At 42.5% G+C, this 288,358-nt stretch overlaps 1 protein-coding gene and 1 pseudogene across 1 annotated transcript; both read right to left on the bottom strand.

Moving 5' to 3' along the window:
• Positions 1-49,385: 49,385 nt before the first annotated feature.
• ADAMTS3 (ADAM metallopeptidase with thrombospondin type 1 motif 3) lies at positions 49,386-224,710 on the bottom strand. Its single transcript, XM_060779409.2, has 22 exons — positions 224,259-224,710; positions 207,995-208,022; positions 192,828-193,222; positions 147,449-147,605; positions 103,492-103,691; positions 99,874-99,957; positions 96,278-96,434; positions 94,923-95,028; positions 94,344-94,487; positions 86,342-86,474; positions 83,525-83,638; positions 82,364-82,509; positions 79,970-80,145; positions 77,304-77,437; positions 76,487-76,610; positions 73,904-73,984; positions 70,631-70,794; positions 67,936-68,101; positions 66,524-66,656; positions 64,726-64,933; positions 63,463-63,580; positions 49,386-52,555 (listed from the first exon to the last, which is right to left on the bottom strand). The coding sequence occupies exons 1-22, from the start codon at positions 224,337-224,339 to the stop codon at positions 51,984-51,986; spliced, it is 3,621 nt and encodes a 1,206-aa protein (XP_060635392.2). The 5' UTR covers positions 224,340-224,710; the 3' UTR covers positions 49,386-51,983.
• Positions 197,343-197,752, bottom strand: LOC132775513 (small ribosomal subunit protein uS19 pseudogene; annotated as a pseudogene).
• Positions 224,711-288,358: the final 63,648 nt, after the last annotated feature.

Below are 288,358 nucleotides of genomic sequence, written 5' to 3'. Positions count from 1 at the left end.
GAAAGGGAGGCTGCACCACGTGGAGGGGCTGAGGGGGAAAAGGAAAGGGCTCGAGCCCAGGAATTGTGGAAGTCCAAAACACCCGGAAGGTCCAACTTTGCCCATGCCTGTTGTCAAGCATCTGCTTCAGTGCCAAACTGCCTTTTGCCCTTCCCCAAAATGGCCATGGCGTCTTCTTCTCGCGATAACAGGCGAGACTTGGGAGTCCGGGGGATTCTCCGGCACGTGGACGCTGTGCTTGGTTTTGCTTTGCACCCAGGGATTTTTTTTCCAGCTGCTTCATTTGGAAGCCATGCAGAGACAGGGAGGGATGGAGGGCCCCTCACTCCCTGAATCCGGTAAGGGGATGGAGTCCTTCTGATTTTCGTGGTGGAGGGGTTTAAAAAATACATGCCAAGTTTGGTTTAATTTCATTGTTGGATTTCAGAATGCTCATGGTTGGCAGGGGAACTATTCATCCCAGCAACTCCCAAATGCCAAAGTCTATTTTCCTCAAGCCTCTCCAGTATTTTCTGTTGGTGATGGGAGTTCAGCTGATAGGTTGATCAGTAAACATATTCATGGGTTCCCTGCTGTTATATTAAGACTGTTACCCATGCTGTGACATGCTTTCATGTATTTGTAATTAGAAATAAATATTTCACAGTGTATCATTACATATTGTTTTTGTGATTAATCACTATGCCTTATATTCAGATTGTAACAATGAAAATGCATCCTGCATACCAGATATTTACATTATGATTCATAACAGTAGCAAAATAAAAGATCTGCAGTGTGCATAGGAATTAAATAATAGTTTTTTTTTTAAAAAAAAAAACCAAACAAACTATAGTCCGGCCCTGTCTGAGAGACAGTAAACTGGCACCCTCTTTTAAAAGTTTGAGGACCCCTGGGCTAGACCATGTAGATCAGTGGTTCCCAAACTTTTTTTTGACCAGGGTCCACTTTTACTAGGGACCACTTGGCCAGGGACCACTTTGACCAGGGACCACTCTCCAACATTTGTACCAAAAGGGTTGGGGCTGGTCAGCTCTGCAGAAAGGAGTGGAAAATAAAATAAAATAAAGTAAGATGGAAGGAGGTTTACAAACAGGATTTTCATTCTCACAGCCCACTTCTGGGCTGCAGCCCATGGGTTGGGAACCATTGATGTAGATGCTGCAATAGGTTGGGATAGAGTTTCTTGTGTTTTCCTTTTTCCTAGTTGCATGGTTGCCTCTGTGGATGTCATCTGGTATCAGCAACAGTGACAGGGATGGTCTAAAGTGGCCAAAATAATTTTGTCCTGGCTGGACCATTTAGACTCTGCCCCACCACGTTGTAATTTGGAAGGACCATGTGGCCAACTCCAATGCCAGTCCAGGGGTAACTGCTCCAGACTGCTCCAGATTAAGCAGCCAGTGTAAATAAACCCTTGGAATCCTCATAAATAAACCCTTGGAGTCCTCTCTTTCATAGGCTTACAAAAAGTCAAAGTCAACTTGGCAGTAATTAACAGCAGCAAATGTTCTTGCCCACGCAACAGTCACTTTTGATATTCTATTAAATCTGATTTTGAAAAATTCACACCAAGATTTCTAGTTGAAAGACCTCAAACATCCTTCCCCCTAAAGATTTTCTTTCCTCAAGTATTTTCTTCAAATAAACATTTACAAAAGATTTTGATTCCTATTTATTTTTAGTTGTTACACTGGAGAAATGGAAATGTGAAGTACGCAGTTCTTCACCCAGTGAGTGCAGATCAAGTTTTTCCATTTTAAAATGTGATCAAACTCTTCAAATATTAGGAAAATAGCCAGCAGATACTGCTGGCTGGCAAGAGCCATGAACAGAGACTGAACAGAGGATATGCGCTGAATATGAGCTGCCATCATTCACAGCTGCAGTATCAGATCAGTAATAATGGGAGTGCTGTCTTTTTGAGAAATTTCTCGCTCAGGAAGTCTCCAAGAACCCACAGGGTACTATGAGAAAATGCAGTCTGAATGGCTGCTAATTGATTCACTAGCACAATAGGGGGAAGTTTTGCCTAGCGTGAAATTAATAACAAAATATCCAACATGGAAGGCAGTTGTAGGCAATGTGGAAGATGGGCAGCTCCTCCTCCCCCAACCCCTCCAAAAACCTCAAATGTTCTAAGGATCTGTTAACATTTCTGCCATCAGGCCATCTGAGGAGGCCCTTTTTCAACACAGGAAATGACCAAATGCCACTTTTGATTTACTTTTTCTAATTAAAAAGTCATTTCCTGAACTTAAAATGGCCTAGAGGTAGTAAAATGTGCTTTTTATTTGTCGTGTCAGGGCAACCAGTCAATTGTATTAGATTTCTAACAGAACAAAACAAACAAACAGACAAAACACAAAATTTGCAAGTTTGGTAGTTGATTAAATGTCCTTTGACCAGTATCTGGCCACTTGGAGTGCTTCTGGTGTTGCTGCAGGAAGGTCCTCCATTGTGCATGTGGCAGGGCTCAGGTTGCATTGCAGCAGGTGGTCAATGGTTTGCTCTTCTCCACACTCGCATGTTGTGGATTCCACTTTGTAGCCCCATTTCCTAAGGTTGGCTCTGCATCTCATGGTGCCAGAGCACAGTCTGTTCAGCGCCTTCCAAGTCGCCCAGTCTTCTGTGGTAAAATGTGCTGAAAATATCACACACATATGCACATGGGGGGAAACCCAATGACTTTGTTGACTGGCAGAGGCTGCCCAGGGTAATTTTCAACGGTAAGCAAACAGTATTTTGGCACCCCCCCCCCCCCAACCAATCACTGATATATATTTTCTGTTCGTTGTGGGAGTTCTGTATGCCATATTTAGTTCAATTCCATCATTGGTGGAGTTCAGAATGCTCTTTGATTGTAGGTGAACTATACATCCCAGTAACTACAACTCACATATGTCAAGGTCTATTCCCCCCCCCCCCCCCCAAGAACACCTCAAGAGTGCCCCTGGGCAAAATCAACTATACTGCAAATGCTTACTTTGTGTAATGGGTTGAGCCGCCCCTATTGACTGGGGATAATGAGAGCCACAAAAATTGCTAAAAGGCCACGTGTGGCTCATAGGCCACACTTTGCCTATCCCTGATCTAGGGCAATGCTTCTCAACCAGTGGGTCCACAGATGTTTTGGCCTTCAACTCTCAGGAAACCTAACAGTGGTAAACTGGCTGGGATTTCTGGGAGTTGTAAGCCAAAACGCCTGGGGACCCACAGGTTGAGAAGCATTGATTTAGAGTTTCTGGATTTCCAGGTTCTTCAAAATCAATACTAGGGACCTCACCAGATGGACAGAGGAGGGAACCATCCTCCTTCATTCCCTACTGTCTTTCCTTGTCTTCTGGGATGGCTTCCCATCCCATGTGGTTTCCTGTCCTTTCATTTTCCTTTCCTTTCCTTTTTCCTTTTATCTGACTCCTCCAAAGCCACTCTGGACTCTCTTTCTTTACACTACCAAAAGGGAGCCCCATGGAGTTCCACCAGAAATTGCCCTGCATCATGTGATGGGCTCTGTGGGACTCTGTTTTGACAATGTGGTGAGGACGCAGACTTATTTACTTACTTACTTACTTACTTAGGTGATCCCTCATTGTCCTCCAAGTGTGGTGTCCTGATGGTGGGTACATAGGTGACTGCAGAGCCTTATTCTTGATCTGCATGTTCTCCTGCAGTGAGGGCATTGGTTTCCAGGTGGAAGGCAGTCCCAGTTGGGGTTGGCTTGACGTGCCTTCCTCTTGGCACGTTTCTTTCTTTCACCCTACATTCATGTCTCTTCAAATTCTACATCACTGCTAGTCACAGCTGACCTCCAACTGGAGTGCTCAGGGGCCAGGGCTTCCCAGTTCTCAATGTCTATGCCATAGTTTTTAAGGTTGGCTTTGAGCCCATCTTCAAATCTCTTTTCCTGTCCTCCAACATTCAATTTTCTGTTCTTGAGTTTGGAGTAGAGCAACTGCCTTGGGAGATGGTGATCGGGCATTTGGACAATGTGGCTGGTCCAGCGGAGTTGATAGCGGAGGACCATTGCTTCAGTGCTCTGCTTCTTCCAGCATGCTGACATTTGTTTGCCTGTCTTCCCAAGAGATTCGCAAGGCAATGCTGATGGAATCGTTCGAAGGCAATGCTGATGGAATCGTTCCAGGAGTTGCATGTGACGTCTGTAGATAGTCCACGTTTCGCAGGCATAGCAGGGTTGGGAGGACAATAGTTTTATAAACAAGCACCTTGGATGTCTCAGTTCTCAAATACTCTGTGCTTAATTCAGAAAAATTCTGCACTCACAGAGCTCAAGTGGTGTTGTATTTCAGTGTCAATGTTGACTTTTGTGGAGAGGTGCCTGCCAAGGTAGTGGAAATGGTCAACATTTTCTAATATTACACAATTAAGCTGTATTTCTGGCATTGCAGAGGGGTTGGCTGATGACTGCTGGAAGAGCACTTTGGTTTTCTCAATGTTCAATGACAGGCTGAGCTTCTCGTATGCTTCTGCAAAGGTGTTTAGGGTGGCTCGTAGGTCTTCTTCTGAATGCGCACAGATGACATTGTCAACAGCATATTAGAGTTCTGTAACAGATGTTGAATGGCCCAGAAGACACAGAGAAGACTGTGTCTGATAAGAATCCTAATAATACATCAAGGATATCTATATAATGCCACCTCAAGTCTCCGAGAATTCAGATCTCACAGGAACCCAAAAACTCAGATGTTTGCAATATAATACAACCCCAGTATCCAAAGGACCAGTACCCATGATTTCACATACCCACATCAGTCAAAATATGTCATCTCTAGGAATTGTCTAGGTCCTCCAGACAATTATATGACAACCCAATTGAAATGAATGACTTCCACTGGAAGTTAACTATCTATCACTCATGATTACCTGTTACACAGTAAGTAAGGAAATGTGACACCTGTGGCTATGGGAGGGGGGCATACTGTAATTTGTAAGTTCCAAGGAATGCAAAAAGTTGCTACATTAGCATGATTCAATCACACAAATAACACTTCTTATGTTCCAGCCAATTATGCTAATAACACTATGGTAATTATACAATTATAGTAATGAGAATAAGTGTACAGCAGGGATGTTGTAGAGTTTTTTTTCCCTATCTGATTGACACAGGCTGTGTTCTGGTGCATTTCTTTTGAAGACATGCAGACAGATTTATTGTGTGGGCTATAAGTGGATCTAAAAAGTCTATCTGGGCCCATAGAGAATGGCAGAACTGCACTGTGCTACCATCAGGGCACATTTCAGAAAAGTATAAAGTGACAAAGGACTGTTGAGCTCTTTTGAATTCCAGGAAGCACCAATTTGCTTTCTAAAAGCAATAATCAATTCCAAAATCCCTCCCATTGGTACCATTGCTTTCATTATGCACCTGAGTCAGTTACTGTTCACAATACGTCTCTGTGGAACATCATAATTTTTAACTCAATGTCTTTTTTTAGTTACAATTTGAATTCTTTAGTTTGGAGGAATATAATTTCCTTTTCTCCTCCTTCAGTTTGTTTTCCACATTTAATTTCCACAGAGGGTTCAATTGATCTGAATGTTAGGTTTGTCAAATACAATTTGGCCTCCCGTTTTCCATCCCTACTTCCTGGAACTAAAAGATAGACAGGGTAGCAGGGAGTAATTGTACCAGAATGAACTGCATTGAAAACAGTGAGAAATGTGTAAATAAGGACTGCCTTGCAACCTAAATCACTTCTTAAGCTATTTCCTCCCAAGTGACCTGTATAAGACTTCACAACAGGACTGAGGCACCTCTGAAAGTTGGATTCTGCTCCCAACTGCCACTTTTATCATGGTTCATGTAAGGAATTACAGGACTTTTAATTCATCAACACCAGATATTTGCAGTATTTTATCCTGGGTTGGGTTCATTCTGAACCTTTCCAAGAAACCTGGACTTTGCCAAGGTGAATATAAATGAGTGGTGAAAAGGAACCCTGAAATCTTGTTGGTCTTCATAAGTGAACCTACTCACTTATAACTGAACTCAGAATTAGAATTGCATGGTTGCATGTCTGTATTTATTATTATTTATTTTATTTAGTTATTTACAGTATTTATATTCCACCCTTCTCACCCCACAACAGACTCAGGGCAGATTACAATGCACATATTCATGGCAAACATTCAATGCTAGTAGACATACAACATATATAGACAAACACAGAGGCAATTTAACATTCCAGCTTTCTGGCTTCATGAAGGTATTCCTGATTTCAGCCACAGGGGGAGCTGTTGCTTCACCATCCACTTGTGACACTGAGTCCTTGATAGAGTACACATGCTGCTGGAAGCATTTATGGTGTCATAAATTAGTTAAATTAGCCTCCTCGCATAAAGCGGTATCTAAATTTCCTACTTGACAGATGCAACTGTATTTTGGGCTGCATAGGCCAACAGCAAGCTAGACTATTAATGGTTGGGAGCTTATTCCAACCCGGACTGCTTCAAACTCATGACCTCTCAGTCCGTAGTGATTTAATGTAGCTGGCTACTAACTAGCTGTGCCACAGCCCGGTCCAATATCCAGTAGAAGGCTGCTCTTTAATACATAGCAGAGCAACCCAAGTGCATAATGTGCATTGCTGACCAATGTATGATTGGCCCAATGTGCATATATGCTGATGTGCACCACATTGCTCCTGATATGTACTGGGGACCACTGCACTCTTAGGCACCTTTTTAAAAGGGGTAAAGTTTCCCCTTGACATTAAGTCTAGTTGTGTCTGGGAGATGGTGCTCATCTCCATTTCTGAGCCAAAGAGCAAGCATTGTCCGTAGACGCCTCCAAGGTCATGTGCCGGCATGACTACATGGAATGCTGTTATCTCCCCACAGAAGTGGGACCTATTGATCTACGCACATTTGCATGTTTATGAACTGCTAGGTTGGCAGAAGCTAGGACTAACAGTGGGAACTCACCCTGCTCCCCGAATTCAAACTGCTGACCTTTCAGTCAGCAAATTCAGCAGCTCAGTGGTTCAACCCACTGTTCCACAGGGGGCTCCTAGGTCCCTCCTACACTGCCCTATATTCAGAGGCAGCTCAACCCATTATGCAAAGTAAGCATTTGCAGTATAGTTGATTTTGCCCAGGGGCGCCCTTTAGGCACTCTTGGGGGAAAATAGACCTTGACATATGCGAGTTGTAGTTACTGGGATGTACAGTTCACCTACAATCAAAGAGCATTCTGAACTCCACCAATGATGGAATCAAAGCAAATATGGCACACAGAACTCCCATGACGAACAGAAAATATATATCAGTGATTGGTTGGGGGGGGGGGGGATATTGTTTGCTTACCATTGAAAATTACCTAGGGCCGCCTCTGCCTATATTGCAGGAACTGATTCCAGATTATCTGATTTAAATTAGATTTTATGAGTTTCACTATCAGATAATTTGGGATAAGAAAATAATCTGGGATCTGTCCTGGGATATAGTGGCAGTGTGGAAGGGGCCTTAGTATCCCATTATTCAGATAAGGTATTTTTTCATAATTCAGGTAAGGTGTTTCTTAAGGTTGCTACTGCAAAGCTAGGAAGACCTAAAATAATGTAACATTACAGGTCACAGAGGTTGTATTGAAAACAATAGATGCTACAGAGTTTCAGGACAAAAAAGGTTCAGTGTTTCACCGTCTGTGGAGGGCTCTGATCCATGAAGAACATGTCCTTACTATTTTCAGAAATGCATGTACTAGGGTTGCCAGATTGGATATGAGACATGACTCCCATGACATTAATCTTTTACAGGTAATGGTGCAGAAAGAGGTGCATTAAGGTCTGCCATGACAGATGAAGGCACTTGTCACATCTTACTTTGAACTGCAACAATACCCTTCTAATTGTGCAGTGTCTTCACTGGTAGAAAGCACGGGGACAGGAACATGGAGGCAGTGTTGATAAGAATAGGTCTAGCTACAGATTCCTTGTGAGGTGTTCTCTCGGGTAAAAAATGCTCTTTTAATTTGTACTTTCATGCGTTTTACACTCCTAGCTCCAACTAACTGTAATTGCACCCCCAACAGCTCAGACACTTGGAGGGTGCCAGCTTGCTTATCCAGCTCTACTCTATTGATCATCTGTTGCCTACCCATTGCTATAACATATCTGTAAAGAAGATATAGGATTTTGTGTCTTCAGGGCAAATCCAGCTGCCATTAATCTAAAATCTTTAAAAATGCTAAAATCATTTTCCCTTCATTTTCCCAATAGCCTTTACCAGATTGTAATAAGCAGGGTCAGAAAAGGAATAAAATGATTAATCAATTGGATTATGGATTTACAATGTACATTCCAGTAACATTTATCATTCTGAATGTCAAAATGAGAAGCAATTAGTGTCCGCCTGGGATGAGATCCTCTAGGCAGAAACATTAAGACACTAATATATAACCTATCATGATTTTTTAAAATTCAAATAACTATTTCTATGGTCCTATTTGTCTTTTTCCTGATTCTCCCAAAATGTCCACAGCTTTCATTGCTATTACTTACTATGGGTTGGAGGTTTGATTTATTTATTGTACCAGAAGCAAACTGTGGGCACAGTTATACTGTATTAAAAAACACAAAGTTTAAACAACTTGGCATTTGACTAAATGTCCTTTGACCAGTAGCTGACCACTTGGAGTGCCTCTGGTGTTGCTATAAGAAGGTCCTCCACTGTGCATGTGGCTCAGACTGCACTGTAGAAAGTGTTCTGTGGTTTGCTCTTCTCCACATCCACATGTCGTGGACTCCACATCCACATGTCATGGACTCCAATGTCTTAAGGTTGGCTCTGCATCTTGTGATGCCAGAGTGCATTCTGTTCAGCACCTTCCAAGTCACCCAGTCTTCTGTGTGCCCAGGGGGGAGTCTATCATCTGGTATCAACCATGGATTAAGGTTCTAGGTTTTAGCCTGCCACTTTTGGACTCTCGCTTGCTGAGGCATTCCTGAAAGTATCTCTGTAGATCTTAGAGAGCCATTTCTTGATTTAAGGCATTGGCGTGCTGGCTAATATCCAAACAGAGGATAGGGCAGAGATGTCACTGTGTTGGTCCTTTCATTATTGGCTGCTACTTCCCTGTGGATGTCAGGTGGTGCAATAGACCTTATAATTTCTCCAGTAGTATAGGGCATAGACATCCTGTGATAAGGTGGCATGTCTCATTATGAACCACATCCACTGTTGTAGCATGGTGAGATGTGTTCCACACTGGGCATGTGTCCTCATGGGTTGGAAGTGGGTGTGGGGAACGACACCCTTGTTGCAAAATAGGGACAAGATTGTGTAATCCATGGGCCACAATTTCAGCATTTTAATTCAATCTTCTTCCATTTACTGAGACTGCAGCAGAAGGAAATATCGTTCTAGGAAAAGCAGTGGAAACAACAATATTGAATTCATTGCGATATGTCAGGTTTTACCTGTCAATAGCAGGGGTTGGGTTTGTTGTTGGGAAGTGGCAGATGGAAAAAAGGTAGTGCATGGTGTTGCGCTATAAGGACCATCACCATAGTTCTTGCTTTTATGCTGGTTTTTCACCTCTGTGTGATAAAGTCTGCAGAAGCTAACATTTAGCATTGCTGCCATTTGAAGGAGAGCCATGCTATTATTTCTGCTAAGACGTTCCTACCATGGAATTTCATATGGAAGCCAAAGATTATGGAAGTCTAGATCTAGGGAAGTAATGCTACCCCTCTATTCCACTTTGGTTAGACCACACCTGGAATATTGTGTCCAATTCAGGGCACCACAATTTAAGAGAGATATTGACAAGCTGGAATGTGTCCAGAGGAGGGCGACTAAAATGATCAAGGGTCTGAAGAACAAGCCCTATGAGGAGCGGCTTAAGGAGCTGGGCATGTTTAGCCTGAAGAAGAGAAGGCTGAGAGGAGATATGATAGCCATTTATAAATATGTGAGAGGAAGCCACAGGGAGGAGGGAGCAAGCTTGTTTTTTGCTTCCTTGGAGACTAGGACGCAGAACAATGGCTTCAAACTACAAGAGAGGAGATTCCATCTGAACATGAGGAAGAACTTCCTGACTGTGAGAGCCGTTCAGCAGTGGAACTCTCTGCCCCGGAGTGTGGTGGAGGCTCCTTCTTTGGAAGCTTTTAAACAGAGACTGGATGGCCATCTGTCAGGGGTGATTTGAATGCAATATTTCTGCTTCTTGGCAGAATGGGGTTGGACTGGATGGCCCATGAGGTCTCTTCCAACTCTTTGATTCTATGATTCTATGATTTCCTCACCAATGGAATTAAAAACATTAATTAATTTTAAATTACTTAATTAAATTAAATTAAAAAAATAAAAACAGAAAAAACATGCTTCCTATACATCAATTTTAATATGCAGCTGCAGAACACCTTGCTTTCTTCATGTCCAAACCACAGGGTTTATTGAGCTTGTTCATGGTCATTCCTCTTGTCATAATGAAATTGTTTGGCCCAGTGGGGTGAAAATATTAAATAGTCTTTCAGTTGATGGTGGTTATATTGTCTTGACTACTACTATGGAAATATAAAACACCTGCAAGTAAGCACTTCTATGTAAACAGATCCCTAGGATACATAGTAGATTTAGAAATTATGGGTGGATATTTTGAATCAAAAATTAAATTTAAGAATTAAGCAATATTGTAGAGATGTAGGACATAGTCAGTCTATATACAGTGCAATATAACAGCTATCAACCCATATAATAAAATATAGAACAATATAAAATAATATCAATGTAAATAGACAATAGCAGCTTACACTGGTAGAAGCATACAGGGGGGAAAAGTAGTTAAATGTCACACAATACAATACATTACCATCCAAGATAAGCATATATGTCAAAAAAAGGGCAGCTACATTATAGAAAAATAGTTCAAACTCACATTTTGAAGACCATATTGAACAATGGTGCCACATCAAGGTGCACTTCAAGCTTGCAGATGAATAGGACAATTCCATACAGACCACAAACTGTGTGCCAGTGAAAGGCTATAACAAAGACCAGTAAATGACTACCCTTGGAAATGTGGAGCTCTTTCAATGGATTTTCATCTGCAATTAGAGTTTTCTATAGGAATAAAATGGTCACATCAACATCATGGTCCATTTCAAGTTTGCATACGGGGACAATTAAATTCAGTAAATGAACTATGTGCCAGGAAAGAGCTGTAATAAAGAGCTGGAAATGATTACTCTCAGGATGTAGAGACATTTCAATGAATATAAATTGGGAGTAGATCAGAACAGAAGTTTCCATGATAATCCAATGGTCACAGACAGAATCTACCATACACCAAAGGTACTAAATAATGTAGAAATTATATCATATTAATGTATTATTACTGAAACCCAAAAACTAATTGTAAAGAGGAATGCAGTAAATTTACCTACTCAAAAATTGCTTCTGCTGCCCCAGCATCCTTTCAGTTTTAAATCTGTAAATAGACAATCTGTTATGACAATACTAACAATCATAAATGTTGTCTCCTCTGAAGAAAAAGAAACTATTGTAGAATGAAAGTAATCTACCAGAAACATGTCAGAAAACACTTTTTCTTCATGTTTTCCAGCCAATTTCCCTTTGCACCTTAAAAAAGGGTGAGTAAAGTGATCCCCAGAGGCTGTTGGATTATGACTCACATCATTCCAGCAGTATGACAAATTGTGAAAAGCAATGGAAGTTGCAGCCCAGCACCATTTAGAGCAGTATTTCTCAACCTGTGGGCTGCGGACCACCAGTGGGCTGCAAGGATGAAAATCTGGTCCACAAGCCTCCTTCCTCTTTATTTTATTTTATTTTATTTCAACTCCTTTCGCATCATCTGCTACTCCTTCCCTGTCGCTGACCAGCCCTGCCCTCTTGGATAGACCACATGAGTTCTAGATTATTAAATATGGTTTTCTGTGGGCGAGCAGATGGTGACTACTGGGTGGCATATGTTCTGTATCAGAAACTAGAGTTCAAGTGGTCTATCCAATGCAATTTTCTGAATCAGCACCCCAAATAATCAAACCAAAAATGGATTGGAAACCCTTTGGTACTAAAGTTGGGGAGTGGTTCCTGGTCAAAATGGTCCATGGTCAAGTGGTCCCTGGTTAAAGAAAAGTTTGGAAACCACTGATTTAGAGGGCTGCATTTTTCTACTCCTACCCTAGTTTGGAGGCACTAAGGGGTGGGGGCAGTTGCTGTGCAGCTGATATACCATATTAAGGTACATATTTAAGTTCCTGTGGGATCAAACCACTGACCACCTGTTACAATGCAACCTGAGCCCAGCTACATGCACAATGGAGGACCTCCTTGCGGCAACACCAGAGGCACTCCAAGTGGCCAGATACTGGTCAAAGAACATCTAATCAACTACCAAGCTTGCAAACTTTGTGTTTTGTCTGTCTGTCTGTTTGTTTTGTTAAAAATGTAATACAAATGTCTGGTTGCTCCTGACGCGATAAACAAATAAATTACCCTGTGTGTGTGAATAGAAAAAAGTCTCACCCTAGTTAATTATAATCCGCAGGCTGAGTATTTGGGGTAATTAAAGTCAACAAATTTAGGACCACTCCCAAAGGTGTATAACTGGGGAGAGTTTGTTGCATGATTTGTGTTTACTGAATGTTTGCCTCTGAGCTTACTCAGCATAAGCTTGCAGCCTATTTGATGCTGGCAAGTTTGTCTTCCATGCTTGTCTCAATGAACAAGAAATGAAGATTGGGAGAAGACATATTTTCTGATGGAAAGCAGTACAAGAATTAAATCCAATGACCTTAGTGAGTTTGATACTCCAGAGAAATTGTGACTGTATTATTATTAGAAAGTTTGTGTTGAAGTTACTGGGTTTTTTCCCCATAAACTCTGCTGCACAAGAGTTGAAAATGTCTAGTAGAAGAGAAGATTTAGAGGTAATATGGTAGCTATTACTTAATTTATTTTAAGAACTAACAATGAACTAGATCACTCCTGAAGATGGTGAACTTTTCAACAGAGATTGGATGACCCTCTTTTAGGAGCGTTTTAGTTGTGTATTTCTGCTGGGCAGGTGGTTATGTTGGACTAGGTGGTCATTGCAGGTCTTTCAATTCTCTCATTTTACTACCATAGCTGAATTCCACCCTTAAAAATATTGTTGGATAATGTATATCCTATCCTAGAATGAAATGATCTCCTGCATACCTATGGAACACCCTCCTTTGTCATTTCTCAAACAAGTGAAAACTTGGCTTTGGGAGCAAACATTTGGCCCAGCATAATTATCTGTGCAATACAGTTGGAATTGGCTTTGGATCGATGGATATGATGATCTGTGTATCTGACTTTGGATATATGCACAAAACTCATCTAATGTTTACATATATTGTTTTAATGTTGTTTTAAATTGTTGTTTAATTACTTTTAATTTTTGTTGTTTGGGCATGGAATAATGCCACTCACGTAAGCCGCCCTGAGTCCCCTTTGGGGTGAGAAGGGCAAGATATAAATGTCGTACATAAATAATAAATAAATACATCCAGACACAGAGAAGGTTGAGAATTTCAAAAGGCCATTTCACTCAGCCTTAACAAAAGTACAGAATTTCCTATAGTACAGGGAAGAAAAAAGGAATCTTAATAGTGGAAGACAATTGTTGCAAATTGGGCAGATATAGAGGCCAAATCCCTGCCTCTGTAAGCGTTTGAAGGCTACACAGATTGGCAAAATGTCAAAATAAAACATAACAGCAAAAGTCCAATTTGATTTAGAGAAAGTGACACATGTTCTCTCCACCCTGTGATCTAACTGTATTCAGAAAGATTGCATTAATTGGCAACCATACTTCCCTTTGTGACATTAGGAGAATTGTTTTCTTTTCATGATTGCTATTGTAGAGATGCCCTTAATTTTTTGTCTGGATAATACTATTCCATGACCTGCTGCACATTTCCAGTTGTGTTCTGGAAGATCAGACACACTCTACATGTTCTCTCCTTTATAAATCAATAGATTCATGTCACACTGACATTTTTGCATGCCTGCCTGCCTGCTTGTCATTTTGGCTTCAAGCTGCATAAGTCATCTAATTACTTGAGCCTTTGCAGGTGGAAATAAGATTCTCATCAGCTAATAGAAAGATACTACAGTGGTTACCTAAATTAATCCATAAAGCCATTGGGGGAGATCATCTGGAGTTTTGGAGTTTGATGCCATCTGTACACAGATGATGTCCAACTCTATCACTCCTTTCCACCTGCTGCTAAGGATGCTGTTCAGGTCCTGAACTGGTGCTTGGCAGCTGTGACTGTCTGGATGAGGGTGAACCAATTTAAATTGAATCCAGATGAGACATAGGTCCTCCATGTCAGTTGAAAGGTAGAATAGGGCATAGGGTTACAGCCTGTGTTGGATGGGTTACACTCCCCCTGAAGACACAAGTTCGTAGCTTGTGAGTTCTCCTGGATTCATTGCTGAGCCTGGAATCCCAGGTTTCGGCGGTGGACAGGGGAACGTTTGCACAATTAAAACTTGTCTGTCAGCTGCGCCCGTACCTTGGGAAGTCTGACTTGGAACCGCTAGTCCATGCTCTTGTTACATGAAGGATAGACTACTGTAACATACTCTACATGAGATTGCTTTTGAAGACTGTTCAGAAGCTTCAAGTGGTCCAACGGGTGGCAGCCAGATTTCTAACTGGGGCAGCATACAGGGAGCATACAACTCCCTTATTATGCCAGTTCCACTGGCTGCCAGTCTACTACTGAGGACAATTTAAAATGCTGGTTTTAGCCTATAAAGCCCTAAATGGTTCCGGACCATCTTACCTGTCTGAACGTATCTTTTTCTATGATCCATCTTGCAGATTAAGACCCTCTGGGGAGGTCCTACTCTTGACCCCACATTCCTTGCAAGTGCAACTGTTGGGGATGAGAAACAGGACCTTCTCAGTGGTGGCTCCTTGGCTATGGAACTCCCACCCTAGTGAATTTAGAGCAGCTCTTCCCTCCTGACATTCAGGAAGAAAGTGAAAATGTGGTTATGTGACCAAGCTTTTGTACAGCAAACCTCGTAATGCAATAAGATAATAAGGGATAGTAAATGGACCAATGGAATAACTATGGGCATGATTTTGTATGGTGTGATTTTAATAACTGTTTTTAAATCATGTTGTTTATCAATGGGTTTTAATATAAATGTTATTGTATTCTCGATCTTTAATTTGTTATGCTTTATGTAGAAATGTTAGTTATGTTTTAATTTGGTTAGATTAATTTATAGTTATATGTTATTGACTTGCTATTATCTTTTGGTTTTCACGTGTATGTACAGCATTGGATATTTCCTTTATAATGTTGGAAACCGCTTTGAGGTCCCTTAGGGGGAGAAAAGTGGTATATCAATGTAGTAAATAAATAAATAAACGTTGACAGAATAATCAAGTATCAGTGGGTAGATCTACACTCAACCACTATTTTGGGGTCAATTTGATGTTGTGCACATAGGATCAACTCTGGGATGAGCCGAAGAGACACTCCCCTGGCTACTGAGGAGATGGAAAGTGCCACTGCTTTTGGAAAGGAAAGGCTTATTTTGTGTGTTTATGTGCCTTAAAGTTGCCAATCAACTTGTGGTGACCTAATGAATTTCACAGGTTTTTCTTGCCACTTCCTTTTCACGAACTATTTTGGGGGCAAGAAAGTTCCAAGGTATGAAGAATCATTTTAAGTGCAGATGATCTTGCCCAGTTGGGGGAACAATACATTTGTTCCTCTATATCCACAGGTTATGCAACCATGGATTCCCCTATCCATGAGTTGAAAATTACCCCCCCCCCCAAAAAAAAAACAAAAACAAAAAGCAAACCTTGATTTTTATGTTTTATATGAGAGATATAACAATCCAATATAAGAAACAATGGGTTAAACCACTGAGCTGCTGAACTTGCTGACCGAAAGATTAGTGGCTTGAATCTAGGGAGTGGGGTGAGTTCCTGCTGTTAACCCCAGCTTCTGCCAACCTAGCAGTTCAAAAAACATGCAATTGTGAGTAAATCAATAGGTACCGCTTCTGCAGGAGCATAACAGCTCTCCATAAAGTCATGCTGGCCACATGATCTTGGATGTATGGACAGCGCCGGGTTTTTGGTTTGGAGATAAGCACCACCCTGCAGAGTCGGATTCGACTAGACTATGTCAGGGGAAACCTTTACTATGAAAGATATCATATTTCTATGTTGTTATGTATAATGGTACTTGCGCATACACAGATTTTGTTACCCATGAGGGTTTCTGAAACCAAACCACAGTGGATACTACGGTCCCATTGAATTCGGTCTTCCATGCCTGAATGAAACAAGCAAATATTTACATGTCTTGTTGTGGGCATGGAGGCAATGGTAAGTCAATCAATCACTCCATCATCTAGCTATTAACATATGCCTGCCTCTCTATTATCTAATCTGTTGGGCAGATGGTTAGTCTATTCAATATATAACTGTGCTAATCCAGATAAATCTGCCACACAGTATTACGGCTCCCTACTGCCATTAGTCTGCTTTGGAAAAGAAGATAAATGGGGATAGTCTTCCAAGTGGAGTTCTAAAAATTGAAGCACTAACCTAGGCAACCACACTATCAAAATTGCTGCTATAGAATTTCTGTGGTCTAAATATGACATGTAGACAGAGAAAGGGAGAAAGTAATCTTCTGTACAATTGAATGCTTTTCCCCCTTCACTTTCAGCAGAAGATATAGTTAAGCTGTTATCATTATCTTGCACTTTGCTTTCCTAAAGTACAATACAACTAGTATTTTTTTTAACAAAAATCTCCCCTCATCCTTTTGCCTCCCTTTTCCACTGTAGACATTACCAGTCAATTTAGAAATGGGCATCACGTCCGAGTATCTATTAGACACTCCATTGTCAATGGCAAACACTTCCTCCACCCACAATTTAGAACGGGTACTGAAATCTAACAGTGTAATCAAGATAATAGCAAACCACTATGAACTGTCATCTCGTAATGAACAGGGGTTTTTTTTATCATCTTCCCATTTCACATTGCAAAAGAATTACTAGTACCATAAAGCAATATCTATTTACTCAGGAATAAGTATGTATAGCACTGTACGCTAAAATACCTTTTAAAAGTAGAAGAAACAGCCTCAATATCAAGTCAGGCAGTTTGGAGTTGGAATATTAGTTCACATTTAATACATTAAAAAAGTTGCCGATGAGTTCATAGACATCAGGACAAAGAAGCAGAAGCAAGGTGCCATACACCAGAGCAGGAACACCTCTGACCTTAAACACCACGCCAGCTTGGTAATATCAGCAAGCAATTTATTAAAGAATATTTGCAGACAGAGTAGTAAAAAAAATAGCAAATATAGTAACAATTTAATATAAGAAATAGTCCATACGTTTCAGAGGAAAATAAGATCCATGAATACATAAAAATCCATGAAACTAGGCACTTGAATCCATGAAACAAGACAGCAGGAAAATCTCATAGACAAATCATGAACTTGACAAAAACTTGGTACATGAAACTCAGAGCACTTGAAAGCAAGACCATGATAAAATAACCCCATGAATCGTTATAGACCCCCCCCCCCCAAAATAATAATAATGAAGCAGAGTGTTTGAGGACCGGGACATCCTTAGAGATACCAAGGTGCTTGTTTATAAAGCTATTGTCCTCCCAAACCTGCTATACACCTGCGAGATTGGACAGTCCACAGACGTCACATGCAACTCCTGGAACAATTCCATCAGCTTTGCCTCCGAAAAATCCTGCAAACCTCTTGGGAAGACAAGCGGACAAATGTTAGCGTGCTGGAAGAAGCCAAGACCACCAGCATTGAAGCGATGGTCCTCCACCATCAACTCCGCTGGACCAGCCACGTTGTCCAGATGCCTGACCACCATCTCCCAAAGCAGTTGCTCTATTCCAAACTCAAGAATGGAAACGGAATGTTGGAGGACAGGAAAAGAGATTTAAAGATTGGCTCAAAGCCAACCTTAAACACTCTGGCATAGACACTGAGAACTGGGAAGCCTTGGCCCTTGAGCGCTCCAGCTGGAGGTCAGCTGTGACCAGCAATGCTGTAGAATCTGAAGAGTCATGAATGGAGGGTGAAAAAGAAAAACATGCCAAGAGGTAGGCATATCAAGCCAACCCCAACTGGGACCACCTTCCACCTGGAAACTGATGCCCTCACTGGGAAATGATGTAGATCAAGAATAGGGCTCCACAGTCACCTACAGACCCACCGCCAGGACACTACACTTGGAGGACCATCACCCTCTGAGTATGAGGGATCGCCTAAGTAAATAAGTAAGTAAGTATAGATCCCAAAACTGAAAGGAATGCATTTTTCTTGATCTTGCCACCAGATAATGGTTTGTTATCTTTCTTTTGCTGTAGCTGAACTGATCGTCTCAGCTTCTGAAGACCTTGTGTTCTGTTTACTAAAACTTTGCTTTCTATCCAAGAATTCATTATCATTAAATCCTGCACCTGACAAATCATGATCAGAAAGTTGTTCTTGAAAATACAGCAAAGGCCTCTCTGTTGAACTTAACTCAGGCCTAAGCAAACCCTCACCCCCAGGCCCATCATCAGGAACATCATCCCCATTCCCATCATGTACATCAACATGAACATCAGACACAGTCAGAGGCTGAACAGGCTGACATACAATGCAGGTGTTGTTGCTATGGTTCTGTCCCAACAAGGCAGTTTTGTTATGGTTGGTTGCTTTATGTGTAATTAATATTTATATAGATCTGTGATCTGATCAGATCAGTATTTTGTATTTGATTGGCTGGCACTTATTGGAGTTCCTCTTTTCACTTTTAGTTCTCTTCTGCTATCTGAAGATCCTTGTTTCTTTTTTGGTAAAAGTTAGGGCAAGCATAAACTCTCATCAAAAAAAGGAACAATCACCTTCTTGAGAGGCAGGACCACAGTGGAGGCAGGACCATGGTGATGCAGCGAGTTAAACCGTTATACTGCACAACTTGCTAACTAGAAGGTTAGTGGTTTGAATCCGTGGGATGGGGTGAGCTCCGGTTAGCTCCAGCTTCTACCAACCTAGTAGTTCAAAAATATGCAAATTTGAGTAGATCTATAGGTACTGCTTTGGCAGGAAGATACCGGTGCTCCATGCAGTCATGCCAGCCATGAGATCTTAGAGGTGTCTACGAACAACACCGGTTCTTCAGCTTAGAAACGGAGATGAGCACCACCACCACAGAGTCAGACTCAGCTAGACTTAACGTCAAGAGGAAACCTTTATCTTTACTTTGAGTAGAATGGTAAAATGGCAAGAACTAAGTCCATCCTGGGAAAACTCTTGGCTCTTGCCAGTCATCTCTGAAAAGTAGGTGGTGATTTTTATATATATATAAGAAGTAAAATACAGGACTGACATTGACTCTTGAATAAGTAGACTCAGTTTTTTTAGGGAATGAGTTTCAGGTCTATGAATCTGAAGATGGTGTATAATAAAACAAACTTAAGCAGTTTAAAATAAATTTAAGAATTTTATGGGGTACCTGGAATTGATCCAGGTTGAAAGGCATATTGTTAACATTATCTGAATTAGTAAAACCAGTACTAGTAACAATACTATTAGACAACAATAAGACACATTTCATATTATCTGGTTCACAGCTGTTAAATTGTGCCACCACCATATTTCCCTGTAATAGCTAAGAAACAGTGCAGTATAGTTGGTCACAATATTAGAAGCTAACTAACATTTCCTCTCCCACTTGATGCATCCTTTTAATTAGGAGGCCTGATGAACATTTAATTAAAAGCCTTCTTCTGACAACATGAAGTGTCTGTTTCATTTTGTGTGCTAGCTGCTCTTTGAGCTAATGAGTACTTAAATATGTCATTCAGTGGGGATTACTTCTATACGCACCCCCTGTCTTTCCGGATTTTACTCAGAAGGGAGTACAGAAGTCAATATTGATTTATCATTAGGAGCCAGGGGCTCAGCATGGGCTGTTTAATGAGTGAAGAAGGAATTCTTAATTGTTTTGTACAACTCTGGTGTCAAACACAGCATAATTTCCCACAGTGTCTAATTTTTTTCTGCTTTGTTTCTAAAAATTCTATTAGCTAGACATAGGGATGAGTGGATCCATTAAATTGGTTTCTGCTCCATTTCTCCTTTTCCACCTTAAGTTTGTTTCACATTGATTTTAAACCATTTATATGAATACCATGTATATTTTTTTCATACATTCATTGATGTATGTGCATTTTTTCTGATCCAGGAGTGGTAAAGGTGTGATTTTGCAGATGATGATGTACTACAACTCCCAACATCCCAAGCAATTATAGTGGTGTCAAACTGCATTCATTCTACAATGTAGATGCCCCTTTGGGTTGTTGTAGGTGTTTCAGGTTGTATGGTCATGTTCTAGAAGCATTCTCTCCTGATGTTTCACCTGCATCTGTGGCAAGCATCCTCAGAGGTCGTGAGGTTTGTTGGAAATTGGAAAAGGGTTTATATATCTGTGGAAGGTCTAGGGTAGGAGAAAGAACTCTTATCTGTTGGAGCTAGGTGTGAATGTTTCAATTGGCCACCTTGATTAGCATTTGATGGCCTGACAGATTTTAGGTGTGCCTTTTTACTGCCTGGGAAATTTCCTTGTTGAGAGGTGACCAGGTGTTCCTGATTGTTTCCCTGTGTTTGAGTTTTGTTTTTTATTTACTGTTATAATTTTAGAGTTTTTTTTAGTGCTGGTAGCCAGATTTTGTTCATTTTCATGCTTTCTTTCTATTGAAATTGTCCATATGCTTGTGGATTTGTGGCTTCTCTGTGTAGTGTGACATGGTAGTTGCTAGAGTGGTCCAGCATTTCTGTGTTCTCAAATAATATGCTGTGTCCAGGTTGGTTCATCAGGTGCTCTGCTATGGTTGACTTCTCTCGTTGAAGTAGTCTACAGTGCCTTTTATGTTCCTTGAGCCATGTTTGGGCAACGCTGCATTTGGTGGCACCTATGTAAACTTGTCCACAGCTGCATGGTATACAGTAGACTCCTGCAGAAATGAGAGGATCCCTCTTGTCCTTTGGTGAATGTAGCATTTGTTGGATTTTCTTGGTGGGTCTGCAGATAGTTTTTATGTTGTGTTTCCTCATCAATTTCTCTATGCATTCAGTGGTTCCCTTGATGTATGGCAAGAACACTTTTCCTCTGGGTGAATCTTTGTCTTGACTCTCGTGGGTTGTTTTCTATCTTGCAGGTCTTCTGATGTCTGAGGTGGAGTCTCCATTGGCCTGTAAAGCCCAGTTTAGGTAGTTCAGTTCATCTTGGAGGAGGTGGGGTTCGCAGATTCTTTTTGCACGGTCTGCCAAGGCTTTAATGGTGCTTCTTTTTTGACTTGGGTGATGGTTGGAGTTTTTATGTAGGTATCTATCTCTGTGTGTAGGTTTTCTGTAAACTGTGTGGCCCAATTGTTGATATGGTTTGCAGATGACTAGGACATCTAGAAATGGCAGTTTTCCTTCATTTTCTTTTTCCATGGTGAATTGGATGTTTGGGTGGATGCTGTTCAGGTGGTCCAGGAACTTGTTTAGTTCTTCTCCATGGCTCCACATCCACATATCTGAACCATATAGTGGTTTCTCAGTTTCCAACAAATCTCACAATCTCTGAGGACTCTTTCCACAGATGCAGGTGAAACGTCAGGAGAGAATACTTCTAGAAAATGGCCATACAACCTGAGAAACCTGCAACCCATGAAAGCCTTGAAAGCCTTCGACAATACATAGATGCCCCTTTATTCATGAGGGTGCCATTAGCTGATATTGACTTGATAGCAAATCACAACAACAACAATAGCAGCAACAGCAGCAACAACAACAAATCTCGTTGGGACTTGCGGTAGGATTTAGGCCCCTGTATTATTTTTGAAAGTGCAGAATGATGATGAAAGAGCATCAAAGAGAAATGAGAAGACACACATTTTGGAATTACTCAATTGCACATAAGTGGCTTCCTATTAAAGTGCCTTGGAAAATTAGGTGTAATCTTTTTCTGCCCAAATCTGCTTTTTGGAGGTGGGAAATCACAAAGACTAAATCGAGGAAAGGTGGCACAGACAAAAGCACCTAATCCGCAGAAATGCAGGTAGGGTGGATTACGTTTGGTTTGAACATGACTGAACTCAGCACATCAACTCGATGCCACCCACTGAGAAATCACCAGCCTCTGCTAATATTCTCACAACCAGCATAAGAACAAGGCAAGTAACATGCTTTTTGCCAAGGTGTGTGTATAATTTGTGCAATAAAGGTTTCTGTGCAAAACTACGGTACTTTTCTTTTGCAAAGTAAAATACGCACAGATCAGAAAAGGTGCACACAACCCATTCAATGTTTCTCATGTTTAAAAGGAAGCAGCTACCCCAGTTTTATTACACACAGTCCAATCAGTTTAGAGAGCCAGCAAGGTGTAGTGGTTTGAGTTTTAGGTTATGACTCTGGAGACTAGGTTTCAAATCCTGTTTGGCCATGGAAACCTATTGGGTAACCTTGGGCGAGTCAAACACTATCAGTCCTAGAAAATACCACCATAGTTCCACTTTAGGTTTGCTTGAAAGCTATCAACAACTTCTCAGTAGTACAATAAATGCATCTTATACACATACTCCTCTTGATAATGGAAAAATTCTCTAGGGACTGACTGAAAGCAATTTCAGGAGTAGAGAAACGTTTTTTTTTCTTGTTTCCACAAAAAAGGGGTGAGGATTTGCATCTTTAGTTTGCACTTAGCACTTGTTTTCTAACTCATAGACATTGTGATTGTAAAAATGTAGAGAAAGGGGAAGGAAGTTACTGTTGAGACATTAATCTTATGGGTTTGCCCATTATGGAAATCAATCTGTTGAAACGTGAGAGTTCCTTTCACTTAATGCATCAAACCATTCCAGTTATTTCCACATTTACCAAGTTTTTTTCTTTTAGGAACTGAGCATCTGACTTTTAGGAGAAATTATCAGGATATGGTACATCTGAGATACAATAACACCACTAAAAATTGCACGTAGACATATGCATTATAACAACTTTTTTAAAAAAATGCTATTAAGGCAAATGAAATCCTCATGGAATTATGTACACATACATTTAGACAAACATGCATACATGAACCAGATGGTACTTGATACCCTCCAATAACTGCTTGCCTCTTTATCTAGAAACATAACAGCAGAAAAAATGAAATGCAAAGATACAGAATGGGGGACACATGGCTCTAGAGCAGTACATGTGAAAAAGATCTTGGAGATCTTGAAAAAGATCATGGACAACAAGTTAAGCATTAGCCAACAATGTCATGCAATGGTTAAAAAAAGCCTATGGGATTTTGGCTTCATAAGTAGGAGTCTAGAGTTTAGAGTCAGGGAAGTCACACTATCCCTCTATTCCGCCTTGGTTAGACCACACCTGGAATATTATATCTAATTCTGGGCATTGCAATTGAAGGGAGATGTTGACAAGCTGGAATGTGTCTAGAGGAGGGCGGCTAAAATGATCAAGGGTCTGGAGAATAAGCCCTATGAGGAGTGGCTTAAAGAACTGGGCATGTTCAGCCTGCAGAAGAGAAGGTTGAGAGGAGATATGATGGCCATGTAAAAAGAGGTGAGGAGAAGTCATAGAGAGGAGAGAGCAAGCTTCTTTTCTGCTGCTCTGGAGACTAGGATGCAGAACAATGCTTAAAACTACAGGAAAGGACATTCCACCTGAACATTAGGAAGAACTTCCTAACTGTCAGAGCTGTTCAGCAATGGAACTCTCTGCCCCAGAGTGTGGTGGAGGATCCTACTTTGGAGGCTTTTAAGCAGAGGCTGGATGGCCATCTGTTGGGGGTGCTTTGAATGTGATTTTCCTGCTTCTTGGCAGGGGGTTGGACTGGATGGCTCAAGAGGTCTCTTCCAACTCTATGATCCTATGATTCTATGGAGTGCAAGGAAAGCAGATAAAGTGCAGACTGAGTAAAGAACTGTGTGATCTCACTGATGCATTGGACAGATCAAGAGTAATTATATTACTGATATCTAAATTTTTGCTGAAGGCAAGATAAGGCAAATGAATAAGTATCTACACAATTTCTCCTAATTGCTTATAAATTTATTTTTGCTACACTAAAACACTGATTTGCTTAAAAGTCTATATAAGCCCATTGACAGAAATGGGTTTCTGCCAATGGTGATGACTGTTCACCCAGTGGAGGAGAGAACATATTGCTATTGCTAGCAGGAGATTTATTATCATCATATAGCGTTGTAAATATATTTCTGATGAGGATTGTAAAATTATGTGGTCCTCTTCATAATGATGATGATGATGATGATGATTAGAAGCACAATACTCCAGACCTCACGATTGTGTTAAAAAACAAAGTATGGATCATCGATGTTGCAATCCCAGGAGACAGCAGGATTCAAGAGAAACGACTGGAAAAGCTGACACGATATGATTTAAAGATCGAACTGCAAAGACTGTGGCACAAGACAGTAAAGGTGGTCCCAGTGGTGATCGGCACACTGGGTGCAGTGCCTAAAGACCTTGGCTTGCACATAAACACAATTGGCAATGACAAAATTACCATTTGCCAGCTACAGAAGGCCACCTTATTGCGATCTGCAAGCATTATTCACTGATACATCACACAGTCCTAGACACTTGGGAAATGTCCGACGTGTGATCCAATACAACAGGCAGCAGAGTGTCTGCTGTGGATGCATCTTGTTGTGTTTCAAATAATAATAATAATAATAATAATAATAATAATAATAATAATTCCCACCCTGGAATTTGAGATCATCTGGGGAGGCCCTGCTCTCGACCCCACCACTATCACAAGTGAGGCTGGTGGGGACGAGGAGCAGGGCCTTCTCAGTGGTGGCCCCCCACCTGTGGAACTCACTCCCGGGGGAAATCAGGACATCAACATCCCTCCTTGCCTTCAGGAGAAAGGTAAAGACGTGGCTATGGGACCAGGCCTTTGGGCATCCTCACAATTAGATATGGAATCCAGATGGATAGGACTGACAATGTGCGGAAAGTAGAACCTAAACTATGAGTCTGTTAAACGCTGACCAGCAATGAGGTTTGTATTGCTTTTATTATTTTAATTGTTTTAATCGCTTTTATGGATTTTTTGGATGTTTTGCCGATGATAATGATTGCTTATGTTAATTGTTATCATTGCTATAGTTGCTGTTGTTATTGATGTTATGTTTTTGTTGTCATGTAATGCGGGCATCGAATTGTGCCTTGTTGTGTAAGCCGCCCTGAGTCCCCCTCGGGGTGAGAAGGGCGGGGTATAAGCGACCGTGATAAATAAATAAATAATAATAATGCTTTATTTATAGCCTGCCTTATCTCCCCGAAGGGACTCAGGGCAGCTTACAACAAAATAAAACACAATGGCAAGCATTCATTGCCGAGGATAACACATAACAAATCACAAAGAAACTTAAATAAACAAGACATAATACATCCCACACAATTTGACATATACATCCTTAAAAACTCTTAAAATTGGAGTAAAATTATTGGAGTTAAGATGGTATGCAGCAGATTCACGAAGGTAGACGTTCAACAGCTAGGTGTATGAGGTGTAATTAGTCCTCCTCCGCTCCATAAGCTAAAGTGCATAGATGTGTTTTTAAAATCCTTTTAAAGGAAAGGAGGGAGGGGGCCATTTTTAATTCTTTTAGGGAGGGAGTTCCAGAGATGGGGGGGGGGGGGGGGAATCACAGAGAAGGCCCCCTTTCTCGTCCCCACCAGCTGTGCTTGAGACAAGGTGGGTCCGAGAGGAGGGTCTCCTCTGCAGATTGTTGCGCTCATTGTATATGAAGATGTGGTTTTTCAATAATCTGGGCCTGAACTGTTTAGGGCTTTATAGGTAATGACCAGCATTTTGTATTTAGCCTGGAAGCAGACCGGCAGCTGACGGAACTGCTGTAACATAGGAGCTGTCCTCTCCCTGTACGGCACGCCATCTGATCTCTCAGCCAGTTGAAGCTTCTGAACTTTAGGGAGCAAAAAGCAATCTATTTGAGATTCCTTGAATTCCATACATCACTAAGTTAAAGACACAAAGCCTAACTGATTTCAGAAGAAGTCCTAGTTCTGCCTGGAACTATATGTTGCTTTCTTTTTCTACTTTGATTTGTCTCGGCAAAACTTGTGAAAGGAGAGTGGACTAAGCATATTGACAGCATAACACTTAACAAGTTTTGCTGATAAGCAAGGAGCTGTCACAAGTCTTTTGTTTCTGTAGCAATTGTAGCAGAACAATATGTTGTCGAAGGCTTTCATGGCTGGAATCACTGGGATGCTGTGAGTTTTCCAAACTGTATAGCCATGTTCCAGAAGCATTTTCTCCTGACATTTTGCCCACATCTATGGCAGGCATCTTCAGAGGTTGTGAGGTCTGTTGGAAACTAGGCAAGTGGGGTTTATATATCTGTGCAATGTCCAGGGTGGGAGAAAGAACTCTTGAGGCAAGTGTGAATGTTGCAATTGGCCACCTTGATTAACATTTAATGGCCTTGCAGCTTAAAAGCCTGGCTGGTTGCTGTCTGGGGGATCTTTCCCCAGTAATCATATCTATAGACAAAGTAAGACAAAGCTTCACTTGTTTATTAAATGTCTAATAAAGTCATAGGAGTACTGGGAAGGAAAACTTTTTTTTCACGGAAGCAGATATTGTGGGATTTTCTACCTTGATATTCTGGAATATAGGGCTGTGTGGAAGGGCCCCAAGTTCATAGTCCCACACTCAAAGCACTAGGGGCCCTTCTACACAGCCCTATATCCCAGAATATCAAGATAGAAAATCCCACAATATCTGCTTTGAACTGGGTTATTTGAGTCCACACTCAGATAATGTGGGATTTTCTGCCTTGATATTCTGGGATATAGACCTGTGTGGAAGGGCTCCAGGAGACCTCACTCAGCCATAAAAACTCCCTGGGATGCCATATATACTGCCATATAATCCAGCTACTGAATGCAGATTAACTTCATTGAACTGGATTATATTGCAGTGTAGACTCATACAATCCAATTCAAATCAATTAATCTGTATTTTTAAACTGGATGATATGCAAATCCGGTGGGAGTGATGCTCAGCAAGTTATCTGAGTCCAAACTGCCATATAATCCAGTTCAATGTGGATTTTATACAGCTGTGTGGAGGAGGCCTATGACACACAGACTCTAACATAGGACTCTGGAGAATATTGAATGGCAGACTTTCAAGAATGAATGTTCTATATTTTAAAACTTCCAGGTGTTCAAAAAGCTTGCTATATAATTTGCTCTATTGTGAAATAAACCCTGCCCTCTTCTGCCCTGGAAAGGGTGACTCTATCTCTACTGAATTCCAGAGTAGCTGTAAAAACTATTTCCCCAGAACTTTGGCTGCGGAATTCACAAAATAATAGCCTTTTTCAAAAAAAGAAGAAGGAAATAACACTTTATCCTTGTTTTATATTTTTATTAGATTTTGTTATATATTGCTTTCAGAGCCTTGGTCAGCAGAAAAACAATAAGTTAATACATCTACTCTTCATTTGGGGGCTAGGACTTCTGGAGGCCAAGTTTTCTATCCTTGCTCGGCTATGGAAACCTGTGCCATCTCACCCAGACACTATAAAGTTAAAACTAAGATGTGTTTCTCTCTTTATCCGGGTGAACTGTGGGTGCCTTACTTAGAAGCTCAAAATTCCCAGCAACTGAGGCCAGTCCAGATTTGAATATCAAAGAGAAGTCCTTGACAGACTTGGCACAGCTTGATGAAGTTACAAACACAAACAGTCAACTTGTGAAACCATATAGATGTTCTTCCCTTTTTCTTTAGCTGCTGAGTTAACTTTTCCCCAACGGCAGAAAAATCCTGGGATCTTTTACCCTAACCCTGAGCTGCTATCTTTTAGAAAGAGCAGGTCTTTATCTGAGCTCAAGGTTAGTTTTGGAGATGAAGTAATGGAGTCTCTCCCAATGGCAGAGAAATCCTGAGATATTCCCTGCCCCAACACTGAGCTCCTATCCTGAGCAGGTCTTTCTCTATCTGAGCTCAGCACCAGTTTCAAAGGCAAGAGGGTACTCACAATGGCCTGTCCGAGCTGCCTACCTTGGCCACCAGCACATCTGAGGCTTTTTCTAAACTAAAGAAGGCAGGAGAGCTTCTCCAAAATGGCGATCTCATCCCCAGGAAAAAGGGTGGTCTCTGGACCAAAATGATACTTTTTTTATACCAATAACAGCAAAAGGCTTGCAGGCTGGCTTCCAGCCTCTGTTAATGTTTAACTTTCAGGGTGCTGCTGAGACTGTAGCAATCCTGGGGGGAAATGCAAAGGGATGCTATTTTATGCAATTAAGGGGCTATGCAAGCCAAGCTCCTGGAAGATGGAACAAAACCCACTGGGTGACCCTGGCAGCCATGCTCTCTCACCCTCAGAGGAATCATAGAGTTGGAAGAGACCTTATGGGCCATCCAGTCCAACGCCCTGCCAAGAAGCAGGAAGGCAAGGGTAAACCCTCCTTGAAGAAATCTTGCCCAGAAAACCTTGTCATTAGTCATTACTTGAAGGCACACAACAACAGCAAGTAAAACAGCCCATGTGTTGGAAAGTAAGATCTTAGAAGGAACTGGCTAAACTATGTTTATGAAGCATGTCCAAAAAGCAACAATGCACTATGGCATTACTGCTCTTAGCTAGTCCTAATCGGAAGGGGTGAAATGGCGTTCTCAGAGCTGGATACATAAGCTTGACCTGGAATGCAACAATCCACCATCTGGGTTGCTATGAGTTTTCCGGGCTAAATGGCCATGTTCCAGAAGCATTCTCTCCTAGGAGCGAATGCTTCTGGAACATGGCCATATAGTCAGGAAAACTCACAGCAACTCAGTGATTCCAGCTATGAAACCATTTGAGTCCAGCATCTATTTCTCCATCTCCCCCACTGCTGTCTATTTTGATGGCTCATCTTCAGAGTCTTCATTAGGTCATCCATGGCAATACCAACCCTATTCATACCTGGGAAAGAGATTTCACCCTTAGTACTACAATTCATATAGCTGACAAAATTTTGGGGAAAAGATTAATCTTAAAGCAGTAGTCAACCAATCCAGCAATCTGTTTGGTAGAGATAGTCACTCAATCCAGCAATCTCAGTTTGGTAGAGATAGTTCAATTTAATCCTTTTGTTCACTCCTTTAAAATATCCCGTTTCTCTCTCTCCTCCTTCCACTTTTCTGCTTTCTCTTCAGCTTGTCTCAGTGACAGCTGATTGTGCTTAGTTTGAACTCAACATATTTACATTGCTTTCCTCACATGGAAAGCAACAACTTTACACAGGAGAGGTTCTGTTATACATAGCAGCTGTCACACAATCATAAACCTTTAGAAAAACCCTTTCCAAATTTATAAACAGTTGCCATGTTCAGTAAAATGGTTTCCTGCCTGGATTTGTTGCTTTCTACAAGAACTTGAGTGCATCTACATTGGAATATTGATGCAAATTGACCAACTTTAACTGCCATGGCAGTTCAAGATCATCCTGGGGAGGTCCTGCTCTTGGTCCTACCTTCTCTGCAGGTGCAGTTGGTGGGGGCAAATGACCTTCTTAGTGGTAGCCCCTCGGCTGTGGAACTCCCTCCCCAGCGAAATCAGGTCAGCCCCCCCCCCTCCTGACCTTCAGGGAGCAAGTAAAAACATGGCTCTGGGACCAAGCTTTTGGTCAATAGTGTGGTGCAATACGTAAAGTAGACTTATGTGTGATAACAACTGGAACAGCCTTTGACTATGTCCTCAGATGACATGATTTTAAAATTGTTTAATGTTCTATTGTTTTTGATTTGTTTTAATGTACATGTTATTTTCTATTATTTGTTGATGGCATCAAATTGCTGCCAATTGTAAGGCCACCCTTTGGGGTTGAGAAGGGTGGAATATAAATATTGTAAATAAATAAAATAAGAAATGGCTCAATGCTATGGAATCCTGGGAGCTGTAATTTTACAAGGTCTTCTCTGCCAAAGAGTGCAGGTGCCTCACCAAACTACAAATCCTAGAATTCCATAGCATTGCGCCATGATTTTTACAGTGCTGGTGCATCCCTACTACTTCATCAAGAAAGGAGATTCCACCTGAACATGAGGAAGAACTTCCTGACTGTGAGAGCTGTTCTGAGGTGGAACTCTCTACCCCGGAGTGTGGTGGAAGCTCCTTTTTTGGAAGCTTTTAAACAGAGGCTGGATGGCCATCTGTCAGGGGTGCTTTGAATGCAATATTCCTGCATCTTGGCAGAATGGGGTTGGACTGGATGGCCCATGAGGTCTCTTCCAACTCTATGATTCTATTCTATGATTCATCACACTAAGAAAAGGATCTAATTTAAACTCGGTTTCTGCCTCCTGCAGAATTCTGGAGTTTGTAGTTTAGTGAGGCTGTTAAAGCAGTGGTTCCCAACCTGTGGGCCGCAGGTGTTTTGGCCTACAACTCCCTGAAATCCCAACCAGTTTACCAGCTGTTAGGATTTCTGGGAATTGAAAGTCAAAACATCTGGGGACGCACAGGTTGAGAACCACTATGTTAAAGCCACATCCTTAAATACAAATCCCAGAATTCTGCAGGAAGCAGAAACCAGATTTTAAGTGGATTTTTTCTCTAGTGTGAATGTTCAGAAAATGCCTCTAGAACATGGCCATATAGCCTGAAAAAGCCTACAACAACCCAGTTCAGTGAATACTTTAAATAACACCCAAAGAGAGCTCAAAACAGTGCCTCATTCCCTACTTGTAATATAGAAATAATATTGACGTGTGTGTGTGTGCATGCATGCAGCACCAGAACATACGCATAGGGAGGAAATTGCCAAAGGCAGCATATGTTAGCGCAGCAATGGAAATCCTCATTTTTATATCTCCTTTAGCTACTGGTATTCACTTTGTTTTGGAAGACAAAGCTCTTGATACTACTCCATCTGGTTTGATGAATCCCCTAAACCAATGTTTCCCAAATGTTGGTTCTTCAAATGTTTTTAATATTGGCTCCCAACGGTCCTGTTGCCCAAGCTAGCTGGGTCTTTTGAGAGTTGAAGCCCAGAACACCTGGAAGACCAAAGTTTGGGAACCACTGTGCAAAACTAACCTCTTGCCTTTGAGTTTTATGTAAAATCCAGTCATTTTGCCTGTGTTGTAGCTGTTTTTGGTTTCTAGTCTCATCAACTTTTCTGTGTAGGATGGAGGGCCTGCCATCTTTTTCTTTGCCTGGGGCATCAAAAACGTTTTGGAATGGCCCCATGGGCTGCCTGTGATGATCAAACACTCCTGCGTTGCGGAGGGGGTTGTCTTTTCTTTCATCCAATTGTTGTTCAGATGTATTCATTTTTGTGAGATAGTCTCAAGCGCTTCTAACATTCACCCGCTGTTTGTTACATGCGTAGTATTGCTATTGATCCAGGCAAGCACAAAGGGAGATGAAGTGCCTAAGAAGTTGCTTTTGAATATCTCCTGTTCTCCTTTAAAGGGAAAATAATGTCCCCAACTTCATACCGCTGCAGGTAAATATGTAGTCCTCGCCAACTCATCTGTCATTGCTCTATGTACATCTAAAGAGAAATAAAGCACTTACATGGCCAAGCTGTCGGATATGGGTGGACGATTTCCTTCTCGAGTTAATCATTTCTTATTATTCTGTCATGAAAAAGACTGTTTGATTTTTAAGTATGTAGAAACATTGAAAATGTCAGAACACGCTCCATGCAGTCTTCTCTAACGGGCTTATCTCCAAGCTGAAAACAACAAATTTGCTCCATATGAGAAATTTCCCCTAAGAGAGATTCAGTGTTCCATCCAACTCTTCTCTCTTCTACTCAAAGTTTAGATAGCATCCCACTGGCGTTGCACACATGGGCTTCTACTTTTTGGTGTAACACCTGTGCTTGATTCATAGTCACATAAGCAGAGTCCTACCAGGATAACTGCTGCACATTCTTGGATGATGCATATTCATTTACCAGATAAATAAATCATTGCCTTAATGTATACAGTGTAATTATGGAAACAGGAAGCACAGTCACAGTTGGTTGTACAATATTTATATTCTGCAGATGTAGTGTAGTGTAACTCAAACACTGTGTGAGTGTTTGAGCTACACTACACAAGCATTAGCTAGGTCAATGTTTCTCAACCTTCCCAATGCCGCAACCCCTTAATACAGTTCCTCATGTTGTGTTGAACCCCGACCATAAAATTATTTTCATTGCTACTTCATAACTGTAATTTTGCTACTGTTGTGAATTGTAATGTAAATATCTGATACACAGACTGTATTTTCATTCACTGGACTAAATTGTGCCACATGCACAATGAAGGACCTTCTTCCAGTGACACTCGAAGTGGCCAGCTTCTGGTCAAAGGACATTTTGCATAATGCCAAGTTCTTAACTTTGTTTGGGGTTTTTCTATACATTATAACTTTATTCTCAATTAATTTCTGACATAATAAATAAATAAACAAATTAATGGCAAGATGGTTTAAAATTACCCTGGTCTAATGAAGGGAAGGAAGACATTGGAAAAGCTTAGCAAGCCAAAGGGATTTAAATGCACAATTCTCTGATCAGGGGAAACACAACCTTATAAGAAGAATGGTTGCAAAAGGGTTTAAAATTATACTAGTCTAATGAAAGGGAAGATGTGGGAAAGAGTCAGTCAGTGAGGGTATCTGCATAGAGGTAGCCTTGCTTCTGTTACCTGAAAGCGGCCTTTGTTTGGGAGGTGTTAACTGGCACTTGATTGTTTGCTGTCTAGAGTTCCCCTGTTTCTGAGTGGTGTTCTTTATTTACTGTCTTGATTCTAGTGTTTTTTAAATACTGGTGTGGTGAAGTGTGAATTTTAATCTACAGTTATGTAAAGTTATAGATAGGTTTTTAGAGAGGTAAGTATTTAGAGTAGCATAAATGGGGGGATGGTAGCCAGCTCAGCTCACTTTGAGCGGGGTTGCCATGGAAAAAGGGGCGGAGCCAACTGACACTTGACAGGGCAGCCATTTTAAAACGGTCAGTCTGTGGTATGTGAACTGCAGAAGAGGCTGGTTCTACTGTAGTGAGAACCAGGAAGGTAGTCTGTAGTTAAAATACTGCAGGAAAGGCTGGTTCTACTGTGTTGAGAATCAGGAAGGCAGTCTGTAGTCAGAGAACTGCAGGAAAGGCTGATTCTATTGTGTTAAGAATCAGGAAGGTTTAGGCTTTTAGCCTGTGAGGTTTAGATAGGTCAAGTTGACTTATTTAGGTTAGTAGTTAGTGTATGAGTAGAAGGGGTGAGAGAACCCTAATAAGAATCTTTACTGCAACAGAAATAACATAAGGAGAGAACAAGCTTGTACCTGAAGTAATCTGTTAAAGAAAGAAACACATTTTGAAGGAAAATAAGTTAAAACCTGTCTAGTAGAAGGAACAGTTCTCTCAAGAGTTATTTTGTGAAATGTTGTAAATGTAACCACTGAAGAAATGTGCCTCTAAGAGTTAAGAAACATTGAAACCATTAAGTTTCTTCTATACTTCAATAAAGTTGTTACAGTTACTTCTAAAGCCAAGTCTCTGTTACAGATACTTCCAAGTCAAGCCGCGCTACACATTGAAGAAAGACCAAATCAACATTACAAGCTATTAGCTGTGTTATCAATTTAGTAAATCCTTACAAAGTGGTGTCTCCATTACAAAACTGTTACAAATGGGTGGCCTCTTTACAACTGGTAACCAGTTTTTGTTCATTTTCATAGTTTCCTCCTTTCTGTTGAAATGTCCTCACTAGTTGATTTTGCAGCTTCATGGCTACTCAATGCAATTCAAGCTTGCTAATTGCAAGATTCACACTTGCTTCAAACAGACAAGGATTCTTTCTCCCACCCTGGACATAATTGCACAGGTATATATACACTCCACTTGCTTCACTGCTAACAGAACATCTGAAGATGCCATTAGCCACAGATGAAGGTGAAGCATCAGAAAAGAATGCTTCTGGAACATGGCCATACAGCCCGAAAAACTCACAGCAACCCACCAAAGTAGTGTGTTTTGTACCACATTCCAGTAGCTTGTACCATTTAGGAAATGTTGAAAGGTAACAATCTTCTCTGGTTTTGGAGAACACTTTTTGAATTCTCGCCCAGCCATTCTTGAAAAGCCACTGTTAGCCCCGTAAAACCTCGTGATAGACCCTTGAAGGCACACAGCAACAGCAAACTCTAGTTAGTTTAAGTAACAGCATGCTAGTCATAGGGTTAAAAAAAGGATATTTGTTCATATATATTTTAATGGGTTGGAGTTTCTGTATATATCCCAAACTGTTTCTTTTCCCAACCTTCCTTGGCTTGTTTTGTTTGTTTTGTTTGGAAACTGCTACTTATAAATAAGACATTATGTGTCCACCAGTGAAGTCCCAATCCTTATTCCACATCATGCCCTATTCCCAGATCACCAGTTTCAAAGTGCGGAGACAGAAAAGTCTTATGGAGGACAAAAAGAAGACTAATCATACAAATGCTTTGTCTGTGGACCCAGTGAGATTGAAGACATCCCCTGTGATCTTTTCAAATGGTGGCGGCATTTGCAAACAGACTTGAAAGCAGTCACTAACGGATGCACTGCTGCATCAGAAATCTGACTGCTTGTCAAGGTACTTTTTCACTTTGACAGTAACGGCAACATTTTCTCCCTTCAGAGTGCTTCATTTTTGCTCCCGTTGCTTGCTAACATGGGGTCTAAATTGATCTCCACAAAATACAGTGTGCGGCTGATTTCTATTTTCTAACTCACCCTGAGGATTTGTGTGCCTGTGTGTGGTACTTTGCGTAATGCTTTAATATATTGTTGATATTTTAATGCCCTGGGATGCTTTTAAGTTGCAAGAGAAGATGTTTCAATCATTTTAATAGAGGGTTTTGTTTTGCTTTGTTTTGAACAAAGCTTTCCATCTTAAAGTAGATGCTTTTATGGGATGTTGTAGTTTTGTCGGGCTGTATGGCCATGTGATAGAAGCATTTTCTCCTGACATTTTGCATGCATTTATGGCAGGCATCCTCAGAGGTTGTGAGGACCTCACAACCTCTGAGGACGCCTGCCACTGATGCAGGCGAAACATCAGGAGAGAATGCTTCTAGGAGGCTATAGGAAGAAAACGATATTGAAAAAATATAAGGTGTAACTTATTTGGAAAAGTGAATTATAACTTCAACTCCTTTTCAGACTGTCCAGTTCTAGTGACTGCCATGGCTGAATTCTGTGGACTTCTGGAATCCTGTGGACTTCTGGAATTAGTAGTGTGGGGTGAGGTTCTAGAGCACCATGGAAGAGCATTCTGAACACTTCATAAACATAGAAATCCCAGGGTTCCAGAGTATGGAGTCAAGTGATACCCAACTTCAATAACAGCGGACCTTATACACTTACGGGAAGGGCAGGAAATAAAGTATTTGGGTTGTCTAGAGATGCTGAGACCTCCAAAATCAGCTCAGCTCTCCGTCCACCTGTATGATACCACATGCCCATCCTTGGTTATTGGTTCAGGTAGCAACATTGTTTGTCATCTTTTTAATTAGTAGCAACAAGAGTTTGCCCATCCAATTTGTGGTTGGAATAATAAATCAAAATATAGGTAAATGTCATTTGTGTAATGGGTTCTTCTCAAACCAAAACAAATGGGAAGATTTAGGCTACTATGTTCTTAGCATCTATTTTTGGGCACAATCATCCTCTCCAATTGCACAATTTTGCAGGGACTGCTCCAGCCACTGCTTTTAAAATGTCCCAGTTTCTCTTCTCCTCTCTCTTTGTCCTTGGCCTATTAAAATGGCTGCAAACTAAATGTAAAAAGCAAAAGAAATTTGCACTCCATTAACTCAGCAGCGGGGAGAGGAGAGGAAGGGCTGGCATTTTTTGCACATATAAGTCCTGATTTTCATCTGTGAAATCTTGGAGGCAATTAAAGAAACAAGTAAACAAATTAATAAGTAATTAAATGAATGTTTTAAGAATTTACATCACATCTTCCCCCAGTACAACACATGGGGTCCCCTTAAATTGTTTAGATCCAAAATCATTGAAGGGAACATGAGTAAATATTAAACAGTGCTGTGACATCAAATATAGATGAAAAGAGAACATTTACCCGAACGCACACAAATAATTAACAGATTTCTTTAGAAAGAAGTTCTAATGTGTTTGTGTATGCAACCCACAGCTTTGTACAAACTTTCTCTTGGTGGCTCACAGTAGTAACAAATTATTGCACAACTGAGTATTTTCCTATGATAAAATGTTTGCTGTCTATTTATTTGAAGAGTCAGATGGAAGATACCATCAATTTATTCCATGCTGTTTTGCAAGATAAATCATTCAAACCTTTTCTTTGTGTTCGGAAAGTGTTTGGCGGAAACATGGTTACCTTGCACAAAAACAGTTTAGGGCTTATTTCTTCTGTAACTCTTCTTTTCAAAGCTTGAAAATCTCCTTTTGTTGTATTGCAGCTTCCAGAATCTCCTATCCCATGTGTCTACTACTTCCTTATGATCCAGCTCTTGCATCCATAGGTTACCAAGGGGAAAACCATTGCTTTAACTATGTGGATCTTTGTTGCCGGTGTGGTAGGAAACATACAAAAAGCAAAACTGCTAACAAACAAAACATGTAACAAAACAAACCCTAAACTAACTCTGCTCACCCCTAATTCAAAAATTGACTTCCCACACTCGAAACCAAAGAGTTCAATATGAAGATAGCATGATGTTCTCCTTACTACTTAACTAACATATAAACATTTGCCTAATAGTCGAACAATAAAATCCAATCTTCAACACCTACAAGTTTTAAGAAAATAAAAACTATTCCCAATCTTTTCAGAAACTTCTCTCTGATCAACGTAGGTATTTTTTCCCCCATTTGTACCATTTCAAAAATCTTCAAAATCCAGACTTCTTTGATTGGAAGATCAGTACTTTTTCATATCTGAGCTTCACTGCCAAAACGGAGCACTTTAAAATTCTCACCTTTAGTTTAATCATTTGGAAGCTCCTGTAAAAACAACTCTGGCTTCAAACATATTCCAATTTTCAAAATATCTTGCATCAGTTTCCAAAATTTCTTAGCTTTGTCACAGGTCTACCGCATGTGATTAAAACGTACCCTCTTGCGTTTCACATTTGCTCTCCAGCATGATGTTTCAAATGAGCTGATTTTATTCATATCAGCTTTCTTCTCTGTCTAGCTTTTAAAACCATATCTGGAAATCCCGTTGATAATTCTAACTTAATATATCTTTACACTTCAGGATTTTGTCTAATTCCTTCATAGCAACTCTTCCAAGTCCTAGGGTGCATCTATGCTGTAGAATTAATGAAGTTTGACTCCATTTTAACTGCCATGGACAAATGCTATGAAATAATGGGAGTTGTAGTTTTAGAAGGTCTTTTGCCTTCTCAAGGGCCCCCTGGTGGCACAGTGGGTTAAATCACTGAGCTGCTGAACTTGCTGACCGAAAAGGTCAGCAGTTCAAATCCAGGGAGCGGGGTGAACTCCCGCTGTTAGCCCCAGCTTCTGCCAACCTAGCAATTCGAAAATATGCAAATATGAGTAGATCAAAAGGTACCGCCTTGGCAGAAAGGTAAGGGTGCTCACTGGAGCAACATACAGGGAGCACCCCCCCCCCCCCCCGCTGTGTCACCTCCACTGGCTGCCGATTCAGTTCCGAGCACAATTCAAGGTGCTGGTTTTGACCTACAAAATCCTTTACGGTTCCGGTCCAGCGTATCTGTCCGAACGTATCTCCCTCTACGCCCCACCCCAGAATCTGAGATCATCTGGGGAGGCCCTGCTCTCGACCCCACCACTATCACAAGTGAGGCTGGTGGGGACGAGGAGCAGGGCCTTCTCAGTGGTGGCCCCCCACCTGTGGAACTCACTTCCAGGGGAAATCAAGGCATCCACATCCCTCCTTGCCTTCAGGAGGAAGGTAAAGACGTGGTTGTGGGACCAGGCCTTTGGACACTCTGACAATTAGATATGGAAACCAGATGGATAGGACCGACAATTTAGTGGAAATTGGAACTTAAATTATGAGACCCTGAAACGCTGACCATTAATGAGGTTTGAATTGATTTTATTGCTTTTATTGCTTTTATTGGTTTTATGGTTGTTTTTGCCGATAATAATTATTGTCTTCTGTTAATTGTTATTGCTAAAATTATTGTGTTAACTGTTGTTATTGTCCTTTGCTGTTTGTGATGCGGGCATCGAATTGTGCCTCGCTTTTGTAAGCCGCCCTGAGTCCCCCCCCCCCCCCCAGGGTGAGAAGGGCGGGGTAGAAGCAACCGAAATAAATAAAATAAATAATGCTAGCCATATAACCTAGGAGGCATCTACAGACATCACCGGATCGTTGGCTTAGAAATGGAAATGAGCACTGACTCTGAGAATCGAACACAACTAAACTTAATGCCAGGGGAAAACCTTTATCTTTAACTTACCTTAGCCTTTTCTGCCAAAGAGTGCTGGTGCCTCGCCAAACTATAATTCCCATGATCCTATAGCACGGAGTCATGGCAGTTAAAGTGGTGTGAACCTGCATTAATTCTGCAGTGAAGATGCAATCCTGGTCTTCTAGTTTCTTGATGAATGACTGAACCAAGGTACAGAAAATCCTCAACTATTTTGAGTGTTTTAATTATACATTGTAAAATTATGTGAATCATCTGTGGTCATTACTTTTGTCTTCTAAATATTTAATCACAACCCTGCTTTTCCATTTTCTCCCTTGACTTTCCTAAACAATCAAATAAAGCTATATTTGCAATTTTCTGCTGTGGTGTCATTTGCATACCTTAAATTATTGATGTCCTTTCTTCCAATTTTCATACGTCTCTCCTCCAAGTCTAAGCTTTCCATATGATATGTCCTGCATATAAATGGAACAGATGGAGTGATCAAATGCAGCCTTTTCTGCCTCCTTTGCCAATTGGAAACTATTCCCTTTCTTTCTGTCCTTACAATACAGATTATGCATTAGAACAATCAGATGTTTCGTTTCATTTGGAGCCAATTGCAATTTCTCATGATCTGCGCATTCAAAGGCTGTGCTGTAATCTAAAACGCACAGGCTGATTTTCTTCTGAAAACTTTTGCTGAGTTCCATTATCCCACATTTGATTCCTATTTGACACCTTGGGCTTTCTCCTTTTCTGAAACCAGAAATTTTTACTCCATATATGAAAAAATAAATCATTGTAAATTATTGAGCAACACTTTGTCTCCATGAGAGATTAACACAATGGTCCAATAGTTCTTGCAATCCCTAGTGTCATTTTACTTGGATTCAAACGTATATGGAGTGCTTCCAATCTCTGAGCCATTGTGTTTTATTTTTCAGACAACTGGGTAGATTTTTGGATTCTGTTAGCCATCTGCTCTTTGTAATTTCTTTCTCCCAATTACTTTGAGAATTGCTTCCACTTCCTATCATAGATAAGAGTTTTTTCCTCGATTGAATCTGTTGTCCTTTCATCTGTTTTAAACAGGTCTTCGAATTGGCACACTGCTTCGATTATCTATCTACCTACCTACCTACCTATCTATCTATCTATCTATCTATCCATCCATTCTCTATTACTATCTCTATTTGATCATACAACATGTTTTCCCACTGATCATATAACATCATCATCCTTGGTTTGAATTTTTCTTTTTTTGTTGTTGTCTTGTTTCTGTGTACTGATGGTTAGAAGTTTTCTTTGTTCCTGTGTGTGACTCATTAAACAACTGCTTTCTGACCTTATTTCTGTTGCCTGCTATGTTTGTGTCTTCCCCTTTCTGTGACAATGGGATTGTGTCACTATCCACGTAAAAGGTAAGCATCTCCATGGATAATATCCCTAGGCAGGTCTGCACTGATCACTTATCCTGGGGCTTTTGGATTACCCTGGGATAATTTAGACTGCCAACCCCCAGCAATTGTGGAGATGAGAGGAGGACTTAATCTTCTATTGGTGCCGAACTTGAATTTATGCCACTGGATGGCTATTGGCTACGTTTACCACTCCCATTCTCCTTGTGGTAGTCAGAGGATAAAACATGGCTGGTGTTGGTCACTTGCCACTGTCCAGTTTTAAGCCAGAAACAGCCTTAGACACAAGTGAAAGTAAATGAAAAAGGCTTTACTTCAGCCAAAATGAAAATGATACACGCTCCTCAAGTAACTCCAGCTGATCACTGCAAAAGTCTTGTTTTTTTGTCCTGGCCAGAAAAACTGTGCCCTCCAGTTGTTTCATAAAGTAGTTTATGGGGTAGGGCCACTTCTGCCCAAGTCAGCACTGCACAAACAGGAATATACACTTTCAAGCCAAGAACAGAACTTTGTCATTAGTTGCACTTTTTAGAACCTGGCTGCCTGGTCATCTGATCATACAGATTTGGTTGTGTACTTGTGGCATCAAGCAACAGGGTGCTGTTCCTGGGTTATACATGACTGTTTCTGATTGCTCCTCTTGTGAAAAGATGTACAGCATTGACTAGGGAGCTACAAATTTGTCTGGCCAGAGAAAATGTGCCGTCCACACATTTCTGGCACACAAAGTTTTTGTGTTCTACTCCACTGTCACCTACTTTTTAGAAACCAACCCATCAGGAATAAACATCTAAAATCCGGGAACAAACCTAGATAAAAAATCCCATAATTTCCAATTGCAGGGACATACAGACATTCAAAGATGTGGATAAAACCACAATATTCCTGCACCTGGAAATCTCACATTTTTGCCTTTTGTAGCGATAGCTTCTGCATTTACAGAGAACCGCGTCTGGTCACCCTTCTGCTTGCTGTGGAAGGTCCTTGGATAAAGGTGGTCTCTGGATGGGCCCTCAGGAGCAACAGTAGGGGGAGATCACCCTTGTAAGTACTATAAGAAATAAACACCGGAAACAATTACACCCACAAACCCACACCCCTGCCTGTTACAGAAAGTTTGTGGCCAAGAAATGAAAACACAGCCAAGTATTGATTCAAGAAGAACAAAAAACTAGCTCAGAGAGAGAGAGCTCCCTCCTTTAATATTACAAAACCATTTGAAGTTTTCTAACCGCCTACCTGCAGCTTTGATGTAAAGAATCAATGAAACACTTGAGTCTCCACAGGTAGCTTTGCAAAGCACCTTTTCAGTCTTTTGGTACCTCCTGTCTTCTTCCCACAACATGTTCACAAGAGTCACCACAAGCAGCCTGGTCCTTTGAACAATGAGAACTTCATGGGTGCAGGGTCACCCAGCTTTGAATTCCTTTTCTTTGGAAAGAGGTGTGTGTGTATATTTAATGGGACTTTGTAACGTGTACAGTGCATTGCTTTACAAATAAACAGGCTGAACATAAAGCAACTCATTCTTTATAGTGAGCTTAGACATCTGCTGTTTTGTTCTCACAAAAAGAAAGTCATCTTCAACCTCAGCAAGATGGAGTGGATGAGGGATTAGAGGACATCCAACCCCTTATTGGGAAACAAGTCGTCCAGGAATACTTGGCCGCTCTTAATGAGTTCAAGTCCCCAGGGCCAGATCAACTACACCCAAAAGTACTGAAGGAACTAGCGGAAGTCATTTCGGAACCATTGGCAACCATCTTTGAGAGTTCTTGGAGAACGGGAGAAGTTCCAGCAGATTGGAGGAGGGCCAATGTGGTCCCAATCTTCAAGAAGGGAAAAAAGGATGACCCAAACAACTACCGTCCGGTCAACCTCACGTCAATACCAGGCAAGATTCTGGAAAAGATTGTTAAGGAAGTGGTCTGCAAACACTTAGAAACAAATGCGGACATCGCTAATAGTCAACATGGATTTATCAAAACAAGTCATGCCAGACTAATCTGATCTCTTTCTTCGATAGAGTTACAAGCTGGGTGGATGCGGGGAAAGCCGTGGATATAGTGTACCTGGATTTCAGTAAAGCCTTCGACAAGGTCCCCCACGACCTTCTGGCAAACAAACTGATCCAATGTGGGCAAAACTACAGTGAGGTGGATCTGTAATTGGTTAAATGGACGAAACCAGAGGGTGCTCACTAATACTTCCTCTTCATCCTGGAAAGAAGTGACGAGCGGAGTGCCGCAGGGTTCCGTCCTGGGCCCGGTCCTGTTCAACATCTTTATTAATGACTTAGATGAAGAGTTAGAAGGCAGGACCATCAAGTTTGCAGATGACACCAAATTGGGAGGGATAGCCAATACTCCAGAGGACAGGAGCAGGATTCAAAATGATCTTGACAGATTAGAGAGATGGGCCAAAATTAACAAAATGAAGTTCAACAGTGACAAATGTAAGATACTCCATTTTGGCAGAAAAAATGAAATGCAAGGATACAGAATGGGGGACGCGTGGCTTGAGAGCAGTACATGTGAAAAAGATCTTGGAGTCCTCGTGGAAACAAGTTAAACATGAGCCAACAATGAGATGTGGCGGCAAAAAAAGCCAATGGGATTTTGGCCTGCATCAATAGGAGCATAGTGTCTAGATCTAGGGAAGTAATGCTACCCTTCTATTCTGCTTTGGTTAGACCACACCTGGAATATTGTGTCCAATTCTGGGCACCACAATTCAAGAGAGATATTGACAAGCTGGAATGTGTCCAGAGGAGGGCGACTAAAATGATCAAGGGTCTGGAAAACAAGCCCTAAGAGGAGCGGCTTAAGGAGCTGAGCATGTTTAGCCTGAAGAAGAGAAGGCTGAGAGAAGATATGATAGCCATGTATAAATATGTGAGAGGAAGCCACAGGGAGGAGGGAGCAAGCTTGTTTTCTGCTTCCTTGGAGACTAGGATGCGGAACAATGGCTTCAAACTACAAGAGAGGAGATTCCATCGGAACATGAGGAAGAACTTCCTGACTGTGAGAGCCATTCAGCAGTGGAACTCTCTGTGCCAGAGTGTGGTGGAGGCTCCTTCTTTGGAAGCTTTTAAACAGAGGCTGGATGACCATCTGTCAGGGGTGATTTGAATGCAATATTCCTGCTTCTTGGCAGAGGGTTTATTTATTTATTTATTTACTTTATTTGTATACTGCCGTTTCTCAGCCTAACCAGCGACTCAACGCGGTTTACAACAGGATAAAAACAGTCAACAATCTGCAATTCAAAACAAAAGAGCACAGTACACAATATTACACAATAGCAACAACCAAATGCATCTCATAACTAGAGTCATGATCCAAAATTCATCGTCCATATTTCAATTCCTGTGATCGTCACATTCATTGCACTGATTAATCAAAGGCCTGTTCGAACATCCAAGTTTTTAATCTTCTACGGAACACCATGAGCGAAGGAGCTGATCTTACCTCCATGGGAAGGGCGTTCCACAGCCGAGGGGCCACCACAGAAAAGGCCCTGTCTCTCGTCCCCGCCAGCCGCACCTGTGAAGCAGGCGGGATAGAGAGCAGGGCCTCCCCAGAAGATCTTAGGGTCCTGGCGGGCTGATAGGCAGAGATACGTTCGGATAGGTAACTTGGGCCAGAACCGTTTAGGGCTTTAAAGGCCAACGCCAGCACTTTGAATTGAGCCCGGTAGCAGATCGGCAGCCAGTGCAGCTGGCGCAGCAGAGGAGTGGTGTGCTCCCTGCACTCTGCTCCTGTTAGTATCATGGCTGCCGAACGTTGGACTAATTGAAGCTTCCGAGCCGTCTTCAAAGGCAACCCCACGTAGAGAGCGTTGCAGTAGTCTAAACGGGATGTAACCAGAGCGTGGACTACCGTGGCCAAGTCAGACTTCCCAAGGTACGGGCGCAGTTGGCGCACGAGTTTTAACTGTGCGAATGCTCCCCTGGTCACCGCCGAAACCTGAGGTTCCAGGCTCAGCGATGAATCCAGGATCACACCCAAACTGCGAACCTGCGTCTTCAGGGGGAGTGCGACCCCATCCAACACAGGCTGTAACCCTATACCCTGTTCGGCCTTATGACTAACCAGGAGTATCTCTGTCTTGTCTGGATTCAGTTTCAATTTGTTCGCCCCCATCCAGACCGTCACAGCGGCCAAGCACCGGTTCAGGACCTCAACAGCTTCCTTAGTAGCAGGTGGAAAGGAGTGACAGAGTTGGACATCATCTGCGTACAGATGGCATCGCACTCCGAAACTCCGGATGATCTCTCTCAGCGGCTTCATGTATATGTTAAACAACATGGGAGACAATATTGAACCCTGAGGAACCCCACAAGACAAAGGTTGTGGGGTTGAACAGGAGTCTCCCAGTAACACCTTCTGAGACCGACCCTCAAGGAATGAGCGGAGCCACTGTAAAACAGTACCTCCAAGACCCATCCCTGCGAGGCGTCCCAGAAGGATACCATGGTCGACGGTATCGAAGGCCGCTGAGAGGTCCAGCAGCACCAACAGGGACACACTTCCCCTTTCGAGCTCCCGGTGCAGATCATAGAATCATAGAATCATAGAATCAAAGAGTTGGGATCATCCACTAAAGCGACCAAGGCTGTCTCAGTACCATGCCCCGGCCTAAAGCCAGACTGTGCCGGATCCAGATAATCCGTGTCTACCTAGAATGTCTGGAGTTGTGAGGCCACCACATGTTCCAGGGGAGATTGGTGAGGCCACCACACGTGCCCAAAAAGGGGAGATTGGAAACAGGCTGATAGTTGACGAATGGAGTGGGGTCCAGTGATGGTTTTTTCAACAGCGGTTTTATTACAGCTTGTTTTAAGCTGGCTGGAATTTTGCCTTCCCGAAGGGAGGCATTAACCACCACCTTCACCCACTCGGCCAATCCCCCTCTGGCCTCCTTTAGAAGCCAGGATGGGCAGGGGTCTAGGATGCATGTGGTAGCTCTCATTCCTCCAAGCACCTTGTCCACATCCTCGGGTTGCACCAATTGAAATGAATCCATCAAAACTGGACAAGCAGATGCTCATGTTACATCCTCAGAGACTGCCGTTAATATGGTGTCCAGACCGGAGCGGATCAAAGCGACTTTGTCTGCAAAGAACTGAGCAAAAGCTTCACAGCGAGCTGCCGAGTCATCAGGACTCCCATCCTGCGTGGTGGGATTTAAAAGGCCTCTGACAACTCGAAACAGTTCAGCCGGACGGGTTGGACTGGATGGCCCATAAGGTCTCTTCCAACTCTTTGATTCTATGATTCTATGAGTTCAACAGCATTGTAAGGGTACGTGTCCAGGGCTCTATTAATCATAATGAGGAGGAAGGATCGAAAAGTAGCAGAACCAGCTTACTGTGTGTTGATAGGAGCTTCTTGGTGGCTGCCCCTGAACTTTGGAATGTCCTTCCAATGGAGACCAGAACACTCCACTTCTTTATGTCCTATCTGCAGGTAAAATCCCTTTTTTATTCCAATAGGTTCCCAAATTACAACGTTTTTTAAAAAATGCATGAAGGATGCTGTATTCTTTTAAATTGAACTGCTTCAAATAGCTTTTAATGTTTGCAATTATATTTTATCTTTGTAAGCATAGGCAATTTGTCTCGTTTGTTGTTGAGTTGCTTGTTTGTTGAATTTTACTTTTCTTATTGTGTGGTTTATTTGGTTTTCCCTCCTTTCTATTATTGTTTTACATTTTTATAGTTTGGAGTTTCCCCCACACTTTTTTTTTGTTTTGTTCCTGGCTTATAAATGTTATTTCCTCACTGATTCCATCATAAAAACATGAGAAAAAAATAAACTGCAAAATGTTCCCTTTTGCAGGGCATTCTACAGCACATTTTGCTATAGCTTTTCAAACTACAATAAAGGAGATTCCACCTGAACATTAGGCAGAACTTCATGACTGTGAGAGCTGTTCAGGAGTGGAACTCTCTGCCCCTGGAGGCTCCTTCTTTGGAAGCTTTTAAACAAGGGCTGGATGGCCATCTGTTGGGGGTGCTTTGAATGCAATTTTCCTGCTTCTTGGCAGGGGGTTGGACTTGATGGCCCATGAGGTCTCTTCCAACTCTATGATTCTACCTCATAGAGTGTCAACCAATTCAACAGAGTTCATGATAGTCACAAAAATGAAGTTTCTGGAGCATAATTACTTTTAAAGTAAGTGCCACACATTGAAACTGGAAATAATACTTTCAAACAAGGAATATATTTCTTGTAATTTTGTTCGATAGTGTAATTAATACTATATATCTGTGTTTGTGTGTGTATTAATACAGACATGGAGTATTATTTGAGGATTTACTTAAATGTTCACTCTGAGGATCTCTAGATCCTCCAGTTGATTTCTGTGGTCAAATATTCATTGGAGATTCACCACAGGCTCATACTGGATGATCTAGAAATTTCTAGAGGGAACATTTCAAAATCTTTAGATTTGTGTGTGTGTGTCAGGAGCAACTTGAGAAACTGCAAGTTGCTTCTGGTGTGAGAGAATTGGCAGTCTGCAAGGAGGTTGTCTGGGGGATGCCAGGATGTGTTACCATCCTGTGGGAGGCTTCTCTCATGTCTCCACATGAGAAGCTGGAGCTGATCTTTAGATCATTCAATGCCAATCCATGGTCAATTTCTGAAATAACTTGTCAATAGTCACCACAAAAGAAAAATAGTGCCCTCCCCCAGTCACGGTATTTTAATTTTTATGGGGTCCTATGGCACAAACCCTTTAATGGAGAGACTACCTGCATAGTTTGGTTTGTTTTCATATTGCTGTGAGTGTTTTGGGTTACATGGCCATGTTCTATCTGGAAAATGGTCATGCAGCCTGAAAAACTCACAGCAACCCAGTGATTCCAGCCATGAAAGCTTTCAACAATAAATTGTTTTACTATTGCATATAGTTTAATTCCATTTAATGTTTCTCTTTTGGATGAGTTTGGCTGTTTCATTCTTTTTAAAGTTGAGTCCCAATTTGGGATGAAATGTGGGATACTATTAATACTACTACTACTGCTACTATTAATCATAATTTAGCCTTCTGATACTTGAGGTTTATAACATGCATCAGTCCTAGCTGGCATCATCAATAGTGGATTATGTCAATTGCTGCCTCCAAACATCTGGAGAGTAATAGTTGTAATCTAAACGAAAAAAAGAGCAAGTTACGACGGTGTTCAAAATTTAAAATTACCTTAGAGCATTACTAAGTGAAAGTGACATCCAATACCACTCTCAAGGTAATTCCTACATCTTGTTGCTTTGTGTCCACACTTGTAGTATTGTTCTGGTTACTCCCAGTATCATTCTTCTGGTTACTATTGTTCTAGTTACTCCCAGTGGTTGGTGCCCTCCTGCACTCTGTAATCCCCATGTAACTCAGTTTATGAGGTTTGCATGGTCAAACAGTCAATGTAATTCTTAGGATTGTGCACAGATCATTTTTTCTCCATTACATCTGTTCTTTCGTTACTTTCAGGAGCACGTAATGGGAAGGCCCTTCCCAGTACGAAAATCAGCTCAACACAAAAGCAAGTGGGAGCTGATTCTGTCTTCTCGTTTGCTTTTCATGAACATGTGGCACTCCATGCCTCCTTGCCTTGGAAAGAGTGCACGCATGGTGTGCAGGCCCAGAAAGCGTGAGTGCCTGTCTGCAGTCGAGCGCCTCTTCTAGAATAAGAAAGGCAGAACTTTCCTCCTTGCCTTGGAAAGTGTGTGTGTGTGTCATGCAGGCCCAGCACATGCACCTACTTGCAGACAAGTGCCTCTCCTCTAGAGTAGAAATAGGTAAGAAGCCTCCTTAAAGGGCAACCTGCCTGCAGCTGAGCACCTCTCATCTGGAGTAAAACAGCTTAAATGCCTATAATGAAGGCGGATCTGGCCAGGGCGGTCCATGCCTTAGTCACCTCCAGATTGGACTACTGTAATACACTCTACGTGGGGCTACCCTTGAAAACGGCCCGGAAATTTCAATTGGTTCAATGAGCGGTGGCCAGATTGTTAACTGGTGCCCCTTACAAGGAGTGGTCAACCCTCCTGTTTAAGGAGCTCCATTGGCTGCCATTCATTTTCCGGTCCCAATTCAAGGTGCAGGTGCTTACCTACAAAGCCCTAAATGGTTTGGGACCCACCTACCTGCATGACCGCATCACTGTGTATGAACCCACACAATCTCATCGATCATCTGGAGAGGCCCTGCTCACGCTCCCGCCTCCATCGCAAGGCAATTGGTGGGGACGAGGGACAGGGCCTTCTCGGTGGTGGCCCCTCGACTCTGGAACTCACTCCCCAGGGACATAAGACAACACTGGCAGTCTTTACGAGGAGCCTGAAAATGTGGTTGTTACAGTGTGCCTTCCCAGAATAAGGAAACTCCCAGCAATATGTCCCTAGACGCACTTTAGTAGTGATCTAGGATTGTCTGCATGCTCTATCCCCCTCCAAAATTTCGATCCTGTTTATATGTCACCTGGTCACGCCCAGCATTTTTTTAAATTTTAATTAGTACATTTGGCCCTGCCATAGGTTTTTAAACGTTGTGTTACTGTTAATGTTTATTGCTATTTTCTGTTTATGAGTTTCATTTATTGTTGTATCACTGTTGCTATTGTTTTATTGTTGTATTGTGGGCTCGGCCTCATGTAAGCCGCACCGAGTCCCTTGGGGAGATGGTAGCGGGGTGCAAATAAAGTTTAATAATGATGATGATGATGGTGATGATGATGATGATGATGATGGGAAGGGAGCTTGGGAAGCCCACCTCCCACTGGGCCAATAGACAACAGATCTTTCAGCACCTCTCCATTTCAGGAGGCGCTCCAAAACATTTATTGGTGCCTCCACCGAAAGCTGGGACAAGAAACGGGTCAAGGTTTATCCCAAATGCACAACTTTAGTAATTCTAGGCTGCATCACAAGTCTGAAATAACTGGAAGGCACACAGCAACCATTCTTATTTCAATTTCCTAGTACCAAGTCCAAATGGATCTAATTGGATTGTTAAGATAATGAAATTATTGCCATTAACAGAATGACAGATCAAGCAATTGTAATACACCTTCCTCTTCTACAGTTGCTCTGTGCCTTCAAAAGTTACTTGAAATCTCTCTGGAACATGTTTTGGGTCAGTGCAGACGCATCAGCTCACTGGAAAAAAAAATTGTTTTGTAAAGTACATGACAACAGGAAAAGAAGGGGAATAGACTACAGGTAGATTTACTCAATAAAGAAAACCAGTAAATAAAACTTCAGCTTGCAAGACCCAAGCATTTTGGCAGGATGTGAGCTGTAAGTTAATCTTAATGTGCATATACGTAAATAATATCTTGAGACTGCAACTGTTTCATATTTCCCTGCTTTAATAAAACCACTATTTGTGTGGGTGTGTAAATATTCAGTACTGTACACTAAATACAAGCACAAAAACCACAAACGGCAATGACAAACTTTTAATAAATAGCTTTACTTTTCATTCCTATATACAAGTACTTTACAGAAAAACCCAGGAGGGAAGAGTACAACTGCCTCACAGAAATGGTGGACATGTTCCGTAGTGCCCTAAATTTATCACAGGCAAATGTGGAGGCATGGGTAGCAAGACACCACTTCCTCCCACACATACATCTTGAGATCCATGAATATATGTACATGTTCAGCCCTATGTGAAAATGTCAAGTCCATGTTTCATTTATTTCTGCTTATTCCAATTTGGAGATGTTCTTTGGACTGAGAAATGATTAACAACTTATCTAGCAGAAAGAACAGTAATACAACTATAAAGTTGCCTTTAAGCCCTACCATATTATGACTGTAGAACCAAAGGGAAAATAGGGCAGATGCTTCTTATGTGTTTACCTTTTGGGATGAAATTGCAAATCTACAGCCTTCTTCTATGAGGATATATCCTGCTGCCTGATATTTGGTCAACTAGAAGTCCTTCTAAATCCCCTGGCATCAGGTCTCCAAGACCTCTTGGAAACATATTTTCCAACTCCACTTTTACAAATGACAAAGATTGAGTTTGCAATCTTGTGCATGCAAAACATACCTTATTGTTACACCTCATTCTTTCTTTTATGGATTTCAAGGCATCAATTCACAAGCTCCCTAAGCAGTCCTTCCATGCAGGTACCATGCTTGGATCTGCTTAGTTTCAACAGTTGGTTTATTATGTGTTCTACAGAACCATATTCTATTTCTGTGAGTTATATCCACAATTTTTGACAGCCTCAAGCAAAGGGCATAAATTCATCTGCTGAAGTAAATTGGATCAGCAGGTGAATCTTCCTTCAAAACAATGGAAAATGTCATTACCACATGTGAGAGCAGCAAGTAGAGTAGTTCTGGGGGCTGTCATAAAGGCCATATGATGTTCACAGATCAGGGCTGGGAATTCAAGAGGGAGATTCACAAGTTGCGACTGCTTCCCATCAACATCCCCTGCCGGAGGCTCCTTGCACATTCTGCTCAATGGTAGCACCAGCCCTGCATGCTAGCCAGAGCAAAGGTTCCCCCATAGTTACCATTCATCCCAATATGAATGTCCTCATGTTTATCTTTCTCAGCCTTTACACTCATTTCTCCTTCTTAGCCTCTGTTGTAACCTACAACTTCATTGATGCAGAAGTTGGTTGGACCACCCCAAGACCAAACTCACCTGTGTATAAAGGGGTGCAATGTGGCACAGAATAAATTCAGCACTGATGTTAGCACTAGAAATGGTTTGTGTTTGCAATGTTGGTTGTATAGGCTAGTTTTGGATTCAGTGCACAACTTGGACCACAGAATAGTCTATGCACACCTTTCCTGTGGGGCAGGGAAAGGAAAGAAGGCACTGTGAGCTTAGGCCTCAATAAATCTCCCTAAAGGGTTTTAAATTGGATGTTTCTTTTCTGTCTTGGTTCTTTCTGGAGGCACTGAGAATCGGGTTGTTGTGTTCACCCATTGATACATTTCGACTCCTCCACTTACATTCCCCTTAAAGTGGTGCAAATGAATCACCTCATATGCCTACACTGCGTACCTTTCCATTCCCCAAACTACAAAGTGCTGAACTGTGATCATAATCCAACCGTTCTCTGAAGTGACAGACAAATGGGAGATTATCTCTCACAGTAACACTGCATGCTGCGATCCAAAGAGCCATAGGCAGAACTTCTATGCCACCATCAGCTTCTGGATGGCTTAGCACCAAAACTTGGAAGCAAAAGATTTCAGAGTTTTGCATTAACCCCTTTCTTTCCTACCACTGACTCCGTGTTCATGAGCAATTCTGTTACAGCACAAACAAATCCAGCTGGATTCATGTTGGCAAGCTCTTTGGATCTCAGCTGACAAGCATGCTCATGGAATGTGAATAAGGCAGAATTTGAATGGCAGGCACCTAAACGTGATTCTTAAATGTAAAGTTCATACATGAATGGCTGAAGATCACAAAACTCTGAAAAATAATACTGGTTTTCTTCTCCCCCGCTCCTCCTCTGTTAGTAATATACATTATGTACACGGCAGCTGCAAATTCAAACCTTACTATTCATAATTTTATAGAGATAAATTAGCAATACAGTTTGTGGTTCCACATTAAAAAATAATATTTAGTAAAAGTGTAAAATTTTGATTTTGCTGATTGGTTGCGATTCCCCCTTCTCCAGCTTCCTCAATCATTTTGTTTACTTTATTGTTTTGATGAATTAATAATATACCTTTTGGGGTTTGTTTGAGCAGCTGATGTACAACCTAGATTTCTAATGGGCAGGAAATAGCCAACCTGTTCAGCTATTCGCTTTCTTGTTCATATCATTTTGGAGTTTCCCTTTGAAATATACAGGTAAATTGATATTGGGAGAAGAGGAAAAGGGAACAGAAGAGGACAAGGGGTTGATCTGACTGCAAAGTGAACCTGCACTTTTTCCCCTCTCCGTTTCAGCTGTTGATGTTGAAAGTCCTGTGCTTGAAAATTTTGCATGCACCACGGTACTGGGAACAAAATGACGAGACGACTTCTTCACTTTCATGAACCCTCTCCTTCCCCACTGCTAAGTTTCATCTTTCTACAGTCGGAGCCCTTGGCAGCTGCCACCTGTCCGCTTGCTTCTCATTTCTCCGTGAGGTTCTGTGTGGAGAATGAACACTTGCTGAACTGCTGTTGTCTGCTAGGGCTGGACTGCTATCTAATGAGGCTGAGGAATTGTGGCCAAGGAGAGGGCCACTTTTGGTTGGTGGCTGGTATGGCACTGCCACTGACCCAGAAGTCTTGTTCCGCGCTTGAGTCTTCACTCTTCGCTGCAAAGGACCGACAACTCTGGCCCTTCCGTAGGTCTGAGGAATAAGGGCATGTGTGTCTTCTGCCAAGAACATCCTGCCCAAAGAACCTGGACCTTCAGGTTGAAGTGAGACCAAGGATGTCGGACCCACCAAAGTCTTTGGTGGGCCTCCGTGGCTGGCCATCATTTCCTCTTCGGTTTCTGCAGCTTCGCTGAGGAAGGGAGGCGGGAGGGTGCTGCTACGTTTGCTGCAAGATTCGCAGCACAACTTTTTGTAGCCTGGAATTGAACAATATCGGGCAAGCACCTCCATCTGGCAGAAGATAGACTTATCTCCTTGGCAAGGCTCATCTGGAAGAGAAAAACCCAACACAGGTTATGAGTGGCATCTCAGAGAGAAGCAAGGAATGACTGAAAAGGAACCTGATTGGTCTAAAAACTCTCAAGACATGTTTAGATGATTTCGGTTGTTGAAATAGACCAAAGGCATTAAAATCAAAGAAGCTACACTGCATTGATTCTGAAAGTAATCCAAACAACTTTTGATAGTTTAACAAAGTCTTGGTCCTAGCTACCATTGAGAATTAGGATCAGTGTCTCTTACCATAATCTCCCCTATGAATCATCAAGGTTGTTAAGATCTTCTGGAGGGGCCCTGCTGTCGGTCCCGCTACCCTTGCAATTGCGTCTGGTGGGGACGAGAGACAGGGCCTTCTCGGTGGTGGCCCCTCGGCTGTGGAACTCTCTCCCGATGGAGATCAGATCTGACCCTTCCCTCCTAACCTTCAGAAGCTAGTAAAATCCTGGCTCTGGAACAAAGCATTCCCAGAATAATTTGGTTGAGTCCAGCAATAATCCAATTATTACTGACCACATTTGCGGACTGAGGTGAACTTGATTCTATTTTGGCGATTTGGCTTATATGTATTTATTCTGTCTGTATTTTAACTTATTATGCTTTTAAGATGTATTTAGTTGTATTTGTGCATTGAATTTCTGCTGTTAGCCAGTCTGAGTCCCTCCATGGAGGTAGAGAAGATCGGGATATAAAAGTTTTAAATGAATAAATAATTACCTTAGAATGTAAATGCCAGTAATGATACTACATGATACTACATTCAGCTCTGCATCCATAAAAACAACCATCTATGGCATGAAAACATTTCTCACCACATAAAAAAAATCTAAAAAGCAAACCTTGATATTTCCATTTCACAGTACCATTGTATTGCATCTCCTTGGGAAGATAGGGTGGGTTACAAATTTTTTATTATTATTATTATTATTATTATTATTATTATTATTATTATTATATAATGAGACTTCAGCATCCACAGAGACCTCTGGAAGCAAATTCCAACAAATACCAAGAGCCTATTGTAATTTAAATACAGAAAGACAAAATGTTGTAGTGGCTTCCACACTGGAGATCAGGGTTTGAATTACTACTCTGCCATGGAAATCTAGTGAGTGACCCTGGACAAGTCACACTCTCTCAGCTTCAAAGGCAGTGAAAAAGTCTTTCAAAATAAATCCCAGTTATAGTTTTGCCTTAGGGTCATTATAAGATAGCAATTAGCCGGCCTGAGTCCCTCTATGGAGGTGAGAAAATCGGGATATAAAAGTTTTAAATAATAAATAAATAAATAACTTAAAGATATACAACACAAAATCTTTAAAAAATCACTCTGGATACAGCCTTATATATAATTATAGGAATCTTGTGGTGTTATTACACATGTGAAACCTCCCCCTACATACACTGGCATACTTCAATATATTTTAGGTGGCCATCGTGCAACTGATAATGATGACGATGACTTTGGCACAAGCCAGTAAAGGGACTCTGGCACAACATTGTCCCAGTGGTGATCAGCACACTGGGTGCAGTGCCTAAAGAACTTGGCCTGCACTTTAAAACAATCAGCACTGACAAAATTACCATCTGTCATCTGCAAAAAGCCACCATACTCAGAACTGCACACATTGTTTGCTGATACATCACACAGTCCTAGACACTTGAGAAGTGTCTGATGTGTGATCAAATACAAAAGGCAGCATAGTGATCTTGTTTGCTGTGTATTACTCTTGTCATGTATCAAATAATAAGAATAAGAATTAGAATCGTCATCATCTTTATTTATAGCCCTCCACCATCTCCTCGAAGGGATTTGGGACAACTCACAGAAGCACAAGTGCCGAACTACAAATAAGCACTACATAAACTAGACATATAAGCCTTTATTTACTAATTTCACTCATGATGGAAGCAACTAATAATTTTAGCCAATTTCTTTCTGATGTAAGAAAGTCTTTGAAGTTAGGAATAATCTTTTCCATAGAACAAATGCGGTGTCCTGTGCAGAAAATGCTGTGTACGGGACATTTCATTTGCTCAATGGAAAATATTTCTGTTTTCAAAAGCTTTTGTGCCTTGGTAGGAAAATTGCAAAAATTAGTCATGACTTCCTTTAGCAAAAGAATTATACCCTGCAATTGCCTTACTGGAATAACTGGGATAAATATGCAGACAATAGAAGTGATGAAAATTAAAAAGAAAGAAAGAGGAATAACACATTATTTTCGTCCCCAACCGTGGCAATTGCCTGTGATGCTTTCAGGATATTACTAGCTTTTCCCTATCGGCTCTACTCTAAGCTTAATAACACTGCTTTTAAAGGGCTATAAATGTACACCTTGGGAGGACACATTAATGGAGCAACTGCTGAAGGTCAGATTAGAGGGGCATTTTAAAAAAATCCCTTATGATTGCACCATTATTTGAAAATCAATTTATGCTGTGTGTTACTGCTGAGCCTTGAGACCTATTTTAAAGTGGAGTATTACATCTTCGTCCTTAGGCATTCATACTTTTTTTCTTTGCAGATACATCTGCAGACACTTCATCAAGCAGACAGAAGCATCAGTCTCCCATTAGGAATGCAAACCTTGAATTGAATAGGACAACTTAAAGAAAAATGTACACAACAAGGGCTGCAATTCGGGAGAGATTTTTCAGAGGGCAAGACAACAGAACTTGTCTGATTTTGGAGGATAAGCAGTCTCAGCTCTGGTTAGAAGTTGAATGGGAGACTGCAAATTAATATCGGACGCTGTAAGCTACATGGTATTAAAGCAATGAGGATACACAAAACCCTATTCAAATGAAAGGCTTCAGTTTCAAGAATGCCACAGAGGCACACTGGGAGACCTAAAGCAGCGTATAAAAGGTATATTTTGTTGGATGTGGATAAATGAAATTGTGGATACTGATCTCAAAAACTATAGGGTTGCAATGTAGAGTTCTGTATATAAGGTATCCCACAAAGGACCTCAGGTCGGGTAAAATATTATTAAATAAATAATGTAGTTGTTATAGGTCTTGCAGTTGTCGGAAAATATTGTATGACTTGTGTGCTCATACATTTCATAGAATCAAGAGTTGGAAGAGACCTCATGGGCCATCCAGTCCAACCCCCTGCCAAGAAGCAGGAATGTTGCATTCAAATCACCCCTGACAGATGGCCATCCAGCCTCTGTTTAAAAGCTTCCAAAGAAGGAGCCTCCACCACACTCCGGGGCAGAGGGTTCCACTGCTGAACGGCTCTCACAGTCAGGAAGTTCTTCCTCATGTTCAGATGGAATCTCCCCTCTTGTAGATTGAAGCCATTGTTCCGCATCCTAGTCTCCAGGGAAGCAGAAAACAAGCTTGCTCCCTCCTCCCTGTGGCTTCCTCCCACATATTTATACATGGCTATCATATCTCCTCTCAGCCTTCTCTTCTTCAGGCTAAACATGCTCAGCTCCTTAAGCTGCTCCTCATAGGGCTTGTTCTCCAGACCCTTGATCATTTTAGTCGCCCTCCTCTGGACACATTCCAGCTTGTCAATATCTCTCTTGAATTGTGGTGCCCAGAATTGGACACAATATTCCAGGTGTGGTCTAACCAAAGCAGAATAGAGGGGTAGCATGACTTCCCTGGACCTAGACACTATGCTCCTATTGATGCAGGCCAAAATCCCATTGGCTTTTTTTGCCGCCACATCACATTGTTGGCTTATGTTTAACTTGTTGTCCACGAGGACTCCAAGATCTTTTTCACACATACTGCTCTCGAGCCAGGCATTGTCCCCCATTCTGTATCTTTGCATTTCGTTTTTCCTGCCAAAGTGGAGTATCTTGCATTTGTCACTGTTGAACTTCATTTTGTTAGTTTTGGCCCATCTCTCTAATCTGTCAAGATCGTTTTGAATCCTGCTCCTGTCCTCTGGAGTATTGGCTAATCCTCTGGAGTATTGGCTCTCCCTCCCAATTTGGTGTCGTCTGCAAACTTGATGATCCTGCCTTCTAACCCTTCATCTAAGTCATTAATAAAGATGTTGAACAGGACCGGGCCCAGGACGGAACCCTGCTGATGGCACTCCGCTCATCACTTCTTTCCAGGATGAAGAGGAAGCATTGGTGAGCACCCTCTGGGTTCGTCCATTTAACTAATTACAGATCCATCTCACCGTAGTTTTGCAAAGACTAAATTAATCCAAAGACTAAATTAAAACAAAACCAGCAAGCTATTTGCATAGTAAAACCTTAAAATATCTAGTTTTTAAAACTCATTAAGGATACAATTCTCTATCACCTATTTGGAAATATATCTCACTGACTGCCTTCTGACTCGGCCTGTATAGAATCATTATACTGTATAAAGGAGGCACCTCCAGGGATGACCTTCAAAGGCAGAGCTTAGAAAACTTACTTATTTAGAGAAAACCTCACAGAATCTCAAAGAATGAAATTGTATGAAAGGAATGAAATTGTATGAAAGGAATGAATGAATGTGAGATAATAATTTTGGAGACACCATTCCTGGAAAACAACTGCCTGCTTGCTGAACTGTAATTAAAAGCTGCTGATGAGAACTGTGATTAACGCTTGAACGTTTTGGGAAAAACAACCTGTTTACATCTGTTTATCAGAGACAATGGCTCTTTTAAGTTAAGGAAATGTTTACAAGATTCCTTACGTTAAGAAGGAAGTCAACACAAGACTTATGTTTGCCAACACCAATGAAGAAGAATCAATATCTGTCCAGGAAACTGAGATGGAATCAACATGTTTCAGGCTGGAAAGACATCTACATCAGTGAAATATTGCTATATAAGAGACCTAATTACAATCCAAAAATGGTGACAGACAGCGGCGCTGTTCACCCGATATACTCTGCTCCATTGGGAAGGAGAGAGATAATGTACCTTGGAGTGTCAGATCTGCAATGGAACGCAGTCTGTACACTTTGGCTCCTTTTTCTCAAGAGAAGAGGAATGAGTGCACTTTGGCATTGTGCTTAGGGAAAGCATGTGTTTTGGTGTTTTAGAAGTTCTAGAAGTTTTGGTGCATTGCCAGATTTGCAAGGAAGCAGTTTGGCTTAAGTGATGTTATTCATGGTGGAAGAATGGTAAAATGGTGATGTATGCATGGTGATAGATGAATCTTTATATGGGTAATGTGAATGCTGAGTAAAAATATAATTCCCCTTTGTTTGTTAGCCGATGTAACTGTAGGTTGTTTGTAGATCCAATGTAGTGGCATAGAATCTGTATGTTTTCTATGTCTAAATGTTGTTCTATAAAAGTTCTGATACCTTTTCCCTTACTGGAAAATTGCAATAAAAAGAACATATGCTTTAAAGTTACTGAAAAGTCATTCATAACACATTCTGGCCTGGAGATTCTGGGAGTTGCTGGGCAAAAAAGTTACTTTTCCAAGCTCTCCTATAAAGTTTGCATGCCACCAAGAATTAAGGGCAGACAGACACATTTCATGTAGTGTAGGATTCGTCTGCAGTATTTGCTTATCCATATTCTAATTATGGCATCTAGCTCAGACACCTTAAGGCATAGATGTGCATACCACCACATCTTAAATGAAATGCATTAATCTTTCTACTACAATTCCCTCACTTTACTTAATTCCAGCTCATACAGTGCCTGAGTTACAAAGATCCAACTTACAAATAACTCCTACATAGGTCCCTTCTACACTCCTACATAGGTCCCTTATATCTCAGAATCTCATCCCCCAGGTTATCTACATTGAACTGGACTATATGAGTCTCCACCGCCAGATAATCTGGGATAAACTGATAATCTGGGATCAGGTCCTGGGGTATAAAGACAGATTAAATGGGCCATAATTAAGAACATGGCTAAGATAACAGGAAGTGAGAGAAGTCAACCCTTAGGAAGAGAAATTTACCCCTGAAAGAGTTATCATGGGGAAAAGGTGTCTCCACTGAAGCTTTTTATCACCAATACTTATTTCCATAACAAGCCACATTTTTCAAAATCCAGTTGTCACAAGGACAGAAAGTGAGATGAAATTTTCTGAACAGGGGCACAGGCAGCAAAAGAAACACCACAGAGGTGTTTAACCCTATCCAAAGCTTGTGTGTGTATATATGTGTGTGTCTAGATATCTATCCATCCATCCATCCATCCATCCATCTTATCTATCTCTGTATTGGGAGTTACACTTTAAAAATGCACCTGTTCCAACTTACATGCAAATTCAATTTAAGAACAAACTTAGAGGACCTATCTTGCTTGTTACTTGGGGATTGCCTGTATATGGATACCAGATCTCCTCTGTCCCTTTCTTCTCAAATATCATTAAAAGGTTTCAAAATCATACAGAAGCTTCTGAACTGCTGTCTCACCCAGACGTGGGCAATGATGTACCTCTAGTTGCTCCTGGATTGCAACTCCCATCAGCCCCAGCCTATCAAGCCAATGAGGCTTGATAGGCTTGATAGGCTGGAAGGCCACAGTTGTCCACGTCTTGTTGAGCCTTGTGTGAACATTCTTTGGAAGTCAATTCATTCCCTGCCCCTCCTCCCCAGGGATTGTTGCCTTATTATGTTTCAGCAATGCAAAAACACTGCAGGTTATGTACTTCATAAAACAAATGAGGTTTATCTCCCACCACCACCACCCTATTTGTTTCAGGGAAAAAATGGTGAATCTTTTAGTTCCATAAATGACTTTTCTGCTTCTAGGCAAAACAAAAACCCAGGCATTCTCAGAATGTAACAAAGTACTAACAATACCCTGGGCCTAGCTAGATGTGATTTTCGAAGTTCTGTAATGAGCCCTCCTACAGCTTTTTTGTTACTTTGTTTTTGTTTTTGTTTGTTAGTTAATGGTAGAACTACATAGGAGAGAGGAAGAAATCCAGAATGAGACTGAAAAGCTAGTACATTTAACTCTCAGCTTCCTCTCATTTTCCTGGTCCAAATCCCCTCTGTTCTCAACACATACACACATTATGTGTTGTAAGTAATTGTAGCCTGTGTTTCCAGAGCTAAAGCTACATCATCCAGAATCCCCAAATAAGCACAGTGGTGCTGGCTGGATGATTCTGGGAGTAACAAACCTAAAAGGAGGCTTTCCAAGCTCTGGTTTTAACCATAACTCTAGGTTTCATCTCATTTGCCTGGCATGGGTTTGCAAATCTTGATTTACACGGGTTTCAATCACTCCATTTGTAAACAGTCCTCAGACACCCATGGAAACTCACTGGATGAGGCTGGGAAAATCACATTCTCTCAGCCTTAGAGGATGGTAAAGGTAAACTCCCTCTGAACAAATATTGCCAGGAACATCCAATGTTAGATATGCCTTAGGGGCACCATAAATCAAAATCAATGTGAGGATACACAACAAGACAGACCAGGCTTTAATTGTCTCTCATGTACCCCTGACAGATGGCCATCCAATCTTTGCTCCTCCACAATCCCAGGCAGAATATTCCACTGTGAAACAGTTCTTACCATCAGAAATTTCTTTCTAATTTTTAGGTGGAATCTTTTTTCCTGCAATGTGAATCCATGGCAGTGTGTCCTACTCTCCAGAGCAGCAGATATCAAGCTGAGCCCCTGTCATCCTTTCAGATATTTAAACATGGCACTCATGTCCCCTTTTGGCCTTCTTTTTCCAAGCTAAACATACCAGGCTCCCTAGACCATTTCTCATAGGGCTTGGTTTGACCAAAGCAGAATGAAGTGGGACTAGGATTTTTCTTGCTTTCAACACTATATTCATAATTAGATCTAGGGAAGATCTAGACCCTTTATTCTGCTTTGGTTAGACCACACCTGAATACTGTGTCCAATTCTGGGCACCACAATTCAAGAGAGATATTGACAAGCTGGAATGTGGCCAGAGGAGGGCGACTAAAATGATCAAGGCTCTGGAGAACAAGCCCTATGAGGAGTGGCTTAAGAAGCTGGGCATGTTTAGCCTGAAGAAGAGAAGGCTGAGAGGAGATATGATAGCCATGTATAAATATGTGATAGGAAGCCACAGGGAGGAGGGAGCAAGCTTGTTTTCTGCTGCCCTGGAGACTAGGATGCAGAACAATGGCTTCAAACTACAAGAGAGGAGATTCCATCTGAACATGAGGACGAACTTCCTGACTGTGAGAATCATTCAGCAGTGGAACTCTCTGCCCGGAGTGTGGTGGAGGCGCCTTCTTTGGAAGCTTTTAAACAGAGGCTGGATGGCCATCTGTCAGGGGTGATTTGAATGCAATATTCCTGCTTCTTGGAAGAATGGGGTTGGACTGGATGGCCCATGAGGTCTCTTCCAACTCTATGATTCTATGAATTATGCAGCCTAGAATTGTATTGTTTTTTTTTAGCTATTGCATCACACTGTTGATTCGTGTTCAGCTCATCTGCAAACACCCTAAAATGATCACTTATTTGTTTATTAAATAAATATAGATATAAATATGCACATTCATTTTAATAATTATTCCTGTGATTTGGAAGGAACTGATCGATCCATGCACATCACTGCACAGATCAGTTTCTTAATATGGTGTCTCTTAGATTTCATGCCTGTGGACGAATAAAACTACTGTGGGGTTACGATTTGAAGGAACTCTCCAAGGTGCTGAAACCAATTTTCTTTGGAGATTCTCGAAAGTCCGCAGACTGTCAAATTAGGCCCATCAGGTTACAGCCTCTATGGCCTTGGGCTCAAGGGAAAGGTCTGTAGACCCCTTCTGTCAAACTAAAGATAATATGAAAAAAGCCATGACTATTATTGTCATCATTTCTTCCTTCCATTCCTGGCTTTTTGAAATGTCTTTCCCAGATGCAGAAACTCATCCTCTTAAAATAAAATGCTCCTCAGTTTTGGGTCATCTAATTCAGTGTTTCTCAAACTGGGCTCCTCCAGGTGTTTTGGACTTCAGTTTCCAGAAATCCCAGCCACCTTACCAGCTGTTAGGAATAGTGGGAGCTGAAGACCAAAACACCCGGAGGAGGACAGTTTAAGAAACTCTGCTCTAGATTGTTTAAACTTCAGCTCCTAGAAGTGGTGAAGTGGTGAAATACTAGAGTGGTGAAATACTGAATGCCTGGTGTATTACAGGATGTGCATATGTATGCTAAGTTTTTCCAAGGATCATTGCCTGTATGGGTGCGTGTTGAGGAAGAACACCTGGACAATTAAGCAATTAAGCTTGAGGCACTCACTGAATGGAGTATATCATGAGGTTTTAGTATGGCGATCAGATGATCAGGAAGAGACCGGATGGGACTTCTATACTACAGGACTTGCTGAAGATCCTAAAAAAATTACTACAAGACTCCTTGCACCAATGAAGAAGCAGAGAATGCATGATTTTCATGCATTGGACTTTTGTGTGAGTTATTTTGTTGCAATGGACTAAGTTTATTTTTCAAGGCTGGTTATTTTGTAAAGCTGTATATTTATCTCTGACTACTCAAGAGTAATTTTTTGTTTTCCCCTTTACTCTGACTCTGTGTGATTCAACTAGAGGGCTGGGGCTGGGAAGACTGCTGGGTAGCTTCCGCATAGACTGATAAACCGCAACATGGTGGGCCAAAGTCTGAGAGCTAATGATCTAGAAAATCTTCTCAGAGGCTTTTGTGACTTTCTGGGTGCCCTAACAAAGTAATATTACAATATGAAGTTTGGATGCAAAGGGATCTGGTAACATGGTAAATTTATTTATTTATTTATTTATTTAGGGCTTTTATATCCCGTCCTACCTCAACCTCCGCAGAGGGACTCAGGACGGTTAACAAATCGGCACCCATGGTGCCCACATCAAAACATGAATATACAATTTAACAACAACATAATAAAACAGCGATATAAGAAGTATAAACAGTATAACACCATATGAACAATATAAAAGCAGTATAAAAACAGACAACAAACAGTCAGCGGTCACTGATTTAAAAATTATCTAGGAGCAGTCCATCAGTTCACGTTAGCAAGTCAGCCTACTCTCCAAAAGCCTGATCCCATAGCCAGGATTTTACTTGTTTCCGGAAGGACAAGAGGGATGCAGCCGATCTAATTTCACTCAGGAGGGAGTTCCATAGCTGAGGGGCCACCACAGAAAAGGCCCTGTCCCTTGTATCCACCAAACGCAATTGTGACAATGGGGGGACAGTGAGAAGGGTCTCCTCAGATGATCTTAAGGCCCTAGGTGGAGCGTAGCGACATACGTTCAGACAAGTAAACTGGACCACTTCATAGACTGAGGCTCCTTCTACATTATTATATAAAATCCAAATTATTTGCTTTGAACTGGATGACAGTGTAGACTCATATAATCCAGATCAAAGCAGATGATCTAGATAGAAGGGCCCCAAGTCTACTTCTTCAGGTTCAAACGTCAGCTACGAATTTTGTTCTCTCAACCTCTAAGATGCTACAAGATCATTTTGGATACTGATATTCCAGACTAACATGGTTACGGAGTTTGGAATTTGTTTTACAGACCATCCTATGTGCCTAGCATTTTTTGCACTTAGTGCCCACTTCTTATATGGATAGATTCAATGGTTAAAACACACACCCTATCTTCTCAAATTGAATGGTATCTTTCATGGCAGCTGAGGAAATTAAATGTAATAACACACATTCGGTTTGTGAAACTATCTTGTTAAATGTTCAACAGTGCATTGGTCTGGATTGGGAAAGAAATTTTGGTTGCCTGAGGGATGTTTTTTGAGCAAGAATGTGCGAGGGACTGATAGCATAGTTTTAAAAACAATGTTCTTTTTAAAGAAAAGGAGACCTATGGGTAGAATAGTCAACACTTTGCTTCCCTCTAGTGACCAAATAAGGCTAAAGCACTTCAGGTTTCATAAAGTTACATGAAACACCAGAATCTAGTCAATCCCATCCTCATGTAACTTGGGATAATATCTTGCTTACCATTACATGGGGCTAGCTTGCAGACTCTCACAGATTCTGGTTTCTCCCCATCACATTGGTCACCAGCACGGCATAAGACTTGCCTGGACTCTGTTCCTTCACCACAGGTCACAGAACACTATGGAGAAAACCAACATAGTACTATGGAGGAGAAAAAGATCTTTCTGCAATCATATTCTTGAAATAATTGCATTTTTTGTCGTGTCAGGAGCGACTTGAGAAACTGCAATTCACTGCAAGTCACTTCTGGTGTGAGAGAATTGGCCGTCTGCAAGGACGTTGCCCAGGGGATGCCTGGATGTTTTGATGTTTTATCATCCTTGTGGGAGGCTTCTCTCATGTCCCCGAATGAGGAGCTGGAGTTGATAGAGGGAGCTCATCCGCGCTCTCCCCGGATTCAAACCTGCGGCAAGCATCCTCAGAGGTAGTGAGGTCTAGGTAGACCTCACTATCTCTGAGGATGCTTGCCATAGATGCAGGTGAAACGTCAGGAGAGAATGCCTCTAGAACATAGCCATATATCCCGAAAAAACCTACAACAACCCAGTGATTCCAGTCATGAAAGCCTTCGACCATCCATGAAAGGTTCACTTTATAATCATCAGAAGTCAGAAAAGGCTTGAAGGGATATAACAATATCCCACCCATTCACCTGTGTTGAGAATATGAGCATCTTTCCATATTCATTTGCACATTAGCAAGGATTACATCATAATCAAATGCACAAAAATGTGCATATTCTAAAATAATCATTAAAAAAGGGCACAGCATTTAGAAAACAAGGTAGAATAATATTTAGACAATGGGGGAAAGCTGGAGGATTTGCTAAATTGCAAATAAAAGTGGAATTTAGGGATATGTAAATTATATGCTCCATTTTCAGGGCAGAAAATGAATTCAAAGTTTTGCAACCCACCATGACATCAATGGAATTAGGACTGAGAATAACGTCACATTCTCTAGAAAATGCAGACATGTCTTTGTGCAGCTATAGCTCCCAGTGTGGAGTGTCTAAACCTACAAAGAATAATTGGATCTGGGATTTCTAAATCAACAATTGTACTTAATAAGTCCTCCACATTTGTGGATTTAACTTGGATTTAACAAATATGTTCTCTGGAGGAATGTTTAGATGCTCAGTGTGATTTTCACGGGGATTCTGAATTCAATTTCATGGGGCTCCTGCATTCTTAACTTCTCTGAAAGTGGAGGGCCTACTACAGTTTTTAATAACTCAGCCACAGAAGACCTGCTGGTGCTTACTGGACTCCATGGCCATGTTTTCCACTGAGCAGGACACGGCGTTCTGTTGCAAGGCCTACGACTCTCAGGCCGATCCCCACTGCAGTACTTGAAATGCACAGAGCGGTTAGCACCATCATGAAGTGGCTGAATGCAACGCACTGTTCGGATCTGGTAGCCAGATGCCCCACAGGTTTTGGTGCAGTGCTCCCATTCTTCTGCAACCCAGCTGTGGTGGAGAAGGGAAGAGTTATTAAACTGCAATATGCTAAGCACTCCAAATTGTAATTGTGCATGCATGCTCAAATATCTGATGATTTGTGAATATCTGAGCTCCTTGGAAGCAGAACTCCACAGATAATAAAAGTTTTAATGATCTGCAGCTAATTTAGTAGCTTAAAAGGAAAAAGCTTGTGTGGGATATATAATCATTTACAAAACAGCATCTAGCTCATTAGATTCCCCCTCAACCCAACTCAGCTAGAATAATTTTTCCCACTAAGAAACAGATCTCTGTGAAACCTGGAGAAAAGAAACAAAATCATCAGTAAGGGGGTTAAATAAATACCTAAGGACACCAGAATCTGTTTGATCTTGGAAGCTAAGTATGGTCATCCCTGGTTCATACTTGGATTATTATTTTGTGTCAAAAGCATTGCATACATAAATAAGTATAAAACTGATAAAAGCACAAGCAGCTAAATAATTTTAGACCAAAAATGAGCAACAGCAACCACACTGACTGTAGCTTTAACAGTTCTTCCTGTGTGTATGAGGCAGAGCATTGTGAGCAAGCATATAGATGCTGAGTTGTTTGTTCTGCTCCACAGTCACACAACTTGGAGGATTCTTCTAGGTCAGTAAATCCTAACAGTTTACTAGCTGTTAGGATTTTTGGGAGTTGAAGGCCAAACATATCTGGGGACCCCAGGTTGAGAACCACTGTTCTAGATAGTGCTTGGATGGGAGACCACCAATGAACTTCGGTTTCTGTAGCCTAAATTTTAGAGGAATCAGCTGGTAAGACCAGCTCTGAGGAAAACCTTATGAAATTCATGGTGTCACCATAAGTCAGCAGGTCATTTGAAGGCATATGTACATGCACAATGGAGGACCTTCTTGCGACAACACCAGAAGCACTCCAAGTGGCCAGATACTGGTCAAAGGACATTTAATCAACTACCAAGCTTGCAAACTCTGTGTCTTTTGTATGTTTGTTTGTTTGTTCTGTCAAAAATATAATACAACTGTTTGATTGCCTGACATGATAAATAACATAGTAAAATCCCAGCTTTGCCTGTTAGCAGGCAGAAATGAGATTAACTCCATATAAACATGGTTTTATTCAAAATTGAATTCTGTTAGACTTTAATTTTGATCTTTTTCTGAAACTTTTCATTATTTATTATATCATCCATCTTACCATCTGGAACTAGAGTTGGGTAAGAAAACACCCAACCTAATTCACGTTTCATAGACTTGCACACAGATGCAAATACAGTGTACTTTCCCATTTTTAGTGGTGCAATCTTCAAATTATGTGCACAAAAATGTGGATATTAAGGGGAAAAAATGAAATCTCCCTTAATATATGAACATGAATCTTCAATTGGAAAACTTACTTTTCTGGACAATTGCCATGCCTACCTAGTAACTGTTTCAAGTTTTGAAACCAAAGTTTAGTGAAAACTGACAGATTTGTCCACCCCCAGGTGTGACATTAGAAAGGTCTCAAGATACTGAAAAGCAATGCTAAGTGTCATTTTGCAGACTGATGTCACTGGTGCAGACGAGTCACTGAAAGTGAGTAGACACTTACAAGGGCTGTGTACATTCCTGGAGATTGCACATCCTGCGAATAGGTTTGGGTTTCTTGCTGGCTTCACAGAAGCCACGGTGAACCATTTTACTATCACTCTTTCTGCGGCATCCATACTTGGTGTATTGAAAACCTAGAAGAAAAGTAAAATACAAACAAATTGTGATGATTTCCATGCCGGGTGCAAGCAACAATCAAACATTTGACTGGAGAAAGTGAACAACAGTGGAAACGCCCCAGCTCAATTGCTATCAAAAATCAGGTGCGAAAGGAGAGGATGAATTCCCCAGGAAATATGATTGTGATGGAATATCAATTTTGTCTGTACATAATTGTACAGTATGTACTTTGAAAGTAGTTGTTACATTCTAGAAATCCCATTTTTGTGGCTGCTACAAATTATGTTGACTTGGTTAAGATTTGGTGATATATTCATTGAAAAGCTATAGCAAAATGTGATGCAGAAAACAAAGTTTTTGATAGTCTAATGATTTTTTTCTGTTTTTCTATTAGAACCAATGAGGGAATGACATTTATAACCTAGGAACTGAAATGTTCAGCTCATATAGATCAAGCTGAACAGATATGAAATAGCGTTGTATCACAGCAGATAACACTACGTAACAAAATTTGAAACATTGTCTGTTCCTGGTTTGAAAGTTTTATTTCTGTTTAATTGTACAGTATGTACTTTGAAAGTAGTTGTTACATTCTAGAAATCCCATTTTTGTGGCTGCTACAAATTATGTTGACTTGGTTAAGATTTGGTGATATATTCATTGAAAAGCTATAGCAAAATGTGATGCAGAAAACAAAGTTTTTGATAGTCTAATGATTTTTTTCTGTTTTTCTATTAGAACCAATGAGGGAATGACATTTATAACCTAGGAACTGAAATGTGTGACATAGTGTATTTGATCTGGAAGGGTTGGTGGTCAGTGTCCTTTGGTTTTGGAGTTGTAGTTCACCTACATCCAGAGATCACTGTGGACTCAAGCAATGATGGATCTGGACCAAACTCAACATGCCCAAATGTGAACACTGGTGGAGTTAGGGGAAAATAGAATCTTGACATTGGGGAGTTGTAGTTGCTGGGATTTATAGTTCACCTACAATCACAGAGCATTCTGAACCCCACCAATGATAGAATTGGGGCAAACCTCCCACACAGAACCATGTGGGCCACAGCAACGCGTGGCAGGGGACGGCTAGTGATTTTATAAATATTTTTTTCTATCCTGACATTATAAAAAGTAGACCTGTTAGCATCATCTTGCATCACACCTGTGTGACGTTTCAAGAGGTTTCCATTCACAGATCCATCCCTTTCTACAGGTGATTGTGTCCAGGTACAACATACACATACACACAAGCCAACTTTTACTCCCTTCCCATCATTAATGAACACTTGCCTCCACCACAGGCCTTGGAACACTGGGACCAACTCTTCAAAGCCCACTCAAATGTATCAAGCTCTTCTTGAAGGACATTGTTGCTATTGACATTGGGCACCGAATCCTCATGAATGATGTATTTGTAAGTCAGACTAGACTGGGTGTCATTGTCTTGAGGAATGATCTGTAAAAGGGAAAAAAAGACTTTGTCAGTGTCGAAAGGGATGGCATCTCCTCTACTACTTTCACTAGAGTTTCTATGTAATCACCTACAGAATAATACATCAACAATTATGCATATCTCACTGATTCAGTAGTTCTACCCTAGTTAACAAAGCAATTGAATTTAAGCATTTGCTCTAACTCTCAAGAGGTGAAAATCTACCTATGGGTACACACACTTCACAACCACCTATTTTACTATGGTCTTTTCTTCTTTTTACAGTTAATTACCCTAAATTGTATGTTATCCCTGGATATAGAAGACCCATTGATTAAAGGGACCTAACTATGTGTTGACTCACAGTTGGGTGGATGTGCCTACCTTAGTCAGAATGATCTAAAATGAAACCATTTATCCCATTGTTAGTCCTAATTAGAACAGACATTGATATAAATAAAAACGTAAATTTCTGTTTGTTTGAAACCTTAAATCTTTCAAAATATTTCACCAATTGCTTTGAAATTTTGACACAATGTAGCATTTGAATAGTCACGTTTTTATGTTTTCACATGCCTACTATTATATAGATGTCACACCTGTGACAGCTGAAAATGTGTTTTTTCTCGAAAGCAGTGCCATCTGCTGGGCGTCAAATCAACACACACTATGCTACATATTTTACGATTCTATTTCAATCTTTCTCAATGTATTGCTACATTGAATTTTCATAGATTTCGATTTAGTTTCATTTTGATTTAATTGCATTGGAATTGAGATGTGTCATTTACCATAGAGTTCATTTTGTGAGCATAGTTTATTGATGTTCTTCTTTGCTTCGGCACTACTTACTCTGCCCTCAAGGGGGGTGGGATTGTGCGGGGTCGTGCAGTGGGGATGAGCCTTGAGGCCACACCTTCATCCCCCCCCCCCCAATGCTACTTCTCTGCCTCAGCCTGAAGTTGCACCCGAGGAAGAGGGAGTGCTCCTCAGTCACTCACTCACTCAGCCAGGCCTCTGGGCAGGTAAGGCAGGCCTCGCCTCTTGTGCTCTCTTTGTTTACTTGGCTTCATGGGCATGCTTATCATGCCCCCTCTACTGGGTTGCCCTAACTTCAGTCCCTCCTTTAAAAAGTCCTTGCTGTCAATCATTGTCTCATCTGGGGAAGGGCTTCCTGCCTCCTTCTCTCCTTCAATGGCACCCCGCCCTCAGTAATGCACCTGTATTTTTATTATTTCATTCATTGGGGTTCCTTTGAGCACCCTATGTCTTTCTTTATGCCTCTTACACACAGCTGTATACCATCCACATTGAACTGGTTTACATGGCAGTCTGGACTCAGATAATCCAGTTCAAAGCAGACATTGTGGATGATCTGCTTTGATGTTTGGGGTCCTGTGGCTGTAAGGAAGCCCTAAGTCTTCACTGACAAAGCAGACATTGTGGATTATCTGCCTTGATATTCAGGGTTGAAGATGCCCTCATTCCTATGATTCCTATGGATATGCCATTTCTATTTAAGAGACTCCGCCCCAGAGTGTGGTGAAGGCTCCTTCTTTGGAAGCTTAAACAGAGGCTGGATAGCCATTTGTCACGCGTGATTTGAATGCAATATTCCTGCTTCTTGGCAGAATGGAGTTGGACTGGATGGCCCATAAGGTCTCTTCCAACTCTTTGATTCTATGATTCTATGACTGCAAGTCTCATTCGATTGGTGTTTGCCATCACCATCAACAAAGCTCAGGGCCAAACTTTAGAATTGTGTTGTTCAGATCTAGACACGGATTGCTTCTCATATATTGCTTGTTCTAGAGTCAGCAAACCAGACAATCTCTATATCTGCACAGACAGTGGAACAACAAAAAATATTGTATATCCACAAACATTGTGAAATTAAATATATTAGAAACTTGCTCTTTCTCTTTTCTTTCTTTTCCATTTAACTAGACTGGGCCACAGCAATGCATGGCCAGGGACAGCTAGTATTGAATAAATGGAATTTACTTATATACTGACTTGCCATTCAGCTATTTTATGAGTCTATTTATGAGTCTATTTTATTTGGGACAATTCACTAGTATTCAGACCTTCACCAGCATTGTTGGTTTAAGGTTCATCCAGACCCTGGTTGTTTCAATCCAAACTCACTTCTCTCGATCCAACCCTAGTATACTTCATAAATAAAACAAAACTTTCAAATACAAACCTGTAAAATTAGTGTGTCCTGGAATTTCCTAATATGGGTCTCTCTCCAACAAAGTCAAAGGTAGTCTATCTTTACATCGAAAGCTACCATATGATTGAAATCCCACATATGCAGTGCTTTGCATTCCTAGGCAATCACAGCAAGTAATTGATGTCACCCATCAAACATCATTTTTAACATAATTTGGTAACAAGTTGGACAAAACTATTACTGAACAACACCATGGCAACATCCTCAATAGTTCTGTAATGGAAAAATCCTAACTCTATTTGGCCTGAGAACCAAGGCATAAGCCCTATCATCCACACATGAAAGTATTGTGAAAGAGGGAAGGTCATATTACTTACCAACACAACAACAGCATCATAGAGTGGCCCATCAGTCTGAAGTGTTTCAATGTCATCTTCTATGTGATATTCCCATTCTAAGCCCAGATCAATGAAGGAACGAGAGCTGGAGCCCTCTCCTTTGCCATTCAGAATATAGTGGCCTGTCGCTTGGTTCTTAATAGCTGTAAACAGCAAAGCCACAAGTAGTTGATCAACTGTTGTTATATCAATTGGAAGATGACAATTTTTTTCCCTTAAAGTCAGCACACAATATGTTTGCACTTCTTCCAGTTGCTATCATTTTGCAAATCCAGAGATACAGAGAATGTATCTCCCCTTGTCACAACTAACCAGTGTGATATCACTTTAATTGTTCATGGGACCATTGTATAGGACTGTTAGGCTGGTGAAGGACCTACAATTCTTTACTAAAGTGTCTCTCAAACTCTGCTCCTCCAGATGTGTTGGACTTTGGCTCCCACAATTCCTAAGAGCTGGTAAACTGGCTGGGATTTCTGGAAGCTGAAGTCCAAAACACCAGGAGGAGCAGAGTTTGAGAAACACTACTCTGTTCAAAAGATCTATTACTATATTTCAAGAGGTAAACTAGAAAGCTCTAGTAGAGAATTTAAGCAGCTCATCAAAGTACAATTCTCAGGATTATTTAGGGCAGAGCTATGGTATGTGCAGTGATGTCAAACCATTATAATGGGTTGTTGTGAGTTTTCCGGGCTGTACAGCCATGTTCCAGAAGCATTCTCTCCTGATGTTTCACCCCTCAACCTCTAAGGATGCCTGCCATAGATGTGGGTGAAATGTCAGGAAAGAATGCTTCTGGAACATGGCCATACAGCCTGGAAAACTCATAGCAACCCAGTGATTCCGGCCATGAAAGCCTTTGACAACACAAACCATTATAACTATGCAATGTGGATATACCCTCAAACCTTCTCTCCTTTGGGGACATTCTCCTCTAGATTTAATTAATGGCTCAAATTTGTTCCAGGTTCAGAGGAGAATACAGTGCCCTTTGTGCAGGGAACACATAAAGCATGCATGTGTTTAAAAATGAATGCATATTTTGATGCTTTTTTTTTTTTTAAAAAAATCTATTAAAATCACTGGCTGAAAAAGAGCTTTGGTAAAATATATAACAGCAAACCAAGTCCCTTTTTGGAATGACAACTGCAGAGTCTTGCAGACATCATGAGTGCTAACCAAAACGAATGTTGGCAAGGTGTGTGGAAAACTGACATGGGTTGGAAGCATACTGATTTGTCCATTCCTTATTAATATTTATTCACTGTACATTTTAGAATAAGGAATGAAATTTCATTGGGTTTGGTGGTCTTGAGGAAAGCAGAATCTTTGTATCTCCCAAGACATGTCAGAAGATGAACAAAATGCACATTGGTGAGGATTGTAGTCTGTTTCAAAAGATACAGAAATTACCTTGAATAATGCACATATTTAAAATGCAAACAACTACACACTTTAACCAGTCAGATGCATTGCAGAAGTAAATGTGCACATAAAGAAAAATGCATTAAAATATGCCTGAATTTCAGTTCAGGAGAGAAATCACAACTTTTCAAATTGAGAAGATGAAGGAGCTTACAGGTGAGATTCAGAGACTGAATGGAATGGAAAGAAGGCAATTTGCATTCCAGTTTTGAAACACACTAGACTAGAACGGACCAAGTTCATTTCAGAATAGGAATGCAAATGTGAAAAGTGTGGTTATACATTTTAGATCACATTTTTCCAATTCTTTTCATAAATGCTCATAGTATATGATTTCCAAGCTGTGCTTTTGAATCCTTTCTGTCCTTATAAAAAATACTTAATGCAAAGCTTGATGCAAAGCTTAAGTTTGGAAAGAAAACTGGTAAAGAGAGAAGTTGTTAATCCCAACAGACAAGGAATGAAGTCCTTATCACCTCAATTTATGGAATGATATGGGCAGGAAAGAATAAATATCATCTCTCAAGATTAATGGCACAGGGAATGACAAGAAGTGTCTGCTGGAAAAGAAAGTAGTGGCCACCTGCCTTCAAGAAAGCCCTTGCAGATTTCTCAAAACTGGGTTGGAGAGCTTCCCATAGCAAAGGGGAAAATGTATCTTTTCTACTATTTCTGTACCATGCTATCTCTGAGTTGCTGAGATTTCAGATGGCCTGTAGATATTTAGTCTTTGCTGAGACTGAAAACTGTCACGAATTGCTCCTAACTGAACAGTATGAGATGAGAAGGGGGACAATATGCAATGTCATGTTATTATCTATGCCTCCAGATGGAACTTTTGAATGCAATCACTTTTGAACTCATTTCAAGGGGGACTTGGGGAAAACCAATGTCATGGCTGTGACTAATCCGTAACGGTTATTCTTAATTGCGGTCAAGTTGATTTCGACTGATGGCAACTGCAGGAATGGGAGACCTCCAAGTCACCCTTTCATCAACACTGAAACATGACTTGTGGCTTCTTTGATGGAAGCTTTCCATCTGGAATGACGTTTTTCTTTATTCCTATTGATTTCTCTTACCAAGCATTATTATCCTTTTAGGTTAGTAATTTCTGTTCATGATGAGGCCAAATTAAAGCAATCCCAGTTTAGTTATCTTGAATTTTCGAGGAGAGTTCAGTCTTGATTTACTCACAGAGCCAGTCCATGGTATCCACAGAAATCCTTTCTACCATTACATTTCAAATGAGTTGATTTTCTTCCTATCAGATTTCTTCTCTAGCCATTTTTTCACATCAGTACACAAGAAGGGGGATTACAATGGCATGGACCAGTCTAACTTCAATATTCAGTTATATATCAATACACTTTATGGTTGTTGTCTAGTTCTTTCATAGTAGACCTAGAAAATCATAATCTTCTTCTGATTCCTTGATTCATACCTACAAGTGGCTAACCAGTCTGCACCATAACTGAACATGAAACATGAGATTTGGAATGGACAAAGTGTGGCCCTCCATATATTGTTGATGCTCCTCAAGGATAAAAACTTCCTCTTGCCGAAGGCTCTAAAGTTTTAAGAGGACGAATGATGAAGACACAATTTTGTAAGTGGTTGCCATCTGAACTGCATAGGACTACACTACATGCTTAGTTATTCAAGTGGTACAGAAGCTAACTAACAATGTGCCTGCACAACTCAGTTACGCCACATCAACTGTCATGGCTCCATTCGATGGAATTCCAAGACTTCTAGTTCAGTCATTCAGAGTGTGGTGTAAGACTTCATCATCAGGAATGTTACCTGAAGCAAAGAAGCACTTACCAAGAATGTGAGGAGAAGCCTCGTCTTCTTGGACGCTCACATGTCTAGCACCCGGTGGGATGTCAAACATCTTAAGGTAGCCTTTGGCATGTGCAGCAAGGCATTTGGGAGAAAGTGCAGAAGAAAAAGAAGAAAAACCATTGCTAGTGTTAGCGGGTTGCAAGAAGAAGTTGGCCCCATCTGCAGAGAAGGAGCATCCATGGACCCATGGGGAATGAATGAAAGGACAGAGAGCTTTGCAATATTGGTGATTAGGCTGCCTTGCCTTTCTCCAGCTATACATGGAGCAAGGGGAAGAGCAAGCTAACCTTATTGCAAACCATTTTGTTATGTTCTTTGGAGGCCATAGCAATCTGGATCATTTAGGCAGAGAGTTTATGTTTCCTTTGTTTTATGGAATTAAAACAACCAGTTGTGTTCTCTACTGGATCCCTAACTTTTGAGCATGAGCATCTTTGTTGTACATTCAAATCATCATGCATATTATAAATGCATTAAAAGCAGTATCTGTGGTGGATATGTAGGACAGAAGAGAATTCATTTCTACTGCCTACAATGGGTGAGATCAAGGGTTTGGGCACTGCTTAAATTTTTAATGGTAGCCAAATTCCAAGAAATCACAACTTCATTTTTCAATGAAGAATAGAAGATTTAATGCTCAGTATTCTCTTATCATCATAAGTGATCAAGTAGCTTTAAAAGGAAACATAGAAGGATTGCCTCTTCTTGCAATGCTTGTAAGTCACTGGCCAGCAATGAGAAGAGAAGCAAAGGTGAACCATGGATGCCCAACATCCTGCAATGGGGCAAAACTTACCAAGGATATTTTTAGATTCTTTGGTTTCAGAAACAGAAACTTCACGAGCTCCTTTGGGTAAACTGAATGCGCCTCTTGTCTTCCCTTAAACAGAATGTCACTTGTTAATGGTGAGGCACCAAAGTCTTGAGTTTTCATTGACTATATCTTCATAGGAGAATGTTTTAATCAATCATGCCAATCACATACATTCTACATTGCATTTAAAAAACAACAACATTGCAGCAGTTCTTTAAAATAATAGTCAATGAAAGTTAAGACTATGGAAAACCAGATACTTGCAGATTTTATTGTCCACAAACTTGAGTTCATTTTGGCACCTCTTGCTTAATTGTTTTCCTGTTGAAAGAGGGTGATTAGACTATTTGGGAACACTAAAGCAAACAAGAACAAATAGCATATGGTATTAATAGGGATACATTATTGCGTAAAGGAAAAGTAGATCCCACCTATTCCAAACATTGACTTCAAAGCCCATTCTCAACCACTGAATAACAAAGCTGTCCTCCATTACTTCTGTATTGTTTAGCTAGGTTGCAAGATAATTCAATCCGTATATCAGAAAAGTTGTTCTGAGAGGATGAAACCCCCCAAATGTCTTATCCAGCATGATCTGTGGTCACATTGGCTGCAACATTTTTAGAGTAGGAACCAAAATAGTGACATGTTCTACAAATCTTATCTGATTCACACACACACACACATTCTTTTAAAAACCCATACTTCAATACAGTGATCTGTTAATTTTAATTCCTATCTGTTTTTTACCCTCAAATTCTTTACATCCTAAATATGGAATCTGTGTGACAACATCATGTCTATGAAGGCAATATCCAACATGTTAATTTCAGGTTGATTTTCAATATCCACAGGATGGTACATGGACGTTCTCACTATTTTTTAATACAGAATTGGTTTTCTGTCTCAATACAGCAATATTAATCATGAGCTCTCAGGAATGAAAGCTGCCCTGCAGGATCCTGAGCTATACAGATGTTGGTAGAGCAGCTTACTCTGATGATGGAGATGGGTATTTCAGATGTTTCTCTCCTATTGTTGAAGCAATAATTCAAAAGTGTCACCATGAAATACTATACTGGCTTAAGTCAACAATAGGATTCTGGCCTGTGTTCATCATCAGCACATGAAGTAGCAAAACCATGATAGTTAGACAAGTACTCTCCTTTGCTTTACTTAAAAATAATTAAGAAATTGGCTTTTGTCATAAAATGCTATAATGATAAAATTCTGATCTGCAACCATGTAGTAAACGGACAGCCCTGGATAGCATAGACAGTGGGAAATGTCAACTTAACAATGTCTACAGCAGTAGTTCCCAAGCTTTAATCTTACAGATATTCTGGACTTAATGTTCGACAATTCATGATTGTTGGCAAAAGGGGCAAGGGCTGCTGGTAGCTGGATCCAAAACATCTGGAGGACCCCAATATGTGAGTTATTGGTCTACAATGTAGTGTAGAGAGTGGCTACAATCCCATACATTGCATGGTTCCAATCCGTCATGGAGCTCCAGACAAGGCCAGATACGCTCATTACCTTTAATATTAGAAAAAACTGCATGCATACCTCCATTCTTTGCAAAGAACAGTGAAGATGCAGTCCAGATTTTGCAGTGTTCTGTATGGGTTCAAAAGAGCCTCTAGTTCTAGCTTTTTACCTTAGCTGTTTGCTTTTAAGGTATTAGTACAAATAAAACACACAAACAGATCAACAATCCGAAGTGTCTGAAGTGAAAGTCTCCCTACCAGGCTTCTTAGGGATTCGAGTGAAGGTCCCTTTTACTGTCCGGCAGTGCGAATTATCTCCCCCACATACTCCACACTTGTCTTCCGCTTTGTTGGACCCAATTTCCTTGTCACAGCCCACTTTCTGCAGAGAGATGTTCAAATGTATCAGCAGAACTGAGAGTTGCAGGACGCATCCTTTGGGAATACACAAAATCCAGATTGAATGTGTCACTCTTAGTTTTAATTTTAACTAAAAGCAAGGGTGGTATGAACTATATAATTCAGAATTTGGAAGATTACCAAATTTGAGGTAAATGGTGTAATTAAGAATTGGGAAGATCTCAGTATCCCTTTTTGTAAATGTAAATTTATGCTGGCAGTAAATACCTTCCATCACTACTTTATTGGTCCCAGAAATAGTAAGAGAATACATAAAGTACCCTTATATGATCTACACTGACTCACAGCCTCTCTTCAGGATTTCAGGCAAAATCCTTCCATAGGGCCCTTCCACACAGCTATATAACCCAGAATATCAAGGCAGAAAATCCCACAATATTTGCTTTGAACTGGGATATCTGAGTCCACACTGCCATATATTCCAGTTCAAAGCAGTTCAAAGCAATAATCTGGGATTTTATTCAGCTGTGTAGAAGGGGCCTTAGCCATAGCTGGAGATATTGGGAACTGAATTTGGGACCTTCTCCATATGTTACAACTGCACTTAGGCTGTGCCTGAGAGCAACCATGAGCCACTGATATTTTGTCCAAATCATCTTCTTGTGTGCCAGCTTCAAAAATGAACAAAAATGATAAGGAGGGAAAGCTGACTCACCACACACTCTCCACGAACACAAATGCTGAATGGATCTTTGTATGAGCAGCGAGTTCCATCATGGGCTAGTTGTTTCATATAAGCAACATCTCCTGTCTCTCTGGATTGGCAGTAAAGCTGGCATCTCTTGGTGGCTGTATGGTACAAAAATTCAGTCAAAATATACATCTCAGTGTATCCGAAGTGTTATACACCATTCTAGTCTCAAGTAAAGTAAATTAATGTATTGTCGAAGGCTTTCGTGGCTGGAATCACTGGGTTGTTGTAGGTTTTTTCGGGCTATATGGCCATGTGGCGCAGCTGGCTGAGTGTCAGCTGCATTAAGATCACTCTGACCAAAAGGTCATGAGTTCGAAGCCAGCCTGGGTTGGAGTGGGTTTCCAACCAATTGTGTAGCCTGTTGTCGACCTTTGCAACCCGAAAGACAGTTGCATCTGTCAAGTAGGAAAATTAGGTACCACCTTAAAGTGTGGGGAGGCTAAATTAACTAATTTATGAGGCCATTAAAAAAAGACTCCAGCAAGCACTCCAGCAAAAAGCATGTGGGGAATGCGGAAGTACTTCATCAGTGTTGCAGATGGATGATGAAAGCGACAGCTCCCCTGGTGGCCAGAAAAAGTTAAATAGCCTCTGTCTATGTCTGTATATGTTGTATGTCAAAATTGGCATTGAATGTTTGCTATATATGTGTACACTGTAATCCGCCCTGAGTCCCCTGCAGGGTGAGATGGCCGGAATATAAATGCTGTAAATAAATAAATAATGTCTAGAGGCATTCTCTCCTACCTCTAGAACATGGCCATATAGCCCCCCCCCCCCAAAAAAAAAACAAACCTACAACAACCCACTAAAGTAGATTAATTGAATCACTGAAATTTAAATTAGTGTTGACATATCATTTACAATAGAGAGCCCATCTACACAGCACCTAAAACACGGGATTTCCCAAGTTTAAAGGGGATGGTGGCTGCATGACACTAGCAGTAAATCTGTGCTGATTCAAAAAATATGGGGTAAAAGGATCCCCTTTTATCCTGCTTCCAGTCAGAAAATGTGCATATTCACATCACTGTATATCCCTTGTTTCAATACAGAAAAAGGCTGTGAGGATGGCGGATGAAGAAATCCCGGTACCCGCAAGTCTGTGTGGGGACATGTTCTCAGGTCCTGGGTTTTTTTGTCTTCCATTTAAAACCCACATTTGCATGCTATCTGGAAGTGACCAGAGTCAGAGGAACTACTCTTGTTATTAACAACCATGGTAAGGCCATTGTTGAGAATGATATCTATCAAGATTGAGTATACTTTGTCCAAAATGTTTTGGTTTGAATTCTAATATCTAAGGCTTTTTTCTTTAAAATGAGTATAGCATTGCAAATACTCTTTTGAAGTTCAGACTAAAACTTGAATTTACATCCATATTCACCTGGAAGCTACCTGTTGCCTACCCCATTCCCTTTCTCTCACCCTCCCTCCCTCTTTCTCTCAATTATCTAGTAATTTAGCTGTCAAAGGAACTATGGAAACTCACCTTGGTAAAAGAAACACTGAGCACATGATTACTGAAATAAGAGTATATTATTTTATTTATATTCCACTTTGTATCCATTTTGGGATTCAAGGGCGGTTCCAGATAGCCCTTTATCCTGGAATCATACATGTTTTTAAAACGTGGATGTTCTTGCGGGGCTGTCTACACCCACCACAGAAAGCATGTGCTTTCTGGGCAGGATGTCCAGACATTCTCCTGAGACTAGCACAGGAAAACATCTGAAGGGCCCAACCCCCTCCCCTGAAGCCCCCAGACCCCTTTGAAAAATAATGAAAACTTACCTGGCTTCCATTACAGGCTTGGACCACCTCTCCTGGCATGTAGAAATGACATACCTGGAGAGCAGGAGAGTGGGGGGGGGGGGGCAATTTTCCTCCTCCCCCTTGCTCTTTTGGTGCATCATTTCTATGCACCAGGAGAGGTGCTCCAAGTCTGTAATGGAGGCCGGGTAAGTTTTAATTACTTTTCAAAGGGGTCAGGTGCTTCGGGGGAGCGGGGAGGGCATTCCCACAGTTTACTGGGCTTATTTAGCCTGGTTAACTGTAGGAATGGTATCTGGACTGTACTCCAGACACCGGAAGTAGTGGGTTTATCTCACACCTTCCAAGATGGCGTGGAATGAATCTACTATCTAATTAATTCGCCACAAACCAGGGTTTTCCTGGTTTGTGGTGAATTAATTCAGGATTGTCCAGAAAGTTGTCAAGACAGCCCCTCCTTTGTTGCAGTAGATACCCCAATAAAGATACTGTCTGGACAGGCCCCCTGGCAGCTCATGGCATCATTCTGTTTTGTCTGCTTTGCTAAGTCAACAGAACATCAGACTTCCAATGACAATCAGAAGAATTTATATCCTATTGCTATTTAAGTGTTCATTGAATTTTGTTAATTGTAATAGAACTAAGCATTTTTTCTAGGGATGCATTACAGAAAGTTCACAGGTCAGTTCTGAAAGTTATAGGGATCCATAGCTTTGTTCTTCTTTCCCTCATTCTCTGCAATGTTTGTACTATACAACAACAACAACAACAACAACACTTTATTTATAGGCCCCCCTATCTCCTCGAGGGAACTTCTTGGAGAGGAAGCGAAGCAGGAAATTCCCATTGCTTACCGTCAGGATGTTCATATGGAAGCCAGTGGTGTTTACTGCTCTGATATTCGAAATGTGAGTTGCGCTGTTGGCATTGCTGGGCTCGGAAGTCTTCATAAAGCTTTGGACACTCTTCCATGTTGCACAGTTGATATTCAAAGTTGACACCAGCACAGTCTTGACCTCCATTAACTGGCCTTTTAGGGAATAAATTGTTAAAACAAAGACAAATTAGAAAGATTATGAGACCCAAACTAATCACCTGCTAGCTTTCTAATCTCCAAGACTGCAAAATTATAGCAGTTTGACACATTAAATGCCATTGCTCTATCTGCTGGAATCCTGGGATTTGTAATTTGTTGTGGCACCACAACTCTCTCACAGAGAAGGGTAAATAATATGCCACCAAACTACAACCCCCAGAATTCCCTAACACTGGACCACGACACTTAAAGTGGTGTCAAACTGCTATAATTTTGCAGTGTAGAGATGCCTTGCCTCTTCATTTCTATTCTTGTTAATATAGAAAGCAGATGGCCCTTCAAATATTGGTGGGCCCCAGCTCTAATGAGCCCCATTTCCATGGGATATAGTGAAGAATGATGGAGACTATAGCCATCAACACTAAGGCCCCATCTGCACTGCCATATAAAATCCAGATTATCTGTTTTGAACTGGATTATATGGTAGTGTAGACTCATATAATCCTGTTCAAAAAAGATAATCTGAATTATATGGCAGTGTAGAAGAGGCCCTTGTTCTTTTCTCATAAATGACCTGCATTTCTTCCCTGCTGCTCCATCAATAACCACAGGGAGGTGATATAGCCCAGCAGCAGAATAATAATATATGCTTCCCACACAGATGTTCCAGGTTCATTTGACTATTTAAAGGATTAGCTCCCTAGGAACAGAGGATACTTGTCTAAACTCCAGCATTGACTGATGTAAATTAAAATCTACACAACTTTGCCTAGATAAACAATAGGGATAAGGAGGTTCCTCCTCAGTTTGGATCTGAAAATAAATTATCCTATGGAATTTAACTGATGACATGTCCCCTTTCCCCATCTTCTTTCCTCTCATAGTGTTCAGACACATTCTTTGACCCTCTGGATGGGATTTTCTTTGGATGGGCTGCAAGTGCTTGAAGGTTGGAGGGGATAGATTTATGAAACATTTTTTTCTACTGACTTCTTTATCTCATCTTAGGATTTATTTACATTGTAGTATCAATGCAATTTGACACACTTGAACTGCCATGGCTCAATGCTATGGAATCACAGGAGTTATTATTATTATTATTATTAACTTTGTTTGTACCCCGCTAGCATCTCCCGAAGGACTCTATGCGGCTTACAAAGGCCAAGGCCTCAAAACACAACATAACAATACAACACCTAAAGCAAATTAAGAACAGTTAAAGCATATTAAACAACAAGCAATAAACAATATAACAAAAACACTATAAAACTGGGCCGGGCCAGAGTAGTGGGTACAAGGTTAAAAGTGCTAATGTGACAGGTGATATGTAAGGCTTATAGGGCAAGTGTAGTGTGCAGTGTGCGGCAATCTTAGTTTTAATAAAGTGCTTCTGGGACTTGTTGTTGGAGATTTCTATTCTGGAAAGGCACATCGGAACAGCCAGGTCTTCAAGGTCTTTCTAAAGACTGCCAATGTAGGGGCCTGTCTAAGATCTTTGGGGAGGGTGTTCCAGAGTCGGAGGGCCACCACAGAAAAGGCCCTGTCTCGTGTTCCCACCAAACGCGCTTGCGAAGCAGGTGGGATCACGAGCAGGGCCTCTCCAGATGAATGAAATGAACGCGTGGGTTCATAAACAGAGATGCAGTTGCGCAGGTAGGATGGTCCCAAACCATTTAGGGCTTTGTAGGTAAGCACCTGCACCTTAAATTGGGCTCGGAAAATAAACGGCAGCCAGTGGAGCTCCTTGAACAGGAGGGTTGACCTCTCCCTGTATGGAGCCCCAGTTAACATCCTGGCTGCTGCCCGTTGGACCAGTTGGAATTTCCGAGCCGTTTTCAAGGGCAGCCCCACGTAGAGCACATTACAGTAGTCCAATCTATAGGTGACCAAGGCATGGACCACCCCGGCCAGATCAGCCTTCATGAGGTACGGTTGCAGTTGGCGCACGAGTTGTAGTTTGGTGGGGCACCGGCAGTCTTTGGCAGAGGTGGTGCTGTAAAAAACTCCTGTTCCCAGGATCTCATAACATTGAGCCATGAAAGGGGAACCAAACTGCATTAATTCTAAAGTTCAGATACAGCCTTAGTAGTCAACCATTTCACAAAATGCTACCTCTGTAACTTATGTCAGCTAGCTACCTCAATAATCCATATTATTTACAGGTATAGCCCCAAGTTCTGAGCATGCAAAGTTTTCTGCTCTCCTGATTTACATGGGATTGTTGCACTGCCTTGTTCGGAAGCGGACTCCGGTTCCACATGTTCTGGAGCAGGAGCCAAATTTCGTCCAGGCCCCCCAGTTGCCATCTTGCTTCAGCTGGTTGGTATTCTTCCACATGCAGTGACCTTTATAGCACCACTGAAGAATGGAAAGAGAAGCCAATACAAATGTTTGAGAAATTTCTTGTACCACAACTAGAAGTTTGCATTCCAGAGACAAAGTTATCTTATTCAAATTAATCATAATTATTAATCAATAATGGGGCCTCTTCTTCAGGAAAGAACCAGGAAAGGGAGAAGGCAGAAAGCATTATCTCTCTCTGTGTTTATATGTGCCTTCAAGTTACCTGCCAACTTATCATTACCCCATGAGTTTCATAGGGTGTTCTTAGGTAAGGAATGCTCAGAGGCAGTTGCCACATCTTTCCTCTGAAATATCATCTATTTTAATATGGGGAGAGGCAGTTGCCACATCTTTCCTCTGAAATATCATCTATTTTAATATGGGGAGAGGTAGGAGTAACAACAACAATAACAATAAGCATACAAGTACTCAGAAAAAGACATAGCAACCCATTGAAATGCTCCATCAAGGAAATGGCCCTTTACTATGAGATCTTGCATATTTCAATACTTTCCACACACACCTGTGTCAAAAGAAATATAATGTGAATATTCGATAAATGTGGATTTGATATGTGTGTGTATGAATGAACCGAATGAAAGATGAACAAATGAGATCTACTAATTTGGCAGAAGACACCACTCTAAACCATTTACTACCTGCTTGAGGAATTGTAATTAAACGTTGCTAATGAGAACTGAAACTGCTGACATTGATAAGAACATTAACACAATTAAAACCAATCCTTAAAATAATAAAACAAACAGTCATAAAACAGCATCATAAAACAATATGGCTGAGATAAAGGGAACATAGCTGAGTTCAGGTTCAATGAGTGAAAAATTTCTAAAAGTAGCCTATGGAAAGTGCCGAAATCAAATGAACTGGGGAATACTATTGTTGAAAGTGTCAAGGTAACCAATAAGAGGACTGAAATAAGGTGCAGAACTTACAATAGGGACAGGATAGAATGCCATTTTGAATAGGGACAAAAATAAATATGTGCTTTAACCTGAAAGTGCCTACTCACTTTACTAGGGGCACATTCTGTCCCATCAAGCGGAGGCCCCTTCTTTGTCTTGCAGAAGTAAGGGTTGTCAGGATGGCTGCACCACAACTGTTTGCATGGGTCAAAGGTTCGAAACTGGGAAGAATCAGACACCAAAGGAACCAATATTAAATACAAACTATTTCAACATACAGAGAATTCCTAGCCAAGAAAGGAATGGAAAAAGTTGAACAGCATCACCAACATGTTATCGGTACATTTTACTGCATTTGCTAGGATTCGGTGTTTCCTTTGCACTTTCTTTGCAGAAGGGTTGTGATTCATTTAGAGAATTGACACTGATGCACGGTGCTATACAACAGTCTTCTTCAAGCTTACGCCTCTGATGCATCTCCAGCTATTATAATGGCTCATCTGATGAGATGCATCAGAAGGGAGAAGGAAGAGAAGGATGTTTATATTTGTGCGCACACAATACCACAAATTCTATGAACCTATCAGCGCATCCATTTCCCACTTTTCGTTTCAAATGATACCCAGTATCCAATACTACTAAGCATTCTCACTGGGATGTTTTGTTGAACCCTATTATATCTACACTGACCATTTAATGCAATTTGAAGCTAGCTTCAAATTGCAGTGTCCAGACAGAAAATTCCCCAAAAATGAATGAAAGAAAGCCCTCAGTGCTTGGTGGTTTGTGTAATCACCATCTGGGTCTCAAACTGATTCCAGGATTTTTTATGTAATCATCTGCACAATGAAAACCGCTTTCTTCGTTACCAGTTTGAAACTTCATTAAATGGTCAGTGTAATTGGGACCTTAGTAACTTGGCTTTTAAGAAATAACATGAGTGAGCACCAATAGAATATCATACGAATATCATACGAAAGCTGACTGGCACAACCTGGGGATCACAACCAGATACAGTGAAGACATCTGCCCTTGCGCTGTGCTACTCTGCTGCTGAGTATGCATGCCCAGTGTGGAACACATCTTGCCACACTAAAACAGTGGATGTGGCTCTTAATGAGACATGCCGCATTATCCCGGGGTGTCTGCGCCCTACACCACTGGAGAAATTACACTGCTTAGCTGGTATTGCACCACCTGACATCCGCCGGGAAGTAGCAGCCAATAGTGAAAGGACCAAGGCAGAGACATCTCCAGCTCATCCCCTGTTTGGGTATCAGCCAGAACGTCAACGACTTAAATCTAGAAATAGTTTTCTAAGATCTACAGAGACACTCGCTGGAACACCCCAGCAAGCGAGAGTCCAAAAGTGGCAGGCTCAAACCCAAAACCTCAACCAATGGCTGATACCAAATGAGAAACTCTCCCCTGGGCACACAGAGGACTGGGCGACTTGGAAGGTGCTGAACAGACTGTGCTCTGGCACCACAAGATGCAGAGCCAACCTTAAATAATGAGGCTACAAAGTGGAATCCTCGACATGCGAGTGCGGAGAAGAGCAAACCACTGACCACCTGCTGCAATTTACCCTGAGCCCTGCCTCATGCACAATGGAGGATGTTCTTGCAGCAACACCAGAAGCACTCCAAGTGGCCAGATACTGGTCAAAGGACATTTAATCAACTACCAAACTCACAAATTTTGTATTTTGTCTGTTTGTTTGCTTTGTTCTGTTAGAAATGTAATATAATTTGACTGGCTGTCCTGACACGACAAATAAATAAACCAATAGAATACTCCAAGTTAGGATAATTTCCACTTTCTCAATTTTCAGGCTTAAAATAGGACCATAACCAAATAGTCTTAATTGGCTAAACTGAAAGCATGATTTGTAACACTGTTATGACATTAGTAAAATAAGAACAGGTTGAACATCACTTCTCTGGAATTGTGAAATCTAAAATATCCCAAAATTGTCCAAGCTGGTGGCAGATATTGTGGTATCTTAACTCTCTGGTGGAGCCCTCAGTGGCACAGCAGGTTAAACCACTGAACTGCTGAACTTGCTGACCAAAAGTAAAAATAAATACCACAAGCTATTATTTTCTCTTCCTTCTCCACTTTTTGGGGGCAAAATATGATCCACATTGAAAAGTCTCAATTGGCTGAAACTCCATGTTGTCTCCCCATCTCATTCTGCCTGTGGTGGGCTGCAATGTGCCCAACTCTTCCATTTCTGCAACCCATCTGGCATGCTACAATATTGGGGGAGGTTTTAGCTATTTTAAAGGAATAAGCCAATTTTGAGCACCACAATTCAAGAAGTATCCTGACATGTCCAGAGCAGTGGCTTCGGGAGATGAGTATGTTTAGCTTGAGAAGAGAAAGATTAAAAGCAGACATGATAACCATGTTTAGATATTTGAAAGGATGCCAAATTGAGAATGAAACCAGCTTGTTTTCTGCTGCTCCAAGAGGCTTAGGGCCCTTCCACACAGCCCTATATTCCAGAATATTAAGGCAGAACATCCCACATTATCTGAGTGTGAATTCAGATAACCTAATTCAAAACAGATATTGCAGGATTTTCTGCTTTGATATTCTGGGATATCGGGCTGCGTGGAAGGACACAAAGCAATGGATTCAAATTGTAACTCTATTGTCACATGATTCATGGCTTTCAGAAGGAATTGATGGAACCACATATAGATTTGTCTCCCAGTGAGGCACTGAGCATGTGCATTCAAAGGGAGAGATGGCAACCACCATCTGCTTGCTTCCTGTCAACTCTATTGAAGAGTGCAAAAGAAGTAAAGTAAACACACTCTCCCTTTCTCACCCAACCCTCTTCATATTCAGGCTGAACTTGTAACAGTCCAAAGATTTGGTCCAGCCTTACTTTCTAGAAACCTCTCTGGACATACCGCCGTGCACATTTTGTAGCCCACACCGAAATCGAAGCGGCACTGTTCATCCATCGAATAATTTATCCCTGGTAGCTCAGGAAGTTTGGGCCAATCATGTTCAAAGGGGTCATCAAGGAGGCAGTCATAGGAGCTGTGGGTAGAGGGTGGGAAGGCACAAACAAAAGAGAAAGATGGAAATTGTCAACTGGATATGCAAGCCAAAGTTTACCTTTAAGTCAGAATGTAATTCTTATCTACATGGATTACATGCACTCAGGTGCCTCCCTGGCCATGAATGAAGTCATGGTTATGCTCTCGATCCCACCAGCATCGCAGGCGCGTTTGGTGGGGACGAGGGAGAGGGCCTTTTCGGTGGTGGCTCCTCGACTCTGGAACTCACTCCCTAAAGGTATCAGACAGGCCCCAACCTTGCAGGCTTCAGGAGGAGCATGAGGACATGGTTGTTCCAGTGTGCCTTCCCGGAATAATGAATCTCATAGCACTTTGTCCTCCGAAGCACTGCTTGTATGCCCTCCACAAACACTAGTATCACCTTTCGCTTATGGCCCAGCATTATTTCCAGTTTGAACTCTACATTTGGCCTTCCCACTGTCTTAATTATGTGTTGCTTCTTTAACAATGTTGTGTATTTATTGTCTATGTTTTTTAATTGCTTGTATTGATGTTTTATTGCTTTTGTTGTTGTGTTGGGCTCGGCCTCATGTAAGCCGCACCAAGTCCCTTGGGGAGATGGTAGCGGGGTACAAATAAAGTTAATAATAATAATAATAATAATAATAATAATAATAAGTCATGGCCATGACTCCCTCACCATGAATGAGGCCACTGTTGTTCATTCGTTCAGTCGTCTCCGACTCTTCGTGACCTCATGGACCAGCCCACGCCAGAGCTCCCTGTCGGCCGTTACCACCCCCAGCTCCCTCAAGGTCAGTCCAGTCACTTCAAGGATGCCATCCATCCATCTTGCCCTTGGTCGGCCCCTTTTCCTTTTGCCTTCCACTTTCCCCAACATAATTGTCTTCTCCAGGCTTTCCTGTCTCCTCATAATGTGGCCAAAGTACTTCAACTTTGTCTCTAGTATCTTTCCCTCCAGTGAGCAGTCGGGCTTTATTTCCTGGAGGATGGACTGGTTGGATCTTCTCGCAGTCCAAGGCACTCTCAGCACTTTCCTCCAACACCACAGCTCAAAAGCATCAATCTTCCTTCGCTCCGCCTTCCCTAAGGTCCAGCTCTCACATCCGTAGGTGACTACAGGGAATACCATGGCTTTGACTAGGCGGATCTTTGTTGCCAGTCTGATGTCTCTACTCTTCACTATTTTATCGAGACTGGACATTGCTCTCCTCCCAAGAAGGAAGCGTCTTCTGATTTCCTGGCTACAGTCTGCATCTGCAGTAATCTTTGCACCTAGAAATACAAAGTCTGTCACGGCCTCCACGGTTTCTCCCTCTATTTTCCAGTTGTCAATCATTCTTGTTGCCATAATCTTGGTTTTTTTGACGTTTAGCTGCAACCCGGCTTTTGCGCTTTCTTCTTTCACCTTGATTAGAAGGCTCTTCAGCTCCTCCTCGCTTTCGGCCATCAGAGTGGTGTCATCTGCATATCTGAGGTTGTTAATGTTTCTTCCAGCAATTTTCACCCCAGCTTTGCATTCATCCAGCCCCACAAGAATGAGGCCATAGATGTGGGCAAAACATCAGGAGAGAATACTTCTGGAACATGGCCATACAGCCCAGAAAAGTCTTATTCTATTCATACTCTAAATTTCAGAAAAGTGGCAATTACCTGGCTTTCTCTATATATCAATCTAATATATCAAATCAAATCTGGGGAGAGCACAGATGAGCTCCCTCTGTCAGCTTCAGCTCCTCATGCGGGGACATGAGAGAACCCTCCCACAAGGATGGTAAAATATCAAAACATCTGGGTGTCCCCTGGACAATGTCCTTGCAGACAGCCAATTCTCTCACACCAGAAGCGACTTACAGTTTCTCAAGTCGCTCCTGATATGAAAAAAAGTCTAATATATATGGAACCCTAAGTGGTGCAATTGGTTAAACCATTGTGCCGGCAAGACTGAAGACTTACAGGTTGGAGGTTCGAATACAGGGAGAGCATGGATGAGCTTCCTTTGTCAGCTCCAGCTCCCCATACAGGGACACGAGAGAAGCCTCCCACAAGGATGGTAAAATTTCAAAACATTGGACATCCCCTGGGCAATGTCCTTGCTGATGGCCAATTTTCTCACATCAGAAGCGACTTGCAGTTTCTCAAGTCACTCCTGACATGAAAAAAATCAATACATCATATTGAGCAGTAGAGGGCAGCAGAAGATCTCTCTGTCTCTCACAATTGTTCAGCATTAGAGGGCAGCAGAGACTCAATAAACTTTATGATGAAATGAAAAACACGATGGTTGGAAAATGGGAATGTGGAATTAGAATTAGTTAGTAAGCACATCAGGATATTTTTGAAGAACTAAACACATTGTGGCTAGAGTCCTCTTATCGACATAAGCTTTGGTTATTACAGAGTATGAACTCAGAGAGAGAACATGAAAAATGAAGATATCCTGTATATCTTAGGCAATGCCCCTCATTCTAAGGGTGCAATAGCAATGTGGGTCTCACAGGTGCTGTGCAGAGGATCTGGAAGTTGTTCCTCTACTCAGTGCAGAAGGGCAGCCAAAACATGGCAAGTATGGCACAAAGGTTGGATAGAGTTGCACCTGGGAGACCCTGAGCACCTGGGGATGAAGTGACACAGAGGATGCAGTCTCCATTCACTGAATGATTGCATCAATATAATGGTAGAGGCATGCATGTCCTTTGAATCTCAGCCAATTGGTTTTATTTGCTGAACTCTCTACAAATGTTTCTTTTTGAAATATGTCTTCTCCCACATTTGGGCTGATTTGCAAGGAAATTGCTATGTGTATCATTGTACTGCTAGGCAAAAGTTGGACTATGTGATCTTCTGGTTACTTTGGTATACTTTTCACTAAACCTCAAAGCACCTACAGAAAAGGACTGTGCATGGCCATGACTAGAGATATTCCTTTGCTTGAGTAATGTATAGATTACTGAAACGCGCTCTACGTGGGGTTGCCTTTGAAGATGGTCCGGAAGCCTCAAATGGTCCAGCGTGCGGCAACCAGGTTGTTACCAGAAGTGGCGCTCAGGGAGCACACAACTTCTCTGCTGCATCAGCTCCACTGGCTGCCAGTTTGCTACCGGGCTCAATTCAAAGTGCTGGCTTTTGCCTATAAAACCCTAAATGGTTCTGGCCCAGCCTATCTATCTGAACGCATCTCTTCCTACGAACCCTCCAGGAACTTAAGATCGTCTGAGGAGGCCCTGCTCTCGATCCCGCCTGCTTCACAAGCACGCTTGGCGGGGACGAGAGACAGGGCCTTCTCTGTGGTGGCCCCTCGGCTGTGGAACTCCTTACCTAGGGATATTAGATCAGCCCCCTCCCTCCTGACTTTCCAAAAACAAGTAAAAACTTGGCTCTTCGAGCAAGCATTCAGAATCCCGGAATAAACAGACAAACTAGAGCTGGAAAATAACCCAGGAACGACCAAGACAATGGAACGGAGGAGGATTGAACGAGAGGACACAGTTCTTTTTAAATTGTTATTATGCACTGTCTTTATGTTTAAATGCACTTTAATGTTTTTGCTTTATTAATGTATGTATTTTTTTGGCATCGAATTGTGCCGACTGTGTATACCACCCTGAGTTGACTCCGGGCTGATATGGGTGGGATAGAAATAATATAAATAAATAAATAATAAATGCATGATAGAAAAACAAATGGTTTACAAGTTGACTTGGGCATGAAAGGGATAAGCTCTCAGAACAAAATCACAATTGATTCATAACTGAGCTCAGAATAAACCAATCTACTTTGAAGTTCGTGCAGCAAACCAGACAATTTTCCAAGGGTGGCTTTATTATAAAGCAAAGTGAAATGGCCATCTCAGGCAGCAGATATTGGATGGCAGCAGTGGAGTGTCATATCCTATCCACCCCGAACCTTCTAAATTAGATTGTTCCTTCTAAATAGTGTGATCAGTATTACCTTATTGCAAGCATTGAACAAATATGTAGCAGCTGATCCAGTTCACTTTTCTAGATGAACCTGGAAGGGGAACTATCTCGTTCTTTGCTCAAGCATCAAGAAGTCTTTGGATATCCTGATTAATGTTAAGGTCAATCACAAGTGGAACCAAGAGGGGTTGACCCCATTGACATGCATTACCCACTTCTCTAAACTATCAACTGCATATGTTGGGGGTGCTTTGAATGCAACTGTCCTGCTTCTTGGCAGGGGGTTGGGCTGGATGGTCCACGAGGTCTCCTCCAACTATTATTATTATTATTATTATTATTATTATTATTATTATTTTTATTTGTACCCTGCTAGCATCTCCCGCAGGACTCGATGCGGCTTACACAGGCCGAAGCCTCGAAACACAATACAATAGAAACATAACACAATAATAAACAAAGCAAATCAAAACAATTAAGCAAAATAACAACAATAACTACATCAAGACACTATTAAAACTGGTTCGGCCGGCGTAATGGGGTACAGGGGTTAAAGTGCTGAAATGGTAGGAGGAACGTAGGATTAAAGGTGCGGTGTGCAGTAACATCGGTTGTGCTAAAGTGCTTCTAGGACTTGGGATGGGGGATTCCTAATCTGAGAAGGCACATCGGAACAGCCAGGTTTTTAGGTTCCTTCTGAAAACTGCTAAAGTAGGGGCCTGTCGAAGATCTTTTGGAAGGGCATTCCAAAGTCGGGGGGCCGCCACAGAGAAGGCCCTGTCCCGTGTCCCCACCAAGCGCGCTTGCGACGTGGGTGGGATCACGAGCAGGGCCTCCCCAGATGACCGGAGTGAGCGTGTGGGTTCGTAGATGGAGATGCGGTCACGCAGGTAGGGTGGTCCCAAACCGTTCAAGGCTTTGTAGGTGAGCACCTGCACCTTGAATTGGGCTCGGAAAATAAATGGCAGCCAGTGGAGCTCCTTAAACAGAGGGGTAGACCTCTCTTGATAATGAGCCCCGGTTAGCATCCTGGCTGCTGCCCGCTGGACCAACTGAAGTTTCCGAGCCGTCTTCAAGGGCAGGTCCACGTAGAGCGCATTGCAGTAATCCATTCTAGAGGTGACCAAGGCATGGACCACCCCGGCCAGATCTGCCTTCACGAGGTACGGTCGCAGCTGGCGCACAAGTCTCAATTGTGCAAAGGCCCTCCCGGATACCGCCGACACCTGAGCCTCAAGTGTGAGCGAAGAATCCAAGAGGACACCCAAACTGCGGACCTGTGGCTTCAGGGGGAGTGTAACCCCGTCCAACACAGGTTGCCACCCTATACCCCGATCCGGTTTACGATCGACCAGGAGGACCTCTGTCTTGTCGGGATTGATCTTCAGCTTGTTCTTCCTCATCCAGATCGACACAGCGGCCAGGCACTCGTCCAGCACCCGAGAAGCCTCCTTGGAATTAGGTGGAAAAGAGTAGTAGAGTTGTGCGTCATCCGCATAAAGATGGCACCCAACTCCAAAACTCCGGATGACCTCTCCCAGCGGTTTCATGTAGATGTTGAAAAGCATGGGCGACAAAATAGAGCCTTGCGGGACCCCACAGGTCAAAGGCCAGGGGTCAGAGCAGGCGTCACCCAGCTTCACCATCTGGGTTCGTCCCTCCAGGAAGGACCGGAGCCACGACAAAACCGCGCCCCCAAGGCCCATCCCAGAGAGACGACCCAGAAGGATACCATGATCGATGGTATCGAAAGCCGCTGAGATGTCCAAGAGAACCAGCAGAGTCACACTCCCCCTGTCCAGCTCTCTGCGGAGGTCATCCACCAAGGCGACCAAGGCTGTCTCGGTGCCATGACCAGGCCTGAAACCAGACTGTGACTGATCTAGGTAGTTGGTATCGTCTAAGAAGCTCTGGAGCTGGGAGGCGACCACCCGCTCCAACACCTTACCCAGAAAAGGGAGGTTGGAGATTGGCCTGTAATTACTCAGCACCGTGGAGTCAAGGGAAGCTTTTTTGAGGAGTGGTTGAACCACAGCCTGTTTCAGATTAGATGGGAAAATCCCTTGCTCCAACGATGCATTGACAATCAACACAAACCAGTCAACCAACCCCTCCCTGGCTGATTTAATGAGCCAAGATGGGCATGGGTCTAGAGGTGAGGTGGTCGCCCTCACAGCCCCAAGAACCTCCTCTACGGTTTCAGGAAGAACAAGCCTAAAAGAATCCCACAAAGATGGACAAGCAGGTGCCTCCGTCACCTCTTCTGGCACTGCGATGGAATTGGAGTCGAGCTCAAGGCGTATCTGGGCGACTTTACCTGCAAAATGGTGTGCGAAATCGCGACACCGAGCTGCTGGGTCATCAGTGACCTCCTCCACCACAGGTGGGTGGAGGAGTTCCCCCACGACCCGAAACAGCTCCGATGATCTATTTGCTGCAGACGCTATACGGGTGGTCGTGAATGATTTCCTGGCCACCCGTATAGCCACGGAGTATGCCTTAAGAGAGGCTTTAGCCCGTGCTCGATCAGAGACGTCCCGAGATTTCCTCCATTTGCGCTCTAGCCCCCTTCTCGTATGCTTCATCACAGCCAGCTCCCCGGTGAACCAGGGAGATGGCCTGTCACGACGCAACGGGATGGAGCGTTCGGGTGCGATCGTATCTATCGCCCTGGACATCTCCCCATTATAGAGAGTTACCAAGGCGTCGATAGAATCGCTAGGCTCCAAGGCAGGAAGAACCCCAAGATTCCTCAGGAATCCGTCCGGATCCATCAGTCTCCTAGGGCGGACCATTTTAATCTGTCCTCCACCCCTGCGGAGGTTAAGAGTCGCAGCAAGTCTAAAAGTGATCAGATAATGATCAGACCATGACACCGGAAGGATGTTTTGATCTTCCACTCTAATCATTTCGTTGTCTGCCACGAAAACAAGGTCAAGGGTATGTCCAGCTTGATGAGTGGGACCAGATATTATCTGTGACAGTCCTATGGTCGTCATGGTGGCCATAAAGTCCTGAGCTGCGCCAGATAGGGTGGTCTCAGCGTGGATGTTAAAATCTCCCAGCACCACCAGGCGCTGGGAAACCAAAGCCGAATTGGAGACCACCTCCGCTAGCTCAGACAGGGAAGCTGCTGGGTCGCGGGGTGGGCGGTACACCAGCAGGAACCCCACACTGTCACGGCTCCCCACTTTCAAGTGGACACATTCAAACCCAGAAGCCTGCGGAACAGCGCATCTGATCACGGCGATGGATTGCCGAAAGACTACTGCGACCCCTCCTCCCCGCTCCCCTTGTCTGGCCTGCTGATGCACTCCAAAACCTGGTGGGCATAGCTGAGAGAGATTTACTCCCCCTAGCTCGTCCAGCCAGGTCTCGGTGATGCATGCCAGATCCGCCCTCTCATCCAGGATCAAGTCCTGGATGGCCGCAGTCTTACCATTAACGGATCTGGCATTAATCAGCAGGACCTTAAGACCAAGGGGACTGCCATGGAGCCTACCACTACCTACCTTCTCCAGGGTCGCAAAGACTCTGTTGCGCTTCTCCCTGGGATATCGGTGACCCGCTATTCTCCTCCCCCACACGACTTGAATGGCACCCCCTTCCTCCGGAACCCTCCCCCCCCCCCCCCACATGGCCGGGATCTGTAACTAGTCAGCTCTCAGAGGAAGAAGTCGGGCTGGGGAATAATCTCCCTTGGGCGTTGGGTAGGGATGTTTCTGATGATGAGGTAGATAGTGAAACATCAAGGGAGCTGAGTGGACTGAATAAGGGAAGTGTTCTCGAGCGAAGGAGTGTAGCTGGTTGAGTGGGGGCGACCGGGACAGATGGGGTCTCAAAATGATACGAACCAGGAGGGGGGGCCCTAACCGGTGAGCTAGTTGTGGATACACGGGGACCTGTGTATCTATGATTCTATGAGGCAACCACAAGCTGATCCTTACTGTATGTATCTTTTGAGTTCCTGGCCACTGCACCGGGACCAGTGGTATCGATGAAAAGCAGCTTGCACCAACGGAGCCATGACACTCCCCATTGCAGTCTCATCCCCACACCTGTTCCCTTGTCCATCGTGTTCCATTCCTAACCTGAAACCAAAGACCAACAAATGGAAATTAGCATGGCAATAAGGGGTGAGAAATATTTCGTTCTCTAGATTTCAGCTTCCATAAGATCCAGTCAGCAGGGACAGTGATAAGGATTCTGGTGTAAAATTACATCTATTTCCCATTATATTGACTAGTTGAGCTAGAAGATAATAAGCCTCTTTAAAGATTGTATACATTCATACCATATCAGTCAATGGGTTTGAGCTACTTGGATTTTACAGACCCAAATTTATCTATAGATCTCCATGCCCTCACAGTGATGATAAACAAAAAACTAAGAATCAGGTTTACTACAACATAGAGGGTATGGAGCTCTACAACAGGCTGAAATCGACAGTTTTCAGTTCTGGTTTTTTTATTATTATTTCTGAATAAGTGTGACTCAACCTGTACCTATTTTCTAGTAAGACTTACACATGTCCAGTTTCATGGGCAACCACAAATGCTGAAGAAAACCCATCTTCATGGTTAAGAGTACAGCTTCTGACAGGATGACACATGCCTGTTACTGGCGCATACCCTGTTGACAGAGTGAAAGGTTGGCATTTAAAAGCAAGCAAAAGCATCCTCATATTTGTTTATATGCCTATCTGAAAAAAATCAAGACTTTGAAGAACAGATTTTGTAGACAATGTTTATAGGCTCAGAAGGAGACACTCTTTGAGAAAAAATGCTTGTTTTCCGTTCTTTCACAGGAAGCTGCCATATACTAAATCATATGAGGGTTGAATGAAAAGTAATGCCTCCACCTTCATAACTCAACAGATGGCAGTACTGGTATGCAGTAGGTACTGGCTTGTTCAGTAGACTCTCCTCTACAGTTCCCTTTTGCAGGAAGCCTTAGCATTGAATTGTTGTGTTGTTAAAGTGTGAAGTATGAAATGCTGTGCAGATGGTCAGTCAATGCAATTTAAACAACGTGCAGTTATTGAATTCTTGACAGCAGAAGGTGTCACCCCAAAGGAGATTTATCAGAGAATGCAAGGTGTTTATGGTGATTGTGTTGACATGAGTACTGTGCATCGTTGAGCAAGTAAGTTTAAAGATGTTGAGGTGACAACTTCTGCTGTCAAAAATTAAATAACTGCACGTTGCTTAAGTCACATTGACCGACCGTCTGCACAGGGTTCCATATTTCACACTTTAACAACACAACTGTTCAATGCTAAGGCTTCCCACCAAAATGGAACTGTAGAGGAGAGTCTACTGAACAAGCCGGTACCTGCCACATACAAGTACTGCCATCTGTTGACGAGTTATGAAGGTGGAGGCATTAGGTAAAGGTTGTCCCCTGACATTAAGCATTACTTTTCATTTAATTCAACCCTTGTACTATTGAACTAACTAAATCTTGCACATACTAAGGTACAATGGTTTTCTAGGCCTTCCAAGAAGGGTTTTCTCACCAACTTTGCCTAGAATACTGAGGATTGTACCTGGGACCTTTTGTATACAAAGCCATAGCTCATTCCTCAAGACATTTCTTTAGCTTGCTCCTGTGTAACAATAAATTGCATGTTTAATCCTGTCAATTAAGCACTGACAGCTACAGTCCCATTTAAATTTCTATCATTCCAGTGTTTTGGCTGCATTTAATTTCTCCACCTCTCTCTTGCTTTGCCTCTTCTCTTCTGTTTACTTCAGTTGTGCCAAACTGAGTTTGAAGTGCAAAAAAGGGGAGAGGAGAGGAAGCAATGGAATCGTGCCCTTCCCTGTAGCAGAATGAAGCAAAAGTAGGTAAGCATGTGTTACATTTTAATCAAAACTACCTTGCATCCCAGCTGGCCCAAAATCTTGCCTGGTTAGAAATATGGCATGATCATGATGCTCTGAATGACCAGGGTCTGTTTTTTGTTGCTGATATGCCCAACGGCATACGTTCTCCAGGCTCCTTGATGGATTTCCCCGTTCAATAAGGCTGATCGACTAAGAAAGAATGTAAAATATAAATCAGAACAGAAACAAAAAGAATGCTTTAGATTTTCTTCTGATCACTTTAACTGCAGTGCCAACCCTGAAGTCTGTCCCACTAGAGAATTCAGGGTTGGCAGGAATGAGCAATACGAGATACCTGTTTCAGGCAGTAGCTGTTGGGGAGCACTGGATGCAGTAGCATTGCCCTCTTCCAGATGTTGATGGATAGCAGTACATGTGAAAAAGATCTTGGAGTCCTCGTGGACAACAAGTTAAACATGAGCCAACAATATCATGTCGTGGCTTTAAAAGCCAATGGGATTTTGGCCTGCATAAATAGGAGTATAATGTCTAGATTCAGAGAAGTCACGCTACCCCTCTATTCTGCCTTAGTCAGACCACACCTGGAATACTGTGTCCAGTTCTGAAGGGAGATGTTAACTCTAAGCTGGAATGTGTCCAGAGAAAGACGACTAAAATGATCAAGGGTCTGGAGAACAAGCCCTATAAGGAGCGGCTTAAGGAGCTGGGCATGTTTAGCCTGAAGAAGAGAAGGCTGAGAGGAGACATGATGAGAGCCATGTATCAAGTGGTGAGGGGAATTCATAGGGAGGAGGGTGCAAGCTTATCTTCTGCTGCCCCAGAGACTAGGACGCAATGGAACAATAGCTTCAAACTACAGGAAAGGAGATTCCACCTGAACATTAGGAAGAACTTCCTAACTTTGAGAACTGTTCAGCAATGGAACTCTCTGCTCCAGAGTGTGTTGGAGGCTCCTTCTTTGGAGGCTTTTAAACAGAGACTGTATGGCCATCTGTTTGGGATGCTTTGAATGTGATTTTTCTGCTTCTTGGCAAGGGGGTTGGACAGAATGGTCTATGAGGTTTCTTCCAACTCAATGATTCTATGATTCCATCTTCTAAACTTCCTCACCATTATGGAGTAGAGCTATGGAAAATGAAATCTAGCAACACCTAGAGCAGCGGTTTCCAACCTTTGGTCCTCTAGGTCTTTTGGACTTCAGCTTCCACAATTCCTAACAGTGGATAAGCTGGCTGGGATTTCTGGAAATTGAAGTCCAAAAAACAAAAACAAAAACTGGAGTACTAAAGGTTGGGAACCACTGATTTAGACCATATGCTACTCCAAGTGGTAGACCAGTGCTACCCCATGAGCCATTGGCTGCTGATCCTGATGGATTTTCTGAAAGAAAGAAACACTTGTACACAATGAGTACAAATATAATGCTGGTCCCTGGAATTGCTGTTGCTCACTCTGATAGCCTAAGAAGTAGTGATCTAGGCTTGGGTAACAACGGAAAAATTTGTTTCTAAACTCATTTCGTTTTTAGGGGTCCATCGCATTTCGTTTTTTTTAAAAAATCTGAAATTTTCCTTTAAAAAAATTTGAAATTTACAAAATTTCGTAAAATTACGAATCAATTAGTTAATGGCGGACGCGATTGCGCAATATGCTAAAAAACCCTTCAAATGGGACAGGGGGAACTTCTGAAGCTTCCCTCTCCCTCTGTTGTTGACTTTTGGTGTGATAATTTATTTTTTATCACTGATAAAACAAACAACAACTATAAAACTTGCACCAGACATACGGAAATAATTATGAAACAAATTCGAAACAATTTCGAAACAATTTCAAAACAATTTTGAACCAATTATGAAACAATACGAAATAAATTGGAAAAATTGTTTCGATTTTTAATTACTCCTCACAGTAGTCCTGCATGGCTCAATATTCGATCGTAAGCTAATTTAAATACGAATTAATAACGAATTATGAAATTAACGAACGAAACCGCCCAAGCCTAATCTAGAGGGTTGCACTTTGCCTATTCCTACTCTTGCATCTGATAAATTGCATCACATATGTTAATATCAGAGCACAGAAAAGTTGCTTCTTGGACCACAGCTCCCAGAATTTCCTAGCATGCAACAATAACTAGAGGATTATGGAAGTCTCAGTTCTAGAAGTGAATTTCTTTTGGTTGACATCATGATGCATCTGTCCTCCTTCTGCCAGTGACAACTGATAATAATAGGCAAGTTGTGGTGGTGTGACTTTCAAGCTGTTCGAGATTATATACAGAATCAGCCATTCCTCTGTCTCCAGACTTTTCATCCTGCTTGTTAACATTGTATATTAGAAACATTGCCGAAACCATTATCTCCAGTGTTTATATTCTTTATCAGGCTAATGAGCTTGGAAACCTTTTCCCTATAGGAGACACTACATACACACCAAATGCCTAGTGAGTAAAACAGCTGCTCAGCCAGGAAAACTGGAACCATGCAGCTGTGTTTTGCTTACATTCTCAACTGTTAGGGAGGGAAATGCACCAGTCTTGAAAGATAAATCTGAGGGCAACGCCACAGACACATGGTCTATGAGCATCTGCTCGACAGGAATGAACCATGACATATATAAACAAGGGTTGCATGTTCAAATGCAAAGGCAGTAAATATTTATGAGCATTTAAGGATATCAATGAAGTGGCCCTTTTACCTACTCAAAATGTTTTATTAAAGAAGGTAACAAAGGAATAATTACCTACCACACACAGGGAGTAATCCGAAACCCACAGAGCAATTTAAGTGGGGCCATGCAAGTGTGCTCTTGTATCATTTGCAGAAATAAACATTTCAGCGTTTCAGGCTTCGGAATCTAGATACCGATAGCCATGGAATTTAATTCTCTTACAACCTATAAAGCATAGTCATCCATGGCTTTTGGCTTATTTTTCTTCATCTGATATGTACAGATTTGTATTGTCGAAGGCTTTCATGGCCGGAATCACTGGGTTGTTGTAGGTTTTTTCGGGCTGTATGGCCATGGTCTAGAGGCATTCTCTCCTGACGTTTCGCCTGCATCTATGGCAAGCATCCTCAGAGGTAGTGAGGTCACTATCTCACTACCTCTGAGGATGCTTGCCATAGATGCAGGCGAAACATCAGGAGAGAATGCCTCTAGACCATGGCCATACTTCCCGAAAAAACCTACAGCAACCCATGTACAATTTTTTAAAAAAGATATGAACAGCTCCTTACATGACATATTGGAACAGAAGTTAACAACTGTGAATTCCAAACTATTTCGGGACTACAAACCCTATCATCCTTAGCCAACATAGTTTATGGAGAAGTACTGTAGGAGATAATCCAAAAATGGACTTCCATTACCCAGTCAATCAGTAGATATTTTTGGTAGGATTCTACGTAAGTAATGAAGATGATTCCAGCCATAAGAAGTTTTGATAACATGAATCGGGAACTCTGGTGTCATATCTAATTTGAATGAAAAAGAACGTCATCACAGAATGGACTTAGTGTCACTGTTTTGTTCTTGTTGGGGATGTAACATGCCTTTAACACTGCACCCGGTAAGAGCAATTGGAATGAAAAAGGAGAGAGAGGGACCATTCACCTGGTTTATTTACCTTGGCATAGCCCAACATCATCATGCGAACCAAGACTACATTTATATGGACCCCCAAGGATTCATCATGGTAAATTTCATTCACCTAAGAAAAAGAAAGCAGGGAAGGTGAATGAAAGCAAGAAGCATAAAATAGTACAGGTAAAGGTTTTCCATGACATTAAGTCTAGTCATGTCAGACTCTGGGGGGTGGTGCTCATCTCCATTTCTAGGCCGAAGAGCCAGTGTTGTTCGTAGACATGTCCATGTGGCCAGCATGACTGCGTGGAGTGGTGTTACCTTTCCACACAAGCGGTACCTATTGATCTACTCGCATTTGCATGTTTTTGAACTGCTAGGTTGGCAGAAGCTGGGGCTAACAACGGGAGCTCATCCCGTTCCATGGATTTGAACCACGACCTTCTGGTCAGCAAGTTCTGCAGCTTAACAGTTCAACCTGTTGTTCAACAACCCTTACATTTGTATGTAGGGAAGCATTTTCAGTAGCTCAGTGGTTTAACAGTTGCACTACCAGGAAGCATGTACAACCATAAATAGAGGCTGAGTGTCCCTTGTCCAAATTATTGGGGCTATGAAGCATATTCCTGTATAGCTTGCATTCTATTTCTCTACAGCTTACTAGTCCAAACATATCTCCCTCTATGTTCCACCTTGTAGTTAAAGATCAACCTGGAGGCCCTGCTCTTGGTCCCACCAGCTTCGCAAATGTGCCTGGTGGGGACGAGGGACAGGGCCTACTCGGTGGTGACCCCCTGCCTGTGGAATTTGCTCCCCAGTGAGATCAGGTCGACTTCATCCCTCCTTTCCTTTAGGAAGAAACTGAAATCATGATTTTGGAACCAGGCTTTTGGCCAGCAGGTATGACAACATTTTGGATGTCGAACTGGACTACATGACTGTGATAATAATGGAAATGGCTACATGATTGTGATAATAATGTTTTCACTGTTTTTTAACCTATTGTTTTATTTATTGTTTTATATTGGTATTATATTTGTCATATCTGTTGTGGCATCGAATTGTTGCCAGTGTAAGCCACTCTGAGTCCCCCCTCCAGGAGTTGAGAAGCATGGGGTAGAAATGTTGCAAATAAATAAATAATAAATAAATGTTTTGGATTTCAGGTTTACCTGTGTTTGCACATATGAACTTAGTAAGGTAAAACAGTTGCTTCCAAATGCATAGAAGGCATTTTGATCCTATTTATGCTGCCCTCTCGGCTTCTTTCAGCCCAGGGGAGGGTGTTCTTACAATGGGAAGTGACCCAGAAGTCACTCATTACATGCTAGAGCTAGTTCAAGTGGAGAGACTCTTTTGGTACAGACTCCTTTGTCCTCTTCAGAATTTCTTGGATACTATTGATTTCCCTAAAGCAAACAGATTGTTGCTGTCTTTGAGACGCTTCAGGGTAAGGTGCTTTTGAAATGTCCCTGGGAAAAAAAATCAACAGAGGTCATCTTTTCAAAAGGCAGACAGATCGATTTCCCAGCTTTGCTCACAAAGCACTTTTCACGGAGACAGCCAGGGTTGTAAATGAGACCAGATATTGGCAAATAAAAAGGCTTCGGTCCCAAGGGGCTATTCACCACAAGAACATGACAATTAGCTTTTTTTTTTTTAACAAAAAGCAAAATTAAAGTATGAGGATGGATTTACAAGTCATACAACATGTAGCAATGAATATCAATTATTTGGAGGGCATCACCATGTGGAAGGAGATGAATAACTCTAGTGATGTTCCTGCCAGTTTCATGAGATCTCACATTGCTTCAATATGAGTCACAGAAGGGCATTGTCCTGCCCACCTGGCTGTTTTCTACCCACTTGGTCAGATGATCATCTAGTAAGGAAGACTCATTTGAGAAGGCTGAGAGGAGATATGATAGCCATGTATAAATATGTGAGAGGAAGCCACGGGGAGGAGGGAGCAAGCTTGTTTTCTGCTTCCTTGGAGACTAGGACGCGGAACAATGGCTTCAAACTACAAGAGAGGAGATTCCATCTGAACATTAGGAAGAACTTCCTGACTGTGAGAGCCGTTCAGCAGTGGAACTCTCTGCCCCGGAGTGTGGTGGAGGCTCCTTCTTTGGAGGCTTTTAAGCAGAGGCTGGATGGCCATTTGTCAGGGGTGATTTGAATGCAATATTCCTGCTTCTTGGCAGGGGGTTGGACTGGATGGCCCATGAGGTCTCTTCCAACTCTTTGATTCTATGATTCTATGATTCTATGATTGACTCAACACACCCATCCAGGTTAGGTATGAACAAGGGCACTATACATGAGATTTCATGAACATTTCTTATGAGCATTGCTCATTTATCTAGAAGATTACATATGCAAGGTTTATATGACATCAGAAAGACATCAGAAATGTATTATTGTTATTATTATTGTTGTTGTTGTTGTTGTTGTTGTTGTTGTGTCAGGAGCGACTTGAGAAACTGCAAGTTGCTTCTGGTGTGAGAGAATTGGCTGTCTGCAAGGACGTTGCCCAGGGGACGCCCGGATGATTTGATGTTTTTATCATCCTTGTGGGAGGCTTCCCTCATGTCCCCGCATGAGGAGCTGGAGCTGCTTGAGGGAGCTCATCCGCCTCTCCCCGGATTCGAACCTGTAACCTGTTGGTCTTCAGTCCTGCTGGCACAGGGGTTTAACCCACTGCGCCACCGGGGGCTCCTATTATTATTATTATTATTATTATTATTGACACAAAAGTGCAGTATGTCACAGCAAACGAGATCTATTATTATATTTATTTATATCATGTTTTCTCCCCTATTTGCCAGTTATCAATCAGTCTGATGGCCATCATTTTGGGTTTTTTTTATGTTTAACTGCAACCCAGCTTTTGCACTTTCTCTTTCGCCTTGGTTAGAAGGCTCCTGAAATCCTCTTTATTTGGCCATCAAAGTGGTATCATCTGCATATGTTTCTTCCAGCAATTTAAGCCAATGGTTATACTACCACAAATCATCAAGAGGATTTCAATGTGTTACAAGTAAGGCCCTCTTCTTAAAAACAAGGGCAAATTACATTATATTTCAAAGCAATGTAATGATGTAATGAGTAATGACTTCTACTTACTGTTAAAGTGTTCTATTCAAAGATTTTTAATTTTCCATGTTATTTTCTCATTAACTCCAAGGGCCCTTCCACACAGCCATATAACCCAGAATATCAAGGAAGAAAATCCCACAATATCTGCTTTTAATTGGGCTATCTCTATACACATTGCCATTTATCCCAGTACAAAGCAGAAAATGTGGGCTTTTATTTAGTTGCGTGGAAGGGACCCTAGACTTCCACAAAAGTCGTGAAAAACCAACGAGGAACAAAAAAAGGACATTTACTAACATGGTAACAAGAAATAAAAACTATGCATTTTTCCAAAACTTATTTCAAAATGAAACTTTCAAAAACTACTTATGTGAGGACTGCCTTTTGCTTCTAATAGATAAGCTAAATAAAAATATGATTTAAAGAAAAATTGACAATGTTCATTGTGGATCAGAGCTCCTGCAACATCATTTACTAATCCCATAAACAGATGTCGGATAAGGAAGCCTTGAATAAATATTTACACACATCTGATAAACAAAGGCAGAGAAATAGCACTCACTATATTCATTAAGGTGAGGAGATAGTTCTGCACATGTTCTTTGCCGTGGAATCGGACCACAGAGTCATCCACGCCCAGGAGCACTTCAATATTATAGTCATTTTCTCCAGCATGCCTACGTTGTCTCAATGTCTCATTCAGTTGCTGCTCTATACTGGTGTAAGTGGAGTCCAGACTGCTCCGGCCTCGAAGATCAGATTCTGAGGAGTTAGAAAAATTATTATTATTATTATTATTATTATTATTATTCGATTATTTCTACCCCGCCCTTCTCAACCCCCAAGAGGGGACTCAGGGTGGCTTACAACTGGCACAATTTGATGCCACATTCAACAAATTAAAAATATAATAATTATAAATAGTTAAAACATTCAAATAATACAATAACAACTAAAAAGAAAAGCCAATCTAGTGGCCAACGTTCACCGAGTTCTAAAATCGGTAAGTCCATTCAGCATTATCATTGTCATTATCATAATCCTTTCCAAACTCTGGTCATCATTGCCTTGTCGGTCTGCCAGATTACCCAAAGGCCTGGTCCCATATCCATGTTTTCAACTTCTTTCTGAAGGAGAGGAGGGATGTCGATGACCTAATTTCCCCGGGGAGTGAATTCCACAGGCGAGGGGCCACCACCGGGAAGGCCCTGTCCCTCGTCCCTACCAGTCTCACTTGTGATAAAGGTGGAGCTGAGAGCAGGGCCTCCCCAGAAGATCTTAAACTCCAAGATGGGATGTAGAAGGAGATACGTTCGGACAGGTACGCTGGGCTGGAGCCGTATAGGGTTCTATAGGTCAAGACAAGCACTTTGAATTGTGCTCAGAACTGGATCGGCAGCCAGTGGAGCTGACATAACAGAGGGGTGGTATGCTCCCTGTATGACACTCCGGTGAGTAATCTGGCTGCCGCCCGTTGGACTAACTGAAGTTTCCGAACAGTCTTCAAAGGCAACCCCTCGTAGAGTGCGTTGCAGTAATCTATTCGGGATGTAACAAGAGCGTGGACCACTGTGGCAGTAGAGAATGTTGACAGTAGAGAATGACTCCCTTATCTATGGATTCAGTATCTATGGATTCACTTACCCCATGCTCCAAATAATATTATTTCCTTGAAGAGTTTGTGGACTCTCTAGGTCAGGGGTCCTCAAACTATGGCCCGGGGACCGGATACGGCCCTCCGAGGTCATTTACCCGGCCCTTGCTCAGGGTCAACCTAAATCTGAAATGACTTGAAAGCAAACAACAACAACAATCCTATCTCATCAGCCAAAAGCAGGCCCACACTTCCCATTGAAATACTAATAAGTTTATATTTGTTAAAATTGTTCTTCATTTTAATTATTGTATTGTTTCTAAGTGTTTTTTTTAACTACAAATAAGATATGTGCAGTGTGCATAGGAATTCATTCAATTTTTTTTCAAAGTATAATCCAGCCCTCCAACACTTTGAAGGACTGTGACTGTTTAAAAAGTTTGAGGACCCATGCTCTAGGTCCTATACTGTGATTCTATGATATGCTTCCAGCCAAAATATAGTTAAAATAAAGGGGTTGCTATTATCTGCAGTTTTGGGTTTCCATGGAGGGTCTTAGAATGTATTTTATTGTGTCAGGAGCAACCAGACATTTGTATTACATTTTTAACAAAGCAAAACAAACAAACAAACAAAACACAAAGTTTGCAAGCTTGGTAATTGAGTAAATGTCCTTTGACCAGTATCTGGCCACTTGGAGTGCCTCTGGTGTTGCTGCAAGGAGGTCCTCCATTGTGCATGTGGCAGGGCTCAGGTTGCATTGCAGCAGGTCATCAGTGGTTTGCTCTTCTCCACACTCGCATGTCGAGGATTCCACTTTGTAGCCCCATTTCTTAAGATTGGCTCTGCATCTCGTGGTGCCAGAGTGCAGTCTGTTCAGCGCCTTCCAAGTCACCCAGTTTTCTGCATGCCCAGGGGGGAGTCTCTCATTTGGTATCAGCCATTGATTGAGGTTCTGGGTTTGAGCCTGCCACTTTTGGACTCTTGCTTGCTGGGGTGTGCCAGCGAGTGTCTCTGTACATCTTAGAAAACTATTTCTTGATTTAAGTCATTGACGTGCTGGCTGATACCCAAACAAGGGATGGCCGGAGATGTCTCTGCCTTGGTCCTTTCACTATTGGCTGCTACTTCCCGGTGGATGTCAGGTGGTGCAATACCGGCTAGGCAGTGTAGTTTCTCCAGTGGTGTAGGGCGCAGACACCCGTGATAATGCGGCATGTCTCATTGAGAGCCACATCCACTGTTTTAGTGTGGGGTTTTTTTCATGTTTTTTTCCAATTATAATCCGGCCCTCCAACAGTTTGAGGGACTGTGACCTGGCCCTCTGTTTAAAAAGTTTGAGGACCCCTGGTGTAAAGTGTAGAGGTCTGAGTATTAAACTACAACTCTGGAGAATATTTATTATTTATTATTTATTAATTGCAAACATTTGTACCTCTTCCTTCTCAATTCCCTGCTGCACTAAGGATAATTCACATACTCTCAGCTCCAGAAAGCCTCATGATAGGTTTGACTTAGGTTGCCATAAGTTGGAAACAACTTAAGACACACAAGACAGAGACTTGAGAGAGAGAGAGTTTGCATCTTTCTGTCTATCTGTCTGTCTATCTATCTATCTATCTATCTATCATTCATTCATTCTATATTATATTAATTATTTTTCCAATATTTGTTGGCACAGCCCTTTTCTTCAAATATGTATTTGTACAGCCCCACAAAGAAGTGCAAAGGAAATTAATATTTCAAAATAAACTCCTTTATTTTAATGCAAGTTGCCACTTTGCCACTTTTTAAGCATTGAGAATGATACCCAAACCGTTTGTGCCAATTTAGCATTTTACACCATACCAGGTGATCATCACTTCAAGCTGACAAAGTACTCGCGGGAGCCCTTCATAGCTGAACACACTCCTGATTCTTTCAGTATGCCACAGCACACACAATTGGCATCATAGAAACCCCAGTTGGAAATAATCTTTTCTGTCTGCTTACTGAATTTCATTTCAGTGACTTTAACTTGCAAAAAAATAAAAAAGATATTTCAATTTCTGCTAATTTAGCAGGAGGCTTTTTAGTCAGGTTGACAAAAACCTCCATGGCTGGGTTAAATTGAAGGTTCCTTCACATCGGATTTGCATAGGGATGGGAAAACCGCACTCCTCGAAACCTCATCTTTCCTTCTCCCCATTCACATCTGTCATCGTTTTTGCAAAGATGATGCAACTCTTTCAAGCAAAGGCACTTTCATATCTTGCAAATTGTCCATCGCTTTAACACTGAACAGCTACAACCATTTGATTGCATGGCCATGGCTGCAGAATTGTGGGATTTGTCTTTGAGTGGGGTACTAGAGTTAGTACTAGACTTATGATTTGAAATCTCTCCCCTTAAATTGCAAATCCCAGCAACCTGGCAAAATGGCGCTACCAAGAAGAATCCTCCACCTTGTGTGATTATGGAGCAGAACAAACAGCTCAGCATCTGTATGCTTGCCTACAGTGCCCTGCCTCATGCATAGAGGAAGAACTGTTTAATGCTACAGACAATGCGGCCACTGTTGCCTGTTTTTAGTCCAATTTTTTTTAACCGCTTGTGTTCCTTCTATTTTATCACTTTTATACGAATTTATTTATGCAATGCTTTTGGCACAAAATAAATACAATTCTGTTAAGTGGAGGTACACTAATACTGATTATGCAGGTACAGCTGTACCAGGAGCTCCAATTCTGTTTGCTTTGCATTAAATGTTTGTTTGCAATCCCAGGCTTGGGATTTTGCAGCAGGGTGGCTTTCTGCTATAGTTTGCAATCATAGGGCAAGCTACCTTTCAATTATAGTTAGGATCCCTGGTCCCACCCCGTTTTGAGTTTTGGAGGGAATAGGAGCCTTTTTGAGTCAGTTCTCACAGATAAGCCTTTCGCACAGGACATAAAACAAAGAGCTCCTGTAGAAAGCTTCGTCTTCTACAGCTTGGCCAGGGAGAAAAGGCTCAACAGCTTGGCCGGGGTTATACAGCCCACAGCTTGGCCAAGGATCATACAGCCTTACAGCTCCTTTTGCTGAGGGACTTCAGCCAGACATCACAGCAACCTGAACTCCTTCTTTTCCCCTGGAAGTCTACAAAGCTCTGCGTGGCAAGGGTCGCTCACGGAAGCCAGATGCAGTTGGTACCGGTTGCAGGGGCTCCACGCCAACAGAGGCAAAGACAGACTGCCCAGATTATAAATTAAGGATCTCCCCATTAGTTAATTACAGTTAAGAAGATAGTGCCTGTTCCCAGTGAACAAGATTGCAAGAGCCAATAGACTGTTAAGAAAGCTTGAAAGTACTTGTTTGTTTTCACCAATAAAGAACTTTGTTGGATTTACTTTAAGCATTCTAAAGACTCTGTTTGGGGGAATCTAAGAGCCTTTAATCTGAGGCAGCCCCGGCGTCCCGTTGGGCACACAGAATTTATGTCCTGTCTACAGTCATGTTCACAGGCCCAGCGTGCGACAGCACACTGATATATAACTACTAATTTGTGATTATCTGCATGCATCTTCATTCTTTAAAAAAATCAGTAAATTTTAAAAAATTAGCACGATTGAGCTTTAGCAAACATAATTATTTTTGAAGTAGTTTAAGCATCCAAGAACCAGTTGGGATACAAAGAATCATGAATGTCACGTGCCAAGAGCACCACTAATACAACGTAGATAAAATTTCTTTGATCCATGAAGACAAAACAGCCCCCCAAAAACCCTTTATCGACAGCATCATTTCATGCCGCTTGCCAAGTAGTCAGCTACTACTGCAGTTATGATTTCCAAAAAGTAATACTTTCCTGTTTCTCAATCCTAACAAAAATATTTACTTTGTGTTACTTAAGAGAACCCACATCTGAATGTTTCTTATTCAGTAGCTCAAGGCGCAGCTGCAGCCAGACTTTGAACCATGTGATATTCCTTCTCGCCCATTTAGTGAATTTACCCATCTAACCATCAAAGCAACTGTAAAAGTTATAGTCCCACCGCAGGGAGTGTGCAATTGTCCTTCATCAAACTGCAACCATCATATCATGTAGTTGCATTTCTGTTATTAGAAAATATATATATATCCCATTTTGTTGTCTTAAGTGAAACATAATGCTCATTTATTTTGGCTAGGTTGACTATTTTCAGTGCAAGAACAGCCTAAAGGGCACAGGAGCTAAACCTCTGGAAAAAAATCACACCTACAAACACAGCACACTGTTCCAACTCCTGGCTTATTAGTTGGGAATTCTCTCTCTCTCGGACATATTGCAGTAGCCCAACAACACATAAATAACTCTCCCTTCTTCCCCACATCAAATAGCGAGACTTCCCTTGAGCTGCCAGTCAATGCCTTGCAGGCAAGCAAAACGAAGCATCGCAAACAAGCGCCACAATTTGACCTCAGCCTCTTTCATGCTCAAGAATGCAAAGGCTGTGATAGCACACAAGTGGGAAATTCATACCCTGGTTCCAGTTTCTAAAAATTGCTCCTCCTGGCAAAGGTTTTTGGAGTGCCACGTCCAATGGAAATATACAGTCATGTCATCATATCATTATGCCCGCTGCATGAATGGAATAGTCTGAATAGGCAGGTCAGAAAGAAGAAAGAGCCGTCTGCTCTGTGCAAGGCCCTTGGGTTTGGCTGCCATTTCCCTCTTTAAATAAGTGGTTTTGTGGTCAACAGAAAGTGGAGAATCCTCCTTTTTGGTGTGTGTGCACAAGCAGGAAAGAGGCAGAATGGAGCATTTTGCCTTGCCTTCATATCCAGCAAGTTCTTCAACAGTGGGTTTGTAGGGTGAACAAGATCATCTGTAGCTTGTTTTGACCAAGAAGGTTTTGAAAAAAAAAATTGAAAAAAATCTGTTCCTGGTTTGAAACTGTTGTGGCACTTACTTCGAAAGCAGTTGTTCTACTCCAGAAATTTCACTTTGTGGCTGCCACAAACTATGTTGAATTGGTTGAGACTTGAGGAGATATTCATTGGAAAAACTATAGCAAAATATGCTGTAGGATGTCTCGCAAAAACAATGTTTTTGCAGTGTAATAAACCTTTTCCATGTTTGTATGATAGAATCGATTTGGAAATGACATTTATAACCCAGGAACAAAAACTGTGTTACATAGTGTACATAATTGTTGACCAGCCATGGAGGTAACAACATCAGACACAGACAGCTGGGTTAAATAATGGACTATGTATTGTTGAAGGCTTTCATGGCCGGAATCACTGGGTTGTTGTAGGTTTTTTCCGGCTATATGGCCATGTTCTAGAGGCATTTTCTCCTGACGTTTCACCTGCATCTATGGCAAGCATCCTCAGAGGTAGTGAGGTCTGTTGGAAGTAGGAAAATGGGTTTATATATCTGTGGAATGACCAAGGTGAGACAAAGGACTCTTGTCTGCTTGAGCTAGATGTGAATGTTTCAGCTGACCATCTTGATTAGCATTTGATGGCCTGGCAGTGCCTGGGGGAATCTTGTGTTGAGAAGTGATTAGATGTGCCTGATTGTTTACTCTCTGTAGTTTTGCTGTTGTAATTTTTGAGTTTTTTAACACTGGTAGCCAGATTTTGTTCATTTTCATGGTTTCCTCCTTTCTGTTGAAATTGTCCATATGCTTGTGTATTTCAATGGCTTCTCTGTGTAGTCTGACATGGTGGTTGTGAGAGTGGTCCAGCATTTCTGTGTTCTCAAATAAAATGCTGTGTCCAGGTTGGTTCATCAGGTGCTCTGCTATGGCTCACTTCTCTGGTTGAAGTAGTCTGCAGTGCCTTTCATGTTCCTTGATTCGTGTTTGGGCAATGCTGCATTTGGTGGTCCCTATGTAGACCTGTCCACAGCTGCATGGTATACCGTAGACTCCTGCAGAAGCGAGAGGATCCCTCTTGTGCTTTGCTGAATGTAGCATTTGTTGGATTTTCTTGGTGGGTCTGTAGATGGTTTGTATATTGTGTTTCCTCATCAGCTTCCCTATGCGGTCAGTGGTTCCCTTGATGTATGGCAAGAACAATTTTTGTCTGGGTGGATCTTTATCTTTACTCTCGTGGCTTGTTCTCGGTCTTGCAGCTCTTCTGATGTCTGAGGTGGAGTATCCATTGGCCTGTAGAGCCTAGTTTGGCTCTAAATAATGGACACTTTATTAGACCTAGAACCTATTTAAGATGTGCTGAACCCAAAAAGGAGCATGGACAGGGGAACAACTTGATACTGCCTCAACTGAGGCCAGTGTCTTCTCATGACTGTCTCCTCAAACTTCCCTTGGATGAGACACCTGAGCTCTGATGGTAACCCAACAATTGGGTTGCTGGGTTGTTCTAAGTTTTTCAGGCTGTCTGGTCATGTTCCAGAAGTATTCTCTCCTCATGTTTCACCTGCATCTATGGCAGGCATCCTCAGAGGTTGTGAGGTCAGTTGGAAACTATGAAAATGGGATTTACATATCTGAGGAAATTGGGTTGTTCCTTTGGCCAACATCTACTAGAGGTCAAAGGATCCCTTCCCAAGTTCCAAGACCCCCAAGAGAGAGAGAGAAAACCCAGATCAACCTCAAGGGTTGTCTCCTTCTACTAGCACTAAAAGGTGCCATTTCAGAGCTCTCTCCTTCACAAAAAAAATTCCAAGGTCCACACCAAAACTCTTATCCCTCCCCCAACCCCACCCCACTACCTGTCTATTAATAGTCTATTTATAGACACCACTTATAACCAGTTATCAAAGTTCCCCAGATACCATATGGGATGACCAAAAAAAAAAAGGTAAACAGGAGAAAATGCCAGGTAAAGGGGAGAAAATTCTTAACTTACGTCAAAGCAACCAGTAAAGCTCACACTGCATTGAAGACAGATGGGTGAGCCATGGAGATAACATCAGAGAAGAACATGAAGGTTGTGGAAAGGCCTTAAATAGCTTATGGTTCTGTCCTTTCCACATAAAGAACCTTGTTTTAGTCCATCCTACTTTGATTAAAATTTACTGGTTTAGTTTTTCTACACAGATGATGTATAAAAACTTTAACATTAGGAAGAACTTCTTGAGAGTAAGACCTGTTGAGCAGTGGAATATGCTGCCTTGGAGTGTGGTGGAATCATCTTCTCTGGAGGTTCTTAAGATGGTGGTCTACTGGGAGTGCTCTGATTGTATTTTCCTGCATGGCAGAGGGTTGGACCAGATGGCTTTCCTGGTCTCTCCTGCAACTGTATGATTCTATGATCCAATCATTCTACAACCTGCTTGTTCAGGATATATTTATTAGCTGCAAAATGTGAATCTTGATTTAACAATCTTCTCTCTTAATGATTTAAATCAATGGGTTCTTGGTCCACTTCAACAAGGCACATCCTGTTACCTGTGAGAGTTAGTAAAAATATTTCTAGGAAGAGCTCACTCCTTGCTTAATTATTTACATAGCTCTACACACACAAACGTGCATAGATGCGCCCACACACCTTGAAGTTAATAGTCTGACTCGCTGTGGAATTAAGACAATGCAGGTCCACTTAGGTCAGTGGGGCAAAACCATCTTAGACAGAAATGCTTCGGCTTATGATCTGTGAATTGGACTGATAGTCTAATGAGGTTAGTAGTCTGCAGGCTAGTGATTCCTCCAGTAGGTCATGGATTGGAGAGTTGTGGCCCCTAAAATATTGTTTTTTCAAGTACTTGTAAAGTAGACTTGCCATACTCACTGTACACATTCTTCTACATCATAACTCAAAATCCTCTGGATGAATTGCTGCCAAATTTGGCCACAAGACACCTACTAACCCAAGGACTGACCATCACTAAAAAAATGATTTCGTCATTTGGGAGTTGTAGTTGCTGGTATTTATATTTAACTTACCATCAAGGCGCATTCTGAACTCCACCAACGATGGCATTGAACCAAACTTGGCACACAGGACTCCCATGACCAACAGAAAACACTAGAAGGGTTTGGTGGGCCTTGGCCTTGGTTTTGGAGTTGTAGTTCACCTACATTCAGAGAGCATGGTGGGCTCAAACAATGAAGGATCTAGACGAAACTTGGCACAAATACTCCATATGCCCAAATATGAACACAGATGGAGTTTGGGGAAAATAGACCTTGACATTTGGGAGTTGTAGTTGCTGGTATTTGTAGTTCACCTACAATCAAAGAGCATTCTGAACTGCACCAACAAAATAATTGGGCCACACTTCCCACACAGAACCTGCATAACCAACAAAAATACTGTGTTTTCTGGTGGTCTTTGGTGACTCTTCTGACATCAACACTGACAAAGAAACAACAAGAAATACTGTTTACCCACAAGCATAAAGACATTACATATATTAGAAACCAACACTTTCTCATTACTTTATTTTCCATATCACCAGACTGGGCCATAGCAACACATTGCAGGGGATGGCTAGTACAATATAAATCTGAGGTCAGGGTTGAGTTGAGGAGGAAATACCAATTGTCTTCCATCACAATGGAATATATAGTCAGTCCTGGCATGGTTGGAATTTCATGGCAATCAACCCAAAAATTGTCCATTGCTGCTTGAGAAAGTAAGCAGTGGGGCAAAGAGATCAAAACTGCTAAGTTTGGTGATGAACAAATTGAGATGTCTGAGTTTTTTTAACTGTCTCACAATCACATATAGAAATGGGAAATACAATGGCCTGAGCAAATCCAACTTTAGTATTCAATGACATTTCTTTACATATTAGGACCTTGTCTCATTCATTCATAGCTCCTTTGCAATACCCAGTCTTCTGATGTCTTGACTAAGGTCTCTATTCTGATTAATAAATGAGTCAAAGTACAAAATCCGATATGGGGTATGGTCCAAAGCAATGGCACTAGTAATTTGTTGAAAATATAGCTCTCAGTGGCATTAGATGTTCTATATTACGATTTTCCTTCAAAAGCTGATAGAAAAGCATACAGTGTCTGCTTAGACTGCCCTCATGATGCACCATTTATTTGTGTTTAAACATTTTTTTAGAAAAAGAAAGTAATGTGAATAGATATATTCTGCACCAACTGAGAAATTCCATGGTGGCAGTTTGAAGTATAACACCCAGCCAATATGTGATGTCATCCCTGAAAACTTCACCACGTAATGGCTGCATTTTTGTATTGGTTGATGCTGGAGGTCTCCAGGTTTTCGCTAGTGCTTTTTCGCTGATTTCTCAGTCACTTGGTGCATACCTGAACACATACGTATATGTATCTGCATCTTGCTATTTCAAAAAACCCTTCATATTTTGATGCTACTGTTGAGCATTGGCAGAACTATCTACATCAGCTTTTTCAAAGCTTCAAAATACAAACCTGTGCTTCCTAGGTATGTGTATGTGACTCACAGTTGTCTGTCAAATGATGGCAATGCCATAAATTGCAGAGCTTTTCTCAGTACCTTTCTCTGTATTATAGCCTACAAAACCTTGTTGGTAATCCATGTTGTGGTTGGTCCTCCATCCAAATACTAAACAGGGCTGACCTTTCTGAGCTTCCAAGATCATACAGTATCTGGTTCCTATAGAAACATAGAATCAAAGAGTTGGAAGAAACCTCATGGGCCATCCAGTCCAACCCCCTGCCAAGAAGCAGGAATATTGCATTCAAAGCACCCCTGACAGATGGCCATCCAGCCTCTGTTTAAAAGCTTCCAAAGAAGGAGCCTCCACCACACTCTGGGCAGAGAGTTCCACTGCTGAATGGCTCTCACAGTCAGAAAGTTCTTCCTCATGTTCAGATGGAATCTCCTTTCTTGTAGTTTGAAGCCATTGTTCTGCGTCCTAGTCTCCAGGGAAGCAGAATAATAGAATCCTAGAGTTGGAAGGGACCACATGGACCATCTAGTCTAACCCCCTGCCATACAGGAAAAGCACAAGGCACTCTTGACAGATTGTTATCCGTCTTCGGTTTAAAAGCCTCCAAGGAAAGAACCTCCATGACACTCCAAGGTGTATCTATGCACTATTGGTTGCTCAATGCTGGGGTCTCTAAAGTAAGACCCGTGGGCCAGATGCAGCCCTCAAAATTCATTTGCCCGCCCCCGCCTGAGAGTCACACTAACTCTGAAACAACCTGAAGACACACAATAACAACAATTCTAATTTACTTGATGATCTCATCAGCTAAAAGCAGGCCCACACTTTCCTTTGAAATACTGGTAAATTTATGTTGTTTAAAGTTGTTCTTAATTTAACTATTGTATTGTTCTTTCATTTTTTAGCACTACAAATAAGATAAATTCATAGGAATTTGTTTGTGTTATTTTCAAACTATAGTCTGGCCTCACAAAATCTTGAGGGACCGTGGATTGGTCCCCATTTTAAAAGTGTAAGGACTCCTATTGTATGCATTGGATGAGAGCACAAAGATTTTTGCATCGTTCCTGACTGTTGTTTTTGAGTTCCAGGAAGTATTTGTCTATGCAAAAACACCCCCTTTTCCTGTTTGGAAACAGTTTTTCTGTGCAGAAAACAGTCTTTCCACGAAGATGTACATGTAGCTTTTCTATGCAGAAAACAAGATTTCTGTACAGAAAATACAAGTGCAAGGACTTTCACATTAGCCACATGATAACCCTTCCATTTTAGTCTTTCCCACTTATCTGTAATTCCTATGCACGTTTGCAGCCTTGTCTATTTCCTACCTTTATGTGCCCTCACTCAGAAGCGGGATATTGCTTGTGAGATCTACCCATCTGGAGGAGCTGACCTCCTTCCACCTTTATAGAAGCCAATAATTCCCATCTGACCCCATTCCCCAATTAACCTTTCATCTCATTCTGCTATATCTGTTATTGATACCTTCCCCTAGGATTAGCAAGGTATGTGTTCTCTTCCTGAGCTTCTGCACAATGGATAGACATTTTGCTATTTGTTGAGGTGTGCCTTTAAGTCAATTTCAACCTATGGTGATCCAAAGGTATTAACCTATCACAATGTTTTCTAGGTCATATTTGTACAGAAGAGGATTGTCATTGTCTTTTCTTGAGGGTAAGAGACTGACTTGCCCAAGGTAGCTCAGTAAGTTTAATGGCTGACCAGGGGCTTCAGAGTCTGTGTACAACACTCAAATGACTACCCCACACTGGCTCCCCTATTGATCTACACTGGCAAATTAATCCAGTCCAAAACACTGTTCCCTACCTACAGTGATAGTGGATCATACTCCAGCCGATACATTTGGGCTGAGAACAACTGCATCTAAATGGCTCTGGCCCAGTGTACCTGTCTGAACGTATCTCCTTCTATGTCCCACCTCGGAGTTTAAGATCTTCTGGGGAGGCTCTGCTCTCAGCCCCGCCTCTATCACAAGTGAGGCTGGTGGGGACGAGGGACAGAGCCTTCTCAGTGGTGGCCCTTCGCCTGTGGAACTCACTCCCAGGGGAAATTAGGTCATCAACATCCCTCCTCTCCTTTCAGGAAGCTGAAAACATGGATATGGGACCAGGCCTTTGGGTAATCTGGCAGACTGACAAGGTAATGACGACCAGAATTTGAAAGGACTATTGTAATGCTGAATGGACTTACGGATTTTAGAACTTGGTGAACGTTGGCCACTAGATTGGCTTTTTTGTTGTTATTGTATTAATTTGAATATTTTAACTATTGTGGTTATTGTTGTTATGTATTTTATTTGTTGAATTGTGGCATCGAATTGTGCCGGTTGTAAGCCGCCCTGAGTCCCCCCTAGGGGGTTGAGAAGGGCGAGGTAGAAGTGCCCGAAATAAATAAATAATAAACTCATTGCCACTGAACGGTTGCCACAGAAATGTGAGAACCTCTGGTCATAGAAGATGCCCCATGCTCACATCAGTAGGGGCCCCATGATGGGCAGGAGCTCTATCTCAGCTGGTGGCCATCAGGGAGTGGTGACAGCAAAAACATGTGCATGCTCCATCTCTTATCTCCATGCTGATGAGTGCAAGGGAATGGGGTGGCGAGGTGGACCATGTGGACAGCAAACTGGTTTGAATTGGCTTTGTTGGGTCCTGCTGCAGGAGAGACCCTGGGGCCTGAGTTTTTGCCATCCAGCTTTGCAGCCTGCACAACCCTGGGCTTACACACAAGGTGACCCACAGCCACACCCTTATTCCAGCCAGCTGACCTAGCAGCCTCCAAGGAGAGAACATGAAAGGACTGACTTAGAGGTCTGGGAGAGCTTTGCTGGGCAGGAGAGACCCTGGAGCCGGAGTACTTCCCATCTGACTTTGCTGCCTTGCTCAGTCATGGGCTTACCTACAAGGAGACCAGGAGGCCAGCAGCCATGCCTCATTACATTTAGCATTGCTGGCTTGCAACCGTCTCAGCTGTTCTGGGGACTTTTCCATCACCCCTACGCTGCCTTCACAGCTGCCAGCGCACGGTCCTTCTGGCTGCCCCTAAGGGTCCTTTCCATCTAGCCTTAGATATCATTGCAGAGATCTTTTGACTGTTGTCCACTCAAGTTTTAATTGGGTTTAATCACTGTGGCCTGGTTGGTGAATTCCATTCTAAATGGGATGTTGAGTATTGATATTTAGTACTTTACTTCACAATCTAAATCTCATCACTTCTGCACTTTAAGAGCTTGCGTTTTAAATTTGTGGCACCTGTACCCTAATCCTGTAGCCTTACTAGCACATTGTATCACCTTACCCCATGGTAATAACACTTAAGACCATTGTTACTAGCAGGCGTATGTTTGGCCTGTGGAGGCAGTGTGATTGGGAAACTATGTTTTTAATCTGTTTATTGCATTTATATGTTTTAACTGTTTTATAATTTGAAATGTTATATTTATTATTTGTTTGTGGTGCAGTAAGTTAAACTGCTGAGCTGCTGAATTTGCCAATCCAAAGGTTGCAGGTTTGAATCCGGGGAGTGGTGTGAGCTCCCGCTGTTAGCCCCAGTTTCTGCCAACCTAGCAGTTTGAAAACATACAAATGTGAGTAGATCAATAGGTACCACTCCAGTGAGAAGGTAATAGTGCTCCATGCAGTCATGCCAGGCACATGATCTTGGAGGTGTCTACGGACAATGCCAGCTCTTCAGCTTAGAAATGGAGATGAGCACCAACCCCCAGAGTCGGACACAACTGGACTTAATGTCACGGGAAAACCTTTACCTATGTATAATGCAGCATTGAATTTTTCCATAATCTGTAAACTGCTCTGAGACCCCTTCAGGGTTAGAAGAGCAAGGTATAAATATAGTAAATAAATAGATAAATAAATAAAGCAGGGATTACTTAGCATTTTTCACTTGCAACCCCTTTTCACGCAAGATTTATTTTCATGACCCCTTCTGCCTGAGAATTTTTTACGTGACCTTGGATAAATAGGCATATAAAATAGGTATGAAAAACAAACATTTACTGATAGACTAATTTTCCTTTTTATGAAGTACTAGCTGCCCCCTGCCACGTGTTGCTGTGGCCCAGTCTGTTGATCTGGAAAAAAAGTAATGAGAAAGTGTTGGTTTCTAATATATATAATTTCTTTATGCTTGTGGTAAACAGTATTTCTTGCTGTTTCTTTCTCAGTGTTGATGTGGAGAGTGTCTGGTTTGCCCACCTTGGAACATGCAACATATCATTGTCCTTTAAGGGTCCCTTTCAAATCTATGATACTATATCTCTCTGTGTGTGAATCATATCTATCTATATCTCTATCTATGGTTGGATGGCTCTTTGTCAGGAGGACTTTGATTACGTTTTCTTGCCCTGATGAAGGGAGTTGGATTGGATGGCTTTAAGTATTTTCTGTTGGTCATGGGGGTTCTGTGTGGGAAGTTTGCCCCGATTCTGTCATTCATGGGGTTCAGAAACGCTCTTTGATTGTAGGTGAACTGTGAATCCCAGTGACTACAACTCCCAAATGTCAAGGTATATTTCCCCCAAACTCCATCTGTGTTCATATTTTGGCATATTGAGTGCTTGTGCCAAGTTTGGTCCAGATCCATCATTGTTTGAGTCCACAGTGATCTCTGGATGTAGGTGAACTACAACTCCCAAACTCAAGGTCAATGCCCACCAAACTCTTCCAGTATTTTTCGTTGGTTTTGGAAGTTCTGTGTGCCAAGTTTGGTCCAATTCCATCATTGATGGAGTTCAGAATGCTCTTTGATTGTAGGTGAACTATAGATCCCAGCAAACTACAACTCCCAAATGAGAAAATCATTAATTTTTGAGTGACGGTCACTCCTCGTGTTGTGAGACATTTTGTTGCCAAATTTGGTGTGATTTCATTCATTGGTTCTTTTGTTTTTAAGGTACTCATTACGCACAGAGCATTTTTATATATATAGATAGCTGAAGCAATTTCTGCAGAGTCCACTGTAAACACCATGTGTGCTTGCTAACACATTTGTGTAAATCTCTAGGTGCCATTCATGAATCTTTTACTGTTGCCAATTTTTTCATGACCCCCAACATTGAGCAAAGGGGACCCCATTTGGGATCAAGACCCAAGAAACAGTGCCCTAGGGTTTCAGGCAAACTCCAGAGCATTCTCTGAATTTTCTTAACGAGAGGCTAAATTGGGTCAACACGGTTTACACTGTGATAAACACTGGAAGTGGCAAAACATTGTGGGGCAGCCAGAATCAACTTTGCAGTGGATATGGGTTATTAGGCCTGTACAGAACCCTAGTCTTCATAAATGCAATACCATGTTTCTAAATGCCATAGAGTTACATGCCTAAGAATTAATCATCTAATATACATGATTTGAGAACCTGACTAAATTTGGAATGAATTGTCTTCAGACCTGCAATGTCCTTCTCAAATATTTTGGGCTGAAGAATAAAAATATCCCTTTAGCCATGTCCCTTGAACAGACATCGTAGTATGTCACAGAGAAGACTGTTTTCAGTTAAAGTATATTTTGCATGCCTCAGAATAAGACATAAATGAGCTCTCTCATAAAAAAAGAAAGTGAACTTATTTGTATGCCAGGAGCTAATGGAGCCAAAAGGTACTGTAAAACTGTTTACTAAAGAAAACCTTATTCCACGAGCAACCATTTAAAAATATTAAATACTGTTTACTATATAGTACAAATATGGAAACAACTCAAAGGACAAACATAGGCATTGCTTCGTAGTCCAAATAGCACATTGATTCAAAAATCAGATGATTTATTTTCTGTGTAAAGTGAATTCTGCATAAAATGTTAGTTTTCTGGGTTAATTTTGTTTTTTAAAAAATCAGCTGAAATTGAAACCAAGAGTGATGTGATAGTTATGCCAGCCTTATCAAGGTGTTCCATGGTGAGAACAGGGATGAAAAAATACACTCATGCCCTGTGCAATTTGTTGTTGTTAGCTGCCTTCAAGTTGCCTTCAATATTTGAATGAGAAACCTCCCAGTCAACCCATCCTCAACAGTTCTGCTCAGGTCTTGCAGATTCAGGGCTGTGGCTTGCCTGATTGAGTCCCTCCATCTAGAACAGTGTTTCTCAACCTGGGGGTCGGGGTCGCGAGGGGGTGTCAGAGGGGTCGCCAAAGACCCATCAGAAAGGTCAATTCATCCCAAATCCCTCCAGTACATTCTGTTGGTCATGGGAGTTCCGTGTTGGAAGTTTAGACCAATTCTATCATTGGTGGGGTTCAAGGGACTCTTTGATTGTAGGCGAACTATAAATCCCAGCAACTACAACTCCCAAATGTCAAAGTCTATTTTCCCCAAACTTCACCATTGTTCATATTTGGGTATATTGAGTATTCATTCCAAGTTTGGTCCAGATCCATCATTGTTTGTTCATCCCAAATCCCTCCAGTACATTCTGTTGGTCATGGGGAAATTGGTTTGGGGAAATTAAAGCTTTGTATTTGGGAGTTGTAGTTGCTCAGATTTATAGTTTTGATTGCAGTTCACATGCAATCAAAGAGAATTTTGAACCCCACCTATAGAACTGGGTCAAATTTCCCACAAAGAACCCCCATGACCAACAGAAAATACTGTATTTTCTGATGGTCTTTGGTGATCCCTCTGACACCTCTCATGACCCCCACAGGGATCCCGACCCCCAGGTTGAGAACCACTGCTCTAGTGTGATGAAGTCCTCAGTTTAGTCATCCTGGATTCTAGGGATAGTTCAAGCCTGATTTGCTCTACAACCCATTTATTGGTCTTTTTAGCCATCCATAGTACTTTGCAATTCTCCACACATATTACCGTATGACCAACAAATAGAACAGAGATGAAACTATGCAAGTTTGGGAAGTAATGCTGTGATGAAAATTAATACCTTTTTCTTAACAGTTTTCTGAGCATTACCTAGGGCAAAGCACATGAAATGCCATTGACAATCCTGTCAAGGAAGAAATGCGTGACATCCTAGAAACTGGGGGCACAAATTGGCATTTTGCAAGAATTGCTCAATCACATCACAAGTGTTTGTTTCAGGAATTGTATGTTTTTGTTTACCTAATGAATGCAATTGTGATAAAGTCCTAAGAGTCCACCCACTTCCTCAAGTCCATTTATTCTGTTGTCTCAGAGCTCTCAAAGTGAAGAAGGCCTTTTCTTGTAATTTAAATCCATTGGTTCATGTTCTAATCCCTAGCTTTCCGATAAGGTCTTGTTTCTGAATTGTTGACTTAGAGAAGCTTGTTTTAGAGAAGCACATATAGAACAACAGGAGCTAAATCTCAATTCCAACAGAAAATTATATTTTAAAGGCTTCCAAATTAAATATCCTCTATTATATTATACCCACAACTGTGTTGATAATGCTGCGAATAAAAGGCTGCTGAATGTATCTTTGAAACATCTCTTGCCATCTTTATCACATGGTTGCTCAATGCAAATATAGCACAAGAGGTATGGAGTGCAGATGAGGCCAAGCAAGCAGTGTATGAAGGGAGAAAAGCTGTTTTTAGAAAGAAGCGAAGTTTGTAAAAAATTTGCCAGATCCATGCTAAAGAATGCTTATGAGATCATACCTCAAAAAGAGTTTTCTTCCACACACCTGCCATAAGACAAAATGGTTCCGTATTTGCATTTGCTGGGAGATCTCTTTCATTTTTAATAGCTCTTAAAGCAAAAGCAGCTGTTGCTGCTGATGACCTGCTATAAGAGTGCAGGCAAAATTCAAGACGTATTTTTGAAAGCATCTGTCAGCACTCCACATTGGCTGGGCTCAGGTGTGCAAGACCCCAGTAAAAGTGGAACGTTCACAAGTAAAAAGTCACCAATTTTAAACGTGAAATAGCTCTTTTTCTAGGAACCTCTAGGTTTTTCATTTTGACTCTATGACCAATTTCTGCTGAACGTTGACCATATTAATGGAATTATTGAGTTGGAAGAGATCTTGTAGGCCATCCAACCCCCTGCCAAGAAGCAGGAAAATCATGTTCAAAGCACTCCCAACAGATATATATATATATATAGAGAGAGAGAGAGAGAGAGAGAGAGAGAGAGAGAGAGCTCTTTGTCAGGAGGACTTTGATTATGTTTTCTTGCCCTAGTGAAGCCCATTGGACTTTCTTGCCTAGTGAGCCCATTGGACTCAATGGCCTTAAGTATGGTGGTTCTATGTGGGAAGTTTGCCCCAATTCTGTCATTAGTGGGGTTCAGTGTGCTCTTTGATTATAGGTGAACTATAAATCACAGTAACTACAACTCCCAAATGTCAAGGTGTATTTTCCCCAAACTCCATTTGTGTTCATATTTGTGCATATGGAATATCCGTGCCAAGTTTGGTCCAGATCCATCATTGTTTGAGTCCACAGTGCTCTCTGGATGTAGGTGAACTACAATTCCCAAACTCAAGGTCAATGCCCACCAAACCCTTCCAGTATTTTTTGTTGGTCATAGGAGTCCTGTGTGCCATGTTTGGTTCAATTCCATCATTGGTGGAGTTCAGAATGCTCTTTGGTTGTAGGTGAACTATAAATCCCAGCAACTACAACTCCCAAATCACAAAATCCATTTTTGAGTGATGGTCACTCCTTGGGTTAGTAGGTGTCTTGTGGCCAAATTTGGCGGCAATTCATCCAGTGGTTTTTGAGTTATGTTAATCCCACAAAAGAACATTGCATTTTTATTTATACACACACACACACTTCCTCGCTTGTTGATCAATATATCTCTGCCAAGCATGATAACTTGTTCATCTTCACAGAGGTCAATCAATAGACAGGGCAGATTCCTGGCATATTGCAGATGAGCTGCTAATGTACTTCAGAGGAATTGGCTTATTCAGCAGTACTTTATTTGATGAATATCTCCCCCTGCCCTAGCCCCTGCTCATGCCCCTGCCCCATAAGCTTCATGATTTTTTTTCTAAAAAAATGAATTGCATTAGCTTTCCCCCCACCTGCACACAGTTTCAATGCCATTCCTTTAATGACAAGGTCTAATAAACTGTAAGGGTGTTATCGGCTTAGTCAACATGAAATAGGATTCCCTTCTGTTCACGTTAAGTAACATCTAGCTGTGCCCGACATTTGCAAAAGAGGAAGGGTCCTGGTGTCAGGTGGTGCCAATTTTATTAATGCAAAAGTAATTAAATGTTGCCCATGCCACTGCAGCTTAGTTTCAGACTTGACAGCCAATTAGCCACAACATCTTCAGTTGTTATTAAATTAGGAGAAGGGGAGCAATTCTGACACTTATTCAATGCTCTGTACTTTGCTTAATAACACCTTTTTTTTAAAAAAAGGCTACCTTTGAAAACTATCATCATCATCATCATCATCATCATCTAGCACCTAACAAAAAATGCCAGACATTTTAAGAACATCAGAAAACCAGGAGTAGACTGGACATATCAGCCATACTCATGATCACACTAATACCTTCGGAGAATCATATCAACATATATTTCCAGAGATCACTACAGGATAATGATAGACCAAAATTTGAGGGATCACAATTTGCCAATTCAATAAGAGGCTCCCAGGTTGTGGCTGGGGCAGAATCTGTATGGTACTTATTTGCTATTATGACCAAATTCAAGGTCTTCCCTTTTATTCTCACTTTTCAAGGTCATTGCACATATATGTTTGCTTTGGGGATACTAACACATTCATGATCCAGTGGTCTTGGATGTATTCAGTGAAAGCCCCCAAGTGCATCCACTAAACAGTGGCCTAGGATGTCCATGCCATTTTTTTCTGGTAGAAACGTGGGCAGCGATAATAATTTCTTGATCAATTTTGAGCAACAGCTCTCAGAATACCTTTGTCAATCACAGAAGGCAACTCAAGCACTTCTCTGCACTCCCACTATTAATTTACAGGAAGATTTCAGAAAGCTGTTTCAGAAATGACATACTTGTTCCGTATTCCAGGAGCTTGGTTTGCAATGCCCCTTAGTTGCATGAAATAGCATCCCTTTGAATGTCCCCCAGGGTTGCTACAGTCTTAGCAGCACCCTAATAGTCAAACATTAACAGATGCTGGAAGCCAGCCTGCAAGCCTTTGCAGCTATTGGCTTAAAAAGGTATCTCTTTGGTCCAGAGACCGCCCTTTTTCCTGGGGATGAGATCTCCATTTTGGAAAAGATCTCCTGCCTTCTTCAGTATAGAAAAAAGCCTCAGATGTGCTTCTGGCCAAGCTAGGCAGCTCGGACAGGCCATCGTGAGTACGATTACGCTCTTGCCTTTGAAACTGGTGCCGAGCTCAGATAGGGGAAGACCTGCTCTTTCTAAAGATAGCAGCTCAGCGCTGGGGCAGAGAATATCTCAGGATTTCTCTGCCTTTGGGAGAGGCTCCATTACTTCATCCCCAAACTAACCTTGAGCCTGGATAGGGAAAGACCTGCTCTTTCTAAAAGATAGCAGCTCAGGGTTAGGGTAAAGGATCCCAGGATTTTTCTACCATTGGGGGAAAGTTAACTCAGCAGCTGAAGGAAAAAGGAAGGAAAGAACATCTATATGGTTTCAGAAGTTGACTGTTTGTGTTTATAACTTCATCACGCTGTGCCAAGTCTGTCAAGGACTTTGAGAAATAAATGTTCTGTTTGATGTTCAAATCTGGACTGGCCTCAGTTGCTGGGAATCCTAAACTTCTAAGTAAGGCACCCGGATAAAGAGAGAAGCACATCTTAGTTTTAACTTTATAGTATCTGGGTGTGACGGCACTGAAGCCATCCATAACTGAATGTTGATTCTCTTTTTGCATCTTCTTTTGACCCCAAGTGTCATTTTTCCACTGCTACATTATGTTTGTTTTCAGTGTGCCATTCCACTATTGTGTTTTCAAAAGCTTCAAGACCAGTCTAGCAACTAAATTGGCTTTTAATAATAATAATAATAATCCATGATTAATAATTTTGAAAAGAAAAGGTGAGGATGTTTGGCTGTAACTTTGATCCCAATGTAGGACAAAATATGGAAGGAAGTTTTTGATTGACTAGAAAGCAAAATCAGTTGTGCCCTTTTGTTAAATTCATTTGCTGACAAAAGACCAGTGGTGGATGGTGGGTTATATATCAGTAAATACCCTTTGAGGAGCTCTCAGTGGCACAGTGGTTTAAACTGCTAAGCTGCTGAGCTTGCTGATCGAAAGGCCACAGGTTTGAATCCAGGGAGCGGTGTGAGCTCCTACTGTTAGTGCCATACAGTCATGCTGGCCACATGACCTTGGAGGTGCCTACGGAGAACACCAGCTTAGAAATGGAGGTGAGCACCAGCCCCCAGAGTTGGACATGACTGGACTTAATGTCAGGGGAAAACCTTTACCTAAATACCCTTTGAGTTCTACCTCCGTTTTTAAATCAGCTATCCAAGCTGCTGAACCCATTTGGATACAGTTAAGTACCATGGAGAGCTCTTTTGAAGTCAGAATAAAATTCAGAAGAGAATTAGTATTCATCAACCAACCACTCCAGGTAGGGATGTCTTACTCTCTTCTTACCACTACACATTTTAGAAAGCAGATAGATTATGCAGGCTAGTCATGTTAATGTCTTATTATTTACTTATTGAGTTGAACAGAGGAGTAAACCCTGAACAAACTCTAATAAATTAGAATGTCAAAGTAAATCAGGGATGATTTTCTTAAAGAACGAGTTTGTTTTCTTTCTCTAAACATGCACTCCATAGCAACAGAGGGGGAAAGAGAGTTTTCAAGGCTTCCCTTAGTTAATTGATTGGCTTTTAATTAAATGAGCAGCCTTGTGGAATCTCACAACCCTGGTGTGGGAGTGTGAAAGACTTCAGAGGTCAGTACTCAGGGTCATAACTATGATTGCATACAGCCAGGCTTTGTGTAGCGGTGACAGCAAAAACACATACATAGCACACAAAGACAATGCAAAATGAGAATTAAATTAAACTGCCTGGAAAGAAAGATATAAGAATCTGCAAGAACAATCTCTTGGAAACTCTGTTTGAATGTATGATAAGAATTGTTATGAACCAAGCTAACACTTCATAAAGGCTGAATTCTATATGAGCAGATCTAGAAGGTAATGTGTTCATGGTGCACACATAAGAAGACAGATGTATCTCATTTTGATGGATTCTGTTCAGATTTAAAGATAGGGAAAGAGTGAAAAGGGTCTGGAGAACAAGCCCTATGAAGAGCGGCTTAAGGAGCTGGGCATGTTTAGCCTGAAGAAGAGAAGGCTGAGAAGAGATATGATAGCCATGTATAAATATGTGAGAGGAAGCCACAGGGAGGAGGGAGCAAGCTTGTTTTCTGCTTCCCTGGAGACTAGGACGCGAAACAATGGCTTCAAGCTACAAGAAGGGAGATTCCGTCTGAACATGAGGAAGAACTTCCTGACTGTGAGAGCCATTCAGCAGTGGAACTCTCTGCCCCGGAGTGTGGTGGAGGCTCCTTCTTTGGAAGCTTTTAAACAGAGGCTGGATGGCCATCTGTCAGGGGTGATTTGAATGCAATATTCCTGCTTCTTGGCAGAAAGGGGTTGGACTGGATGGCCCATGAGGTCTCTTCCAACTCTTTGATTCTATGATTCTATGCTCTATGAAATAGTGGAAAATAGCATGTTTCACCACATCATTATTCAGCTGCTTGGAAATAGCAAAGCTGATCTTTTTTTGTTATTAATATTCAAAATCAGTGGTGCATGCAATGCAGTGATGTTTCCACAGTGGCTCCCCAAGACTGGAATTGCCACTTCAGGCTATGTGTGTATTTTGGCCTTCAAGTCATCTGTTGATTTATGGTGACCCCATAAATTTTAAAGGGTTTTCCCAGGCAAGGAATGCTCAGAGATGGCTTTGCCATTTCCTTCCTGTGAGAACTCACTATTCGTCACATTAAGAGAAGTGTCTTCCAGTATCTTAATAGTACGTGTACTCCTAACCCATTTCCAGATGCCCTTCATTATTGGATAGTGCAATCCTGAAAGGTTCAGTGGAAGGAACAGTTTACAACTGGGTACAAGATTCAACCACAGAAATGTCCTTCTGTTGCAGAACTTGGGGACCTGGCAACACAGTCATCTGCTGAAAGAATTTCTCTCCTGACTAAGACCAACCATCTACTGGGCAAAAGAGAAGAGTGAAAAAGGGATGAAGTGAGGGAGAATCCATGTTACATTAGATCCACACCTCATCCTTTGGCAAGATCAAGCTTCTCTACTCACACAAAGTTAGGCCAGGACCAAAATCATCCTAAATTATTTCCAACATTCCTGGATTTGGGAGGTTTGAATTCAGCAGAGCTTCAGTTGGCCTAGTATCAAGTCAGATGGTTCTTAACCACTATGGCTTACTAAGAGTTACACTCTTCGTCTTTCGAGATGTTTGACCTGTCTTATTTTAAAATAAAGCATTGTTAATTTGCCAGCACAGCTAGACAAGCACTCTTGACAATGTAGCAAAAAGAGGTCTTGCAGTTCTCAGCCTCCTTGCCTGTAGCTGTCTTTGTTGAACCCAGCCCACCCTCTGCTTGTCTTCCAAACATATTTAACAAGTTTATCAGGTGTTGCCTGGGAATTTCAACTGTTATTCCTCATTGCTGCATTTCCTTTTAATTGGTTTCTTCCATCCCTTTGTTCCATATTAAAAAGCCATTGGCAACCAAGAGTAAATAACATGTCTTCCAATTGTCATTATTAACGTTTTGGGCACTGTCAACATTCTGGAATGAGTGAAGAACTAACGCATTGAAAAAGCATGTGTCACAATGATGGGGGTTGTAATAAGGTTTGCCAAGGGAAATGCTGAAGTCCGATCGACATGTGTGGCCACTGGACTGGTTAGAGATTCCCAGCAGGTTTCCTGTCATGTGACTCTGGTGTGTCAATCGGTTGTAAGGGGAAAGAATGACACACAGTCCCAGACAGAGCTACCTGGGGGACAGAGAATCTGGCTAGTAAGGGAGAGCCACAAAGACTCTATTAGAAATGGGAAGAAATATCTCATGGAAAACTGCCCCATGATTTAATTTATTTTAGGATTTGAATTTTGGTGGAGACTGTACAAATCAAGTTCCAATGTTCTGTATTTTCAGTGAAAGGGAAAGGAGGAAGATGGGTTGAACCATCAGATGGATGGAAAATCTGCCAATTTTGCTCTCTCACACATCTTTATTATTTTTTTCAGCCCCAAGTTCTTTCTATCAAGATGACAAGAATTTGGAGCATTTTGATAAATTCTTCAAAGACAATCTGTTTTGTAATTATCTCCCCTTTGCATGGGCCAAACTATCTTCCAATATCTCGATAGTTAGTGCAACAACAACAACAACAACAACAACAACAACAAACCTTTTTTATATTCTACCCTCTCTCCCTAAGGCAGTGTTTCTCAACCTGGGGGTCGGGATCCCTGGGGGGGTCGCAGGGGGAGGGGTGTCAGAGAGGTTGCCAAAGACAATTAGAAAACACAGTATTTTCTGTTGGTCACAGGGGTTCCGTGTGGGAAGTTTTGCCCAGTTCTATCATTGGTGGAGTTCAGAATGCTCTTTGATCATAGGTGAACTATAAATCCCAGCCACTACAATTCCCAAATGTCAAGGTCTATCTTCCCCAAACCACACCAGTGTCCACATTTGGGCATATTGAGTATTCATGCCAAGCCAGATGCATTGGTGTTCTCTGGATGTGGGTAAACTACAACTCCAAAACCCAAGGTTAATGCCTACAAATTCCGTCTAATATGGGAGACCTGTGTGCCAAGTTTGTTTCAATTTCATTGTTGGTGGAGTTCGGAATGCTCTTTGATATTGTAAGTGAACTATAAATCCCAGCAACTACAACTCCCAAATGACAAAATCAATCCTCCCCTCAATCCCACCAGTATTCAAATTTGGGCGTATTGAGTATTTGTGCCAAATGAATAAAAATACATCCAACATATCGGATATTTACAAGATGATTCATAACAGGAGCAAAATTATAGTTGTGAAGTCACAATGAAAATAATGTTATGGTTAGGGGTCATCACAACATAAGGAACTGTATTAAGGGGTCGCGGCATTAGGAAGGTTGAGAACCACTGCCCTAAGGGGACTTGGGACAGATTCACATTCAATGCCAGATCCAATTCATAAATAAGAAACACAAAACAAACAACCATGTTCTCCCCCCCACCCCCCGCAAAAAAAAAATCTAACATAGCAGACATTAAAATATCATGCAGCCAATAATGCCAGTGAGGTCAATGGTTCCAACTAAGCCAAAACCAACTGAGTCAGAGAATGGTCACAAGTTCAGAAATGGTATATTGATTGAATGTGAACTTCTAATCATCTTCCTCTCCTTATGCTAATGAACAAAACTACGTTTTTAATTGTTTTTTGAAGGAGAGGATGGAGGGGGGAATTTTTATTTCTTTAGGGAGGGAGTTCCAGTGGTGGTGGGTGATCATGGAGAAGGCCCTCTCTCTCGTTCCCACTAGCTGCTCTTGAGACAAGGGTGGGACCGAGAAAAGGGCCTCCTTTGATTATCACAATGTCCGAGATGGTGAATACGAGGAGATGTGATTTGCCATTTAGGGTTTTAAAGGTAATGACCAGCACTTTGTATCTAGCCTCGAAACAGATTGGCAGCCAGGGAGCTGCTGCAACATGGGAACGGTTCTCTCCCTGTGTGGCACTCCTGTTAGTAACCTGGTCGCTGATCTCTGTATTAGTTTAAGCTTTCAACCTATTTTCAAAGAGAGTTGTAATAGTCCAGACAGGATGTGACTTAAGTGTGGACTACCATAGCCAAATCTGGTGTCTCAAGGTACAGGTGTAGCTGGTGCATAAGTTTTAACTGTGCAAAGGTACTCCTGGCCACTGCTGATACCTGAGGTTCCAGGGTCAGCGATGAATCTAGGATCACCCCCAGGCTATGAACCTGCATCTTCAAGGGGAGTGTATCCCTATCCAAGACAGGCTGTGTTCTGCATTAGGACTGGCCAGGAGTACCTCTGTCTTGTCTGGATTTAATCTCAACCTGTTAACCCCCATCCAGTCAATTACTGATGCCAACGTTAATCATAGCATTGTTGAAAGCTTTCATGGCTGGAATCACTAGGTTCTTGTGGGTTTTTTCGGGCTATATGGCCATGTTCTAGAGACATTTTCTCCCGACGTTTCAACTGCATCTATGGCAAGCATCCTCACTACCTCTGAGGATGCTTGCCATAGATGCAGGCGAAACGTCGGGAGAAAATGCCTCTAGAACATGGCCATATAGCCCGAAAAAACCCACAAGAACCTATTAATCATAGCTTTTGTTTTGCTCATCTAAATAAAAAAGAATGAGGCAAAAATTAGTGATTAACAACTTCACTCCCCTATGGTTTTGGGGAGGGAAATAGAACAATAGAAACTGGTTTGCTTGCTCTCTCCTCTTAGCATACTTGTTTTGGGCAGTGTGTGAAATGCTTCTGATAGCTCTTATCTCTGAGAAACAAAAACACGTCTTTTTCCAAGGAAAATAGCAAAATTCAAATCTTCTGAATGTTGTCTGACTGATGTCATCCCTCACCCTAATGTGCCCATACAGATACTTGAAATACTTGACAAGGAGTCCTTGAACAAGAACTCTTTTGCTCAACACACATACAGGTCAGGTCATGCTCTCAGCTTCAGCTGATGCACTTCTGTACTGTCTACGCACATCTACAACCTTTTGACAGCACTGATGGGCAGAAATGTACCTCACTGGGAACTATTCTCACAGCACATGGTGTTCTCATGTGAGTCATTTCCATGGGGATTCCCCCATGCTCTCGATTAGCAAGTACTATGATATCACATTTAAGGAACATGTTCACTCCCCAGAGCTATCGGGAAATGGGCTTTCAAAAGCACTCTTAACAAACAAGTCCCTAGGGAAGAGTTGACGGAGATTGTACATTAAACAATAAATGATTTTCCAAGGAGGAATGCATGTGGGAAATGTTACTCTTTACGTGATTGTTTGTATGATATCTATGCAAAGGTCAACAAGTAGGGGATGACAGCACCACTGTTCAAATCACAGAATCATTTCATCCAATTGTATTGTTGGAAGAAAAACCAAGCTCCCATGCAAGAATTGACAGAGATGGTCATCCAACCTAAGTTTAAAGGTCTCCCAAGATGGAGAGGCCACAACTCTCTGAGGCAGTCTATTATTTGTTTGTTTGTTTGTTTGTTTGTTTGTTTAGACCATTTCTACCCCACCCTTCTCACCCCCAAGGGGGGACTCAGGGTGGCTAACACAGGCAACCATTCAATGCCAACAGTATCAAAACAACAATATAAAACAGCAGTATAAAATCCATTACATAACAATTAAGCAGTGATATTAATTAAAATTACATAACCACAGAATCACAGAATCACAGGTCATAAAGCCATTTCCAATTTTCAAACAATCCTATTGCCCGAGTTCAGTGCCTAAAGTGCTGTTGTGCCCACTAGCCAAAGGCCTGGCTCCAAAACCACGTCTTTAGTTTTTTCCCTAAAAGTAAGGAGGGAAGACGCCGATCTAATCTCACTGGGGAGCAAATTCCACAAGTGGGGGGTCACCACCGAGAAGGCCCTGTCCCTTGTCCCCACCAGATGTGTTTGAGATGCTGGTGGGACCAAGAGCAGGGCCTCCCCAGTAGATCTTAAATTACAAGGTGAAACGTAGAGAGAGATACATTCGGATAAGTAAGCTGGGCCGGAACCGTATAGGGTTTTATAGGCCAAGACCAGCACTTTGAATTGTGCTTGAAGGTGAACCGGCAGCCAGTGGCGCTGACACAGCAGGGGTGTGGTATGCTTCCTGTATGGCGCTCCGGTGAGTAATCTGGCTGCTGCCCGTTGGACTAGTTCAAGTCTCCGAACAGTCTTCAAAGGCAACCCCACGTAGAGTGTGTTGGAGTAATCTATTCAGGATGTAAACAGAGCGTCCCAAGGTACAGGCGCAACTGGCGCACAAGCTTTAACTGTGCAAAAGCTCCCTGGTCACCGCCGAGACCTGGGGGTCCAGACCTGGGGTTCCACCAACACTTTGTTGTAACATGCACAGATATCTATAACAACAATTACAAAAACTGTAGATTGCCAAACACAATTTCTATATTCTAAGAATTTCTACATAGAATGTAACATGAGAACATTCACACGATTAATTAAAGACTGTTTATAATTAGAAGATATTTTTTCAATACTTTGTTAACATAGTAAAACTAGAGCTTCCAAAATCACAATTACATAATGTCAGGCACAGTGACACAAAATAACACTTCCTATATTATCGAAAGATCTTCTTTCATAAACAACATCAAAAACAATGACACATGGTTTATCAATATTTCGTCAATACAATGAGCTTAGAGCTCTAAGCTCATTGTATTGACGAAATTTTGTGTATTGACGAAATTTTGTGCAGTACCTATTGATCTACTCACATTTGCATGTTTTCAAAGTGCTAGGTTGGCAGGAGCTAGGGCTAACAGTGGGAGCTCACCCTGACCTCCGGCTTCAAACTACCAACCCTTAGGTCAGCAGATTCAACAGTTCAATATTTAAACATATATTCAGTTTATAATTTACTAAGATCTCTAGATATTTTTCACACGTATTGCAATTAAGCCATGGGTTATCAATCCTCCCCATTGCTATATGTAGGGCCTTTTACTCAAGCACTTAAGACCTGGCTTTTTACTAGAGCATTTGATCTCTGTTAATTTTAATTTTTGTATGTATGTATTTTATCTTTTACAATTTAGCTGTAAATCGCCTGGAGCATTCTCGGATGGAGGGTGATTTATAAGCAATTAAATGATGATGATGATGATGATGATGATGATATTGAACTTATTTTTTTAACCTGAGCCATCTCTTCTACCTCTCAATGTAATTTTGAACCCTGATTCTGTTCTCTAAATTCTGAATTAGTTATCTCTCCTACCAGTGAGATATACTATATCTTAGGTTAATGAGCTTCATAGAGTGATTATTCCTTTCCAGACAGAACTGACCTGGTTCCACTCTCCATTTAATGGCTGAACAGATTCCCTTGAGGAATATCAGCCAAACTAGTCAGGAATTATTTACATTTTCATTAAAATATAGTACTCCAAGAGCACAGAAGTTGTACTGTAACTAGAATAAACCATATAAAACTCGGCTAAAATTGTTTTATTTGTTTGTTTGTTTATTATGAAAAAAATTGAACATTTTGACAATTTTCCAGCCCGTGACGGAAAGAGGAAAAAATGCTGTCGACATCTTGAGTGATCCTGTCATCTTTGCTGGCGACAGGAAACTAGCTTTTTGGATGCTTTCTGCTGTATGCAAATATTTGCATGTGGAAAAATTATAGTGAGAAACCACAAACTACTACCCAACTTGTGGAAACGATGCCGCTTTTGATTTTTTGGCACCTGATCCACTTTTGCCCGCAAATCCCTGTCTACTGGAAAGGGAAAAAAATACCCAAAATATTCAAATACTCCAAGAATAGGGATGTTCAAGGATTTAGATGTGTCTCTGTGTCTGAGCATATGGACAAGATCAACACTTTCCATATATCAAAATACAATTTTTCTTAAAGTTTCCTATTTCTCTGAATTTTACAGGTCCTGACTCAGTAAATATCAAAATACATATATTCAGATAAGGTGCATTCATAAATGCATGTTTAGAGATAATATGTATCCAGAAATATAGTTTAAAGAAAACCTCAACATATAGTTATTTAAATATTATTTATTTAAAGGTATATTATTAATTTGCTTAATGCATTTTATTAAAAAATCTCTGTCAAAATGGAACGAAACAGACTTATGAATGGACATGTGCAACACTTCTTGTAATCCTATCCAGCAAGAATAAAACATATTTTGTCTTTTTTCTTGTATACAAGAGTAGAATGAGCAACGATTTGCATTCCTAGTGTCCACTAATACAAAGCACATGAAGTGATGGCATTACACCACACATATTTCTATCCACAAGTGGTTACCCACAAACTGAGCCCAGAAAACTGACACCACTACGTGTTCTGTAATGCTAGATTTTGGGAAAGGAAAGCCAAGAAAATAAGAAGATTGCATTTTCAGTAAGAGTCATGTACCCTTTAGAACAAGAGTCAGCAGCCAGTGGGAGAAAGTGGGCTACATTTGACTCAGTGAAGCCTTGGAAATCTACATCAGTCTGCTGTGTCACTTGGAATGAATGAATATATCTCCAAATGTTTCCTAGAAGGCCTAGGGGTGTTTTTGCCATGTTTTTAGTGCCCCTATCACAGCCAATATAGGACCAGGACAGAACTTTTTCTTACAAGAATTGGGCCAGAAGTTGACCTCCTATTGGGAAAGAAGTGGTCTCTACTGGGCCTAAAACTGAAATGAGTGGGGAAAATGTTGGAAAACTGACCCCACACTGCCCAGGAGTATCTGGGGCATTTGGGAGCACAAAAGAGGACAAGACAGAGCCATAAATGACACACGTGTCTGGTAACAACATTTCCTAATCTTTGCTCTACAGCGTTCAGTTCCAAAAGAAAATAGACTCTTCCCCTTAGTATCACACATAAAAAGATTTGACAAGCTTTGTGACAAACTGACTGATCATTAAGTGCACTTCCACAATATGAAGGAAGCTAGAATTTGACACATTTTTCAAGAAAATATCTTAGCTACAACGAACCTAAAAACAGCTATGCTGTATCAGATCAAAAGACTGTAGAGTGCAGCACTCAGTTCACAGTGTTCAGCTAGTTGCACCTGGGATTTCACCAGAAGGACATGAGCACAACTGCACCCTTTGACTCTCATTTCCCTTCATTTTCACCAACATGCTGTCTCTGGAGATAAGTTTTTGTATGTGCATGCCTACATGTCACCCATTTGCTTTATGGTGACCCTATTAATTTCATAGGGACTGCAGTGGCACAGCAGGTTAAACCGCTAAGCTGAAGACCTTGCTGTCTGGAAGACTGGCGGTTCGAATCCGTGGGACTTGGTGAGTTCCCCTTGTTAGTACCACCTTCTGCCAACCTAGCAGTTCAAAAACATGCAAATATGAGTAGATCAATAGGTACTGATTCAGCAGGAAGGTAACAGCACTCCATGTAGTTATGTTGGCCACATGACCTTGGAGGCGTGTACGGACAATGCTGGCTCTTCAGTTTAGAAATGGAGATGAGCACCACCTTCCTCTATAGCACCTGACCCTGCTGAGCTTCCAAGATGAGGTGGGATCTGGGTCTTTAGGGTCTTTAGTTATTATTATTATTATTAACTTTATTTTTACCCCGCTAGCATCTCCCGAAGGACTCGATGCAGCTTACACAGGCCAAAGGCCTCAGAAAACAACAGCATAACAAATATATAATAAACTCATAAAGCAAACCAAAAACATTAAAGCAACAATATCACCGGGATTGTGGCGCAGCTGGCTGAGTGTCAGCTGCATTAAGATCACTCTGACCAAAAGGTCATGAGTTCGAAGCCAGCCCGGGCTGGAGTGGGTGTCCAGCCATTGTGTAGCCCGTTGTCGACCTTTGCAACCCGAAAGACAGTTGCATCTGTCAAGTAGGAAAATAAGGCACCACCTTGTGTGGGAGGCTAAATTTAACTAATTTATGAGGCCATAAAGAAAAAAGACTCCGGGGAATGTGGAATGCGGAAGAACTTCATCGGTCTCGCTGATGGACGATGAAAAGCAGCAGCTCCCCTGGCGGCCAGAAAAAAGTTAAATAGCCTTGGTGTATTTGTGTGTTAAACGTTGTTTGTCAAAACTGGCATTGAATGTTTGCCATATATGTGTTGACTGTAATCCGCCCTGAGTCCCCTGTGGGGTGAGAAGGGCGGAATATAAGAACTGTAAATAAATAAATAAATAAACAATAAAAACAATAAAACAATACACCGTAACACATTTAAAACTAGGGCCAGGCCAAATGTAATGGGTACAGTTAAAAGTGCTGGGCATGACAGGTGAAATGTAAGGATTCTAGGGTAGGTGCAATGTGCAGACAGTTTTAAATCTGTAATAAAGTGTGTCTGGAACATGATGCTGAGAGTTTCCTATTCTGGAAAGGCACACTGGAACAGCCAGGTCTTCAAGCTCTTCCAAAAGGATGCCAAGGATGGGACTTGTCTGATGTCCTTGGGGAGGGTGTTCCAGAGTCAGGGTGCCACCACAGAGGAGGCCCTGTCCCTTGTCCCCACCAAGCGCGCTTGCGACAGACGCAGGTGGGATCGCGAGCAGGGCCTCTCCAGATGAATGAAGGGAACGTGTGGGTTCGTATACAGAGTTAGCTTTGATGTCCCTAATCTTTATGAATTTACTCATCCTCTTTTAAAACCTTCCAAGCTGGCAGCCATAACTACATCCAGTGGCAGTGTATTGCACAATGCGAAGAAGCAATTTCTGTTATTTGTCCTGAATCTTCCACCAATTTGTTTTAAGGAATGACTTATTGGATTCTACTTTTATAAAAGATGGAGATGAGTTTCTCCTTATCTACTCTCTTTACATCATGAGTGATATTATGCACCTGCCTTTACTTGACTTTTGTTCTAAGCTAATTGGCCTGCAAGTGGCAATTGGCCCAATCTTTTTAGCATGATACATTTCATAATTCTTGTTTAAAAAATCAGGATATTATGTCTTTCATGTATTCTACAGTCTCATGCTAAGATCACACTAAGTTACACAGGTATTTGAAATGTGGGAATGGAAGACTGGGAAGGAATCTGTAGAAAAATTGGTGGAAGGAATATTTTGGTAACCAGCAGAATTTCCAGTGGCAGTTTGTAACATCATCTATGGTCACAAATTGAAAGTGGCAGTTTTGGTACACAAACCATACTGGATGCGGAAAAGAGATTTGGAGAGGACATTTGGCATGCCACATGCTACATGCTAACAGCACCCATGTGGAGTACCTTGCATGGAAATATATTGATTGGATGCAAAGCCAGTATTTGCAATATCTGCCTTGTTCATGCATGTCATCATATCAGGTGTAATCCAAAATGAGCAAATGTTAATGCTGCGCCAAAATGAGCAAGCAAAGGCAAAGCACACAGCTGTTCTGCCTTTTGCTTCCAGACTCTGTTAATGTCAAGCAGATCTTTCTTGCGGTTGCTGACAGAGAAGCAGTGTTAATTTTGTGACGGGTAATTAATATGCATCCAGCACTAATGGAAGATGAATAACAGTTTGCAAGTGGGGGAATATCCATCTCACCATGTGGTAAAGGGATAAAAACATGATCCACATATGCCTTGCTTTGCCCACAGACCCTAGCCAGAATTTCAAAGCTAAACATGTGAATTTGCATCTTGCAATTAAGAAGGAGAAATATGAGCCATATTATAAGTACCCTAGTACTAGCTGTGACAACATTATAATTAAGACTTCAGTCCCAAACACATATTTTAAGGAGTAAATTCTATGCAAGGCAGTGCGATTTGCTTCTGAATGGGCACTGCAGTTCTTTGAGGGCAATGTGGGATTCACCTTTAGCTTTTTCAATTTTATTGTCAAAGGCTTTCATGGCCGGAAACACTGGGTTGTTGTAGGTTTTTCACGCATGTATGGTCAAGTTCTAGAAGCATTCTCTCCTGACATTTCACCTGCATCTATGGCAGGCATCTTCAGGGATTGCAAGGTCTGTTGGAAACTAGCAAAATTGGGTTTCTATATCTGTGGAAACTCCAGGGTGGGAGAAAGAACTCTTGTCTGTTGGAGCTAGGTGTGAATGTTTCAATTGGCCACCTTAATTAGCATTTGATAGCCTGACAGTTTTTAGGTGTAGCTTGCTACTGCCTTTTACATTTTTGTTACATTTTATCTATACATTTTCGATTTTATCAGTTCAACCATCATATTAATTAAGGGACTGGAAACACCCCAGGATAAGTACGTTCTGCAAGGACATTGCCCAGGGGATGTTTTGATGTTTTACCATCCTTGTGGGAAGCATCTCTCATGTCCCCCCATGGAGCTGACAGAGGGAGCTCATCCATGCTCTCCCCAGATTCAAACTTCTGACCTGTCGGTCTTCAGTCCTGCCAGCACAAGGGTTTAACTCATTGTGCCACCAGGGACTCCATACCTTGGGAGATATTCACGAGACACATAGTTACACCTCCATAGCTACGTCCTTCCAAATACCTTTTCAGTGACACAGCCTCTTCAAAATGTGGATCAGAAACCGTGGTGGGGCTTATCTCTGAAGAGGATGAGTCTGTCTGTCGGGATGAGGTGGATCGGCTTATCTCATGGTGCAAGGGCATTAATCTGGTTCTTAACATCAATAAGACTAAGGAGTTCATAGTGGACTACAGAAAGAACAGACCAGAAATCCAGACCTTGGTCATAAATGGAGACCAAGTGGAGCAGGCAGGCAGTTTTAAGATCATGGATGTCACAGGGCCCTTCCAGGCAGGTCCTATATCCCAGGATCTAATCCCAGATTTTCTTTTTTAACCTGGATTATATGTGTCTGTATTGCTAGGTAATCTGGGATAAAGAGAAAAGCTGGAATCAGATCTTGGGATATAGGGCCTGTCTGGAAGGGCCCTCAGTTAAGAAGGATCTGGTCTGGGGCACCCATATGGCAGTGTTAGTAAAGTGGTCTCAGTAGACCAGTGGTTCTTAACCTGGGGTCCCTAGATGTTTTTGACCTACAATTACCAGAAATCCCAGCCAGTTTACCAGCTGTTAGGATTTCTGGGAGTTGAAGGCCAAAAACATCTGGGGACCCCAGGTTGAGAATCATTGCAGTAGACTGTACTACCTGAGACTTCTAAGGAAGCAACAACTGAAGGAAAAACCACTTGTGACTTTCTACGACTGTGCTATAGAGAGTGTCCTAACCTATTGCATCTGTGCGTAGTTTGGTAACTGCACAAAGGTAGATAGGAAGGCATTCCAAAGGAACACCACGTTTGCACGGAGAATCATTGGTTGTCCTCTCCTCTCTTTGGAATAACTTTACAGATAAATATAAATACATAAACATGGAACTATGTGAAATCAAATACTGGAACAGCTAAGACAATGTTTTTGGATGACAAGGCTAATAGTGAAGGTAGTCATAGAATCATAGAATCAAAGAGTTGGAAGAGACCTCATGGGCCATCCAGTCCAACCCCATTCTGCCAAGAAGCAGGAATATTGCATTCAAATCACCCCTGACAGGTGGCCATCCAGCCTCTGTTTAAAAGCTTCCAAAGAAGGAGCCTCCACCACACTCCGGGGCAGAGAGTTCCACTGCTGAATGGCTCTCACAGTCAGGAAGTTCTTCCTCATGTTCAGATGGAATCTCCTCTCTTGTAGTTTGAAGCCATTGTTCCGCATCCTAGTCTCCCTCCTCCCTGTGGCTTCCTCTCACATATTTATACATGGCTATCATATCTCCTCTCAGCCTTCTCTTCTTCAGGCTAAACATGCCCAGCTCCTTAAGCCGCTCCTCATAGGACTTGTTCTCCAGACCTTTGATCATTTTAGTCGCCCTCCTCTGGACACATTTCAGCTTGTCAATATCTCTCTTGAATTGTGGTGCCCAGAATTGGACACAATATTCCAGGTGTGGTCTAACCAAAGCAGAATAGAGCATGGGTAGCATTACTTCCTTAGATCTAGACACTATGCTCCTATTGATGCAGGCCAAAATCCCATTGGCTTTTTTTGCCGCCACATCACATTGTTGGCTCATGTTTAACTTGTTGTCCATGAGGACTCGAAGATCTTTTTCACATATACTGCTCTCAAGCCAGGCATCCCCCATTCTGTATCTTGCATTTGTCCCTGTTGAACTTCATTTTGTTAGTTTTGCCCATCTCTCTAATCTGTCAAGATTGTTTTGAATCCTGCTCCTGTCCTCTGGAGTATTGGCTATCCCTCCCAATTTGATGTCGTCTGCAAACTTGACGACCTCTCCTCTCCTCTCCTTGGAAGAACTTTATAGGTAAATATAAATACATAAACATGGAACTATGTGAAATCAAATAGTGGAACAGCTTAAACAATGTTTTTGGATGACAAGGCTAATAGTGAAGGTAGTGATTTTATAATTCTGTTTAAATGTCGCTTGCAAGTTTTACATTGTTTTAATGGCACCAAGGAGCCCCCGGTGGCACAGTGGGTTAAACCCTTGTGCTGGCAGGACTGAAGACCAACAGGTCGCAGGTTAGAATACCGGGAGAGCATGGATGAGCTCCCTCTGTCAGCTCCAGCTCCCCAGGCGGGGACATGAGAGAAGCCTCGCACAAGGATGGTAAAAACATCAGAAAACATCCTGTCGTCCCCTGGGCAATGTCATTGCAGATGGCTAAGTCTCTCACACCAGAAGCGACCTGCAGTTTCTCAAGTCGTTCCTGACATGAAAAAAATGGCATTGAATAGCTGCCTATGTTGTAAAGCCACCTTGAGTCACCTTCGGGTTTGAGAAAGGAGGGGTAGAAATATAATAAATAAATAAATAAATAAATAAATAAATAAGGATCTTGCAACCTTAAGAAAGTTCAGAGCGATATTGGGGATTCATCTCACCCTGCGTATTCTTTCTTTGAATTATTGCCATCTGGCAGACGGTACAGGGTGACAAAGACAAACCGACTGAGAGATACCTTTTGAACTCCATGGTTTTGCATTGATGTGGCATTGGGGGCTGTGCGGTGGTGCTTGGAGTGTGGAGGGATGGGTGTGTTGTTTTTGTGATATGTGCTGAGGAAGACATTTAATTTCATTGTGCAATAGTACAATGACCATAAAGCTATTCTACTCTGTCCTTCCTTGTATAGCTCAAGTAAAGCACACAACATGGAAAGTGGCGTCTTATGTTTTGACTAAAATAGTCTGATCTCTTTCACTGAAAGTTTGTAGGCAAACACTTTCCACGATTTCCAAGAAAAAGCCGACCTGGTGTGACCTTCGGGAGAAACTGGGCTCAGCTCTTACTGAAGTCAGACGCTGCTATTTTGCATTCACTCTCCGGCCAAGGCTTCTGGTTTTGTTTGTATGTTTGGAGGTGTGTTTTCATTCTAGCACACATTGAATCTTTCCCAATGAAGCCGAGAATGCCCGTGTCCCGGCTTTGGAGGCACGCTCCTTCCACTTTCCCCCTGATGATAACTTTGGTCTGCCTCAACCGGGCTCGCTGCTTATGACTCACTGGCCCTGTTTGTTTGGAGTCGTTCCCTATTTATTTATGGGACAGGGCTGCCCAGTACTTCAGGTCTGGCTCCTGGCCGGCAGGGAAAGAAATTTCCCTCGAGGACACTTGTTCCCTTACGTGCAGCATCGGGCAGACATGCAGGGAAGCAGTTTTGCTTCAGACAGTGTTCCTTCCTCAGCTTTCCTGTACCAGGTTGACTCTGCACAGCCCTTAATGCAGCTGCTGGCTTGAGTCAAGAGATTAGCTACCTAGGTGATATTTTGCAGGGAAGCGACTGCGGAGTTCTAGAGAAATCCCACTGAACAACCAAGCATTTCTCTAGCATAGCCCTCATGATTCATTTTTAATTACTGGTCAGTCTATTTGCTTGCAAGGTAGTGAGGAAATGGGAAGAATGCAACAAGCCATGCCAAAAAGGAAAAAAGAGAGAGAGAAATAATTCCCTATGAATTGTCAAAGGCTTTCATGGCCGCAATAACTGGGTTGCTGTAGGTTTTTCAGGCTGTATGGCCATGTTTTAGAAGCATTCTCTTCTGATGTTTTGCCTGCATATATGGCAGGCATCCTCAGAGGTTCTGAAGTCTGTTGGAAACTAAGAAAATTGGGTTTATATATCTGTGGAAAGTCCAGGGTGGGAGAAAGAATTCTTAACTGGTGGAGCTAGATGTGAATGTTTTAAATGGCCACCTTGATTAGCATTTGATGGCCTGACAGTTTTTAGGTGTGGCTTGTTACTGCCTGGGGGAATCCTTTGTTGAGAGGTGATTATCTGCCCTTTGTGTTTGAAATTTGTTCTTCATTTACTGTTATAATTTTAGAGTTTTTTTTAATACTGGTAGCCAGATTTTGTTCATATTCATGGTTTCCTCCTTTCTGTTGAAATTGTCCACATGCTTGTGGATTTCAATGGCTTCTTTGTGTAGTCTGACATGGTGGTTGTGAGAGTGGTCCAGCATTTCTGCGTTCTCAAATAATATTCTATGTCCAGATTGGCTCTGCTATGGCTGACTTCTCTAGTTGAAGTAATCTGCAGTGCCTTTCATGTTCCTTGAGTCACATTTGAGCGCTGCATTTGATGGTCTCTATAGACTACCAATGAAATATTCCCTATGATTTTTTCCTTGGAGTTGATCAGGGGAATCTGACAGATTTTGAAAGGATGCCATATTGAGAAGGAGGAAAGCAAGTTTTTTGTTACTGTAGAGACTAGGAGCCCCGGTGGTGCAGTAGTTTAAACTGCTGAGCTGCTGAATTGGCTGACTGAAAGGTTGGCAGTTCAAATCTGGAAAGCGAGGTGAGCTCCTGCTGTTAGCCTCAGCTCCTGCCAACCCAGCAGTTCGAAAATATGCAAAATGTGAGTAGATCAATAGGTACAGCTCCAGCGGTAAAGTAACAACACTCCATTCAGTCATGCTTGGCCACATGACCTTAGAGGTGTCTACGGACAACGCCAGCTCTTTAGCTTAGAAATAGAGATAAGCACCAACCCAACTAAATGTCAGGGGAAAATCTTTACCTTTATTAAAGACTAGGACATGGAGCAATGGATTCATATTATGAGAAAATATATTCCATCTAAACATTAGGAAGAATTTCCTGCCAGCAGGAATATGATCTATCGAAGTGTGGCAGGAGTCTCCTCTCTGAAGGTCTTTGGCCACTTGTCAGGAAGGCTTGAATTGTGTGTTCCTGCATGGCAGAGAATGGGGTTGGAGGGCCCTTGTGGTCTCTTCCAACTCTATGATTCTATGAACCCTTTTAAGAGCATTTATAAAAGCATTTCCATTCAGCTACATATTGGCCAGTCAGCACCTTCAACGAATGTATAACTACATAATAAAATGAGAAGAATAACCATAGCAAGTTGTCCAGATATACATGCAATTAAATAAAAATAATCCTGTAAGATTGGAAAAGGTGAATTAAAGTTTTTCTACATGGGAAGGCATGAACTTCCAGCTTTGGTTGGCCTGCTACTCTCATGAAATCTAGCTGGCATTGCCACTATGTGGACTGATCCATGGTGGGAGCTGAAGTCCCAAAAGCCACTTTTTCTAAGCCCTGGCTTTATGACAAGCCCACACAAGGTTTGGTTCATTGACCTAAAGCAGCTTAACAGCTACATTTGGCTACCAGCCTAGAAGTAAATGATTGAGATTTTTAGTTGCCATGGCATGGATATTGCCATGCCACAATGCCCAGCTGGTGGGCTGCATGCTGCAATGACTGCCAGATGAGAGGTGGACAGTAGTGCCAATGGATTTCAAATGCAAACAGCTCCCTTCAACAGAAGATAAATTGTGGCAGCCTTTCCTAAATGGTGCTTGACTATTTATTAGTATCTCAGGGAGTGTTAATTTCGAAGGATTTACCACTGCATTATATCATCTTATTTCTTAGTGAAAGCACAAGCCAGAGAGTGCAGGGAAAGTCCCCTGCTCTTTGGCTGTTTTGACAACCCACAATACATGTTATAGGGCATGGGGGGGGGGGGGAATTTTACTATACGTTCATTCTTACACCAGACATTTTTAAGGCTGAAATGCACCAACCATGTAGAATTAAGAGAGTTTCACACCACTGCATTCAGTAGTATTTTTATACCACCAGTCCCAGTGACAACAGAAGCTTTTGACCAGCTTAAGCTTCACAAGAAAGAGAGTTGAGACAGCTTATAAGCCACAGCTTGTAAACCATCGCTTTGCACCAAAGGCAGAAGACTCCAGAGAGATGACTACAGCCAGCAAAGGCTCCTTTTGTAATGTACTGTTTTAAGTTACCTTATAATAGTCCTGGGTGGAGTTAACCCTTTATTCATCTTGTTTTCAGTAAACTCATTTTGGTTACCTTTTCGACTTACCTAAAGTGCCTCTCTGTGTTAAAGGTCTAAATCTTATCAGAAGGTATACGGATAGCCCCCGAGTAAAGCCAGACACTATAGTTTTTCCCAAAGGATCAGGCATGCCATCACAACAACAAAGTGCCATCACTAGGGTGAGTATGACCACAAACACAGACATGTGCCTTTCACCTTAAGAACAGACAAGCATCCCGAGCTCTGAGGATTACCTGGGAAGGAATCCCACTGGAGCATTGCAGCACACCCAAATACCTGGGAGTCACCCTGGATCATGCTCTGACCTACGAAAAGCACTGCCTGAATATCAAGCAAAAAGTGGGTGCTAGAAACAATATCATACGAAAGCTGACTGGCACAACCTGGGGATCACAACCAGACACAGTGAAGACATCTGCCCTTGCGCTGTGCTACTCTGCTGCTGAGTATGCATGCCTAGTGTGGAACACATCTCACCATGCTAAAACAGTAGATGTGGCTCTTAATGAGACATGCCGCATTATCATGGCGTGTCTGCGCCCTACACCACTGGAGAAATTACACTGTTTAGCTGGTATTGCACCACCTGACATCCGCCGGAAAGTAGCAGCCAATAGTGAAAGGACCAAGGCAGAGACATCTCCAGCTCATCCCTTGTTTGGGTATCAGCCAGCACGTCAATGACTTAAATCAAGAAATAGTTTTCTAAGATCTACAGAGACACTCGCTGGAATACCTCAGCAAGTGAGAGTCCAAAAATGGCATGCTCAAGCCCAGAACCTCAATCAATGTCTGACACCAAATGAGAGACTCCCCACTAGGCACACAGAAGACTGGGCGACTTGGAAGGCGCTGAACAGACTGCGCTCTGGCACCACGAGATGCAGAGCCAACCTCAAGAAATGGGGCTACAAAGTGGAATCCACATGCGCGTGTGGAGAAGAGCAAACCACTGACCACCTGCTGCAATGCACCCTGAGCCCTGTTATGTGCACAATGGAGGACCTTTTTGCAGCAACACCAGAGGCACTCCAAGTGGCCAGATACTGGTCAAAGGACATTTAATCAGCTACCAAGCTTGCAAATTTTGAGTTTTGTCTGTCTGTCTGTTTGTTTTGTTGGTGGTTTTACATAGTCAAATTTTCTATTATTATTATTATTATTATTATTATTATTATTATTTGACAATATTGTCATATGATCTTGTAGAGGAAGTCCAGGGGGAGGGTTGACAATGTGAGTTGCTGTCCAGGTGTTACCAACCCTAGTGCAAACACAAATGGTCTATTCTTTTGTGGCTCTGTTTCCCAAGAGCTGCTTTAGTAAGCCTCAAATCCAATAGTGTGCTACGTCTGTTGTAAGCTGTGATAGAAGTGGGAAGTAATCAACCTTCTGATCTGTAAATGGATTGCCAAGACACCCAGCAGCGGGGCCCTCCCACACATCCCCCCCTTGGGTGATCTGACTTCTTTAATTACAACTCCCAGCAAGGTAACCCAAAGGTAAACCAATCACACAGCACTCTACCTTTATAAATAACAATCTCCTTAGAATGGATTTACCCCCTCGGCTCTTCAAGAAAAAAAAAAGCACAGACGTGCATCATATGGTGGAGTCTCTTTCTGTGGAGGTTTTTAAACAGAGACTCAATGGCCATCTGTCTGGGGTGCTTTGATTGTGTATACCTGCATGACAGAGTGGGTTAAACTAGATCAGTGAGTTCCACCAGTGGTCCATAAAAACAAAAAAAGGTCTGCGGCCTCACAATTATTACACAGCTGCCTCGAAACCAGATGGCAATGAGAGCAACTGGTCTTGAGAAACTCTCTTATAGTGCCGAGGCAACAGGGATTGCCTCGGCACTATAAGAGGGGAAAAAGATAAAAACCTGACTATCCACGAATGATTACAACTAGCACACCAGCTCTACAACAGAGAGGAAACAAACAAGGACATCTAATCACCTCTCAACAAAAGTTTGCTCTAGGCAATGTCAGGCCATTATATGCTAATCAAGGTGGTCAGTTGAAACATTCACACCTAGCTCCAGCAGACAAGAGCCCTTTGTCTCACCCTGGTCGTTCCACAGATATATAAACCCCTTTTCCTAGTTCCAACAGACCTCACTACCTCTGAGGATGCTTGCCATAGATACAGGTGAAACATCAGGAGAGAATGCCTCTAGACCATGGCCATATAGCCCGAAAAAACCTACAACAACACAACAGCTCTAGATTATTAAATATGGTTTTCTGTGGGTGAGAAGATGGGGACTACTGGATGGCATTTGCTCTGTATCAGAAACTAGAGCCAATGTGGTCTATCCAATGCAATTCTCTGAATCAGAACCCCAAATAACCAGACCAGGTCTAAAGTTGACCCAAAACTGATTAATAACCCTTTTGGTACTAATGTTGGAGAGTGGTCCCTGGTCAAAGTGGTCCTTGATTGTGGTCCCTGGTAAAATATATATATATATATATTGGGAACCACTGAACTAGATGGAGCACTCCACTCCATATCAGCATCACCATTTGCAGATAGGCTCTAGGTCTACCTCCTTAGATCCACTCCATACATCAGTGGAAGTAGACTTAGTATATGAAAATTATTGCTACCAACTTCTATGCATCTGCGGAAGGAGATTTCCAATGACTCACAGAAACAGGTATTAATGAAAAAAGTAGCCACTGAGACTGCATGTACACTGCCATATAATGCACTGTGAATCTGCATTATATAAGTGTAGACACATATAATGAAGGTTGAACTGCTTTTGATTGTGTTATATGGGTCTGCATGGAGAATCACAACATCATAGCATCCTAAGGTCATAAGCTACCCAGAAGGTCATGTACTCAAACCCTTGTTTCCAGGTAGAAATCTTGCATCTACACCACCATTCATGCAAGATGGTTGTACACTTTCTGTTGTAATACCTCTAGCAAAGAGAAGTCTACTGCTCCTTTAGTTATTTTAACTGGTGGGCAAAAACCCAGAACCTCAATCCATGGCTGATACCGAATGAGAGACTCCCTCCTGGGCACACAGAAGACTGGGTATCTTGGAGTCCACAATATGCGAGTGTGGCGAAGAGCAAACCAGACCACCTATTCCAGTGCAATCTGAGGCCTGCCACATGCCCAATGGATGACCTTCTCAGAGCAACACCAGAAGCACTCCAAGTGGCCAACTTCTGGTCAAAGGACATTTAGTATAAAGCCACATTTTTAATTTTGTTTGCGGTTTTAAATACATTACAACTGTACCCTCAATTCGCTTCTGACACAATAAAAAGTTATTTTAACAACAAAAGATTAAAGAATTCTTTATTATTGAGATATTTCTCCTGGGCTTTAACCAAATTCTGTTATCTTGCCATTTTTTTATACAGCTGATTAACTCTGCTATTCAACAGACAATGAATCTATTCAATTCTCTGTATGTTAAACTTTTCTATGGCAAACAAGGGAAATCTTTTCTATGACTGAGGATATGATTCCATACATAGTTTTTTTAAAAAATATATATATATGCAGAATTGTGATGGTAAATTCAAGGAAAAATTGATGTGCCATACCTTCGCTGTAGAAGTCACGAAGCACATCAGTTGGATCCTTGGCAATTGCTGACCTCCTGTAAACCATGTGAAGCCTTCCTCGTTCTTCATCCTTTTGTTTCCCTTTCTCCAATGGCTCAATGAAATATTCATCTTCACCTGCTTTTATCATTCCAGCCTAATAGGAGAGGGGAAAAAAGAAAGCATACATGAAGAAAAACACAAAGAATCCAGCCTTCCATTGCATACAATAATACATTCAATTTTGCGCTAGGATATTTAAGAAAGCACATCTACCAAGGTCTCCTTATGCAACCTCTATGGTCATCATTTAAGATCCTCCTCTACATGATCACATTTAATAAAGAGAAGTAGATTACTAAAAGTGATCTGACTTATAAGAAGTACTGCTTGAATATCAAGCAAAAAGTGGGTGCTAGAAATAATATCATACGAAAGCTGACTGGCACAACCTGGGGATCACAACCAGACACAGTGAAGACATCTGCCCTTGCGCTTTGCTACTCTGCTGATGAATATGCATACCCAGTGTGGAATAAATCTCACCACATTAAAACACTGGATGTGGCTCTTAATGAGACATGCCTCAATATCAAAGGATGTCTGCGCCCCACACCACTGGAGAATTTATACTGTTTAGCCGGTATTGCACCACCTGACATCCATCAGGAAGTAGTAACCTGTAATGAAAGGACCAAGGCTTTGACATCTCCGGCCCATCCTCTATTCGGATATCAGCCAGCATGTCAATGCCTTAAATAAAAAATAGCTTAGTAAGATCTACGGTGATACTCACAAGAACGCCTCAGCAAGCGAGAGTCCAAAAGTGGCAGGCAAAAACCCAGAACATCAATCCATGGCTGATACCAAATGAGAGACTCTCCCCTGGGCACACAGAAAACTGGGCGACTTGGAAGGCACTGAACAGACTGCGCTCTGGCACCATGAGATGCAGAGCCAATCTTAAGAAATGGGGCTACAAAGTGGAGACCATGACATGCGAGTGTGGAGAAGAGCAAGCCACAGACCACCTACTACAATGCAGCCAAGCCCTGCCACATGCACAATGGAAAACCTTCTCACAACGACACCAGAGGTACTCCAAGTGGCTAGCTTCTGGTCAAAGGATATTTAGCATAATGCCAAGTTTTTAACTATGTTTGTGTTTTTAAATACATTATAACTGTACCCGCAATTCACTTCTGACATGATAAATAAAGCAAAATACTAAAAGTGAGAGGTCTTTTTCACTGGAGGAACCTACTGGTGGCATGTACTTTCAAGGATGCCAAGGTCACCTAGCAACTACGCCAATTTTGCTGGTGGTTTAGTGCTGGTTTTTATGTGGAGCAGTGTTTCTATTCTTTGCTATTGGTTTTATCTTGACATTGTTATATGCTGTGTATTTTCCTCTTGCAATATATGGGGCAGCCATTCAAGTTACATTGAGTAGAGGAAAATATGGAAATGAGAGGAGGTCGCACTATTCTGTGGTTAGGGTTGGGTGTTCTTACACCAAACTATCTTGTATTCCAAATTATCTTGCACTCCACCATTGCAAAACAAAGGACAGGAATGAATGAATGGAAAAATGGATGGATGGATAGGATACAAACACACACACACACACACACAGAGGACTGCAATTTTCAGCATCCTGCAGCCAGCATAATCAGAGATTCAGGGAATGGCAGAATCTTTTTCAAGTCCTGATGCGAAGTGTATGCATGCTGCCACTGAAGTGCTCTTTCTTTCTCAGAAGTTAACAGTAATTTTGGGTCAAGTCAGTCCACGTAAAATCCCTCATTCATTTTTTCCCTTTCCGTGTGGCCAAGAAGCATTATTGGGTTGGCAAGCCCTGAACCTCCTGGCTTGTTAATTGACTGTTTTCTTGCCTTTTGAAAAAAGGGTGAGAGGGAATTTATTCCTGAAGTCAGACCTTATCTTGGCTCGCCAACTTTGTTGAAATATCCCATTTTCAAGGTCGTTAGCTTAAAAGTAGCTGTGCACAAGTTGGTTTCCCTTCCTTCTTCTTTCCTATAAGCATAAAGAGGAAAAGTAATTCTGACCAAAAGAGGAATGGCAGAATCTCTCTTCCTCCCCGCCTCTCTCCCCCTCTGTCTCATTTTCCCCTCAGTTTATGCTCAAGATAGCGAAGTAGTAGGACTATGATTCTGTTTTTCATAGCATTTTGCATCAAATAGGATTGTTTTAGCAACCAGATGCCATTTCTACTTTCTTTCTTTCTCCTGGCCACAATAATACTGATAATAATACTTTATTTCTATCCCACGCCATCTCCCAAAAAGGGACTCAGAGTGGCTTACAATCTATATAAATAAAAATGTAATGTTTGTTTGTGGGATTAACAGAACTCAAAAACCACTGGACGAATTGACACCAAATTTGGACACACGGCACCTAACAACCCAATGTACGTCCTTCACTCAAAAAATTGATTTTGTCATTTGGGAGTTGTAGTTGCTGGGATTTATAGTACACCTACAGTCAAAGAACATTCTGAACCCCACCAACGGAATTGAACCAAAGTTGGCACACAGTTCTCCCATGACCAACGGAAAATACTGGAAGGGTTTGGTGGGCAGTGTCCTTTTGGAATCGAACCAAAGTTGGCACACAGTTCTCCCATGACCAACAGAAAATACTGGAAGGGTTTGGTGGGCAGTGCCCTTTGGTTTTGGAGTTGTAGTTCACCTACATCCAGAGATCACTGTGGACTCAAACAATGATGGATCTGGACCAAACTCTACAAGAATACTCAATATGCCCAAATGTGAACACTGGTGGAGTTTGGGGAAAATAGAATATTGACATTTGGGAGTTGTAGTTGCTGGGATTTATAGTTCACCTACAGTCAAAGAGCATTCTGAACCACAACAACAATAGAATTGGGCCAAACTTCCCACACAGAACCCCCATGTGAGCCACAGCAACGCGTGGCAGGGGACGGCTAGTCATAAAATAAAACATAATTGACAATGTAAACAAGGTAGATAACATCCAAAAATACAAAAGCAATAACCATAATAGCTTAACCATAATAGGGATGCATATACAGTCAGCCCTCCATATCCACTGATTCTGCACCCAAAATATGAGAGAATACCACTCTAGTCAGTTGAACTACCACAGTCCAAAGTAGCTGTTTGAAGACCAAGAGTGGGTTTTCCCAAACTGGGACTTGAAATTCATTGTTATTTTCCTTTATGAGATTTCTGACCTATGATAACCTTAGGGCAGGCCTTTTCAACCTGTGGCCCTCCAGGTGTTTTGGACGTCAGCTCTCAGGATTCCTGACCACGGAACAAGCTGGCAATAGGGGCTTCTGGAAGTTGGAAGCCAAAACACCTGGAGGGCTACAGTTGTGCATGCCTGCCCCAAGGGCAAAGCTATCATGGGGTTTTTATCAAAAGATTTGTTCTGAGGGGTTTGCCATTATCCTCCTCGGAGTATGAAAGGGTAGGAATTTCCCCGGGTCACTGGGTGGGTTTCCAAGGCTGAACATGGATTTGAACCCTGGTCTCTTTCAACCTCATGACATCCCCCCCTTCCCCCATTCACCATGGATCGTGGTGAATCCAGAGTGGGACATGGGAAGCCCACTGCCATGCATTGCCCACCTTACCACTCACCCCATACCATGGGGGAAGCACTGGCACCTGACTTCCCCCCCCCCCCCCCTTTGTTTCTTATGCACATGGAAAGCCTTCCGTGTTGCCACCACTGCCTCCTGTGATGCTTGGACTTCATTTGAGGCACAGAGCCTCACCAGATGTTGATTTATGTAATGTGATTGAAGCCAGTGGACTCTGTGCCTCAACTGAAATCCAAGTGTCTTAGGATGGGCAATTTGGCCCATCTGATGAAGTCCCTGAGCCAGCATGACATTGTGGTTTGAGTATTGGTCTATGATTCTGGAGACCTTGGGGAAGCTGCATTCTTATATAGAAAGGCTGCACAATATGTGACGCTCCAGCTGTTTTGGCCTCCAACTCTCAGAATTTCTGGTCATTGGGCAAGCTGACTAAGGCTTCTGGGAGTTGGAGGCCAAAAAAGATGAGGTCCACAGGTTGTGCATGCATGTTTTACAGGAAAACAATGGAAAACCTCTTCTGAGCAAACCTTCCCTGGGATCAGTTCATCTGAGTATTGGAAACAATTTAATATCACCCAACAACCTGTTTCATTGGATAGGATAGGATTTAGGCCTATGTTGTTAACATATAATGTGATCCCTTGTTGGTTTGCTTCTAGAAATGGACCTGGCTTCCACTTTTGAACTTTATATGCATCATGCCCCCTCCCCCTTAATAAAATATATGTGTGGGAGTGATACTTCAAAGCAATGCTTCATATAGAAAAGAGAGGCTCCCCCATACGCTCCCCTGGTCTGATAGGAACAATCCATGAAAACTTGTTAGTGACATTCTTGTAAAGTTTCATAATTTCTCACCATTTCAAACCATTCCAATAGGTTTCCCTCTTTTCAATGTGGGGAAATTTACAGGTACTCTTGCACACATTTTCCCCAAAATGCACACATTTTCCCAAAAACGCACACATGCCTGTTAAGGATTTTTTCTAATTATCTTTCTTTTCCTTTGCAAAAGAACATTTCTTAACATTTATTTTAAAAGACTGGAAACAGCATCAATATGCAAGATATGCAGTGTTTTATCTGCCATTTTTCCTTCCAAAGCACTCTGCCAGTCTCATAAATGTATGGATTTATGAAGCAAGAAGATCCCCATTCCATTAGCGGTCTTGGGTGTGAAACCGATATTTCTGCAAGAAACCGTGCATGCAGCGAACTTCTTTGCCAACCTAGTAACAAGAAAGCACTGCAGAGGGAGAGATGTGACCTAGAAGTAACCGTTCCCATTGATTTTTATGCCAAAATTAGAGTAGACCATGATTGACTTCGCAGGAAAAAAGGTAGTTGGGAAGAAAGCCAACACTATTCTGCAGCATAAATCTTTGTTTCCTCGGTCGGGGAGAGATTGCATTACTGCTTTATCTAGTGGTTGTAACACCAGACCTGCATTCCTGTGTACCTTTTGACCTTAAGAAAACAGAACTGCAGAGCAATAAAGCTGAGTTTTGAACTGCACACCCTGAAATGTGGAGATGCCATACTGCAGCTTTCAAGTGCATGGGTGTAAAGAGTGCAACTCTGGATTCACATTTATGATCCTATCTTTGATTCTGTAAAGGATGTTAGCCACTGTCCTTAGTGTCCCAGGGAGTATGACCTAAGCCAGATACTTCTGGCTTTTCTCACTGAAGGGCTTATAGGATGTTAATGTATAGCAAACTGTAATGCATTTATGCAGTAGAATTAATAGGTGCTCTAGGCACTGTAAGGCCAATCAAAGTGGTCAGTTGAAACATTCACACCTTGCTCCAGCAGACAAGAGTCCTTTGTCTCACCCTGGTCATTCCACAGATATATAAACCCACTTTCCCAGTTCCAACAGACCTCACTACCTCTGAGGATGCTTGCCACAGATGCAGGCGAAACGTCAAGAGAGAATGCCTCTAGACCATGGCTATATAGTCCAAAAAAACCTACAACAACCCAGTGATTCCAGCCATGAAAGCCTTTGACAATACATAGAATTAATAGAGTTTGTTACCACTTTAATGGCCATGGCTCAATGTGAAGGAGCCTCTGGTGAAGCAATGGGTTAAACCCTTGTCCTGGCAGGACTGAAGGCTGACAGGTCAGAGGTTCAATTCCAGGGAGAGTGTGGATGAGTTCCCTCTGTCAGCTCCAGCTCCCCATGCAGTGATGTGGGAGACACCTCTAACAAGGATGGTAAAACTTCAAAAGCATCTGGGCATCCCCTGGGCAACGTCCTTGTAGACGGGCAATTCTCTCAGACCAGAAGTGACTTGAAATGAAAAAAAAAACCTTACAATGAAGTTCTGGAACTCATAGTTTTTATAAGGCTTCTCTGCCAAAGAGTGTTTGTGCTTCAACCAATTGACCTGTTCTGACATAAGCAGAGGCAATGGCCAGGAGCTTGTATGGAGCTCTATAGTCAGCTAGAAGTGGTGGTGACATCGACATGATCCACCTCCTTTCCTGCCAGATAAGAACAGGGGGAAAGGTGATGGTGACAGGTCCATCTCAACAGCAAATAGGGCCAAATTGGACCCAGACTGCGCTGAAGCCCTGCAATACACCAGGGCTTCCAAAAACTCCAAAATATCCACCAATTTTGCCAAAAGAGTTTGCAAAGTTCGTGCAAAGTGAAAAAATTGGCATACTCATTGGAAGTTGCAATGCTTCATGGAGATAGTCAGCAGTCTATCTTAAATGTTAACTAGTGAAGTTTGCCATAGTTTCTGTTCAAACCAATGTTTCAAGTATGCTTCATTTTTTTAAAAATGCTAGGTCTTGTCATCTTGAGAGGAATCACCCTGAGAAACATCTTCTAAATATATGAAGTATTTAAATATCTCTAGAACATGGCCCTATAGCCCGAAAAAACCTACAAGAACCTATTTAAATATCTATTTAAAGTATCTTATGCAGACAGAAAAGATTTTGATATTTGCTGCTGACCTGAGATGTGCAACTCATAATTACAGCTTTAGCAATCTCCAGTGAATTCTGTTATCTCAAATTGGCTCTGTTATCTCCAGTGACCTCTGTTATCTCAAAGGTTATTCTTGATCAATAGAACATCAAATTCCAAGACTACACCAAAAGGCTCAGATCTATAGTCTATGGCTTAGATAAGGACAAAGTCTTCTTGTGTGTGTGTGTGTGTGTGTGTGTAGATCAGACAAACTTTTTAACTTGGGGGCCGCATGGCAGGCCGGAGCAGGGTGGGCAGGCCAGGAAATAGGAGGTTCTCTCCCCAAGCCTCCTACCTGCCCTTTCCTTCCCTTTCTCTTCTCTTTCAGAGGTAAAAAGTGAAGGAAAGACAGGAAACATTTGGCTCCCAAACATTTGGCTTGGTCAGGATGAGATGTTGGATGGGAGAGAAAAAGTGTATCCAATAAACCCTGTATTGCCTACTTGTGATATATAATCCTAGAGGTGGAAGAGATCCCCAAGAGCCATCCAGTCCAACCCCCTGTCATACAAGAAGGCACAATCAAAGCCTCTGCAGAAAAGTTTCCAGAGAAGAAGACTCCGCCACACTCCCAGGCAGCCTATACCACTCTCCAACACCTCTTACTCTCAGGAAGTTCTTCCTAATCTTTTTCAGTCAAATCTTTTTCCCTGCCATTTGAACCCATTGCTCCCTTGTGCCCTGGTCTCTAGAGCAGCAGAAAGTCAGTTTTTCCCCCTCCTCCCCCTCAATGGGATGTCCTTTTAAATCTTGAAACATGTTCAAGGAGCTCCACTGGCTGCCATTTATTTTCCGAGCCCAATTCAAGGTGCAGGTGCTCACCTACAAAGCCCTGAACGGTTTGGGACCACCCTACCTGCGTGACCGCATTTCCATCTACGAACCCACACGCTCGCTCCGGTCATCTGGGGAGGCCCTGCTCGTGATCCCACCTACGTCGCAAGCGCGCTTGGTGGGGACGCGAGACAGGGCCTTCTCTGTGGCGGCCCCCCGACTTTGGAATGCCCTTCCAAAAGAGCTTCGTCAGGCCCCTACTCTGGCAGTTTTCAGAAGGAACCTAAAAACTTGGCTGTTCCGATGTGCCTTCGCAGATTAGGAATCCCCATCCCAAGTCCTAGATGCACTTTAGCACAACTAATGTTGCTGCACACCGCACTTAATCCTACGTTCCTCCTGCCATCTCAGCACTTTTAACCCTGTACCCCATTGCGCTGGCCGAACCAGTTTTAATAGTGTCTTGATGTATTGTCATTGTGGTTATTTTGCTTAATTGTTTGATTTGCTTTGTTTATTGCTGTGTTATGTTTTCTATTGTATTGTGTTTTGTGGCTTCGGCCCGTGTAAGCCGCATCGAGTCCTGCGGGAGATGCTAGCGGGGTACAAATAAAGTTAATAATAATAATAATAATAATAATAATAATAATAATTCTGATGTCTCCTCGGTACCATCTCTTCTCCCAGCTAAACATCCCCCAGGAGGAAAGGAGGAAGGAAAAAGAGAAGGAAAGACAAAAGGGAAGGAAGGAAGGAAGGAAGGAAGGAAGGAAGGAAGGAAGGAAGGAAGGAAGGAAGGAGAAAGAGAGGAGGACAAATGGAGGAAAGAGGGAAGGCAGGAAGGACAAAAGGGTGGAAGGGAAGGGAAGAGGGGTAAGAAAGAAGAAGGTAAGGAAGGGCATGAGGGAGGGGAAGAGGAAGGAAAGAGGGAAGGAAGGAAGGATAAGAGCCCAAGGTGATGCACCTGGCCCCTGGGCCTGGGTTTGTCCATACCTGGTGTAGATAGATAGATAGATAGATAGATAGATAGATAGATAGATAGATGTTATTATTATTATTATCTTTATTTATACCCCACAAAATCTCCCGAAGGACTCGATGCGGCTTACAAAGGCTGAGGCCGCCAACAACAACAACATACAATACACAGGAAAACTCATAAGCAAATAATAAAACATCAAGCAAAACAATAAAACAGTAAAACAATCACACCATGACGCAATTAAAAACCTAGGGGCCGGGCCAAATGTAATGGACAAAAGTTAAAAGTGCTAAACCTGACAGGTAATATATAGAGGTATTTGGTGGTACGTGCAATGTGCAGATAATCCTGAATCTCTAACACAGTGCATTTGGAACTTGAAGCCAGGAGTTTCCTATTCTGGGAAGGCACACTGGAACAGCCAGGTCTTCAGGCTCTTCCTAAAGACAGCCAACGTTGGGGCCTGTCTGAGGTCCTTAGGGAGAGAGTTCCAGAGTCAGGGGGCCACTACAGAGAAGGTCCTGTCCCTCGTCCCCACCAAACGCGCCTGCTGCGCAGGTGGGATCGTGAGCAGGGCCTCTCCAGATGATCGGAGGGAGTGTGCGGGTTCGTAAACGGAGATGCGGTCATGCAGGCAGGCAGGTAGGCAGGCCCCAAACCGTTTAGGGCTTTGTAGGTGAGTACCTGCACCTTGAATTGGGACTGGAAAATGAACAGCAGCCAATGAAGCTCCTTGAACAGATAGATAGATAGATGATAGATAGATAGATAGATAGATAGATAGACAGACAGACAGATATACAGACAGACAGACACATACACAGGCAATCCCCAAGTTACAAACATCTGATTTATAAATGACTCCTAGTTAAGAATGGGGTTGAGACAACAGGAAGTGAGAAAAAAACCTACTTCGAGGAAGAGAAATTCACTCCTGAAAGAGTTATCATGGGGAAAAGATTTATCTACTGAAGCTCTATCACCACACCTTGTTTCCACGTTTTCTCAAAATCCATTTCTCACAGGGGCGGAAAGTGAGGTGGAATCTTCTGAAGAGGGGCACAGACAGCAAAACAAACACCAAAGGGGAGTTAAGCCTTCTCTATGCTATCCAAAGATAAAGAATATATATTTTGACTGGAATTGCACTTAAAAATGTTCCTGTTCTGACTTACAAACAAATTCAACTTAAAAAGGAAACTACAGAACTTGGAGTCTGCCTATATTCCACTGATATGTAATTCTACATATATAAAATAATATATGTGTTTTATTCAAAAAATCAAAATCTGTTCTGACAACAGTTGTATGCGTGCAAACAAATGTTTCTTTATTTCTAAGTATGCCTGGGGTAGGTAAAGAGTCTATAAATATGAAACTACTGAACTTCAAATCCACTCAGACATCAAGCATGAGTTTTGCAGGTAACACTGTTGAACTATTGAGCCAGGAGTTGACTTCATGTAGAGATGGTTTTGTACTGACAGAAGCATAGTTTGCAGGAGAAATCCACTGATATTTGTGTTCAAGGCTGAAACAGAGCCAGGTTGTGGAGAATTCACTTGCATGGATGTGTGTTGCAAGGGATGGAGAATAGCTCGCACAAGGAAGCCAAGTAACTTGTGGTTACCTGGGGAGACTCCTTGGCCCCTTCTAAATATATCCAACACTAAGAGCCTCCTGATAGCTGAAATTCTGATTCAGAATGGGAATTCGACCATTATACTTCACATGTTTGCATTTGGAGGATCACATTCCCTCACCCAAACAGAAATAGCAGGCATCCCAAACCAAAGAAAAATCCAAGTCTAAATCCTCAGTCAGGTACCACATTCAGTAGACTGGACTTCACCACAGGAACAAACCTGCATGAGTTCTAACTTGACAAGGTCTTATATTATGGCTGGGAACTAATTTTTTTCTTGATTGTGTGGAAATGTCAAGGTTATAGTGCAACATCTGGATTAGAGCACAACAATCAATCAAACATATTGATCAGTCCCATCAACAGAATTGGCTCCACTAAGAATGAAAATGCAATAAAAATCTTAGCATTACATCCCCAGTTTGCTACTATCAAACAAGCCAGGAAACAGAAGCCAGATGAAAACTATACGCAGCCCACCACATTTGCTGGGGTTGAGGGCACAAAGCTCCCATGGAAGAAATTGTTGGGTTTTTTGTTTTACTTCAGAGAACATATCTCTAGAAACGTTGAAGTCTTCCAATGCAACTACGATAGTCAACTGCTTCTGGAAGCTGTGCGTAGAATCTCATTGGAAGACCTAAAGATTCCTAGACAAACCTCTATATCTTTCTGCATGGCACAAGGATAGTGATCACAGAGTCACACTGGAGGACCTAGAGATCCTGAGAGGACATCTTATTGGAATACAATACGTGAATAACCAAATCTGTAAAAATCAGGTGTGGGGTTTCTTAAAGGGATGACAATATTAAGCTTATTCTTCTTGGAGAGTTTCTAATTGCCAAAACCATTCTCACTGGAAAAAGCAATATATATACCAGCATACATATGCATGGAGGAAATGCCAACATCCTATAGAGTTCCTGGTGTGTAATTGTGTATAGGTGCAGCCAGGCCTATGCAGCCATATACTATCCTATAAGGATATAGTCAAAAGCCATGGGAGCCTTGTGTCTATCATGAAAGATAGGGACACAAGAGCCCTTTGAAAGTGGGGAGAATGCAAATAAAAACACATTTTTTCCTCTGATAGAACACTTCTCTAGGAATCTAGAGAAGTGCAACCACATGGTCATCCAGAGCAACCACATGGTCATTTTCCAACAAATGTTCATTTAAGACTCTCGGTGGAGAACCGAAGACTGGCTAGAGAGATATCACTGGCCAACACTGGTGCCTCAAATGGTATTTCTTTATTTACTGCATTTATACCCCGCCCTTTTAATCCCAAGGGGGAAACAAAGAAGTTTACAAGTAGGCAACAATTCGATGCCACAAAAACATACATAGAAATAAAATAAACAAATACATTAAAAATAAAAAAGTTAAAAACAGCTCAACATTAAAACGCATTATTAAAAACCATGCAGTCCAAAATCATAATCCAAAGCAGTTTCTGTCATAATGTCTAATTGATGCATGATTAGAGGTGAGGGGCCACCACTGAGAAGGTCCTGTCTCTCGTCCCCACTAATCACACTTGCGAAGGAGGTGGGACGGAGAGCAGGGCCTCCTCAGAAGATTTTAACCTTTGAGGTGGATCATAGAAAGAGATAAGCTGGCCTGTTTAGGTCTTCATAGGCTAAAACTAGCACTCTGAGTTGTGCTTGGTAGCAGACTGGCAGCCAGTGGAGCTGGTTTAACACCAGGGGGTTGTATGTTCCCTATGTGCTGCTCCAGTGAGAAATCTGGCTGCCTCTCGTTGGACCACTTGAAGCTTCCAAACAGTTTTCAGAGGTAACCCCATGTAGAGCGTGTTGCAGTAGTCTATTTGGGATGTAACAAGAGCGTGTACCACTGTGGCCAAGTCTGGCTTCTCAAGATATGGTTGCAAGTGGCACACAAGTTTTAATTGTGCATCAATTAGACTGCCAGGTAGACCCGTTTCTGGGTATATCTGACCTTTTGATTCCAAAAATGGCACCCATTTCCCCTTATTGGAAATACAGAACACATGCAATCTACAAGTCACCCATATAAAATCATGATAACCATATCTAAGAAGCTAGAGCTGACATGGTCTAGCCAATGAAAGTGTCTAAATCAGCACTCTAAATAGCCCAAGAAACAGGCATAAAAATCAAGACACCAAGGATTTGTTGGACTGTGTGATTTCTTGAGGAATCCCTTGGTCCTCCAATGCTCCTCTATAGACATTTTCCACTTGAGTCACTCTGGAAGATCTACAACTTCTGGTGGAAGTTGATTACAGAGTCAGACTAGGGAACCCAGAGATTCCTAGAAAGAACATATTAATCAAATCCACAAATAATCGGAGCCTTCAAAATTCAATCCTCAAGTGTGGATGGTTGGCTGTACGGCTCATTCTTTCTCATTGGCAACCACAGACATTGTCTGGAAACTCTGACACATCCCATCAAAATGCAGAAATTCACTATTTATGTTTTTCACCTTTGGCAAGGCTTGTTGTATAAAGGAACTTGATAATATATTTGCAAAAAAAAAAAGAAAAAGATGATATATGCCTTGAAATTCTGGGGATTAAACCTAGAACACTTCTCCACACCCAGAATGTGCTTGAGTACCAAGCTCCTCCTCAAGCCCTGTGAAGCAAAGGGGGGAAAATACTATCTGCTAAAAGAAGGCAAAAACAATGCAAGACAAAAGTATCTACTATATCCGATCAAGCTAATACATTGTCACTGTCATTGTTAATGTTATAGTTATAGTGAATGAGGACAGCAATTACCAATCAATAAGAAAATAAGACAAGCAATTTTTGTGTTATAGTCAACAGACTTCATAACATTCTTGATTCTTAATTAAAATTAGTATAAATAAAAATAGTACAGAAATTAAGGTATGCAAGAGCACAATCCAGATCACAAAAGTATCTCAAGTAATACTATCTTCATGGGACTTTAGTGTCTTTTGAGTGTCTCTTGAAGCCTACTACAGAGTTCAGAAGATGCTGTATATGGCTCATCTTCTGTTAATGGACTTTGCCTTGATAAATGCTAATCAAACTGAACAATCCGAATTCCTAAGCCTCCTTAATTGAAAACCTCTTAACTAAGAACAGCTGTCTGTTGCTTTGCTTTTTCGCAGGGGGCAGGGAAATGCAATACATATTTGATTATACCATCAGACTGTGCAAACTGCCAACAGAATACAGGGTTAGTCAAAATGCATAGGCCAATAAGCCATTCAATTGAATGGCTTATTGGCCTATGCATTTTGACTAACCCTGTATTTAGAAAAGTGACACATAATGGCACATTTTGGGGTAACAGCTATGGTGTGACATAAGACAAACATAGAACACACAGGCTTGAAGTTTACTTTGTCTAAGACAAGCCAGGTATCCTAGAAGTTCCTCCTTTTGTTTGATTCATTTGAGGCTGTAATTCCAAATCTGCTTGCAAAAAGAAAAAATAATTCAACCCAGTAACCTGTTCTCTGCAGAGAGAAGCCATAAGGAGGGCATTAAAACAATTGAGCTCTCCTACAACCATTCTTTCCTGCCTTAACCTTAGATATTCAGTGAAATATTGATGCTGAACTTAGTGACTGCAAAGAAATTGTGCCTCCTTCTTGTAGCATTGCACTACACTCTTGCTTCTTCTGCATAGGTCAAGAGGAGGAATCTTTTGATGGAGCCAATGTGGTATAGTCTACTAGACTTGTGCACAGATCTGTTCAGCTTCTTTGGCTTTTCCAGACAGCCATAACAGCAAGGGTTCAGCCACCATGTTTTCTTCCACCTTTAATGGTCCCCGTAGGATGGCCATCTATTTGGGAGCACATGATGCATGATTCCTTAATCCCTTTCCTCAAACCCAGAGTTCCCTGAAAGGAAGAAAGGAAAGGGTCCCAGGAGGGGTGCATCCTTAACCCCTTTCCTCAAACCCAGACTCCCTTGAAAGGAAGATAGGAAAGGGTCCCAGGAGGGGTGCTTGCTTAACCATATTCCTCAAACCCAGGCTCCCTTAAAAGGAAGATAGGAAAGAGACTCAGGAGGGATGCTTCTTTAACCCCATTCCTCAAACCCAGACTCCCTTAAAAAGAAGAAAGGAAAGGGACCCAGGAGGGATGCTTCTTTAACCCCAGTCCTCAAACCCATGCTCCCTAGAAAGGAAGAAAGAAAAGGGACCCAGGAGGGGTGCTGCCTTAACCCTATTCTTCAAACCCAGACTCTCATAAAAAGAAGATAGGAAAGGGTCCCAGGAGGGGTGCTTCCTTAACACTGTTCCTCTAACCCATGCTCCTTGAAAGGAAGAAAGAAAAGGGGTCCGGGGGGGGGGTGCTTCCTTAACCCCATCCCTCAAACCCAGGTTCCCTTGAAAGGAAGATAGGAAAGGGACTCGGGAGGAGTGCTTCTTTAACCCCATTCCTCAAACTAAGACTCCCTTGAAAGGAAGAAAGAAAGGGGACCCAGAAGGGGTACTTCTGTAACACCTTGAAAGGAAGAAAGGAAAGGATCACAGGAACCATTTCCTCCGAGCTGGATATTCCTGGATCTTTCGAATGCCTAGCCAAAAACAGATATTTCCATTAAATGGATCTGGATGCCCATCGAAATTCAGATACCAAAAACAGATTGCCCTCCAGCCGAATTGCACATGTCTATCATCTACAGGTGCATTTACATTGTAAAATTAATGTAGTTTGACACCACTTTAAGTACCATGGCTCAATGCTTTGCCATCTTGAGAGTTGTAGTTTTACAAGGTTTTCGCTCTCTCAGCCAAAGAGTCCTGTTACCTTACTAAGCTACACATCACAGGACTCCATAGCATTGAACCATGGCAGGTCAAGTGGTGTCAAACTGCATTGGGAAGTCTGACTTGGCCACGGTAGTCCACGCTCTGGTTACATCCCGCCTTGACTACTGCAACGCTCTCTACGTGGGGTTGCCTTTGAAGACGGCTCGGAAGCTCCAACTAGTCCAACGGGCGGCAGCCATGGTACTAACAGGAGCAGGGCGCAGGGAGCATACAACTCCTCTGCTGTACCAGCTCCACTGGCTGCCGATTAGCTACCGGGCCCAATTCAAAGTGCTGGCATTGGCCTTTAAAGCCCTAAACGGTTCTGGCCCAACATACCTATCCGAACGTATCTTGGCCTATCAGCCCACCAGGACCCTAAGATCTTCAGGAGAGGCCCTTCTCTCCATCCCGCCTGCTTCACAGGTGCGGCTGGCGGGTACGAGAGACAGGGCCTTTTCTGTGGTGGCCCCACGGCTTTGGAATGTCCTCCCTATAGAGATAAGATCAGCCTCCTCGCTGATGGTATTTCGAAAAAAACTGAAAACATGGATGTTTGAGCAAGCATCTGGCTAATCCGATGCGATGAAGTTTTGACCAAGGACTGGCAATTACAGACAACGAATTTGGATTATGATTTTGATTTAAGAGATGCATTGGTCTGTATTGGTGGCCCAATACTATGTATTGTATATATATGTGTTTTTATATTTTTTATTCTGAATATTGTTGTTTTATTGTTGTAAACCGCAATGAGTCGCCGTTCTAGGCTGAGATATTAGCGGTATACAAGTGTACTAAATAAATTAAATCTACAATGCAGATGCATCCTACAACTCTGGAGAACAATTCCCACTAGTTTATGGGGATGCCACATATTTTTAGTCTGAGATATCCTTCTACTGCTAAAAGTTGGCAGAGAAATGAAATCATGGCCACTTTTGGAAGCTTCAAGGAACAAGTCTCCTTTTCAATAAGGTGTAGTCTCTTGTATATTGTAAGGAATGAAACCCTTCAAATGCAGCAGTGGACTTCCAACCTCTTTTCCAATTCCTTCTCTTTCCTGCCATTTTTCTTTCATAGAGAGTTTGGTGTTCCTTCCAGTGAGAAATTTAGCTCCTGGACTCCTGGACCTTATTTGCTTCCCCAGGAAGGCTTTTCAAATCTGGCCCAAAAGTATGTTCAGTTATCAGCAGGCCTCTTGAGAGAAACGCTGTGGAGATGCATATCCATAATAGTTTTCTGTTTCAGTCCCATGCTTTCTAATCTTTCACAGCCATAAGTTGCTGAGCTTGCAAAAATTTGGTTTAATTTACAGAGCTTGGGAAAGGAGAAAAAAGATAACATCATTTTATGAGGCACACACAAATGGAAACCAGTCATGAAGGTTCATGGAAGTAAGGGGGTTCAGATTTTTTTTTTTTAAAAAAAATAAATCCCAGTCTAATAACAGTCTTTTTGTTGTGGCCATCTGGAATGATGAGCACTTGCTGATGACTTCAATATTTTTATATAGTAATGCAGGAAAATAAATAATGCAGACCTCCAGATGTTGAACTACAATGCCCAACATGCCTCACCATCTTGCAGGCTAGAGCTGTGGGTATCTGTAATCCAACAACATGATTCTGATCCTGCCAAAATGGCATTATCATTTGGTGACCTTCACCAAAGCAACTCTAATTTATTTATTCATGTATCAGATTTGTATGCAGCTTTGCTCCCAGAGTGGGATCCAAGGCAGCTTTCAAAACAATTCATTTGAAATATTCAGTTTCTTAAAAAAAAAAATTAAAGCAACATAACACAGTATAAAAACATTTTTAAATGTGGGGGAAAAGGAACATTTTTGGAATGCTGTGAGTTTTCTGGGCTGTCTGGCCATGTTCCAGAAGCATTCTCTCCTGATGTTTTGCCCACATCTATGGCAAGCATCCTTAGAGGTTGTGAGGTCAGTTGGAAACTAGGCAAGTGGAACTTCATCAGATATATAAACTCCATTGACTTCATGGAGCACCATTACCTTCCCACTGGAGTGGTACCTATTGATCTGCTCACATTTGCATGTTTTTGAACTGCTGGGTTGGCAAGAACTGGGACTAACAGTAGAAGCTCACTCTGCTCCCCAGATTCGAACCACCGACCTTTCAGTCAGCAAGTTCAGCAGCTCAGCAGTTTAACCTGCTGTGGCACTGGGGGCTCCATAAATAAATATGCATACATGTTTTGAATAGCATGGTAAAGGGTTCACATCCCTGTGGTGTTTCTTTTGCTATCTATGCCCCTGCTCAGAAGATTTCATCTCACTTTCTGTCCCTGTGAGAATTGGATTTTGGAAAATAAATGGCTTATTATGGAAGCAAGGACTGGCAAGAAAGCTTCAGTGGAGAAGACATATTTTCCCCATGATAACTATTTCAAGTGTTAATTTCACTTCTGAAGGGTAGATTTCTCTCACTTCCTGTTGTCTCACCCCTGTTCTTTAGAGGTTGCTAATCTGAGACTGCGTGGACATCTGTCTCAAATGTTTTAACTGTGCATTCCTGCTTGGCAGAATGAGGTTGAACTGGATGTCCCTTGCAGTCTATTCCAACTCTGTGATTCTATGACTTTATTATCCTAAAATCTACCAAAAATGCACTCCTGAATCTACCCTGCACAGAATTAAAGAGTAGGAAGAGATCCCAAAGGCCACCCAATCTCCCATTGTGTAGAAATACACAATCAAAGCATTTCTGATTGATGGTCATCCAGCCTCAGACAAGGAGATTCCACCATGCTCCGAGGCAGCATATTCCTACTCCAGGAACCATTCATATCCTTAAAACGGACAGTTTGGAGAGGGCACCCTGCACAAGTGCTTTGGACAACTGCAGGTGACTCGGCGATGGAATACTTCTTGGCTGTTCACAAAATAGAAGCTCCACCGAAAAGGGATCAAAAGTTCTGTGTTACATCAGTTTAATACCCCGGCAGCAGCCAAGTAGACACTGTGGGCTTGCCAAGACAAACACGCCCGACCTGGCCGGAGGGAGGTGCATAGGGGCGGGGGACTGGAGGGAGGAGAGGGGGCTCAATTTGTGGAGACAACCAACCAGTCTTTAACTTCTTAAAGAGTGGACATAAAACGTGCTTTTATAGGAACGATGCTGCCTCCTCTTAAAAGCCAGCGAGACACAGCTACCTTTCACCCTCTCTGTTAGTTTAAGGTGTGTTCGGTTCAATGGCTGTGCAAAGCTTGCGTCACCAAATACCTGCCGCTCGCTTTTTTAAGCCTGGAGATGAAAAAACATCCACAGCCACATTGAACACTGGCTGATTTACAGGGAGGGGGAAAAACCCAAGGGAAGATGCCGATGCCCACCTCACATTTCCCTCTGCTTGCCTCCATCAAAACAGGGCGTCATTAAAATTATTACAGGGTTTCCTAATTGAATAGCTTAAGGAGATGTTGCTTTCGGTGAATTTTGCTGGTGGGGAGGGAATTTAGTTGTCCCCAGTGGCATCAGTATTTCTTTCAAGGTTTGAAAGTTTCTCTCCATGGGGCACATTTGAGAACTCCAAACACAAAGTTTGCTCTGATGAGCATTATAAATTGGCTTAATCTGTGCCTATAGGAAATGAATGGCTCAGGAAATCATAATGCACAAGGCTTGGCTAATGTTCTTCAAGGGAAGTTGTTGTTGGATGACAGCAATCCCAGAAAACAATGGCAAGCGGCAAAAATGATGGAAGTTATACTTCAATATCTTATCAACACAACAGATATTGAAGTATGAAGTATGACCCTATTCTAGCGTATGCACATTTTTCTAAACACTATGGCAGTGTTTCTCAACCTACCTAATGCTGCGAGCCCGTAATACAGTTCACCATGTTATGGTGACCCCCAACCATAACATTATTTTTGTTGCTACTTCGAAACTGTAATTTTGCTGCTGTTATAAATCATAATGTAAACATCTGAGATGCAGGATATATTTTCATTCACTGGACCAAATTTGGCACAAATATCCAATATGCCCAAATTTGAATACTGGTGGTGTTTTTGGGGGGGGGGGGGATTGATTTTGTCATTTAGGAGTTGTAGTTGCTGGGATTTATCGTTCACCTATAATCAAAGAGCATTCTGAACTCCAACAATGATGGAATTGAACAAAACTTTGCACACAGAACTTCCATGACCAACAGAATATACTGGAAGGTTTTGGTGGGCATTGGCCTTGAATTTTGGAGTTGTAGTTCGCCTACATCCAGATTGCACTGTGGACTCAAACAATGATAGATCTGGCCCAAATTTGGTATGAATATTCAATATGCCCAAATGTGATCACTGGTGGAATTTGGGAAAATTAGACAGTGACATTTGGGAGTTGTAGTTGCTGGGATTCATAGTTCACCAACAATCAAAGAGCATTCTGAACCCCATCAATGATAGAATTGGGCCAAACTTACCACACAGAAACCCCATGCCTTGAAGGGATGTATTGGAATGAACCTCCCTCCAGACTTGCACACTCTCTCTTGCCCTCACATGCACACCATTCTGCCATGCGCTGAGCATGCCTGCTCTCCCCTCCCCACTTGGAATCTCAGAAACAGCCCTCCCCAATCACAGCAGAGAAGGGCTTTTGGTGGGAGGATTCCCTGTCTTTTTCCAAAAAGGCAGAGAAGGAGAGATCTTCAGCCTTCTCTGCCAAAGGAGTTCCTAAAACCATCAGAAATACAGGTTTTCTGGTGGTCTTTGGAAACCCCTCTGAAACCCCCTCATGACCCCCTTAGGCATCCCGACCCCCAGTTGAGAAACATTCCACTATGAACTTCTAGTCTTTCTGGAAAGAGGAGAAATTGAATGATGAATTGCAATAGTTCCTAGCTCCTATTTCAAGGAATTAACTGAGAACTATTAAAACACCTCCTCTTTTTCTTACTTGTATTGTTCAAGTAATGTCCTTAAGCATGTTACCTTTAGACACTCGCCATAATACAAAGCACATGCCGAATGCTTTTCCTGAAAAGCAGCAGAGACCACAATGTCACAACACACACGTGAACACAATTATGTTGCAGTCACTTGAAATGAGGCACAAAGTGAGGTGCTTTAGAGAATTTCCGGCCTTGATACGGTACAAGTCCCTTTCCTAAAGGCTAAATTCTCCTAGCTGTGTGAACTCCAAGTGGCATAGCAAAATGCCTCCAAAGGCATACAAAAGTTAAATTAGATCAAGAAAGGTTTCTGTTTAGATTGGCGGGGAACTGTTTTGAAGCCACAAGTAGAATGAACAGGTTGGTCTTTAACATGAGGCACTGCAAATTAAAAGAGCTCCTTCTTCATTCTTCCATCCCGGCCAAGAAGGCTGGGAGTCAAAAGGTTACATTGCCTCTCCTCCGCTTTCACATTTCAGGTCCTGGGAACACTGATGTCTTCAACTTAGGGATGTAACTCTTAACTCGTTTGCTTTTGCACAGTAGAAAGTTAATGTGTCTTTAAAAAAAATACACCTCCCCATTCCTTGGCCTTGCATTAAAGGCAAAATGCCTTGTGGGGAATTGTAACAGAATTTCTAAATTGTCCATTTCACTCAAAATGTCAACAAAAGTTAGAATTTGGCATTGCCATCATTGTGATGGGTTTTGGTGTCCTTCTTGGCATCCTGGCTAGATGTTAACAGCTGCCCAGTGCAGAGAAAGACGCCCTTTGTATTAGTAACATTGTGGGATACTTTCTGTATTATTTTTGCAGTTTGAGACTGCCAAAAGATAGGAAAGCTAGGAACAGACATGAGGAATTCATTTTCCTTTGTTGTTAACCTGCTTGTGCAGATTTTGTAGCTAATGGGGAGGTGAAAATGGCTCACACTTGCACCCTTTGATGTTCTTGTTTTCTTCTGCACTATGTAACAATTGGGAACCCACTTTCCATTGGCCAAAGTCTGGGGAATCCCATCTCAGATGCCACATATAGAGAATGATGGAGAATTTTATTATTGTATTATCGAAGGCTTTCATGGTCAGAAACACTGGGTTGTTGTAGGTTTTTTGGGCTGTATGGCCATGTTCTAGAAGCACTGCGTCCAATTCTGGGCATCACAATTGAAGGGAGATGTGGATAAGCTGGAATGTGTCCAGAGGAGGGTGACTAAAATGATCAAGGGTCTGGAGAACAAGCCCTATGAGGAGCAGCTTAAGGAGCTGGGCATGTTTAGCCTGAAGAAGAGAAGGCTGAGAGGAGATATGATAGCCATGTATAAATATGTGAGAGGAAGCCACAGGGAGGAGGGAGCAAGCTTGTTTTCTGCTTCCTTGGAGATCAGGACAAGGAACAATGGCTTCAAACTACAAGAAAGGAGATTCCATCTGAACATGAGGAAAAACTTCCTGACTGTGAGAGCCCATTCAGCAGTGGAACTCTCTGCCCCGGAGTGTGGTGGAGGCCCCTTCTTTGGAAGCTTTTAAACAGAGGCTGGATGCCCATCTGTCAGGGGTGATTTGAATGCAAAATTCCTGCTTCTTGGCATGGAGTTGGACTGGATGGCGCATGAGGTCTCTTCCAACTTTTTAATTCTATGAATCTATGATTCTCTCTTGACATTTTGCCTGCATCTATGGCAGGCATCCTCAGTGGACCTCACAACCTCTGAAGATGCCTGCCATAGATGCAGGCCAAACATCAGGAGAGAATGCTTCTAAAACATGGCCATACAGCCTGAAAAACCTACAACAACCCAATTAGATTATTGTTTGGGTAAAATTAGTTTGCAGTAAGAATTTCCAGCCTTGTTTGTCACCAATGAAATGTACACTATATCAATAACACATACTTGGGGAAGTATGTAACTATACTCTGTAATAACACAGAAGAACATCCCTAGATTTCTGGAGTTCAGAATTAAAGGGGGTGTGGGAAAGGACCAATGGATTACAAGCTTGCCTGTACTTCTAGAAAATCCCAGACTCATCTCAAATGGAAGGCTGGCTATCTTCGTAATACATAGTAACTCCCAGTGAGTATTTTGAGGAGTTGTTTTGCTTGAGATCCGCAAATCAGCACTTGATGCAAAAATAAGCAATTTGAATTACAGGATGTTAAGAAATTTCTTGTGACTATCAGAGCTACAAAGAGGCTACAGTCCTTCTATTCCTAGTAGCTGCCCCTTACTGAGGGTTGCCATGTGAAAAACAAGACAAGACTCCTGTACCTTTCTGGCTTGTACAAAGGAAATAATTTCTGCAGGGAGAATTTGCATAACAAGCCAAAATTCTCTATTCTATGCAACTGTGAAAGATACAGGGCTGCTGTCCAATTTTTTGTCTGGCAAAACTTGACTCCTTTCAGTTTAGTTCATTTTGGTGGCATAATTTGGATATGCATTACCTTTTGTTCTTACTATTACTAAACAAGAGTTGGTTATCCAAATCAGCTTCAGATGACCAAGAAATGTGTTAGTAGACTTCAATCTACCTTTTGATCAGTGCCAGCAAATGGCTTCATCTGCAGTGTAATGTATCTGCTCTAGGGTTTAGCTGGAAATGTAAAGACACTATCCAAGGTGCTGAACCTGTTTTGGCAATACTCTTTAACGCAGTGGTCACACAACCTGTGGGTCCCCTGATGTTTTGGCCTTCAACTCCCATAAATCTTAACGATCTTGACAGATTAGAGAGATGGGCCAAAACTAACAAAACGAAGTTCAACAGTGACAAATGCAAGATACTCCACTTTGGCAGAAAAAATGAAATGCAAAGATACAGAATGGGGGATGAAGCCTGGCTCGAGAGCAGTACGTGTGAAAAAGATCTTGGAGTCCTCGTGGACAACAAGTTAAACATGAGCCAACAATGTGATGTGGCAGCAAAAAAAGCCAATGGGATTTTGGCCTGCATCAATAGGAGCATAGTGTCTAGATCTAAGGAAGTAATGCTACCCCTCTATTCTGCTTTGGTTAGACCACACCTGGAATACTGTGTCCAATTCTGGGCACCACAATTCAAGAGAGATATTGACAAGCTGGAATGTGTCCAGAGGAGGGCGACTAAAATGATCAAGGGTCTGGAGAACAAGCCCTATGAGGAGCGGCTTAGGGAACTGGGCATGTTTAGCCTGAAGAAGAGAAGGCTGAGAGGAGATATGATAGCCATGTATAAATATGTGAGAGGAAGCCACAGGGAGGAGGGAGCAAGCTTGTTTTCTGCTTCCTTGGAGACTAGGACGCGGAACAATGGCTTCAAACTACAAGAGAGGAGATTCCATCTGAACATTAGGAAGAACTTCCTGACTGTGAGAGCCGTTCAGCAGTGGAACTCTCTGCCCCGGAGTGTGGTGGAGGCTCCTTCTTTGGAAGCTTTTAAGCAGAGGCTGGATGGCCATCTGTCAGGGGTGATTTGAATGCAATATTCCTGCTTCTTGGCAGGGGGTTGGACTGGATGGCCCATGAGGTCTCTTCCAACTCTTTGATTCTATGATTCTATGATTAACAGTTGGTAAACTAGTTGGGATTTCTGGGAGTTGAAGGCTAAAACACCTGGGGACTCACAGGTTGAGAACCACTGCTTTAACATGTTGAATACTCCTTTAACGTTGGCACTAAAACCCAGAGAGAATTTACTGCATCAACCACCACTCTTTCCACTCATAACTAAAATATACCACATACTATGGAAATATGAGGAGCCAACATGTCATAGTGGTTTAAGCATTGGGCCAAGACTCTGGAGAACACTGTTCAAATCCCCACATTGTTCAAATTCTCACCCCATCCTTCACCTGTACAGAGGACAACAAAAACCCATTGAGTGACTCTGGGCAAATCACCTACTCTGAGGCTCAGAAAACTCTGCAATAGGGTCGCTATAAGTTGGAAACAACTTAAAGGCACAGAACAACAACTGGAGTCACAAGTAGCTCATGTTGAAACAGAAAAAATAGCAACAGCAAAACAATGTATTCTCTAAAGCCAAGCAAATGACTGACAATGAAAGTCTCCCATCTCAAAGTAAAACCAAACATGAACCTCCATGAGTGTGTGTTTCATGCCTCTTGCTTATAGCACCTTGATGCTACTTTAATTGTCCTGACTCTGTCCTCTAGAATCTTGACATTTGTAGTTTAGCTAGGTTCTTAGGAATTTTTGTGAAGGATCTTTAGTGCCATCTTTCTTCAGCAATCAAACTAGCCAGATCTTAAAATCCTTGGAGGAGGGCCACTGTTTACTCCTGCTGCCATTACAGACCTATCTGCTGAAGACATGTTGGTAGTTGGTTCTAGGACAGGGGTCCCCAAACTACGGCCCGCGGGCCACTTCCGGCCCACCAAGGGCCCCGATCCGGCCCGTGGAGGAGGAGCGCCCCCCCCCCCCCCACACACACACACAGTGCCCCTCCGTTGGCTGGCTCATGCTGTCTATGGGGCCCGATGGACAGTGTGAGCCAGCCAAGGGAGGCTGCTCCGCATGGTCTACTTGCAAGTAAAGCACCTCATGAAGTGCTTTACTCACAAGTAGGCCGCGCGGGCCTGCGCCTCCCTTGGCAGGCTCATGCTATCCATCAGGCCTGATGGACAGCGTGAGCCAGCCAAGGGAGGAGCAGGTCCGCGTGCTCTACTCGCGAGTAAAGCACCTCGCCAGGTGCTTTACTCACAAGTAGGCCGCGCAAGCCAGCCAAGGGAGGAGCAAGCCCGCATGGTCTACTCACAAGTAGGCCGCGCAAGCCAGCCAAGGGAGGCTGCGCCGCGTGGTATACTTGCAAGTAGGCCGCGCGGGCCTGCTCCTCCCTTGGCAGGCTCACGCTATCCGTCAGGCCTGATGGACAGTGTGAGCCAGCCAAGGGAGGCTGCCCCGGCGCTACATGCAGTCATGCTGGCCACATGACCTTGGAGGTGTCTATGGACAACGCTGGCTCTTCGACTTAGAAATGTAGATGAGCACCACAGAGTCAGACACGACTGGACTTCATGTCAGAGGAAAACCTTTAACCAGGAAAATTGTGGGAGATCCAGGGTGGGAGAAAGAACTCTTGTCTGTTGGAGGTAGGTATGAATGTTTCAATTGGCCACCTTGATTGCCATTTCATAGCCTGACAGTTTTTATGGAGAATCCTTAGTTGAGAGATGATTAGCTGGCCCTGATTGTTTCTTGTGTGTTGTTCTTTATTTACAGTTATAATTTTAGAGTTTTTAAAATACTGGTAGCCAGATTTTTGGTCAGACTAGAAATAGGAAGATTTCCCATTCTCTGGTCCTGGAATTACTGCCTAAAGAGGGCGAGAAAGAACCCCCTCGAAGGGCCCTTCCACACAGCAAAATAAGATATGTGCAATGTGCAGAGGAATTTTTTAATTGATTTAAAAAAAAAACTATAGTCCGGCCCTCCATCAGTCTGAGGGACAGTAAACTGGCCCCCGGTTTAAAAAGTTTGAGGACCCCTGTTCTAGGATATGGAAGACCCACTATGACAGACTAGGCTAGATTTTTGAAGTTGTAGTTTTACCAGGCCATTAGCCTTCTTTGCCAAAGAGTGCTGTTGCCTCACCAAATTACAACTCCAAGAATTCCATAGCATTGAGCCAAAATAGTTAAAGTGGTGTCAAACTGCATTAATACTACAGTGTAGATGCACCCCGTGTCTATTGATTCCTGTTTAACTAAAGGCTAACTGGGGAAAGCATTACTGTGATACAGCTTCAACAGAGATACCCTTATGTGATTCACAGATATACACAAGTATAAGGACAAATCAGCTGGCATCCTGCGAGTCAATTACACACACACACACACACACACACACTGTGATACAGCTGTGTGTGTGTGTGTGTGATACAGTTTCAACAGAGATACCCTTATGTGATTCACAGATATACACAAGTATAAGGACAAATCAGCTGGCATCCTGTGAGTCAATTACACACACACACAAACACACACACACACAGGTTGTGTTGCACATGCACTTATCCATTACAGCAAAACAGACAGAAACAGAAGTGGAGCTGAGCATAGAGAAATATTGCACATTACAGAAGTGCACCATGCACTTTGGTTGTGCATTGAGGTTCCACATTGTACACTGTCGCCACATGTAGCACAATGACACCTAACCATTGAGATGTATTGCACAATGCTGCCACTTTACATGGAAGTTGTAGAGAGCTGCTATAGCATGTGTGTATATACTGTTATGTACATTTATGTGTGTGTATTGGGAATGTTGGATTGTTGCCACTGTCTGCATACAAACAAGTCTTTGAAAAGTCAGTATAATATTAGTCATTCCTAAAACATTGCCAGCAATCTAACATTCACTTCATTTTTGGTAAGCAGAATATACAAGCCTAATGTGCTTGGCTCTCCACATTTACTGGGATCAGGAGCACAGAACCATCGCAAAAGTGAAAAAACACAAATAGCAAATAACTAATTTGTGAAATCTCTCTAAAAGTTGGATTCTATGGTCAACTTCTGCTGGAAGTTGGCTAGAGAGATGTGCTGGAGCAAATAAACTTTTCTAAAGAGGAATTCTCTCTAGGAATCTCTAGGTTGCACTGTAGAATCTGAAGACTCTGAAAGAGACAATATTAATCAAATCCATTAATAATTAAATTCACAAAAGGTAAACCATTTGGGAACCTCTAACTCCTTCAGCTCAATTTTATGGAGTTGTACTGTAGAATTTAGAGACTCCCAAAGAGACAGTATTAACCAAATCTATGAATAATCAAACCTACAAAAGGTAAAGCATGGCAGGTGAAGTGGAATAATAGTACTAAAAGGTAAAGGTTTCCCATTGATTTTAAGGGGTGGTGCTCCTCTCCATTTCTAAGCCAAAGAGCGGGCATTGTCTGTAGACACCTCCAAGGTCATGTGGCCAGCATGACCACATGGAGCAGCATTATATTCCTGCTGAAACGGTACATATTGATCTACTCACATTTGTATGTTTTTGAACTTCTAGGTTGGAAAATGCTGGGCTTAACACCAGGAACTCACCCTGCTTTCCGGATTCAAATCACCAACCTTTTAGTCAGCTTGTTCAGCAGCTCAGCAGTTTAAACCGCTATGCCACCGGGGGTTAATAGTGCTATAACACTATTATTGTTTGTTGTAAGCCGCCTCAAGTCCCTTCGGAGAGAGAGGTCAGGATACAAATAATGCTTATTGTCGTCATCATCGTTGTCATCACCACCATCATCATTTGAAACACAACAAGGTAGATTTGAAACTGACTTTATATTATACATAAATATTTATATTTTATCTAAACTTGTGCAGTAACAAAACTTCTCTTTGATTTTTAATGATCACTCTGCTGGTTGTTGTCGTTGTTCATTCATTCAGTCATCTCCGACTCTTCGTGACCTCATGGACCAGCCCACGCCAGAGCTCCCTGTCGGCCGTTACCACCCCCAGCTCCCTCAAGGTCAGTCCAGTCACTTCAAGGATGCCATCCATCCATCTTGCCCTTGGTCGGCCCCTCTTCCTTTTGCCTTCCACTTTCCCCAGCATAATTGTCTTCTCTAGGCTTTCCTGTCTCCTCATGATGTGACCAAAGTACTTCAACTTTGTCTCTAGTATCTTTCCCTCCAGTGAGCAGTCGGGCTTTATTTCCTGGAGGATGGACTGGTTGGATCTTCTCGCAGTCCAAGGCACTCTCAGCACTTTCCTCCAACACCACAGCTCAAAAGCATCGATCTTCCTTCGCTCAGCCTTCCCTAAGGTCCAGCTCTCACATCCGTAGGTTACTACAGGGAATACCATGGCTTTGACTAGGCGGATCTTTGTGGCCAGTGTGATGTCTCTACTCTTTACTATTTTATCGAGACTGGACATTGCTCTCCTCCCAAGAAGTAAGCGTCTTCTGATTTCCTGGCCACAGTCTGCATCTGCAGTAATCTTTGCACTTAGAAATACAAAGTCTGTCAAGGCCTCCACGGTTTCTCCCTCTATTTTCCAGTTGTCAATCATTCTTGTTGCCATAATCTTGGTTTTTTTGACGTTTAGCTGCAACCCGGCTTTTGCGCTTTCTTCTTTCACCTTGATTAGAAGGCTCCTCAGCTCCTCCTCGCTTTCGGCCATCAGAGTGGTGTCATCTGCATATCTGAGGTTGTTAATGTTTCTTCCAGCAATTTTCACCCCAGCTTTGCATTCATCCAGCCCCGCACATCGCATGATGTGTTCTGCATACAAGTTAAAAAGGTTGGGTGAGAGGATGCAGCCTTGCCGGACGCCTTTCCCAATCTTGAACCAGTCTGTTGTTCCTTGGTCAGTTCTTACTGTTGCTATTTGGTCCTTGTACAGATTCCTCAGGAGAGAGACAAGGTGGCTTGGAATGCCCATCCCACCAAGATCTTGCCACAATTTGTTATGATCCACACAGTCAAAGGCTTTAGAATAGTCAATGAAGCAGAAGTAGATGTTTTTCTGAAACTCCCTGCCTTTCTCCATTATCCAGCGGATATTGGCAATCTGGTCTCTCGTTCCTCTGCCTTTTCTAAACCCAGCTTCAACATCTGGCAACTCTCGCTCCATGTATTGCTGGAGTCTTCCTTGCAGGATCTTGAGCATTACCTTACTGGCATGAGAAATAAGGGCCACTGTACGGAAGTTTGAGCAGTCTTTCGCATTTCCCTTTTTTGGTATGGGGATATAAGTTGATTTTTTCCAGTCTGATGGCCATTCTTGTGTTTTCCATATTTGCTGGCAAATGGCATGCATCACCTTGACAGCATCATCTTTTAAGATTTTAAACAGTTCAGCTGGGATCCCGTCGTCTCCTGCTGCCTTGTTGTTTGCAATGCTTCTTAAGGCCCATTCAACCTCACTCCTCAGGATGTCTGGTTCTAATTCTGGTTGTATTGCGTCATATGTCGGACACTTCCCAAGTGTCTAGGACTGTGTTGGCAAATGATGTGTGCAGATCCCAGTAGGGTGGCCTTTTACAGCTGACAGATGGTAATTTTGTCAGCACCTATTGTGTTTAAGTGCAGGCCCAGGTCTTTAGGCACTGCACCCACTGGGACCACCTTGACTGGCTTGTGCCAGAGTCTTTGCAGTTCAATCTTTAAATCCTCATATTGTCAACTTTTTCAGTTGTTTCTTCAATCCTGCTGTCACCTAGGATTGCAACATCGACAATCCATACTTTGTTTTTTAACACGATCGTGAGGTCAGGAGTATTGTGCTCCAAAACTCTGTCAGTCTGAATTTGGAAGTCCTAGAGTAGTTTGACGTAACGATGATGATGATGATAATGATGATGATGATGATGATGATTACTATTACTATTGAGTGAAAGGGCCCTTCGAAAGGGTATTTGTTCATACGAAATGAACAAAATCTGGCTACCAGTATTAAAAAATTCAAAAATTACAACACCAGGTTGTTTACTCTCTGATTGTTTACTCTCTTCTTAGTGGTGGCCCCTCACCTGTGGAACTCACTCCCCGGGGAGATTAGATCAGCGACCTCCCTTTTGGCGTTCAGGAAAAAAACTGAAGACCTGGATATGGGACCAAGCTTTTGGACATTCTGGCAGCTAAGGGAAGATCTGACGATACACATGGGCGAATGGAATGGAATGGATATACGGAACTCTGAACACTGAGCATGAGATTGTTTTGCTATTTTATTATGTACTAATGTTTTTAACTTGTTAACTGTTTAAATCGTTTTTAGGTATTGTTTGTTTATTGATTCAGGCATCGAATTGTGCCGTTGTTTGTAAGCCGCCCTGAGTCCCCCCTCAGGGGTGAGAAGGGCGGGGTATAAGTAATTGAAATAAATAAATATATAAACCCATTTTCCTACTTCCAACAGACCTCACTACCTCTGAGGATGCTTGCCATAGATGCAGGTGAAATGTCAGGAGAAAATGCCTCTAGAACATGGCCATATAGTCCGGAAAACCTACAACAACCCAGAAAGGGTATTTGTCAATAGGAAAGCCAAAAACAAATGCTAAACTTTGGAAGTGTTCATGAATCTATGCAGGGTTTGCATCCGTTATTACCCATATCTGTCTATACTCTCACATCTGCACATTCCAAGCGGTATTTCTGGCTCTTATCAATCCAGCTCCTCAATTCATGGTGAGGGAGAAGGGAACAGATCAAGAACAAAGAAACAAACTGAAACCACCTGAAGACTTTTAAGATCTCATGGCCAAAAATATAATCTGGATCCAACCCCCACTCCATATCACACTTTATCATAATAAAAGAGGATTATACATCAGGAAGGGAAATAATAGGATTCCTTTGGCCATTTTTATGACTGCGGGTTTATTAGAATCACAAATGAAAATGTGGCCAGTTCCAGATTGCAATATGCTGGTTTCGACAAACAAAGAAGATGTGCCAGATGGTGGGCTGCATTAAGGCAAGAGTGGACAAACGTTTGGGGCCATGGGGTTGGATGGGCCCAGATATACAAACACACTCTCATGCAGTAGTACTCATTCCAGTTCCTAGAAATGCCTTCCCATTTCGCAAGTCATTTTTTTTTCATTTTTGTTTTTGCTGAAAAAACATCCGTCTTATTTGTGTATATTTCACAATTGAAAGAGGAGTATGTTTTCATCAGAGCTTTTTCTAAACTATTTTTAGTCGCCCAAGTGCTGGTCCAAGCTGATAAAGTCAAGAAATAAACATTTAAACAGACAAACATATTTCAAACTAAATAAACAGAAAAGGAAAGTTTTCAAAGAAGTAGCTGTGTAAAGTCTCTTGCAGAATACAAAGAGAGAAGAGAGGGTGGTGGGGAAAAAAGAAACGTAGCAACTTCTTTAAGACTTAACTAGCTTTTATTTTGGCATGAGGTTTCATGGTTATAAAGCCACTTCTTCAGATACCTATTCTTTATCATTCTGTGTTATATCTAAAGAAGTGGGTTTATATCCAGGAAAACCCATCTATGTATATAATAAAAGTCAGTGTTTGTATGCGGAGGGAGGACGGTGTATGTGGCAGCTTTCTGATTGGCTGCCACTTTCACAGGCCGCTGTGACCAGCACGGGTTTATTTATCATGTCATCCGCAACCAGAACACTGTACCACATTTCTAACAGAACAAAGCAAACAAACAGATAAAAAAACACACACACATTTTGCAAACTTGGTAGCTGATTAAATGTCCTTTGACCAGTATCTGGCCACTTGGAGTGCCTCTGGTGTTGCCGCAAGAAGGTCCTCCATCGTGCATGTGGCAGGGCTCAGGTTGCAACCAGAGACCAGCACAGGTGACAGACCTAGACCGAACTTGGCACACATAACCCCCATGACCCCCTTTACGTCCTGGGGAGGTTTGGGGGAGGACGGACAAAGGATGATGGGATTTATAGTACTTTCCCACCCTTTTGTTCCCACAGACTACTGTGGCCCCCAACAAAGACCGATAGAGACCAAATTTGGCACACAGAGCCCCCATGACCCACTCTACATCCTACTGCTGTTTGAAAGAGGGTGGGCCATGGATGATGGGACTTGCATCACTTCCCGAGACTGCTGCAATCCTCACCCAATGACTGATCAAGACCGAACTTGGCACACAGAGCCCCCATGACCCACTCTACATCCTGGTGCGGTTTCGAGGAGGATGGACCATGGATGATGCAACTTAAAGTACCTCCACTCACTTCCAGAGACCGCTGTGACACTCATCCAATGACTGATCAAGACCAAACTTGGCACACAGAGCCCCCATGACCCACTCTACATCCTGGTGCGGTTTGGAGGAGAATAGACCGCAGATGATGGACCACGGATGATGGGACTTGAAGTACCTCCACTCGCTTCCCGAGACCACTGTGAACCTCATCCAATAACTGATCAAGACCAAACTTGGCACACAGAGCCCCCATGACCCACTCTACATCCTGGTGCTGTTTGGAGAACGATGGACCATGAACGATGGGACTCGCAGTACCTTCACTAACTTCCTGAGAGCACTGTGAGCCACATAAATAACTGATAAAGACCAACCTTGGCACACAATGCCTTTCTCAAATTACCTGGGCAGTGCTGGGTCCCCAAACTAGTACTAAATAAAAACCATTTGATCTTAAAAGGTGCTGCTATATTTCTTTTTCCCATCTCTTTCCCTTCCTCCTTTTGAAGCTGTGAGAGACTAACATCACATTAGGCAGGGAAGTGTGTGGCACAGGAGAGCAGAGAAGAGTTCAGTCTTACTCAGTTTTTTAATGAAACAGATGTTTTCCCTACCTTCTATCACACTGTTAAATGCCTCTCAGTTTCTTTTCAGTATTCTTTTACACTGCAGAGATTTGGTCTGCCCACCAACCCTCTCCCTGCACATTGTTGATGCTCTCTCTCTCCCTCCCTCCCTCCCCCCTCTCTTTTGGATGCCCCACAGAGAAGGGGGTATCCCTTGGAAAACTATAACTCCCAGGACTGCATAGTATGGAGCTATGGCATTTAAAGTGGGATCCAAGAGCATGCATTCCATAGTGTAAATGCATCAAGAGAAGGGAATGGGCCTTGGGAAACTATAACTCCCAGGAGGACTCCATCACATGGAGCCATTACATGTAAAGTGGGGTCCAAGAGCACTCATTCCATATTGTAAATGAACCAAGAGAAGGTTATGGACCTTGGAAAACTATTACTCCAAGGACTGCACAGCATGGAAACATGGCATAATAACAATAACAACAACAACAACAACAACAACAACATTTAAAATGGGTCCCAACTGCATTTATTCTTCAGTGCAGATGCATCCAGAGAAGGGTATGGAACTTCGGAAACTGTAACTCCCAGGACCACATAGTATGGAGCTATGGTATTTAAAGTAGTGTCCAAGAGCATTCATTCCCAAATATAAATGCACCAAGAGAAGGGTATGGACCTTGGGAAACTATAACTCCCAGGAATGTACAGAATTGTGACATGGTATACTAATAATAACAATCCTTCTCTCCCGGCTTTCCCATGCAACACAAGGCACAGACATATCACGGAAAGAAGGGAAGGAAAGGACTAAAAAAGGTTATTTTTTAAAAAGAAATTGTTCTGGCAAAGTAAAAACTCGGTGAGCAAAAGGTAATGCTTTCCCTAACAAGAGTACTTTTGGCTCCTCCCAAAATTTCCCCTTCCACAAATTGGGGAAACGGTTAATTGTAAACCTGGGAGCAACTAATGCCATCACATTACATAAATGGCCAAACATCCAGATGATTTCAAAAAATCCACTTCCCCACCACCTCATGAAACTTTTTTAAAAAATGCTGGCCCTCACACTTAAAATATGCAAAGAATGCTCTATCTTGCACTTGAAGCCAAACTAATGTGATGACAAGAGTGGTTCCCAGATTTTAAGTGTAGCACTTAACAGAACTGTAAATGTGATGTATTGATGCTGCTTAAGAAAACCCTATGCAATTTATGGGGTCACCATAAATTTGCAGGCAATTTGGAGCCCCCAGTAGTGTAGCAGGTTAAAGTGATGAACAGATGAACTTGCTGACTAAAAGGTGGTTTGAATCTGGAGAGTGGGGTGAGCTCCCGCCATTAGCCCCAGTTTCTGCCAACCTAGCAGTTCAAAAACATGTAAATGGGAGTAGATCAATAGGTACCGCTTTGGCTGGAAGATAAGAGAGCTCCATGCAGTCATGCTAGCCACATGACCTAGGTGGTGTCTATGGACAACGCCGGTCCTTTGGCTTAGAAATGGAGATGAGAACCAACCCAGGAGTTGGATACAACTAGAGTTAATGTCAGGGGAAACCTCTACCTCTACTTTTTTGGAGGCACATATATATTCAGGAGCAGTATGGAGGGCTGCTCTTGAGGACACTTAGGGTCCTCTCACACTACACAATTACAGTCCTTTTATTCTGCTTTAAATGCCATGGCAACACCCTTTGGAATCCTGGGATTTGCAGTTGCCTGAAACAATCCCAACTGTTTCAGCCCACTGTAACCAGTGACATCAGTAACAGAGGATTCAAGTAACAGATGCCACCTTTGCTAACAAAAGCAGAAATCCAGAAGGAAAATTACTTGTCAAATTGCCTGGACTGGTCTGTTTTGGTTTGGACTTTTTTTTTTTCATATATGAATGTGTGTGGATGTAAGTGTGTGTATCGCCAAGGATAGAAGGTGCGATTCAACAACAGTTCCAAAGTACATACCTAAAGAGCATCCAACCAACGCCTACTTCTTCCATTTCACTTTTTTATTAACATCCTCCTCATATCCAACCATCCTCTTTTCAGGAAGTCAACTATATTATTGCCTTCCTATCACCCAGAGGGAAAAAGAGAGAGAAATTGCATGGCAGGGGATTGGATGGAACTTCTTGAATTACTTTTTCTCCTTGCCCACATTGGTATTTTTGGAATATACTCCAACTCTGACACAAAGAACTACATCAAGTATGTATCAGTCTGGATAGATCTGGCTAAAAGAAGACATGTAGCATGTACTATTTATCCCACTCTCCCTTTTTCTTAAAGTTCTCAGAAGTCATTATTAAGCCATTTCTGGTTCTCATATGTCCTTTTGGCTCACAGCTAAGTGCAATTAATAATGAATGTGTGTAAATATGCTCAACAATTAATTACATTCAATGAGACAGCTGCCAATAGGGAAAACCATATATAGAATCATAGAGTTGGAAGAGACCTTGTAGGCCATCCAGTCTAACCCCATTCTTCCAAGAAGCAGGAAAATCACATTCCTGAATGCATCCCTGATAGATGACATTCAGCTTCTGTTTAAAAGCCCCCAAAGAAGGAGCTTCCACCATACTCCAGGGCAGAGAGTTCCACTGCTGAACAGCCTCCGCAGTTAAGAAGTTCTTACTCATGTTCAGGTGGAATCTTCTTTCCTGTAGTTTGAAGCCATTGCTCCTAATCTCCAGGGCAGCAGAAAACAAGCTTGCTCCCTCCTCCCAAAGATATCCCCTCACATATTTATACATGGCTATCATATCTCCTCTCAGCCTTCTCTTCTGCAGGTTAAACATACCCAGCTCTTTAAGTCATTCCTCATAGAGCTTGTTGCCTATGAGGAGCATAGCTCTGTGGCTGAACATATACTTTCATGCCCAAAGCCCCAAGTTCAATCCCTAGTATATAACTTCAGATCGTGAGCAGTAAAAAACTGTTGAGAAAACCTCTGACATGCCAAGTACTGGACCTTGTATACCAATACTTATTGGATGGAGCCTAAAGCAGCACATAATTACATAACCCTGACCTATCTTGGAATTTTGTGCACTTTTGGAAATAAAGTATAATGCATTTTACTCAAATGATTTCCCTTGAAATTCTATTTACAATACCTTTTCATTTACACATCTCTCAATTATCTATCTAAATGAAAATTTAAATGTCTGTTTGTGAATGACCTCAAATCTCCCAAAATACTTCACCAATTGCTTTGAAATTTGGACACAACATTGTATTCATACAGGTGAATGTTTTTATGTATTCATATACCTACTATAATATAGATGTCAAACATGTGATAGGTAAAACATGTTTGGCTTCAAAAACAGCACCATCTGCTGGATTTCCAAGCAACACATCATGAAGCAACTCTGTCAGGCCACAGCCGCTATTTGGGATCTACAGCCTGGTCAGCCCCCACAGAGCCTGCCAGGCTGCCTCCCTCCAAAGCAGAACCAGGAGAAGAAAAATGAGGAAAAGGCAGCAGAGCAGGTAGGGAAATCCAGGCCGGGGAGAGGGGCAGGACACGGGTCCAGGGGAGGGAGAGAAGGAGGCAAGCAAGGAGGTAGGCCCAGCTCAAGCCCTAGGCTCCCATAGCCTCCTGCTCTGCCCAGCCTTGGCTGGCATCGCCTTACGCCCACACTTCCAGGTAGACTGGAGGCTGAGAAGGAAGGACTGAATGGGAGAAAGGGAGTGATAGATAGATGGAAGGAAGGAAGGAAGGAAGGAAGGAAGGAAGGAAAGAAGGAAGGAAGGAAGGAAGGAAGGAAGGAAAGAAAGAAAGGAAAGGGTTTTCCCCAAATACACTATTATTATATAGACCAGTCTCATCGTTGTTGTTGTTGTTGTTGTTGTTGTTGTTATTGTTGTTGTTATATACATCAGTACTATTACTATATAGATTATATGGGCCAGTATTGTTATTATTTACACCTTTCTTATTATTATTTCACAGACAATGGAAAAACAAAAAATATTGTATGCCCACAAGCATTATGAAATTACATATATAGAAACCAGCTCTTTCTTTTTTCTTTCTTTTCCATTTAACCAGACTGGGCCACAGAAATGTGTGGCTGGGGACAGCTAGTATTTAAGAAACTTTACCCAAAAGAAAAATCAGCTACAAATTGAAAATTCAACCATAACAGAGCCCACTTCCTGGCAAGAACTTTCAGATGACCTGTTGGTCATGGTCACCTCCCTCCAATCAACCCTAATTCTTTCTCCAGCTCTAATGCAAAACTGTATGTTGCCCTCCTCATTCCCCAAACCTAGAACTCATGCAAATCTTTGGCCAGCATGCATAGTAAAAGAGAATTGTTTTTAGTGTGGTTTAAGGGCCAGGGAAGCAACTGGAATATAAATTACCAGGAACAGCATGTGTAAGGCCATCACATATGTGTATGTATATGTAAGGAGCCTGTGGTGGTGCAGTGGGTTAAAGCACTGAGCTGCTGAACTTGCTGACCAAAAGGTAGCAGGTTTGAATCCGGAGAGCAGCATGAGCTCCCGCTGTTAGCCCCAGCTACTGCCAACCTAGTAGTTCGAAAACATGCAAATCTGAATAAGTCAATAGGTACCACTCCAGCGGGAAGGTAACAGCGCTCCATACAGTCATGCTGGCCACATGACCTTGAAGGTGTCTATGGGCAACACCAGCCCTTCAGCTTAGAAATTGAGATGAGCACCAATCCCCCGAGTTGGACACGACTGGACTTAATGTCAGGGGAAAAACTTTACCTTTACTTAAGGCCGTTATGAGGTCAGTTGTCCATGTAGAGTCTGTTCAGGGTAGAGTAGGGGTGAAAATGGAACTAATTGAACAGTAAAGCCACTGGAATAAATCAAAAGCAAATTGTTGGGAGGAACAGAAACAGATTGGGGAACACAGGGCACATCTGCACAGACCACTTAAGTCAGTCTCTAACTGGTATTGAAGAAAGTGGCTTCACTGTGCAGATGATTACATAGGAAATCCTGGAACCAGTTTGGATAGTAATTATACAAACAACAGAGTTGTGAATTAAGGCTTTCTTTCATGCACTTTCATGGGAGTTGGTTGTCTGTCTGCCACAGTTTGAAGCTAGTTTTAAATGCATTAATTACATGGTCAGTGGAGATGAAGCCATAGAGGCCCAGTACATTCAATGGAACTTAACTTTACAGAATTGCAGCTCTCAGCAGTTTTACCAAGAGCTCATGCAAACATACACAAGGCAGGGCAAGCCAGGTCCCAGCTTATTATGCTAGTATGTGAGGTTGCTGGTTACTCTGGCAGGCCAAGAGAAGCAAAAACTCCATCCTGCACAGAAGAGCCAAGACAGGTACGAGAAGATGCCGAGCGTGTTGTTTTTAAAAAGGCATCAGTCGTTGCAACACTCATTTTCCTAATCCGCAGCCAGGGCTGACCTCCAAGATTCAGAAGGATGGCTGCAATATTGAATACAACTAGTTGCTCATAATTGAGGCCTTGTTACCTTTTGGCAAAGCTCTCTCTCCCCAGACAGAATTGTCCTGGCAACTTGCATCTACCGTAGTTATTCGAGTATGTGTATTCTGACAGTGCTTTTAAAGAGATGATATGTTTAATACATTTTAAAAACGGATCACAATGACCTGCAACAAACATGTGCTTTCTTTTAGAGCAGTTTAAGAAACAGACACAGAATAACTGGGGTCTGGAACTTAGACAGGGTTGTAGTTTGCCCAGAGTGGGGTGATCCCAGTACCACTTGAGAATCTAATACACTTATTATTATTATTATTATTATTATTATTATTATTACTACTATTACTATTACTGTTACTATTTTATTATATACTGTGATATCAGGATATTCCAGGGATGGAACATATGTGGTTCCATCCCTGGACAGGTTTTAGACTGTCACATTAATTGTTTTTCACCACTGGACACATGGATTACAGTTGATGGGAGCTGAAGTTCAAAGTTCTGTGGAATGACCAGGGTGGGACAAAGGACTCTTGTCTGCTGGAGCTAGGAGTTAGGGATGCTTAACTTGTCCCTGGTCATTCCACAGATATATAAACCCTTTTTCCTAGTTCCAACAGACCTCCCTACCTCTGTCGATGCTTGCCATAGATGCAGGCGAAACGTCAGGAGAGAATGCCTCTAGACCATGGCCATATAGCCCGAAAAAACCTACAACAACCCAGTGATTCTGGCCATGAAAGCCTTCGACAATACATTCAACCTTTTGTTTCATTCAGTTCTTAAGTAAAACCATCACCAGCAGTGCTGGGCAAATTTTCCAGTCTCTTGAAATGCGAAGGCAAATTCAGTTTCCTTGAAAATTGGTTCTCTCCTATGCAGACTGGAATATCTGTGAGTCATGAAAGAAGAGGCCAACCTCAGGCTTCCTCTTTAAAGGATAATTGAAAAGAAAACCCAAAAGAGAGAAAGAGAGAGAGAGAGGAGCTTTTGAAAAAGGGAGGTAGACTTGGCATGAAGACCCAGGGATTCCTTCCAAGCGGAGGAAGAAGCAGGCATGTCAAGAAAGAAAAAGGAAGGTCAATGAAGGCCAAGAACAAGAGACTGTACTGAAATGATTGGGAGAGCTCTACATTTAACTTGAAAGGAAGCAGGCTTGTGCCCAGAGAGAACAGTTTACATGGGACAAAAACCACAAAGCCTCCAAACTGACTGGAAGCACAGAATCAGAGGGCTGGTGTGGAGAGATGTTTAGACTGATATATGACCCGCTGTGGCAGGGAAGTTCTGAGGCTCAGTCTGTCTTGCAGGCTATTTACATTTCCACTTTGACAATTGATCACTGAAAGGGAAACCCAGTGTGTGCTGCCCTCGAGCGTGTTTCTTGCACACATTGTTCTTCAAGTTATCTGGCTTTCATGGTATGAAGGAATGTGCCATTTCTCAAGTGCTTCTTGGAGTTTACCATATACTCATGTATAAATCAACCCCATGAATAAATCAAAGGCAGGTTTTGTGGCCAAAATTATGGATTTTGATATGACCCATGGATAAGTCAAGGATCATTCCACAGAGTGGAAAAAGCACCAATGCTACCTCAGGACATCTACTCATAGAAGGGGACTGTTTCCTTTTTGAAAAAGGTTTTCATTGACCCATTGATAAGTCAGCCTGAGTTTTTTGTTCGTAGGCACCTCCAAGGTCATGTGGCCGGCATGACTGCATGGAGCACTGCTACCTTCCCACCAAAGTGGTTTCTATTGATCTACCAACATTTGCATGTTTTCAAACTGCTAGGTTATCAGAAGCTGGGGCTAACAACAGGAGCTCACTGCATCCTTGGATTTGAACCACTGACCTTCCAGTCTGCAGCTTAGTGGTTTAATCCACTGCAGCACCACCACAGCCCCTACATTTGTATGTAGGGCAATTTAAAACTACATTCACCAAATGGAACCAAACAGCTAACCAAACATTAGTATCCAACACTTCCATCAGTATCCATGACTTCCAAAATGCATGCAGATAATCGCAAACATTATTATTTTCAATGGAACCAACAATTGAGTCACCAAGAAGAAGTCATAGCTGGTACAGGAGGTCCTAAGTGAATACAGGTTGAGCATCCCTTATCTGAAATGCTTGGGACCAGAAATGTTCATTTTGGAATACCTTTCTTTACAAACATGAACATAAAGAGGACACAAGTCAAAACATGGAACTCATTTATGTTTCATATGCACATTATACGCATGGTTTGGTGACAATTTTATTCAGAGTATTTTAATAATTATTTTTTTTTGGTCATGTCAGGAGCATCCTGTTGTGAGAGAATTGGCCATCTGCAAGGACGTTGCCCAGAGGATGCCCGGATGATTTTTTTTATGTTTTATCATCCTTGTGGGAGGCTTCTCTCATGTCCCCGCATGAGGAGCTGGAGCTGATAGAGGGAGCTCATCCGCTTCTCCCCGGATTTGAACCTGTGACCTGTCGGTCTTCAGTCCTGCCAGCACAGGGCTTTAACCCACTGCGCCACCGGGGGCTCCCATTTTAATAATGTTGATGAGACAAAGATTGTGTACACTGAACCATAAGAAAGTAAAGGTGTCACTATCTCTGCCACCCATTTGGACAATTTTGATTTTGGAGTATTTTGGAATTCTGGATAAAGGATGCCTAACTTGTATCTGTATTTGCATAAAAGGACATAATGATATATCTAGACACATCTCAACATTAAAATTGATTTATGTTTCACAGATACCATATACACGTAACCAAAAAGTAATTTTATATATAATATTTTTAATAATGTTGTTCTTGAAACAAAGTTTGTGTACATTGAATCCTCCAAAATTAAAGATGTCACTATCACAGCCTCTTATGTAAATGATTCTAGCTTTTGGAGAATTTGGAATACTTCATAAGGGATGCCCAACCAGTTTTTGTTTATTGAGTTGCTTTTCAATGTTGGTATTACCACAAATGGGGAGCCCCCAGTGGCACAGTGGGTTAAAACACTGAGCTGCTGAGCTTGTTGACCGAAAGGTCACAGGTTCGATTCTGGGGAGCGGTGTGAGCGTCTACTGTCAGCCCTAGCTTCTGCCAAACTAGCAGTTCGAAAACATGTAAATGTGAGTAGATCAATAGGTACCGCTCCGGCGGGAAGGTAGCTGCGCTCCATGCAGTCATGCCAGCCACATGACCTTGGAGGTGTCTACGGACAATGCCAGCTCTTCAGCTTAGAAATGGAGATGAGCACCACACCCCAGAGTCAGACATGACTGGACTTAATGTCATGGGACAACCTATACCTTTTACCTTATTACCACAAATGTTGAGGAGTGACTATATGTACAGCCTATTGACTTCATTTTCCCATTTCTGTTCCAGGCTTTCTGTCTTCAGTGCTGTGTGTGTCTCAACCTTGGATTCTCTATATGCAGACTGACAGCTGCAGACACTGAACAAGGTTGTTAATTCCTTGACTGCTCAGGTCACGCTTGGTTATCTCAGCCACCTTAAGTGAACCCATCTGCTCTGCAAAGCCCAGTCTCTTTTCCCCTGTAGCTGTGGGTTGCTGGATGGGGATTGCCATTCCTCACTCCCTTTCTCGCCCGCAAGATTCCAGACCTTGTGTTGCAACCAGGAAAATACTTTGCAAGCCCAAGGGGTTGCTCACTTGTTGATTTATGCAAGCCTTTTCAACGAAATGCTCATCCTGTCACCAGAGGCTATACATATGTATTCTGTGCTTAAGCAATACTTCTGTATGAGAGAGTGGACGTTTGGCAGCAAATAGACATTTGGGAAACTCATAATGTAAGAAATCGGTCCTGTCCTAAAGAAGACATAAAACAGAAGGTGGATGAGGTGATGCAAGCGAAAACAAGGGCCAAGCAGGAGCAGTAGTTACAAAGGATCCAGGAAAGAATTGAGTTAGATAAATGCTCTGGAATAATGGAGGTACAAATGGTAACTTACTTTCGTAGATTCATGTCTGCCATGAGAGTGAATAGAGAGGTCCTTTCCGAGCTTTTTTCACAACAATAGCACAGAACAATTAGCCAGAGCATGGAAAAGCTTTTTTTTTTTTTTTGGACTACAGCTATCATCAAGACTATTAAACTTCTTTATTTTGGCAATACGTAATTGTTTATGCTGGACAAGCTCCTGTTAGCCACTACCAGTTCATGCTAGCCCTAGTTGTTGTTCATTCGTTCAGTCGTCTCCGACTCTTCGTGACCTCATGGACCAGCCCACGCCAGAGCTCCCTGTTGGCTGTCACCACCCCCAGCTCCTTCAAGGTCAGTCCAGTCACTTCAAGGATGCCATCCATCCATCTTGCCCTTGGTCGACCCCTCTTCCTTTTGCCTTCCACTTTCCCCAGCATAATTGTCTTCTCTAGGCTTTCCTGTCTCCTCATGATGTGGCCAAAGGACTTCAACTTTGTCTCTAGTATCCTTCCCTCCAGTGAGCAGTCAGGCTTTATTTCCTGGAGGATGGACTGGTTGGATCTTCTCGCAGTCCAAGGCACTCTCAGAACTTTCCTCCAGCACCACAGCTCAAAAGCATCTCTCTTCCTTCGCTCAGCCTTCCCTAAGGTCCAGCTCTCACATCCGTAGGTTACTACAGGGAATACCATGGCTTTGACTATGCGGATCTTTGTTGCCAGTGTGATGTCTCTGCTCTTTACTATTTTATCGAGATTGGACATTGCTCTCCTCCCAAGAAGTAAGCGTCTCCTGATTTCCTGGCCACAGTCTGCATCTGCAGTAATCTTTGCACCTAGAAATACAAAGTCTGTCACGGCCTCCACATTTTCTCCCTCTATTTTCCAGTTGTCAATCATTCTTGTAGCTAGCCCTAGTACTCAGAGGTATATATGGCCTTTACATCTGGAGGGCTGCACTTTGTTTTAACCCTGCTTTAAAGGCCAAAGAAGAATAACACTGGAGGGACAAAGATGGCTAATCTCTAACTGATGGAGGGGAAAGCAGAAGACTGAACAGAAAAGAAGAAATGGATATTGGCCTGGGACTGGCTAAAAATTTAACAAAGATGGTTTTCCATAATGCTGCTGTAGTGTATTGACACTGAAATACAACACCACCTGAGCTCTGCGAGTGCAGCATTTTTTCCAAATGAAGCAGAGAGTGTTTGAGGATTGGGACATCTCTAGAGATACCAAGGTGCTTGTTTATAAAGCTATTGTCCTCCCAATCCTGCTTTATGCCTGTGAAACATGGACTGTCTACAGACATCATGCTCAACTCCTGGAAAGATTCCATCAGCGCTGCCTCAAAAAAAATATCCTGCAAATCTCTTGGGAAGCCAGGCAGACAAATGTTGGAAATGCTGGAAGAAGCAAAGACCACCAGCACTGAAGTGATGCTCCTATGCCATCAACTCTGCTGGACTGGCCAAGTTGTCCGAATGCCCGATCACCGTCTCCCAAAGCAGTTACTATACACCGATCTCAAGAACGGGAAACGTAATGTTGGTGAACAGGAAAAGAGATTTCAAGATGGTCTTAAAGCCAACCTTAAAAACTGTGGCATAGACACTAAGAACTGGGAAGCCCTGGTCTTTGAGGACAGCTGTGACCTGCAGTGCTGTGGAATTCCAAGAGGGTGAAAGGGAGAAATGTGCCAAGAGCAAGTCGCATCAAGCCAACATTGACTGGGACTGCTTTCCTGACTGGAAAGTGATGTCTTCACTGTGGAAGAACACGCAGATCAAGAATAGGTCTCCACAACTACCTACAGACCCACCACCAAGGCACTATACTTGGAGGGCCATCATCCTTGGGCTACGAGGGATCGCCTAAGTAAAGTAAGCAAGCTGTAGTGGTGTCCAAAAAGGCCCTGTGTTGGTTCACGATGCCTTCTGCTGCCCAGAGCTCTTAAGTTATGCGCAAGGAGACACATTCTTTTCGGGGATAGAAAACTGTGCACCAATTTTTGGGATTTTGCTCTGTAAAAGGGTCCAGAAGCAATGTGTATTTTCTAATCTAAGTGTTAATGCTTATAGACCAGTAACTCCCCGTTGCTCCCTTTTGCCACAGTCCAAATGCTTTGCACTTCTTTGCTATAGCTCAACCCTTCTGTCCTAAATACGAGATCTCACACAGATGTCCAGCCCGTGAACCACATATCCCTTTTCCCTCCCATCATGCCACCTACATCTCCTTGCAGTCTGTGCTACTGACTGCATACCTTAAGCCAAATCTGGTCTAATCTCATTTGCAGAGTCTCTTTCCTCGCTCTGAGCACCTACAGTTACAGGTGAGGGATGAATTCAGAAGGCAGGTCAGGTTTCTGCAATGAGAACATGAGCCAGCAAGTTTCTTTTGAAAGACATCTGGAAATGGAAACTGGGATTCTTTTAACCACCCCCGCATAAATACTTTGGTGGACCTTCATATCCATAGGTACTGAAGCTAGCTACAGGTTGAGCCAAATCTATTTGGGAAAAAGTAGAAAAAGCAAACTATTATTTTGCCATAGGCACACACTACCATATCACAAATTCTCTCTCTCTCTCTCATGGAAGTTGTTCACCATTGAAAATAAGGGATGCCATTTAACTACACCACCACATATAATGGGACTTGGGAATCCATAGATTTTGCTCTTTGTGGGAGATCCTGGATCCAAACAGAACAGAGTCTGAGGGCCTGCTCTTATATAAAACATAACACCTTATCCCTGCCATTTAGTTTTAACTGGAGAATGGGACAAGGAAAAAAAAGTTTATGCATGGTCTCCATGTTAGTGTGGCAGTGAACTAACTCCAGATTTCAGACCAAACCTGAAATGAACTATTTGAAACTATCTTTGGCATAGGGTTCAGAACTTTGGATTCCTCTTTTAAAATATTTAGTACAGTCTAGATTGGATTTACCACACCACCAACACAGACACCATGAGGGTGAGGGGTGTCCAGCTTACTATGGCAATAAGCTTATGAGGAGCTTTAATTCCAACCCTCGGTCTCTAAACAAATATCTATGGCAGGCATGGGCAAACTTCGGCCCTTCATGTGTTTTGGACTTCAAAACATCTCAACTTCAAAATGCCCTCATGTTAAAAGGAAATTTCCATAGACCAGATATAGGCAAACTATGGCCCTCCAGGTGTTTTGGACTTCAACTCCCACAATTCCTACTTAGCAATTGTGGGAGTTGAAGTCCAAAACACCTGGAGGGCCAAAGTTTCCCTATGCCTGGTCTATGGGAATTTCCTTTTAACACGAGAGCAATAATGGTGATTCTAGCCTCCCCAGAAAGAAATCTAGGGGACTAGGAGTAATTATGAAGTCACCCTACTTCACATTCTCCTACATTTCCACCAGATATGCCTGTGAAGGTGGCAGGGTAGAGAGAACTGCCTCAACAGTCTTCTGTGTGGCAATACAGTCTGTTAGTTTGGCATCAAACTAAGGGTCTAAGAAAGGTTGATTGCTGCAGCTTTCTATCTCCTAAATATATAGATCTCCTGGCCTTGTAGTTAAAAACAACTCCCTGTCCATTGTACCAATGATGAAGCCTATCAGTATTGCTCCTGGGCAGGCCAGGAGATTAGAGATTGGTCCATTTACATTTCAGGACATTGACCATCATGGTGCTACCCTCATGTCCTAATTTACTGAACCAATTCCTTATGTAAATATACTTGCTAAACCTATAAACATTGCTTCTCTAAGTCTCTATAGTGGAAAAACTATCTGGTTATTTCCACCTCTGAGTCCATATCCAAAACGTAGTAGTAGTAGGAGGCAACCACAAAATTGGTTCCACCCCCCGAAGAAAATATTCTGTTTTGGAAATGCTGAAATTCATTTTTCTTCTAGACAAAGCTTGTGTTTCTAAAATATTCAAAGTTTTCAGCTCAATGGCACAGTGAAGCAAATAATTGAACATCCAGAAGAAAACTTATCTTACCAGACCATCACAGTTGCTAACTGCAACAGAAGCTCCTGGTATATCCACAAGGTCCCCAACATATGCACAGTTCGTCCACAGCAATTCCTTTTTCCATATTCTGTCTGCAACAGTCTCAGCCTGAGAAGCAGTTCCATTTTTGGTTTCCACAGAATCTTCATACCATTCCACGACGGCCCCAGGAGCTATTAAGCGTGTGTTAGGTCTGAGTCTAAGGTGGAATTCCTTTCCAAACGCAGACACATTAAAGTACAGTTGCTTGGGGCTTGGAGATACATCCCGTATGGATCTCCTTGAATGGCTTGCAGAAACAACATTGGAAATATAACTTCCATCTGCAGTGGTGCTGACTGGGGTTGCTAGGACATAGTGCTTTAGTTTGCTTCTTGGTATTCCTGCAGAAGGAGGCAGAAGAAAGAGGAAAGTTATATGTAAATATTCAGTTGGGTCAGCTGGCATAGTTACAATGGTGGGCACAGGTGTAGAAACCTTTAGAGAGACAGGGATCTTGTCCCAAGTAAATATCCAACTAGGGTTCCCACTTGCTTCCCCAGTACATGTCCTTACCGCCCACACTATGACCTGGGTGAAATGAAAGAGGCTCTGCTAACCAGTGAGCCTTTTTGGCTGCTGGTACACTGCAAACCAAAAGCACTTCAATAGTGTTTTATTTGCTATGTCTGTATTTATTATTTATTTATTTATTTAAAAGTTTTATATACCGACCTTCTCACCTCTCTTGAGGGACTCAGACCGGTTTCCAACCATAATATCATATACAGTCAATAAAACATCTTACTTCATATTGCAATAAAACATTAAAAACAGCAATTACATTCAATAAATACACTACAATGGTCAGTCGTCCCACTAAATTTGATGTTCATCATCTTCCATCCATATCTCGGGGTGTTGGCTCACTCATCGAATGCCTGTCTCCATAACAACGTCTTCACCTGCTTCCTGAATGTTAGGATAGAAGGGGCGGTTCTGATCTCCGGTGGGAGAGAGTTCCAGAGTCGAGGGGCCACCACCGAGAAGGCCCTGTCCCTCGTCCCCATCAGACGCGCTTGCGAAGCTGGTGGGACCGAGAGCAGGGCCTCTCCAGACGATCTTAATAATCTTGATGGTTCATAGGGGAGAATACGTTCGGAGAGGTAAACAGGGCTATGGAATCCTGGGATTTGGTATTTATTGAGGTGCTGGCACTCTTTAAATACGCTACAATCACAGGACTGGTTATGCATGGCCAACAAAATTTGAACTTTCTCAACATTTTCTAGATCAGGCATGAACAAACTTTAGCCCTCCAGGTGTTTTGGACTTCAACTCCCACAATTCCTTACGGCTGAGTTTGCCCATGCCTGATCTAAACTGTTTTATGTAACTTTGGAACTCCCTCCCACTAGAGATTAGATCTGCTCCCTCCCTCCTGACTTTCAGGAAACTAATAAAGACCTGGCTCTGGAACGTGGTTTTCGAGGACTGATCACATAATCTTCATCTACATGGAAAGAGGAGGATGAACTGTGACTATGACTATGATTGTGATTGTATGACGATTTGGCTTGGGTAATGAGATGATGATGTTTTACTGTACTATTTTAATCTGTAATGTTGATGTACTTTGTTTTTGTATATTATTGTGATTTGCATCTATGCTATAAACCAGCCTGAGTCCCTCGCAGAGGTGAGAAGACCGGTATAGAAAACTTGTAAATAAATAAATAATAAATATTTATAGCCCGCCTTTCTCAGCCATACGGCGACTCAAGGCAGGTTACAGATTGGCACAGTTCGGTGTCAGGCATTCATAAAAGTGCCATTAAAAACAATAAACATTACAATATAAAACATATATAAAAACTGTTAAAGCATATAATCATCAGTGTCATCCTGTTAAAAACGTTTTCCAGCAACATCATCTGGCCATTCCATGTTCATCATTCATAGTTCCGTGTTATCTATTCCATTGCATTCTCAAAAGCTTGCTCAAAGAGCCAGGTCTTTACTTTTTTTTCCGGAAAGTCAGGAAATAGGGGGCCAATCTAATATCCTTGGGGAGGGAATTCCATAGCTGGGGGGCCACCACTGAAAAAGCCCTGTTCTTTGTCTCTGCCAATCGCACATGCGAGGCAGGTGGGATTGAGAGCAGGGCCTCCTCAGATGATTTTAGGCTCCTAGATGGTTCAGAGGAGAAGATATGTTTGGACAGGTAAGCTGGGCCAGAATAGTTTAAGGCTATGGTATTCTTGGGTCCTCCATTTCAATAGAGTTCACTTTTATCTATGGTTTTGTGTATCCATGTGAAGTCTGGGCATGTATTCCCCCAGCATCATACTCATTTGAATAAGGATTCCATAGGATGGAGGCATGGTGATTAAAGTGGTACTGAAGTGCTATTGTTGTCTAGTGTGAGAGAGAACCATGCTAAGTAAAAATATGAAGAATGTTACAGTGATAAAGGAAGGAGCAGCAGGCCTCCAAAATATCTTAGAAATAGAAAATCTATCTCTGGACATGTTGGATTTACTCATCCCTGGATATGCTCTCTATTCCGTCCGGAACAAGTTCCATTGAGATTAATGGGGCTTTATCCCAAGTAAATAGATAGGATATTGCAAGTTAAAATACTGAACTAGGAGCGTGGGAAGGAACTACAAAGATACTTCCCTGAGAACAAAAAAGCTTGCCCTTTTTCTTGAAGTTTCAGTGTAAAAGTAGCCTGTTTAAGAGCCCTGTAGTTATTTCCTCATATTTCAACATGGAAGCAAATGCACTTCTTAAAAGAGAAGAAACAGCTGCCTACAAGCAGGTGGGATGCAATTGGAGGAAAGAGAGAAGCGGGACACACTAACAAGATTGCTTGCAGTCAGCAAGTAATGAACTGGAAGCTGAAGTTCCAAAAAAAAAAGTACCCAAACACAATTAAAATCAAATATGACATGCTTAAATACTGATGACTTCCAAACTTCTCAGTTGACTTCCTCCATCCGGTTTCCAGAGTCTACTGTCTATGGAAATGCAATTCCACCCGCCTGCTAGCCATTGGAAAGGATCTTTTCATTATCTGTCAACCCTCCCCAACACACAAATCTGTACCCACATAGCCAGTTATCAGGAATGTCTGGCTACACTAATCTGAAGCGCTTCTAAGAGTCAAAACAAATAGAAAGTGAGATATAGATGAAAATGCTTAGCACACACATCTGAAATTCTGGAAGGCACAGTTGATTCCAACGGAACAACCCAGTAAGGTCTTTGGATTGCAACAGAAGGAATTTTAAATCTCCCTAATTTTGTTTCCTGCTACAGCTGCAAAACAAACATTTATTTAAGAAAGTGCATTGCATCCCTATAGGAAGGGCTCCAAAACATATGATTAGCTAAAAAGGAGGAATTGTCTAGAAAAGTGTTGTTTAGTAAGATTCTCGGAGGAGAACCATCAGGTTAAAAGAAACTTGCTTTTTTTGCAGGTTTATGGCTTGGAACTATAAATAGAAACAAGAAACATAGAAATTCAACAATGTTTCCTAACCTGAATATTGGAAAAAGCAGACATCCAGTAAAATGTCTATTTTTGCAAAAGTAAGGCCCAGTGTGTAAAGTACAGCTTATACATATAACAATGTGTAACAGTGTGTTGCTGAAGGCTTTCATGGCCAGAAACACTGGGTTGCTGTGAGTTTTCTGGGCTGTATGGCCATGTATGGCATTCTCTCCTGACGTTTCGCCTGCATCTATGGCAGGCATCCTTAGAGGTTGTGAGGTTTGTGAAGCTTCAAGGCCATTCAGTGCTAACCAAAGTGGTCAACTACAACATTCACACTTGCCTCAAGCAGGCAAGAGATCTTTCTCCCACCCTGGACATATACCCAGCTTCACAGGCTTCACAACCTCTGAGGATGCCTGCCATAGATGTGGGTGAAACGTCAGGAGAAAATGCTTCTGGAACATGGCCATATAGGTCAGAAAACAAACAACAACCCAATGTGTAAGGAATTGCAATCTACATGCAGTGCAACATTACGACTAAATATAATAATAATAATAATAATAATAATAATAATAATAATAATAATGTATTGTCGAAGGCTTTCATGGCCAGAATCACTGGGTTATTGTAGGTTTTTTTGGGCTATATGGCAATGTTCTAGAGGCATTCTCTCCTGACGTTTCACCTCCATCTATGGCAACATCCTCAGAGGTAGTGAGGTCTGTTGTAACTAGGAAAATGGGTTTTCCTAGTTACCCATTTTCCTACTTACAACAGACCTCACAACCTCTGAAGATGCTTGCCATAGATGCAGGCGAAATGTCAGGAGAGAATGCCTCTAGAACATGGCTATATAGCCCGAAAAAACCTACAACAACCCAATAATAATAATAATAATAATAATAATAATAATAAATAATAATAATGGTTCTGAACCCTCCATCCTTTGCAACATTCAAAAAGAGCTCTAAGAACTAGGGACTGGGGGATGCTCCTTTATTGAGATACATCCATGTTCTTTACTTGAGAGGGATGAAGTGAGATGAGTGGGTGGCCCCAATCCTTGGCCGGCTATGCTTCACCGGCTTGTAGGTGATGGAGAACTCCCCAGTTATATTAGGCTTGATCTCCACCTGGTTGAAGGTCTTCCCATTGTAGATGCCCACAATGCTGCCCACCATCTCAGGGATGATGATCATGTCTCATAGGTGGGTTTTGATCACCTTGGGCTTCTCCTTCTTGGCTTTGTGCAGGCACTTCAGCGGGGAGTGCTGCTTGCGGTATAGGCCCAGTTCATTCATCGGTGCTAGTGGGCGCTATAGAGCTGCATTAGTTGCTCATAGGACATGTCGAGGAGCTGATGCAGATCAACCCCTTGATACATGAACTTCTGAAAGGTCCACTTCTTCTTCTGCTCCACTTCTGCCATCTTGCCTTCAGTCTTCTCAGGGAATAGGAAATCTATGAAATATCTGCTAGAAATGCAGCTTGTTATATTATTCAAGAGGATCTCCAAATGGATGGCAATTTCTCCAGGATCTCCTACATTTATTTGTATTATGTCCTCCACATCTGCAGTTCTGTCATAAAGCCTAGCTTGCTTTGAAGATGAGCAGCCAACAAATGGAAGAGCCCACAGGTCTTTGTATTTGTTACACGCACAGCAACCATATCAGATCTACTGACACAGTTCAAGAAAGATCTCTCCAGCTGGATTGTGTTCAGGAGGTGGTGAAAAGATGACAGAGGGTTTTGAAGCTGGGCATGGGAATGAATGGTACACTATTGAGGGAATAGTGTACTGTACACTATGGAGAGCTTCCAAGATCAGATAGGATCTACTCCTTTAGGGTTTGTTTTTTTTTTTTTTGTCGTGTCAGGAGCGACTTGAGAAACTGCAAGTCGCTTCTGGTGTGAGAGAATTGGCCGTCTGCAAGGACATTGCCCAGGGGATGCCTGGATGATTTTGATGTTTTTATCATCCTTGTGGGAGGCATCTCTCGTGTCCCCGCATGAGGAGCTGGAGCTGATAGAGGGAGCTCATCCGCCTCTCCCCGGATTCGAACCTGCGACCTGTCAGTCTTCAGTCCTGCCGGCACAGGGGTTTAACCTTTAGGGTATTTGTGCAATAAAGACTATACAATTACTATGAACTCTAAATGGCTAGGAGTACAACTTCCCTTGCAAACAAGAACAACTGCCAAGATCTCCCAAGAGGGCTATTCCAAATCCTCCCGTTGATTCACTACTAAATGGGGAGAGGAAACCTCTGGTAAGCGAAAAGGTCTGTTTTCTGCCCCTAGGGAGCTGTCAAGTAAGCTCACACACAGCCTTTCCAAAGGGCAGCTGGCCAATGTCATTTGGAGAACCGAGAAAGCCAAGCTCATGTCAGAAACTCATCAGCACTATCAGCATTCTCTCACCTCCTCACTTGTAGGGCTGGTAGAAATTGAGAGCAGAGATTCAAGAGGGCTATGCCAAGAATGCTTTGCAGCACAAAATGCTATCCATGCTCCCAAGAATGTTTTTCCCTCTTACCGCAACAGCTAAAAATATGCTCTCTTTTTATTGTTAGTAAGATGTCATCGGATGATGCATGGGAACTGGGCTGTGCCTTAAATTATATATTCGACTGAAAGATGCTGTTGCCCTGTATTCTTTTCCAAAAATAACCATACTCCCTATTTTTTTGCAGGTCATAGTATTCCTCTAGATCAGAGCTTTCCAAATTGTGTGCTGAGACTTGTGAGTGTGTTGGTTGCAATGTGTAAGTGTGTAATGTGACTGTAAGGCAGCATTTCTCAACCTGGGGGTCGGAGGTTGTGAGGAGGTGTCAGAGGGATCACCAAAGACCATCAGAAAACATAGTATGTTCTGTTGGTCATGGAGGTTCTATGTGGGAAGTTTGGCCTAATTCTATCAGGAAGCTCTTTGATTGTAGGTGAACTATACATTCCAGGAACTACAGCTCTCAAATTTATTATTTATTTACTTCATTTATATACCGCTATTCTCAGCCCTAAGGCGACTCATGGTGGTTTACAACAATCAAGCAAGAACAAGGCAAACAATCAAGGCAAAAATTCAATGCGGCATCAACAAGATACTTAAAAACAATTAACACAGAGACAAATTAAACAATTTAACAGTAATAAACATTCAAGTGGCGTCTCATAACTAGAATCATGATCCAAACTCGTCTGTCGTGGTTCCATTTCCTGAAGTCATTGCACTGCTTATTCAAACTCCTGTTCAAATAGCCAGGTTTTCACTTTTCTCCGGAAAACCATCAAAAAGGGAGCCAATCTAATGTCCGTGGGAAGGGCGTTCCACAGCCGAGGGGCCACCACCGAGAAGGCCCTGTCTCTCGTCCCCGCCAGCCGCGCCTGTGTTGCAGGCGGGATCGAGAGCAGGGCCTCCCCGGAAGATCTCAAATTCCTAGTGGGTTCGTAGGTGGAGATGCGATCAGATAGGTAACTTGGGCCAGAACCGTTTAGGGCTTTATAGGCCAAAGCCAGTACTTTGAATTGGGCCCGGTAGCAAATTGGTAGCTAATGGAGCTGGCGCAACAGAGGGGTTGTATGCTCCCTGTGTGCCGCCCCTGTTAGTATCATGGCTGCCACACGCTGGACCAATTGAAGCTTCCGAGCCGTCTTCAATGGCAGCCCCATGTAGAGAGCGTTGCAGTAGTCTAAACGGGATGTAACAAGAGCGTGGACTACTGTGGCCAAGTCAGACTTCCCAAGGTACGGGCGCAGCTGGCGCACAAGCTTTAACTGTGCGAATGCTCCCCTGGTCACCACCGAAACCTGGGGTTCCAGGCTCAGCGGTGAATCCAAGATCACACCCAAGCTGCGAACCTGCGTCTTCAGGGAGAGTGCGACCCCATCCAGCACAGGTTGTAACCCTATACCCTGTTCGGCCTTGCAACTGACCAGGAGTACGTCTGTCTTGTCTGGATTCAATTTCAATTTGTTCACCCTCATCCAGACCGTCACAGCGGCCAGGCACCGGTTCAGGACTTCGACAGCCTCCTTAGTAGCAGGTGGAAAGGAGTGACAGAGTTGGACATCATCCACGTACAGATGACACCTTACTCCTCCCCAACCCCACCAGTATTCAAATTTGGACGTATCAGGTATTTGTTCCAAATTTGGTCCAGTGAATGAAAATACATCCTGCATATCAGGTATTTATGATTCATAACTGTAGCAAAATTACAGTTATGAAGTAGCAACAAAATAATGTTATTCTTGGGGTCACCACAAAATGAGGAAAATTAAGGAGTCATGGCATTAGGAAGGTTGAGAACCACTACTGTAAATAGAAACCTTGGAGTCTATGTAAAATAAGCAAAAAATCATATATTTCAAAAATATATAACTGAGAGGTTTTCATGAGATAGTTGTGTCCCCATACATTTTATTGTAATAATTATTCATGTATATGTCTGTATCTCTCACAAAGGGTTGGTTTAACACCTGGTTTGCTAGTAAAACTGAATCACTATGCTGCAAAATGGTGCATGTCTAAAAACTGTTTCACCAACGTGAAATGTTTTGAAAGTTCTGCCCTAGGAGGTAATCTAGATTCTAGAAAAGCATTCAGGAAGACCACCATATATGTGGGGGATCTGAGGGTGATACATTTCCAGAATCTACTACGGATTACCTGTCTGAATGTATCTCCCTCTATGAACCAGTTTGCAGATTAAGATCTTCCAGGGAGGTCCTTCTCTCGGCCCCATGGGCCTGACTGATGCAGCTGGTGGGGACAAAGGACAGGGCCTTCTCAGTGGTGGCCTCATGGCTACCACTGAGTGAATCAGATGGGCCCCCTCCCTCCTGACCTTTAGTAGACCTGGTTGTGGAACCAAGCGTTCGGCCCATCATAGGAAGATTTAAAGTTAGAGGAGGGCTTTTGGTGGGAGGGTTCACATCTGTTTACAAAAAGCAGGAGGACAGGAGGAGAGATCTTCTGCCTTCCCTTCCTTAGACCATCAGAAATATAGTTTTTCTGATGGTCTTTGGTGACCTCTCTGAAACCTCCTCACAACCACCACAGCGATCCTGACCCCCAGGTTGAGCAACGCTGATCTAGAAAACTCCAAGAGAGGTATCTTCTCTAGAAATTTGCTAGGTCCTTGGAATTGCTTAGAGGATGCAGAACACTCCTAGAAAGATTCCATTGGATATAGATACAGTAGGTGAGATTTCAAAGCCAAAAGAATCAAGCTCTTGCAATGTCACAGGAAGAAGGCCCTGGTGATACTCAAGTATAACACTACAAGACTCAGCCACAGTTGCAGAAAGTATTTTTAAAAGCCCATATTTAACAAATTATGAATATCAATATATCTGCCATATATTCTGGTGTATAAGACTACTTTTTAACCCAAGAAAATCTTCTCAAAAGTCAGGGGTTGTCTTATACGCGGGAGTAGCCTTATACATGAGAGTAGTCTTATACACGAGAGTAGTCTTATAGACTGGGTGCTGAAACTTCCAATCAGATTGGAGAATCTGTGGTTGCTGCATATGGTGGGGGAGTTCAAAAATGGCAATGGCCATGTCCCTGCCATATGCAGCAACTGTATGAAAGCATTAAGGGCGACGCTGCACAAGTACGGTAGAAGAAAATCCATTCATCAGGATTCGTGGACTTAATGCGGTCCTGATGGTGAGGTAAAGGGGCAGGAGTCTGGGGTACCCGGGGTATGGAAAAAAGAGATAGAGTTGCTCTGGGCACAGACAAACACACCTCTTTTACCTATCTGACCTCCTCCTCTACCTCTCAGATCTCGCTCCTGAAGACTGCAGTGAAGCGGTGCAGGTGCACATGTGCGAGATCTGAGAGGCAGAGAAGGAGGTACAGTAATAGGAAAATTACCATATTATCAAATCTGATGCTTTAAAAAAATTTGGTGTGCATTGGAAGAGGGGTAGTCTTATATGGAGAATATATCCCAAATTCTATATTTTAACTGGAAAAGTTGGGGGTCGTCTTATACGCCCAGTCGTCTTATATGCCGGAATATAGGATATAGCCCCATTTTGTGTTGATTCTGCTTAGGCCTGAGTGGACCCATGGACCACAAGTCTCACTGAGGATAGTGGTGAGAGATAATTAAAAAAGAATCCTGCTCTTGAAGGTCCAAGTTCCAGGAAGGGTGATCATTCCAAACCCTTCTCCTTATGATTCTTTGTAAGGATATGCTGGGGAGTAAATCTGAAACCTTCTCTAAACAAACCATGTGTTGCAATGCTGTGGTATGGCTGTTTTCCAAAGCAATAATTCTCTCCTGGTGTAACTTTTCAGCAACTGGCATCTCATCTCCAAAATCTGGAGCATGTAAAGGTTGAGTATCTTTTCTCTGGAATTCTGAAATCCAAAATACCCAGCCAGCTTTAATTATGAATTCTAAACTCCAGCCTTCTGTTTTAATCTCTGTTCCATGTATTTTAATATATAGTTTATAGAAAAATGTCTTAATGTGTATCTTATGTAGAAATATCTTCTAATATACCCATTTATAGAATCTTCAGGTGGGAAAGAAATAAAATTATTATTGTTGTTGTTATTTGTCCATATGGGTGGATGAGATAACAAACTTTTTTGCTTTTTGAGGCAGTTAAAGTCCTGTCAAATTGCATTAATTCTACAATGTAGATGCACCATGAAAAAGTCACCCAAGATCACAAAGTATTGGGATGTGAAGTACAGGCAGGACTTAAATCAAAAAAGCCAAATAAAGGTTTTTAAAACTTCCAAGTCATTGAGAGGAAAGCTTTGCCTGATAAAGTTCTTTCCCAACTGGTTTAACCCTCCATTACGAGGGGTTAAAACTTTGAGAATTTTGCTTCAAAAGACTAGCCAGCTGACTTGGCATCCAGTAAGATGATGGAGGTTTGCAGTTCATAAGCAGCGAGCAAAGAGGAATTTAAAACTCTGCAGAAACTCTGTCCCAACCCACCCTTCCACTGTTACACAGAAAATGTCACGCCTGTTTAACACATGTAGAAGAATTAAGAAACCACAAGGCAGCCTCACTGCAAAGCCACAGGCATTTTGTTAGCTTATCTGCCTACACTTCTCTCTCCACATGAGTGTTGGGAATTTGCAATATTGAAACAAAGTCCCGGCTCTGAACAAAGCTTTTTCGTGTCACAATAAGGACATGGTGGAGAATCTCCCTTGGTTATCAAAGATAGGAAAGCATTGCCTGGCTTAGAGTTCTTATTAGAGTGGTGCAATGGGTTAAACCCTTGTGCTCACGGGACTGAAGACTGACAGGTCGTAGGTTCGAATCTGGGGAGGGCATGGATGAGCTTCTTTTGTCAGCTCCAGCTCCCCATGCAGGGACATGAGGGAATCCTCCCACAAGGATGGTAAAACATCAAACATCTGGGCATCCCCTGGGCAACGTCCCAGTAGACAGCCAATTATCTCACACCAGAAGCGACTTGCAGTTTCTCAAGTCACTCCTGACACGAAAAAATATATATTTTCTATGGAAGGTGAGCCAATCAACATCCTGGACAATTGGTTCAACCACAGTGGATGTTGCCTTTGCTCAACATAAAGGATTATGAAAACTTTCAACTCCACCTTTGAGTTTACTGCATTATATAAATCCCCAGGTCCTTTTTGACAGCTGCCTGTGGCCCAGCTATCAAAGGTTATATCTACACTTACTGGACTGTGCTCTAGAGCTGTCCAGAATGTAGCATGGGAGCATCCCCAGAGCATTTTGGTGTCCACTTGACCAGCTGTGCAAAGAGCATATGGGGCCACTGCTTCTTTTCACCAGCCAAAAGGAGCACCCTGGCAAAGCCTTGCTGGTGACGTTGCTTCTGACGAGGCCACAACACGTCACCCACCACATGACCACCAGAAGTGACATCACAGGGAAAGCTCTGCTTCTTGCCAGCAAAACTGCAGTGGATCTGTTTGACGTGTGGATGCTGGATTGTGACAGATCCAGTCCAATCTAGCTATCTTCACGTCAAAAACACTAGGGTCACTCCAGATCCTCCTGGAATCATAGAATCAAAGAGTTGGAAGAGACCTCATGGGCCATCCAGTCCAACCCCCTGCCAAGAAGCAGGAATATTGCATTCAAATCACCCCTGACAGATGACCATCCAACCTCTGTTTAAAAGCTTCCAAAGAAGGAGCCTCCACCACACTCTGGGGCAGAGAGTTCCACTGCTGAATGGCTCTCACAGTCAGGAAGTTCTTCCTCATGTTCAGGAGGAATCTCCTTTCCTGTAGTTTGAAGCCATTGTTCCGCATCCTAGTCTCCAGGACAGCAGAAAACAAGCTTACTCCCTCCTCCCTTTGACTTCCCCTCACACATTTATACATGGCAATTATATTTCCTCTCTGCTTCTTTAGTCTAAAGGGGCTTAGCTCTTTAAGCTGCTCCTCATAGGGCTTGTTCTCCAGACCCTTATCCTTTGAGTCGCCCTCCTCTGGACACATTCCAGCTTGTCAACATCTCCCTTCAACTGCAGTGCCCAGAATTAGACACAGTGGACATCCATTCTGGCTTCTTTGCACTTGTCCTATTTTTTCTCTTTGTTGGCATGGTTTGCAATTGCACCTTGAGTATTTCATTCTTGAGAAATTCCCATCCATCTGTAACTCCCTTGTCTTTTAGTTTCTGTGTCCACGGAATGCTGCTCAGTGTTTCCTTCGTTTTTCGGAAATCAGATTTCCTAAAGTCCAAAATGCGGGTTTGACTTGTCTTAGTTTCAGCCTTCCTTTGTACCTCAAATTGCAGGAGCACATGGTCACTTGCCCCTAAGGATTCGACCACTTCAACTGCATTGATCAGGTCCGCATTTGTTAGGATGAGATTAAGAGTAGCCAACCCCCTTGTTGCCTTGTCTACCTTCTTTGGAGTACACTGTAGTACTTGAACTGGGTAAATGATTAGATTCAATGCTTCATCTGCAAGACCAGCCATATGCTATGCAGACTCCTTGCAACAGCTTCAAGGTGAGTCTGCTTTATTTAGTCTGTGTAGATATAGCTTCAGTTACCTCGAGGTTTAGCACTGACTGAAGGTTACCAATTCAGACATTTTCCAGTTTCTTCTTCTGGACATTGTGCGAAGTGCCCAAGAGCCAATGTGGCATAGTGATTTAATTGTTGGACTAGGACACCAAAGACCAGGTTTTGAATTCAGGCCTGGAAACCCACTGGGTGACCTTGGCCAAGTCACACACTCTTTGTCTCAAATGGAAGAAATTGCACCTCTGAATAAAGATTGCCAAGAAAGCCCTAATGCAGTGGTTCTCAACCTGGGGTCCCCAGATGTTTTTGGCCTTCAACTCCCAGAAATCCTAACAGCTGGTAAACTGGCTGGGATTTCTGGGAGTTGTAGGCCAAAAACATCTGGGGACCCCAGGTTGAGAACCATTGCCCTAATGGATAGTGTCACTTTAAGCAAGACCTAGCTTTTAGCTACATTACAATCCCACAACAACCAGAAGCATCCAAAACATTCCCTTCATTCATAAGGGTAAGAAAGAGGCAGGGAAGGTAACAATTGGCTATTTATCTCATTGGGTGCACTTCATTGTTGTGAAAGAACTTTTTTTTTTGTTTGTCCTTAACATCAGTGATTCTCAACCTATGGGTCCCCAGATGTTTTGGCCTCCAACTCCCAGAAATCCTAACAGTTGGTAAACTGGCTGGGATTTCTGGGAGTTGTAGGTTAAAATACCTGGGGACCCACAGGTTGAGAACCACTGCCCTACATGGAAGATGCTCAAGTTCTCTTATCATATTAGTTGTCACCTTTTCCATGACCTGTTTACAGAGGTATATTCCTGGATGCTTCAAGCGACTAGACTGAATTCAAGAATATATTCAGCCCCAATCCTTTTGATTTTCTTTCCTATGACTTTGATTAGAATCACAGAATTGGAAGAGACCTTGTGGGCCATCCAGTCCAACCCAATTTTGCCAAGAAGCGGGAAAATTGCATTCAAAGCACCCCCCGACAAATGGCCATACAGCCTCTCTTTAAAAGCCTCCAAAGAAGGAGCCTCCACCACACTCCAGGGCAGAGAGTTCCACTGCTGAACAGCTCTCACAGGAAGTTCTTCCTCATGTTCAGGAAGTTTGAAGCCATTCTTCCACATACTAGTGTCTAGGACAGCAGAAAACAACCTTGCTCTCTCCTCCCTTGACTTCCTCTCACATATTGATACATGGCAATTATATTTCTTCTCAGCTTCTTTAGTCTAAACATGCTTAGGTCTTTAAGCTGCTCCTCACAGGGCTTGTTCTCCAGACTCTTATCCTTTGAGTTGCCCTCCTCTGGACACATTCCAGCTTGTCAACCTCTCCCTTCAATTGCAGTGCCCAGAATTAGACACAGTGTGATTCCAGGTGTGGTTTGACCAAGGCAAAATAGAGGGATAGCATGACTTCCCTAGATCTAGACACTAGACTCCTATTGATGCAGGCCAAAATCCCATTGGCCTTTTTGCTACCATATCATATTGTTGCCTCATGTTTAACCTGATCCAAGATACTTTTCACACTTTTATATCCATACCTTAAACCTTTTATAATTTTGTTTTATGGAAATGACCCATCTTTGATGAAGTATGCAGTGTAGGCAGAACAAATGAATACACAAAACAGAAGAACAGAAGAAGAACCCTCTTGGGTCAGACCAACCTGCTCCTCCAGTTAGGAACCCAATGATGCTTCTGATCCTAAAGACAACCCAGGGTTAGCTCAACTATTAGTGAATTTTCCAGCCTGTATGGCCATGTTCCAGAAGTATTCTCTCTGGATGTTTCACCCACATATATAGCAGGCATCCTCAGAGGTTGAGGGGTAGCTGGGGATGCCTGCCATAGATGTGGATGAAATGTCAGGAGAGAATGCTTTTGGAACATGGGCACACAGCCTGGAAAACTCATAACAATCCAGTGATTCTGAACATGAAAGCCTTCGACAACACATTGAATATTAGTCTTAACCTCAATTAATTCACCTAAGGCAGCTTTAACGACCCTTTTGCCTCAACCAATATAATCTAGTTCCCATTTATGTGTTTGTGCCCCTCACTCTGTCTCTCATAACTCCGAAGGATTACGATGAGGATAAAGAATAGAGACAAAGAGCGAATGCACTGGCTTGAACTCCTTAAGGAAAAGCAGGATATAAAGATAATATCCACATAACTATGTAATTGGCATAGAGGCGTCTAAATTTATATATATTTCTTCCAATGGAAGAACCTTCTACTCCATGTGGAAGACCCTTTCTGTTGGAAGAAGGAAATATCCAACCCATGTTCACTCGTCATTCAACAATTGATTGAATGGGTCTATTCTACTTGTGACTAACTCACAGCCATTATGAACTGGTATTATATTTCTCTGTGCATGTAGCCCTAGCAAAATATGTCCTTTGAGCATGTACAGAAGGTCACTGTAACAAAGCCATTTCATCCATTTTTATTTCAATGTGCAGTCACTTCTCTGGACTGACTTGTGTAAACTGCATGCTCTGATATAAATTAGCATTACACATGGGACTAGATTAAAAGAGGCTTTGCAATTCAGTGACAGCCTAATGCTCTTATCAATAGTTAAAATGCAGGATCGATGACAAGAAACAAGATACAATCCAATGGTCTTACCTGGTTGAATAATTTCTTCCTCAGCAGCCTGGAAAAAAATAGAGGGGAAAAATTACACACATGTCAATTGCATTTTGATATGAGTATGATGAAAGAATCATATGCAGTGGGCATTTTTGGACCAGTATACCAAGCTCAGGACTGTGTTTCCAAAAACAGTCAGCTCAGACAGAAGATATGCAAGTGATATACAATGCTAGTAATGGATGTTCAGTGAGTTGGTATGGTGTAGTTGCTATATTGTTGACTGGAAATTGTGAGATCTTTGTTCCAATTGCCTTTGCAGAATTCACTGGAGCAATGTCTACACATAAGTAATACAAGTGGACCCATCACTCAACTTCATATCTTCTTAATGAACTGACTGGAGGCCTGGTGGTGCAATGACTGACAGGTCAGGAGTTTGAATCAGGGGAGAGCAGGTTGTGCTACATCTGTCAGCTCCAGCTCCCCATGCGGGGACATGAGAGAAGCCTCCCACAAGGATGGTTAAACATCAAACATTCAGGCGTCCCCTGGGCAGCATCCTTGCAGAAGGTCAATTCTCTCACACCAGAAGCAACTTGCAGTTTCACAAGTCACTCCTGACACTGAACTGCTGCAGTGGGGCCATTTGATGCATTGTTGGATATGCAGCATAAACGCTGCATCAAGACATTAATCCAAGTCAGTGGTTCTCAAACTGTGCTCCGGGGCACCCTTGGGGCTCTGTGCAAGGTGCTCAGAGGCTCCATCAGTAGTCCGCCTCCTCTGGAGTTTCTGCTATTATTGCTGTTGTTGTTACTATTACTATTACAAGGGCTGGATGGCCATCTGTTGGTGGTGCTTTGTGTTTTCCTGCCTGCAAGAAGAGGGTTGTACTGAATGGCCTCACTGAAATACTGTTAAGTTTATGTTGATTAAAATTGTTCTTCTTTTTAAATATTGTATTTTAATTTTGCATTGTGTGAATTAGTTCACACAAACACCCTCCATCCACCTGCCTCTAGCCCGGCCCATGCCTGATATATACACATTAGATAAAGTTTTTCCCCTGACATTAAGTCCAGTTATGTCCGACTCTGGGGATTGATGCTCATCTCCATTTCTAAACTGAAGAGCCAGCATAATAATAATAATAATAATAATAATAATAATAATAATAATAATCCTTTATTTATATCCCGCTACCATCTCCCACAGGACTCAGTGCGGCTTACAAGAGGCCGAGCCCAAATACATCAGAGACAAAAAACACAACAACAACAATACAACCATAAATAACTCGTAACAAAGCAAAACAATAAAAAAAATCACTTGTCCGTAGACACCTCCAAGGTCATGTGACAGGCATGATTGCATGGTGCGCCATTACCTTCCCACTGGAGTGGTAACTATTGATCTATTCACATTTGCATGTGCTAGGTTGGCAGAAGTTGGGGCTAACAGCAGGCAAACACCCTGCTCCCCAGATTCGAATCACCAACCTTTTGGTCAGTAAGTCCAGCAGTTCAGCCGTTTAACCCACTGTGCCACCGGAGGCTTGATACCCCATGTCTAGGAATAGTGTTGCCTGTAAGTGATTAAATAGCTATTCCCCAGTGCTCTGATAAGACTGCATAAATAATAAACTTTCACATAAACAGCTTGAGCTAATAAACTCCATACGCATTATCTATATCTATATCTATATCTATATCTATATATATAATAAAGAAGAGTGTTTGTATGCGAAGGGCGGAAGTGTGGAGGGCGGACGTGTTTGTGGCAGCTTTCCGATTGGCTAGCCTGAAAGTTCCAAGATTCTGATTGGCTGCCGCTGTGGAGCTATTTGCATATGGTCTCTGATTGGCCAGCTTCAATAGGAGCCCCTGGTGGAGAAGAGGGTTCATGGCAGAAACGGGGCATGACAGAAGGAAATTTGCATATGGTCTCTGATTGGCCAGCCTCAAATCCAACATTCCGAGATGACAAAGAGAGGAAAGGAAAGGCCGGGGGCTGGGTCAGAACACTACCCATACAGACCGAAATAGGCAGACAGAGCCCCCATCACCCACTCGACATCCTACTGCAGTTTGGAGGAGTACAAACCATGGATGATGGGACTTGCAGTACCACCACTCACATTCTGAGACCGCTGTTAACCTCATCCCATGACTGATCAGGACCAAACTTCGCACAGAGATCTCTCATGACCCACTTTACGTCCTGGTGTGGTTTGGCCGGGGATGGACCGTGGATTATGGGACTTGCAGTACCATTGCTTAATTCTTCATACCACTGCAACCCTCATCCAATTATCAATAAATACCAAACTTGGCACACTGAGTCTCCATGACGCACTCTACATCCAGGTGCAGTTTGAAGGAGGATGCACCATGGATGATGGGACTTGCAATACCTGCACTCCCTTTCTAAGACCATTACAACTGCCAACAATGATGGATCAGGACCACAATTTACACAGAGAGCCCGCATAACTCACTCTACATCCTGGTGCGGTTTGGAAGAATTTGACAATGGATGATGGGACTTGCAGTCACTTCACTCACTTCCTGAGACCACTGAGACCCTCGCCAATGACTCATCAAGACTAAACTTGGCACATGGAGCTTCAATGACCCACTCTAAATCCTGGAGCAGTTTGGAGGACGACAGACCATGGATGATGGGACTTCAAGTACCTCCACTACCCAAGACTGCTGCAAAACTCATCTAATTACCAATCAAGACCAAAGTTGGCACACAGAGCCCCCATGACCCACTCTACATCCTGCTGCAGTTTTGGAGAAGGGTGGACCATGGATGATGGAACTTCCAGTACCTTCACTCACATTCTGAGACCTCGGCAAACCTCATCCAATAACGGATCAAGACCAAACTTGGCACATAGACCTCTCATGACCCACTTTATGTCCTGGTGTTGTTTGGAAAAATTTGGAGATGGATGATGGGACTTGCAGTACCTTTGCTCACTTCCTAAGACCACTGAGACCCTCGCCAATGACTAATCCAGACTAAACTTGGCACATGGAGCTCCAATGACCCACTCTACATCCTGCTATAGTTTGGAGGAGGACAGACCATGGATGATGGGACTTCAAGTACCTCCACTCCCTTCAAAACATTGCTGCAACCCTCTTCTAATGACCGATCAAGACCAAACTTGGCACACAGAGCCCCCATGATCCACTCTACATCCTGCTGCAGTTTGAAAGGGGATGGACTTTGGATGATGGGACTTGCAGTACCTTCACTCACTTACTGACACCACTGCCACCCTCATCTAATGACTGATAAAGACCAAACTTGGCACACAGAGCCCCCATGACCCACTCTATATCCTGCTGCTGTTTGTAGGAGGATGGGCCATGGATGATGGGACTTCAAGTACCTTCACTCACTTCCTGAAAATAATGCAGCCGTTATCCAAAGACCAATAAAGACCAAACTTGCCATACAAAACTACCATTACACACTTTCTCTAATAACCCGGGCAACGCCGGGTCCCCAAGCTAGTATATAATAAAGAAGAGTGTTTGTATGCGAAGGGCGGAAGTGCGGAGGGCGGACGTGTTTGTGGCAGCTTTCCGATTGGCTAGCCTGAAAGTTCCAAGATTCTGATTGGCTGCCGCTGTGGAGCTATTTGCATATGGTCTCTGATTGGCCAGCTTCAATAGGAGCCCCTGGTGGAGAAGAGGGTTCATGGCAGAAACGGGGCATGACAGAAGGAAATTTGCATATGGTCTCTGATTGGCCAGCCTCAAATCCAACATTCCGAGATGACAAAGAGAGGAAAGGAAAGGCCAGAAGGGGCTGGGTCCGAACACTCCCAATACAGACCGAAATAGGCACACAGAGCCCCCATCACCCACTCTACATCCTACTGCAGTTTGGAGGACTATGAACCATGGATGATGGGACTTGCAGTACCACCACTCACCACATTCTGAGACCGCTGTTAACCTCATCCAATGACTGATCAGGACCAAACTTCGCACAGAGACCTCTCATGGCCCACTTTACGTCCTGGTGTGGTTTGGCCGGGGATGGACCGTGGATTATGGGACTTGCAGTACCAATGCTCATTCTTCAGACCACTGCAACCCTCATCCAATTACCAAAAAATACCAAGCTTGGCACACTGAGTCTCCATGACGCACTCTACATTCAGGTGCAGTTTGAAGGAGGATGCACCATGGACGATGGGACTTGCAATACCTGCACTCCCTTCCTAAGACCATTATAACTGCCAACAATGATGGATCAGGACCACAATTTACACAGAGAGCCCGCATAATCCACTCTACATCCTGGTGCGGTTTGGAAGAATTTGAAAATGGATGATGGGACTTGCAGTCACTTCACTCACTTCCTGAGACCACTGAGATCCTTGCCAATGTCTGATCAAGACCAAACTTGGCACACAGAGTCCCCATGACCCACTCTACATCCTGGTGCACTTTTGAGGAGGACAGACCATGGATGATGGGATTTGAAGTACCACCACTCCCTTCCCAAGACAGCTGCAACCCTCATCTAATGTCTGATCAAGATCAAACTTGGCACACAGAGGCCCCATGACCCACTCTGCATCCTGCTACAGTTTGAAGGAGGATCGACTTTGGATGATGGGACTTACAGTACCATCACTCACATTCTGAGACCGCTGTTAACCTCATCCAATGTCTGATCAGGACCAAACTTGCCACATAGACCTCTCATGACCCACTTTACCTCCTGGTGTGTGTTTGGCTGGGGATAGACCATGGATTATGGGACTTGCAGTACTTTTGCGCAATTCCTGAGACCACTGCAACGCTCATCCAATTACCGATAAAGACCAAACTTGGCACACTGAGTCTCCATGACGCACTCTACATCCAGGTGCAGTTTGAAGGAGGGTGCACCATGGACGATGGGACTTGCAATACCTGCACTCCCTTCCTAAGACCATTACAACTGCCAACAATGATGGATCAGGACCACAATTTGCACAGAGACCCAGCATGACCCACTCTACATCCTGGTGCGGTTTGGAAGAATTTGACAATGGATGATGGGACTTGCAGTACCTTCACTCACTTACTGACACCACTGCCACCCTCATCTAATGACTGATAAAGACCAAACTTGGCACACAGAGCCCCCATGACCCACTCTATATCCTGCTGCTGTTTGTAGGAGGATGGCCCATGGATGATGGGACTTCAGGTACCTTCACTCACTTCCTGAAAATAATGCAGTCATTATCCAAAGACCAATAAAGTCCAAACTTGGCATACAGAACCGCCATTACCCACTTTCTCTAATAACCCGGGCAACGCCGGGTCCCCAAGCTAGTATATAATAAAGAAGAGTGTTTGTATGCGAAGGGCGGAAGTGTGGAGGGCGGACGTGTTTGTGGCAGCTTTCCGATTGGCTAGCCTGAAAGTTCCAAGATTCTGATTGGCTGCCGCTGTGGAGCTATTTGCATATGGTCTCTGATTGGCCAGCTTCAATAGGAGCCCCTGGTGGAGAAGAGGGTTCATGGCAGAAACGGGGCATGACAGAAGGAAATTTGCATATGGTCTCTGATTGGCCAGCCTCAAATCCAACATTCCGAGATGACAAAGAGAGGAAAGGAATGGCCGGGGGCTGGGTCAGAACACTCCCAATACAGACCGAAATAGGCACACAGAGCCCCCATCACCCACTTGACATCCTACTGCAGTTTGGAGGAGTACGAACCATGGATGATGGGACTTGCAGTACCACCACTCACATTCTGAGACCGCTGTTAACCTCATCCCATGACTGATCAGGACCAAACTTCGCACAGAGATCTCTCATGACCCACTTTACGTCCTGGTGTGGTTTGGCCGGGGATGGACCGTGGATTATGGGACTTGCAGTACCATTGCTTAATTCTTCATACCACTGCAACCCTCATCCAATTATCAATAAATACCAAACTTGGCACACTGAGTCTCCATGACGCACTCTACATCCAGGTGCAGTTTGAAGGAGGATGCACCATGGATGATGGGACTTGCAATACCTGCACTCCCTTTCTAAGACCATTACAACTGCCAACAATGATGGATCAGGACCACAATTTACACAGAGAGCCCGCATAACTCACTCTACATCCTGGTGCGGTTTGGAAGAATTTGACAATGGATGATGGGACTTGCAGTCACTTCACTCACTTCCTGAGACCACTGAGACCCTCGCCAATGACTCATCAAGACTAAACTTGGCACATGGAGCTTCAATGACCCACTCTACATCCTGGAGCAGTTTGGAGGACGACAGACCATGGATGATGGGACTTCAAGTACCTCCACTACCCAAGACTGCTGCAAAACTCATCTAATTACCAATCAAGACCAAAGTTGGCACACAGAGCCCCCATGACCCACTCTACATCCTGCTGCAGTTTTGGAGAAGGGTGGACCATGGATGATGGAACTTCCAGTACCTTCACTCACATTCTGAGACCTCGGCAAACCTCATCCAATAACGGATCAAGACCAAACTTGGCACATAGACCTCTCATGACCCACTTTATGTCCTGGTGTTGTTTGGAAAAATTTGGAGATGGATGATGGGACTTGCAGTACCTTTGCTCACTTCCTAAGACCACTGAGACCCTCGCCAATGACTAATCCAGACTAAACTTGGCACATGGAGCTCCAATGACCCACTCTACATCCTGCTATAGTTTGGAGGAGGACAGACCATGGATGATGGGACTTCAAGTACCTCCACTCCCTTCAAAACATTGCTGCAACCCTCTTCTAATGACCGATCAAGACCAAACTTGGCACACAGAGCCCCCATGATCCACTCTACATCCTGCTGCAGTTTGAAAGGGGATGGACTTTGGATGATGGGACTTGCAGTACCTTCACTCACTTACTGACACCACTGCCACCCTCATCTAATGACTGATAAAGACCAAACTTGGCACACAGAGCCCCCATGACCCACTCTATATCCTGCTGCTGTTTGTAGGAGGATGGGCCATGGATGATGGGACTTCAAGTACCTTCACTCACTTCCTGAAAATAATGCAGCCGTTATCCAAAGACCAATAAAGACCAAACTTGCCATACAAAACTACCATTACACACTTTCTCTAATAACCCGGGCAACGCCGGGTCCCCAAGCTAGTATATAATATAATATAACATAATAATATAATATAATATAATATAATAATATATAAAATTGGTTGGGTCTCCACAAGGAACTTTGGATTCAAAAAGGGTTCCATGGCTGAAAACATTTGAGAACTCTGATCCAAGTTTATGGAATGTAGGGTTTTACTCTGGAGCTTCCAGGAAACTCCGCAGCAATCCTACAGTTTTGGAGGTGTCGGCAGTTGGATCCAGCTGGATCTGCCACTGTCCACATCACCAACGGATCCATTGCTTCTGTAAACAATCAGCTTTGTTGCAGGAACTTGCTGGTGATGTTGCATTTCTGGTGATGTCATTTCTGGCACTGAACCATCTGACCAGAAATGTGATATCACCAGCAAGCCTCTGGGTAGAAGCTGCTTCCTGGAAGTGAGGCGATGATTGTGCCCCAATGATCTCTTGGTGTGGATGGCCAAAGGCCTCTAGGGATACTTTGGAGCAATTCCAAAGCCTTTTACATTGGATTTTATCTGTTCAGTATAGACATGACCTGGAGTCTGTCACCTTCATTGAGCCTGAAGTATCTACTCTACTTCCTCACACTTTCCTTCCGCTCACTTTACCCCATGTCCAGGAATAGTGTTGCCTGTAAGTGAATAAACAGCTATTCCCCAATGCTCTAATAAGACTGCATAAATAATAACTTTCACATAAACAGCTTGAGCTAATAAACTTCATTTCTGAATGGGCCATTTTATGATATTGCACGGCTGTGCCAAAAAGAAAATTAGTGTCTCATGGCTGAAGAAATGCTTTTTTTAAAAGCTAACTAAACCTACAATTCCTAAGGGAGACAGCGTGTGAGAGAAATGAGCAAAGACAACATGCAAGAGGAATCCAGAAATCGTTTATCCCTCTGCTCTAGAAATGAGATTATGGAGAAAGATGGGTCAGATAGGGTGATCTCTGAAGAAACAAACTACACAAGTTTTTGGTAACTCTAATAAAAATTGCAAAAGATGCCCACATGTGGAAAGCAATCACTGTCTCCTGCCTTCTTCACCTCTCTGAAAAGTCATCTCCTAAGTTACATATATAGTAACTAATCCAGTGTTCTCAACCTTCCTAATGCCACAACCCCTTAATACAGTTCCACAGGTTATGGTGACCCCCAACCATTAGTTTCGTTACTACTTCATAACTGTAATTTTGCTACTGTTACAAATTGTAATGTAAACATCTGGTATGTAGGATGTATTTTCATTCACTGGACCAAATGTGGCACAAAATTCCGATACACCCAAATCTGAATACTGGTGGGGTTGTGGGGGGATTGATTTTGTCATTTGGGAGTTGTAGTTCCTGGGATTTATACTTAACCTCCAATCAAAGAGCACCCTGAACTCCACCAATTATGTAATTGAACCAAACTTGGCACACCAACAGAAAATACTGGAAGGGTTTGGTAGGCATTGATCTTGAGTTTTGGAGTTGTAGTTCACCTACATTCAGAGAGCACAATGTTGGATCTAGACCAAACTTGGCATTAATACTTAATATCCTCAAATGTGAACACTGGTTGAGTTTGGGTAAAATAGACCCTGACATTTGGGAGTTGTAGTTGCTGGGATTTATAGTTCACCTACAATCAAAAAGCATTCTGAATCCCATTGATGATAGAACGGGGTCAAACTTCCCACACAGAACCCCCATAACCAACTGGAAATACTGTGTTTTCTGATGATCTTTGGTTACCCCTCTGACACCCACTCACGACCCCCCCCCCTCAGGGGTCCTGACCCCCAAGCTGAGAAACACTAAACTAATGCATAACAAAAGAACAAATGCTCAAGGATAAACTCCATCATACAACAAGCAACTTAAGCAATGACTTTTGGAGCATATAATTGACCACAAGCAAAAGGCTGGCACAGTTAGAATTGGGATCTTTTGTTCCAATTTGTCCAATGATGGCTGTCTAATATGATCCAACCATCATCGCCTGCAGAATCCACACTTACTTGATTCATCTCGTAACTGTTTCTGAACCAATTGTTTTGCACATTTTGAAGGGCTTCAAAGTCCCCCAAACACAAGTTTGACCAAAAACAAATGGGGGAGAACTGTATTTACAGTTGTCTTTTGTGGACTTGATAATTTGTGGATTTAATGTTATTTTGAGTATTCCTTAGGTCCTCCAATGTGACTCTACAATCAACTTCGTGCTCCTCTCATGCTAGAGGACCTAAGAAATTCTAGAGAAAACATCTCTCTAGGAAACACTAGTCTCTCTAATGCAATTCTTTGGCTAGCATTCAGTAGAAGTTAATGCGGAAGTCCTAGAAATTCCTAGAGAGCTGTTCTCTAAGATTAAAAAAAAATCTTTATTTTGGCTTTTTCACTTTCACATGCTGTGTCCCTAACCCCAGAAAATGTGGAGAGGTGACTGTACATTTATGTTAGTTCAGAATTAGGTTGCTGGGAGTTTTCTGGGCAGTATGACCATGCTCCAGAAGCATTCTCTCATGACGTTTTGCCCAAATCTATGGCAATCATCCTCAGAGGTTGTGAGGTCTGCTGGAAACAAGGCAAGTGGGGTTTATATATCTGTGGAATGCCCAGGGTGGGAGAAAGAACTCTTGTCTGCTTGAGGCAATGTTGCAATTGCCCAGCTTGATTAGCACCAAATGGCCTTGCCGCTTCAAAGCCTGGCTGCATCCTGCCTGGGGGAATCCTTTGTTGGGAGGTGTTAGCTGGCCCTAATTGTTCCCTGTCTGGAATTCGCCTGTTGGCTAAGTGTTGCTCTTTATTTCCTGCCCTGATTTTAGATTTTTTTTTTAATACTGGTAGCCAGATTTTGTTCATTTTCATGGTTTCCTCCTTTCTGTTGGAATTGTTCACATGCTTGTGGATTTCAATGGCTTCTCTGTGTAGTCTGACATGGTGGTTGTGAGAGTGGTCCAGCATTTCTGTGTTGTCAAATAATATGCTGCATCCAGGTTAGTTTATCAAGTGCTCTGCTATGGTTGACTTCTCTGGTTGAAGTAGTCTGCAGTGCCTTTCATGTTCCTTGATTCGTGTTTGGGCAAGGCTGCTGGGTTTGGTGATTCCTATTTCCACAACTGCATTGCTCAGAATTCTTAATTCAGAATTTCTTGCAAGTAAAATAGCATTTGAGTTCAACTGGATCTGCTATTTTAGAGTCAGGATTTGAAACTGGAAGTGTTTACTTAGAATTATGATGTACTATATCTCACCCATACTGACTTTAAACTAGGTTCTGCTGTATTTAATGGACCGTATTCCCAAAATAGCACTTTTCAAAGTCTGTGCTCATGCAAAAGTGGCACATGTCATGAGAAACGTAGTTGAGTATTTCCATCGTGATGGAATTGGAGGGTGTCATTTAAATGCACATTGCTTTCTAAGAACATTGTGAACAGGATCATAAGTTTTAAAAACTCAAGAACAAATCCAGGTCTGGGTTGTTGTAGGTTTTTCCGGGCTATATGGCCATGTTCTAGAGGCATTTTCTCCTGACGTTTCGCCTCCATCTATGGCAAGCATCCTCACCTCACCACCTCTGAGGATGCTTGCCATAGATGCAGGTGAAACGTCGGAAGCAAATGCCTCTAGAACATGGCCATATAGGCTGGAAAAAGCTACAACAACCCAGTGATTCCGGCCATGAAAACCTTCGACAAATCCAGGTCTGCAACATTCCACGGATTAACGAATTAGGCCAGCCATTTCCAATTTCTGGCCTTCCAGATGCAGTCAGCCTTTCACATTTCAGAGCTGAACTTTTCCAGATTTGCTTATTCATGGATTTGATTAATATGTACTCTCTGGGAATATCTAGGCCCTCCACTGCAACCTTATGGTCAACTTCTACCAGACGTTGACTTCAGAGCCACACTGGAGGATTTAGAGCTTCCTAGAGAGAACATGTATCTAGGTATTTGTACATCCCCCCAACACACACACACTTCCAACATGTTCCTATGGACAACTTTCAGCAGAAGCACGAGAAGACCAAGAGATTTCTAAAGTAGATTGGTGGGGGTTGTTATGCATTTTTTCCATTTTTGCAGAGATGCAGCATCCTTTGGGCCCCCCGGTGGCACAGCAGGCTAAACCACTGAGCTGCTGAACTTGCTGATCAAAAGGTCAGCTGTTCAAATCTACAGAACAGAGTGAGCTCCCATTGTTAACCCCAGCTTCTGCCAACCTAGCAGTTCGAAAACATGTGGATGTGAGTAGATCAATAGGTACCGATCTGACGGGAAGGTAACGGCACTCCATGCAGTCATGTAGGCCACATGACCTTGGAGATGTCTACGGACAATGCCAGCTCTTTGGCTTAGACATGAAGATGAGCACCCCCTCCCTCCCCCCGATTTAGACACAACTAGTCTTAATGTCGGGGGGAATCTTTACCAGAGAATGATCTACAGCTAGCATCAAACTGGCCAAAATACATTTTGGTGCCACAAATATTAAGACCTGTTTCTGGGTATATTTGACCTGCTGATTCTGAAAATGGCACCAGTTTCCCCCTATCAGCACTAGTTTTTGAGATACAGAACATATGCTGTATACCAGACTTAAATACTCAACTATAGAAAACCATATCAAAGAAACTAGAGTTGATGCAGTCTATCTGATGCCCCCAGTGGGGCAATGGGTTAAACCCTTGTGCCAACAGGACTGTTCAGAGGTTCAAATCCAGAGAGAGTGTGGATGAGCTCCCTCTGTCAGCTCCAGCTCCCCATGTGAGGACATGAGAGAAGCCTCCCACAAGGATGGTAAAACATCAAAAAACATCCAGGCATCCCCTGGGCAATGTCCTTGCAGAAAGCCAATTCTCTCACACCAGATGCGACTTGCAGTTTCCCTGATACACACCAAAAAAAATCCAATGCAATTTTCTGCATCAGCACCCCAAACAACTCCAAGAACAAACCTAAAAATCAAGTCACCAAGATTTTATTTTTGGTTAGGCTATGAATGGTGATACTCTCTGACCATCCATCAGTGAAGGTAGCCAGACCTATTGATGATTCTGGAAAAGATTGTTAAGGAAGTGGTCTGCAAACACTTAGAAAAAAATGCAGTCATCGCTAATAGTCAACATGGATTTATCAAAAACAAGTCATGCCAGACTAATCTGATCTCTTTCTTCGATAGAGCTACAAGCTGGGTAGATGCGGGGAATGCCGTGGATGTAGCGTACCTGGATTTCAGTAAGGCCTTCGACAAGGTCCCCCATGACCTTCTGGCAAGGAAACTAGTCCAATGTGGGCTAGGCAAAACTACGGTGAGGTGGATCTGTAATTGGTTAAGTGGACGAACACAGAGAGTGCTCACTAATGCTTCCTCTTCATCTTGGAAAGAAGTGACAAGTGGAATGCCGCAGGGTTCCGTCCTGGGCCCGGTCCTGTTCAACATCTTTATTAATGACTTAGATGAAGGGCTAGAAGGCATGATCATCAAGTTTGCAGATGACACCAAATTGGGAGGGATAGCCAATAGTCCAGAGGACAGGAGCAGAATTCAAAACGATCTTGACAGATTAGAGAGATGGGCCAAAACTAACAAAATGAAGTTCAACAGTGACAAATGCAAGATACTCCACTTTGGCAGAAAAAATGAAATGCAAAGATACAGAATGGGGGACAATGCCTGGCTTAAGAGCAGTACGTGTGAAAAAGATCTTGGAGTCCTTGTGGACAACAAGTTAAACATGAGCCAACAATGTGATGTGGCGGCAAAAAAAGCCAATGGGATTTTGGCCTGCATCAATAGGAGCATAGTGTCTAGATCTAAGGAAGTAATGCTACCCCTCTATTCTGCTTTGGTTAGACCACATCTGGAATATTGTGTCCAATTCTGGGCACCACAATTCAAGAGAGATATTGACAACCTGGAATGTGTCCAGAGGAGGGCGACTAAAATGATCAAGGGTCTGGAGAACAAGCCCTATGAGGAGCGGCTTAGGGAACTGGGCATGTTTAGCCTGAAGAAGAGAAGGCTGAGAGGAGATATGATAGCCATGTATAAATATGTGAGAGGAAGCCACAGGGAGAAGGGAGCAAGCTTGTTTTCTGCTTCCTTGGGGACTAGGACGCGGAACAATGGCTTCAAACTACAAGAGAGGAGATTCCATCTGAACATGAGGAAGAACTTCCTGACTGTGAGGGCCGTTCAGCAGTGGAACTCTCTGCCCTGGAATGTGGTGGAGGCTCCTTCTTTGGAAGCTTTTAAACAGAGGCTGGATGGCCATCTGTCGGGGGTGCTTTGAATGCAATTTTCCTGCTTCTTGGCAGGGGGTTGGACTGGATGGCCCATGAGGGTGGTCATGAGAGGGTGGTCATGAGAGGGTATCACAGGGGTCAGCAAAGACCATCAGAAAACAGTAATTTCTGTTGGTCTGTTTGGGAAATTTGGCCAAATTTTATCACTGGCAGGGTTCAGAATGCTCTTTGATTGTAGGTGAACTGTAAATCCCAGCAACTATAATTCCCAAATTTCAAGATCTATTTTCCACAAATTCCACCAGTGTTCACATTTGGGCATATTGAGCATTTGTACCAAGTTTGGTCCAGATCCATCATTGTGGCTCTCTCTGGATGTAGGTGAACTACAACTCCTAAACTCAAGGTCAATGCCCACCAAACCCTTCCAGTGTTTTCTGTTCATCATGGGAGCTCTGTGTGGCAAGTTTGGTTCAATTCCATCGTTGGTGGAGTTCAGGATGCTCTTTTGATTGTAGGTGAACTACAAATCCCAGCAACTACAACTCCCAAATGACAAAATCAATCCCCCCAGTATTCAAATTTGGGCATATTGGGTATTTGTACCCAATTTGGTCCAGTGAATGAAAATACATCCTGCATACCAGATGTTTACATTATAATTCATAACAGTTATGAAGTAGCAACAAAAATAATGTTATGATTGGGGGTCACCACAACATGAGGAACTGCATTAAGGGGTTGCACCATTAGGAAAGATGAGAACCGCTGTTCTAAAATCTATGCTTAATGCCATTCCAATGCACCATAGTGTCTCACCACCCTAGGAGGCAGTAGTCCCAATCCACCATTAGGTCCTCATCCACCAGGTAAGTGCATCTGAGAATGTGATAAGCACTATCAACCCCATCACTATCAAATACATTATGTGTACTGAAACCAATTGCTAGCTCCAGCTAGAGTAAACCCATTGGATCAAAGGCATTGATATATCTTTGAGGCAGAACTTCCTGACTGTGTGAGCCGTTCAGCAGTGGAACTCTCTGCCCCGAAGTGTGGTGGAGGCTCCTTCTTTGGAAGCTTTTAAACAGAGGCTGGATGGCCATCTGTCAGGGGTGTTTTGAATGCAATATTCCTGCTTCTTGGCAGAATGGGGTTGGACTGGATGGCCCATGAGGTCTCTTCCAACTCTTTGATTCTATGATTCTATTCTTTGATTCTATCTGTACTATATATATATATATATTCCATGCCAGTTGATTCCGCTTCCCTCTGTGAGGGATGGAAAGCATGTGCAACACAACAACAAGATCCTCCTAAACTTTGGACAGAGCAGATCTACCAAGAATCCTGCAAGTTCCCATTCCCTCTTTCTCACACACTCTCTGGGAATCCTTTCTCTCCAGCCACACATCACCCACACAGGCAAAGAGAAAAAGCCGGTGTTAGCAAAAAGCAAAAAGTGGGAAACAAACAAAGTTATTTTATTACTGGACAAATTAAAACCGTAAGGCAGCTCCGGGTGGCTTTTGCCAAGTGGTAATTCTGTGCAGGAGCCAGGCATAACATCACACCAGCAAAACCCAAAAGGGGGTTGGAAGAGGGATGGAGAAAGGGAAGAGGAGGAGGAGGAGGGAGGAGATGGAAGAAGGAGAGGAGGTGGAGGATTGCAGAGGGAAAAGGAGAGGAAGTGGAGAAAGAAGGAGGGGAGGAAGAAGATGAGGGAGGAAGAGGGGAAGAAGAGGAGTAAGGAGACAATGATAAAGAAGGGGAGGGGGAAGGAGAAAGAAATTGGAGAAGAAAGAAGAAAAAGAAGGAGGAGGGAGAAGAGGAAGACGAGGAGGAGCAAGGAGGAAGACTATGAAGGAGGAAGAAGAGAGAAAGAAAAGAGGAAGAAGAAGATAATGACGAATAGGAGCAAGGAGAAGAGGAGAAAGGGATGGTGAAGGATGAAGAAGAAAAGAGGAGGAAGAAGAGAATTATAATGAAAAGGAGGAGGGGAAAGAAATTGGAGAGGAAAGAAGAAAAAGGAGAAGGAGGGGTGAGGTGAAGATGGGGGGTATGAAGAGGTTGATAAAGAGGAAGGAGAGAGAGAAAATAGAGGAAGAAGAGTGGAAGGAGAAGATAAAGATGAATAATATCATATAAAGAGAAGGGAGAAGAGGAAGGAAAGAAGGAAGGAAGGAAAGAAGGAAGGTGAGAAGGAAGGAAGAAAGGTGAGAAGGAAGGAAAGAAAAAGGAAGGAAGGAAAGAAAGAAGAAAAGAAGGAAGGAAAGAAGGAAGGTGAGAAGGAAGGAAGAAAGGAAGGAAGGTGAGAAGGAAGGAAAGAAAAAGGAAGAAAGGAAAGAAAGAAGAAAAGAAGGAAGGAAGGAAGGAAAGGGGAAGTTAGGAAAAGAGGAAAGAAGGTAGGAGGGAAGGAAGGAAGGAAAGAAGGAAGAAAGGAAGGAGAAAAAGAAGGAGAAAGGAGGGAAGGAAAGAAGGAAGGAAAGAAGGGGGAAGGAAGGAAGGAACGAAGGAGAGAAGGAAGGAAGGAAAGAAGGAAGGAAAGAAGGAAGGGGAAGGAAGGGAAAAAGGAAGCAAAAAAGGAAAGAAGGAGAGAAGGAAGGAAAGAAGCAAGGAAGGAAGCAAGCAAGCAAGGAAGGAAGGAAGGAAGGAAGGAAAGGGAGAAGGAAGGAAGGGGAAGGAAGGAGTAGTAGCATCCACTGCGGCCAATAAAGAAGCAGCCAAGTTTGGCTGCAGGGGTGTCCCTCGCGCCCATCTCCACTTCCCACCCGCGGGAGACCCGTGTGACCTTCCTTCCCCATCCTCTCCTCTCCTTCCTCCAGGGTCGTGGGTGTGAGGGAGAGGCCTGTGTGTGTGTGTGTGTGCGCGTGTGAGTGTGTTTCTCTTCGGGGCACTTACTTGGGCGCGGAGAGCCGTCCTGCGGGGCCCCAGCGTGGCGGCGGCAGCGGCGAGGAAGAGGAGCAGGCAGCGGAGCAGCATCCCCACGGGAAGCCTCGGGCCGGCCAGCGGAGCTGAGGGTGCCCCGAAAGAAGAAGGCGAAGGAGAAAGAAAGAAAGGAAAGAAAGAAGGAAGGAAGGTAGGAAAGAAAGAAAGACCGGCGCACGGCTGGGCTCGACTTGGAGCAGAGGAGGAAGACGCCCGAGCAGAGGCTCTGTCCGTCCAGCGCCTGGCCAAGGAGACGGAGAGAAGCCGGATAGGAAGGAACAGAAGGAGGAGGAAGAAGAAGAAGAGGAGGAGGAGGCGGAGGCTCCAGGAAGCGTCCCTTTGGGAATCAGCCCCAGCGCCCCGACTCCCGCGACCGCCTCCCCTCGAGCTGCCCGCGCCGGCTTCTCGCCTGAGAACCTGCCCGGCTGCTTAATAAAGCCGCCAAAGGAGGAGGAGGAGGAGGAAGAAGAAGAGGAGGAGGAGGAAGGAAGGAAAGCCCGCCCCCCTCGGTCGCGCCCCACCCCCCTGGAGCAGAGTTGGGGGAGAAGTTTTCCTTTTCGGGTTTTTTTTAATTAGAAACTTTCCCAAGACATTCAGAAGAAATACAGGTTGAGCATCCCTTAGCCCGAATTCCGAAGTGCTCCGAATTCCAAAGTTGTCCACATGGTTGTTGTCCTCCTCCTCCTCTCCTTTCCCCCTCCTCCTCTTCATCATCTTCCTTCTCCTCTTTTTCTTCTTCCTCCATCTCTTCTTTTTCTCCTCCTCCTCTTCTTCCTCCTCTTATTTCTCCTCTTCTTCCCCTTCGTCTCTTTCTCCTTCCCCTTCCTCCTCCTCTTCTTTTTCTTCTTCCCCTCCTCCTTGCCTTTCTTCTTCTTCTTCTTCTTCTTCTTCTTCTTCTTCCTCCTCCTCCTCCTCCTTCTCTTCATTCCCCTTCTCTTCTTCCTCCTCCCCCTCCTCTTCTTCCCCTTCCCCTTCCCCTTGCCTTTCCTTCTTCTCTTCTTCCTCCGCTTCTTCTTCTTCCTCCTCTTCTTCCCTTTTTCCTTCCCATTCTCCTTGCCCTTCCTCCTCCTCTTCTTTTTCATTCTTCTTCTCTTCTACTTCTTCCTCCTCCTCCTCCTCTTCTTCCACTTCACCTTCCCCTTGCCCTTCCTCCTTCTCCTCTTTTTCTTCTTCTTCCTCCTTTTCTTCGCTTTCTCCTTCCCATTCTCCTTGCCCTTCCTCCTCCTCCTCTTCTTCCTCCTCTTTTTCAATCTCCTCTTCTTCTGCCTCCTCTCCCCTCCTCTTCTTCCCCTTCCCCCCTCCTCTTCTTCCTCCTCCTCTTCCCCCTCCTCTTCTTCCCCTTGCCCTTGCCCTGGCCCTTCCTCTTGCTCCTCCTCTTCTTCTTCCTCATCCTCCTCTTCCCTTTCTTCTTCCCATTCTCCTTGCCCTTCTCTTCCTCCTCCTCTTAGTCTTCTTCCTCCTCTTCTTTTTCATTCTCCTCCTCTTCTTCTTCCTCTTCTTCCTCCTCCTCTTCTTCTTTCAGTCTTCCTCCTTCCTCCTCCTTTTCTTCCTCCTCTTCCTCTTGCCTTTCCACCTCCTCGTTATCTTTTTCTACCTCCTCCTCCTCTTCTTCTCCTTCTCCTTCCCCTTCCCCTTCTCCTTTCCCTTGTCCTTCCCTTTGACTTTCCTCCTCCTCCTCTTCTTCCTCTTCTTCTACTTATTCCTCCTCTTTTTCTTCCTCCTCCTCTTCCTCTTCTTTTTCATCTTCCTCTCCCTCCTCCTCCTCCTCCTTTGCTTCCTGCTGGTTCAATCTAAACAAACTTTGCTTCATGTACAAAACCATTACAGACATTGTGTGTAAAATTATAGACAGGCTTTGCGTGTAAGGTGTCTATGGGACGGAAATGAATGTTAGTTTACAGTTGGGTACCAAATACAAGATACATCATGTGTGCTTGCAAATATTTCAAAATGGAGGGGGATTGGAAATACAGAACCCATTTGAGATAAGGGAGGCTAAAGGAGAAAGATAAGGCAACTAGGATCCCCCCCCCCCCCCCCCCACACACACACAGACAAAGGCATTTATATTTACTTCCAATTTACTTCCTCTATGCCTGTGGTCACATATGCCTTCAAGTGAATCAACAGTGTGATGTCGTATCTTTAAAAGCTGGTGCAATTCTATGCTGCAGATGTCTAATTTGGTGGAAATAATGGTCCCGCTCTATTCTGGGCACAAACATTCTGTAAGTATATCAACAAACTGCAACAGGTCCAGAGAAGAGTGACCAAACCAGTGAAAGGTCTGGAAACCAAGTCCATCTATTGTTGATGGGGTTCAGAATGCTCTTTGATTGTAAGTGAACTACACATCCCAGCAACCACAACTCCCAAATGACAAAATCAATCTCCCCAACCTCACCAGTATTCAAATTTGGGCATATCAGGTATTTGTGCCAAATTTGGCCCAGTGAATGAAAATACATCCTGCATATCAGATACAAGGGTTGGAACTTTGATAGTGGCAACTATTTATTTACATATAATACAAAAGTGATACATGCCACCAAATTTTACAGTCCTTCAATATAGTCGCCAGCATTGTGTACAACCCATTTCCAATGATGTGAAAGTCATAAGACACATGTTGCAGGGCCTGTTCTGTTGATAGTTCGAATGGAGCGATCTCCTGCCCCAAGAATCTCTGGAACAGTTCTGAAGTGAATGCCACAAAGTGGTTCCTTTATCTTGGGAATTAAGTCAAAGTCACAAGGGCTTAAGTCTGGGGAGTAAAGTGGATGGTACAGCACTTCCCAGCCCCATTGATCGAGCAAATCAGCCACAGCTTGCACTGCATGTGGCCGAGCATTGTCGTGCAAAATGATCAGGGTGTTCTGCAGAAAGTTTTGCCGTTTTTTTTCTCAAAGCTGGTCTGAGATGGTGTCCCAAAAATGAGCAGTAATACTGAGAGGAGACATGATAGCCGCATATAAATATGTGAGAGGAAGTCATAGGGAGGGGAGAGCAAGCTTGTTTTCTGCTGCCCAGGAGACTAGGACATGGAACAATGACTTCAAACTACAAGAAAGGAGATTCCACCTGAACATGAGGAAGAACTTCCTGGCTGTGAGAGCTGTTCAGCAGTGGAACTCTCTGCCCCAGATTGTGTTGGAGGCTCCCTCTTTGGAAGCTTTTAAACAGAGGCTGAATGGCCATCTGTCGGGGTTGCGTGGAATGCAATTTTCCTGCTTCTTGGCAGAATGGGGTTGGATTGGATGGCCTACAAGTTCTCTTCCAACTCTATCACTCTATGATTCTATGAATTCTGTATTGTTTCAAATTCTCCAAACATCAGCTTGAGTGAATTTCCAGTGATAAGAGATAGCCTCACAATGGGGTTAAGTTATAATAGAGGTCCCAGAGCATATGTAAAGTGCTTTTCTAGCATAAGCAAGAAACTAGAAACATGTGGTCTCTTCCAACTCTATGATTCTATGATTCTATGAGCATTGACGGTCTGATGTAGAGGAATGGTATACGTTATGATGACACCATCACAGTTGTACACGAGAATCACCATAACTTTCACATTGCTGGGGTTCTAACGAAATTTCGAACTTTGTGGTGACCCATAATGATGCCATTCATTCGATTGGCATTTCGGATCTGGCTGGTATGATCTGGCCCAAGTCTCATCCAGCGTAATGATACAGCGTAAGAAAGCCTCTCCTTTGCGCTCATAGCGCTCCAAGTGGGTACGAGCAGCATCGTATTGTAGCCATTTCTGCATTTCCATCAAATGATGTGGTACCCATTATGAAGCAATTTTTTTCATGCCCAGGCATTCCTTCAGAATGTGGAGCACAGTCGTATCCACAAATCCTGTGTTTCCGGCCAGCTCACGAATCATATGGCGTCGTGTCTACAAGTGTGGCAGCAGCATTCACTTCTATTTCGCTGACACTAGGACAACCTGGCCGATGCATGTCTGCCACATTTTGGCATCCTTCGAGGTGTTGAACGACCTTTGGCATATTCAGTCTTTATCCAACTCCGTTGTTCTTGTTTTGAAAACATCATGACAACACTTACTTTCATACAATCATAGAATCAAAGAGTTGGAAGAGACCTCATGGGCCATCCAGTCCAACCCCCTGCCCAGAAGCAAGAATATTGCATTCAAATCACCCCTGACAGATGGCCATCCAGCCTCTGTTTAAAAGCTTCCAAAGAAGGAGCCTCCACCACACTCCGGGGCAGAGAGTTCCACTGCTGAATGGCTCTCACAGTCAGGAAGTTCTTCCTCATGTTCAGATGGAATCTCCTCTCTTGTAGTTTGAAGTCATTGTTCCGTGTCCTAGTCTCCAAGGAAGCAGAAAACAAGCTTGCTCCCTTCTCCCTGTGACTTCTTTTAGACCACAAGCTAATATGAGACTCAGTTCTTCGCATCACTCTGCATGCGCATGACGTAGGAGGAGCGAGTCTTTTTGCTCAGAGGTAAGGTTGGTATGTCACTAAATGTGTGGTGTACGCGGCATTCTTTGGTTTCATTGCATGGCGTCTTTACAGCAGTGTTACCACTATTAAAGTTTCAACTGTATTTACATGACGATACATAACAGTAGAAAAATTACAGTTATGAAGTAGCAATGAAAATAATATTATGGATGGGGGTCACCACAACATGAGGAACTGTATTAAGGGTTCGTGGCATTAGGAAGGTTGAGAAACACTTACTTACTTACACAATTTCTTGTTTCTCAATTATGATGGTCCTCCAAGTTCAGTGGGTCCGTAGGTGGGTCCGTAGGTGGCTGTGGAGCCCTATTCTTGATCTGCATGTTCTCCCACAGTGAGGACATTGCTTTCCACAGAAGTGGAAGGTGGTCCTGGTCAGGATTGGCTTGATGTGCCTTCCTTTTGACATGTTTCTTCTTTTCACCCTCCATTCATGCCTCTTCAAATTCTGCAACACTGTTGGTCACAGCTGACCTCCAGTCAGAGCGCTCAAGGGCCACAGTGATAGAATCAGAGAGACCAAAGGAAACATTCATTGGAGAGGGACAGTTCAGGAGGAATCTCTTATCCTGAAGTTTGAACCTATTACCCCATGTCGTAGTCTCTAAAGCTGGAGAAAACAAGTCTATTCCCTTTTCAGCATGACATCCTTTCAAATGTTCCTTCTCAGCCTTCTCTTCTCCAGGCTAAATATACCCAGCTTTCTAAAATGCTCCTCATACAAATTCATGGTTTTCAGGAATTTGATCATTTTGGTCCCTTCTCTGGATACATTCCAGTTTGTCAATATCTTACCTGAATTGTTATGTACAGAATAGTCCACCAAAGGGGACTTTGGGGAGCTGAAGTCCAGAATTCTGGGGGAACAGTTGTTGAGAACCAGTATAGCTCTTTGTTGCAAAGCACCTCAACCCAACTACAAATTCCCAGATTCCATAGAATGGAGTCATGGTAGATGAAGGGATATTTCACTACTGTTAACTGTGTAGTATAAAAACACATCTGATACTAAAAGGGAAATGGCTGGATTTTCAGAACACATCCTTCATCTTTCCTGATTTGGCAGGGACACTCCCAATTATCACTGCCATGCCAATTTTTCAGCTGCTCTTAAAGTGTTCCAGTTTTTCTCCCCTCCTTCCTCTAATAGACTCATAAGAGATGTAGTTTTACAAGGTCTTTGAATTGCAACGGGGACAAATACAAGATACTCCATTTAGGCAGAAAAAAATGAAATGCAAAGGTACAGAATGGGGGACGATGCCTGGCTCAATAGCAGGATGTGAGAAAAAGATCTTGGAGCCCTTGTGGACAGGAAGGGGAACATGAGCCAAAAATGTCATGCAGCAGCTTAAAAAGCCAATGAGATTTTGGGCTGCATAAATAGGAGTCTAGTGTCTAGATCCAGGGAAGTGATGCTATCCCTCTATTCTACCTTGGTCAGAGCACACCTGGAATACTGTGTCCAATTTTGGGCACTGCAGTTGAAGGGAGATGTTGAGAAGCTGGAATGTGTCCAGAGGAGGGTGACTGAAATGATCAAGGGTCTGGAGAACAAGCCCTATGAGGAGCGGCTTAAAGAGCTGGGCATGTTTAGCCCGAATAAGAGAAGGCTGAGAGGAGACATAAGGGCCATGTATGAAGATGTTAGGGGAAGTCATAGGGAGCAAGCTTGTTTTCTGCTGCCCTGGAGACAAGGACGAGGAACATTGGCTTCAAACTACAGGAAAGGAGATTCCACCTGAACATTAGGAAGAACTTCCTGACTGTGAAAGCTGTTCAGCCGTGGAACTCTCTGCCCTGGAGTGTGGTAAAGTGAGGCGTTTAAGCAGAGGCTGGATGGCTATCTGTCAGGGGTGCTTTGAATGCAATTTTCCTGCTTTTTGTCAAGGGGTTGGACTGGATGGCCTACAAGGACTCTTCCAGCTCTTGGGTTCTATGATTCTATGATTCTCTGTGAAAAGGTTCTGGTGCCTCTCCAAACTACAACTCTCATGAATGCATAGCGTTGAACCATGGCAGTTGGTGCAATGTTATTGATTCCTGGAAGTTCTAGTTTGCATTACTTCTACAGTGTAGATATGCCCTATGCAATAAACTTTCTTCCAACTTTTGTGAATATCATCCAACAAAATGATATTGAAATAAATTGGTCAGCCTTAAAGGCATTGCAAAAATTGTGTGGTTTAGATTTATTGTAAGTACTACTGAAAGGGGTTAAGTTGCAATCTTATCCAAGCTTACCAGGAGCATGAAACATAACTGGACTGTCCTGAGCAAACATTTTTGCATGCCAACTCTGAACAGTTTTGACACACTCTCCCACTTCTGACCTACATGTCTGAAGACAGGCAGTGTGTGCCATGAAATGTGTTTGTCAGATTATGACATCAACGGATGGTTAGGTGGAGGCACAAACTCACTCCAACCTTCCTGTCTGTTTTTGTCGCCTGTAACAGAAGTGTTGCCTTCTCCAAAGTACCGTTTTGGAGACCTGGAAGAGATTACATTGGTAAAATTAGAAAAAGCTTTCTCCTGCCCATGTCAGTTTCAGACTTAGCATGGTGACGGAGCAACTGCCTTGCATGCATAACATCCTTAGTTCAATCCCTGGCATCTGCAAGCAGGATTTGGAAAGGATCCTGTTTTAAGCTGCAGAGAGACATCGATAGTATTGATGCAGTCCCGAGCTAAAGGGACTCACTCAGTGTAAGGCAGTGCTGTGCAAACTGAGGCCTGGGGCTGTGTGAAATCCCACACAGCGACTGTTTTCCTAGAATCTTAGAGCTGGAAGGAACTACAAGGGCCATCTAGTCCAGTCCCCTGCCATGCAGAGACACACAACTAAAGCACTCCCAAAAGACACCGACCAGGCATGTAGCCGGGGGGGGGGGGGGGACTTGAGGGGCTTCACCCCCCCCCCCAAAATGAGCTATCTGACCTTGAAGGCTCTGCAGATTTAGATAGGGAGGATTGCTTGCAATTCAGGGTTTGCCGCAGTGCGAGGCTTGCTAACAAGAGAGAGGTTAGAGGTCAAAGGAATGCATTCATGCTGGGAAAGTATATTAAACTAGCTGTTTGAAGTCAACTCTTTGTCAGTGCAACTGCTGCAAACACCCTGGTAACTTCTCTGGATTGCCTTGACTTTTGGGCAGTGCTTTTGGCTCCTTGGGACTCTGTCATGCTGCCATGGAATCTTGTTTGATCAATGCCTTTGGATTATGCTTCATGTTGTTTGCCATTGAACTTTGGAAACTCCGCCTTTACATTTAAGACTCTGCTTTTGCCATTGAACTTTTGAAACTTTACTTTTGTGTTAAGGATTTTGCTTTCTCTTCAATAAACTACAAAACCTTCAGCTTTGGTGTGATGTGGTGTTCTGAGCAAGGTGAATCTATTCTAAGTTGCAACATTAAGAAGGCATGGGTTGTTGTAGGTTTTTCCGGGCTATATGGCCATGTTCTGGAAGCATTTTTCTCCTGACGTTTCGCCTGCATCTATGGCAAGCATCCTCAGAGGCAGTTTCTCAGATAAAGGCTGCTGTGGGCCCCTTTCAAGAATTTGACCTTGAGAATCTGCAGGAGAAGCACTCCATTCATGAGAAACCTCGGGCTTCTCAGCAAGGCCAGAACCAAACTTTTCAACAAGGCCAGGACTTGACAACCCAGTCCCAGGAAAACCATCATCCCCATTTGTTGCATAGCAAGTGGATCTTAGCTACATCCCATGCACAAGACAAACAGACAAGAGTAGAAATGAACAAAAAAAATCTTCACTCTTAATAGCAGAGATTTAATACAAACTTGCAATATTGCATACAAAAACAAACAGTGCAAGAAATTTGCATAGTCTTTGTAAGTAACACAAAATAAGGCATCTTCATCTTAAGTCAAATGAGAAAGCAAAACATAAACCTTGAGCAAACAGCTATTCCACCATAGCCACCTTTAGAGCAGCATAACGGCTTCTCTCCAACCTGCTCCTCAGAGCAGAGCCTTTGAGCATAGATCTCCTCAGAGAAAAAGCCCTCCCGAACTGTATTCTAAAAACCCATACAGTTATCCCCTATTGGGTGTGGTCCAAGATTGCTGGTTGACCTACATTACCAGCTGCACATAATAATTACCATCATAAGGTTTTTCTTCAACACACACACACATGGTCCTGCTACAATTTACTGTAACACCATTGACATCAGACACAATCACAGACTGAACTACAATACAGGCCTCTGATTGGCTGAAAGACATGATGCAGCAAGTGTGGCTGGGCTCAGTGCTCAGTCTCCTTGCTCCCACCACAGAGAGATTGCTGCTTGTGCCTACAAACAAACAAACAGAATAGTAATGATGAAAAATAAGCCCAAATCAACAAATCTTTCCTGAACTTTTAGCCAAAAGACTAGGCAGCCCATTTTTCGTTCCAGGAAGATTCTGAAGGGGTCCTTCCCATTCCGTTTCAGAATTGAGCAATGGAAATTTGTACACCTCTGGGAATTACCTAGGTTAGGCACTCTGTTTATCATTCCAGTAAGGCTCTGAAATGGTTCTTCCCAGTCCAAAATCTGAATCAACCAATGGAAATATCTTTAAATGTATTGCTTAGCTTATATATCGGAGCCCCCGGTGGCGCAGTGGGTTAAAGCGCTGAGCTGCTAAACTTGTTGACCGAAAGGTCACAGGTTTGATTCCAGGGAGCGGCGTGAGCTTCCGCTGTCAGCCACAGCTTCTGCCAACCTGGCAATTTGAAAACATGCAAATGTGAGTAGATTAATAGGTACCGCTCCGGCAGGAAGGTAATGGTGTTCCATGCAGTCATGCCGGCCACATGACCTTGGAGGTGTCTACAGACAATGCTGGCTCTTCAGCTTAGAAATGGAGATGAGCACTACACCCCAGAGTCGGACACGACTGGACTTAATGTCAGGGAAAAACCTTTAACTTTACCTTATCATAGCACCTTGGCCAACCCCCATTGAAATTTAGAATGAAACTCAGCTTCGATGTACTATTCCAACATGGAAACCATGAGCCATAATTGCCTGAAATGAAAAAGAAGACACAGTCTGCATGCACATTTGGTGTGGGAAGAATTGGAGGGGCCTATTTTATGCACATTTTAATGTTCACCGCCAACCCCCATTTAGGATGGATACTCTCAATGAAACAATATCTTTCGGGCGGGGGGTAACAGTACATTAGAAATAGCGGGAAATATTGTATTACACCAGCCAAACATAATTGCTTTAAAAGATGTTAGCACTTCCAGGCAAGAGCATGAAATCGAGAAATTCAGTAGCCTTATTCTTTCTTTATTCCAGCACACAGTATTTATGGCAGAGATTTAACAGCAAGACATGTGAAACTGAATTTTAAGTCCAGTATTAGTGGAAGGGATTTTTCCCCTCCCTTTTTCTAAATAGCAAAGGCTGTTTAAACTATTTCATGACAGCTATGCAAAAGGCAATGCCCTGTAAAGGAGCTGATATATCCAGCTACTTTTTTAAAAAGGTACTACTGATATTTTTTCTAGATCTAATAGTAGGACAGTGTTGAATGCTAATGGGAGTTGAGAGAGGGAGAGAAAAATCATTATTAAAATAAATGGCTAGATCATTTCTATGGCATAGCTGGAACTTTGTATGAGATCCTCATTTCTGGGTGTTTGAAAAGAGTTTTTGGAAAAATTTTAGCTAATGAAACATACTTTCCAATTGTACACTTCAGGTAAACATCACTGTGTGCTAAGGCCCCTTCCACACAGCTGAATAAAATCCCACATTTTCTGTTTTGAGCTAGAATATATGGCAATGTGGACTCAGTTAACCCAGTTCAAAGCAGATATTGTGGGTTGTCGAAGGCTTTTATGGCCAGAATCACTGGGTTGTTGTGAGTTTTCCAGGCTGTATGGACTTGTTCCAGAAGCATTCTCTCCTGAGGTTTCACCCACATCTATGGAAGGCATCCTCAGAGGTTGTGAGGTCTGTTGGAAACTAGGAAAATGGGGTTATATATCTGTGGAATGTCCAGGGTGGGAGAAAGAACTCTAGCCTGTTTGAGGTAGGAGTGAATGTTTCAATTGGCCACTTTGATTAGCATTTAATGGCCTGCAGTTTCAAGGTGTAGCTTCTTACTGCCTGGGGGAATCCTTTGTTGGGAGGTGATTAGCTGGCCCTAATTGTTTCTTGTCCGGAATTATCCTGTTTTTGCATGTTGTTCTTTATTTACTATTATAATTTTAGAGTTTTTAATACTGGTAGACAGATTTTGTTCATTTTCACGGTTTCTTCCTTTTTGTTGAAATTGTCCACATGCTTGTGCATTTCAGTGGCTTCTCTGTGTAGTCTGACATGGTAGTGGTTAGAGTGGTCCAGCATTTCTGTGTTCTCAGATAATATCCTGTGTCCAGGTTGGTTCATCAAGTGCTCTGTTATGGCTGACTTCTCTGGTTGAAGTAGTCAGCAGTGCCTCTGCAGGAGTCTACCAGATACCATGCAGCTGTGGACAAGTCTACATAGGGACCACCAAAATCAGTGCCCAAACACAAATCAAGGAACATGAAAGGTATATGACTGTGTGGAAGGGGCCTAAGACACCTTAATATCCTTTTATCAAGTCCCTCATGACACATTCAACATGATCAAGGCAAAAGCACTTGCACCATAAACAAAAGGGCTTGCACCATAAACATACCAAATGAATCAGAAAGTTCCTCGGGTTCTTACTCACTAAACCAATGGTTCCCAACCTCTACATTGGCCTTTCTCTGTCGGTGATCCAGAAGCTCGAGTTGGTACAAAATGCAGCTGCTCAGCTTCTTGCGGGAATTCCGATGAGATGCCACATAACACCAATCTTACTACAGCTGCCTTGGTTACCAATTGAGCACCGGATCACTTTCAAAGTGATGGTACTCACCTTTAAGGCCTTGCATGGTCTGGGGCCGATGTACCTGAGGGACCGCCTCACCCCTTACCAACCCCAGAGATCCTTCTGTTCTGAGGACCAAGATCTATTGGAAATTCCCAGTGTCAAGACCTTGCGTCTAACAGCAACCAGACGCAGAGCCTTTACAGCAGTGGCACCATCACTCTGGAATACTCTGCCACCTGAAGTCCATGCCTTGCGGGACCTATCAGCTTTCCGCAGGGCTTGTAAGACATACCTGTTTCGACAGGCCTTTGATCTTTGATATTGCTGTTTTTAAATTGTTTTTAAATAGTTTTAAATTGTTTAAATTGTTTTAGATTTTAGCCTGTTCTTGTAAGCCGCTCTGAGCCCCAGGGGAGTGGCGGCATATAAGTTTGTATAATAAATAAATAAATAAATAAATTTGATGGGGGACCACTTTGATCAGGGACCACTCTCCAACATTAGTACCAGAAGAGCTATGAATCAGTTTTTGTTCAACTTTAGATTCAATTTGGGGTGCTGATTCAGAAAATTGCATTGGATAGACCACATCAGCTCTCGTTTCTGATACAGAACATATGCCATCCAGTAATTGCCATCTGCTTACCCACAGAAAACCATATTAATAAGCCTTGTCACTACTATAAGAGGGTTTTGTGAGACCAGTCACTCTTGTTGCAATGGTGTAGTATTGGTGAGGTTGCGGACCATATTTTAGTTCTTGTGGGCCACTGGTGGTCCATGGACCACAGGTTGGGAACCACTGCACTACACAATTATAATATTATACATTACAATTGGCCCTTCACATTTGCAGATTGAACTTATGTGGATTTCATTTTTCATGGATTTGATTAAAATGGCCTACCTAGGAATGTCTAGGTTCTCCCAAGCAACTCCGACCCCTTCTACAGGGCCAGATACAGGACTGAGAGAAAAACCACAAAACAGCAAGTCCGTGAAAAGCAAACCACGAAGTAGTGAGGGAACACTGTATTATGATTCACAGTTCTTGCTTTTGGTGAAGCATAGGGCATTGCGTTCAACCAGCAGGGAACAATTTGCCACTTGGTTCTTGAGAGTAGTGGCAAGTGCTTCTGCCAAATTCTTACAGTTGGAGCATATGGAAAAGGAATAGGAGTGATAAAGACATTTGATTAATTCCTGATAACAGTTCTTTTGCAGTCAGTTGAGTGTATTGTGAAATACAAAAGGCCCTTTAGGAAGAAATTGAATCACCCAGATAGAAGTTGGGAAAGTTTGGGGGGTTTTTTTGCTTCCCATAGCCAGTTTTGAGCTTCTGGAAGTTGTAGTGCAAAAAGTGGTTATTTTCCCACCCTGGCAAGCATTTCCTTTGGTATAGTCATCCTGGAATTTCTCATCCCCTCTCTAGATTTCATCTGAAAAAGGCCTCCTTCCTGCACGGGCTTCAGTTTCCTCCACCCTCTCGCCCCTTCTTGTCTTGATTTCATTACAAAATGGTGCAAAGTATAAAAATAACCTGCCTTTGGTTGCCAAGATCCTCTGATTTTGTAAGCATTTTTGAACACAGCACTTTCACAGCAGAAGACTGGGAGATAATGCTATCCCCATAAACTGCTAATGGATCAAAGGGCATTTTAAACAGAGACAGCTGAAATGTGCAGGCTGCTTAGAAGTCCAGGGTTATGAGGTGATGTCCATGTATGTGACCAGGAGAGAGGTAAGCATAGTAGGGAGGGCTATTTTTGCATGGACTACATTATGCATTGTGGGCTCTCAGCCAGTGAATATTTGGACAAGCTCTTAATGGCCAGGAGAAGCACGCGCACAAGAAGGCCCATTAAGCATGTATGTCTTTCCCCCACATCAGACTGTCAATGTCCATGGAATCATAGAGTTGGAAGAGACCTCGTGGGCCATCCAGTCCAACCCCTGCCAAGAAGCAGGAAAATTACATTCAAAGCACCCCTGACAGATGGCCATCCAGCCACTGTCTAAAAGCCTCCAAAGAAGGAGCCTCCACCACACTCACAAAATAATAGAGTTGAAAGAGACCACATGGGCCATCTAGTCCAGCACAAAGTATCCCTGGCAGATGGCCATCCAGCCTCTGTTTGAAAGTTTCCAAGAAAGGAGCTTCCACCACACTCTGAGGCAGAGAGTTCTACTGTTGAACAGCTCGTATGGTCAGGAAGTTCTTCCTAATGTTCAGGTGGAATCTCCTCTCCTGTAATTTCAGCCAATTACTCCAAGTCCTAGTTTCAAGGGCAGCAGATAAGAAACCTGCTCCCTTGTCCTTAGGGCACTCCTTCACATATTTATGCATGGCTATCATGTCTCCTCTCAACTTCTCTTCTGCAGGCTAAACATACCCAGTTCTTTAAGATGCTCCTCATAGGGCATGATCATTTTAGTTGTCCTCCTCTGCAAACCTTCCAGCTTGTCAATTCCTCTTTTAAATTGTGGTGCCCAGAACTGGACACAGTATTCCAGGTGAGGTTTAACCAAAGCTGAATCCCAAAGCACCATGACTTCCCTTGATCTAGACACTATACTCCTTTTGATGCAGTCCAACATCCCATTGGCTTTTTTAGCTGCTGCATCACACTGTTAGCTCATGTTCAACTTGTTGTCCATGAAGACTTCAGAACTGGACACAGTATTCCAGGTGTATCTTTGCAGTAGCTTTATAAGGACAGTAGCTTTATAAACAAGCACCGTGATATCCCTATGAATGTCCCGGTCCTCAAACACTCTGTGCAAATGTAAAACATCCTCAGCCTTACTCCCACCCCTATCCTATCCTCTCTCATATATTTCAAATAAAAATTATTTGGAAAAAACAAATTCATTTTGTTAGTTTTCGCCCAGCTCTCTTATCTGTTAGGGTCATTTTGAATTCTGATCCTGTCCTCTGGAGTATTAGCTACACCTCCTAATTTGTTGTCATCTGCAAACTTGATAAGCACACCTCTAAACCTTCATCCATGTCATTAGCAAAGATGTTGAACAGTACTGGGCCCAGGACCAAACCCTGTGGCAGTCTGCTAGTCACTTCTTTCCAGGATGAAGAGGAACCATTGGTGAGCACCCTTTGGGTTCGTCGCTTAACCAATTACAGATCCACTTAATAGTAGCATTGCCTAGCCTACATTTGATTAGTTTGCTTGCAAGAATGTCATGGGGGATTCTGTCAAAGGTTTTACTGAAATCAAGATATGCTACACCCACAGCATTCCCTGCATCTTGTTGTGGGAATGTAGTGGATTGTAAAACTATTGAAAAAAGAGGTAAGATTAGTCTCATTTTTTCAGTTGTCTTTAAAATGTCCCAGTTTCCTTCCCCTATTCCCATGCTTCATCCCTAGCATATTTCAGCTGATGCAAATTCAAAGCACAAAACTCTCCATTTTCAGAGGAAAAGGAATCATGCACTTCCCAGTAGACTCAGGCAAAGCAAATAGCTGCAGCTTCTCCTAACTCATACTTTCTACATCATTAATCCCTTTTGCCATGTCACTCACACTCTGATGTTGCTTGGCCACAAGCATCCTAGTTTTCACCTATGAAATGTATGCATCAGGTGCTTCATTTCAGGATACTAGCCATCTTAAGAATTCAGATGCAATATTTCTTATGGAAGTGAGTTTGATAGTGCCTTTGCTGTTCCAAAGTCATAGAATTTCAGGATTGCGGGGATCTTTTGGCTGAATGGTCTAAATAATAACAATAACAACAACAACAACAAGAAGAACCTGGACTAAAAATGTGAACTCACCTAGACCAATAATATCAGCCACCCCAATGATTTTGGCAAAGTATGTTTTGAAAGCATACTCCATAATGGCAATGGGGGTGTGTATAAATGGGCAAGGCACATCAATGAATCATAGGTAAGGCACATCAAAAATGTATTGTCGAAGGCTTTCATGGCCGGAATCACTGGGTTGTTGTAGGTTTTCTTTGGGCTATATGGCCATGGTCTAGAGGCATTCTCTCCTGACATTTTGCCTGCATCTATAGCAAGCATCTTCAGAGGTAGTGAGGTTTGTTGGAACTAGGAAAAAGGGTTTATATATCTGTGGAATGACCAGGGTGGGACAAAGGACTCTTGTCTGCTGGAGCTAGGTGTGAATGTTTCAACTGACCACCTTGATTAGCATATGATGGCCTGACAGTGCCTAGAGCAAACTTTTCTACATCTAAAATCATTGTAAAATCACAGAGCTGGATGGGACCCCAGAGACCATCTAGCCCAATCATTGCCAGTAGAGAGATCTATCATGGAAGAACAACTGCACTTGACTAATTCACTATCCAACTCAAGATAATTTAGGAGGGCACTGATATTTGGCGAATAAAATATCCCATTCTGGCAGACCTTCATTTGTTCAAAAGGCAACCAAGAATATCTGTCCATTGCCCAAGATCAACATACCTATCCCCTAATTCAGAACAGCTGTTAAGCAAATACAAGCACCATACCAACAAGTACATGTACAAGCGAGACCTGAGCTCCCGTTGAAATAATAATCTTCCCAAGGAGAGTTGACAAAGAGCATCTGAAGAGTTAAGAGCATGGATTTTCACAGGCAGTGCAAAAAAGTGCAGAAGGAGACTGTAATATTAACCATATTATTTATATATTTGGTGATGCATTTCCACCCCTATCCATCTCCTCCTCCTCTTGCATAGAATTCAATACCTTTACCTACCTGGATCTTGGTTTCTTCTTTTCTCCACCTCAACTTTTCATGGCTCCCAGAAGTTACTAAGCATGCACAATCTTCCTCTGGCTATTGTTGGTTGGCAGTGTGGTTTGTTGTTTTTGGCTGGGTGAAGGACAAATCTCTCCCAAAAATGCTTCCTAGCCATTGCTTGTGGGCGCATATGGATGTGAATGTCTCTGGAGCGGGCTTTGAGAACTGATGCAGGGTCCATGACAGAAAAAAGAATATATTTATTTCTTCTGCAAAGAAAGAGGTGTAGAGCAAGAAGTTGCTCATGGCAGGCATTAAATATAAGTAAACCAGCATGATATAGAGATAAGTGGAGACTTTTATGTCCACTAGTGTGGTTTTTTTTTTTTGGTCATGTCAGGAACGACTTGAGAAACTGCAAGTCATTTATGGTGTGAGAGAGTTGGCCGTCTGCAAGGACGTTGCCCAGGGGACGCCCGGATGATTTGATGTTTTTATCATCCTTGTGGGAGGCTTCTCTCATGTCCCCGCATGAGGAGCTGGAGCTGATAGAGGGAGCTCATCTGCCTCTCCCCGGATTCGAACTTGCGACCTGTCGGTCTTCAGTCCTGCCGGCACAGGGGTTTAACCCACTGTGCCACCGGGGGCTCTCACTAGTGGGGTAATATTATCATATTGAGAAGGAAGAAAGCTTGTTTCCTGCTGCGCTAGAGATGTAAAGCAATGGGTTTAAACTGCAGGAATAGAGATTCTGCCCATGAAGGAATGTACACTCAAAGCACTCCTGACAGATGATCATCCAGCCTCTATTTACAAACCTCCAGAGAAGGAGTCTCCACCACATTCCCATGCAACACCTTCCACTGTGAAACAGCTCTTTCCATAAGGAAGTTCTTCATAACCGCTGTGAGTCGCCTTCAGGCTGAGAACAGCGGTATATAAGCAGAGTAAATAAATAAATAAATAATGTTTAGGTGGAATGTCTTTCTCCAAAGTTTGAATCCTTTGCACCATATCCTAGTCTCCAGGGCAGCAGAAAACAAGCCTGCTCCCTCCTCAATGTGACATCCTTTTAGATATTTAAACATGGCTATTATATCCCTTCTTAACCTTTTCTTCTCCAGGTAAACATACGTAAATTGCCACTTCTCACAAGGCTTGGCTTAATAATAATAATAATAATAATAATAATAATAATAATAAATCTTTATTTGTACCCTGCTACCATCTCCCGAAGGACTCGGTGCGGCTTACACGAGGTCGAGCCCAAAATACAATAATAAACAACAACAACAATAATATCACCACTTTATCTTCTGTAGTCAGATCACACTTGGACTATTATTATGTCCCATTCTGGGCACTGAAATTCAAGAAGGATATTGACAAGTTGAGCAAAGTCCCAAGAAGGGTGATCAAATGGTTGATGTTAGGATTATTATTATTATTGTATTTTATTTATTTATGGCATTCCTACCCTGCCTTTCCCAATTCCAGCGGGGACTCAAGGCGGCTTTACACATAGGTAACTATTTGATGCCTTAAAACAATGTACAATTAAAATGAACATTTAAAATAGAGTAAAATATATTAAAACAATTAAAACGTTTAAAACAATGCATTCACAATTAATCATGTGATCCACAAGTATCCTCCGAGTCACTCCTATGGTCATTGCACATCATTCCAGATCTATCTATTGTATAAGTTCTCCAAAGGCTTGGGCACAAAGCCAGGTTTTTTTTTATTTTTATTCTTTATTTATTTACAGTATTTATATACCGCCTTTCTCACCCCTGGGGGGACTCTCTTACAGAGGTCAAGATCGAGGAGGCTGATCTAATACCAGTCAAGGGGCTACCACTGAGAAGGCCCTGTCACTCGTCCCCACCAATTTCATCTGCGGAGGCGGGACCGAGAGCAGGGCCTCCCCAGATGATCTCAAATACCGGGGTGGTTCATAGAAGGAGATACATTTGGAGAGGTAAGCTGGGCCAGAACCATTTAGGGCTTTATAGGCTAAAGCCAGTACTTTGAATTGTGCTCGGAAGCAGACTGGCAGCCAGTGGAGTGGATGTAACAGGGGGATTGAATGCTTCTTGTACGGCACTCCGGTGAGAAATCTGGCTGCCACTCATTAGACCACTTGAAGCTTCCAAACAGTCTTCAAAGGCTACCCCACATAAACTGCATTGCATGATCTCTGACCGTCTTCTCCCTTCTCATTTTTTTGGGACTGTTTCTTACGTTTTACATAATGCATTGTTGACAGACACAGTCAGGAAGTGCCCCTGCGTCATGGAATGGGTTCCATAACATTTTATTGCCTCAATGGATTAGAACTGTTTTAATACAAGTGTGTGTGCGCGCTTGTGTATGTGTGTAATAAGGTCCTTGGTCACATGAGTCCCGTTTTCCAGCAGTGGAGGAGTATGTGTGCAAACCATCACCCCGTCTTACACTCTTATGAATGTGGAGGTAAATTTGAAAGTATAACTTTGGCTCCTTACTAGTAAAGAGCTGATACAGCAGAATCAGGGATTCATTTCTAGACTGAAGCCTATTGCATTGATAATATTAAGCAGCAATCCTAATTCCTGATTGTAGAGCTGGCAGAAGATCAAGGCAGTGTTTTCATTTTGAACATCTGTAAGGAATCGTCAATCTCTTCTTTGCTGAATATGAGATACCTGAGCTAGCAAAGGAGGAGGTGGAAATACAGATTTTTGTGCCAATGGAGACTGCCTTTTCTTTTTCAACTTCCATATGGGGGGTGATTTTGGCAAAGAATCCACAGGTTTAAACCTTCCTTCCTTGTGTGCACTTTTTTTTCCAACCATGACCTCCTCACATTCTCTTTTATTAAAAGTTTGCATTTATTGGAGATTTTCCAATACATTAAATGGACAATAAATATAAAAAGAAAGAAAAGCAACAGGAAAAGAATAGAATTTACATTTTTAAACAATAAGGAAAGCTTGCCAGCTAAATTACTATCCATACATTTCTTCTGTAAGCAAAACTATTAATTATCAAAATCTACAGTTAATATAATATTCTCAGGGTTGTTGTAGGCTTTTTTGGGCTATATGGCCATGGTCTAGAGGCATTCTCTCCTGACGTTTCGCCTGCATCTATGGCACGCATCCTCAGAGGTAATGAGGTCTGTTGCAACTAGGAACCTCACTACCTCTGAGGATGCTTGCCATAGATGCAGGTGAAACGTCAGGAGAGAATGCCTCTAGACCATGGCCATATAGCCTGAAAAAACCTACAACAACCCAGTGATTCCGGCCATGAAAGCCTTCGACAATAATAGTCTCACATTTCCGATTAAAGGACAATTTCTGCACTGACAAACAATCAAGATAAAAAAAAATAGTACAAATTTGAGAATATTGAGATCCACAAAAATCAGACCCATAAATGTGAGGGCCAAAGATTTCATTTTGGCAAGGTAGGTATTCTTCCTTATGTAATAGAATGGCATACATATTGTCTTTAAATTACATAAAGCCAATCCTTTGAATGCTTTAGGGAGCTCTTGTCACCAATCAAATTGCATGTGCCTATTTGTTTCTGCTGGGTGTTCAAAAACAAAGATTGGGTCTCTATTTTGACATATCATTATTAGATTTTTAAAATTACTTGGTTGTCTTGCATTATATCAGAACACAAAAATGCGAGGAGTAACCACTATAAAAAACAAAACATCACGAGGAAAATATTACACCAGAAGATGCTGGAAAATTGAAAACAGAATGGATCTCAAGGGCGGTTCTACACTGACCACTTATTTATTTATTTACAGCATTTATATTCCACCCTTCTTACCCCAAAGGGACTCAGGGCAGACCACAGAACACATACACGGCAAACATTCAATGCCTTTAAACAGACAGGACAGACAACAGATAGAGGCATTATGTTGGCATTTATCCCAGCTTCGGCGTCCTGGAGGTTGTGCTTGTTTCTGGCCACAGGGGGTGCTGTCGCTCCATCCTCTATGATGAAGAGCCTTGATCATAGACTTCATCTTTCCCTTGATTGCCAACACTTTTCAGGTATTTTTGTTGGTGTTGTAAAATACCTTCTGGCTTAAGCGGTGCCTTATTTCTCTACTCACAGCTGTTTTCAAACTGCTTAGGTCAGTGGTTCTCAACCTGTAGGTCCCCAGATGTTTTGGCCTTCAACTCCCAGAACTCCTAACAGCTGGTAAACTGGCTGGGATTTCTGGGAGTTGTAGGCCAAAACACCTGAAGACCCACAGGTTGAGAACCCCTGGTGGACAGTAAGCTGGGTTGATGGTCAGGTGCTCACCCCTGATCCAGGCTTTGAATTGCCAACCTTTCCGATTGGTGCTGCTGATTAACCAACTGTGCTAAATCCCGGCCCAGTTATCCAAGGGCTGATTCGGTGTGATGGATGCTGGATCCAGACTGGCTTAACCTACCACTTCTCTGGCCACTGTGGAGGTTGAAGGGAGCCCAACTCCTGACCTTTCAGATGGCCACCCTTACCATTGCTAGTAGGTACCATGTAGATCATACTGGTTGCCGAGTGCCTGGAGTGACATTAGCTGGAGCAGCTAGGTAATCAGAGAAGTGAGGGAGGAAAGAACGGGCAATTCCTTCTATCCCTTGTTGCTTTGGTACATCAGCCAACATCACCATACCAAACATCTGGCCACTGTAATGAGGACACCAGGAGAGGACAATGAGTGCCTGGTCTAACCCAGTCACCAGAAGCTCGTGATTCAAATCTCCACTCAGCCATGCAAACATACTGGATTATTTTGACCATGCTGCCTTTCTACCTTTAGAGGAAGGCAATGATAAACCTCCATTGAATAAGTTGTGCATCACTTGCAGTTAACTCAATATCATGTAACAACAATGCTGAAAAGTGTTTTTAAAGTCTAGAAAAAACTTAGATTCACCACTGCACTGATACGGTTTTTGTCTAGACTTCAAAGCTCTGGAAAAAGAAAATAGGAGCTCAATATTGCACATTTCAATTATCTATTTGAATAGGCAAACCTGACCTGCGCCAATGGCTGAAACATATATTTGGGTGTATCACAATCTTCCACTTTATCAAGCTGAGATCTATGGGGCTGGATGGGTGCATGTTTACCCTATAAATGACTGCTCTTCTTGTCTAGGTATGCCTGTTTGCATAATGATCATGTGTTCAAGCTATTTGCTCATAAAAGTCCAAGAGTACTTTGGATGCCATGCATCACTGATCATTGGTCGGGAGAATTTTTATGAGAGCAACCAAAAACAGGGTCAGAAAACTAGATGGGCCTGCCCACATTTATGGGAGTAACTTCAACAAAGCTATGCAGAGCCACATCAAAGTTGGGTCATGAGAACAGCACATAGATATTTGGGTCCATACTTTTGAAGCTATCCATGGTTGTATCTCAATCCAGTTTTGCTGTCCTTGATTCTTGCATCCTTAACTCATGACCTTCACTTTTCTACTGCTGTATCCTCAGATGACTCTGCTTTGATAAATGGCTCCATCCATATTCCCAGGTTGTTTGATATAGTTCTGTGGTCAGGTATGTTCTCCCTCAATCTCTCCTCAACATCCACTTTTTTAGTGAAGGTATGGGGCAGTATGGTGTACTGGTTGTGTGTTGGACTAGGGTTCCGAGAGATTAGGGTTAGAAACCCTGTTTGACTATTGGTCAAGTCAGCCTCAGACAAAGACAATTACAACCCTCCTCTTGATAAATATTGCCAAGAAAACTCTATGGTTGGGTCACCCTAACCACCTCATCAGATAGGGTGATTTTAGTGTCCTAGGATGCTTCCACCACATCTGGAGGACTGATGAGCTCACTGCTCATCAGATGATAAAAGGGAACTTCCTGTGGAAGCCCCTCCTCCAACTGGAGGGAAGGCATCACCAGACACTTTCTTCTCAACATGAGCAACTGCCCGAGTTGTGTTGATACCAATGGAGCCAGCACAGAGCCTCCCCACAATGGCAACGTCTTCCCATGAGATGGGGAAAGCATCACCGAGAGGGAGCTGTGCCCCGCTACTCATGGAATGTTTTGCCAGGGTTTAATGATGAGGTCATAAGTAAAAAATAATGCATGCCACAATGGTGTAAATCTGTATCCACATAGACAATTGTGCCACATCCCAACTGAAGACTGGTTTTGTGCAAATGATAGCGTTATCTGCAGATGTGCCTTTTTCCGATCCCCTTATGCAATGGGAAAGGCACAGAGGCCTTTTCTACAATTCCAGTGGAAAGTGCTGTGGTCGAAAGTGACCCCCCCCCCCCCACTTGGTTAGATTTATTCTGGAATATTGGCTTCTTTTTCTCACCAGGTTAAACCAACAGCAGCTTGGATCTCACCATCCACAGCCATTCTAAATTGCTTGACAACAGTGCTACATTGAATAGTTATGCCACCATCAAAGAATGTGCAACTGCATAACTAGAAGTCTGTTGGTTAGGCCCAAGTTGACCATTGAATCAATTGTTGAATGGTGAGTCAAAGCATAAATAAGCTCCATTGTTCTACTGTCTCTGCTCCATTTCAGACTGACAATTGGATTCAGACACACGTGAAATGATTACACTTTTGGAACTCCACTTACATGACCAGAAATGAACTACATCTATGGCAAAATGGCCAAATATGTACAAACATCTCTAGAAGAAAACTTTGTATATAACATCAGAAGATTATGGACATGGTTGTCTTCTTTTATCTTATTCTTAAACCAGACTGTAAGCTATATGGCTTCTAGTCCTCATTATAAATAATAGAATCATAGAATCAAAGAGTTGGAAGAGACCTCATGGGCCATCCAGTCCAACCCCCTGCCAAGAAGCAGGAATATTGCATTCAAATCACCCCTGACAGATGGCCATCCAGCCTCTGTTTAAAAGCATCCGAAGAAGGAGCCTCCACCACACTCCGGGGCAGAGAGTTCCACTGCTGAACGGCTCTCACAGTCAGGAAGTTTTCCCTCATGTTCAGACGGAATCTCCTTTCTTGTAGTTTGAAGCCATTGTTCCGCATCCTAGTCTCCAAGGAAGCAGAAAACAAGCTTGCTCCCTCCTCCCTGTGGCTTCCTCTCACATATTTATACATGGCTATCATATCTCCTCTCAGCCTTCTCTTCTTCAGGCTAAACATGCCCAGCTCCGTAAGCCACTCCTCATAGGGCTTGTTCTCCAGACCCTTGATCATTTCAGTCGCCCTCCTCTGGACACATTCCAGCTTGTCAATATCTCTCTTGAATTGTGGTGCCCAGAATTGGACACTATGTTCCAGGTGTGGTCTAACCATAATTACTCACATTATTCCATGCTACATTATGAACGTCCCATCTTAGAAGATGTCTTCCCTTTCTAGGCTTTTTAACCAGTGGCCTTTCTGCATGCAGGGCTGCAAATGAAAGCTCTTCAGTTTCCTTTGCAAAGGTACTTCACTCCACCTTTGAAGATGTGTCTCCAGAGCTAATGTCATGGTCGATTTCATTACCCATTTTGCTGCTTCAGCAAAACTTAAAAGTCGAAATCCAATGCATGTGCTAAGCCAGATAGCTGAGTGTGCTGAGCCAGCAGAGATGGTTGGTCTGGGTTGGAAAAGATATGTGTGTGTGGAGGGATCGGGGGAAAGGATTGGAACATCCAACACCACTGAGGTAAAAGACTGAATGCTTAAGCTGCCTTTAGACCATTTCAGTGTGACTCATGCTTTTCCATTAAGCCATAAGGACACTTCAAGACGCACCAGAAGAGACCTGAAAAAATTGCATACCAATCCTAGAAGACCAAACTCATATACCAAAGATTGTTCTTTCCACTGCATATACAAATCTCAGACAAATGCAAGAAGAGAGGGGGGGGGTCCTTTTTTGCCTCAAAAATATATTATGTTAAAGCTTGCTGGTATTTTTCTACATGCCATTCTCTTCCCGCAGCCCTTGTCTGTATTAAATTTCCCCAAATGCTGGTTGACGTTAACAGCGTGATGATGCGAGGTCTTCCTACAAAGGAATTTATTGGTGGGAAATGTCTGGAGGAAATGGAAATAGCCTTTTTCTCAGAGAAGCAGATGTTACACTTTAAACTGGCCAGCAATCTCACAGCTGTGCCTAATGACAAACGTTTGCCACAAGGATGGAAGGAGAGCCTGTTGGAGATGACTAAAGGTCTACAGAATCCGGGAGTCCTTTTGGCAATAGTATCAAGCAGCAAGATGTCTCCCAGAAGCTCATGCAGAGTGAAGAAGATGCCTCATGCTTAGTATTGCCAGGTCAGACAATCCCAGCCCTCTGAGATTTAAGGGCAAAAAGCCTGGGACTCAGGTTTTACATAAAATGGATTTACATAAAATGAAGTCTTATCATAGATCATAGAATCATAGAATCAAAGAGTTGGAAGAGACCTCATGGGCCATCCAGTCCAACCCCCTGCCAAGAAGCAGGAATATTACATTCAAATCACCCCTGACAGATGGCCATCCAGCCTCTGTTTGAAAGCTTCCAAAGAAGGAGCCTCCACTACACTCCGGGGCAGAGAGTTCCACTGCTGAACGGCTCTCACAGTCAGGAAGTTCTTCCTCATGTTCAGATGGAATCTCCTTTCTTGTAGTTTGAAGCCATTGTTCCGCGTCCTAGTCTCCATGGAAGCAGAAAACAAGCTTGCTCCCTCCTCCCTGTGGCTTCCTCTCACATATTTATATATGGCTATCATATATCCTCTCAGCCTTCTCTTCTTCAGGCTAAACATGCCCAGCTTCTTAAGCCACTCCTCATAGGGCTTGTTCTCCAGACCCTTGATCATTTTAGTCGCCCTCCTCTGGACACATTCCAGCTTGTCAATATCTCTCTTGAATTGTGGTGCCCAGAATTGGACACAATATTCCAGGTGTGGTCTAACCAAAGTGGAATAGAGCATGGGGAGCATTACTTCCCTAGATCTAGACACTATGCTCCTATTAATGCAGGCCAAAATGTGCAGTTAAAGCTCTTATAGAAAACTTGGAGACAAACCTTATGATGTCAGAAGAGCCAAAGCATGGTGAATCTAGAAAAGTGATTTTATTTATTTATCGTATCAGAAGCAAACCAAGGATACAGTTGTAATGTATTTCAAAACCACAAAGTTAAAAAAAACTTGGCATTATACTAAATGTCCTTTGACCAGTAGCTAGCCACTTGGAGCACTTCTGGTGTTGCTATAAGAAACTCCTCCATTGTGCAAATGCTCAGTCCGTATTGTAGTAGGTGGTCTGTGGCTTGCTCTTCTCTACACTTGCATGTCGTGGACTCTACTTTGTAGCTTCATTTCTTAAGGTTGGCTCTGCATCTCGTAGTACCAGAGTGCAGTCTGCTCAGTGCCTTCCAAGTCGCCCAGTCTTCTGTGTGCCTGGAGGGAGTCTCTCACTCCATAATGCCAAGTTTTTTTTAAAAAAACTTGGCATTATACTAAATGTCCTTTGAGCATTAGCTGGCCACTTGGAGCACCTCTGGTGTTGCTATAAGAAACTCCTCCATTGTGCAAATGACAGGGCTCTGACTGCATTGTAGTAGGTGGTTTGTAGTTTGCTCTTCTCCACACTTGCATGTCGTGGACTCTACTTTGTGGCTCCATTTCTTAAGGTTGGCTCTGCATCTTGTAGTGCCAGAGCGCAGTCTGTTCAGTGCTTTCCAAGTTGTTCAGTCTTCTGTGTGCCTGGAGGGAGTCTCTCACTCGGTATCAGCCATGGCTTGAGGTGCAGGATTTTAGCCTGCTGCTTCTGGACTTTCATTTGCTGAGGTGTTTCTGCAAGTATCTCTGTAGATGTTAGAAAACTATTTCTTGATTGAAGGCATTGGCATGCTGGCTGATATCTGAACAGGGATGGACCAGAGATGTCATTGCCTTGGTCCTTTCATTATTGGTTGCTACTTCCTGGCAGATATCAGGTGTTGCAATACCAGCTAAAGAAGTATAATATCTCCAGTGGTGTAGGGTGTAGGCATCCTGTGATAATTTGAAAAGTGATGCTGTCATGAAGCATGATAAATCAAGCATCAACCACAATTAGACAGAATAAATTGTTAATTTTCTCCCCAAAATACCAAGTATAAGTAATGAGAAAAACATGCATGCACATAGACACACATTTTTCAAGATAGTGCTCTCCCCCAGAGACTCTAATCCTCTGTCCTTCCACCTTTTCAAGTGCTTTTATAAACTCCCAGTTTCTCTCTCCTTTTTCCACTTTCTCCTTCATTACTTCTGAAGCTTACTTTAGTTGTTGCAAACTCAGCTTAAAATACAAAGTAGTTTACACTCAACTCAGCAGAGGGAAGGAGAGGAGCGGAGGGGACAGAATTGTGTCCTTTCTTATAGACTTACTCAAAAGCAAAAGAAGATTACCATACATGTCGGCTGTAAATATCAAATTCCCCACATGGAAAATGTTTTCTGTGCAGAAAACAACACAGCCACAAATAACCTGATTTTCTTCCTGTCAACTTTATTAACTGTCCAGCCTTTTCAACCATACATAAAAATGGGAGATATGATAGCCTGGACAAACCCTACATTAGTTTTCAATGAAATATTTGGACACTCTAAGATCTTGCCCAGTTCCTTCATAGCTGCCCTTTTGTCCTAGTTTCCTGATTTCTTGCAGCTCTCCAAAGAATAACCATCCACCAGAGTAGACCATCATTTATTGTGGTGAATGGTTGTTCTTTGGAGTCCTATGAAGGTGGGACTCCAGCCCTGTCATCAGGGATGTTGTGAGTGTTGACTAGGATTACCAGTTTAGGATCATCCGACAACCTATGTTTTCTGGGCTGAAACTTGAGATCTATGGATGGCCTCTGGTGATGCCATGAAACATTATGCATTAAATTCCAACCATAGTTGTTCACAGCTTGACATTTAAAGACAGACACACATACAGAAAATGTATTTTCTAACTTGGGAAATAAAACAAAAATCTTAGCTAAAGGGGATATTCCCAGAACATAGTGAAATGGGGGGATTATTCCTTCTCACTTACTAAAGAAGAAAAGGAATAGTTAAGCTCACCTACTTCCTTCTTGCCAGAAGGAGGATGCAGAATTGAGCAGAGTAAGACTAATATTACAACCCTGGAAGCAGAAGAAAACTAAGTAAACAAATACAGGTTGAGTATCCCTTCTCCAAAATGCTTGAGAGCAGAAGTGTTTGGATTTTCGATTTTTAGAAAGTTGAAACTCCCTTAATGAGATATCTTGGAGATGGGACCAAAGGGTAAACAAGGCATTCATTCATGTCTCATATACACCTTATACACAACAAGGTTTTGTGCATGAAATAAAGAATACTAATATACTAATACTAATATCAACTATCAGAATATAAAGGTTTCATTATCTCAGTCATCCATGTGGACAATTTTGGAGTATATTGGATTTAGAATTCCAGAGAAGGGATGCTCAAACTGTACATAGACCTCTTGGAGAGTCTTTGCAAGTTTCAGCCATGAATCAAAGAAACCTTCCAAATCATGGGCAATGCAGTTTTACAAGGTCTTTGGCTTTCTCTGGCAAAAAGCACTGATACTTTTCTAAACTACAAATACTACAATTTTGCAGCATTGAGCCATAGCAATTCAAGAAGTGTCGAACATTAATTTGTCAGTGTGGATATACTATTTGGCTGGGCTTGGTCAAAATGAGGAGAACTGAGTAGAGCAAAACAGACCCACCCCCTCCTACAAAACTGAAGGAAGGTCCAAAACACCAAGACTAAATTTTAAAACTTTTTTAAAAAGTTCTCCCTACTCCTCCTCCTTTCTTTTCCTCCGTCTTCTTTTGGCCACAGAAGATATAAATGTTTTCAGTGTACTCTGTGGCCACAACGTCAAGAGAGGCGAAAAAAATTCTCTCACCTTTAGGTCACCAAACCAAATGTCCTATATACAGGAGGGTTCGTTATAGATACGATTCCCCTCCCGCCTCCCTTTTGCAATGGAGGTTTTATTCCTCCGAGCCAATGCCCTCAGAAGGGTTCGCCACAGACGAGACAGAAACATGAACTTGCCACTAGGCCACTGTTTATATTGGCGTTGGCTTTCCCCCATGAAACCAGCTCCACAGGAAAGTCTAATATTTGAACTTTTCACTCTTATTTCATTTTATTAGACAGCAGTGAAAGTTGGCTTCTCCTCCAGGTCTGAGTTTTATGCTCAAAAGCTTGCCAAAGTTTGGCCTCCCCCCCCCCCCCACTTCTTCTGCCTGAATTGCTAGGGCTCTGCTTTTGGGTCTGATAATTAATCTTTTATTGCAGGGAAAATAACAACTGGGCAAAACCAAAGGGACTTTTTCAGGGCAGGGGAAGAGAGGAGGTGTGCGAAAAAGAGTTGTGGATAAAGGACCACCCGGAATTAATTCCAGCATATATTTCTGAAGATTTCCCTTCCTTTTCATATGTACGCTCCCTTGTATTAAGCATGGCTGAAAACCAGACGCTGGGATTATCCTCAGAAGGATTTCACCAAGAAGTTGGGATGCAAACTGCTTTCTTTAGCAACTTTTGCACCTCATCAGAGGGGCACCACGGCAGACAACATTAGCCAACGCTGGCAGTTTGGATAGCTTGCCTTCCCACATTTCACAGAGAAAAACAGGGACATATTTGGTCAAGTAACATCCAAGATGCATTTGGATATGTGGATTGCTGAACATGCAGCAATGCTTAGCACTGAAGAGTGAAGAATGTCTTGCAATGGGCAGTAGTAATAAGATTAGATAGTTTGCATGACCTGAAGTGTTCTTGTTCTGTTGCTTGCTGGGTCTGTAAAGAATTTCCTTTAAAATAGGACGTGCAACCTTTGCCCAGTGGGAAGCCAGGGGGCCCCAAGGAGAAGTTCTCAGGGATTTTTCTGAAGTGATTGTCTTTAGAGTCTTTGATGATGCAACAAAGTCTTCTCTCAGTTCTTGTGGGTTTTTTCGGGCTATATGGCCATGTTCTAGAGGCATTTCTCCTAACGTTTCGCCTGCATCTATGGCAAGCATCCTCAGAGGTGAGGTCTTTATTATGGAACAAACAACAAATCTTCAAGGCTTTCTTAGTCTAGTCATCAATGGACTGGCACCTGACAGGCATGTAGCCAGCGGAGGGCTTGGGGGGGGGGGGGCTTCAGTTCCCCCCCCCCCCGAAATTCTGATAGTGGTCCTCGAGAAGGTCTTACTGTTGCATTATTTAAACTGCTATGTTTATTCATATCATGATCTGATCACTATACTCAATATATCCCATATGCATGGGGGTATTGGGGTAACAATACAAAAGGTTTGCTAGAGTAGACCCTCTTTCAGTCAGACTCAGCCCCCCCCCCCCAAGGGGCAGAACCAAAACTTAACGATGATGGACAGGAAACTTGCCCTACGACTGCAACCAAAGGAAGCCACCTTTCTGCAGAACCCTGAAACCTTGGACTGCAAGCAAACATTTAATACAAAGCAAATAAAGTTGGAGCTCCTGGTACAGCCATACCAGCACAGTTTTCCTCTAAGTCTACATATCCTGTATATGAGCTGTTACTCCCTGGGATTTTTCTTCACATCTTCTTCCCATGAGATCTCTCTCAACCTTCCAAGATCTAGCTAGGTTAGATCAGCTATCTGAGTAACTTTCCTGTCTTAACAAGGAGTGCCTACAACAAAACTTAGTTTCTTTCTCCAAGCCATTGGTGTGTTTGCTGCTTAAGTCAAGATCTCTAACTGCTGTATGCACAGTGACATGGATGTCAGAGGATTAACTGTGATGTTGACCATAAAATGAGACACCTCCTTAGTGATCCCTAAGGGGGTGTCTTCTCAAGACATTATCTAGGTTTTTCAGCATGATTTTATATATCCATCAGAAGTCATTTTAATAGTTTGCTATTATCTATGATTGTTGCTAACTGTGATTATTGCAGAAATGTATATGGAGGCTGTAATGTATATTGTAGATGCCCATAGGGAAGGAGACTTCACGCTTACAACCCTACGTGCAAAGGTTTCTATTCTTCCTAAAATCCTATGCTATTGGGTGGATAGCCTGTCTCCAAGGGAAGGAATACTTGAGGCATGTGACACTAGGGGTGGTGTTTCTCAGGAAAGCACTACTCTTAAATGTAGATGTACATGGCCATAGTTTCAGAACAAGGGAAATAAAATGAAGGAGTCAGCAGAAAGCAAGGGATTGACAGCAGTAATCCTGAGCAGTGGCAATCTACCCTGAAATAATTTTTGTGACGAATAAGCCTTTTCTCTACGAACTTGCCTCGTCGTCTTTTCAAAGCTTTTTTGTCTTTCGGCTATAATTGTTATCCATTGTGGGTCGATGATGTCAATTCCATCAGTCAGAAACTGGGTGCTTTTAAGAACTCAGGAGTTTGCAATGCAGGCATTAATTCTGGCTTTTGCTTTGAAGGCACTTGGGCAGAGAAGTGACCCATAAACGTAAACATCAGAAAGAATACCAAAGTTGCTTTGCGATGGTACAGTAGTGTCTGGCATTTATCAGATCTGTCTGCACACTGCTTAGAAGTGGAGGAGCAATCAAGAGATACAACCCCAGGTCAAGAGCCATTGGTAATTTCCTTCCTCCATCCTGTGTTCTTGTATAGCCTGAACTGAACCATATGCCACTTGGTGAAACACACCAATTACATATGACATCTTTTAGGAAATGTGGGCAAGTGTTTTTGCCCTTGGATCTTAAAGCAAAGCTTCACAGTGGCAGGACTTTATTCCTCTCCCCTTTTTCTTTTCCTTTCCTTTTTGTATTCCTCTTTCTCCTCCAACGTTTTTCAAAATACAGATTTCTGCATTTGAGGAAAGTCATTCTATGCTCCAGTTAGCAAATTATCCAGGGACAAAGTAGCTGGAGTGCAAGGGCTGTCGAGTAATTTATCCAGTTCAGGTCAGTCACAGAGGATCCAACAAGATGAAGGGTGAAACAAGAGGGCTGATCCTGGAGTCATTGTGACAAGTTAGTAGTCCAGGTAAGCAAAGTTAGCAAGGAGTAATTGTAGCTAAAACAGGGTAGGGAAACATGAATGAGGATGATCACTGCCAGTAACTAGGAAATGATGGCTAAAAGCAACAAAGCTGCTTTGGAGTGGTTGGGAGATTTTAGACAGCTATCTGAAGATACCAGGTGCCTACTTAGATCTGCACTTTCTACTTAACAACTACTTAGATCTGTGGTTCTCAACCTGTGGGTCCCCAGATGTTTTGGCCTTCAACTCCCAGAATCCTAACAACTGATAAACTAGTTGGGATTTCTGGGAGTTGTAGGCCAAAACACCTGGGGACCCACAGGTTGAGAACCACTGACTTAGATGATCATCAATAGGAGCATAGTGTCTAGATCTAGGGAAGTAATGCTACCCCTCTATTCCGCTTTGGTTAGACCACACTTGGAATATTGTGTCCAATTCTGGGCACCACAATTCAAGAGAGATATTGACAAGCTGGAATGTGTCCAGAGGAGGGCGACTAAAATGATCAAGGGTCTGAAGAACAAGCCTATGAGGAGTGGCTTAAGGAGCTGGACATGTTTAGCCTGAAGAAGAGAAGGATGAGAGGAGATATGATAGTCATGTATAAATATGTGAGAGGAAGCCACAGGGAGGAGGGAGCAAGCTTGTTTTCTGCTTCCTTGCAGACTACGACACGGAACAATGGCTTCAAACGACAAGAGAGGAGATTCCATCTGAACATGAGGAAGAACTTCCTGACTGTGAGAGCCGTTCAGCAGTGGAACTCTCTGCCCCAGAGTGTGGTGGAGGCTCCTTCTTTGGAAGCTTTTAAACAGAGGCTGGATGGCCATCCATCAGGGGTAATTTGAATGCAATATTCCTGCTTCTTGGCAGGGGGTTGGACTGGATGGCCCATGAGGTCTCTTCCAACTCTTTGATTCTATCATTCTATCATTCTGGCAAAGGCAAAGTGTGTACTATTAGTAGCAACTGTGATCATGTGGATAGGAACGGGGTCAACAACAGGGCAAAAGTCCTGATTATGCAAACCTTTACATAACACATAGTACCTACTCATGGTTTGCCCTCTGAGGAGGTTGAAGCTCTGCATGCTATTCTCAATTTGCTTTGGAGTAATTATTTTGAAAGAGCTCCAATGACAACCAAGAGAAGTAATAGGAAGCCTGGTTATTCACTAGGAGGACAAAAGTACATTGCTCTCATTGAAGAGCACAGATTCTCCAAGGTCAAGTTTGTCAGAATAAGAATGCTCCTTTCTAGATATCTGAAAGAGTTTAGTACTCTTGCATACACAAGAAATACCTAACACCATACTCTTTAACATTCAACAGATGGAAACTAGTAGGGGTATGCACAATATCATTTTGGTGTACTGGATTCAAGGGAGTCGGCTGCCAAATCCCTGGAAATGAGCTTGGTGGGGTGGGGGAAGCTGAAGCCTTAGTTGATATGGATCAAAGCAGCCAGATATTTTTTTTAAAAAATACCTACTCATGGTATTTTTTTTAATGTTATGGTTAAATCTTTAAAAAATTTCCAAAACTCAGTGGATAGGTGAAATGTTCTGAAACTTGGTAGGCTTATGGTCATAAATGTGGCCACGGTGGTCCACGCTTTGGTTACATCCCGTTTAGATTACTGCAACGCTCTCTACGTGGGGTTGCCTCTGAAGACTGCCCAGAAGCTCCAACTAGTTCAACGAGCGGCAGCCAGAATACTAACACGAGCGGGGTACAGGGAGCATACTACTCCTCTGTTATACCAGCTCCACTGGCTGCCAATTAGCTTCCGAGCACAATTCAAAGTGCTGGTGTTAACCTATAAAGCCCTAAACGACTCCGGCCCAGTTTACCTGTCCGAACGTATTCTCCCCTATGAACCATCTAGATTGTTAAGATCGTCTGGAGGGGCCCTGCTCTCGGTTCCACCGGCCTCACATGCGCGTCTGGTGGGGATGAGGGACAGGGCCTTCTCGGTGGTCGCCCCTCGGCTCTGGAACTCTCTCCCACTGGAGATCAGAACTGCCCCTTCTATCTTGACTTTCAGAAAACATGTGAAAACTTGGCTCTGGAAATTGGCATTCGACGAGTGAGTCAATATTCTGGGATATGATGGATGATGACGAATGACGAACAACGATTTTATTGTGACGACTGACCATTGTAATTATTTGACTGCATTTTGCTTTTTTAATGTTTTTAGTTTAATATGTAATATGATGTTTTTAATAACTGTTTGTGATATTACTGTTGGAAACCGGCCCGAGTCACTCGACAGAGGTGAGAAGACCGGTATACAAAACTGCTAAATAAGTAAATAAATAAATAAATAAATAAATAATGTGGCCTATAAATGGGGCAAAGTAGGCCTAAAGAAACGAGCCTCTAAAGTTTCCCAGCTAGTGCCAATGGATCAAATCTTACTGGAATGCAAATAGAAACCCCACCTGATTTTGGGAAGTTCCCAGTAAAAAATAATGGTCAGGGGTGGGGGGGACCAAAAACAGGACAGGTTTTTGCCCAAATGCACATCCCTAGGAACTAGCATATATGTGGCCAAGTAACATCAGAGGGTGGTCCAAATGTCAAAACCTATTAACAAAGAACAGCAGATATGCTAGGGAACACTGATACAGTTTGCTTTTGCCTGATACTACTAGGAAGGCAAAATATCCCTCCTCCCTTTCCTCTTCTCTACCCATGCTAATTGAGAGTAAACTGCATTTCACTTTGAACATTGTGTGCAGAAACTGAAGTACAGTGAGGGCAAAATGGGGAAGAGAGAGAAACTTGGACATTTTAAAAGCAGATGAAAAAGTGGATGATAGAGATTGAATCAGGACTATCACTGCCAAACTAGGACAGTTGGAGTTTGTGCAAAAGCTGGCTATGAAAACCAGAAGTGGGTTGATTAAATGAGCAGGAATGCCATTTGAGAGCGGGATATGAGTTACAGAACCCAGTCAGCTTCCAGTGGTGAACCCATTGTGGCAGCTGGAATCTAGCTAAGAACATGTAAAATAATACTTTATTTTTTCTTTTCTTTTCTTTTAAAACTAGTAACCTCAGATCATAATCCAGAATGGCGTGTACAGTTAGACATTTTCCATTTCTGACACAGAACCCATGTAGTCACTAGGGATCTAGATATTTGTTTATTTGCATTTCTGCATGCAAGAATGATGGGTTTCAAAAGTGTTGGTTTTCCTGACAATGGGAATACATTGTTTGAAGAAATAATACACAGCGAGGTTTTTTCACTTTTCTTCTGGTAGTTATACATTCTAAAGTGTTCTGGTGCATTTTTCAGTTTGGAGATAGAAACTGCTCCCCCCCCCCCTTTTTTTTTTTTTTTTTGGCAGAGAAGCATTTTTCTTCATATTTTTCAGCATAGAAATATTCTCTAGTATACTTAAGACTACTCTTATTATGTAAAGACTATTGCACAAGAAATATTCATTTATTTTCTCCACCAGTGGGGATAAAACAACAGTAATGATTTGTCCTTGCATACCAGAATGAACTGACTCTCTATTCAGATATGCTATGGCCAACTTCCATTTTTCTAAAAAGTCCTCATTACTCTTATTCCTCCTGTTATAAGTTAGTTTGGCCATTAACATATATTCTCACATTCTTTCCCTCCAATCCTTTTTGGTTAAACCTTTTTTCCCCTTTCCAGTCTTTGGCTATGGTCAATCTTGCTGCTGCAAAGCTATATTGATATATTTCTTGTTTATTTTTTTCTCTATGTAGACCCAGCAGACACAATCCTGGGCTTTTAAAAATCTTGTTATGTAACATTTTATTTGTCTCCTTAATTATCTTATCCCAAATTTCCTGTATGATCACACAGGTCCACCACATATGGAGGAATGTCCCTTTCTGTTTCCTGCACCTCCAGCAAATACCTTGTTGTGATTTGTTTATCCAGAAAAAGAAAAAGAAAAAAAAGAAAAACTAAACATTCTTGCATTTTTTTACATTAAAAACTATTATAAAACAAAACAACAACTGATCATTTGAACTATTTTGCAAATAGCTACCACCGTCCAAGTGTATTGTGATTGTTCAGAACTGTGTAATAACATTCAGAAAATGACTCTGCCTATCATGGTTTTGTGTGTATGCGATAATATCAGAGTCTAAAAAGTGCCTTTATAAGAGTCCAGCTCCAGAATTATAGTACAGTTGGCTTGATAAGGATAGTGGTTGAGAGATTTGGGGAGATCTAGATCAAAAAGTCATGTTTCCATACTTTCGGATTGCTCCAATTAGGCATGGACAATTTCCACATTCTCTGACTGCTCCAATTAGGCATGGTGTCCCACATTTTGACTGTTTTAAAGATATTCCCATTTCTGTTTCCTCCCCCATCCCCCTCTCTTGTCCTCAGCGTATTTTATTTGTTGCAGATTGAATTCAAAGTAACTCAGAAGAGAAGAGGAGAGGAGAGGAGAGGAGAGGAGAGGAGAGGAGAAGAGAGGAGAGAAGAGAGAAGGGGCAGTCTTCCTTTCCAGTAGGCTCAGGCAAAAACAAGCAAGCTGTGAATTTTGAGATATATACTTTTCCAAGCCTCTTCGGTAATATTTTGGTGCACTTTTGGCTTACAGAAGTGTTTCCCAACCCTTTTTTTGACCAGGGACCGCTCGCTGACATTAGCACTAAAAGGGCGATGAATTAGTTTGGTCAACTTTAGATTTAGTTTGGTTATTTGGGCTGTTGATTCAGAAAACTGCATTGGATAGATCACATCAGCTCTAGTTTATGATACAGAACATATGCCATCCAGTAGTTGCCATCTGCTCACCCACAAAAAGCCATATTGTTGCACTCCAGACCTGGAAAAGCCCTTTGACTTTAAACACTACACAGTTGAGTAGAAATGCCATCCGTTTATTGAAGATAATTAAAAAGCAGTAAAAGTAAAAAGCACTTTAAAGGTATAGGTAAATCCAATTAGGTAGGAAGATAAGCCAGAACAATATAGTCCAAGGAATGAGTCCATCAAAGTCCATGAAAAACAAAGGCAGAAACTTCTATAGTAAAATCCAAAACACTGGAAACATGAATCCAAAGCACTGCACATAATCATAAAATCCAAGAATCAAAAACATGAATCAAAGGCACTTAGAGCATGAATCTTTCCAAAGCAAGGCTTCCAAGGAACAGGGACGAGATCTTGGCTTGATTCCAAATGATGCTTCATCTGACTACAGATCCTGTACTTGGGACTTTTATCTCCTTGCTAAGCTAGGTCCCAAGCAGCCAGAAATTGGTTTCATTTTAGGCTTGAATCTCTTATCTTTCATTCTTTGAGCCTGGCAGAACGCCAGAGCCACTGATCTGCTTGCCTGTTTTGACTAATCACAACCCGTCTATCTATTTGCTCATTAATTTCTGCAGGTGGGCCAGGTGCCAAGCTACTCTCAAGCTCCAAATCATGGGAATTCTCTGGTAGCAACTCTGAGAGCACACCATAATCCCCACACCCTTCAGGGACATTCTCATGAGAAAATACACTTTGAACAGGGATCTCCTGGTCATTCTCTGCATCAATATCATTTGAAACACTATTACCTTCATGAACCTCATTGTCATCACTCCCCACATCCAAAGCACCTTGATCCTTAAATATAATCACAGGCTGAGCTCCAACACATATTTAATAATCTAGAACTGATGTGGTAGCAGTAATCTTTCTTGAGTCGTCAGCCTCTTCCCTCCTGACATCCTTGTTGCCTCGACATTATAAGAGGGTTTCACAAGACCAGCTGCTCTCATTGCTGTGTGGTTTCGAGGCAATGGTGTAGTAATGGTGAGACTGCAGACCATATCTTCGTTCTTGCAGACCACTGGTAGTCTACGACCCACAGATTGGGAACCACTGGTTTACAGGTTGAATATTCCTTATCCAAAATGCTTGAGACTAGATGTGTTTTTGTCATAATGCTTGGATTTATAATATGTAGATAATGAGATGCTGTAGGACCTAGTCTAAGCACAAAGTTAGTTTATTTTTCACATGGAACTTATAACCACTGCAGCTGTAGTACAGGAAACCCAACATGCATCCCAGTTGGAAACTGAATTTTTGACTTCAGTAGATTTAGCTGTGGAAATGATGGGAAAGATCCCCCATGTCCTTGATAGCAATCACACAGTCAGAAAGGGGGAAACTACAAGGCCAATTTCTCCTTGTTCTATCTGACCAAACTATACTGTGTCAAGAGCCAACCAGCCTTCATCACTTGCTCCAGCACCTGACTTAGCTATGTGATGGCCTAAACACCCGAAAATGTGACTCCTTTACATAATGTCATCCCCAGTGGGCATAACAGGACAGTCGGATTTCTTTTCTTTTTTTTCATTAGCAACCATGAGACTCTGCTCTGTAGTTTGAATCCACATGCTGGACATGCCATCTGGATTGGGCTTTTTGGCAGGTGGGAGGCCTGATGATTCCCGTTCCTCTCAGCATGACATGTGCTTACCTGCTCTGAAAGCTATTCTGCAATGTGTCCCCCGCGCAAGGAGTCCACCTTCTTGGGTCTTGGTTTTCTTCCTATTCTGGAGGTGGCAACCACCGTCTTCCTGCAAGGTTGGCCAAAGGTTGATGTCCTTCTTTGAAGGCAGCAGTGAGCTACATCCCCAGTTTTAGATGGCATTGCATAATGATGACTATCAACCCTAGAATGGCAACAAGGAGATGTCGGGAGGGCATTCGAGGAACACAGCCTGGCAGATTCTTTTGCTTAAGTCCCAGACTGTTGCCTAATGCAAGTTGGCAGAACCCAGCTCACTTTCTCAGAACTCAAAACCATTATTTCAGTTTCAGCAACTGTTGGTGCTCAAGGAAGAAATGGGAAACATAACCCATCTCCAACATTTCACAAATGAATATCAGGACATGTATGACCAGCAACAGAAAAATTTAGTCAAGGTTGCAAAGGTTATTAATGAGTCAGGACACACTAGTTAAGAGCCGCTGCAGCACTTTGCTTTTGCTTGAACCAACTGGGAGCATATTTACTCCGTGTACTTGATCCAGGATGAAACTAGCGTAGAAGGAAGTGGTTTCACTGTGCAAAATGATGACAGTGAAAATCCTGGAATTGGTTTGAGGGCTGGATGGTGCTTACATGCAATGCAAAGATTGGCCTCAAACCATTTCCAGGATCTGCAGGATCTGCAGCTTCACAGCCACAGAGAATGAGTTTGTGTCAGAGTTCCTCCACTAGAATTTATGTTTGGATGTCCACAAAACAATTCATGTTCTGTGGAGTTGCTATTGTCATGCAATGATTTAAAGATCAAGTCAGAGGGTGCTGTGGTTTTAGCTATGAATAGGTTTCAATTGGTTTTAAGGGTTGCTGTGAGTTTTCCGAGTTGTATGGCCATGTTCCAGAAGCATTCTCTCCTGATATTTCGCCTACATCTATGGCAGACATCCTCCGAGGTTGTGAGTTATATTGGAAACCAAGCAAGAGAGTTTTATATATCTGTGGAAGGTCCAGGGTGAGGGAAAGAACTCTTATCTGTTGGAGGCAAGTGTGAATGTGGCAATTAATCACCTTGATTAATACTGCAAAACCTTGCAGCTTTACGGCCTGGCCGATTCCTGTCTGGGGGAATCCTTTGTTGGGAGGTGTTAGCTGGCCCTGTTTGTTTCATGTCTGGATTTCCCCTGTTTTCAGAGTGTTCCTCTTTATTTGCTATCCTGATTTTAGAGATTTCTAAATACTTTTAGACAGATATTGTTCATTTCCATGGTGTCTTCCTTTCTGTTGAAATTGTCCACATGCTTTTTGTGGATTTCAGTGGCTTGGTGACATGGTGGTTGTTAGAGTGGTCCAGCATTTCAGTGTTCTCAAATAATATGTTGTGTCCAGGTTGGTTCATAAAGTACTCTGCTATGGCTGACTTCTCTGGTTGAGTTAGTCCGCAATATGTCTTCATTATGTGTATCTTATATACTGTCTTCAGACTGCATTCTGTGTAGATGTGCTCTGGGAAAGACACTGCACTGCTTCTGCTCTCTTCTCCTGACTGCTGAGCTAATGGAGTAAAACTATTTTTGCCCTCTTAACCCAGTTTGCACCAACTGAAGTAAGCTGAAAACAAAGGGAGAAAGCAGAAGAAAGAGAGAAACTGGAGCATTGGGGTTGCCTATGAAGACTGCCCAGAAGCTGCAATTAGCCCAATGCTCAGCAGTCAGGCTACTAACAGGAGCGGGGTACAGGGAGTGCGCAACTCCCATGTTACACCAGCTCCACTGGCTGCCAATTAGCTTCTGAGCATAATTCAAAGTGCTGGTCTTAACCTACAAAACCCTATACGGTTCCGGCCCAGTTTACCTGTCCAAACGTATTCTCCCCTATGAACCATCAAGAGTGTTAAGATCATCTGGAGAGGTCCTGCTCTCAGTCCCGCCACCTTCGCAGTTGCGTCTGGTGGGGATGAGAGACGGGGCCTTTTCTGTGGTGACCCCCGGCTATGGGATTCCCTCTCGAATGAAATTAGATCTGCCCTCTCTCTCCTGACCTTTAAGAAGCTTTCACCTGGCTGTGGAATGAGGCCTTAGCAGAATGATGGGTGAGACCAGCAATCGACCAAAGTTATTGACCACAATATATGGACTGAATATACGCACTGAGTTGGGCATGTTTTTATCTTGGCAAACGGCTTTTATGTAATTTATCTTATATGTATTTGTTAATTTATTGTTGATATATGATGTTTTAGATTTTTACTGTTAGCATTGAATCCTTGCTGTCAGACAGTCTGAGTCCCTCTACGGAGGTAGAGAAGATTGGGATATAAAAGTTTTAATTAATTGATTAATTAATTTTAGGAGCAACTGAAAAAAATGAGAAGAAATAGGAATGATTGAGTTGTTATGAGTTTTCTGGCCTGTCTGGCCATGTTCCAGAAGCATTTTCTCCTGCTGTTTCACCCACATCTATGGCAAGCACCATCAGAGGTTATGAGGTTTGTTGGAAACTAGGCAAGTGAAGTTTTTATATCTGTGGAATGTCCAGGGTGGGAGAAAGAACTTTTGTTTCTCCTGGGTAATAAAACGATGTATATGGAAGTCTGCCTACGTCCACCAGCAAAACCCCATGGTGGAAGTCACACTGGAGGACCTAGAGATTCCTAGAGACAACATGTTGAATGTGCAGAAGCAAAACCTGCAAATACGGAGTGCTGCTGACTGTACAGCTCTTGAAGGTGGGCGTTTGCATAATACGGCTTAAATCACAGTAAAAGTGAAGGGGAAATGATACTTTAGCACTTTCCCTTGCTCTGCTGCAGTTCAAACTGAAACCAACCTTGTCTCTTTCTCCCACCACACACTGTTCATTTTTCTGAGTCTGGGAACACTTACAAGATATTTAGCAGCCTGTGTGTGTGTGTGTTTGTGCTGAGTGTGCTTTTCTCTGCCAGCATTGAAATCTGAAAGCCATGGAGATTTTACCTTCAGAGGCGTGTGCCTTTCTATTGCAAACCAGTAGTATACCAATAGAAAGAAGAAGTTCCATCCAAGGCAAAGCACTGAATTGTATTCAAAATAAACCACAATTATGGATGCGTATCCAAGAGATCTTCCATTTAGCCGAGAATTATTGTCTTCTCTAAGGAGTTGTGTTATGATACATTTAAAGTACAATAGCCTTACTTGGCTTCCATGGCTTGATTTTTCCCATTGATTTACACCATTGTTTAGTCTTTTTGGCAGTCTAGGGGTGGTTCTACATTGACACTTTATTCTGAGGCTGATCTGGAGTGCCGAATTCAAGAGTGAATGGTGCAGAACTCTTAGCCAGTGCCTTAGATACACCATTTAATTCACAGGAATTGCAGAATTTGTCACTGTGTATCTCAAGGAGATTATATGACAGGCATATTGATATATTTGGAAGCACGGCATATTGCAGAGGGAGAAAACTTGTTTTCTGCTGCTCCAGAGATCAGGACATGGATCAATAGATGTCAACAACAGGGGAAAAAATCCACCTAAATAGGAAGATTGTTGGGATGGTATTTATTTATCATATCAGGAGCGAACCAAGGGTACAGTTGCAATGCATTTTAAAAACCGCACAAAATTAAAAAAAAACTTGGCATTACATTAAATGTCCTTTGATCAGTAGCGGCCTACTTGGAATACTCTGGTGTTGCTATAAGAAAGTCCTTCATTGTGCATGTGGCAGAGTGCATTGTAATAGGTGGTCTGTGGTTTGCTCTTCTCCACACTAGTATGTCTTGGACTCCACTTTGTGGCCCCATTTGTTATGGTTGGCTCTGCATCTCGTGGTGCCTGGGGCTATAACTCTTAGTGAAAGAGGCATGGACGTGACATCTTTCCCCCAGGGGATTGCTTCTTGCCCTCCTTTAGGAAAACTGGAACTCCCAAAGACCAAAACACTGTAGATAACTCAAAATAAGTTTAATTGTTCACAAAGAGTTATCCCTTTAAGGCAATAATCTGGAAGTTTCAAAGGGGTAAAGGAAAATATATATTACAGACTCTGGTTGTCTTGGGTGCCGGAACGCAGCCTATTCAGCACCTTCCAAGTTACCTAGTCTTCTGTGTGCTGAGGAGAGATTCTCTCATTTGGTGTCAGCTGTGGCTTGAGGTTCCGGGTTTTAGTGTGACTGCGTGAGTGGCACCACCTATATTCAGAACTGCAAGTTGCAGGATTTGAACTGTTGTATCATGCCTGATTTTGCCTTTTTACCCTGTAAATGTATAATTGGATTGATTGGTTTTTATAGCTGTCAATCAATGTTGTTTGCACCAGTTGAATTGCTCCTCCTGCTCAATTGTTTGACCCACACCTCTTCCTAGAGAGCAGGACAATGTTTCCTTTTCCATTCCACCATCAAACTTTCTATCAGATGGATGTGTGAGAGAGACTCGGCTCTGAAGCCCTTGATTAAGTTACCTCTCAGCACCAATTCTGAGGTTCTTACCCTTGAGACTTATGCTTCATGTTCAGATCAACCTGGATGACGTTGAGAAGTCTCAAGTGCCTTCAAACCATTTCTTTGGCACCAGAGGAAGGCTTGGTGCCATCAACGTATAGGCCATTGGAATTGAGGTTGTGATTATTCTGATATTCACAGCCATTGAGAAATAGGGACCCGGAAAAGCTTCTCAGCTGCAAAACTCCTTGGACCCAAGACAACCAGAGTCTGTAATGTATATTTTCCTTTACCCCTTTGAAACTTCCAGCTTATTGCCTTAAAGGGATAACTCTTTGTGAACAATTAAACTTATTTTGAGTTATCTACAGTGTTTTGGTCTTTGGGAGTTCCAGTTTTCCTAAAGGAGGGCAAGAAGCAATCCCCTGGGGGAAAGATGTCACGTCCATGCCTTTTTCACTAAGAGTTATAGCCCCAGGCGCGACGGCACATTTAGCCTGCCGCTTTTGGACTCTCATCTTCTGAGGTGTTCCTGCAAGTATTTCTGTAGATCTTAAAAAACTGTTTTTGATTGAAGATGTTGGCATGCTGGCTGATATCCAAACAGGGGATGGGCTGGAGATTTCATTGCATTGGTCCTTTCATTACAGGCTGCTATTTCCCGGCAAATGTCAGGTGGAGTGATTCTGGCTAAACACTTTAATTTCTCCAGTGACGTTGGATGTAGACATACTGTGATAATGCAACATGTCTCATTAAGAGCCACATCCACTGTTTTAACATGGTGATATGTGTTCCACACTGGGCATGCGTACTCAGCAGCAGAGTAGCAAAGTGCAAGGGCAGATGTCTTCACTGACACAGACGCAGTCCTGATGGTAAGAGCTGTGTTTCACAGTGGAATTCACTGCCTCAGAGTTTGGTGGAGTTTCCTTCTGTGGAGGAGACTGGATGGCCATCTGTTGGGAGAGTTTTGATTATATATTTCTGCAGTGTAGGGAGTTGAACTGGATGACTTTTGTGATCTCTAAGGAAGCTCATTTTCAGACATGCCATAAGTTTCATAATAAGGGTCCACATTCTCTGATGCACCATAATTTGATGTCCAGGTCCTTCATAGTATTTAAAGCTATGCCACTACTTTCCAAGTCATTAGATATCAAACTCCAGGAACAGAAGCAGAATGCATCTTGGACAATATTTAGCACTCCAGATGTGGTGGGACTTGAATTTCCAAAAGCTCAACCAAGCATGGTAAGAAATTGTGGGAGTTTCCCTGAAGTTCTGGAGAACCAGAGGTTCCTTAGTCACCCTATTATGTCTCAATATGCTTGAACATTGGTGTCAGTTTGCAACAAAGCCACAATGCATCTTGTTGCTCAGAGTGTGGGCAATATTTAGCACTCCAGATGTGGTGGGATCTGATGTTACAAAAGTCCCAACCAGGCATGGTAAGAACTTGTGGGAGTTTCCCTGAAGTTCTGGAGAACTAGAGGTTCCTCAGCCATCCTGCTATGTCTCAGTATGCTTGAACATTGGTTTGCAACAAAGCCACTCATCAGATCATTTTCTATGGATTGATTTCCACCAAGTTTATTTCATCTCTACCATACAGGGCCATGTTCAGTTTCACGGCATCCTGAGCATGTTTGGCCTCTTCCTGACCCTTAACAAGGTAATAAACCAAGGAATGCCTGGACAGAAATCATGTCACTCATTCCAATGGCATGTGTGAATACCGTCCTCAGTGAAAGCGAGGCTGTGTGCCATGACCTCATCCATTCTTCGATCAGTATGAGAAACAGGAGTACCCAGCGGCTCCCAATACACAACCATTTTTGTCTATCAATTTGCATTTGCACCCAGGGAAGCCTTCTCAGAACTTGTAAAGCCTAATCCCCCCACTCGATGCCCTTCACGACAACAGATTTTATTGTTAAAAATAATTTTCCCTCCTCACCCCCCCCCCCAAAAAAAACCCTCCCCTTGGGCAGTAATGCTTACCCAATCTGTCTGCCCCAGGGAGGTTGTCTATGCCAAACAGTGCTGTCATCCCCATAGACTTCCCTTGGGGCATCTCCAGCCATCAAGGAGAGGTCGCACTTGAAAGGAATTCATTCCTCTATCGGCATTAGGTTATCTCAGTACACTCTCCCCAGCACACATTTTGGAAGTCTGGTCTTTCTATAGATTCTGATTCACCCATCAGTCCCTACAAGCAATATGCAATGTTGCTAATGGTAATATTTACTCTGCACAGGACTTCTAATTATACTAGCCTCATGCTCTGGTGTGAAGCTCTTGGTAAGGCTTTACTTTGCTATTTCTTTTAGATATTTTAAAATTTCTGTCCTCAAGAAACTAAAATCTATGCAAAGAAAGATTCCCCCAGGCACTTCCAAGCCATTAAATGCTAATCAAGGTGGTCAGTTGAAACATTCACACCTAGCTCCAGCAGACAAAAGTCCTTTGTCCCACCCTGGTCTTTCCACAGATATATAAACCCATTTTCCTACTTCCAACAGACCTCACTACCTCTGAGGATGCTTGCCATAGATGCAGGTGAAACGTCAGGAGAAAATGCCTCTAAGAACATAGCCATGTAGCCCGGAAAACCTACAACAACCCTATGCAAATATCATTCCATTATATGTGGATCCCCTGGTGATACAATAGGTTAAACCCTTGTGCAGGCATGACTGCTGACTGAAAGGTCAGCAGTTTGAATCTGGGGAGAAGGGTGAGCTCCCGTATGTCAGCTCCAGCTTTCCATGCGGGGACATGAGAGAAGCCTCCCATAGGATGGTAGAACATCCAGGTGACCCCTGAGTAATGTCCTTGCAGACAGACAATTATGTCACACCGGAAGCATGGGGACATGAGAAAAGCATGGGGACATGACAGAAGCCTCCCACAGGATGGTAAAACATCCAGGCATCCCCAGGGCAACGTCTTTGCAGACAGACAATTCTCTCACACCAGAAGCAACTTGCAGTTTCTCAAGTCACACCTGACACAAAAAAAATCCATTATATACCAAGCATGTGCCAAATGCATGTTATTCCTTTACTTAAAAGTCATTGAATGTTTTTTGAGATTTTTTTTAAAAATGTAATCTTTCTGGGATTTATTTAGTTACTAAAATATTTGTATCCCATTTTATATCATAAGACCTCTGGACGGTTTACAATAAAATCAGTTTCAACAACCTGAAACAAAGAAAACAATTTAAGCATTCTATAAGGTTATTAGACCACTCTATAACATTAATGCAAAACTAATCTAAAACAAATATAACTGTGGGGCATACAGGACAACATCTCCAGCAGATCTTAATCCTCTGGGCAGCATACAGAAAGAGAAAGAGTTCTTCATATATCAGTACCCTAAGCAATTTAGGACTTTCAATGCCATGACAAGTCTTGCTTATCCAACCTTTGCTCATCAAACTTTCTGTGTTATCCAATGCAGTCTGCCTCCAACTCAGATCCACAGCTTTTTCAATACATTGCAATGGTTTGGTACTAAATTTATAAAAACCGTAATTACTATATAATGTTACTGTATATTGAATTGCTTTTCTCTTGATTTGTTGTAAAACATGATATTTTGGTGCTTAATTTGTAAAATCATAATGTAATTTGACAATTAATAGGTTTTTCCTTAATCCCTCCTTCTTATCCAATATTTTCGCTTATCCAACGTTCTGCTGGCCCGTTTATGTTAGGTAAGAGAGATTCTACTGTACCTTGAATTCAGATTGGAAACATACTTGCAACCAGTTCCCTTAAAACTAGTTTTTAAAAGTTTCTAACCTGTAAAGATCCAATGTGCAATCTTAGAAGTCAAAAGCTATAATAGCAAATAACACAAAGATAAAAACGCTTAGCCCAGTAAAAAGACTAACACTGGATTCGTGCAAAGAACATCTCCTATATCCACCAAGCTGGTAAAATCCTTTTAAGGAGAAAGCTATGAGGAACAAGTCCTTCAGGTTCTGTGGAAGACATGCAGTCAAGTGGACTCATGCATTCACTGGCAATGGTACATATTTATTGTATGCCTTTTCCTAAATACTGTGCAATTTTATACCTTCATTTTCAACTGTATGCATAATTTGTGGTGTATTTGTGGTTGCCTGCAGATGGGTGCATTTTTGACAAGAGATACATTTTTCTTGCATCTCAGGAGGTTTTCCATCACACCAAGACGCTATAACGTTAAAACTAAGATGTGCTTCTCTCTTTATCTGGGCGAACTGCTGGGGGTCTTTCTTTGAAGCAATAATTCAATACTTTCAGCAACTGATGCCAGTCAAGATATGAACATCAACAAAATGTTTATTTCCAAAGCCCTTGGCAGACTTGGCACAGCTTGATAAAGTTACAACACAAACAGTCAATTTAAGAAACCATAGAGATGTTCTTTCTTTCCCTTTTTCTTCAATTACTGAGGTAACCTTTCTCCAAATGGTAGAAAAAATCCTGAGATATTTCATCCTAACCCTGAGCTGCTATGGTTAGAAAGAACAGGTCTAAGCACAAGGTCAGTTTTGGAGATGAAGTAATGCTCAATAGTACTCAATAACTATTTCTCTCTATTTCTCAATAACTCAATTACTATCTCAATATCTTAATATCTCTCTCTCTATAACTCAATAAGCTTCTCTTTCTATATCTATCTATAACTCAATAGTACTCACAATGGGTTTTTCAGAGCTCCTTGCCTAACCAACAGCACATCTGAGGTTCTTTTCTCTACTGAAGGAGGCAGGGGAGATTCCAAAATGGAGATCTCAACCCCAGGAAAAAGGGCGGACTCCAAACCCAAAGAGATACTTTCTAGACCAATAACTGTAGAGGGCCTGCAGCCTGGCTTTCCAGACTCTGATACTGTTTAACTCCCAGGGTGCTGCTTGGTCCATAGCAACCCTGGGGAAATGCAAAGGAATGCTATCCCATGCAGCTAAAAGACAATGCAAACCAAGCTCCTGGAAGATGGAACAGGAGGTGCAAAATGGACAAATGGACACACACAAACACTGACATCCTTTTCCATCCCCAGTGAGTCTGCATGCCTTTTACCTTCTCCTTTTCCAAAAGTAAAGCACTATATCCTTTTTTTAAACACATCACATCCTTTGCATTTTCCAGTCCTGTCCTACTGGCTACTTTTCTCAATGCAGATTAAAGCAATATTAAAATATTTAAACAATATAGTTTTGTTTTAGAAAAGACACTTTTTTTGCATGTTCACAAATCTTTCCAATTCACTCACTCCTTTTTTCTTTTAATTTTTGGCTTCTCTATTTAGCTGGCGTTAACCTTTGCCTGTAACGCTCCCTCTACTGGTCCGCCTGGGTGGTCCAAGTTCCAGACCAACATTGAGGAAGCCAATTTGGAAAAGGAGGTAGGAAAATATTATTACTCTATTAATACACAAATGGCTGCTATTATTGCACTTATTACAATGGCATTCTGCTCAGAGCCTAACATGCACAGAGGAATGTAGCACCTCTAGCTTTCTTCCAGCGTTGTCCAATGTTTTATTATTTGTTTCAAAGTTCATCTGCAAGCAAAATGAACTCTTGCTCTGAAAACCAAGGGAGTCCTCCCAATTAATATCAGATCTTTTGCCATCAGTTATTCTCCTGGGTCTGGATTCTACCAGATACATGCAAAACTGTCTTACAATGTAAGTATTGAATATTCTGGCTATGATAATAGGGATAGAAGAGACCCCATATGCCAATGCAGGGAATCCATCTAAAACAGCATTTCTCATCCTGGGGGCTGGGACCCTGGGGGGGAGGTCACGAGGGTGTCTCAGAGGGGTCACCAAAGACCATAAGAAAACACAGTATTTTCTGTTGGTCAAGGGGGTTCTGTGTGGGAAGTTTGGCCCAATTCTATTATTGGTGGGGTTCAGAATGTACTTTGATTGTAGGTGAACTATAAATTACAGCAACTACCACTCCCAAATGTCAACTCTGTTTTCCACAAACTCCAGCAGTGTTTACATTTGGGTATATTGAGGATTCGTACCAAGTTTGGTCCAGATCCATCATTGCTTGAGTCTACAGTGCTCTCTGGATGTAGGTGAACTACAACTCCAAAACTCAAGGTCAATGCCCACCAAACCTTTCCAGTATTTTCTGTTGGTCAAGGGAGTGCAAAGTTTGGTTCGATTCCATTGCTAGTGGAGTTGATAATGCTCTTTGATTGTAGGTTAACTAAACCCCAGAAACTACAACTCCCAAGTGACAAAATCAACCCCCACCCCCACCCCCCAACCCTACCAGGATTCAAATTTGGGTGTATCGGGTATTTGTGCCAAATTTAGTCCAGTGAATGAAAATACATCCTGCATATCAGATATTTTCATTATGATTCAGAACAATAGCAAAATTGCAATTATGAAGTAACAATGAAAACAATTTTATGGTTGGCGGATCACCACAACATGAGAAACTGTATTGCGGGGGTCACGGCATTAAGAAGGTTGAGAACAACTTAGCTAGAACATCCCCAGAAGGTAGCTGCCCATCTTCTTTTTTATGACCTCCAGAGAATGAGACCCTGCTACCTCTGTAGAAAATTACCTCTCTAGGTACTGCCATTGCCAAATTATTATTGTTATTAAAATGTTCCTTCTAATGTTCAGTTCACATCTGCCCTCCTGTAGCTTAAAATTGTTAGACTTGGCCCTACCCTCTGAAGCAGCAGATAAGCAAAGCTTTTCCCTTGTCTCAGTGACAGTTTTTGAAATATTTTCAGAGTACAATCATATACAGAGTACAGCTATAGAAACAAGCATGACTACTGCGGGGAGGTCGGGCGGGGATGTGCGAATTTCACAGACTATCACTCGTGGAAACGCAGTTACAGGTAAGCAACTTGCATTTCCCCTTCGTGTAGTCTGTGAAAAACGCACATAATGGGTGAAATAGCAAGCTACCCACCTTTGGAGGCGGGAGTCATGCGACACTGGAAAACAGCACCGCTCTGCCAAAAGCCGCATCTTTTCTTGCCATCGCATCCAGCCTGTAGTGGGCGGCGAATGTTGAAGAATTGGACCACGTCGCTGCTTTGCAGATGTCATCGATTGGAATGCCCCTCAGGAACGCCTGTGAGGTCGACACCGCCCTCGTGGAGTGAGCGTGAATTTGCTGAGGGGGCTCTTTTTTTGCTAGCAGGTAAGCAAGTCTGATGGTCGAGACGATCCACGAAGCTAGGCGCTGGGAGGAGACAGGAAGCCCCAGAGAATCTTGGCGGTATTTCAGAAAAAGTTTGACTGATTTCCTATGAGGAGCAGTTCTGCTAGTGTAGAACGCTAGCGCTCGTCTGACATCTAAAGAGTGTAGAGAGATCTCCAGGGGGGAAGAAGGGTTTTGGAAGAAGGCCGGTAAAGAAATGTCCTGTGATAGGTGAAACTTAGACACAACCTTTGGTAGGAAGTCGACATCTGGTCGGAGGACAACCTTCTCCTTGTGGAATCGTAGGAAACAATCATACAATCATAATAAAGCCCGACTGCTCACTGGAGGGAAAGATACTAGAGACAAAGTTGAAGTACTTTGGCCACATCATGAGGAGACAGGAAAGCCTAGAGAAGACAATTATGCTGGGGAAAGTGGAAGGCAAAAGGAAGAGGGGCCGACCAAGGGCAAGATGGATGGATGGCATCCTTGAAGTGACTGGACTGACCTTGAGGGAGCTGGGGGTGGTAACGGCCGACAGGGAGCTCTGGCGTAGGCTGGTCCATGAGGTCACGAAGAGTCGGAGACGACTGAACGAATGAACAACAACAATCATATCACCTCTTGGCCTTCTCTTCACCAAGCTAAACCAGCCCAACTCCATCAACCTTGCCTCATAAGTTTTGGCTTTCATACTAGTGTTTTCCTAAATGAAGATGTCCTCATTTCAATATGTATGAGGGATTCTACTGTTTCCTCTCATGTCTTCCCTTCCCTAGGCATTTTTTTAATCATGTCAGGAGCGACTTGAGAAACTGCAAGTTGCTTCTGGTATGAGAGAATTGGCCGTCTGCAAAGACGTTGCTCAGGGGACGCCCGGATGATTTGATGTTTTTATCATCCTTGTGGGAGGCTTCTCTCATGTCCCCACATGAGGAGCTGGAGCTGATAGAGGGAGCTTATTCGCCTCTCCCTGGATTTGAACCTGCGACCTGTCGGTCTTCAGTCCTGCCAGCACAGGGGTTTAACCCACTGCGCCACCGGGGGCTCCATCCCTAGGCTGATGTTTATGTTCAGTTTGAATCAATTCTTAGACCTGGGGCAATGACTAGCTACAACAAGTGTGTGGCCAAGTAACAGATCAAGAGATATGGCAGACTGTAGAGGTTACAAAACTCATCATTTTGAATTGCAAACCCCTGAAATTCCTCAGGATCAGAGATTACAAGAGTTGTAATAAAAAAAACCTAATGTTTCCAACATTTCCTTAATTTAATTGGCTGCCCCAAATGGCTATTAGCTACCACATGGCTGGTTTTTCTGCATTAGCTAAAGACCTATGTCTTGCTCTGGGGTCTTTGCTCAAAGTAAGGTGTTTTGGGTGAGGGAATGCCTAGGCTGTTCCTCTATTGCAGTGGTTCCCTGGACCACCAGTGGTCCCCAAGAACTACAATATGGTCTGCGGCCTCACTATTACTACACCATTGCAATGAGAGTGACTGGTCTCACAACACCCTCTCATAGTGCAGAGGCAACGGAGATGTTGGGGGGGCGGGGAGACGCTGACTACCTATGAAAGGTGCGACAACAAGCCTCCTGGCTGCTGTTTCTCCTCCTCCTTCTTCCCCCTTAGTGAAGTCATCCCATGTGGTGCCTGGAAGGAGGGGCATCTCGGTGTCTTCATTTTTGGGCCTGTTCCTGGGGTTATTTGGGGTACTGATTCAGAAAATTGCATTGGATAGACCACAGCAGCTTTAGATTATTAAATACGGTTTTCTGTGAGTGAGCAGATAGTGACTACTGGATGACATATGTTCTGCATCAGAAACTTGAGCTAATGTGATCTATCCAATGCAATTTTCTGAACCAGCACTGCAAATAACCAAACTGAATCTAAAGTTGATCAAAAACTGGTTCATAACCCTTTTTGTACTAATGTTGGAGAGTGGTCCCTAATCAAAGTGGTCCTTGGTCAAAGTGGTCCCTGGTCAAAGAAAGGGTACTACTGCTTTATTGACTGATTGCAACATATACCAAGTGAAAGATTGAAAATGTCATGCTAATCATTCACAGGGTTGTTGTAGTTTTTTGGGGGCTATATGGCCATGTTCTAGAATCATTCTCTCCTGACGTAGTTGGGCTCACCATATGGTTGCAGTTTGGTCCCTAAATGTTACAGGACTCCATATTTTTCCAGATCCTTGCTCAGAGGATGGAAAATTTACCCTTTCCAACACAACTTTTCTAAGGTCTACTTTGGAAAGATACAATCAATAGGTCCTCATTGTCCTCTTCCTCTCCCTTTCCCCTACACTTCATGTGCCTCCCTTTGCTTGCTCTCAGTGTACACAGGAGACTGCAAGATGCAGGAAAGTTGCTTCTCCTTGATCTTTTCCCCACCTCCTAATCAGTTGCTTAGCAGGAATGAGAGCCAGAAAGATATTCCTTAGGTCAAGACAATCCTAAGGTCCTTTGGAAACCTAGACCTGAGCTTTATAAGTCTGTGTAGATCATACCAACACTTTTAACTGTGTCCAGAAAAATATTGGCAGCCATTGGAGTTCTTTCAACAATGGAGTTGTGACCAATTTAAAAGTTGGCAATGCAGCCTTTCCATCCTGACCACTGTTGTGTGGATTTCCCAAATACATATGTATTTAATTCACCGTAACAACTGTCGTTTGACCTCCATTTCCTCTTGCAGATTATTCTCTCCTCTGAGTAAGAACAACTTGAATAAAACAGCCTCTAACAGCTTTAAGAAACTGCCGGCTCATTATAAAGTAAGAAGAAGGAGAACGAAACGATGCCAAATTGGATGTTTGTTTGGGGGGAATCTATTTTCATCCATTGTAGCCAGTGCCTAATCTTCTCCAACAAAAACATTAAGTCGTGTGGTTTTCATTAAAATTAGTTGTGGGCCTCCAACACTAACGTTTAATAAGGCTCACCACAAAAGCCCTCTTTGGCAGGTGGTGACCAGCAAGCCGGCCCCAGTGCTATCTGGAATCGCAGGCAAAGGATTGTATTTATTTACCTACTAATTTTGTTTATGAACAGGCTTGTTTTTCCTGAAGCGTTATCTCCACTATTTTATACAAGGCAACAGAAGAATCTTTGGCTGTTTTTCCAAGTTGCTTGAATTAGAAAAACTGGCAAAAGGGTTATGAGCGGGCAGAATGAAACACAATGCTAGTTGAATGCAGTCGGTGGTTTCTTTGCCAGTGTCAAGACCTCTCTTATTGCTGTTTGCTTGAATTTGTAATTTAAGGGTAGACTGTCTGTCACTACATAAATGGCATTAATAATTGAGGAAAAACCCTTTAAAACTCAGTAGCCAAAGGATTAACTAGTTAATACAAATCATTAGTCTACAAAATCCTGTCTTCCCTTCATTCCCAACCTGTCAGTGCAAAGAATCTAAACTTGGCATCCTGGTGGTATTTTACAACCACATAAGTTGCCTTTCACATGTGGCTATACTTTTCGGGCACAATATAATGCCTGAATTCAGTTCATAATTGTGGATGAGAAGTTTTGTCAATGTCTCTACTTCACATGCATTTGGATATTCTTGGATGGTACTACTTACATACCCCCATTGTTCCAGACTGGCAGACGTGGTGCCAATAACTCCTTTACTACTCTACTTTTCAATGGCTTTTAAAATATCCCGGTTTCTCTTTCCTCCTACTACTTTCCCCCTTTGTCTCACTTGCTGCAAATTGAGTTCATAATTGTTTACATTCAAATACATCATCATCAGGGATTGGAGAGGAGAGGGAATGATCTTGCTCTTTCCAGTCCTCTCAGGCAAAAGCAAACTCCTAGTTTGTGTGCTTGTGCCATCCAGACCACACTCTAATATTGCTTGGCTCCTGTGATGAATTGCCTACCTTTCAGGCCAGGGAAAAGCTTGGGAAGTAGGCCCAAGTGTTTTGGCAGCCATTGTGTATGGTGCCTGGAGGCAGCAGCCACCTTAGGCTAGTAATTTCCTAGAGGAGGCAGAGCTTAGGAGCAGCCTGGAGGGAAATGTGGAGAACCTTTGTGATTGGCTGGGAGAAAGTGGGCAGAACTTAGTGAGAGTGCAAGAAAAAATTGCCTAAAAGGGTTCATTTTAAAATCTGACAGTTTAGTCAGGGTCTGTGTGTCGAAGAAAAAAGTTAGGTTCTGGTGTTTGAAGAAGTTAGTCAGGTTCTGGGTTTTGAAGAAGACAGTTGGGTTTTGAGAGTGTTAGGAGAAGAGACGTTAGAGAAGCCATAGTGGTTAGTTAGAGAAGATTGATAGCTATTAGGAAGAATAGCTGATATAGAGTATAGACAGATCCAAGGGAAAGGACTGTCTGAAGCATTAGGAATTCTAGTCAGAGGGAAGTCTGCTAGTTTCCTGAGGGAGTGAAGAGTTGTTTTTGGAACTAAGCATTGAACTGTTTTTAAAGTAACCATAAGCTTCATCTCATTATTGCAACCATAATGCTTAAGTGCCTGCATTGTTAAAGTTCACACAAATAACTTTGTTCTTTGTTCATCAACAATTGTCTCAATGTGCCTCTATATAAAGACGTATTCTTAACAAGATAGGGAAACAGAGATTGGTGGCAGTGACATTTTAGAAGAATCTCATTGCTATTTGCCTCAGAGTTCTGAGTCCTGTGTGCGAATCCAGAACAGTCCAGCTTACTTAAAACCTCTTGCCAAACCAAAAGCTAAACGTTCCTTTTAAAGTTGGTGGTAGCCAGTTTCCACATTAAAGATACCTCAGAATATTGAATGTTGGAGGCAAAGTCTCTGCAGCCCCCAAAGAATTAATCGAATTTAAAATATAATCTGTTACAATAAGTAACACAGCGGTGGGATCCCCAAACTAATGGTGATCCTCTTTATGTAATAGATTCCCCCCTCTTCATTACAGCTACCCATGTATCCCAGTTTTCATCTGTGAAATGTTAGGGATCTAGATTCATCAGTCCTTTTCTTATGCTACTAGACTCACTGTAAATGTGGAAGCAGCAAGCCACTTCACAGAAAGGCATTTGACTGTATAGTGTTGACATTTTGTAGAATGGACTAGTGCAACCAATACTTAAATACTGCATGATGTAAGATATTGTAATTTACATAATTTAAAGTTACTAAAGTTTCATATAGTTAAAGATTTCCTTAAGAGCAAACTGACATATCAATGGACGAAGGTCCGTTCAACTTTTGATCAAGGCAGAAGGAGGAGGATGCTTCCACCTCCCTAAAACCAGAAAGTGAACCTGCAACAAGGACTTGCAAACAGGAGTCCTGTTTCTGATTGTGTCATTCTCATCCACTGATGGAAGGGGGATTAAAATATCCTCCTCCTTGTGCTCCAGTTGGATGCTAAATAAACCTCCTTCAACTGATCCATTAGGTAGGTCTTTGAGCTAGGTGGGGTTTGGTCAAGACATAATTATTTTATTATGAAGATGTTACTAAGTAGCTGATGTTAGCAGTCCGACGTGACTGTATTTCACATTACTTTACTTATCTGGATGTAGAATTCTAGAAACATAGACTTAGAAGAGACTTCATGGCCCACCTAGTTCAATCCCCTGTCATGCAGAACACACAACAAAAGTACTCCTGACAGATGGCCATCCAACCTGTGCTTTAAAACTTCCAGAGGAGGCTCCACTGAATTTCCAGGTGGCAGCATATACTGCTGAACAGCAGTTACCATCAGGAAATTATTCCTAATGTTTATTTTTTTTCTTGTATTTAAATCTATAACTCCTTGCTGCTCCTTCAGAGCAGCAGAAACCAAGCTTTTCACCTCCTTAATGTGACTTATTTTCAAATATTTAAACATGGATCTCATGTCCTGTCTTAGGGAAGTCACTGCAGAATTCTGGAATTTGTCGATTAGGGAGGAGCCTTTAAACTGCTCATCCAGAACTTCCCTAAACTACAAAACCCAGAATTCTGCACAAGGCAGCCACGGCATTTAAAGAGGATTAAAGTGGATAAAGCCTTCTTTTCTCCAAGATAAATGCTCTAGCATCCTAATCCATTGCTCATAGAGCTTGAATCCCAAACCTTTTATCATTTTGGTTGCCCTTCTGTTGTCCATCTCCTTCTTGAACTTTGTTGCCCAGAACTGGATACAATATTATTCCAGGTGAGCCTCAACCAAAGCAGAATAGAGTAGGACTTGGACGTCCCTAGAGCTAGACACTATACTCCTATGATGCAGACCAGAATCACATTAGCTGTTGCATCACACTTTTGAATCATGTTCAGCTTGTAGTCTACTAAGATTCCTAGATCCCTTTCACATGGACAGTTGGCAATCCAGTTGTCACCCATCCTATATCTATGCATTTTAATTTTATTGCCAAAATGTAGTAACCTACATTTCTTGCTGCTGAAATTCATCTTGTTAGTTTTGGCCTTGTTTTCTCATCTGTTTAGGCCACTTTGGATTCTGATCCTGTCCTCTGGGATATAGTTGTTCCTCCCAACTTGGTGTCATCTGCAAAATCTGATCAGCATGCCATCTATTATGTTGTCCAAGTCATGGATAAAGATGTTAAATTGCACTGGGCCCAGGACAGAACTCTGCAGAGTTGTACAGTGCTGCAGTTCACTAGTGCATATCATTGCATAACTCTACAAGTATAAAGTTACCCACTGTCTCCTTGATCTTGGACATCATTCAGAAAAAATATGAATATAGTTGCCTAGGAGGAAGCATATTTCAGTTTTTAAATTTTGCAAAACAACAACAGGTTGTCCTCCCAACTCCTCTAAGCAGACATTTGCACGTCTCCACAAACTGTATATGTATGATAATTTGCCTCCATTTGATATTTTGTGGAACAAAATGATCATCATGGAGTCATCTGCCAGATCAATTGTTGTTGTATTTTAAGCAGATATTTTAACTGCACAGATTTCTCCCACATTTTTTTGAAAAGCGAAATGAAGATGAATCATTATTTGTTACTTGTTTACACCCCATACTAGTGCCAGCCTCTCCACATTAATCTGTTACTCTTACTACATATTTCTGAAATTGGCACAATTCATTTACAGAGCAATGCAATGTCCCATGCACCAGTGTAAATCCTGACTTAGTGACAATTTCACAAGTGGAATAGCCATCTCTGTTGCTTAATCACATTTGTACTCCCAAAATTGTTACCTCTTCAAAATGGGCCTTTTTCTGTTTTCATCAAGTCTGCCTAATAAATGTGCTGCCTTCAAGTCATTTCTGATTTATGACAACCATAAGGAGAACCTCAAAGAGGGTTTTCAGAGGTGAGAGAGTGTGACTTGCCCATGTCACCCAGTAGCTTTGTATGACCGAGTAGGGGTTTGGTCATTTGCCTACAGAGTCATAGTCCAATCTCAAACTGCAATAATAACACACTGTATAAACACTTTCCCTCCCATTTTCTAGGTGCACATTATCAGTTTTAAAACTGCACCTCCCACCCTACACACCTCCAATTGCCATAATGATGTACATGTTTCTATCTCATAAGGGCCATCCAGTACAAAGAGATGCCATCCAGAGAAAGAGATGCCACCACACACTGAGTTAGAGGCATATTCAACTGTTGTACAGCTCTTATTGCCATGAAGTTCTTCCTAATGTTTAGTGGAATCTCATTTCCTACATTTTGAACCTATTTGAATACAGCTTAGATCATTTTTGGATTTAGCCGATCTGATGTCAGCCTTGAAATGCCTCTGGCAGAACTTTCTTTGCGCCTATGGAACTATATCAGAGGCATCTCAAAGTGGTAACTGGTGGGTTTCATGCTGAGGGGGTGAATTCATTCTGAGTTTTAGTCTGATCTTCATAGGTATTTTATTTATGAGGTTCAGCAGTTTGGATACCCCCTTCAAAGTTTAAACCAAGGGCCCTTCCGCACAGCCATATAACCCAGAATATCAAAGCTGAAACTCCCACAATATCTGCTTTGCACTGGGTTATCAGAGTCCACACTGCCATATATTCCAGTTCAAAGCAGATAATGTGGGTGTTTATTCAACTGTGTGGAAGGGGCATAAAACCTGAATACCAGAGACATCAAACATCACTGGTTTTGCAGAACTTGTGTCCCATTCTAACTCCCCTGAGGCTCAGAAAGCTTTCTCTGTAAGTTCAGAGCAGGCATGGTCAAAGCACGGCCCTCTAGATGCTGGACTGCAGCTCCAATCAATCTTCACCAATAGTGAGGTATGTTGGGTGTTGCAGTCCTACAACAACTGGAGGAATTCATCAAACTTTGTTTAAAGGACTTCTTCTAAATCCACAACAAACTTAAATTTTAATTTGAGATGAAGCCTCCAACAAAGTTATCTTCAGATTTACCCTCCCTGAATGAAAGGAACAGATTGGTGAGACAGACCATACTTGCACGTTCCAACGTCTGAGTAAATATGTTTTGAATTGGAATATTAATGTGAATTCAGGCTGCCATGCCACAGTACAATTGCAGATGGTAACCCAGAGTTACTTATCCTTAACTGCCTCTTAATCATAAACACAGTTGACCCTGGGTTGTTGTAGGTTTTTTCGGACTATATGACCATGTTTAGAGGCATTCTCTCCTGATGTTTCGCCTGCATCTATGGCAAGCATCCTCAGAGGTAGTGAGGATGCTTGCCATAGATGCAGGCAAAACGCCAGGAGATAATGCCTCTAGAATATGGTCATATAGCCCGAAAAAACCTACAACAACCCAGTGAATCCGGCCATGAAAGCCTTCGACAATTCACAGTTGACCCTCACAGTTGAAAGCCTTCGACAATTCACAGTGAATCCGGCCATGAAAGCCTCACTGTGGATACAGATTCACAGAATCTGTATCCACAGATTCTGATTCTATGAATTCAACTATCCAAGACTTGGGAATACATTTTTTTTAAAAAAATCCAAAAAAGCAATTTTTATTTTACCATTTTGTATAAGGATTTGGATACCATTTTACTATACTACTAGCTGTGCCCTGCCACGCATTGCTGTGGCCTATAATAAAACTTATCAAAGTTGAGGTAGATATCTGGACTATTATGAAAGAGAGGTACCTACCTATTCCTTCCCCCTTTCTCTCCTTTCTTCCTTCTCTACCTCTTTCTTTCTTTCCTTCTTTCACTACTTGGTTTCATCCTTCTCTCTTTCCTTCATTCCCTCCTCCTTTCTTCCTTTGCCTTTCTTCCCTCCCTGTTTGCTTCCTTCTTTCGCTTTTTATTTCCTTTTATTTCACCACCATCATAACAATAACAATAATGCAATGCATTGCCTCCGGGACCTGACACCTCTCCCATTCCCCCTAAAAGGGTCTCATAGGAATAATAGCATCATAATAATCATAGAAATAACAACCTTTACCCGCCACGCATTGCTGTGACCAACCTTCCCTCTTTCTCTCCTTCTTTCCCTCCTTCCTTCCTTCCCTCCCATCTTTCCTTCTCCTCTTCCTTCTCTATCTCCTTCCTTCCCCCTTTTTCTTTCTCTTCTGGCCTCTTTCCTTCCTTCTCTCTTTCCTTCTTTCCTTCCCTCCCTCTTTCTCTACATCTTCCCCCTTCCTTCACTCCCTCTTTCCTTCCTTCATTCCCTTTTTTCTTTCCTTCTCTCCTTCCTTCCTTCCCCCCTTTTCTTTCTCTTCTGGTCTCTTTTCTTCCTTCTCTCTTTCCTTCTTTCCTTCCCTCCCTCTTTCTCTACATCTTCCCCCTTCCTTCACTCCCTCTTTCCTTCTTTCATTCCCTTTTTTCTTTCCTTCTCTCCTTCCTTCCTTCCCCCTTTTTCTTTCCCTCCCTCTGTCTCTCATTTCTTCCTTCTCTACCTCTTTCCTTCCTTCCCCCTTTTTCTTTCTCTTCTGCTGTCTCTCTTTTCTTTCCTTCCATCTTTCCTTTTCTTTCCTTTTCTTCTTCCTTCTTTCTCTAACTTTCCTTCCTTCCCCCTTTTCTTTATCTCCCTTTCTCTTTCTTCCTTCTTTCCTTCCTTCCTGTCTTTCCTGGATTTTGACAGGGCGGGAAGGGGTGCGGTGGGGTTTGGAGGTGGCGTGAAGTAAAAGGAGGTAAGATTGGGGCAGGCGAGTGATGGAGTGTGAGGTTGTGTGTGTGTGTGCGGCAGCGGGGGGAGTGATGGAGCGTGGGGTTGCGTGTGTGTGTGCGGCAGCGGGGGGGAGTGGGGTTGCGCGTGTGTGTGTGCGGCGGGGGAGTGATGGGGCGTGGGGTTGTGTGTGTGCGTGCGGCAGGGGTGTGTGTGTGCGGGAAGCGGCGCGGCGGGGCTTGGAGTGGGCATGGCTTCCGCAGAGGGAACTGTGTGCGCGCGCTAGGGAACTTGCGGCTGGGCACCAATGCGCATGCTCAGTTGTTTTGCCGTTTTGTGAGTGTGTTGTTGTGTTGTTTTTCATTTTGAGTAGATATGTTTGTACCTTATGGGTTGTGTTATGGGCATGGGAATTTTGGTTAAGTTTCGTTGGGGGGTTTGTGAGTTTTGTTGATTTGCCGTTTTGTGAGTGTGTTGTTTTTCATTTTGAGTAGATATGTTTGTACCTTGTGGGTTGTGTTATGGGCATGGCAATTTTGGTTAAGTTTCGTTGGGTTTTTTTGAGTTTTGTTGTTTTGCCGTTTTGTGAGTGTGTTGTTGTGTTGTTTTTCATTTTGAGTAGATATGTTTGTACCTTGTGGGTTGTGTTATGGGCATGGCAATTTTGGTTAAGTTTCGTTGGGGTTTTTTGAGTTTTGTTGTTTTGCCGTTTTGTGAGTGTGTTGTTGTGTTGTTTTTCATTTTGAGTAGATATGTTTGTACCTTGTGGGTTGTGTTATGGGCATGGCAATTTTGGTACAGTTTCGTTGGGGGGTTTTTGAGTTTTGTTTCCTCGTTGGATGCCCCTAACAAATTTATATATATAGATTGTATTTAATGGGACTTAAGCATCCTTAGGATGTTCTGGACAAAACTACAGCAGGTACCAAGGACTCAGTAACTGCCATGGCCCAATGCTATGGAATTCTGCAATATATAATTTTGTGAGATATTTACCCTTCTCTGTCAAAGTGTTTTGGTTCCACAACAAACGATGAATCCCAAGATTCCCTAGGGTGAAGTAATGGCAGTTAAAGTTGTGTCGAACTGTTATAATTCTGCAGTGTGAATGGGATGCAAGACAGTAGGGTTTGTGTAAAAGTGGGACACTCATGTTCAGAATAATGGGACTGCTACCTGAGGCAGTCACTTCTCTCTCAGGGTGGAAGGGCCCACCCTGCAACCTGGTACGTTGCAGATGTCCTAAAATCTCAAAGTCAGCATAAACCGGAAGACTGATCTATAACTTCAAATAAATGTCAACCTGCACCTTGTCTAAGTGGTTATACAGTGTTCCCTTGCTGCTTCGTGTTTCTCTAACCACGGACTCGCTGCTTCATGGATTTAAAAAAATAATAATTTAAAATACAAGTAGCATATGAGTAGGGAAAGAGAGAGAGAGAGAGGAGAAGGAGAGAGGAGTGGGCAGAGCTATACTGTACATATACAGTATAGCGTCTCTACATCACATTTTTTCACTTATCACAGAGGTTCCTGGAACGGCACCCCTGAGATAGGTGAAGGAACACTGTACCCCATATTCTGCCTAAAAATCAATGTCTTCATCTGTTGAAAAAGCCTTCTAGCATTTTCTTAGACCACAAAGAGGCTGGACATGAGTAAAGGGGTGTCTTGGCAGAAATCAAACACAGAAAAAGTTGTCATTCAAAATCCCAAATGGAATAGCAGAGCGGTCTTCCAGCATATTCTGTAGCAGATGTTGAAAAGTCACCGTATGCCAGCAGACATGTTCAAAAAGGAGACTTGGATGTGAGGCTGCAGAACTGGTATTCATTAGTAATTGTGGAATATTTTCAGTCTTGACAAATCCAGGGAATTTCTCATTGATGGCAGGCTCCTAGATGGTAGTTGCCTCTCCTAGAGGTATGCAAGGAAGAAGGACACATACTTTGTGGAGTGTTCTCTTCATTGTAGAATAAAATTAATATTTTTCTCTAGTTTTTTTTTGCAGGAAAATGAATAAAATTTACACTTTCTGATGTCTTTCAGGGAACTATTCTACACAGAAGTACGCATGAGTTGTGAACAAGAACACAAAAGAGTCATAAATACATAACTCATGGTTATACATTTGTAATCATCTTAGTGAATTCTGCACTGCACTGCCACTTGTTTTCCTGTCCTAGTGTCTAGGTTGGTCCACCCTCTGCATGTGAGACCTTTAAATATTTAATGATACCTATCATGTCCACCTCGCAATCTTCATTTCCCCAATGTCAGCCAATCTTCCAGCTTTTTCTTCTGCAAGCTAAACATACCCAGCTAGTTTGATTGCTTAGTTGCATTGCTATCCATAAACTCAGAGGAATGGTTGGCAGCATTACTATCCTGATTTCTTCTCACAACTCTGTGAGGTAGGATGAGAAATCCAGATTGACTCAAGACCGCAGGTTCATTCCTCCACCCAGTGAATTTTGTGGCTGGATAGAGATGTGTAGAGATGTGACCATTATTTATTTATTTATTTATTTATTTATTTGCAGCTTTTATATTCCGCCCTTCTCACCCCGCAGGGGACTCAGGGCAGATTACAGTGTACACATATATGGCAAACATTCAATGGCAATTTTTGACATACAAACATACAGACATACACAGAGGCTATTTAACTTTTTTTTCCTGGCCGGCGGGGGAGCTGTCGCTTTCATCGTCCATCTGCGATGCTGATGAAGCACTTCCGCATTCCCCGCATGCATCCCCGCTGGAATGCTTTTCTGGAGTCTTCTTTATGGCCTCATAAATCAGTTAATTTAGCCTCCCCACACTTTAAGGTGGTACCTTATTTTCCTACTTGACAGATGCAACTGTCTTTCGGGTTGCAAAGGTCGACAACATACACACAATTGGTTGGAAACCCACTCCAACCCAGGCTGGCTTCGAACTCGTGACATTTTGGTCAGAGTGACCCCATCCAACATGCTTAACTTGGGTAGGTACCTGTCCAGATGGTCAACAATTCCCCAGCAGCAGCATGAGCCATGGTGTATAGACTGTGAGAGTTATAACTCAAGGTGTCTTGTGGTCATCATGTTATAGCAGTTGTAGTCACTCCATGATGTTGGCTCTCAACAGCTTGCATTTCTCTCTTTTGCTTCCTAAAATTTTTGTCTTCAGGTTTCTACCAAGGTGTTGATATATACATACACACACACCTGAATATTCTAAAAGAAAGAAAGAGAAAAGTAAAAGTTTGAGATCTGGAGAGTATTAAACCACACAGAAATACACACATACACACACATCTACAAGCATTTGTAGCTCACGGGCCAAGAGCGTACCATTGCCAAACCCAATAAAATATAAAGTAAAAAATAAACCACATGGAACCATATGGAATTTTGGTCAAACCCTCCAAAACGTCTTCAGGGTGGAAGACTGGCTCCAGTTAGCATGGGGAGTGAGGGGAGAGAGATATACATTTCTGCACGTATCTGTTTAGTCTAGACTACTTTGTTCTGAAACATTCTGCCTTGATCGAAGGAACCTGGTCCACATCAGTGTGTGTGTGTGTGCTGAGGAACCATTTTGCACCATTTGCCAGGGGCATATTTTGGGACACACCGAGACGTGCAGGTTGTGGACCAGACCTGTTAAACCCCACCATTGTAATCATTTGCAGTGGATTTATCAAAAAAGCATTTTCCTGTTGGCAAAGAAATTTGCTGGATATTATTTTAGCTCAACAGAGCTACTCAGATATTTGGATTCTAAATGGGAGTGTTGCATTGAGTTGCTATAGACACTGTCTGAAAATCACATAGTCCTGAAGATGGGAGAGACCAAAATTGCCATCTAGTTTAACTCCCTACCATAAGGAATATATATTTTAAACAAGTGAAAAACCCAACTTCAGATTCCACCACTGCATCTCTGGTAGTGACTCTGAACACTTAAAACAAGATCTAGGAGTCTTAGTAGACCACAAGCTGAACCTGAGTCAACAGTGTAATGCAGCAAGTAAACAAGCCAATGCAAGTCTAGGCAGCATCTATAGAAGTGCAGTAATAACAGAATAGTATTATTACTTCCCTCCGCCTAGATCAGTAGCTCTCAACCTTTGGGTCCCCAGATGTTTTGGCCTTCAACTCCCAGAAATCCTAACAGCTGGTAAACTGGCTGGGATTTCTCAGAGTTGGAGGCCAAAATACCTGGGGACTCACAGGTTGAGAGCCACTGGCCTCGATACTGTACTCTCACTGATATAGCCTAGAATAGTGGTTCTCAACCTGTGGGTCCCCAGTTGTTTTGGCCTTCAACTCCCAGAAATCCTAACAGCTGGTAAACTGGCTGGGATCTCTGGGAGTTGTAGGCCAAAATACCTGGGGACTCACAGGTTGAGAACCACTGGCCTTGATACTGTACTCTCATTGATGTAGCCTAGAATAGTGGTTCTCAACCTGTGGGTCTCCAGATGTTTTGACCTTCAACTCCCAGAAATCCTAACACTAGGTAAAGTGGCTGGGATTTCTGGGAGTTGGAGGTCAAAATACCTGGGGACTCACAGGTTGGGAATGACTGGCCTCGATACTGTACTCTCATTGATGTAGCCTAGAACAGTGGTTCTCAACCTGTGGGTCCCCAGATGTTTTGGCCTTCAATGCCCAGAAATCGTAACAGCTGGTAAACTGGCTGGGATTTCTGGGAGTTGTAGGCCAAAATACCTGGGGACCCACAGGTTGAGAACCACTGGCCTAGGATCACATTGGCTTTTTAGATGCCTTAGCACATTCTATTCTGCTTCGGC

This window comes from Anolis sagrei, chromosome 5, assembly GCF_037176765.1.
Source record: "Anolis sagrei isolate rAnoSag1 chromosome 5, rAnoSag1.mat, whole genome shotgun sequence".
Classification (NCBI taxonomy): Eukaryota; Metazoa; Chordata; class Lepidosauria; order Squamata; family Dactyloidae; genus Anolis; species Anolis sagrei.
The sequence above is the reverse complement of the archived record's forward strand: the minus strand, read 5'-3'. Positions and strand labels throughout refer to the sequence as shown.

Excerpts from the sequence above, each read along its gene's own strand:
- ADAMTS3 (XM_060779409.2), bottom strand. The coding sequence starts at position 224,339 with ATGCTGCTCCGCTGCCTGCTCCTCTTCCTCGCCGCTGCCGCCGCCACG. Across the intron at positions 95,029-96,277 it reads TGGGCCAGCTGGGATGCAAG|GGTATGCGCCAGTAACAGGC; the intron begins GTAGTTTTGATT and ends CTCTGTCAACAG. Across the intron at positions 63,581-64,725 it reads AAACATGGCCATGGAGTCCA|TGTTCTGTGACCTGTGGTGA; the intron begins GTAAGCACCAGC and ends TTTTCTCCATAG.